The 288,358-nt window shown below is 29.6% G+C and overlaps 2 protein-coding genes across 2 annotated transcripts; one reads left to right on the forward strand and one right to left on the reverse strand.

Moving 5' to 3' along the window:
- Window positions 1–10,097: 10,097 nt before the first annotated feature.
- LOC107450349 (uncharacterized) lies at window positions 10,098–65,637 on the reverse strand. The gene is made up of 2 exons (XM_087156790.1): window positions 65,478–65,637; window positions 10,098–11,011 (listed from the first exon to the last, which is right to left on the reverse strand). The coding sequence occupies exons 1-2, from the start codon at window positions 65,635–65,637 to the stop codon at window positions 10,098–10,100; spliced, it is 1,074 nt and encodes a 357-aa protein (XP_087012916.1).
- Window positions 39,717–148,963, forward strand: LOC107452130 (uncharacterized). The gene is made up of 10 exons (XM_071180129.2): window positions 39,717–39,964; window positions 89,555–89,781; window positions 95,092–95,427; window positions 131,499–131,679; window positions 133,532–133,837; window positions 135,771–135,969; window positions 136,951–137,409; window positions 141,138–141,386; window positions 144,229–145,063; window positions 146,791–148,963. Exons 3-10 carry the CDS (start codon window positions 95,172–95,174, stop codon window positions 147,354–147,356), a joined length of 3,051 nt encoding a protein of 1,016 aa, XP_071036230.2. The 5' UTR covers window positions 39,717–39,964; window positions 89,555–89,781; window positions 95,092–95,171; the 3' UTR covers window positions 147,357–148,963.
- Window positions 148,964–288,358: the final 139,395 nt, after the last annotated feature.

A 288,358-nucleotide genomic window follows, 5' to 3' on the forward strand; every position in this document is an offset into this window, starting at 1 on the left:
ATTCTAAAAAGCGTAAACCCGTGTACTACCTTATTTTCTTAAAATCAACTTTAATATGCCTTAAGTGACTCGATAATTTAATATCTAAATAGTAGTTTAATATGGCTAAGTGAATATTTGTCTAAATAAGTGACTTCTACCTAGTAATAAAATTTTATTGGCATATGAAAACATTATGAAAATAAGTAAATGCAAAAAACAAAACAATGTATAGATATGACTAGCAGCTAAAGAAATTATTTTTGTTTTATATAAAGTCCAACAAACTACTCAAGCTCTAAAGATTTATCTTATAAAAAAAGATAAAATAAATGCAGCATTCTTCCAAAGTGTAAAAAAAAAAAAAAAAAACATGCCAAAATAATCACAAGTTTTTTGTGTTTGCACAAGTAAAAAAAACATTGAGTAATTCGTTTCTTAATTTTATTTAATTAGTAGAATAAAAAGTGAAGAAAAAACGTTAAACAAAAAATGAAGAAATTGTGAGGGTGCGAGGGTTTAGCTAACATTTTATTTTATTTTATACTCTCTTGTGTACGAAGAAAGATATAAAGTGACTCATGATTACGGGATTAAAACTAATTAAATTGCAAAAAATTTCTCCCCAACTATTCGATTGAGACATTTAGTAAATAAAATTGTACTGTTCAGAGTTAATCATGTTCTTGAGAATTTTTTTTGTATGAATTGCATTTGCAATGTAAATCAGTTTATCCTTTATTTTTTTATTCATGTTTGATTTTTTTTCATCGATATATTTGATCAAAACAATAAAGCCTCGTTTTCCTTGCATAAATGGTAGATCTTACGAAAATGATTTCGCGAGCATTGAATAGCATTAAGTTTTAAATTTGCATGTTTTTTTACATTAAATGAATTCAGTATGTCCTATTTTTTGTCTTTTTTGTTTATTATTAATAATGATGTATTTTCCATTTTTTTTTAAACAATTTTGTTTAAAATACGAATTGCTCAATTTGGTTACCTACTTATCTGAATTAGTTTTTTAAGAAATGTATAAAAAGATATTATATTTTAAATTTACTAATTTAATTTGCTGAATGGATCTACTAACTATTTAAATGACTTGGATCCCGCTTAGGATACAAAACTTTGAAAATTGTGTAGGGTAAAAGTTTTTCTATTCTATTTTATGTTGGGGATTGTGGGGTACTGCCGGACCCCTAAGGTTCGAAGGTCTGTTGGAATAAACTGTTCGATCTAGAAACTGTTTGATATAACAAAAATATTCAATATTTGGCTGCGAAATGTATCTGTCTCAAAAAAATCTTGATGTACCATTTCTAATAAATGATATTTTCTAAAAAAAGTCAAATCAACCGGATCCCACTAGTTGAGTAAAACCAGGTACATATATTAAGTCTATGGAAAATTTGGAATTGCTAGAATTTCAGTAAAAAAAGTAACAATCATTTCTATTTTATATGACAATTAAAGACTACATCCCATGTAATTTACATGGGATGTAGTCAAGGTCGTATTCAAAGGAGAGGAGGGGACAATTGTCCCGGGGTGTGGGTCGACTGGTGGCTCGACCAAAATTCTTTACAAAAATATAGTGTTTATAATTGTTTTTTTTTTCCAAATGAAAATGGCAGAGAATTTCTTGACATCGATATAAAAACTACAATCAATGGTATTCAGACATTCTAGAAAATATGAAAATACTGCCTTTTGCTTTGAGGATGAGACGCGCAATAAATTTTGCCCTGCTGCTCGTAAGACCTTGGTTCAGCCTTCGGTAGTTATCTACCTCCATCGCACTGAAGTTTTCATGGGTCCAGCATAGACTCACATTAAGGATATGGGGTCAAAACCGGTACCCGGTCTTACCCCGGAAAAAGAGGTTATCAAAAGGGAACAGAGCAATGCTATTTGAACTAAATCTTTATTGTTTTTAAGGTATGAATCTTTAACAAACATATAATAAGCTGAATTAAAAATAATCTTAGTAACTGTAATGACCAATAAATGAAGATAGCTTAAATAGAAAGAGAACATTAGATAGCCGTGATTGATGCACTAGCAGCATTCAAATACGGTTCCATTGGCTACTCAAATAATTAAGCTATATATATATATATATATATATATATATATATATATATATATATATATATATATATATATATATATATATATATATATATATATATATATATATATATATATAATACAAAAATTAAATACTTTTGTATTAATAAAAGAATTAAATCTCTTTCGTTTTCATAAAATGTCTTTGTTAAAGAATAAACGTTGTACTGATAAAGTTCATTTACAGTTTCTTTTTTTTAATTTATCTTTGTGCCAATAGGTGGCAGCATGAGTCTTAAAATTTATACTTATGACAGTGAAAATAAACCTTTAATTTTATATATTTCACTTTTGGTCGTAAATTTAATTTGTACTTTTTGTAATATTGTATGGTGGCAACACACTGGGTTAGATGAAAAAAATTGATGTTTTTAAGACGTTCGGTTGATGTTCACGAGCTGAGGAGGTGGTTGTAAAGCTCCTGGTAGAATGTTGATTATCCCAATGAGTTGATAAACTTTTTTTTAGAGTTGTGAAATCCGTTGCCTTATTGTAAGGCATATTTGCTTGTTATGTGCGTGGAGAAAATATCCAGAATGTGTGCACCATGAGTTAGTGGTGTGGTGAGAAAAAACACACGTGTAGTAGCCACACGTGGCCTGGCATTATAGTGGTAGTATTTCATCTACCAAACCTAATGGCTAAAAGTTAATGATTTGATATGATAAATGTATAATCTCCAAGAAGTAATGTTAGTATGGAGCTGTATGGTATGGTAACTTCAATAAGGGGCAAGATGTTAGCCCGTGGTAATCACTGAAATGCATTTTTCCTGTTTGATGCTAGTCCAATAGGACAACTTTTTTCATATGTATTCGTAATGAATGTGTTATTTTTCGTATTTATTATGCATGTTTTTGTGCTAAATTTTGTCCTGGCTGGTACCATTACCTTGACACTTATGGTATAATGTAATTTAATTTGGGGGGTAGATTTTTGAGAATTAAAATTTTTGTAACTCAGGTTAATATTTAAAGATAGATTTTTTTTTCCAAATGTTATTTAAGTTAATGAATGAGGGTTTGATTTATTTAAGAATTGAAGACATTAAATTTGAATTTTTTTGTGAATTTGGTTTTCTACTTATCTCGGCGCCAAGTTAAGGTGATTACCTTATTTACAGCTGAGCTTAATTTTGATTACATTCAGAGGAGGTTGAAATTAATATTGCGTGTGGTGCTTCTTGTGAAGTGAAATAAGTTTTAGCTTGGCTTTTTTTTTTAGGTGAATTTAATTATTACGTAATTTGTAAGTTTTATATATGTAATTTTTATTGCTCTTCTTTGTAAATTTCTTTTTGTTAAAAACAAATTTCTTTTGGGGACGGGGGTATTTGTACTGATAAAGTTCATTTACAGTTTCTTTTTTTTAATTTCTCTTTGTGCCAATAGGTGGCAGCATGAGTCTTAAAATTTATACTTATGACAGTGAAAATAAACCTTTAATTTTATATATTTCACTTTTGGTCGTAAATTTAATTTGTACTTTTTGTAATACTGTATGGTGGCAACACACTGGGTTAGATGAAAAAAATTGATGTTTTTAAGATATTCGGTTGATGTTCACGAGCTGAGGAGATGGTTGTAAAGCTCCTGGTAGAATGTTGATTATCCCAATGAGTTGATAAACTCTTTTTTAGAGGTGTGAAATCCGTTGCCTTATTGTAAGGCATATTTGCTTGTTATGTGCGTGAAGAAAATATCCAGAATGTGTGCACCATGAGTTAGTGGTGTGGTGAGAAAAAACACACGTGTAGTAGCCACACGTGGCCTGGCATTATAGTGGTAGTATTTCATCTACCAAACCTAATGGCTAAAAGTTAATGATTTGATATGATAAATGTATAATCTCCAAGAAGTAATGTTAGTATGGAGCTGTATGGTATGGTAACTTCTATAAGGGGCAAGATGTTAGCCCGTGGTAATCACTGAGATGCATTTTTCCTGTTTGATGCTAGTCCAATAGGACAACTTTTTTCATACGTATTCGTAATGAATGTGTTATTTTTCGTATTTTTTAAAAATGTTTTTTAATCAAATCCCTTAAGGACTCAATCCTTTTTTGAATTAATTTAATAAACCCAGTTATTTAATCTAATACCTTAGATAGTATTTATTTTCTTGTTGTATGATGAGGGTGTTATTTTTTACTTTGCAGATAAACAGGTAAGGTATCCCATGCTGATGAATCGGGGGATCATTAATAATTAAATTAGGTTAGGAAGGAATTACACAACGCGATGTTTAAATTTAGGGGAATAACTATACGGTAACGGTACAACGTAGAGAGATTCTATTTTGGGAATTCAAGGCTGAAAACATACCATTGAAATATAAATAGATTTATATTTCAAAGGAAGAGTTATTTTTAGAATCGTTCCCTTTTTCACTTCCATATAAGGAAGCAGAAATGATTTTCCTTGATGCGTAAGGTTACAAGGAATGTACGAAGTGTGCCTTTTTATCTCAAATCTGTGTTGGTATAAAACGTAAGAACGCATAGTTTTGCGGGTCCTTTTCATCATGATTTGATCCAAATAAGCTGTTCCGGAATTGTCAGAAGTCTTGTCCATTCCCCTCCCGTAGGGAGTGTGGACGTGAACTGTTATCAATACCAGCCTACCTTTAAATAAACCTGTTTAGAACGTATGATGGCTTAAGACTGCAATTATTTCATGCTAAATACAACACTGATAACAGGGTTGTAGCCCTGTTATTACAAGCCGGCAGGATCGCTGGAGGCTGACTGCTTCGTGGAAATTTTCCATCACCCCCGGAGGAGAAAAAAAATCGGCAGTGAAAAAAACGATGAAGGAAGGGCGATTTTCCACCCGTACTACTTGTACCTCGTCGCGCCTGAAATGCTGATGTAGATGGAAGGAATGACGATGGCTGGAGATGGTCCCCTGCAACCAGTGAAAGTATCCCATCCGATGACCCTACAACTCCATAGTGCCTCTAAGTTGGAAGAAACATCATCCATGGTAGTGATTCGACACCGAGTGATCCTACAATTCTTACTGCTCAAGTTGTGAAAAAAAAAGAATGTGCGCGAATCTTAATCATGAATATTCATGAATTGCTACGATTTAAGTGCGCGAAAGAAAAAAAGAAAAAAAAAGTGATATATTTTGTGTCTCTCGTCAACGAAAATAGATGAAGGTCAAAAGAAAAGTGGGACAAATGGAAAGGATTTACTGTAGATATATATTTTTTTCTTCTCATTTTTTTTATCTTTCTCAATGTTATGATTAAATATTTTAGTAATATTAGATATGAGTAGTAATCTAAATATTTTATTTTGAATAATGGAATAGAGTATTATTAAGAGGTGGATTGTATTTCTTGTGTTTATATATATATTTTTTTATATAATATTATGATATAGCATTGTATTTATCGTGCATCTAAAATGTTTTTTTTTCCTCTTCAACGAAATTGATGAAGGTCGACGTTGGAGAGTAGGTTGTTCATATTTTATTGAAGTTAGATTTGAGCCTTGCTCTAAACTTTTTAGATTGAATAATTCAATAGTATATTATTAATGATTAGATTGCATTTCTAGTGTTTATATAGTTTTTTTTAAAATTATGATATAATTCTGTTTTATAGTGCATTTAAAATGTTTTTTTTGGAAAAAAAATATGGTTCAAACGTCAATTAAACTAGTGACGGCAAACTAAATTAAGTTTTTAAACTTTTGCTTCCAAATGATTTTTCTAGATTTAACCACGTAAAAAATTAAATTTTTCAGAACTTTCTTTTAAACCTAACAATGAAGAATTTTCAAATAAACTTAAAGAAATTTGTAATTCTTTTACCTTTTCGGACTTTGTCAAAACTAAATATTCCTATTTAAAAAATGTGAAAACATATATATTACCCAAACAAACGGACAGTTAACACTTAACAAAATTTGTGAGACTCCCTTATTACGATAGGCCAAATTTTTAACTCAGCAAAGTTTTATACTTGATACTGATTTACTATATGCTTTAGTAGGGTTGTAGACTTGCAGGGATTTTTGTTTGTTTATTGATTGTGTCGGGCCAGTTGTTATTCTATTTGGTAAGAGACTGATCATCTCTGCTAATTCTAAAAGTGACAACTTATCTTTGCACATTAAACAGCAGAATTCTCAAAATGTTAAGGTTAAAAATGGTGAAAAAGATGTTTCAAAAAAAGTAAACATCGAAAAAAGAAAAGAATGATGTTTCAAAAAAATAAGCATCGAAAAAATGAATGTTAAGGATGTTTCAGTAAAGTAAACATCAAAAAATAGAAAGAAAGAATGTCCAAAAAGTTCAAATGATTCGAAGATAGATCTAGGTAATGGATGCGTTCATTATCAGGTGAATATCAACGAAATAATATGTAAAGGGTAACAAAAACAAAAAATAAAAGGAAAAATAGGAAAAGGAAAGAATGATCAAGAAACTGATTACAAAAACAAAATAAACAAAAAGAAATTTAAGTAAACAAAATTTTGAAAAAGTACATGTATCAAAGCATAGGAAATATCACAAACCACAAATGTTGAAATTAAATTCTGAATAAATGACACTTGTTGTCCAGTTCGTTTCCATAAAAAGTTGTATATTTTTGTGTGAAAAATGTTTTTGAAAATTTTAGTAGAATAGTTTATAAACATGTTTATTTTTTTTTCTGTTTAGTTGTCTGAACAGATAATTTGCATAATCGTGTTTTTCATATTTTTGTCATTGTAAAAAATTGTTTTTTTTCTTCTTCACATAATTGAAAAAATGTTGTTTGTAGTAAGGAAAAAGGAACAGTCGTACCAACCTAAAAATTTTAAATTTAAAGTATTCTAAATTTTTTTATTTTGGCTTACCGAAATTTTTTTTGGGGGGGGGGATGTAATACAAAAATTAAATACTTTTGTATTAATAAAAGAATTAAATCTCTTTCGTTTTCATAAAATGTCTTTGTTAAAGAATAAGCGTAGAGAGATTCTATTATGGGAATTCAAGGCTGAAAACATACCATTGAAATATAATTAGATTTATATTTCAAAGGAAGAGTTATTTTTAGAATCGTTCCCTTTTTCACTTCCAAATAAGGAAGCAGTAAATGATTTTCCTTAATGCGTAAGGTTACAAGGAATGTACGAAGTGTGCCTTTTTACCTCAAATCTGTGTTGGTATAAAACGTAAGAACGCATAGTTTTGCGGGTCTTTTTCATCATGATTTGATCCAAATAAGCTGTTCCGGAATTGTCAGAAGTCTTGTCCATTCCCCTCCCGTAGGGAGTGTGGACGTGAACTGTTATCAATACCAGCCTACCTTTAAATAAACCTGTTTAGAACGTATGATGGCTTAAGACTGCAATTATTTCATGCTAAATACAACACTGATAACAGGGTTGTAGCCCTGTTATTACATATATATATATATATATATATATATATATATATATATATATATATATATATATATATATATATATATATATATATATATATATATATATATATATATGTATATATATATATATATAATAAATACAAGAAAACATGAAGAAAGTTAAGAAAAACAATAAGTTTCATTTATTGCGCTTAAGCTGCAAGTAAACAGAACACATTAGATACGTTCAAAATGTAGAATAAAACAAAGAAAAATTATAGACAAATGAAAAGAAGAAAAAAAGGGGGGAAAAATAAGTAAAAAAGTAACAAACAACAGTTAAAAAAAAGAAAAGAAAAGAATGAAATTTTATTTAAAAGAACCGGAAAAAATCGGAAAAAAATATATAATCTTTTCTTCAGCCCACACGATGATATCAATTGATTATTGATACAATATCAGAAAGCACTCTGTTTTGCGGATATAATCGTGTGGGCTGAAGAAAAGATTATTCCGGTTTTTAAATAAAATTTCATCATTTTTTTTAAATTTTTGTATTATTTTTTTTAAACTGCTTGTTATTTTTTTACTTATTATTTCCCCCCCCCCTTTTATTCTTCTTTTCATATGTCTATAATTTTTCTTTGTTTTATTCTACATTTTGATACAAACCATAATTAACACACGTGGTCGAGGTTGATTTCACCTCGATTTATCGAAAAAAAAGAGTATTGAAGTATCCGAAGAAATGGGACGTGATCAGGTAGGAGTGACAATTATCAGATTCCAGCAATGAAACATCTGTTCGGAAATACCCCCTGAGATCGATATGTTCCATCCTTTGAGGCACTGTGCATCCATATGAGCGTATTACTCAATAGTATTAGACCTTGAAGCAATCGAGAGAGTATGAGTTGAATCAGGGCATCGTCTTGTTTCTTTTTGAATGAAATGCTAGAAATATTGATGAAATGTTCACTTAACTTGTAAATTAGTTGAAGAAGATCTTTCTCTCATTCAACTATTCTTAACTTTGTGTCATAGATTCATAGCTGTTATTGATGATAAGGTGGCTTGGCACCCAAAGCGAAATAATTATATTTTAATAAATTTTGGCTAATTTTTTTAAAATCATTTTACCAAATGTTGTCTTGTTTTTAATTTTTCCTTATATTAAATAAAATAATTAATTTGTTAATTTAAATGAAATTTTCGCTGTTTGATTTATCGTATTCAAATACTAAACAGATACCTATATTGCCTTACAATATCAGTCAAAAAAGTTTATTTTTGGTCGAGCTGAAGCCGAAAAACATGAACTTGGCGTTTTTTTTTCTGGCTTTACTGCATACCAACAGAAATGATAAAAACATGAATTTGAATATACACAGGGGCAATATGAATCGAAACTAAATTTTTTATAATTATTATTTAGTTATCATTTTGCTATTTATTCAGTTTTTATTTATTTATTTTTAATTCTTTAATGAAAATGAAAAAAATAGTGAATTTTTTAATACTAGGTTGCTTATTTCTATAGATTATTTTCAAAAAGTAAAATTTTAAAGTGCATAAATTAAACACAAGGGTTATCGCTAATTTCATTTGCCAACATTTCAATTTTAGCTCATAGAAGATGAAACATAATTTCAATTTGCAGTTATTAATGCGAAAGGAAATATGCATTATTTAATAAATACTTACATTTGTTTTTTCAGTTTTATTTAAGCTATAAAAAATTCTCGTTACTATATTATTGCGTTATATATTAAGATAACAGTGAAATTCTATTTATTCAGTCGCAATTAAATAAAAATAATTCTCGTTAATATAATTATTTCTTTATATATTAATTAAGTTTCCAGTGCAATTCTATTTATTCATTAATAAAAGTCTAATATCAAGGAAGAATTTCAATGGAAAATTTTATAACCATTTTATTAGTATGTGGTATTAAGCTACAAAGCCCAAATTAGATATTCAAAAACTACGAAGGTTTTAATTCAGTATTTTATAGCACTTAATTAAGAAAACTAATTTTTTCCATGATATAACTACTAATTATTTAACAAAAATCTTTAGGGAATACTCTAAGACAATTATTTTTTATTTTTTCTTATCTTACATTAATTAAATATCAGGCTTTTGAAAATTCAGGATCTCTTAGAATTAAACGTTACTTTAAGAACCGTCTCCTAAATTCCTTAAATAATTAAGAGTTGTTTATACTTCTGAATAGATGCGATGTAAAATTAATAATTCACCAAATAATATCTCAAATACAATGGCTTATAATATTAAAATATATATATTTCTTAACGTTATTAGCAGCTGCTAAAGATAATTTGCATACGTTTGATTTTTATTAAAAATAATTTTCTCTTTTAAATAAACACTAATGGATATTTCTTGTCTTGCATGTAGTAATGCACTTATATTTTCAGAGAACTTGCCAAAAATTAAATTTTCTGAAAACTTTATTCTCTAATAATTTATGTTCATTTTTGTAAATTTTTTTTTTTTTAATTTCCAATGGCAGACATGAAAGACAAATTTGTAGCCAAGAACAATATAAAGAAAGAACAAAAAACGGAAACAAGAGCTACAAAAATAAAGAGTCTATAGGTCTGTAATAATGCATCTCGCCCGCCAATATCGTTCCCACAAGGGCCCAGGAGGAAGTGCAGGGCAATGTCTTAGATGGTTAGCGTCCATTTCTTCTTGTTGGTTACATAATGGACAAAGGGGGCTTGAAAAGATTTTAATTTTATACAGGTGTTTTGATAAACAGTCATGGCCAGTGGCGAGGCGAAAAAGGGCCACAGATTTTTCTCTTGGCCATGACGGAATATCTTTAATTCCTTCCAACCAGTCCTTATTTTTATTTGCTTCTTGGAGTTTTGCTTCAAATGTTGTTCGCAGAGAGATTTTTATTAGCCTTTTCGCGGTGTGGAAAGGAACTGGCTTAAGAGATATTTGTAGAATCTTGGCGGCTTTTTTGGCCAAGAAATCTGCAGTTTCGTTACCTTGAAGTCCACAATGCGCTGGTACCCATTGCATGGCGACATTTTTGTTGTGTTGGTCAAGCCTGTGAAGGGCTTGACGACAATGTAGAATGTCGGCAGATGCGGGGGCTTTGGAGGAAGCAATAGCTTGGAGTGCGGCTTTGGAGTCAGAGAGGATGACTACGTTATTAAATTTCTCAAGGTGATTCTGTAGTTGTGACAGAGCTACGCTTATTGCCGATACTTCTGCATTGAAGGCTGTTCTAGACGAACCAATCGGGGTGTAAAATGAAAAAAGGTTGCAGGAAACTCCGGCTCCTGCATTAGTGCCTTCAGCCAATCTTGAACCGTCTGTGAATATATGTAGCCATTCGTTCTCTGGGTACAGTAAGTGCAAAGTCTCCAGGGCGATAGATTTTAAGACTTGATCATTTGTGTCTCTCTTGGAAACATCTTGACACAAGTTTAAACTCAGTGAGTATCTCTCTTTTTCAATAGGGCACTGCGATCTTATTAGATCGCAGTGCCCTTAGAAACCTTAGACAGAAGAAACCTTAAACAGAAGACCTTATTAGGTCTTCTGTTTTCCAAGTAATATTTAGTTGGTCTTTTATTTCAACGACTCTTTGGAGGAAACCGTTCTGGGTCTTCAAAGTTCGACCAATATTTGTCAGTGGGGTGCTCCATAGGGATCATTTTTGTAAATAATCTCAGTGAATTAAATACTTTTTAATAATATCTGAAGCATAACGACTTCGTCAATTATGAATTTCAAAACGTATATAACTTAAGACTTTTTAAATAAATATTTTGAAATTCTTGAATTAATTTTAAGTTATTAAAGAAAATTATTTTTGTAAAACAACTAGTTTATTACATTTTTTATTAAATTGTTTTCTGTTGCACACTGTTCTTTTAACTCTATTTATTGTAAAGTTACCCCCACCATGATATTTATTCAGTAACATTAAATTTTATAATTACTGTAATATAAGGTAAACATAAGAGTCACTAAAGTTATTTTTACTATACAACATTAAGCAAAATCAACAATTTAGGATGCATATTTGAAATATTTTTTAAATAAAATAGGTTTATTAATCAAATATACACATATCACAGAGAAAATATTAATATGATTTTAACAAGGCTTATTTTATTTTATAACCGTCATTGAACCGCCGACCCAATATTGGGTTTACGACTACTAATGTTCAAGTCCGTAGCCTTGTAATTTTGAACCCAATCCAGAAGACAAGGGAACTCTTGGATCAAGTATTGGGAGAAATCTTCCTTCGTGGAGGACTTTATGATGGAACTAACCCACATCTGCGTTACATGGAGAGGAAGACCACGAGTACCTCCCACGATTAGCCAGACAGCAAGGGATTCTAACCCATGATCCGTCTACCATTGAGTATATTTCGCGTCAGCACTGTGGTCGTTGCGAACCGGATGCGGAATTCAGATCGACCAGCCATCGCTGGGATTCGAACACGGTTTGCCTCAGTAGAAGGCGAGCGCTCTACTCCCTGAGCCGCCACGGCTCTTAACAAGACTTATTAAAATCGAAGTGGATCGAAATTAAATATTATGCAAATATTTAATTTAGCAATTGTCATAAATATCTTTATTACTAAGGGGCTACGTCCCCTGTTCGCTGTCACTCTCCAACCTCAATAATTGTTGTTTCTTAGCATGAAACTGCTTTATCTAGGAAAGTTTAAATTATTTCTTTAGAATATTTGCATTGTAAAGAATATTTTTTTTGCTTACACATGTGTCCCCAGTTCTCACATCCAGCAATCAATTTTTAAAATTTCATTTTGAGTCAAATTTGATTGGTAAATAATATGGAATATTTATCTGGTATGATTCTGTTTCCTTTATGGTTCTATTGTCCTAATAATTATATTCAGATCTATTAGTGAACATAAATAATATTTCTTAGTCATCATTTTTTTAAAAAAATAGCATGCAAAATTAAAGATATATTGTTATAACTTAGTATGTTCTTTCAGAAATTTAATATTTTCGCGTTCCAAACAGGCTGATATATTAAATAAAACTTGTGTATGAAGTTTATCGTTACGTTCTAAATCATTCAAAGACTCTTTTTTACAGTTATTTATAAACATAATGTTAATTACTCCAAAAAATAATAATTGCAAAATGGTAAATAGGTTTAGGCACCGATTCAAATAAGTTTACTAAGTAATAAGGTAATATTATAAAATTCTTTTATAATAAAGAAACAACTCCTTTAGTTTTAAACTCTATATTTAGAAAACAAGCAAAATCATAAACGTAATAATAACAGAGTGAAGTAAGAAAAATAAATATTGTATTCCTAAATTTGGGATAGAAATATATTTTTCTGTAAAACAATACTTCAAAATAACAAAATCTTATTCAAACTATAACTTAATTCTATGTTGATAACAAACGAAACAATATGGAAATTAATGTGGAGCAATGTGATTTTGCGACTGATAGAAATGTATTGACAACTGTGGATAACTGCGACACCAGTATTAGATTTTTATTTATAGTTAGAACTCAAAACATGCCTGACAGTTTAATTACTTGTTTCAGTTAAATGACCAACATCATGCTAGGCAAAATCAAAGTTTCTATTTCTCTGCTTGATGGTAATAAAAAAATATCGATGATCTGAGCTACGCAAAAATTGGTTAAAATAATTTGCGAATGGCATCTGATCATGGTGTAAACTTTACCAATTGCTGGTGTTAAGCACCCTTAAAGTGTATGCGAATGATCAATTCGGTATTAACTTGAAATAACACAGAGTTCTTAGAGTTTTTCAACACTAAATTAGTATAGGTTTTACTGTGTGGAATAAACTGTAAAAAACCACAGTTACAGGTTTTACATTGTGGAAAAATTAGGACCTCCTTGTTTTCTTCTCACTAATTGTCACAGAGATGAAAAATGACTAGTATAGTTTGTCTAAAGTAAGAACTCCCCTAGCCATTCGTCTGGACCCGTAGCGGTGACTATGGTAACGAGGTATAACTATTTCAAGTAGATGCGTGGTCATTGTTTGGGATAGGATTTGGCTCCAGTCAATGAAAGAAAGGGAATCTTTTTGTTCGGTCTATTGTGTTAGCCCTAGAGTGAAGAGAAGCTACCCTCCCTGAAATGCGCTATTCTTTTTTCTTTAGCAGCAGACGACTTTAGAATTTGTGGCGGGGGGAGTTCTTACTGTAGACAAATTATATGTGTTTTTGATTTTAACATCGAGGATAATACTGAAATTATTCATGACCAACCGATTCCGGGGATGGACAGATGATGGAAATGGAGCGATATATTCGAATCGGAGAAAGACCTTTGAATTTTTAAGGATTGCATTTTGTGCATGGGTCTTAAATATCTTGAAAAAAGAAATTAAAGCATTTCGAGACAACAATCTTAGAGGAGACGGTGATAGTGAGTTGCGCTTATAGTTTTCGATAACTTTGCGAACTGCGCTTCTACTATCTTATCCCATTTGAGAAAGGTTGGTGAACTGCACTGAAACAACCTTTGCATGCATGTCTCTTCCTTGAATCACGGAATGAAGCATTTTCTGATAAGATCGCGGTCTCCCCAAGAATGTTCGCCAAAAGCAAGGGTGTAGTGGAGTAGATACCTCAATTAATATTCCCCATTGCTTCGTCAATTATGCAATTTTCAATTAGTAGTAATTTTTTATTTATTGTAATTGTTTTTCTTCCGATATTTTAAAATGAAAACTACATTTAAATTAATAATTTTTGTTCTTTTTAAGGTAAAAAAAAGACTCTGAAACACATGATTAATTTGAAGCCCCTTTGGTCAAATTTTATGTATAACTTAGTGCAACCTTCCGGTATATTCTACACTGATGTCTTTTTAAGGTTAAGGGCCACTGCCCCTTACACGTTTGTCCGGTATACCCCCGCTGATTTCTTAAGGTTATCGTTATACATAATACATAAAGGCAATACTTTCTATTCTCTAGTTTTAAATCTGATCATGACCCCTGTATCTCAAATTTAATCTTGACATAAATTGGCATATTATGTTTCAATGTGTTATTATCAGCCAGATAAAAGCACATTACCAAGATAGTGCTTTATTATTTTAAATTGATGCTTCACACGATGATGAGAAGACGAAATATGGTTGTCACACGCTTACCAGAAGCGCATTTCGCATACTGTTAGGAGTGGCGGGGGTTAGAATTGAACACTATTACTGAGCGCAGTTCACCACTGTCAGATTTGAGATTCGTTTTTGGGGACATGTAAGCATCTAAGCTGAGAACCAGACTTACAAAAGTTATTATGTTTTCCTGAAAATTAATGAATAATTCTCACTTTAATACTTTTATTGAAAAAAAAAGTTTCTTTTTCTGCTATTGCATAAATATAATTGCTTAGAAAATCAATCGATGAATGTAGAGGGATTAACAATGACTTCTTTGACAATTGCTATCAAAACGAAAATTTATAATTGCTATTGCTCTAACACTTTTGATATCTGCAGCAGCTTTTGAAAGAAAAATTGAAACTTGAAATAGAATAAAGTTCGAAAAGTAAGATTTAGGTGACTGTTTTCTGGATTTGTAAAGGACACTTTTATCATGTCATTAATGAAGTTGTCAATTGTAACACAAAATTGGAATATGCTGTTAAATGGTAGAAGCAAAAAAGTCGTAAAAATCCAAATTCCATACATTTTATTAGCATTTTTTGAGAAACTTTAGGCTAATTAAACCACATGGATAATAAAGATAATGTGAAATAATATTTTTTGATAAAATATTCAAGCAATAATTCTTATATATTTACATTCTATAATTAATTTGTTAAATAAAATGATCGTGTTATAAAATGTCAGCACATAATTTTAAAACGTACTCTCTGTCTTTGAAATCACCTTGTTTTTAAGTGAACTTTTTAAAAATTAATGGAGGTTTTTAGTTACTCTGTAAAAAATTTTCTTTGGATAGCTCGGAGTCCAACATATCTCACGTTGTTTTCAAAACACCTTCTCCAAAGAAACGACATATAAAATTCGACAGCAACCAACAACGTTTTTCCAACAACGGAGTTGTTGGAAAAGCGTTGTAAGGAGTTGTTGGAAATCGGTGCAACGGGAGTTGTTGGAAATACTCTGTGCGACATAGTGTCACCCACTAAATTCTTGATGGCTTTATCATATCATCCCTGCAGTTACTTTCGTTTCGTTTTCCTTTTGGTATGCCCCTGTGATATGCTCCCCTTTTCCTGGAAATTGTAGGGTCTGCACCTGCATCGGCGCCTTTGAAGTTCCATGTGAGTTCTATATTTTCTACCTTTTCTTAACCCTAACTTGTTTTAATTTTTAAACACTTTAACCTTTACTTTACTTTTTGACCGCTTTCGCAACCGTAACGTGTGTAATTGATGTAACTGTAAATTTTTTTAACTGTTTCAATAAATACTCCTCCATTTTTTTTATCACGTTCGCATTCGATTTTTGTATCTTCTGTCATCTTCACGTCTCCGCCACAGGGAGCGTGTTTAATTTTTCCTTCCTCGTTAGGAGGTTAGGATGGCGTCTTGGCGCCATTTTTACTTTTATCATCGAGTCATCAGTAATTCCGCTTCTTTTTACAATAATAATAATTTTTGCATCTTTTTAACAAATGATTGTCGCCTAGAAAAGTATGGCGAATTTTTTCATGATATAGAAATTAAAAGGAGGTGCGAAATCGAGAAACCCCGTATTGTTTGCGTAATGGATTTTTTTGATCCCAACATTTGAGTGAAACTCATCGCCCATCATCTTTCTGCTCTTGGGAGATGCTGTAAGTCCATGGCAATCGACCTTTGCCTCTCCAAATTCATCTAACGATGCTATCGCATCCAGTTATTTTCTCTACCGTTATTTTGTTGTTGATCTCCTGGCTCCTGACGCCATCCAGCTTTCTGGTATAAAATTAATGCCCACCAACCGATTTTCATGTATGAGCCACTACTCTACCACAACTCCAAAAAAAGATGAGTGTCTTGTCCTTTTTATGCATCAGAAGAAAATAAAGAACATCTTGTTTTTAATTACTGTCTCCTTAGTGACTGTTCACAGATTTTTTTGATTTTATTTTTTTATCGTCACTCCTGCGAAAAGGTATGTTTATTTTTTATTTTTTATCCTTTATAGAATTGAGCTACCATTTACGGTTTACGTGCCAATATTTTTCATCAAACCATATCGAGTAATTTATTTTTAATATATTTAACATTTTTTATTACCTAGCAGACTCTGCAAAATTTTTTCTTTGAATAACTCGCAGACCAACCTATCTCACGTTGTTTTCAAAATTCCTTCTCCAAAGAAACGACATATAAAATTCGACGTAATAGTTAAAATTCTACTAAATAATGATAATAGTTATAAACATAGTAAATAATAGTTATCTATTATAAATATAGTTAATATTAACTATTATAATATAAATATAATAATAGTTCAAATTCCACTTTCAATTATCTTTCATAGAATGAAGCACAAAAGACTTCCAAATATCTTTCCTCGGAAAACACCGATAAAATACTGAGGATTAAAAATGAATTTATTTTCACCAAAAACTCCCAAAAATCCTTTAAAAAATATAACAAATTTCAATTCAAACAAATTATTCCTAACGTATAAGTTTACTTTATAAAACTCATAATATATTATATGATATTGATTAAATGGAACTTTATAATGTATAAAAATATCTTTCTTTCTTTGTTCAAGGAAAGACAAAATGAAAACTGCTTTTTACTTCAAACATTCCCTTAAAATATTTAATATTTTGGAAGAGATATTTTTGCTTAAAAAAAAAGCCAAATACTTTCTAGATTTCTTTAAAGCCATTTTTTCGATTATCTTGGAACGAAACTGTTCTTAGAAGAAATTCTCGAAGTAATGCATTTCGTGGAATCTAGAATATTGCCGTTGGCAAATGAACCTTTTAGATGGTTACCCATAAAGTTCTTCATCTACCAAGTTGGGAATATCGAATGCTTAGACAAAACTAAAAAACTGTAAAAGAACTGTAATAAAACGGAACAGTTATGAAGTAAGATAAACATTTTTTTCAGGATTGTTACGGTAAAAATACCAAAGGAGTCGATAAATTTATCTTCGAAAAATTATTGGAAGTTTTGTTTGAGAAAAAATGAACTTTAAGAAAATGGCGCATAAAAACTGGGAAAGAAAAACATTGTTACGAACGATAACTTTGGTCTTTTGTTTGTCTTAAACTTATAATTGTTTTTTTTTTAAATAAAGTAAATTTTGCACAAATACGAACTGAATAATATTAAGTAGGGGTACATTATAAGAGTAATAATAAAAATTTTAAACAAAAACTGTAGCATAAGAGAACAAGAGTTTTTTTTTCAAATAAAAACAGCAAATTTTTAAAAGATGAAAAATAACTAAATTTTTCAGTACAAAAATTAAAATAAGAAATTATTTTCCCCACTTTTAAAAAAAACTATAAAAATTCAACAAAGACTAAGATTGTTTAAGTAAGCAGAAAAAAAATCGAAAGTTGAAAATGCTACAATAAAAAGGAATTAAAAATCCCGAAATTATTGAAATTAATCTACCAAAACAATTAAATTGATTAATATTCCGTCAAGTGAGTTATAAATTATCAATGATTATAGAGAAATTTAATCCTTAAACTTGCATTTACGTGCACCGTGCATTTACGCAAGTATGCTATGTGAAAGATCTGCATCATTGAATTGAATTTGTCATTGACCTATTGCCATTGGTTATGTATTATAACGTTTCAAAATAATTTTTTATGGGCCATTCAACAATTTCACTTTATAAAGGTTCTCTCCATGTAAGTAAACTAATGTAAGTTTTATTCAGGTAAGTCTCTTTTAATTTGAATAAATACAATATAGCTACTCGAATAGCAAACTGTGACGTTCAGGATTACTCATCTTAAATTCAAGGATGTATTGGTGTTGTGTTGTTTTTAAAGACACATACATTAATCAGTCTCACCAGCCATTGGCCCTTACTAATTAAGTCGAAAAGGTGCGTCTTTCGTTTGACAAGAGAGCACCGGAAGGGTAAGAGTACGTCTTAACTTGGAACTATCCCAAGGGTGGACGTCAGCATCACCGATTCGTGAGGCCACTTCTTCAATTTAGACATAGATCTGAAGGGGGGGGGGATTTTTTCTCCCGATCCTTGCACCCATGGAACACAGAATATACGATTCCACAGATTTTACGAGCAAGCATATCGCATGTGCTCGGTATTTGTCAGCGGAATCGAGGATCGAACCCGGACCCTTCCGGGAGTCAAGATTCTCAACCCACTGGGCTAAAATAATTTTTAGGTTAAAAGTAAGGATTATGCGATTTAGACCGAAAAATTTACCCGTAATTGTTTGAATAGTTAGAAATTTTGAAATGTAACGAACAGTAAAATAGTTAAAAATTTTTGCAATCGTTAATACGGAGTTAAAATCAAGCATATTGTAGATCTGCTTAATTAAACGACACTGTGGTTCATTTGATTTAAAACCTAGTTAGAGTTAGCATTTTAAGAATAGTTGCATCCAATTTGAGCCATATTAGGGTTTAAGATGCAGCTAATATGATTCAACTTTAAACCGAATTACATGAAAGTGTACGGCTTTAGTGTAGTTATAAAGTCTGAAGTACATGCTTGAGTGTTGAAAAAGAAATTATCTTTATTTAACATTTCTAATGAAAACTGCAAGTAACCTTGATATTCCCAACATATTTGCTTCAGATATCGAAAACTTTTATTAGTCATAATTGATTTGATCTATGACTTGAACTCATTTTTTCCTCTATTGCCATAGGATATAAATTACAAGGCTTTAAAAAATGCTTCAAAAGAAATTTGCAAAGAAAGTATTTGCTTTCTTATGGATCATTCCACAATTTAACTTTCTAAAGGTTTATATTCCGATATCACGTAATTCTTTTTGAATTTGATAAAATACAAACACGACTAGCCAAATGTGACACTCGTGACGGCACGTAAGGCAGTCGAAGATGCATTGACTATTTCGAAACAAGGTATTCCTGCCTGAGACCAGGTTTTCGCTGCTCCATTAAATTTTCCAGGTTGCAAGAACAGAACTGTCTAGACTCAAAAAACTTCTTTTTTAGAGCTTCCTCGCAGATAAAAACAGAAATAAAAGAACTTGCTGAAATTCTGAAGCGGAAAATTTGCTTTAACTCCATAAAATGGACAAAACTCTGTACAAGCTGAAGTATTTTTATTTTATTGAAAATGAGAAATAATTGGACTGAAAAAATACATTTAGGGTCAATCGAATTCCTGATAGTTTGTGTACAATATTTGAATTTAATGGATTAATATGTCTGTTTTAACAGACTAATAAATGTAAATGATATTTACGTTCGTAAAGAAATGATGCATTGAATTTCTTTATACGCTTTTGAAGTGTGGGAAATTTGTTAAACATATAGAATTAGAAATTTACAATTACTCTGTTAGAACCGCAGCATCTCAGAGATACTATGTTCGCCTTCCAATGAGGTGAACCAAATTCGAATCCCAGCGATGGCTGGTTGAAACGAATTCCACATCAGGCTCGCATCGACCGCAGTGCTGACGTAGAATATCCTCAGTGGTCATGTGAACATGGGTTAGAGTACCCTTGGCATCAGGCTAACCTTGAATGGTTTTCGTGGTTTTCTTCGACAAGTAACGCAAATGCGGGTTAGTTCCATCAAACAGATCTCCACGATGGCAAATTTCCCCCAATATTAGAGTTCTCTTGCCTTCTGGATTGGGTTCAAAATTACAAGGCTACGGAGTTGAACATTAATAGTCGTAAACACAAAAAATTGGGTCGGTTGTTGAACGACGGTTACAAAATAAATTAAAATTGCTATGTTAACAATCGAGTACTACATTTAGCAATTTTATACAATATTATTTTATTAAATACAATTCTTATTTGCTTTATATATTTATTTAATAAATTTTTTTTAGAAAGAAATAAGGAAATTTGGGCATGGCATACAAGATACTCGCACACACATGCTGTTGATCTCCTGCCATTGTTGTATGCTGTTTTAGCTCTTGTGATCAAAAGTGAACGCGATAAAAATCAGATTTGGAGATTTTAAAATTTGTTAAACACGTGTAAAATAATTTTGAATTAGACTTCGCGAATTTCTTTTGACTTTGCGAAACTTTAGTTTTAAATTATTCATAAGTTTCGATGTATAAGAACTGTAAAAATTCTACGCCTGGAAAAAGTTTAAATTTAAAATTGGGTAAGAAAAGAATTCAATTTTTCTCTTAAAAATAATAAGAAGTACAAACTTTTGTTTGTAAAAAAGACTTATGTTAAACTTCCTTAAATATCCTTCAAACATACTTGTATCCTGGAGTCCAGACTCTTTTTTAAACATGAACATCGCTAAACCTAAATCGAGATTAGCAAAAAATGTGAAAAATAAAGGAGTAAGAATTGAAGAATAAAAAAATCCAGTGAGAAGGGAGTAAAACAATAATAAAAAGGCAATTAAAAATGAATAGCATAATTGATAAAACAATCAAGATAAAAAATCATTTCAATGTATTTTTGTTTGTTTATAATATTCAGAATCTTCGTATACTGATCTCGATCATAATAAAGATAATATCTAAAAATTACTGTACCTTATCGACACAATTGTTTGTCTGAATTAATTGCACTATTTGAGCCCTATGTGATGTTTCCTACTTTATTTTGAAGTATAATACACAATAATTCAAAGAACAGTACGCAGATTTAAATAAACAAGCCTTTCAACTTAGCCGACGAAACTTATTTACTTGAGCAAGACATTCATGTAAGATTTTAATGAAGTATAGAATCTAGAATGATAGACAATGTCTCGACTAGATATCTACGGGAAATATTATACTAGATCAATTATCCATCTACTAGACCATCCACTAGAAAATAATGGTTTTCTTGTAGACGGATGTAAGTTTTTAGTATTAAAGATCTATGCTGGTATGTTATGTAGATTGGTAGATAGAAGTCAGAATAGAGTGCAGAATCGAGGATGGATGCAGAGTGGTAGGTAGAAATTAGAATGTTGTTGTTGTTTCTAATCCCCAAGAGGTCCATCCTAATTAGACCAATTCCATAAGTCCAAAAATGTCCAGAAAGTCTAAAAACAGATGAGGTTTAGAAATTAGAATAGAGTGCAGTATGGGAGATGGATGTAGAGTGGTAAGTATGTAGACATTAGAATGTAGTGCAGAATGGGGGATGGATGTAGAGTGCTAGGTGGAAGTTAGAATACAGTGCAGAATGGAGGATGGATGTAGAGTGGTAGGTAGAAATTAAAATAGAGTGCAGAATGGGGGATGGATGTAGAGTGGTAGGTATATAGAAGTTAGAATAGAGTGCAGAATGGGGGATGGATGTAGAGTGGTAGGTAGAAGTTAGAATGTAGTGCAGAATGGGGGATGCATGTAGAGTGGTAGGCAGAAATTAGAATAGAGTGCAGAATGGGGGGTGGATGTAGAGTGGTAGGTAGAAGTTTGAATAGAGTGCACAATGGAGGATGGATGTATAGTGGTAGGTAGAAATTAGAATAGAGTGCAGAATGGAGGATGGATGTACGTTTCTAAGTGAAACAGATTAGAATCATTCTAATGAATAGTATTTCTTGAATCATAGTTTCGAGCCTATGCGTGCAGATCTATATTAAAGTCTTATCAGAATATGCGAAACCTACCTCCATGAGACAGGATACCACATTAGCAAGGAGTCTAATTAAGATAAGAGATAACTCAGTTTTTGTACACTCTCCCCGCATTATATGACATTTAGATCGGAGAATTGAGAAGGCCAGTCCAGTTCTTGAACACCCATATCGTGAAACTATCGCTTTGCAAATTTTGGCACAGTTTTTGAATATCCTTTCTTGAAATATTTTCATATAACAGCACTGTCTAAAATATTCACGTAAATCTTAGTGTTTAAATGTCCAATCACAGGAACCAAAGGACCCAGATCAAGCAAAGAGAAACACCATCACAGCATAATTCTCCAGGTAGGTTCCCGGATACTTATAGCCAGATAGTGTATAAAATAATGTATAAAATGACAGAGATCTACAGATGCTGGTGGTTGGTGCAGAACATTGAATGTTACTAAGAATGTTAAGTTACATTGAACATTTGAGTGTGTATCTACTAGAACATGCGTACATGATTTAGAACAGCTGACTTATATCAACATGTTGCATAGTTTAGTAGACAAATAAATGTATTTACTAAGATAAGTTACTTAGTAGAAAGTTTATTTCTGTATTTTTAGACGCATTTAAAGATATTCTGAAGGCAATGGCATTTAAAGAAAGAAAATACCTAAATCACTTATGAAAGAATAATTAGCATGTAGTTGTTTTAGGCCAAAAAAAAAAAATACAACTGATAAAATATGGCTCAGTTGAAAAATATTTAGTCCATGCCGAATGTGTTGAAGTAATGAAAAGGACGTAAGGTTGGAAAGAAATATGGAAACAAATATGATATAAATAAATTTTCCTATTTATAAAAGGGACTTTAATAAACAACATAAATTTTTAGCAAATATCATTAAATGTAATTTCTTGTTACTTTTTTTCAAATTAAAATTTTTCTAGAAAAAGAAATAACAAATACAGTTCAAAAAAATTTTCTTTGTACTCTTAATGATATTTAGTTTTAAAACATTTATTATTTGAATTATTATGGCCACGTTTTATTTTATTCCCTTATTTTTAAATCATTACTTACGTATATTAATCAACTATAGTAAATTGAGTTTTTATGCCAACGATATTGGATTTAAGATTAAAGAATTCAAGTAATAACTTTTTATAAAGGTAATTATTTTACGAATATTTACATTTTAAGTATTTTTAATGACTTTTTTAGTTTTTTTTTCTTCCCAAACACTTTTATCGTAAAATTTAATTTTAAAGATTAAAAGAACTAAATATGGTTTGATGTGTAGTTAAAAATAATAAAAGGGAATAGTTCTCCATGAAGGATCTATTTATTGAAGAACATATATTTTTTTCTCAAAAGTTCAAAGAAATTATTAAATTTAAATTTTAACTTAGAGTATTTTAACAATCTAAGGGGATTTGAATTTGGAAGAAAGAGGTATTACGACAGAATTGAAAAAGTTAAGTGCTCGATAGGTTTTTTGACATTTTATGCATTCAAAAAGGAGTTGCGTTTTTTAATACTTGTAATCGTATTTAGAGAGTTTTATAACCAATTCAAAAATGCTGCTTAAGGAATAATTAGTTTACTATAAAAGAAACTTGAAAATTTAAGAAGCTATCTACGTTCAACCAAAACAAAGTAAAAAAAATGTAATTCATTTTGCAACGGAAGAGCAAAAAGCTCCAAGCAAATTTAAATATTTTTTAAGTAAAATATTAAGTTTTGAATGTAGAGGGATTTTGAGACTTTCTAAAACAGAATTTTACTTCAACATTTTTACAAACAACTCTGACAAAAACTTATTAAAATTTCTATGAATTCGTTAAAGAAAGGTTCAGTTCCATATTGATTCTGTTTACATTTTTTGAAGACTTCATCTACATACACTATGTAAACAAAGTTCTTTTTGCTTGAAACACTTACTGAAAGGAATTTTGAAAAGGCTTAACCTATTTTTCTGAAAAGTGCTACGTGTAACTGTTTTAGCGAGCTCTAGAAACTTTTAAAAAAGTTCTGTTTTTGCGAGTACTTTTCAAAAAGTTCTTTTTCTCAAATAATAAGTTTTTCCAATCTGTGTAAGATAAGAAACATAATATTTCAGGAATTTCAGTTAACCACTATTCTTTGACATAAAAATATCATCATAGGAACATTAATGCAAAGAACTTAAAATTATAATCCCATTGCGTAAGTTTAAAAGAACATTGTTTCCTGTTTTTGAGGAAATAAAACCCAAAAAATTACCAATGTTTTGAAGAAATTATGTTTAAGATGAATTTGATAGAAATATATTGTTTATTGCATTTTTCATGACAAACCAGAAAATTTAAATTAAAAGTTAATTACAAATATTTTCTACAGATGACTCTGACAACTGCAAAAACTGTAAGACAACATTCTCAAAGTTCTCACCATTTGCAATGATAACATACTGCACTCAATGGACACAATTAACAGATGCCTAACATTTATTCAAAAAGAAATGCAGCTGTAAATTATGTTATCAGGTTTTCCAGTTAACAGCGACATCTCTAATCAAACTTTTTTACTAATTTTGAAATTTATTAAGAATAACTTAACTGGTTTCTTAAATTGAGCTCAACGAACCATTCTATTTATTTTCACTTTTCTTTCATTGATTTTTTTAAAAAAATTCAGTGGTGTTATTTGCAACATTTAGCACTTCAGTAGTATGCGCATTTGATAATATAGTCCGAAAAATTAAGTTTGATTTACATAAATGAGAAATTATAGTGTGCTTTTTATTGACACCACTATGAATAAAATAGGTTGTTCTTGTTTTAAGTAACGTTTTACATACGTTAAGTTTCTTCATACCTAAAAATTTTTTGAATATTTATTGAATTATCTTGTTATTTTAATAGAATGTGTTGCACGCAGCAATTTCTTTGTACTATTCTTTGAATTTTATTTTTTATCAAATGGGACATTCAGCTTTACTTTGCATTTTTATCTGTGAAATTGAGATTGTTTGCCATTAGCATTATACTTTGCAAACAGCTAGTGAATTATGTACCTTAATTAATTTGGGACGATGACAGGGATTGGTAATTAAGCCTTATAGTCTTGAGTCACCAAATATTAGTTTAGTTTAAGAGTTTATTCAAGGTGAATGCATTTTAAGATTGAAAAAAAAATTCGTTTTAAATATATATGTCTTTTTAAGTTTGAAAATGTTTATCATATAATTATAATCTATGTATTTATATTTCCCAATTTCATGTATTTATAAATTTGAAAAATTTCACATATGCGATTTTAATTTGTATCACACATTCTTTGTAAGTTTTATCAAATTTCGAAAACTTTTAAAATTAAAATTTGAAGTTTAGAATGGAAATTTGTTTTCCCTTAAGAGCCCCAGGAATGTCATTGGGTTATGTATTGCTGGCACAGCCAATATTGCGAGCATATCTATGCTAGTACAGAAATTTCTGAATGGTAACATTATACAACATTTATTCAAACAATTAAGATTTCAGTAAAAAGGACTTGTATTCACCAAATTAATGCTTAAGTTGTAACTGCTTCAAAAATTATCTTAAAAACAAATTCATGTCAATAAAAAAAAAGGTTCGTGTTTTTTGAATGATTTTCTAAAAGAGGTGGAAAAAAACTTTTTTTTGCAATAGAAATATAATAATTAAAATACATATTTTAAAAATTACTTAGAATTATGCAATGAATTTTTTGCTCTTGGAAAAAAAATGATTAAAAATACCACAATATGGTTTAATTTACCATGTTTCTGGCTCAATGGCGCATGGTAATGATTTTGTTTAAATTACCAAATAACTAGTGTTATATAATATGTGATAAAATTTGAAAAATGTGATTGGAAATGTGGACAATTTCCTCATGATTTCTTAGAGCAGAACATTAAAAGCATTTATTCGGTTAAATTTACTTTTCAGTTTTGTATTTTAGCCGACCGGACTGTGTAGGGGGCAGGGAACTGTCCTTGCATCAGAAAGGTTCTGGGTTCGAATCCCGGGCAAGACATGGATGTTTCTTCCTCTCTATCTGTGTTCTATGTCCTTTCTCCTTTGTGTGTGAATGTGTCCCGACCTATAAACGGGTTGTGGTAGTGCTACGTGGGCGACGCTGCTCCACCGCCGTCGCTTCGCCGCAGGTGCCCACTGGGTAACGAAAAGAGAGTTAGCAGTTCTGGCACTTTCTGTGGCCAATGGACAATAGTTCCAAGAGCCCGCCATTAAAAAAAAGGTTTTGTATTTTTTACTAAATGTGTGGTAATAAGAACAATAATTTTTTCTAAAACCTCGTTTTCTGGTAAACCATTACCACGTGAACAGAAAAATTACCAAATGAATGGTTTGAATACCGAATTATTTGGATTTATAACTAGGATTATGGTTTTTTCACCAGAAATGTCATTACTATTAAGTACGATTATTTTACCAGAATATTTTCCCCCGTGTTCTATATCAGTGGTGCGCAAACTTTTTTCGACTGCGACCCCTTTTGTAGAGAAAAAATTTTTGGCGGCCCCTAGAGATAAATGTTCACAAATACGATGTATATTTCGAGCATTTCTTTCGTTTCATCGAATAAAAACATCATCATATTTGACTCATATTAATTTTATTTATAATTTTAAGAAAATACTTTTTGTATAACACAAAAATCAGTAAATTGCCCTTTAATGAGATGTATGTGGCTGCAAGTTTCTAACTATCTCATCGATGTTTGGATGTATGTTGCTAATTGCAATTCGCATATCATCTTCAGGGTTTAAACGCGAGCGGTATTTAGTTTTTATTGAAACTAGTTTGCTAAATCCAGTTTCACATAAATACGTTGATGCAAATTGTATTAACACTCTGATGGCATTCTTGCATGAAACGGGATATTGTTTTTCCACGAATAGCCAAAATTTTTGGCAAGGCTGAGTCTTAAATTGATTTCGAAGAGTATAATCACTAATTAGATCTATCAATTGCTCTTTCTCACTAATTTGAGGCGTTGAACTGCATATGTCAAAGGAAAATGGATCACGAATCCAACCAAGATTGTTTTCAGGAAAATCCTCGAATCTTCTCGAAATTTTTTCTTTAACTTTTCAATGTGATTGGAAATGATGTTTGTAAATGTAAATATATCTATATTATTTTCCTTGATAAAATCGTTAAAGCAAGGGAACATGTCGGTGTTGTTTTTATTCAGTTCAGTTTGCCAGAGACTAAACTTATTCTTAAAAGCTTGAATTTTACTGGCTGTAGTTATGATAGTTGAATTCTCACTCTGCAAGCTCAAATTTAAGTCGTTAAGTTTTTCGAAAATATCAACTAAATAGTTCAGCTTCCCTAGCCAAACTTCATTGATATAATAACTTGCCAATCTATGTTTCTTTTCGATTTAGAACATGTACACTTCATTTCTCAAATCAAATATCCGTCGTAGTATTTTCCCACGTGAAAGCCATCTGACTTCAGTGTGTAACAGTAATTTCTCATACGTTGAGCCCATCTCATTGCAAAGTATTGAAAAGAGGCGGCTGTTGTGGCTGTTGCATTTAATGTAGTTAATTGAACTAACAGCGTCTTGTAATACGTTGTGCAACTCTTCATCCATATCTTTTGCAACAAGAGCTTGCCGATGAATCATACAGTGATTAGATACCATATGAGGCGCCATCTTCTGAATTAAGCCTCTGAGCCCTTTATTCGAACCTGTTAATGCTGCAGCACCATCATTACAAACCGCAACACAGTTTGCCCAGGTAAGGGACTTTGTTTCAAAATATTCATTTATTACTTCGAATATTTTTTCTCCAGTTGTTTTTCCTTCCAAACTTTTGCAACATAAAAACGTTTCTGTTATATCTTCATTAAAAATAAACCTAACGTAAATAATTAGTTGTGACATTTTAGTAATATCGGTAGTTTCGTCCAGCTGTAAAGCAAATACAGATGAATTTTGTATGCGTTTTATGACTTCTGACTCGATATTTCGTGACATTTCGGAAATCCAATTGCAATTAAACAGTGAGTGACGGCGCTTCACTCTTTATATGTACACTGTATGGTATGCAGCATGCAGGGATAATGCATTTCATGAAAATTTGGCGACCCCCAAAAAGCTTCTGGCGACCCCCACAGAGGTCGCAACCCCTAGTTTGCGCACCACTGTTCTATATCGCCAGTATTGACTCTGGGAAAAATTTGGCAGTTTTATTAAAATACATCAAAGTGTGGAATAAAACCATTTATTCGTTTAAATTTACTTTACAGTTTTGTATTTTTTCTAAATACGTGGTTTTAAGAATTATAATTTCGAATGCCAAAATCTCTGACAAACCATTACCAAATAAATGGTTTTATTATAAAGATTATGGTGTCTTTTTACCAAAAATGTCTAATAATAATTCTTATCGGAAACTTTAATGTTGATATTTTTCTACAGAATTAAAATCTTAATAATATTTCATAATTTAACAACCTTTCTCATCTGTATCACGACAGCACAGGGTGGGCCAAGGCTTACCTTTGAAGAGATTTCCAATCAATCTTTTGAATGATAATGGTCTTTCAGTTAGGATTTCAAAAACTCACAGTAAAATATCTCTTTTATCTTATATCTCTTTTTAATACACAGTAAAATATTAATCAATGTTAATCAATGAGGAGTGATCAAGCAACAAGCCTCTGCTCTTTAAGACAGAATTTGGTCAACGTACAGTCTCTAAGCCAAAAATTCATGAAGGTGGCCTAACAAGTCCCCATTGATGGCTAGTAATTTTTTTTTCATGAAGTAGCATATATAAAGACACTTAGGCTTGCAAATTACTTTACACCTATGTAGAAAGATGGGAATTTTTTTTTGCAGATTTCCTTTGTAAACTATTAAAGTAGCTTCTGCATTAATTTTCTTGTAAAGACAAAAAAGTCTTCAAATATTTAATTTTTTCAAATGTAATTTAATCTTTCTAAGAAGCATGATTTTGTTGATTAAAATATTTTTAATTTCAAAATTAAAGTTTTAATACAGCTATTTTTTATTTCACACAATCTTCGTACAGACTTTTGAAAGCGAAAGAAGTTATCAAATTTTCATTTTTTACGATGTTTATGTAGAAAAAAGTCACATCTAAATACTGCTGAGAAAAAATTGAGTCTGAAATATTTATCAGGGTTCGTTTCGAAACATGTGTTCACCGAATTTTGTGAGTGTTCTCTTAAAAAAAAAGAGGGTTGGAAACTTTTTCACCAACCAGGTTCGGATTTGAAATATTCATGCTTTTTCTCACCCCCAGTCGAATTTTCGAATTCAAGACACGTAAGGGAAAGTGCCTAACTTTTCCTGGTCGACTCTTTTTTTTTCCCTGAGTGTTCAAGAAGGACTTTTTACTTCTCTATGTTTTTATTCGTTTATTTATTTATTTTTTTGGGGCCAACGAAATACTTTACTCCGACATTGCATTTTATGTGGCTTTCTATGCAGTTTTTCCTCCGTAGACGAACAGTTCCTGCTTCCAGAACATTTTCTGTACCTCTCGTAAGCAGAGTAAGCGCAAAGAATCACCCCCAAGGAAAAGTTTGTTCTTTTGTTTCTACCAGTATGCATGGCGAGAAATAGCTTGGTTGAGAAATTCGGAAGTTATTCTACAAATTTATTTCTAGTTGTCGAATTTAAAACAGAAGCTTGTATTTTAGAAAGTTGAAATAAATATGATTTCCTCGACAGTAAAGCTTGGAACTGTTTCACAGCAACTTCTAAAATGTTTTTCGTATATTTCATATTGCTTTACTAGAAAAAACAAGCGTCTAAAGTGTTTGTCATTAATTCCATAGTACCTTTTGCAAATTTCTTACCAAACAATTAAATTAAATAACAAAAAAATATTTTTTTCTAATATTTGATAAACTTTTCGTTAATAGGTTTTGAAATAAGTTGGAAAAAAACATGATAAAGTTATCTTGAATAGAAATAATTCAATGTGGAGGAAATCGAAAGGAAAATTAAATAAAAGCTCTTTCTAAGTTGAAAAAGAAAATCTTAAAATTTTTGAAGTTTTGTGCATCCAAATGTTTTAATAATTCTTAACTCCACGTTAAGGTTTTAGAAGAGCAAAATAAATAAATAGACGTCAGAGTTACATTTCAAACAATAATAAATAAAAGAATCAGTTACAATTTAGATGAGGAAAAAAACGTGTCGGTTACATTTCAGACACTAATGGATTAGAAAAATAATTACATTTTAGATAAGGAAAATAAAAGCGTCCCGATTACGTTTTAGATGACAATGGTTAAAAATAAATAACCCAGTTACATTTTAGAAAAGGGAAAAAAAATTCAGTTACATTTCAGATGAGCAAAAAAAATATACGAAAATAGAAGGATACTCTTAACGAAATCTTGTAAAAAATTTTTATTCATGTTGACAATCAAATATTTATGGGAAGTTAATTTTGAAATATTTCTCGAATTGCGTTTGAATTATTTTTTGTGTGATAATAATTTGCTCCTGGTGTTAAATTGCTCTTGGTGTGCTTCTAGAACAATATTTTTATAATATTCGTGTGATGCTATCTTTAAAATATTTTTTGAATTTTTCAAAAATATCCCAAATACCACAAAAAATTTTAAAAATATTTAATAAAGGTCACAGAATAGCGATAATTTTTACGTATTAAAAGTTAAAATAAATATTTTTTAAAATTTATGGAAATGTTTTTGCAGTTGAAGCTCATGTATTTTTTTCTTAAAACAATATTTTGACGGTTTGCACCGTATAAGAAAAGTTCTGAGTTACAAACTTTGTCAAACTTAAACAAGATATTATGTAATCAATGTAATGAAAAAAAAAACATATTTAAGAAAAAAAATATAAATATCTCAGGGGTGCAAAAATTTTGATAACTGAGGTGAAATTCACCTGATGGTACAAAATTCTTGGCATTTAAATATCTTTTTATTGAAACTTTATAAAAATGAATTAATTTTTCGTAAAAAAATTGCTTTTATTCCCGAAATTTGTAATTTTTTTTAACTCATAAGCCACAAAAAGTAATCTATATACGAAAAAGTAGTACATAGTTGTTCATTCATCATAAAAAGTGACATGCAAAATCTCTTTAAAATTGGCATATTTGGTGTAAAACAACTCAAAAAAATTGAGCAAAGTAACACTTTTTTTCATGTTAACACCGAATAGCCTGTTCATAGTATTTATAAACTCTAAAAAAGGTGTAGTTCATTCTAAACAACAACAATGGTGAGTGCTTACATGTAGCTCACGGGAATTCTCATTATTCTATTTTCGCTTTCATAAACACAATTTTTTAATTGACGTACTTTGGCATTATACAAGTAGGGGAAAGTTGGACAAAACGGGATACCATTATTGTTTTTATTTACTACAGAAAATCTGTTAAAGAGAACTACACATTATTTTTTTATAGCTACATCACTTATTGAAGCACAGAAAAAACATATTTTAAACTAATTTTAATGACTGTGAAATAGGAAAAAAAATCATTTTCCAAACTCTTACATATCCCGTTTTAGCACACCTGGGTCGGACAAAATGGGATAGGGTTTACAATGTTTAATTTTTTGTGTAAAACTAACTAAAAACATAATTAATTGACAGAAAACTGTAAAGCAAAATTTCTAAAAATTGCATTTATGGGATTTTATTGCTTCTAACATTTTTATATGAACTGTTGTTTTATAATTAAGTACACAAAAATTCTGTTGCTACATAAGTTTTTAAAGATTTTATGAGTTTTCAACAATGAACACTTATTCCATAATTTTCACTGTCGAGATGCGTCTGGTGCCCTTAAGAGGGATTTCTTAGCAGTCCTTTCTTCAATTCTCTTGGTTCATTCTTGTAGTTTAATCATCCTTTTTTTTCCTTCCATGTATAATTCACTTTTAAATGGAGATGATGTTATTACTACAGTTTTCTTCTTTCCCTTATCAGTTATTTTTTCTGGGAACTGTCCTTTTACTTGAGGTACATGTACAACACACTTTGGAAGGATGGAAAAGGGTATCTTAGGTCGATAACAAGAGAGTAATAATCCTGAAACTGCACACATCAGCCTGGTGTTCAATGCCTGGAAGTTCTTGCTGTTAAATCAGTGGTGACAGACAATGCAAACAGGTGATCTGGGAAGACGTCAGGATTGTAAGGACTTATACCAGTTTTACTAAACCCTTTAATGGTAGTTTCTGCAATGGCTACCCGTGAGTAGGCTGCGTTGAACAGTTTTGTAACCTCGTAAATTATAACGCGCCTACCTGGATGGTTGAACAGCCACTTTCGAACTTCTTGTTCATAATACGCGCTCAGTGGAGCCATGAAACTGATATCCAGGGACGGAAGGCGATGAGTTGTATGTGGGGGGAAGGCTATTTTTTTCCCTGTGTTAAAATTATGCTTAATATTGTTTCTCTCAGCTCACTCAAATGCTGGCATTCGTATGCCCGTTAGAATTATGCCAAATAATCTCTCTTCTAAAGCTAGTACATGCTCACGCGTTTTTTCTTGTTCAGCATTGAATACTGTCTCTTATTTGTCCAGCTTTTTCTCTGCTGCCAATCCAGGGGTCAATGTATTTGTACGAGCCTTTTTTACCTTTCTTTCAATATAGTAATAATAATATAGTAAAAGTATTTGGCCAACAAATAAACAGGTGGATAAAACGGGATATTAAAAAAACTCTATCCCGTTTTATCCAACTCATAAGTATCCCGTTTTGTCAGACTCAGACACTTTTCAAAGCGAACATGGCTGCTGCCTAAACGTGAAAGAAAAATTAGATTGACTAGACATGAGAATACTCGTTAATAAATGCTTCATTAAATGTTATGCTCACCGGAATTGTAATCCTATATATATAGGCAGTACAATGTGAAAAACAACACACGTAACTGTGGAAAGTGGCAAAAAAATGGAGTAAAAAAGTTCTGAGATCTACAACTTTTTATCAATTAGTGATCTCGAGACGGTACGCACTGAAAATGATATAATCACAGTCAAATAACAAGTTTCTGTCGTCGTCCGCTATATAGCTGCAATAGTCTAGTCCCTAGGCGAGATATCCCGTTTTGTCCGACTATCCCGTTTTATCCAACTCTCCCCTATATTGCTTACAATCGAATACATGATGACGGAAGTTGGTTGTTGTCCTACACGTTGCTATAACAAAACATGGACATAACATAATAAATAATAACAAATGTTGCATAAAAAAGAGTTTCCCCATGTAAAATGTGTATTTGGTTTTGGTTGTGAAATATGGATAATTGTATTTCCTTTTTAAGTATCTGTGAATTGCATTAAATAATTTATAGTACTTAATTTCTATTCACTTCTGTTCTGTTATGTGGAACTCGAATTCTTCAAAATATTCTTTGTTATTAGTTACTGCTTTAGTTACAAACTAATTTTATTTTTGAAAATAGGGTACATTTGCACTCTAAAATAATTGTTCTTACTTTAAATTGTTCCTTAAAAATAACTTTATTGACTCCTATGCGTTTCGGTCTTGTTGTTATTAAAAATTTCAGTGTAACTAAGCACCAAAATAACTACTTTATTATTTTACACCAAAAGTAGTGTAAAAAATAGTTCTAGTTTCCATTAAGGCCAAGAATTGTACTTGGTGTTAGAGTGTACTTGGTGAGAAATGTGAAACTTTCACAAGATTTCGTGAAGACATATTTCTATTTCAGTATTTACCGTTCTGGTTTTTCTTACACTACTTTTGATGTAAAATAATTGTCATAATTTTTTGTGTTAGGTTAACTAATTTTTACAGTATAAATGCACTGTAAAAAAATTTGGAGTATAGTTGCCACCATTTTTTGTGTTGATGTAAATTAAGAATTTTTACAGTCTATGTAGACACATTTTTTTTATTAACTTTTTAACTGCTTAGCTGTTATAGTTTATTAACTTATTTGTTAACTTTATGTTGCTTGTTTAACAAAAACACATACTTTAACGCGCATTCGTACCAAGTTTTTGCTTTATTGTAAAAATTTTTCACATAAAAAAAGAAACATATTTTTAGTAATATATTTGCACTAATTCTTTCAAACAACTGTTATTTTGTAAATTTTATGTAATTTTTAGCACTATAATTAAGTTTTATTTAGGTTAACGCAACGCTAAATATGCTATATACTAAAATGCTATATAATGTAGTTGATTGTTTCTATTACCTTTTGCTTCGAAAAAGTACTGCATAGTTCAACGGATAAGTATTTAAATAATATTAAGGTTGATTGGAAAATAAATCTTACAAAAAACCGCTTGTGGTACCACTTTTTACTTTTTTTGAATGAAAAGAGCTATATTTTTAAACGAACCCTAGACACAAACAGATCAATCCCATCTAAAAATTTTAATTAAAAGTGAAAGGTTCCAACGATTTAATTTGTATAAATATACTTAATTTTCGCATAATTTACGAATAATATGAAATTTTACCAGATTCTTCTGTTTTATTACTTTAAATGCTAAACTTTGCATTAAATTAAATTTCATCAACTCTTTGTTTCAAAGTTTATACTTACTAATATTCTTTGACATTTAGAAATATAATATTTAAAGAAACATTACTATAATTTATTATCGGCAATTTAGATGATGTAAGTATAAATTTGAGCAAATAGATTACAAAATCTATCGTTTCATTTATTTAAATATCCCTTTCGAATTCATTTTAATAATCTTTGGTAGCTTTGTCATTCATTAAACTTATATTTGCGAAGAAAAGGAATTTTCTTAGCTTTGATACCTTGTGATAGACTTATGAGAAACATTTTATCAGTTAATTATAAATTATGTTTGGAATTGAAGATAACAAAAGGATTTTAAATTAAATAATTTTTTAAAGCGTATTTATTTGTTAATTTATAAACTTACATTTGAATGAATTTCTAAACATAAACGAATTTTAAAATAACGGTTTTAAAGTATTAATTGAGAAAGTATAGTTCGTTAAAATATAATTTGACAGTCAAAACGTAATTAAAAATTTGGGATTCTCAAATAATGTAGTTCTTTTTGTTTAAAAATAGTAATTTTAATTTCGCGCAAACATTTAATTCGGTTTATTGAAGGAAATATTGTTTGAAGCGAGTTACATAAAATAAAAATGATTTTAAAACTTTTATGTTTAAATCTAAGAAAAATGCATGGCCTGGTTTATGAAAAATTCTGAAATTTTGCATATAATATATTTAAAAGGTTAAATAAAACTTTTAATTCCTAACTTTTCTATTTTGTTTCGCAATTTTTGCCCGAAGGATAAGGGACATTCTAGACTAATTTTTATATTTTTATATTCTAATTTTAATTTCTTGGAAAAATGACTACTCTATGTAAAATATAGATTTTGTCAAGTGAATAAGTGTTACCGTAAACCGGGGCGAGTCTACCCATTTTTTTCAGTTTGTCAACTTTCAAGTGGTCAAACTTTTGTAAATATTAAAGAAAAAAGGCTTTTAATAGGTGTTTCGGAATCGCTATTTATCCCTCTTTAAAGCTGTGAAATCGATTTTAGAAAATATTAACAGTTACGCTGTTACTGTATATTTTTATAGAACTGCTGACAAATCTCTCGTATGGGGCGAGTCTACCCATTCTACTAAAATGAATGTTAACATTGTAAATAATCAAATTTTACTATTAAATTGTTATTTTAGTTACCATATGGGTAATGTATTAAGTAAAATTCATAACTTTATTATATATTCCATTTTTTTATTCATAAAATAACACAAATTGAGTATTTGATCGATTATCACATTTTGATCACAGTTTTGTTTTTATAATCATTAACATTATAAAATAACATTTTTTTCTGATTATTGTTGATAAAAATAAATTAAAATTAATATAAATTTACAATTTAATAATTAATAAATAATAATAATTAAAGATTATTAACAAAATCGAAATTCAAACATTGGGAATCATGAAAAATCCTTTCCCCAGTCTTTTGGGAGGTGTGACTTTTCTTACAATGTTTTCTCGTTGAAATATAATATTAAATAAAAAAAGTTAATTTTGTAATATAGAAATTGAAAAAATAGGTAAAATAAATATATTTTATATTTACATTTATATTTAACCTATAAATTTTCTTATTAATGATAAATTTATCAATGCAGAATTAAAATAATATACTCAAATTCATTTAAAATTACTTAATTTTAATATAAACAAAGTTCTAAATTATATTATTATGCTTTATTAAAACTAAATACGAATGGGTAGACTCGCCCCGCGAATTCTGGCTTTTTGTTCACGACAGCAAAACTTACATTCTTTTTGTTTTTTTTCATATAAAATTAATGTAATCTTAGTCTTAGATAAGTTTATCACTTAACCAAAGTGAAAATAGTAATAATAATAATATACTTACGGAGCACCAACTAGAAGTTTGCTGATTTTCAATACAAATCTCTCAAAAGACGTTTGAACAGGTCGGTTAAAAAGACGACAAATAAATAAAAACGGACCAAACTACCACAGCTCCATCTTCCTTAGAGTCTGAACTAAGTCCTCCGTCGGTAAAAAAAATTTTATTTGCAATTTAAAATAGTGAAAATTAAATAAAACTAAAATGGGTAGACTCGCCCCTGGATGGGTAGACTCGCCCCGGTTTACGGTAGTTAAATTACTTAAAAAGTAAAATTTACGAATATCGTGTTGCATATTTTATTTGAACATTTCAAGAAAAAAAAATTGTCGCTTTGTAACCATTTTCATATTTGTTTAGAAATTCAATATATATTTTTATGAAATGCAATGCTTTAAAAGAAACAGTCTCTTATGTATGCCAAATATGGAGGATGGTAATCTATTATAGTCAAATTTTATACAGTTGTAGCTGCAGTGTTTAGTTCAAATAAAATAATTTTAATCTACACTCAATTTGCTAACTAGCTATTCTTTAATTCTAGTTCATTCTTTCTTTTCTTATTGCTGATAAATTTGCTTTTTTGTAACTCACAGATAAGACGTAGCAAAGTAAATTAATTTCTATTTAAGTATTTAAACTCGAACCATGTGTTCGTGATATTCACTTATTTATTTGACTTCAAATTATTCAATTCTGACTTCTTATAGATTTTCGAACACATACACTGATGTTATTTTGTTATTTTTTTCTTGTTTTATTTATCACTAAACCAAGAATCAGTTGATTGATCTATATATTAGAACCAAGATTAATAAAGTATCGAGGATGTTTGAACTTTCATTTACATCCTTTTTTTATGTTAGAAAGTCTGAAAAATTAGAGAATTATATAAGAGAAAATAACAATTTATATTCCGCTGATGAATTGACTGATTAAGGATTAATAGTAAAAATTGAGTCAAGACAAAACTAAGTCATATCAAAACAAAGTCAAATCAGATCAAAGTAAAAGGAAATAAAAAAAAAGTCAAATTAAAAAAAAGTCAAATCAAAACATAACAAAATCAAAAAAAATGAATAAAATCGAAAAAAAAATTCAAATAAATAAAAATCAAAGCAGACCAAAACAAAGTCACATAAAATGAGTCAAAGCAAACAAAGTCAAACTAATATGCAAACCAGAGATCTTCCAACTTTTTCTGTCTTGCAACACTTTTTAAATATGATATTCGAAATAGAGCTGTAAATTTTTTTTCGCTGCCGTACACTACATTTAAAAATAGCATTTACTCATTTATCTTGCAATACAATAGATTCCAACATTTTAAAACTTTCATTTTTGGCCTAATTTTTCATTCCAAGTAGTAAAGACATAGAGAAAAAACTAATAAATCAAATAGATTGTAAGATAATCAGTTTATTATTTTATTGATGTGTCACTGTTACCTTACTTACACAATTTTACTTGCTTTAGTTATGTACAAGGAGAAAGGCAAGGAGATAAAGTTGTACAATCCTGATAGCGTTGTTTATTGCCGCCTTTAGTCTCATGAGTTCGGTGAGTCACATAACGGACCAGAAATCGACACAAAAAGTACTAAATTTCTTTTTATAGTTACTTTTTGCGCCGACAGGCCTGTGTAGGGGTTGGGGAACTAACCTTGCATCAGATAGGTTCTGGATTTGAATCCTGGGCAAGACATTCATGTTTTTTCATTCTCTGTACTATCTGTCCTTTATGTGGGAACAACGATGGCCCACCTAATAGGGTGCCCATGAAAGAGTAGCCAACAAATCTGCCCTTCAGATTCCTGTATGATGAAAGGTCATTCTCCTGGTGGGCATTGGAAAAAAAAAGGTATTTTTTCCCATGAACGGTGATAAGCAGTTGAAACTTATCTTTTTTCACACACACCGAGAGCACTAAAGATCATACTAAGGAAATATTTTTAAATTAAAAGAAAAATGCTTAGCAATTTTCGTTTCTAATTTAAACATATGTTCTAACTTTTCGCTGGGAGAAGTTTCACTGTTAAAGGATTTGCGAAGAACAATGTGGTCCACAAAGTGCAGTTTGAGAGCCTCTGATCTGAGCTTTGGGTTAGTTTTACACAATCGGGACATTTAGTTAACAAAACGTTACGGTTCCTTGAATTCTAATGTTAACGAAATTTGGGCTTCACAACGCTTATAGCAAAGTTGTTAAAAATAAGGTTAGCGTTGCGGTTGACGATAGACAAATTACATGTAAATTTCCTCTCATATTTATCGGAAATGGTTCAAAGTTGAGCGAAAAAAATAATTTAGAAGGATGAGTAAATTGTGCTGGAGGTCTTAAATAGCGTGCTAGTGGCTATTAGCAATAGAAGGTTTTTTGCTTTCTTTATAAACTGTTTTTATTTGTTAATAAGGCGCTTATAATGGTGGGACAAATAGTTCCCGTTTAAAATTGTTTAAAAATTGGACAGGATTGAACACCAAACAATAATCGTATTTTTAGTAGAAGCTGAAAATGTCCTTTTTTTGACTTAAAGGAGTATTTTTTTTTTGTCCTTATCGTTCTTTGAAAAAGAAATGTTAAAACTTCCTAAAAAAATAAACAATATGCTTCTTCTTCTTTTTATAAATAAAAAATGAATAAATAAATAAGAACAAAATTCTCTGATATCGCTTAATTATGTGACCTTCAAGAGCCAAATATTTGTTTAAATGCCTTTTTTTAAACTTTATATGTAAAGTTATGCAATCAAAAAATATAAAAAAAAGTTACTGGACTCGAAGTACAGTTTCACATTTCTTAAACATGATAAATGCATTTAATACATTTTCCCATGGTTCTGCTTTTACTGCTTTCTATTCTCCCGTTCAAGGTATTTCTATTGTATAGTTCAAATGATCTCCCATAAAGAAGGTTTCTAAGAAACAAAGAGTTCTTCTGTTATCAGACAGATGGCGCAATATGTCTATGAGGACGAAATGTTGTTTTCACTGCGCTCCCTTACATCCCGCTTCCCGGCGGATCCCTTTTAAAGCACCTTTTCATCCGCATCCTAACACTTCTAATTCTCTATTTCGTCGATTGCACTTAGAGAAGGAAAAGTCACCGATTTATCAATGTCCATGGGGACTTTCTGTACTTTGCCAACTTTTTAAGATTTGCATATTTCATAATTATTAGAAGATCATGATGATATAATTTCGTCAGTTTTAAGACAACTGTAAAATATTACAGATTAAGGATTTTTAAAGATTTTTGAGAGATAGTATTAAACACAGGTGAGTCATTGATTATATATGTCAGTGTAATTATATATTTTGTTATCCTAATTGTTGTACTTTAAATGATTATTTCTAGTATTAGATGAAAGGATATTTCATTGTTTTTTACATTTGATAAAGGATCAATCTTTTTAAAATTATGAGTTAAGCGCTAATTGTTTAATTTTTTAAATATTAAAAAATCATTGGGGGTATCTTCATTTCTAATAATACTTCTCTAATAAAACTTTAAATAAAATAAAAATATCAATTTGATTTTTTTTTTAAATTATAATGATTAGAGTTGAGTTTGATTAAACTTCCACACCTGCGTTTAATGCGTCATCTGTACTGACTACAGGCAAGTCATTAAATTGAAATGTTAGAGTTATTGTAAGGTGCTCTTACACTAAGCTTTGTCTTTTAAAAGATTATGAAAATTTCGTGAGTTTGAGTTACGGATATTTCAAAATTTTCTACATTTTATTTGCGATAAATATATTAAAAATAATGAGTTCGGTCCTAGTTATTTCGTCTTTTGATCATTAAAGTAGAGTGGGTATCGTTATTTCTACAAATCCTACCGTAATTCTACTTTAAAAGAAAAAGAGATTATTAATTTTGAGGAAATGTTCTTTCTTAAATTATAATTATTAGAGTTGAGTTTGTAAAAATTTCATATGCGTATCCAATATATCATTGGTAATGAATACAGGTAAGTCATTTATTTTAAAAATAAAACTAAATGTAAGATGCTCTTGTACTAAAGTTTTGTAATACGTCGTTCATTTCCAATATATGCAAATTGGAAATAACAGTCAACTTGTTTCAAGCACTGAAAAATGGGTTCCTAGTTTTGATCACTTGAAATACGTCGACTGTTACTTCCAATATATATATATTTTGAAGTGAATAAAGTTTTAATCAAATAATATTTTATCGCTTCAGTTGCTTCGGATTAAATATTTATCCAAGCAAGGTAGAATATTTTCCTTTGAAAAAAATATTATTTCTTTATCTATTCTTAATTTATTTATTCTTAAGATAATTTCGTTTGGTAATATATTTCAACCTTCGATCAATAAAATGGATATTTAAGTGATAAAAGATCGATTGATAAAAAAATAATGAATCGACACATTTTATCGAAATTTGGCAGCGAGAATTAATATTTCTATTGAAATTTTAAAATTAAATGATACATCAATATTCAGATCTTAAGGAAATGGGGAATATTAGTAAAGGTTAAAGATGGGTTTGATGATAACTCTATGATATGTATCTAACATGTATATAGCAGGTGTAGATAAAGTTATTGCAGATTTAACATGTATCTCTTATTTATAACTATTTTTCGGTCTATTTGACAAATAACCTGACAATTTGACCTGAAGGTTTCATCCTGACTCATTCCAGTTTTCCAAAGTTGGAATGTTACCGTAACACTTTAACATCTTTAAAGATTGCCAATTTTAAGTTTTATCACGTATATTTTATTTCATATTATTCATAAGTCTAAGAGAAAGTCATGCTTATTCGGATGGCATAAATAATAGATTTATAAAAATTATACTTAATACTTTTTATTGAATAAAATTACTTTAAAGTTACTTGTCAAGGGTAAAATTTGAAAAAAATAAAATAACTAATCGCTTTTTGAGATTTATCTGTCGCTAATTTTGAAACATGATTTGGGGGAAGCACAACAGAGACACTATAGCAAAATTGTCAATTGATTCAATTAAGCAGATTTTGGAAAAAATCAGTTTAAAAATTTCCATCTCGTAAAACAAATACTCTATTATTCCAAATATAATATCTTATTTGTGATAATTTTATATTTAACACAAATAAGCTAGACTCCGTTTGAAAACTTTGTTACTTTAAATTAGAGTATGTATCCATTAGAAAAATTTAGTTGTTTAAGAAGCATACATGAGAAAAAATATGGTCAAAATTTCAGAATATGGTAAAATTTACCGTCTTTTCGGCATAATGGAAACATTAAAAAGCTCAGTAATTTTTACCGAAGCATTTTGATATTGATTTTTATAAGTAATGAAATATAGATTTTATAATGCGTGATAAAATTTGAAACATTTGGTAAAATTTGGTAATATTATTATGGTACTTTAGAGAAAGTAAAATTGGCATAAGAATAATTTATAATTATTAATTAAGAGAAAAATTGGCATAAAAATAATTTATTCGGCTGAATTTATATTTTTAGTAAATATATTTTTTAATAAATGTGAGGTAATACGAACTACAATTTTCAGAACAAGGCCGTAAACCGTTACCATATAAAAGGAAAGCCAACCAAATGAATGGATCAAACACCATATATTTTGGTTTTATTAACCAGAATTGCTTTTTTTTTATTTTACCACAAATGTCATTACAATACAGTACTGTATTTTTACTTGAAATGTTTTTTCCATGAAGACAGGGCAACTAAATACTGCACATAACTATGATTGATGGAGATTACAGTTTTCTATGCTCGCTTCAATTTCTGGTATTTTCAGAACTGTATTGAAATGTATGCTTGATAGAGCAAACTCACTCTTTAGAACTCACCTATTTTGTTTTCACTTTTCAAAAAGAGTGCTTAAATATAGATATCGATTCCTCTTAACGTTCTATAGAGTTCTTAACGTTCTATATATACTCTAACGTTCTAGCAATATACAATATTTTAAAGTCAAATTATGTACTTCACGCTATCTACGGAGCTTTGCCAACAGAGCATGATCTGTTTTGTACATATAAGTTGAAAAAGTCCAAGTCAAAGAAAACTGAAAAAACGAAAAGTTGAAAAGTTTATGCCTTTGCTACTTGAAACAGAGTATCGCTGACAGGCTGGGACAGATTACGTACTGTTCAGAACAGCTATGAGCCTGACTATTCAAGGGTTCCCAATCTATTATTAATTTTCTGATTTGCTATAACTGAAATTCTTTCATGATTCTGGTGCTTTAATAATTAAGTTGAAATATTAACTTCTTATAATGTATGTATATATATTCAGAATAGTGCTACAATAATTTTTAATTATAAAATCTACAAAAAAGTACAATATTTATTGTTTTCTATTTAATTGTAATTATTATAAAAAAAAGTCTCTCCAGCTCATATGCAGAAACTCACACACCTCGTTAAGACTGATCGCACAAAAATTTTTTCTCTTGGCTTTATTTCAATTGCTGATAAAAATTAAAACAAAACAGCAAACTAGTAAAGGAAGTTGCATAAAAAACTAATGTAGTCAACACTATTTATGCTTAGTTTCACAAAACAATAATGTTTACTATTTTAAAAATTAATTTATGAAATTGCATGCTAATTCTCTTAGTTTCAAATTAAGTTTTTTTTTACCTTATCATTTTCAATCTGTTACATCGATTTCATCATAACATTTATGAACTGTTTTACTCGTAGTCTATGTTTGAGCTCATAACTAGTGTATATTTGATCTTTTCACTTGTCAAAACTTCAGATATTAAAATTTTTAACTGTATTTTTTTCTCTCATTGTTTTCGGGAATCTGGTAGAGAGCAATAATTTGAAGGAATAAAATAAAAATTATCGTAATTATTTGAGCAAAAATAAGGTTCCTATCGTCTGAGACGGAAAAAAAGGAACCGTTTCAAAATATATGTATATATATATATATTTAAACTAAAATTTCATCATTTCGACAACAAATTTTTTATATGTGCTTCATCAGCTATGGTATCATGAACCCATTAATGTTATTAAGAAATATATTTGGAAGGTATTTAAGATATGTGATTAAGATATGAAAAACTACCTTTTCTTTGACTTACAATATGCTGACTTCTAAATCAACTCAGATAATAATTAGTTAATTTTTCAGCTCACGACAAATCACGATTTCTCTAATGCTCTTAAGGAGAAAAACAATTATCAGTGGAAAGATGTCTTAATCAATCAGTACAATTTTCTAGCATTATTTTCTGATATGTAGAAAAAATAACGTCTTAATAAAATGTGGTAAGAATAATTCATTCAAAATAATTATTTTAATGAATCTTCGTTTAAATGCATTACAAATGAACTTCCTACACATAACTAATGAAAACAAATGCGGGGATTATAGTATGAATAAAATATTTTGATGTTTTCTGAGAAATTTGTGAAAGGAATTTTTACACGATTTTTTTATTAACCTTCTTTAAACCGCTTCTTTTTAATTATTTACATAAAATGTTAACTTAAGATAGTTCTACGGAGAGTCATCAAGTAAAAATTTGATTTTTTAATGAGAAATAATTCATGAATGTTTGTAAAATAGAATAATTTCTATGACTCAAACTTTAACAAAAATAAATATAATGATTATAAGGAGATAAACGTTATCATGAAAATTGATTCAGTATAATGATTGCGCAACCAATATAAAAACATATTGCTTTTTTTGATAATATTTCCTTACAATGTTTCTAACAGAAGTTTTTGCTTTATAAAATGATTTACCTATTGCATTATGTTTTATCAAATTACAAAAACAATTAGCACAGTCTGAGATAAGGCAAGTATCTTACATAAGTATTGAGGAATTTTTCTATGAATTAAACTCCAATAACAAAAATATATTATTTGAAAAATATTATTTTCCTTTTTTTTACAGTATTTATTCGTAATTTATAAAAAAAAAATGCGCACCAAGTCAATATTTGTTTTGAATTTATTGTAAATGTTACAATTTTTATACATACTTGAGAAAAACTCTGGTTTTAGAAATTATAGTTCTTATTACCGCACATTTATTAAAAAATAGAAAGCTGAAAATTTATTTTAATCAAAAAAATGTTTTTAAAGCCATGCTCTAGGGTATAATGATAAAATTAATAAATTTAACCGTGATTATCAAATTGTATTATATATTATAAAACTAATTTTATTATTAATTTTATCATGACTATTACCAAAGCGCTATGGTAAAAATTACCGAGACTTTTTGTACTCACATACAGTCACAAATACTGTAAATTGTGCTGTATTCTGGTAGTTTTGACCATACTTTTTCTGGTAAAATGAACTGACTTTATGAAAACCCATAAGACCTATTACATCTTAATTGGTCAACAAATCATCGTATTTGGGCCCGATAAAAATTCTTTTGGACATGTTATGACATCAGGTAAAATACCGAGATAGGCATTCCCGGTAATAAGGTGGAGTTGCACGATCAAATTAGCAGATCAAATAGATCCTCAGCAAGTGGCTTATATTGGATGCGGCATATCTGAAAAGCTTGGCGGTCTCACTTCGTAATCAAATCCTATCGACTATCAACTCCAAAGGAGGAGAGAACTCAGAATATAATCATGCTTCTCGGGATTTCTTTCGGAATGGATAGCTTAATAATTTGCTTAGTATCTATGGAGTGACATTATGTTATATAATGAATATATTTTATTTTATTATATAACCGACACAACTTTTGAGTTTACGACTACTAATGTTTAACTCCGTAGCCTTGTAATTTTGAACCCGATCTAGAAGACAAAGGAACTCCTGGATCTAGCGTTGGGAGAAATTTGCCTTCGTGGAGGACTTTTTGATGGAACTAATCCGCATTTGCGTTACATGGAGTGGAAGACCACGAAAACCTCCCAGGGTTAGTCTGATGTCAAAGGGATTTTAATCCCTAATCCGTCTACCACTGAAGATATTTAGCGTCAGCACTGTGGTCGGTGCCAGCCAGATGCTGACTCGTATCGACCAGCCATCGTTGGGATTCGACCACGAGAACCTTTCATGGTTAGTCTGACGGCAAAGGGACTCTAACCTCTAATCCGTCTACCACTGAAGATATTTAACGTCAGCACTGTGGTCGGTGCCAGCCGGATGCTGACTCGTATCGACCAGCCATCGTTGGGATTCGACCACGAGAACCTTTCATGGTTAGTCTGACGGCAAAGGGACTCTAACCCGTGATCCGTCTACCACTGAAGATATTTAGCGTCAGCACTGTGGTCGGTGCCAGCCGGATGCTGACTCGTATCGACCAGCCATCGTTGGGATTCGACCACGAGAACCTTCCATGGTTAGTCTGACGGCAAAGGGACTCTAACCCCTGATCCGTCTACCACTGATGATATTTCACGTCAGCACTGTGGTCGGTGCCAGCCGGATGCTGACTCGTATCGACCAGCCATCGTTGGGATTCGACCACGAGAACCTTTCATGGTTAGTCTGACGGAAAAGGGACTCTAACCCGTGATCCGTCTACCACTGAAGATATTTCACGTCAGCACTGTGATCGATGCAAGCCGGATGCGTATCAACCAGCCATCGTTGGGATTCGACCACGAGAACCTTCCATGGTTAGTCTGGCGGCAAAGGGACTCTAACCTCTGATCCGTCTACCACTGAAGATATTTAACGTCAGCACTGCTGTCGGTGCCAGCCGGATGCTGACTCGTATCAACCAGCCATCGTTGGGATTCGACCACGAGAACCTTTCATGGTTAGTCTGACGGTAAAGGGACTCTAACCTCTGATCCGTCTACCACTGAAGATATTTAACGTCAGCACTGCTGTCGGTGCCAGCCGGATGCTGACTCGTATCGACCAGCCATCGTTGGGATTCGACCACGAGAACCTTCCATGGTTAGTCTGACGGCAAAGGGACTCTAACCCCTGATCCGTCTACCACTGATGATATTTCACGTCAGCACTGTGGTCGGTGCCAGCCGGATGCTGACTCGTATCGACCAACCATCGTTAGGATTCGACCCGGTTCCCCTCATTGAATGGCGAACGCTCGATCCCCTGAGCCATAGTGGCTCATATTGAATATATTGAAGGTTTTGAAGAAAAATTACTCTTCAATTTCATCATGTTGTCATCAATTAATTATGTTATGTTGTCGTCAATTTCCTCCCGTCTGGGCAGTTAAAACGGAGTTGAGTAGGGTTGTCAATTACCTTCTGTCCAGTATTTTCACGATAAGATTCACCAGTTTTAAATTTATCAATTAAAAGGCTGGGAAACTATCAATGAATGAGTATAGTTAGTTTTTTATAAGTTAATGTTGAGTGAGTTTGAAACATTAATGAATATTTTAATGTTCTAATTGCCGACAATATTTCCAATTTATGGTTAGTAGAAAATTGAGTAGATGGAAGGACAATTTTATACACAATTTCAACACAAGATCTGCATTTTAAATTAAACTAGTGTAAGTCTCAAAACCATTCCTCTTGCTTACTTTATTTTAAAATTAGAGGTGCAGCCAATACTTTCATTCATGATGAAAAGAAAAGTCGAAGGAAAGTCCGGTTATGGATGTTTTTCAAAATAAAGGCTTCCAATTATCCTAAATGTACCAAATCTTACCTCACGGGGGGGGGGGTGACAGTGTGATTTGACATTTTTCAAAAAAAAAAAAAATATTAATTTATTACAAAAGTAGTGCATCTACGACATTTCAAGAATGATGTATTGTTCGCAACTAAACAAAACAATGAGTATCTTTATATATATATATATATATATATATATATATATATATATATATATATATATATATATATATATATATATATATATATATATATATATATATATATATATATATTATTAGAAAGCACTCTTTTTTGCGGAAATAATGGTGTGGGCTGATGAAAAGATTATGTCTTTTTTTTTCAGACTTTTTTGTCCTTTTTTCGGATTTTTTTCTTTCCCCGGTTTTTTGCTATTTTTATTATTATTTTCCTTTTTTTCCCCTTTTTTCATTGTTCTGTAATTTTTCCGTTGTTTTATCTATATTTTGATTTTATATATATATATATATATGTAGTGCCAGTTCCTATCTGTAGTGCCAGTTCCAATCTATAGTACCAGTTCCTGTGCTGTAAGCTGATCTAGCTAGAGATCTAACCAGATTATGACAGATTATGTAAGCTGCAAGTTAGACCCCGTGCGAATTTCCGAAAGACACGAGAGACACGGGAGCGCGTAATGGAACTAACAAAAAAGGAGACGCTGATGAATTCCAAAAGAGGATGAGCGATCATGATTTTCTTTTAACTTCACGATGACGAACTCATTTATTTTGTGTTGTTCCTGTGTTTGTTTATCGTCCATCTTTATGTAAATTTAGCGTTTAATATATGTTTTGTTAAAGTACAGTGCCTCTTATTTTCAAAGACGACCACTCATGCCGTCCCCACATAAATATATATATATATATATATATATATATATATATATATATATATATATATATATATATATATATATATATATATATATATATATATATATATATATATATATATATATATATATATATATATATATATATATATATATATATATATATATATATATATATATATATATATATATATATATATATATATATATATATATATATATATATATATATATATATATATATTATATTAAATCTGAACGTTTCTAGATTAAACTGTTTAACTCCGACAGACGTTCTATACTTTTCTCCTGTTCCTTGTCCAATTTCTCTTGTGTATTTATATTAAAATGAACTAATGCAGAAAGAAGTATTCAAATGCTATGGTTCCATTTTTAATGGATGAAAGAAATGCGTAGGCAGTCGATAATTCTTTTTATTACAATTTATCATTGTATAGCTTCTTTTTAAGTATCATTGAAAATATATTTTTTGAATCTTCTGAAAAGGTTAGTTCAGGATATACTTTCACACTATTTTAAAAAGACTCATCCGTCAGTATTATTTCTTACAAGACGCCATTCACTTCAAACTGCAAGTTGTATATTGACTACACTTTATTAAAAAACTTTCAAAATGTCTAAAATTTTATTGATTTTTTTCCCTTTTGGAGACATTTTGATCGTCATGTCATGATAGGACGTTAGATCATGTGTCTCCCTTCAAATTCTTATTTATACAAATCTACTCAGTAAGAAAGCTTATATTTAAAAAATATTTATTTCATATTCTTGCCAAGTTTATACCAAAAATATTTATATAAAAAGGCCTTGCCAATAGGTTTGCGTATTTTTAAGAATGCTATAAATAGAAAAATATACGTTCTGAAATGTTCGGATAAAAAATACATTTTTATTTTAGTCTATCAAATTTCAATTTTATAAAATATAGAGGTTCTATAATTCAAGTGTATAAATTTTTCTTCAGAGACAGATTAGTAGCTACCGAAAACAAATTTATGTATCGATTAGATCTATAGATTTATTTATAATTGATCCTTTGCCAAAAGCTTATAATATTTACATTTATATCAATGAAACTATTTAAATTGTTTCTGACGCTTTTGAAATACGAAATACCCGTTTAAGTACACGTGAACTAAATATATATATATATATATATATATATATATATATATATATATATATATATATATATATATATATATATATATATATATATATATATATATATATATATATATATATATATATATATATATTTATATATATATATATATATATATATATATATATATATATATATATATATATATATATATATATATATATATATATATATATATATATATATATATATATGTATATATATATATATATATATATATATATATATATATATATATATATATATATATATATACATATATATATATATATAGGCAAGGGAACTTCTGGATCAAGTATTGGGTAAAATTTGCCTTTGTGGTGGACTTTTTAATGGAACTAACCCATATTTGTGAGCAACCCACAAAAACCTCCCAAGATGCCAGGCGGCAAGGGGACTGTAGCCCATGATCCGTCTGCCACTGAGCATATTTTACGTCAGCACTGTAGTCGGTGCAACCCTGGTGCGGGATTCGTATCGACCAGCCATCGATAGGATTCGTACTCGAATCATCTGGAGAGCACTCTATTCTCAGAGCCAGCTCGGCTTAGTTAAATATATATTACAGATGGGGTTAGTGTTTTACTTCGAATTAAGTTGATGGAAATTTTAAATAAATAATTCGCAAACTTTATATTTTAAGGCTGTTTACGTAACATTTGTAACTATTTTACACTGAAAAACAAGTAATTTTTTAAAATTAAATTAAATTAATCTGAGAAAGTATATTATATACATGCTCTTGAATCGTTCAGATAAGAGGAGGAAAGTTTATAATTTATGATATTATGCAGCAGCTATACTGTGCCAAAATTTAAACGGCATTGCGTATTTAAGTTTAAATCGAATGGCTTCAAAATTATGTCTGATATTACCTGTATTTACATCGATGAGGTATATGAGTTGAAGGATTTTAATAAAATTATTCGTTCTTTTGTTATTTAATTAAGTTTTGATGCATTAGTTTCCAGAAAAATGTAAGCTTTTACTGTTCGTTGGTTGGTTCTAATGCCACTTGCCACACGGGCAAGCCTGCTTGGTGAAACCGAGCAAATTTAAGGCAGAGTGTGCGATTCTTGTTTTTCAGTGGCGCCATCTATGGTCAAGAAATCGACTTCCCTGATATTACCTGAATTTGCCTAGATCAAGGTAAATCATTTGAAGGATTTTAATAAAATTGTGATTTTTTTTATTTCATTCAGTTTCGATGCGTTAGTTTCCAGGAAAAAATTTAGCTTCTTACAGCAATGCAAGCGTTGTTTATGTAACATTCTTTATTCTCATTGGCTGTCGAAAACTATATCTGACATTGCACGTACTTACCTAAATAAGATAAATACTTGAAGGATTCGAATAAAATTGTTAGGTTAGGTTATTTAATTAAGTTTTGACACGTTAGTTTATAAAACAATGTAAAATCTTTTAGTAGTGCATGCGTAATTTTTGTAACATTGTTTATTCTCTTAGGACTTCAGAGTGGAAAAAAGGTTACATTTTCATTAAGACAAGAATGATTAAATTATGACGGTTATTTAATCCTGTTATAAATGTGTTCTTCTTCTCGCTTTTATTTCACAAATAATATTCTATCAAAGTTATTTCTTTTAGCTTTCCTCAAGGTAAACAATATTTTTTAAAAATTCTTATACATTCCAAATTTGCATAACCAAACATCTTACAAATTTCTTAAATTCTAACAGCTTAATATGATAGTAAATCAAGTTTAAATTTTTTGGCATTCATAATCTGCGTGAAAGTAAAATATTTCTGAAACAGCTTTATAAAAATAATTTAACCAGGCTATTTTAATCTCATACAGCCGGTCCAACCATTATCATAATAAACAAGAAATAATTTTAAAAATGTTTAAAATAAATTTATGACTATGAACATCATAGTTATTTCAAAATTTCTGTTATGTTAAGATAATGAAATTTTCTTTCAAATTTATCTCGAAACCTGAGAATTTCATCGCCAAGAGATTAGTTTAGAGATAGTTACAGAATAAACGCTTTCACACTACTGTTTTCTTTTTTTTCTTCTTTTTCCGACATTTTTCCCAAGTAGAATTTTCTTCCGTGTTTCAAAAGTTTCCACATTACTTGAGATTTACAAATTTCATTTTTATTTTCATCTCTCTCTCTTAAATTTCTTCTGAGAATTTCTATTTCGTCTTTTTTTCTTCCGCCATGTTTCTTTTGTTCTTTTTACACAAAAACAAAGAAATGTTCTTTATTTCCTTTGTTGTATCGTCTGCATTGTAGAAATGAATCTTACTGTCTACAAAAAAAATAATGTATAAAAAGCAAGGAATTGAGATATTTTTGTGTGTCTTTATTCACAAATCTATTTATTTTCTGGACAATTTCAATTTTTCTATTTATATCAAGTTGAAAGAAGATGTTTTTCTTGTTGAAATGTTTCATCAGGAATGAATAAGTAAACAAAGCGAGAAAAAAGAATGTTTCTAGTAAAAAAATATTTGTTTGAAATATTGAAGCTAAGATGTTTTTTTAGAGAAAACTAAACAAGTTCTTTTTGTCATGGCCTACATAAGAGTTTCAAAACTTAATATAAAATTTACGTAAACACCATTATTTTTAAGGGAAAAAATAGAGCTAACAATCAATGTATCGGTATTAATCAATATGGTATTAGGTTCATACATTGAGGAAGAAATCGTGATCATTAAATAACGACAATAATTGAGAAATAATAATATCTAGTTTTATGAAATTAAAAATTTATAAAAAATATAGCAAATTGGAATTTCGCTTCATTTTTGCACAGTGCCAAAGTCAAAGATGCACAGTGCGCCAAAAAAAAAAAAACCTGACTACCCTGAATAACTTGTAATTTAATGATAAGATTTTCACGTTCTAGGACTCATTTCTTAATGATGCGAAGAGGTGATTTAAAATATGCTATTAGTAAAGACGATATTAGTACAGATCTTGACTATGATGCTATTATGATGCAACTCTTGACTTGATGCTATTAGTACAACTCTTGACTAGTAAAGTTTCGGTCCCTAGAAATCAGACACGAAAACGTACTTTCTCTGAATAAACATAATTTTTTTTCAACGGATTTGGATTCCTGATTCCCAAAATATCGGGTGTAGCAGCAGTATGGGAAATGTGGTTACGAGAGCGATCCAAAAGTTGAACCCCTTAATGTTAATTTGATTTTTTGCGTAATTCTCCATATCTCGAGAACTTTTTAGGCGAATTGAAAATTTTTTGCACACAGTTATAAAAAATTCATTTATTCAATGATAATTCCAGGCAAAATATTTTTCTAATTATTTATTAGTTTTTATTGTTTTATTAAATAGTAGTCGAACAATTTGAACTGTAAAATATACAATTTTTTACATTATTTTAAAGATTGTAATTTTACATGCAAAACACAAAATTTGAGGGAAATTGATTGAAAAGTTCTTGAGAAATTTGAACTTGCGGCTTCTTTGAAATTCGATTTTTCTAGAACAATTCAACCGACTTCGATTGAACTGATATGTGGCATATCAATTCACACTTTCACGTACATACGTTCTGAATAGGCTTGGAAAACGCAATTTAATGAATATGAGTCACGTATGAAATGTTTGTCCTCGAGAAAATACTTTACCTGTCGAACATACATAAGAAAACTTGAAGTTTAAACTAAACTAAGAAGACGAAAATGAGCTTTTGAATAATTTCTAGTGGAAAATGAGGGACCTACTAACTCCACTTATAATCTAAGAGGAAGCAAAGTCACGCAGAAGAACAAATTCGCATTCCTGGAACTCATTTTCCGTTTTTTGTTGTATGGAGAAAAAAAAACATGAATATTTCACTGTTAAAAAATGGAATTCACAACATCAGAGCTTTGACTCTTGATTCGACAATTATGTGTATATTTATAAAACATTTTTTAATGAGCTAAAAATGTTTTTTAATAAAACCAAAATATATGGTATTTAAGCCATTCGTTTGGTATTTTTTCCGTTCATATGCTAACGTTTTACAGGAGATTCTGTCTCTCTTGTTGTTGTTTATTTACGTCGCACTAGAGCTGCACATTGGGCTATTGGCGACGGTCTGGGAAACATCCCTGAAGATGATCCGAAGACATGCCATCACAATTTAGATCCTCTGCAGAGGGGATGGCACCCCCGCTTCGGTAGCTCGACGACTTGCACGCGAAGTCGAGCACTTTACGGTAGAAAAGTTTAACGAGGACCAATACCGCACACCCTCGGTCCCTACGCAGACTGATCCAAGTGGTCACCCACCCGCACACTGACCGTAGCCAGTGATGCTTGACTTCGGTGATCTGCTGGGAACCATGTCTTATGATTCTGTCTTTCAAAATTATAGATTTTATTACTGCACAAAAAACTTAGTAAAAAACACAAAACGGAAAAGTAAATTTAATCAAATAAATGATTTTTATACCTAGTTATAAGGTACCATGATAAAATTACCAACTATCACCACATTTACCAAATTTTATTTAATATTATTGAGCTATATTTTATTGTCTATTTTTCAAAATCATTTCCAAAGCATTTCGGTGAAAATCACGGAGCTTCTTGATGTTTCCATAAATTTAAAAGACGGTAAATTTTACCATAGTGTGATATTTTTACCATACTTTTTTCTCAGTGAAACATCTCTTAAAATGCTAAAATAAATTTTACATGGGATTGTTGAATATATAGTGTCAGGCTGATAATATCCAAAAACTATTTTTAAAACAATAGCAATTTTATTTTTTTTTTAATTTTAATTTCTTCTTCTATTTTTATATTGTGATATTTCTCATTCATTTATTTATAATTATTCTTTAGCAATTTCAAAATGAAATCTGAGAATAGGAAGAAATAAAAAAGTACACTATCTCCGAGAAAGTTCAACACAATTTCGTGTATCTTACTTTTTTTTATTTTACTTCAAAATCAAGCAAAATAGAGTACTTCAATGTAACATTCATGTAGCTGAAGTTTGGAAAGCTGCTTCAATTCTTTTTATTTTTACGTTTAATCGCATAAAAGGTAAAAATACATTATGAAAAAAATAACTTCGTCAAACAAGTTTTTTTAGGAGTAACTGTATTTTATTTGTTCAATGAGATCAAAATTCAAATAGGGGCAAAATTACGGTTTCAGAGAGCAATTAGGAATTTTTTAATACCGGCATAATAAATAAAAGACTATTAAAAGCCGATGCTTTCGTAGAAATGGGTGGTTTGATGTAATTAGAGTAGCATTAGATATGGAATTTTAGATAAACTGACTAATACACAGAATCATGGTTATCAAATTAAAAATTTCTAGAGTATAATTTCACTATTCTATTAATTTTTTAGGGGCTAATTTTAAAATAAAGGGGTGAATTTCATGCAGATATTGCGTTTGTAAATTACTGCCATCTTATAAAAAATAAATTATAACTAACAGATAAATTATCTAAAGTTAACGGACTAGAATTAGTGCTTGCATAATTTTAAACACTAGACATTATTCCCATCTATATATATATTTCTCTTACACGGTGGCAAAAAAAGCCTCATTACAACTCCCCGAATGACAACGCTGGAAAATCGACCAATGATTGCCGCTAAAAATGTCACATGCCAAATCTAGCTGAGATGGCTCAACATATAGCACTTTTAAAAACGGAAACTGAAATAACCTGAGAGAGCATAAGCTAGGCAGAAGTGACTACTACTTACTAAGTCTATGCCCTTCTCTCGTTAGGCTATTTATGGCCACCTCCCACTACAGCTTCGTACTTTGTTTTGTGTTTTAAAAGCGGACAATTAAAGATTTTCCTTTATAGTTCATATTCCGTGCCTAAAGCTCATTACTAAGAAATTAAAATATAGAAAGCAAACATTTTTAAGATTAAAAATTCGTCATTTTCTTTCTTTTTCTCGCTCTCACAAGAAGTGTAATTCTTTTTTCGGGCTTTTTATTTTTTTCTTCATAAGCAGATTTATTAATTTATTTTATTTTCATATCTTTCCCACTAAAACATCTCCTGAGAGTTGCAGCTCTTCTTTCTTCCGTTATATGTTATTTTGATTTTGAAGCAAAACAAAACCTCTTCATTCCAGTCATTGTGTGTTTGCTGGGCAGAAATAGATCTCTCTGCCCTTAAAAAAACATAAAACGAACAAAAACTAAGAATTCTTGGTTTCTCTTTATTCGCAAATCCATTTATTTTCTGGACAATTTCAATTTTTCTCTTCATCTCTCGTTGAAAGAAACTGTTATTCAAACTGAAATATTCCATCAAGTAAAAATAAATGTTCGAAGAGGATTTTTTCGTAAAAAGAAAAAAATATATATACTTATAAATATATATCTATGTTCAAATTTGTTCTTCAAAACTGCCCATGTTTTGTATTCATTTATTCTAAAAGTATTATTGGTATTCAAGAATAATCCATCAAGATTAATTATTCCATCAGGAATAATTTATTATTATTTTCTAACTGAAAAATATTAAAAAAAAATTTTTTTTAGAACTTTTTTTTGCCTTATGAATATAGAATTTTCTTTTCTTGACATTAATGGACAAAAATAAAGAAATTAATTTAGATAAATGTAGTCAAATGTGGCGTGAAGTGCTTTTAAGGCTCTGTGCTTTTTAAGGCGTCGTGGCCATTACAATTTGCGTGTGAAAGATTATTTAATAGTTTATATTGTATAAGTTTATATTAATAAAATTTATATGGCATAAGTTCATATTAATAAAATTTATATCGCATAAGTTTATCTTAAGAAAGTTTATATTGATAAAATTTATTTTAATAAAGATTTCTTTAATAGTTAATACTACAACCTTAGAACTTATTGTGTAACTTTGCTCTTTTAATATAAATTTTTTTTTACGAAATAAATCTATACTTAAAACAGATTGAGAATTTTGAAGCATTATAATACAAACTAATTATTTATACATTTTATTTCTGCTGTAGTTGAAAAATACATTTTATGAAAATATTCATTCATCAATACATTTTCCTGAAAAATATATTTTATTCTTGTTGTATTTTGCAATGAAAAGTGGAAAAAAACGAAAGGAAAATGAGAAATAATTCGCATAAAAAGCAATTAAAATTGCAAAATTTTTCGAAAGATTTGGAATTTCAAAAAAAGTTTTAAGTTAAGATCATGAACAAAAATGTTCCTTTAAGCACGCCTAATTTCAATTCTATAGTTATATTCTTGCCGCTTTCAGAGCTGCCCGGGTGGTATTTTCTACTTCAAGTTTCTCAGTTGATAATTCTCGAACAAATCATTTGGATGCTAAATATTTTTATTATTTCATCGTACTTCTTGCACATCATTCTGCATAACCTCGAAATCTAAGTTTAATGGTTTTTGGGTCACAAAACAAATTCTAACGTTAGGTTTCACACCAAAAATAGCTGCGGCATTCACTATTTTCTAATATTAAAAAAAAATAAAAACCTGTACCTTTGGCTTTTATCATATGTATGGATGTTGCCTATTCAAATTTACTTCAAATTTCTTTACAAAAATTCATTTTGCCATTGATTTTTGAAATGGGAATCTGGACGTGACTGGCTTGTCTGGCATGGATTTGCGTAGTCCAGTGTTCGATCGCTTTTGTTAGACAAAGATCAACGTTTAAAATGGAAAGATGGATTCTTTTTTTAGTTTATCGATTATTAAATCATTTGTTACATCTATTAAATCATTTGCTTCTGAAGAATGGCTTCAGCAGTGCAATCACTTTTAACTAGACTGGAACCTACAAGACTTGAAAACGTTATGTCATCTCCGTTTCCCTCCGCATCCATTAACACGACTTTGGGCGCAGGTCGTCGGGCTGTAAAAGCAGGGGAGCTATCTCCTCTACAGAGGATCAAAATTGCGGTGGTATGTTTTCGGATCATTCTCAGGGATATTTCCCAGACCGTCGAATAGACCATTGTGCAACTCTAGTGCGACGAAAATTAAGTATCTACCGACCTAAATGTAAAGATAACGGTTCCAGTAATTGAAAAAGTTATAAGTTTCCCACAAAATATTTGTTCAGAGAACGTGGAAAGAAAAACAGAAACTCTCACCAAGACAATTAACGGTCAGTCGTAGAAAGCGGCATCCATCCGGGGTTCAAAACCTACGAAGCTCGAGGCTAATAGCCTAAAGCTAGACACTTCAAGGAAATTTAATGATATAAGGTGGTGGCCGAAATATTTTCAGCAGAATAAATATTACAAGGGATATCATAACTTTCTAGAATTGAATTTTTTCTCTAGAATGGAAAAAGAAAATACAAATTTAAGTGAGTTATTTTTTCTCTCAAAGGGTATTCAAAGCATTTCGCATTTAAACTCAGCGGCGCGACAGCCCATAGAGGGCCAAGCAATTTGCACTGTGCCCATCTCAGTTTTCTTGACCTTGGGCTCTGGGGTGCAGGAGCAGATGTTCCGGTAAGGTGGTCAGCCGAACGCGGAACCCCCAGTGTTTAGTTCCCAAGCATGCTTGGTACTCATTTATAGACCCACTGAAGGAATGAAAGGCTGAGTCAACCTTGCCCGGCCCGAGGATCGAACCAGGGACCTGTGAAGCGCTACTGCTCAGCCACCGGGCTTCGCATTTCACATTTGCTGCATAAAATAAAAAAAAGGTGGTTTGAATCATTACTTGAAACTCTTATTCAAGCCGTTCTTTCAATTATTTGCTACTGCTGTACATTTGGATTTCTTTTCAATAAATTGTCACCCCTCAACAAGCCATGACTGTCATCCTGAAAAATGCATTTTCCACTTATATAACATTGTTTAGGGGCCCCGGGATAGCTTGGTTGGCAGGACGCTGAGCGCGCGTATGTGAGAACAGGAGTTCGAAACCAGCCGGCAGAAGACTCCCTGTGTAGTAAATGGTAACCATTACACGTTAAATCTGCCTGGTCACAAAGTCCTCCGTTCTTCCATAACAAATTATACCTCTGGGGTATTGAATTGGAGATGGGTTGTTTTCTAGTTCAGGTCCAAATTACGATCTGTGGATGAATGAATACGTGCCTGAATGGGTCAGCCCTATAAACAGGTGTACTGTATTGGTGTGGCAGAAGTGAAATCTTTGACTATAGATGGTGTCACTGGAAAACAAGAACAATCGCACCCTTTTGTCTTGTTGTTATAGCATTGTTTAAAAAAATGTTGTTGAATTGAACTGATATTGACACCCACGATATTTAAACAATTTGATGGTCTGTACAAAACTGATTAGTATCTGGTGATGCTTTTAAGTGCTGACAAAATTTTAAATATATTTAGTTACTTATGTGTTGTTTTATTACCAATTAAAACATTGTTTAGTGTTAAAGCTTCCGAATTGACAGCAATGCAATCAGAGAAATTTTTATAGTATTCATTCTTTTGACGCAGAATTTGTATTAAACATTTTTTCATACTTTTTTCGTTATTTTGTATTAATTTAGATTGAAATAAATGAAAATGAATATATTTAGCACTTTAGTAATTATGAAATGCAGCATAAAAAAAGGTGTCTTTTTCTGCATTTAAGGTAAAACTTTCCATGCATGGATCACTTCTAATCAATCATTTTTCAAATTTGCACTTATTTAAATCTAAGAAAAACGGTTATTTATTATTAAAATTTTTTTAATTTACAAAATTAATTATTAATAAATTTACTGATATTAAATTATTGGTATTTTAATATAACTATATTCTGATAATCTAATAGATTTTTTTAGTAACTATTTGACAGTTTTTTTTAATTTATAATTCTTAAATACTAAAATAAATTTTTGCTTGCAGTTAGAGAGTTAGAAAAAATATTTTAAAGGGGTATCGGTGTTGCATCTGCGATTTTCTTAAAAATTTTATACATAATCTTTAATAATATAATTTATTGAATTCTAGAAACTTACTGCAATCCCTCAAAACATCGTTTCAGGTCAAACGTTTCGATGTCCATGTTTACCTCGTACTGACAGTTTGAGTTCCTCGTACTAGACCGAGGATAATAAAATTGATGCATAACTTATTAGTCGAAAAGGAGTCCTCAAAACAATAACAAAGTAGTCGTTATTCAAACAATAGTGTTACCAAAAGAATTGTTATTCAAACAATAGTGTTACTAAAATAGTCGTTATGGCAAAGTTATAGTTATTCACACAATAGTGTTTCTAAAATAGTCATCATAACAAAGTTATAGTTATTCAGACAATAGTGTTACTAAAATATTCGTTTTAAAAAAATAGTCGTTATTTAAATAATAGTGTTGCCAAAATAGTCGTTATTCAAATAGTGTAAACAAAATATTAGTTATAACAAAGTAGTCGTCATTCAAAAGACAGAGTTATTAAAAGAGTTGTTGTAACTAAGTAGTATACATTCAAATAAAAGTGTTACTAAAATAGTAGTTATAACTAAGTAGTCATTATTCAAATAATAGTGTTACCAAAACAGTCGTTATAACAAAGTAGTCGTTATTAAAACAACAGTGTTACAAAAATATTTTTCACTTCATATCAGCATTAATTCTGGCAAGAAATGAAATTTGTTTATGAAGCTGACAATTTCTATAAACTTTCACAATAAGTCAATTAACAATATTTGAAACAAAACATATTATATTGGTATTAATTTTCTGCAAAAGTTTAATGATCTACAACTTCTGAATTCAACTTTTTCTATCCATAGAGTTAATTATGGAATATGTTGAAAAACCTACAAAAAAAAAAACCCTGTTTCAGTTTACGTTTTTTAATCTCTCGCCTTCCCGGAGAGGGAAAGCATAAGATTGTCATATCAAAACGTTACTAAATAAGTAAAAAAAAAATTTCCGGTAAATATTTTTCGAATTGAATCCTCTTACTATTGGTTTATTAGGTAACTGGGAAAAATTTAACAAAACAATATGAGCAACTAAGATAATATGAGATCCAACAGATAACTAATACTAGATATATTACAATGGGTATTTCAATACTTCATTCAACTAACATGAAACTCTTTTTTAATATTCTACCAATAATCTAGATCCAGATGTTTCATTGTCAAGAACAACTTGAAATTTTTAGTTTAAAATAAAATCCAGTATTTCGAGATTCCATCACATGCATGGGTTTAGGGTGTTGTCTATTTAATTTAGTTCGAGTTCTTTAAATAATTTAAACACGATTATTGCTTCCCATTAACTTTTAAAACTGAATTCATAGGTACTAAATTTACATTTTAATGAATGGAATGCATTTTGGCAAAACTATAAATAGTATAGGTAAAACTATAAATAGTAATGCCAAGAATACCATTCAATATCGAAAACGTTTTAACTTCTATTGGTAAAATGAAAAGTTAATCCATAATATTAAAAAAATCAATCACGTAGTTTAAAATTAATTCTTTTCAATTCAGTATTTATTAAATAATATCTAAGATTGTTCATTTAAAGTGACTTTCATCATCTCAAGCAGACAGATTAGATTTGATTAATTTCGCCCATGGAACTTAAAATAATTTGATTCCAGATCCAGATTCATGAAGTGTCTTAATAAGCGGCAGTTTCAATTCCAGACAAAGAAATCAAAGCGGACGAGTTTCAATAATGAAGACTTGAGTAAAGGAAAATAATCCTATCTTTTAAATGAGTAATTTTCCCTGGAATTCCATTTCGCCTCTTCTGACAGATTTGTTGCTCTTTTCAATTTATAAAAACATCTTTGGCGTTGAAATGATACGGAATTTTAATAGACTTTCAGAATTGTTTAACGCCACTCAAAGTGTCTCTGCCTTTTGTTTCAGTAGTTTCGGAATTTCATCAAACATGGTTTTAATTAAGAAGGGAATTTTTTGTTTTGTTTTGAGAAGCCTTAATTAAAAAAAGGGGGTAATATTTTTATGAAACTGATGAAGTTTCCGGTTTTTTTTAAACGTAATTATTTCATTAAGGGTGATAGAGAAAATCATTTTCAGAAAAAAATAAGATTAACTTTATTTTTAAAGTTAGTTTTTTCCTCGGAACTTTTCGGAAAATGTTCTTTCATAGGTAATTTTTGAACTCAGTGTTTAATATATTTAATTAAAAAAAGTCTTAAAATAATTTAATATTTTTTTTATTTGTTATTTTTTTTATTTTTATTATTATTTTTTTTCGTGAGAAGAATCTGGGTTTTATTTTCCATTAATAAAATTGTATAACTGAAAATTCTTGTAAAATATAGTTAATACCAATATATATATATATATATATATATATATATATATATATATATATATATATATATATATATATATATATATATATATATATATATATATATCTGGGTCATTCTCACGAAAACTGTCATTTTTCAGTTCATAAAATCCCAAAAAAGTAAAGTGAATAAAAAGCTCTAAAACTTTTTATATTAATAGAAATATGTAATGGCATTGTAAAGAAAGTATATATCCTATAAATTATACTTAATATTTAAATTAATTAATTTTTTAAACAATTAATTTACAATAATTAATAATTAATTAATTAATTTAATAAATAAATTAATTTATTTAATAAATAAATAAATTAATTTAATAAATTAATTTTTTAATTTATTTTTCAAATTAATTAATAAGTAAATTAATTATTTTCACTATTTAAAAAGTGAGGGAATGACACTAATAGTGAGGGAATGATATTTTATTTTAATACATGTTTTTATCTAAGTTACATCTACCTAAAGTTTGAAAATGATAACATACTAAGTATATCTAATATTTATTATAATTTGGTCTTATATATTTAATAGTTTTTGCAGGTTTGGGAAATAAAATTGGCTGGCTCGATTGAACAAAAAAAATTTAATAATATACTCATGTTGAATCATTCCCTCACTTCAGCGTCATTCCCTCACTTCATACACTAGTGAGGGAATGACGAATTCAATAAAATTTAAAAATAACAGTTAGGCCTAATTAATTTCTGAAGTCAATCGCATACAATTATATTCATACAAGAAAGCAACATATAATTATCCACTTTCTCGATGAAGTTGTATTTTATTTTACTCTAAAAAATGACATGAGGGAATGACAAATGTAAAAAATTTTAACTGGTTTGATTCATTCAAATTTATTCCACAGCAAAGCTTCTTTAAGTTGAAGATGGAAACATACTGCAATTTTGATCTATGATGCCAGTTGTTAACTTCTGAAGTTTTTATTAAAATATTTTTATTCTAAGAAGATTGCAGGTGATAAGAAGTAAGAACATTGTTGTGAGGGAATGACGCGAAACACTGGGGACAAAGTTTGAAATAGTGATGTGCTAATATTTTTATCAGAAATTAATTTAAAATTGATTTTCTGAATCCTATATTTCAGTATTCTGAAATAAAAAACACGAATTTGTAAAAATTTTTTTTTATTTCAGAAACAATTTTTTTCTTTTTTTAAATCAGCAGTGGGGACCAGTGAGGTAATGACATATTGGCATATTTTAATTATCTAAAACAAATAAAAAATAAAAATTGATAATTTTATTTTTATTCTTTTGTTAGCTTGCATTCTGAAGGACACTTTCCCTGAAATATACTGGGGACATGAAAATGACTGTTTTTGTGAGAATGACCCATATATATATATATATATATATATATATATATATATATATATATATATATATATATATATATATATATATATATATATATATATATATATATATATATATATATATATATATATATATATATATATATATATATATATATATATATATATATATATATATATATATATATATATATATATATAATTTTTTTTTCTTCTACATATTGTACACATTAAATAATTTTAGAGTGAGTTCCTGGTAATTCAATAATTGATAGTTGCAGACATTAAAAAGAAATGGAGAATGTTTAAATGTAAGAAATCATGTAAAGGTACGTTATTTCGGATATCATCAATTTAATTTATAACCCCAATGAATAATTTTTAACTCTGATTAAAATCACAGTTACAATGTATCAGAATTTGTTCATACAAAGGAGACTTTTAAATCCAAAGCAAGAAGATTACATAATTTTCTTCTAGAACTACACATAAGGGGAGAAAAAAAACACTTGTGTTTATTTCGGTTTATTTATCTGACATTACCTGTATTTACCTACATAAGGTAAGTCACTTAAGGGATTTTAATAAAATTGTTACTTTTTAGCTATTTCATTAAGTTTCGAGGAGTTAGGATGGCTTCCAAAAAAATGTAAACTTTTTTCAAAAGTGCAAGCGAGTTTATGTAACTTAGTTTATTCTCATCAGCATCTCAAAATGGCCTCACAAACTATGTCGGATATTACTTGTATTTACCTGGATAGGGTCTGAGAATAACTCAGAAGACAAGGCAACTCCTGGATCAGGTATTGGGAGTAATTTGTTTCGTGGAGGACTTTTTAATGGAACTAACACGCATTTGCGTTACATGGAGATGAAAACCTCCCATGGTTAGCCTGACGTCAAAGGGACTCTAACCCATGATCCACCTACCACCGATAATATTGTATGTCAGCACTGTGGTCAGTGCGAGCCAGGAGAGGAATTCGTATCGAGCAGCTATCGCTGGGATTCAAACCCGGTTCAAACCCGGCTTCGAAGGCAAACGATAGCCACCACGGCTTGTTTGAAATTAAATTTCAGCTTCAAAGGGGAAAAATGGTTTTCATTAACCATGTGACACAAATTTGTTAATTTAGTTTTTTCAGTTTAATACATTTTCAAAATAATTTTCAGTCTTACAGTTACGAAAAAAAATTGCTCAAGAAACTATTTACATTGTCTTTTATTTTGACTACTTTATGAATGGGTTCTAATCAAATATCAACAAAACTTCATATATGTCCAGTAGTGTGCACTTCGACATACGTTTCCCACCAATCTCAACTCATTTTCTGCCACTAGAAACAATTTTAGACATACTCTTGACAAACGGCATCAGAGCATTTAATTTGGAGAAACAAACCGTTCGTGTAACTACGGTGGAATAACGCCGGAAGCCAATACATCTGTGAATGTATGCATTTTCTAATGAAGCATTCATTCAATGATTCCTCGGGGTATAGAACAAGTTTTGGCATGTAATCCACCTCATCATTCAAGACTCATTGGGTTCGATGTTAATGGCTGAGATAAATGGATGTGGCGTCAGCTGTTCTAAGTTGAGTGGAAGAGGACAAATACAGCCTAGGAGGCTGATAATATTCTAGGTATTTCCGGCCGGATGTTAGAATTTGATCAATTCCAAATGCTGGAAACACAAATGCTTTTGTATCTAATTATTTACAGCTCAGCTGAAATGAAATACGCCATTTACCTTCATTTACTGCTGGTTTGGATTCTATGAATGCTGGAAGCGGTTTTACTTGAATAATTGACTTCGTATGAATGGCACTCTCTGTGTTTGTTCAATTCAGAATGTCCCATGAATGGGAATCAGTTAAAGATCAGCACTGCATGAAGGTGTAAATATATTTTTTCTGTTTCAGGAGTGCTGATTGTATTTTGTTTACGTACTATACACAGAGGTCATGGCATAACGCCAAGTGTTGGGATCTTGTTCTTAATAATTCCTGGATCAGTATTCTTTTGCTTACTCAATCACGTTAGAACGTTAAAGTGTTTTGAAAAATACAATTGTAAACTTAATAATTATCATTGAAATATTTTATTTTTATTTAAAATCATAGTAAAATTAGTAGGGAGATAGAAGAAAACTTAATTATATGATTGAAATTCCAATTTTGTTGGACAATGGAGGAATTGTTTAATAACCTGAGCTTGGATATATCTTTCATGTTACTTAAAACGACGTTTAAGGGTACGTTTAGTTTGATATAAGCAAGACTACACTGACAAGCAATTTGATAGCTATAAATGTCAGTAATAGCATTTTTATATTTCGTGAAATTTAGTTTATTCACAGAACAGAAAACGACTTTATTCATAATCGTCAAAATTTAGGAACTGATTTTCGGATAATAAGGTAAAATAATATACTAGATTGCGTGATTAGTTTTCAATAGGTGATATTAGATGGAAATTCTACAGCAATAGCTTAATTTCCCTTCCTCTACTGTTTTCCTTCGGTTGATTGATCTTATCGTAAAATACAGTTACAGTTAATCACCGATGTCATCACTGGATGTGGTAAGCACTCGGCAGGGTATTCACTTTGAGCAGGTTGTTGGGCTCCGGTCCTGGGGAGCCATCGCCTGTAAAGGGGATCGAAATTGTGATGGCATGTTTTCGAACCATCTCTGAATGTTTCCCTGATCATCGCGACTGAACTCATTGTGCAGCTCTAGTGAGACGTAAATAAAGTAATTCTAATACTACTCTTAAATACATAAAAAGTTTTAAAAGAAAACTAATATTAACTTTCAAATTCTATCCAATTTACAAAATATTGCCTACTTACTGTTCGTCTAAATGACTTTTGGCACTTGAATCCTCCGTCATTTCCCCTCTCTCTAATCTCATCTAATCTCTTCATCAATTCCTGTTTTTAGCAATATACTTAGCTTCTTTCCAGTCAAATATTTCCAATACAATCAGCTCACTCAAAATCATACTCTGAAAAGTATGCCTAGCCCTCCCCTCATTTTTTCCCATCTGGTACCCATATAGGCATAGGAGAAGTTAATTTTCATTGGATGTTCTTAGTATTATTTAAAATATCGGTGCTAGCAAAAGATATCTGACGTTTAATACGTTTGAAACTGAATAATGTTATTTCTAAACTCATAACTCTGGACTTGATATTTGTAGGACTAATATAACACTGTCAGAATAGCAAGATAAAACATTCTAATCAAAAGATAAACAGGTAGATGTTTAAAAACTAATTTCATCACTCCTTCCAGAGAAAAAATATTTATAAAATAGTCAAAAGTAGTTTAAATAAATCCCTAACAAATTTCATAAAGTGAAAGTTTCTGATTTAAACATTACCAATTTCAAACCCCTGAAAATTTAAGCAATTAAACCTATTTTGATTGCCTAAATTGCTTTTTTTATTTGGATAATTCATACATTTTTACTTTATTTTGAAATTTACTTTAGTCTGAAGACTTTTTTTTTTCTGAATAAACTTGTGAAAGAAATAACTTTAGAATAAAAGTTACGCTCTTTTACGTGTATGTATTTTTCTCAAGATTTCTTTTTATACCAAATTGATCTCAGCATAAACAAGAATGTATGTTTCTGTGTTATGTTCTATCGTCACTTCATCTTCAGAAGATGCATTGAAATGTTCCAGCTCAATCGCGAAATTCCGAAGAATTCCCGATAACTCTTTTCTTTATTTTCCTTTATGTTCCATACAAAGAAAACGAAAAAAAAAATATATAAATCAAATTGTTCAAAAAGTTCGAACAATTGTACTGAGCACCAAAACCGAAGGAAGTTAAAAAAGAAGAGAAAGATAGAAAGAAAGTATAAGTTCAGTTACTGCAACCGAAACAACATTTTTTGCCTTAAAAAGGAAACTCTTAAGAAATTTTTCTTTTCAAAGGAAGGTAGACAAACAGGAATAAAAAAAAAGAGTTCAAAGTGCCGTTTTTTCTAAGTACCGTTTTACAAAAGTGTCTTCCAGTGAAAAAGATGTCTCAACTAGAACAAACTAGACTACAGCTGCAATAGTGTGAAGTGTCCATTTACGAACGTAAGAACTTTCCTTATCTCTTTCATTTTGCCATTGCAGTTGGTCTCAGCAAGTCATTTTTATTCGTAAAGAATAGTTTTAAGAACATACCACCCAGTCCACAAGAAAACTATTTTTTATGTCCACAGCTGCCTTTACTCTAGATAGTTTGTTCTGGATAAAAATAGCAAAGTAACAAAGCTCATAAATCAAGTGTTCAAATAATTTTTTTATCTTCTTTTACCAAAGAATCTCTTTAAAAGTTTAAAAAGATTTCATTTACAACTTTCCCGTCCTTACTTGAAAGCTTTATATTAAGGATATTTTTTAAAACTGTATTTTGTGTTTTGAACAAATTTTTTGAAAAGTACCCTTCTTACTTACAAAATGAAGTTAAAATTTAGTTGAGTTTAAAGAAGCTCCGTTCGAAAGAACGAATAGCATTATTTAATCTAATGTTTAGCGCTTTTTTATGATTTCTTTCAACTGGGATGATGCCTGTTTATCTTTATTTAAAGAAAATGTAGGGTTGCGGAACTTCAATTTAAATCAGATGTTAATTAATTTTATTACAAATAATTCTTAACTTAAAATATGAAAGAATGAAAGCCTGATATTTTAATTAACTGACGTACTAATTTTAATCAATTTATTTTTACTAAGAAGTACTCTATAATAAACCTATTTCAAGTCATCACATCAATAATCTTTTAAACTTTTTTTGCTTAACTTTCCTAAACTAGAAAAGAAATTCTCGACGCATAAAATTTTCAATGCATTGCAAATATGCTTACACATTGCAATCATACTTACTTAGAATTTTCTAATTAAGTCTACGCTCTTTCGTACAACTGTATTACAGTAATCTTCCATTATAGCGACTGATTCATTAAGTACCACTTGCATTTTCACAGATACTTGAAAGTTATTATCAATATTTCTGTTTGTTATTTTTATTATCATCAAAAAAACATTGTTTTGTTAAAATTAGTTTACTATTTTCTTTTTCGATATTTATTTCTTTATTTTATTTTTTTATATTTTTAATTATTTTATATTTTGTTTACTTTATTTACAATATAACAACTTTTGTTGTCCATGCGTGAGATCACATATGAACAATATATTTTAATAAACTGAAATTATGGAGTTAATTAATTTATTTTTATTGAAATTTACTCTATAAGAAGCATGTTTAAAGTCCTCGTGTCAATATTTTTTAAGTGAAAATTTCTTAAAATGTTTAGAAAATTTTTAAAAATTAGAAAATAATTCACTAAATAAATAAACGTTTTAAATACAGTGCAAATATAGTTAAATGTGATTTTCAAATGCAATTTAATCATATTACTAATTTTATCTATGAAGAAAAACCATTACACAGAAATAAAAACCAATTTCAGAAAAAAATAGTTAATGTTAGTATTTATTGTGAAATTAAGCGAAATTCTTTCGTATTTTACGTCTGTTTTTGGAAGGCTCCGTCGTCACATGAAATGAGGCTATTTTTGAAAATAATATGGTATTTTCAAAACTACTGTGGCTTACAGATTCTCATGACTGTTAAGCCGAGTTTAGCCTATCTAAAGCCATTGGTGCCGTATTTTACGTATGCTTTTCAAAGGCTCCTTCGTCACATGAAATGAGGCTTTTTTTGAAAATAATATGGTATTTTCAAAACTACTGTGACTTCAACAGATTCCCATGACTGTTAAGCCGAGTTTAGTCTATCTAAAGCCATTGGTGCCGTATTTTACGTCTGTTTTTCGAAGGCTCCGTCGTCATATGAAATGAGGCTTTTTTTGAAAATAATATAGTATTTTTGAAACTACTGTGACTTCAACAGATTCTCATGACTGTTAAGCCGAGTTTAGCCTATCTAAAGCCAGTGGTGCCGTATTTTACGTCTGTTTTTCAAAGGCTCCTTCGTCACATGAAATGAGGTTTTTTTTGAAAATAATATAGTATTTTTAAAACTACTGTGACTTCAACAGATTCTCATGACTGTTAAGCCGAGTTTAGCCTATCTAAAGCCATTGGTGCCGTATTTTACGTCTGCTTTTCAAAGGCTCCTTCGTCACATGAAATGAGGCTTTTTTTGAAAATAATATATTATTTTTAAAACTACTGTGACTTCAACAGATTCTCATGACTGTTAAGTCAAGTTTAGCCTATCTAAAGTCATCGGTGTCAATACCTATTTTGAAAATCGGGCAAAACGTCAAGATAGAGAAATGCCACAGTTTTGGGGAAAAGACAAGCTTTTGTGATCCAATTTTTTAATATTTAAAAACTTAACCCAATGCAACACTATCTGGGCTCATAAAAATTTACAAAAAACTGAGAATAAGGCAGTGAGTTTGATAATTTTCATCCAGTAGGAAAAAGTCGCCACGAAATGGCGATTTTTTAAAAAAGTTTAATAAATTTAAAAATATTTAAGTAATTTGCCCATTCTATAGCTTAGATGATATATACTGTTTAAAATCATTGCAAGTGTAAGGTACTGAAACTGTGGATTATTCATTTTCCTTGGCGACAGAGCTTCAAAAACAATATTAGATCTGCAAGTTTACTTTTGTTAAATTTTGTCAAGAAGAAATAAAAGCATATTAATTTAATGACCATTGAAAGAATAAAAATATTTTTTAACTAAGCATTAACAAATTTCTAGTTCTTTTTACCTCGTCTGTAACAAAAACATTTTTGAAAAGAAAGTTAAAGGGTTAATAAAAAAAGGGATGCACATAATGTAACAGAAAGTGTACTCAAAAAACAGGTTCATTTGAATAACTGAAAGGACATTAATCACTGAACTTGGATCTCGCTTAACAATAGCCCTTGCAGAAGAAAATATTCTCTAAGGTAATCACCATGGGAATATGTTGGGGGGCTGAGGGGGGTATTGCCCTAAATAAAAGAATAATGGGACTGAGTTGCTTTGAGAGGGTGAAGCATTGGTTTTGATGACTATCATTTAGAAAAGCTATCTTCTTTTCTTCCTGAAAAGGAATGATAAAAGCAATGGAAATAGCTTGCATGGGAAGTGGACTACACAAGACTACGTGGGGTAGTTTTTTTTTATTCCTGTTATCCAGGTTTTCATCTCCCACTACCCGCAGGACTCGATGAAAAGCGTGACAAATATTCGAAGGAAGTGGAAAGTAGTTTTATTGTGAGGGTGTTTTCTTTTTTTTTTTACTTATTGATTTTCCTTTATAAAGTGCTTTTTTAAAAAAAACAACAACAACATAATATTATAGATTTATTAGTGAGGAAGAAGAAAAGTAGTTCTTGCATAGTAATTATGATTAAAGCACCTAACAAATATTAAATGATTAAAGCATTCAAAATGTTTAAAATATGCAAAAGAATAATAAAAAGAACTTGATAATGACTTAAAAATTAAAATTTTCTCCAAATTGTTTTAGTTCTATTTTAAAAATATCAAGAAAGGAGACATTTTTTTAATTTTTTTTCCAAATTTCTCTAAAATTGGTCATTTTTACTAGCTTTTGAAAATAAAAAAATTATTGTTCAATTTAGTATACAGCTTTATACAACCACAATTTGACTGTGATTTAAGAAATCGCACAAAAGATATTGGAACTTATAGTAACTTTCCTGAAAAAAGTATTAATTTTAAACTTAGTAAATTCAATGAGTGGATCTTGCTTAGAAAAGTTAGCTTAAATAATCATTAATTAAGAAAGGTTTAAACATCAGTGCAGTTCAGTTCATTTTTTAAAATTGCATCTATAATAAAAATTTATAGATTTCTCATTTAATTTGGGTAAATGTTTTCGGTGCGTTTACGAATTATCACAGTTTTTTTTTTTAAAAAACATCTTTTTTAATTAAAAAAATTTATCACATTTGTTTTTCAAATTTGAAGCTAATTTAGAAACTAAACCTCATAAGAAATTAAACAAGTATCAAAATGACAGAATCTTTCCAAAATAAGTAGTTTGGTACACTCTGGTAATCTGTAGTTGCGTAATGAGGTTGCATTTAATTCATAAGCATTTTTTGGAGGGAGAAACTAATTGTAGATTTGAAATCAGTGATAAGAAAGTATCTAAGACCTGTAAGAAAATATCAGCCAACAGAAAGAAATAAAAAAAAATTGTGTCCCAGTGTAATTATAACTTGTACGTTGATTTATTTATTCGTTATTATTTTTATTTTTACATTTGTATAAACATCAACGCAAAAAAAGTTTAAGCATAATTTTCTCATCACAATTTTTTAGATAACGTATATGATTATAAAAAAAAATAACAATTGGTTAATGCCAACGAATTCCCTTACAATGATTACTCAATAACGTTATCGAAAACGTAACTAATTCTCTAATTTTAAAACCCAAGATTAAAAAAAAAGTATTTTAAACTCTGACTATACAGTTTTGCCTGCTTGAAATTAAGTCTTACATTTCATTCCTACACATATTCAACAAAGGAGACATGTTTTTCCATTTTTTTCTCTAAAAAATAAACATTCTTTTCCTTTTATTTAATCTTTCTTTTGTATTTTACATATCTTAAAATGGCGATGTCAAATAATGAATAATTCATTATGTTTAATTTCGCGCCAACTCTTATCAGGTAATAAAATATGCATTATTCTAGTTGCAGGAATACTTTAGCAAACAGAGGATTTACAATCTTTTTTTTTAAAAGAATGAGATGGTGTTTTTCTCTCTGCAAGAAAAGAAAACGGTTGAGGAACGCTTTTGCAAAAATCTTATTGTAATGATTGAAAAAGAGAAAGATAAAAGGTAGTTTTTCGAAAGCATTGAATAAATTTTGATACATTAAATTTCACTCTTGTTGTAAGTTCTGGAATCAAGCCAAAAGTTTTTGAGCTTCATTCAAAATTCTTCTAAAATGCGCTTATCTAAATAAATTTATACCTAAGAAAATTCGGAAACCATTTGTTCCACAAGGAATGTTTTTCAACAAAAGAATGGTATGCTATAATAACGTTTTCTTTTAAAATTAATTTTTTTATTACTTTGAAATCAAAACTGAAACAAATGTATGTCCAACATCAACTAAAAATCTCTTTAAATAAAATTTAACGTCTGAAAAATATTCTTTATTTTGAAATATACATTAAAATCCTAATGTTTTACTCCCAGGATAGAGTATTTAAAATTTTCTTGCTTCTTTTGCTAATTAAAAACATGTTGTAAAGAATACATACTGAAATAACACTAAATTTTGAAATAACTTTAATGAAATAACACTAAATTTAAACTACAATTATTTATCATCATTTTTTTAAGTAATAAATTTATTCTGAATGAAATGCGAAATGTTCTTATCAATCTAATTTCTTTCAGATGTCTTAATATCAATATTTGTTTCTCATATTACTCAAAGTTTCGAGAATATAATGCAATGTACGACTACTGCAGTAAATTTTTGTCATAAAAAAGACATTGTACATTTTAAATTTGAATTTTTTTCGTAATATTTAAAATTCAATAATAAAGAATTATAATGACAAAAACCAATTGCTTAATCTGAAGGAAAAAACTAAAAACTAGAATACCCTTGTAAAAGCTAAGAGAGTTAATCTTTAAAATGAAATTTTTTATAAATTATGATGAGAGTATTCTCAAGAGCCATTGCAAAATTATTTGTTTTTAAATGAAATTTCATCAACATTATCCCAGTTTTAAAAGATTTTTTTTAAAAATTATCCCTTTAAAAATATTCAAAGAGCTTTTTAAACGAGATTTACGAAATTCATTTTTAAAAAAATCTATTAACCGATTTTAACTCATATTTACTTATTAATTTCGTATAAATCTTTTAAATGGAATTCTTTTCATCACCTAAAGGAATTCTTCATAAGTTAAGTGACTTTTCGATCGCACATTTTATTCCATATATGATTAACTCGAAAAATTGTTTCGAATGAAATAAACCTTGTTTTCTTGCTTTATACAGTTTAAAGAATAAATATGTGATATCATGCATATTATTACAGTTATTAATTTAAATTCCAATAACTTCCTTTTAAATTAGACTAAAAGAAAAACAATAAGCTTCATATTTAAAAGAAAATAGAATAATTGTTGCTGTTCCTTTCTCCATAGAGTTAGGATTGCTATTTCTTTAAATTAATGATTTTTTTCTTCTTAAGGGGGGACCCCACCCTGAGATGGTAAAATATTAATGTTCTTGAATTTTTTTCAAGTAATGGAGACAATGCAGAGACTCCTTGTTTTTTTTATGTTATTTAGCTACAATTTAAGTCAATTTTAAAAAAATATTCATTTACAAAATAATAAAAAATAAGTTGGTGGCAGCTCCGTGTGTGGCTGGTCATCAAAAAGTAGCACCTCACTAGCCTCATGGATTTAGAAGTCCTGAAGCATAGGAAAACGACGTCTCTCTATTTTTCTGTATAACTTCCAAACGAAGTTAGGTACCAAGAAATCGTTTTAGATAGACATTAGGAAGGATACAAAGATTCGAAAAATGCAATAAATTTTTTTCCAACTTTTTGAAATATTCAATACTAATCATTTAAAGGATTTAATTAAGATGATTTAGATGATTTAACAAAACACCCCTACATAATATTAGCATCGTTATAACTAGACAAAAAAAAATCGGAATTGAACTATATATTAGAGAAACCTACACTTTCTGAAAATATTTCCATTAATTAAAACACATTTGATCTTTTGAAAAATTAAGCCCATTATTGCCATAAATATTTCTTTCAAGTATATCCATATTTTTTTACTAAACTATAAATAATTAGATGTCATAAATGAAATAAAACTTTTAATAAAATAATACCCTCGTTATAACTAAATGAATACAAAGTTAAATCGAATAAGATCTTACCATAATCTATTAATATTAAAACATATCCCTGCCATTTTAAAACAGACTTGCTTTTTGAAAATATGAAATTCCTTACGCTGGAATTGTTTTTCTTACACTAAAATCCACTTATTTGATTTATGATTAATCTGAAATAGAGTAATTGAATAATTATACCTTTTCAATAATACGATTTTGTCAATAATCACTTTTTTTATTTTATTTATCTTTTCAATAAATTTTTAATTTTTTTTTTTTATGAAAACAACGTACTTTAAGAATTTCTAAATAGAAAGTGTTTACTCCAATTGAATTACCAATATTTTATAGATGCCTTCTGAATTCTGGGCAAAAGAAAAAAAAAATTAGTGAAAAATATACGTCACAGTGCTGATAATAATAAAGCATTTTTGGCCTTTACAAAAATGGGTTGAAATAAGAAAAATTTCAGGGCGAAAATGGCATAAAGTTCTTTTTTTAACCCTCTCAAATTAAGCCTTTCCTTTCACCTGAGGATTCTTTACTGAGACGTGGTGGCTCAGGGGATAAGTTGTCCGCCTCCGAATGAGGAAACCTGGATTTGAATCCCAACGATGGCTGGATTGATAACTGTGCATTTGGCTCGCACTGACTACAGTGCGAGGTAAAATATCCTCAGCGGTAGAAATCCCCTTGTCGTCAGTCTAACCGTGGCAGGTTTTCATGGTTTTCTTCTACATGTTACGCAAATGCTCTCCCCAAAGGCGAATTTCTCTCAATACTTGTTCCCTTGTCTTCTGAACTGCGCTCAAAATTACAAGGCTGGGGAGTTAAACATTGGTAGTCGTAAACTCAAACTTGGCTGAGCTGTTTAACGACGCTTATAAAATAAAATGAATGCAAATGTCATTTCTTTACTAAATATAAATGTTTAGATAATGCAGTAAGGATGTTACAAACTCCCTACGAACATAAAATTATTGTCAAACATCATTTAGCATTTAACATTAGAAACATTTAACATCATAGACATAGTAAAGAAGAACAATAATTTTTCAGGATCTAACAAAATAAGGATCTTAAAAGTATTCTTGTTCTTTTTAAAAATATTCTAATTATTTCAGAATAATAAGTTCTTTACTTTCAGATATTTTTTCTTCGAATACCAATGTATTTAAAAGACGCAATTTAGATTGAAAAAAACTCCCTAACAAAATAAATTTACAAATAAATTTTAAATCTAAGAGAATAAAAATAAATTTTATATCTAAGAGTAACAGTGATTCATCATTGAAATTTCTAAATTTACAAAATCAATTCTTAATACTTTTTTGGAATGAAAAAAAAATATTGTCAAACTATTTGTTTTATATTTTATTATTTTTATATTTCATTTATTTTTATATTTATTTACTTTCATACTTTATTTATTTTTATATTTTATTTAAAGAACTCTTGTTCTGTTAAATAATAAGTGTTTTAGGTAAGGAGTTTTGAAGAAAACCAATTTCTGTACATATACATATACATTTTAAACATGCACTTTATATGTAACAAAACTGAAAAAAGAATAAAATGAAACCACCGTTATAACTAAGCGAAAACAAATCGAACCAGTCGTCCAGGATTTCCTAAAATATTCCAGTGTACCCATCAGCAGAAATAAATGCTTAATATCTGCTTCGCTCAACCTGATTATGTGTAAGGGGGGTACATCTGAGATTTCTCGAACAATCTTCTCTCGGACATCTCAAGTCATATCGACCTTTTTGATCAGATTATGCTATTTTCACTCTTTGTCAAGGACATTCTTCCAAATATCTTTGGCTTCTCAGATAATTAGGGTGCTGCTCCGATCGATAAATTACCATTTTCTCTGATTATTCACGTTCCGTTCGTTCCTTATTCACATTTTGAGAATAAGGGTATTTGCATATTACTTGGATTTTTGGGTTTATTTGATTACGATGAAAGATTTAGAAAACATTTTCAAGAGTCTAATATTCGCGAAATAAGTTTATGTTTTTTCTTTTACCTATAATTCTGTTTGGGTTTATTGTATAGAATCTATGATTGAAAATTTGAATGATTGAATCCTCACGTAAAGTTTTTTTTTAAATAAAGCAGTTGATAAAGTTTAAAAAGTTTGTTTTTCGTAAATTCCAATAAGTTTTTAACTGCATAAATTAAGTGATTTCTCTTTCCATATAACTCTTGTTAATTATATATTTTTCCTTTTTGTACGTAAATAGTAATTTTAATGTAATCAATATTAGCGCTAATGGTTTTTTATGCACAGATTTATATTTCACTTTAATTTTTAAGACTATTTATGGACCCCAAATAAACATTTGTATTAGAAATAAACGGATATATATTACCCATGAAGCAAGAGAGAAAAATTTGAAATACGTGTTCTTTATGAAACAAATAAAAATAAAACAAGTTTCATTTTTGTAGTTAATAGGGTAATTACCACAGTTATTCTAAAGAAAGTTTGACACAAAGATATAAATAGATAACGACTGCGTATTCTTTAGCGTATAAAAAGTAAAATTATTAGAATTTCTTGTCGACAATTTGTACTTACCGGAGCAATTAGACTAATTGACCGTAATGCTAAATGGCACGTTTATACTAAGATAGGTGCCTCAAATTTGAGTATATATTTTTTTATAAAATAAACAGAAACTATTAGCAAGTTTAATTTCAATATTTTATAAACTGGGTGATTGTCCCAATTGAAAACTATGCAAATAAAAGTTTGCCAAAAGGCTAGAAGTTATAAATTTCAAGCACGTACTTCTTATCAGATAAAAAGAAATTAAAAATTTCATTTCATTTTTTGTAATTATTACCGTAATTGAGAAGCAATTAACCTTAATTAACAAGTTTTACTAAGATAAGTCTTAAGTTTGAATAATCGTAATCAGATATAAAAGAAACTAAAATTTCATATCGATATTTTGTAGTTATCGGTGTAACTAGGGGGTAATGGTGTAAATAGGGGTAAGGGTGTAAATAAGGGGTTAGCATAATAATTAAATGTAATGCTAGCTAAAAGTCTTCCACTAAGATAAAAGTCACGAATTTCAACCATTTGTTCCTTTAAGATAAAGGGAGAAGGTAAAAAAGTTCCATTTCGATAATTTGTAATTATTGAGGTATTTAAAGGATAATTAGCCTAATTGAAAATATTGTTAAATAACATACTTCTACTAAGATAAAAGTCTCAAATTTGGACCATGTTAACTGGGTTGACCATGTTGTTAAAACCATTTGGACAAGTTAAATAGAAAACTAAACAAATTTATTTCAAAATTTCGTTATAAATGTGCAATCATTCTAATTGACAGTGATGCAAAATAATACTTTCCATTCAAAGTCTTAACCTTGAGCCTCAAACTTGGATCATATGTTTCGTATCAAACTACGAAGAAATATTTCTAAAAAAGGTTTTAATTCTGTACTTGGCAGTTATCGCAGTAATTCACCCAACCAACAGTAATACTAAATAACACATTCCCTCCAAATACTATCAAGTGATTGGCGCAGCAAAACCGATTGAATCTCTCTTGCTATTAAATCGCGAAAACGGTGAATTCGTACAGGTGTAAGACATAAGATGGGTGAACACTCAACACGAACTCACGGCGTAAAGGTGAGTTCTTGCAGATGAAAGACTATGTGGAACAGAGTAGTGATCAGCTCTTGCAGAAGAATGACTATGTGAAGCCGAAGCCAGTGAGTTCGCGAGGGTTGGAAGTCTACGTGGAGCAGCTAAGTGATCAGTTCTTGCAGAAGAAAGACCATGTGAAACCACGAAGCAGGGAGTTTTTGAAGGTGGAAGACTATATGGAGCAGCTATGTGATCAGTTCCTACAGAAGAAAGACTATGTGAAATCGCGAAACAGTGAGTTCGTGCAGGTGGAAGACTACGTGGAACAGCTAAGTGATCAGTTCTTGCAGAAGAAAGACTATGTGAAACCACAAAGCAGTGAGTTTTTGAAGGTGGAAGACTATATGGAGCAGCTATGTGATCAGTTCCTACAGAAGAAAGACTATGTGAAATCGCGAAACAGTGAGTTCGTGCAGGTGGAAGACTACGTGGAACAGCTAAGTGATCAGTTCTTGCAGAAGAAAGACTATGTGAAACCACAAAGCAGTGAGTTTTTGAAGGTGGAAGACTATATGGAGCAGCTATGTGATCAGTTCCTACAGAAGAAAGACTATGTGAAATCGCGAAACAGTGAGTTCGTGCAGGTGGAAGACTATGTGGTGAAGGAAGTGGTGGATTAGTGTAGGGGGAAGAACGCTTCATCGAATACCCTATTGTACTAAAATATACTAATTTCAAAGAGTCAGAAAAACGCTACGGAAGACAGCAATTGCTAACCAAAATACACGAAGTTTTGAAGAAATACAGGTGAAGGACAATGTGGAACTGTGAAGGGAAGAGTTAGTTTTGGTGAACCAGCTGGTCATTCCATGAAACTAGTTTATAATGCAATAAAGAAAGAAAGTAAATAGAAACTTTTATATATAGATTCAGCTTTTAGATTTATTAAGTTTTATTAAACCGCAAGTATATACTATCCATAATATAGAATAAAAACGCGCGCACGAAAAAAGGATAAATAAAATTAATAAGAAAATTAAAAAAAACTAAGCAATTATTCAATTTCTAAATGTAATTTCAGCATTAATATAAAAAAAAGCATGTTGTTCATATCTTAAATATAGTGTTTCATTTTATTGTTGGTTTGATTTAGAAATGTTTTATCTTAATGTTCTCAGAATATTTCTTATTTTTGCTAAAAAGTAACTTTGTTTAAAGTCAAGATTCTCTCTCTCTAGAAAAAAATTGGTTTGTAAACCAATGAAAGGAGAGCAGTTTACATAACTCAAGAATAATTGCTGATAAATACTTAAAGGAATTTATTATTTTTTTTTAATCACAAATATGGTGTTTTATCCTATTTATTTTCTTTTTCAATTCAATGCATATTTTTTTACTGTTATTTTATTTATAATATAGTTTTATTTTAAAATATATTTTATTTCAATTCTGTTTCAGTCTATAATGCTTTATTTCAGTCTATTTTTGCTTAAAATTATATTTTATAATGTTATTTTGATTTTAAATATTGTCTTCAAATATGATTTCGACTATTATTATTGTTTTATTTTAAAATATCTTTCAATTTTAATACTGTTTTGATGTCAAATTTTTTTTTTATTAAATTGAATTTTAATTTTCCAATTTACGTTTTCAAAGTTCCATGATTCTCTCTTTCTTTTTTGGGATTATTAAAAATGAATTAATTTAAAAAAGTAGTACAAAACTGAAAAATAATTGCTGATGCATCTTTAGTATGTTGTTTTATTAAATTGCTGTTTTGATTTCAAATACTGTACTTTCATTTCAATGTTTTTTCGAATTTCAAACATTTTATTTCATTGTTGTTTGATTTTAAAACATTTTATTTTAATGCTTTTCTGATTTAATTTACAGTTGCTATCATATGACGTCGGCTGAAGATTTCATTCTCTCTCCCCAGAACAAATAGGTTTCTAAATCTATAAAAAAATATACAAAAATTTTAAATCGAATGCTAATGCATCCGTAGCAAATCGTTTTAATTTATCATTGTCTAGGTTAGGAGCAATTCGAGACAATACTTAATTAAAGTAAAATAATAAATATATAATTATTGATAATAATTAAAATAAATAAATAAGTAACAAAAATGAAAATTAATAAATAACTTATTATAATTATTATAAATAATTATTATAAATAAATTGTAATAATTAGAATTAACAAATAAATTATCATAATAAAAACAAATAAATTTATAATAATTATAGAAAATTAATTATAATAATTAAAATAAATAAATTAGTTATAAATAATAATTTAATATGGTTAAAGTTTGATTAAAACCAAATTGTATTTTGTTTAAGTCTAATTTTTGCATTATTTCGTTTCAGTCTAGGCTCAGTTTTAATAAACACTTTTCAATCAATAAAAGAAATTATTTCCTGTTGAAGCAACGAATCATGAACGCGAAAATAAAAAAAAAAAAAATGAAAAAGTTATGTAACAACTTCCATCATAATTCATTAATTGCGTTATAACACTTTTGTGGATGCATCATTAAATATGCATAAACCAACCCTACCATGCAGCCATCTGCATGCTTACCCTTAGCCATTACGACTTCCCCCTACCTCTGTAATATCCACCATCCAGAAGGTATCTGAAAATTTAGCGAAATAAAAATAAAGAGTATTGTTACGAGATAAAGGATGTGGCAGTAATATATGTTAATAACAAAATTAATGTAAAAAAAAAACTAGGAGTGAAATATGCTTTTGAGGCGAAGTTGCAATGGCGGAAAATGAAGAAGGCGATAAGCTTTGGCAAGGTGTCAGAAGTTTTGATAATTTTTCTTATTTTCTTTGCAACCTCATCGGATACTGGATGTAATGTTCTTCGTAAGAATAATATTCTGTCGGTCGTTGATTAACTCCCGATTTACATAATCTAATTTAGAAACCGTACCCATATACGCGAAATGCAGATGTTGATTGCGCTGGAGATAGAAGACATTGTTACAAGTTTAAATCGATAAAAGCACTTAGTACTAATGGCCAAACTTTGAGAAAGAAGTCACTCTGGCAAGTTTATTACGATGTGGAACTTTTTTCTTAAAATTTTTGAGTTTTTTTTCTTACTCCTTCTTGTTTTAAGTTTGCTTTTTAAAGAAAGTGCAGGCGCTATTTTGGAATTAGAATAGCATCTCTTAATTAAGATTGATTTTTCATTAAATTTCTTCGTCTTTTCAAAATTGATTTCAGTTTTTAATTAACATACTTTAATGGAAAGTTTATTGATTTTTACTATTTTGTATCCCCAATTTGTTCGGTAATGGATTATAATGATTTTAAAATCATCTGATTTTAAACACTTTTAATTTTGAAGTTGGTTTAGACAAATTTTAATATATGTATTTCAAAATTAAAATAAACGTGAATGTGACTAAGAAGTGTTTTAACTATTAATTTCATAGGAAAATACCAAAGTAAACATAGTTCTTATTAATTTGTATATGCATCAAACTGTAAAATTCATTATGGTGTTTAAAAAAACAGGTACTTGGTTATTTTTAAGAACCAGAAAATGCTGTTTTTGAAAGAAAAAAAAACAATATCAGATTTCAAACAGAACAGTGGGCATGTAACTTCTTTCAAAACTTCAACTTTGATTTATGACAAAGATGGAACTCAAAAGAATAAATTTAAATGATAGATTCCGCCAGAAAAAAAATCCTTCGTACACAACATAAATTATACGAGAAAATCCCTTCAATTTAGTTAAATTCTATTTAACTAATAAAAAAAACTCAACGAAATTAAACATGCCTTACATGCAATGGAATATAAAATATATGTATTTTGTGCATAACGAAATATAAGATAATATTATATATTTTGTCTAATTTTGAAGACTTTTGTATTAATTGGATAATAAAATGTAGTTTAAAATCTGTGAAAGCAAATGCAAAAGGCTTTATTTGTAGGATGCACAAGGTGTTCTTAGGGCCGGAATAGCTTGGTAGGTAAGGTTGTGGGTCCATGTCCGAGAGTTCGTGGGTTCGAACCCTGCCGGTCGTGAGTGACTAAGTAATGACTAGTGATAGTAAAGTGACTGATGCAAGTTAAATCTGTCGAGTCGCAAAATCCTCCATGTTCCCATAACAAATCAATACCTCTGAGGGACTGGACTGGAGATCGATCGTTCTCTGATTCAGGTCAAAATTTCGATCTGTGATTGAATGAATGGCTGTATGAATGGGTCCGCTCTATAAACGGGTGTGACGTATGTGGCAGAAGTCAAATTCTTGGCCATAGATTGCGCCACTGGAAAACAAGAACAATCGCACCCCCTCTGCCTAATCAGGCATACGTCTACAATAACAACAAGGTGTTCTTAGTATCATTGTCAAATATATATACTAATTGGGGATCCCAAGGTAATATTTAAGTGAGGAAAAGTAAAAACGCTGTCGAAATCTTACGAATCAATAGTAGAGCAAGCGAGACAGGAAAATTCAAAACCCGTTTGATTTCAAAAGGGCTCGAGCAGTTTTCAATTTTCCGAAGATGGTTCGCACACTGAAACATCGAGAGAGTTATTTCAATTAAATCTATTATCCAAGGTAATTAAGTATCATTGGCGTCAATAATAGTATGGTGGGTTTTTATATCTCTACTTGGTGAATTATTAACAACATTTTTCAGTTAAATTTGCTTTTCAGTGAATAACTGATTTTTATTTTATTTCAATAGTTGCTATTAAGAGCCGTGATGGCTCAGGGGAAAGAGCGTTTGCCTTCCAATGAGGTGAACCAATGAGGTTTGCTTTCGATTGAGGCTTGCACCCATCACAGTGCTGACAGAAAATATTCTCAGTGGTAGACGGATCATGGATTAGAGTCCCCTAGAGGTTGGGCTAACCGTGGGAGGCTTTCCGCTCCATGTAACTGAAATGCGGGTTAGTTACATCAACAAGTCTTCCACGAAGACAATACTTGATCCTGGAGTTCCCTTGTTTTCTGGATTGGGCTCAAAATTACAAGGTTACGGCCTTGAACTCTGGTAGCCGTAAACCCGAAATTGGGTCTGCTGTTCAACTCCGGTTAAAACAAAATGAATTAGCAGCTATTATCAAAATTAACTAAGTATCAATGGTGTCAATAAACGGAGAGAAAAACAATTCTGGAAAAATAAGCGTACTGCATGGTAATGACATTTCTGGTAAAGAAAACAAACAAGAAAATAATTCGGATTACTAAAACCAGAATATATGGTATTTTAACCATTATTTGGTAATATTGCTATGAGTATGGAAACGGATTAACAGAAATTCTGGTTTTCAAGAAAGTATTTATTTCCACACATTTAGTAAAAAAATACAAAACTCAAAAGTAAATTTATCTGAATAAATGGTGTTTATGCTGAAAGGCATCGTGATAAATGCAAAATTTATCGCATCTTATTAAAACATATTTTATTCTTAATTCTACCAAAATAAATACCAAAGTGCTTCGGTGAAAATTACTGAGATTTTTGGTGCTTAATCAGAGCTAGAAATACAGTACATTTTACCACGTTCTGGTAGTTTTGATCACACTTTTTTCTCATTGTAGTACATCGATTTTTCACTGTTTTACTGAAAGAATAAGTTTCTCTGCCCCATTGTTTTTACTTCTTAATGCAAGGTTCTTTTTAAATTTCAATTCGTACTTTTAACCAAGATTAAATAAGCATCATTGGCTTCAATAATAGTTTTTTTAACTTTGTTCTAAAAGATTTTGTTCAAACTGTTCTGGAGTCACGCAAAAGACAAGCACAGAGGCAAACTCCTCATTTTATTGTAGATTCCGTAATTAAAGTAGGTAATTAAGAAATCATTATAATGTGATGTGTTTTTCTCTATTACCAATAAAAGACATTAAAATTATATCAAATATTGAGGAAAAAGAATATCTAAAGTATAACAGATTTTAAAAATAACAAAAAATTTATAGAATTCTAAATATTCCCAATTATGACAGATGAAAATTATATAAATTACAATTTAATTAAAGTATGTAATTCAAGAATACTTAAAATATGATACGTTTTTTACGATTGTCAATAAAAGAGATGGAAATTATACCAGTTATTGGTGAAAAGTAACATCCAGAATGAAATAAATTTTAAAAATGAACATTAAAATGAAAAGAATCTTCAATATTAACAATTATTAAGAAGGAAGAAAATTATATCATTTATGATGCAATTAAAGAATAAATAAAATGTGATACGTTTTAAAAAGAATAAAAAAAATCGGGTAGGATTCATAATATATTAAAGGGATGGAAGTTGCAGCAATTTTTGGTGAAAATGAATTACTTGAATGTCAGAAGTCGCAGAAATAATTGAAAAATTGATACAATTATTACACCAACAATTATATTACCGACTAATAAGAGGAACAGAAATTGTATCAATTATTGATGGAAGAGAACGATTAATGTGTGGTGGGTACACAAATAATAAGAATTTAAATGGGATAGTGCTATATATGCAATATTTAATTGTTAAGTGGAATGGAAATTACATCGATTATTGACCTAGAGGAATAATTAAAATATGTTAGGTTTAAAAAAGAAAAAAAATGAGATGGGAATTTTGGTAATATTAAATATTAAAAGAGATGAAATATATGCCATATATTGAAGGAAATGCAAATTAGTAGATAAGCGTTGTTGAAATAGATGAATTTCTCGTCTAACAAACTTAATCAAATGTACGTAATTTTTCCAGTCCCGAAATTGCACGTACTATTGATTTCCAAATGATAAGTGGGCAGGAACTTCTGTAAAAAGAATAATAAGTGGGATAATTTACCCTCAGGAGGTCCCTTTTGCAGGAAAATGCGGGAAACAGAAATTGTTTCTGAGAATCGATACTTTTCACAACCGTAACTGTTCTTACAGTGATGTCACGTGACCCATTAAAAATAGATTAAAATTCAATTAAGATCCTAATTTAAAGAGCTTAAGGCAAACCTCGAACCGAGAGCGGATGTATGCAGTTTTAGGTTATGACTTCAGCGATTGTTTTAAGGCAGAAAATCAGCTGGTTTGATGCGTCATGTTATCAGTATTATAAATTTTATTCTTTTTTTACTTTTTAAACTGAGATTATGTGGTTGAATTTTTGGTGTTCGTAAATTCTTATTGTTGCCGCCTCTTGATAACTCACTAATTATCACGGTGACTATGTTTTGGGTAAAAAAGAAAGAAATGTGCTGATTATGCTCGGATTTTGAGTTTAGTTGACGTAAGGAGTAAATAAGCTGATTTAAGCTATATGGTTGATTGAATTTTAATATATGACCCGAAAAATGTCTTGCTAACAAAATTTCTTTATTGAATTATATTTTAAAAATTTAAATTCAGGTTTATTTAAATAATTTCTTATTAATTAAGGTATTTAATTAAAATGAAATATTCATACAAAAGTTTTCTTCTTTTAACTTTCTCCACTGAAAATGACGGAGAATCCTGTTTTCAAAAGTCTTATTTAAAAGTCTGTGCTCGGATTTTGAGTATGTGTCCTTAAGTAATAAATAAACAATCATTTAAATATGTTATACTAAATATTCATATTAATCATCACAAAAAAAAATCATAAATAAGTTTTAATGTCAATAAAATGTATTTCTATAAATGTTTGAGCTCTAAAAATCAATATTCCTTTTTTCAAAAATATAAACAATTCCTTGCGAAGCTAAAATTGATTAAATAATTAGCCTATAATTAATACCAGTCAAATTAATTAATTAGTCTAGTATTAAATTAGTCTAATTTAATTAGATTCTAGGGGGATTTAGGTATGTAATTGAAATAAATTTGTAGTAATTTTTAGTAATTAAAATATGCCAATTACTCTTTAATTATAAAATGAATAGAAAATTCATGTGACGGAGGTTTTGATATACGAAAAAATTTTGATGCATTGTGATAATTTACTAACGATCGCTATTATTATGTTTAAGAAAAAAAAAATTGTTTTTTTCTGATAATGCTTAGTTTTAGTATTTTGAGTTTAGATTCTCTATATAAGATGATTATAGCGTTTTCGTTAGATGGTTTTTAATGGCAATAAAATATTTCTCAATAATTTTTCTCTTTTTTGTTAATCAGTATTCTTTATTCTTAAAATGAAATAAACTTTGAGGAAATAGTAATAGTTTTCCCTTTTATAGTTTCATTGATCGATATAGATATTTAGTTAAATTAAATAATCTATTTTAAATAATTTGTTATAACTTTGCAACATCCATTTAACAACTTTTTAATTATAAGACTAATACGACTGTAAGAAATCTATATGACCGCTGTTTTTGGGTTCTAAAATTGTATTGGTGTTGTCACGGGATAATTTACTAATTTTCAAAGATAAAAATGTTAAGGAAAAAAAAAGAATTTTGCTGATAATTCTCCGATTTTTAGTTTATCTTTCGAAAAAGGCATGCAAGCTGATCCAAGCTATGTTGTTAATTTGTTCACAATAGCAAAAAATTATGTTCTGAGAATCCTATACTTTGCTTTGTTCCGGAATCAAATTATACTGTGAGAAATTAATTTATAGTTGAATTTTAATAATTTTTCATACTGGCTTGGATATTTTATTAAAATAAATATTAATTTAAAAAATTTTAAATTTACAATTACTTTATAAAGACATAAAAATACTGTACCAAATTAGTTTCCTTAACTCAATATTTGTATAGACTGGTCAAAATCTATAAAAAGCGAGAAGTAATCTGGTGCTGAAAAATTATTTTAATTTTCATCCTTTTTATATTATTAATGTACTGTATAATATTTATTTAAAAACTGTATAACTTTCAAAAAATGTAGTTTTTAAGTGAAAAAAAAACTTGTTTTTCCCCAAAAATTAAAATTTTAAAATGCAATGTTTAAATTAAAATTTCTCCTCGTTTTTACAATTAAAAAAGAAAAGATGTCGGAGTTCAATATTTTTTGAATGTGATATAATCGTAGGAAATTGCTTCAGGAAAAGAACTGATCGAGTGTCCTGAATTATAAATGTTTGGATTACTTATTGGAAAAAAAAATCAAATATTTAAGACTCATAAAAGTATAAGTAATACAGTTATTAGTTTAGCTAAAGAATTCTGATTGATTTATTATCTATTATTCTCAGATATCAAGAATATAGAAAGGGGTGGTTTTACTTCCTGGGGCACATTTATATCCGGGGGATCACGAGTCACGTAAGTTCTACTTGCATTACCGTAGTGTAACGTGACACTGCTCCAACATTTCCCCACTTAACTGGAAATCTTCAAATTTTATGATTTTTCATATACTTACCCATTTAAAATCTAGCATTTCTATTGGATTTCACTATTGTTATATATTTCACAAATTGCTCTAAAATCGATTATAGGATTTACAGACTACCCACCCTCTTAACTATCAAGCATGGTGCTGGCTAACTTCAAAATTAAAAATCTCAGAAACAAAGGATGATAGATAATTGTAGCGACGATCGGTATGTTAATAGAGAAAGCTGTAATAATGTTATACATAAATTTTAGAATTTAGTAACAAACGTTGCCAACAGATGACACTGCATAATGTATAGAGTTTATTAAAAGAATACAAATGCCGTAGTACTGTAATCTGATCTACGATATTCTAGAACCAGGAATGTCTTTTTTAAATAGATAATTTACATAGTTTAAGAATGCATAGTTGAAATGTCCTAATATAGGAAAACAACTACATTTCATGTGAAAAGCGAGGATTGATAGCTCTGGTCATCGATGGTTTGCAGCGCCACCTGCTAACTTTTAAAAAAAATCTGCCTAAAATTTTGCAGATTTCTGAATAAGCTATCCAGTTTCATTTCTCTATTATCCTTTGTTTCCAAGATTTTTTAATTTTAATTTTGAAAACCTCAAGATCCCAGCAAGAAAAATGGAAATAGAAATAAAGGTGAAAACAAAACACGTAAAAACGATGTTAACCAAAAAAGGCAAACCAACTCAAGATAGAGTTCTTACTCTTTAAGAGGAATTGTCATTCATATGAATAAAAAAAGATTCCACAAGCCTTGGAAAGAGTTGCTAGTGTTATAAGAGGGGAAAGAATTTGACTTTATAGAAGTTACAGGTTTCAGGTGCGCCAAAAGAGGATTTATCAAATTATTTCATTCTTATTCTTGTTTAATGAAGCTTTTTCATTAAAAATTATATCTTTCCGGTTCAGTTTCTAAACATTTTTCATTTCATCTGCAATCAAAATTATAAAAGTGGTGTGTATTTATGCAAAAGTAGCTATGCACTGCAAGATAACGTATCGAGGATCAATGGTTTATATATTTTGTACCAATGGTTTGTGTCTAACTTCTTCAGATTCTGAGGATTAGTAAAAACATGAGGAGACAGCTTAAATTTTCAGTAAAAGAAAAAAGTATACAGTTAATATTTCTATCTACTGTGAGACGATGCAATGCTGGAGAAAACAGTGAATAACAAAATTGAGGAACACCCATCCATTTATTACGAAAAGTCAACTTGCGTCATCTAATTCTTGGGACAAAAGTTTAAAGAACAACCATTCCTTGTTTCTGAGTATGAATATGATATGAAATGAACTTGGAAAGAAATAGATAACCTTTTTTTTTCGAATAATAAAATTTTAAAATCCGCAGAAAATACAAATTATTGTTTTTCTTTAGTCACAATTTAAACTAGATATAAGAAACAAAAAAATTTTGCTCAGGTGTTATGTTTTTAGTATCAATTACTTCTAGGTGTCAATTTGTATCTCATGAGTAAGGCTCTCGTAGCGTTTCCTTCTATCGCGTACCGTTTTTGGGATAAGTGAACTAACTTACTGTTCCACTGCGCTGCATTTTAAATAAATATATACATATATTTATTTAATATATGAATACATTAATATATAATATGTTATTAATATATTTAATATATTAATAATATATTATAGCACATAGCCATGTTACTATGTACTATTCACCATTCTTATAAACATAGCTGCAACGTTTGCGTTTAAAAGTATGAATGTTTATTTAAGCGGGTATGAATATTTATTTAAACAACATATATATGTTATTACAATATTATTTCACTATAATTTGAATACTGTTATTTTTCAATTGCAAAGATTGTATTTAACTTTTTTTTGGCAATTAATATCAATTATTTACCTCTTATTTGAAAATTTATAAGACTTCCCAGTATGCTTGCACAAAAGAGTAACTTGTACCAAATAACTTATTCTTGCTTTTTGAATTTTCATTCCTTTTAAATCATTACAAATTAGGACTTAACAATGCAAAGGAAGGAAAAAGAATCAAAAGTGAATGTTTATGCATGAAATGTAATTTATTTGAGTTTAAAATCTATGCTCTTTAAACTAGAATTATTTAATTTTTGTTTAATATTTTCAACTTTTGAGAAAAAAAAATATTTGTACAGATTTTAGAAATTGGTTTGAACAAATTATGAAAGTCTCAAGGACAGTCATAGATTTTTTCATTATACTCCAACAGTTTAGAATTAAATAATGTTGATGGGATATTAATAAATTATAGTTAATGTTTATGTTATGGTAGATCCAGTTAGTGAGCAAAACTCTAATTTGATGTAAACTCTAATTTGAGTGATGTAAAACTCTAATTTTTATTACCAATGGTCTTTGATAAGCTTACCAGAAGCATTGACAGGTTGTTATTATTATTTAGAAATAAAATATGGTTATATTTAAACTAATTTTGCATGGTTTATTTGAATTTCATTCTAGCGTAACTGTTGTGCCGAAAGATTAAATTAATCGGTATACTTTGATAAAACATATCCTATATCATAAGTAGGCTTAATTATAATTTTTTTCCGGCCATTTAATTTGCAACTAAGCGAATTTTATCTTTTAAGATTTGGAACAACAAATTCTAAGAATTTCTGGATAAAATCAGTTTTTTAATTTATGAATTATCTTATGAACATTACAATTTTTACAATGCAGACTTTTCTAGTAAAGATATGATTAACTTTATAACAAATGCTCAACTATTTTCTCCTAATTAACATGTTATTTCTTTTAATTCAGGTATCCAAGCAACTCGAGATTTCCGCATAGTTTAAATTCTGCAGAAGCGAGTTGCCTGTTTAAATATTCCTGCAAGTCACTGAAGGAGCCTCTTATGAAGAGAGGATGTACCACAGCATTCGTGCCTGCTTCACGTAAAGCTTGGAAAGAAATTCGAAGGGAACATCTGCAGCGCCTGAATAACTTTGACAAACTCCCATAATGCCCCAGTTTGCGTGAAGCTAAAGGTGAAAATTTTGCATTATGAACCTCAAAACTGCATTCCTTAATCTCCTAAAATATTTAGTTAAAGTTTGACGGAATATTGTAATTCATTTAAGAGGCATTAAAATGAAGTAATTTGTTAATTTTTAAAATAAATTTAATGATGCGTAAAAAATATTAAATTAATCATTGAGCTGTTTGTTAACTAAAATTTATTTATATATTTTTCATTCTTATTAATATTTAAAATGTTGAGTAAAATTTGGCTAAGATAAGATGATTAACTTAACACAGAAGAAAATCATTTCTCATTGAAAGGGAATAATTTTAGCTTCATGGCATTAATAAAATGACTATAGTAAAATTACTTGCAAATGTAATTTTGTTACTACGGTTCCAAAATGTATAATAAGTTTCGCATTGGTGCCATAAACACTAGTGTTTTATTAACTTGTTTTCGTGGGTAAAAAGGAAATCTTAAAGCAAATTTTGTCTGCCTTTTGACTATCTAGGCTATTAAAACTTTAAATGAATCTTTGGGCTATAAAAACAATAAATTTTCAATCCTTTTCTAATCACTACGAGCAGAATTTATTGCAATTCTATCGCCACATGGAATTTATCATCAATTGAAATTCTGAACACTTTACTACCAACTAGATCACTTAATTTATAACTAACATTCTGTGTCGGATAACATTACAGTTTTTTATCGATTCCAGATCTATACAAGTAGAATTTTTGTTATAGTATCTGAAATAGAACTTATAATCAATCAATTTCCGACTCAATCAATCAATTTCTGACTAGATGAAGCAATCAAATGTCAACTAGATCTCTGTGCTTGAAGACAATTTAAGTTTATATCGCTTAATACACATATGCAGAAGCTTTCGTGATCCTTTTGAGAAACAGCAAGTATTGTCAAGTAAAGTTTTGACTGCTTTCTTTCTAGCTAGAGTGATTTGATCTCAACTGGAGCTTTATTTTACCACATTCAACTAAAATAATTAAAAACCCGAAAAAAAGATGGTATTCAAAGTGATAATCTTGAGAAAAATCGGTTATTGACAGTCTTCACCTATTACGGTTAAATGAACAGAATTTTATCAGCAAAAACTAGGCCCACAACTATTGAGAATAGAGCGCATGTTCATTGAAAGCTAGAAGATAATCACGTGATAAGCATTACGAAATCATACTTTTACTTCAGTCATCGTATGCCTAACACAATAGCGAAGGCCTAATAATCCTATCGTAATAAATGTGCAGTGAACATCTTATGAAGCCACTTTGTTCTTCGCAACTGGTTTCATACTTTAGGCAAAAGGCTAAAGGGTTAATCTGTCCATCTCAGGACCGGCTAAATAAATGTCCAAATCCCAGCATTAACACGACAATATTTCTTCTATTTCTACAATACAATGAGGTTTGATGGCAGCACCACAGTATACTGTTTAACACAAGAAAATCTAATATTTTCGATTTACCAGAGATAGTGTCACTAGATTAACTTTATAATCAATACTTCAAAGTTCTCTTGAAAAAAATAATCTCATCCTTAATCTAACTGCAATGTTCATTACCTAATGTAAAGATTCACATAATCTAACTCTAATATCCAGTTAAATTTTATTTTTGTGTTTTAAAATCATGGTATTTGTAAATAGTGACGAAACCGTATACTTTGGTATTCACGGTTTTTCAACCATACCAGTTGCAGACAGATTCAAACCAGTAAAGGTACAAAAATGATTCTAACCGTAAACTTTACGGTTTATTGGATGGACAAACAGTTTACACTTTTATTGCCGTAATTTTAGTATGAAATTTCTAGCTGCATGAAGTTATGAATAATATCATAACAAGCAATTTTAATCCATTGCCGAAAATATTCGGGACAGATGAGTCTACTTCCAGTCTCGGCCCATTAATACGAAGAAATAAACAATTTTCACAGCGTGTTCTATGTTCAGAAAAATAAGGTCGTCTCTGACTCCAAAGCTATTTTACCATAGTTCAGCTGGAATTTTCTGACGAATAGTAATAATAATATATCTCGTACTTTTGGGCAGTACAGCCCAGAGCAAGTCAAAGATGGCTTAAGGAGATTTTTTTGATCAGAATCTACAAGATGCACCTAATTTCCAATTAGTCAGCTTTGTTATTAAATGTTCCAATTCTCAGATGCATATTCATGCTAAGTGTACTGGGTAGATTTCGCACTGTTTTAACTCTTTCAGATTTTATAACTATTTTTTATTGGAATAAGTAATTAGAACATTGCCCAAACACTAACCTGAATTACCTGGGAGTCTAGCCTTGGTGTCTTCCTTCTAAACCTGTTAGGTCTGGGTAACCCATGCTTGTGGTAAACCAAACACCGGCATAGCCCGATCGACAATTCCAAAAATCTCACAACCATGAAAGATAGAGAAGACCATCACTGCAGGGTAAAAATGTGTGCAAGTTAGGATTGTTCTGAAATGTTTTAAGAAACATTTATCGCCATTTTATCGTCAATTAAAACCATAGTCTGACATAAAACTAAATGGAAGAAGATAATAAAATAAAAATATTAAATCGGAAACTTTATAAACTGGAGTTAAATTCATTTAGATTTTATACACAAAAATAACAGAAGAATTTATGAACTTTTAGAACATAAAAATATAAAATTCCAGAGCTGTTCCCCTTATAATATGAATGTACGAATATTTCCAAATGAATGCATTTGACTTAACAAATAATATTTTAGACCCTGTGACGGTTTAAAGTTATCTTAAGTTTAAAATGGAGAATATTTTTTATTTAGAGACGGAAGTTTATGTATTCTATGAAATTTTCATTTTAAAATTAATTTCACGAAAAAGGAGTGCAGAAACACATTTTTCTTTAAAACAGTGTAAAACACGGAAAACTATTAAATTTTCAATCGAGGCTTTCCTCAGTAATTCGAGTTATGCGTGTGTATTAAGAATTTTTTCGGTGCGTTTTTGTTTAAAATAGAGATTGGTGTTTATTTCAGAAGAAAACAAAATCTATTTTCTGGCTCAAGAATTTAATTATTTCAAAAAAGGAATTCGATAATCGATTTTTCTAACATTTGTTTTGCGGAGGACCGTTCACGGATCACGTAAAAGAATTTCCGAACGTTACGCTGAGCAGTAACAGAGGCATTTTTAAAACAAAAATAAATAAATAAAAAATATTCGCTGAAACATCGTTCTAAAAAGTGTTCGCTATCATAATAATTTGGAAAATATGAGAAATATACTTGTTTTAAAACAGATCTATTTAATTAATTGAAAATTTTAAATATAAATTCGTGTGATAGCTAAGTAGTTATTTTCTTATGTTAAAGTTAGGGTCATTAAATTGAACTGCTCAGAATCACCTGTAGCTAGATTTAACAAATGAAAAGTTACTGAATTTGGTATGGAGACCATTAGTTGTTTACTGTTGTTGGTTGTTAAAAAAAGCTTTAAAAAATCGTCAATAGAAAACGCTGTTGTAACTTGTTAAATCGAATACAATATCGAATGTTAAATTTGAATACAATAAGGATGTCAGAGAAAAGTGCAAATTTATAACTGCGCATCACTTTAACAGCTCAGGCAATAAAAATTAACAACCCTACAAGTTTAATAGATTAGCAAATTGGCTATATAACATGAAAAGTATTTTCTGTTGAAATGAGCCAGCTTCCTCACAATGAGCCAGATTCCTCACAATACCAGAATGTGCATTGCTTACAAAGCTGCATTACTTTAATCAGTTCAATGCATCCGTGGTACTTCGTAAGTTTAGAGCTCGACAGAAACTACTCGGAGAATTTCTGATAAAACTCGGTTTCTGATTTTTAAAATCACAGTTCTAATGATCGCACATTTAATAAAAAATAAGAAACTGAAAAGTAAATTTTGCCTAATAAACGGTTTTTATGCCATCTTCAAGGGTATCATGATAAAATTATCAAATTTTACAGCATTTACCAAATTTTAACCTATATTATAAATCGATATTTTAGTTAATTTCACAAAAATTATGAACAAAGCGATTCGGTAAAAAATACTGTACTCTTTTGATATTCCTTCTATGGGTATATGGCTTCTTATGTCTTATCTACTAGGCCAAAAATACGGTAAATTTTACCACATTCTAGCAGTTTTGACCATTTGATTTTTCTAGGTGTACGTAAGGCCTTTATTGCTTTATATTTTGCGGAGAAATAATGTTTTTTTTTTTTTTCAAAAAAAAAAAAAAAAAAAAAAAAAAAAAAAAAAAAAAAAAACGCTTTCAGCATTGTGCAGTGTTATAAACAAATTTTTGAATCTAATTTACTTCGCAGAATCCTACTTCCTATGTCATATTTACATTCCACACCAAGTTTGGAACCAATTGTGTTTGATACAAAGTTTAAAACCATTTAGGTTATTAGATCGATCTACAAATGTCTCTGAAGGTGTCAAGTTAAGGAAATTACTCTGTATATGAAAATTTGCATTCATATATGATTTTCCAAAATGAAAAATACACAAATACGCTAGTCTTAGAAATATTATAAGTAACGATAATTTATATTTTTAAAGAAACTATTTATAAAGGAAAAAAACACAATAACGTTTAATTTATTTACCAGTTTAAAATTATTTTTTATTTTTTAAAAAGAAATTTGTTTTTCGGATAAATGTTTTGATATGTTTGAACAAATAAACGATTTTAAGCATTTTCTAATTTTTAATTTTACGATTTTAAGCATTTTCTAAATTTCATTTATATTTCAAGATACTTTTTCGAAAATAAATCATTCTACAGTTTTCGCATGTATTCATTCCTACTTTCTACTTTTTTTTAAAAAACAAATCGTTCAGGAGTGCAAAATATGAAATCGTATTTCCTCGTGCGAAACTTGAAAGCACGTTTCACACTTTTAAAAACTTACAAGTGAACAGTCTAAAATAGTTTTTTCTTCTTGTTTCTGACTTAACGATCGTTAGAAATCGCAAAACATTTTAAAACGGTTTCATATTTTAAGCCCCAATACGATTATCTCTAATTTGTACTTCATTGCGCTTTAATTGTATTATTTTCAATATGTACCTGCAATTTCTTAAAAGTTATTCTAAGATTTTTCCATGTGAAGAAAAAGTATGAGTTTGACAATTTCATGTTAATGTTTTTCATTTTTTTCCATGACCATGATTCATTTTTTTCAGTATACATTTACGGTATGTTATTTGATTTGAGCGCCACTTTTATGATAAAATTAGATTTTATTTGTGCATCTTGTTTTATACAGATTTGATCTTAATGACTCCCTTCGATTACAGGTGTTCCATATCCATGTTATCTTCCAGAATTTGAAGTTGTTTGGCGAAGAATAACAGTGAGAGTGATCGCCATTGAATGGATGCCATCGTCACGCTTGGCTTCACTACTCTACAATTGGCTCTTGTTGTCGCTGGCGGCCTTCATGATGCTATCTGCGGGGGCGACCGGTGGCGAGTCAAGGTGGAATGGTGGACATGGCTGTGGTGGCGGAGAGTGGAAGTGTGGGGGAGATGATTCTATTGGTGGAGGAAATGGGAAATGCATCAGCCTCAACAAGTTTTGTGATGGTGTTGAGAATTGCGAGGATGGATCGGACGAGCCTTTAGGATGTACAAGTAAGATAGCTATCCTTTAATAGAGAATTACATGGTCAAAAAAGGTCTAACTTGTATTGGTAAAGCAGTCATTAACCGAAATTGGATGAAATTAAAATGACATGAGGTTCAAAGAGGTTTAAATTCAAGTTTTCAGAAATTTTAATGCTTTTATTGCAAAACCATTGCTACATTTATTAAAAAAAAGTAGAACTTGATTTCAAAATCAAAATAAATGTTTCGAAATGTGTTGAAAGATAATGCTGACGAACGTTTTTCGAATTAGTATGAAATATTTACCCCGACCTGCCCCAATTTAGGGCATACGGGTAAATGTTTATTAAAATCAAGAAAACAAAAAAGTACATAAACTACAAAAAAGTAACATTACAGAGTAACATTATGTAAACATTACAGAGTCTGATGGCAACAGCAGTAAAATAATTAAAATGCTCCGAGAGTAAAGTGGTAAAACAAACAATTATCAAATACAATTAAAAGGAGACGCTAAAATTTGCAAAGCAAGGAAAGGCAATGTAAATAAGCCAATTAAAAAGCACAATGTAGTGAATAAATAGATTAAAACAGAATTAAAAAGCGAATGAGATAGATAAAACAACAAAACGTTGTCAAATTAACGGGAAGCGAACAGGCGGGCAGCCCAACAACCGGGACTGAGATTAATTCGTGTAGAGCGGATCCAAAATGTCATCAGGGGCGAGTGCGTCCTCCAGGGTGCGTTTAATGATGTTTTTAATAATTTGCCTCTGTTTATTAGTCCTGCACCAAGATCTTATGTCGCCTCTTCTGTCAAAACTATTTCCCCTAATAGTTGCAAATTTTTGACAGTCAAGCATCAGATGTTTAATAGTCTGATAGTGACCGCAATATTTGCACGCGGAGGATTTTTGAAACATCCTAGCTTGGTGATCGCCAAATACACCATGGGAAGTTAGAAACTGATTAAAGTAAAAATCGCTGGATAAAAAACATTCGTTAACTGTAGGTATCAAATAGTGTGTGTGTCTCCCGTTTGCAGAGCTGCTCCACCTGTCCTGCCATAAAATCCTACTGACCTGCCTCTGTCTATGTTTGACCTGGGGTTTTGTTATGGTGTAGTGAAAGTCCACCCCGTCCAATAAGGTGCCCTTTTTGGCTAAAATATCTGCTTCCTTGTTGCCAGGCTCCCCCGAGTGGGCTTTAATCCAATTGAATAAGCATTGTTTGTTTTGAACAATTTCCTTAATTTCTTCTACAAGAGGATCTGTTGGGGTTGGGTTTTCAAGGGCCTGCAACGAGGACTTTGAGTCAGAAAAGATAGTGTATTGTTCAATATTGTTATTGTTTGCCCAAAGGGTATCCAATTTGATTGCCGTAAGTTCGGCGGAGTAGATACTACACTCATTATTTAAACGTGCGGTCTGTTCGTAAATAGTATGGTTATCCAGTTTCACCAAGAAACTACAACCCACCCGATCTTCATTAGCGCCTGTGCTTTCATTGGTCACCTGTTTCTTACTGCCATCAGTGTAGAACTCGTAGCCAACGCCCCTCGGTGAGCCGAAACCCCTACTAACGATCTTTAACTTCGTAGGGTCATACACAGGGACTGAGTAAGGGATATAATTTCTAAGTTCATCTGTTTGATAATCGCTGTCGTTAAATTCCTCTGGTGACCAGGTATGTCGTTTAATCGAAATAGTTGCTCTAATTTTTAAGTCAATAGGTATGACTCCTGCAAGCATTTGTAGTGCCTCCGTGCTAGTTGTAGAGTAGCATTTAGTGATGTTGAGCAATGGAATTCTTTGGATAGTTAGGAGCTTCTGGTTTATTTTAACTTTATTCTTATACCACACGGAGGCACCATAAATGATTTTCTTTTCAATAGCCTGCAGGTATATCAATTTCAAGATATTCGGACTAAGTCCCCATGTGGCTCTACTGAACTGTTTTAGTCTGTCATAGAACGTGATGATATCTGTTCTTAGATACTCCAGGTGTGGGATCCAGCTCAGCCGAGGATCGAGCACCACACCAAGGTATTTCAGTGTCCTGTCGCATCTTACATAGGCCGTCCTGGTCCCCTCCATTTTTAAGCGAGGTGTTCTCTTAATACATTTCGCGTCTTTGGGGAAGGTTATAAGTTTTGTCTTGTCGGGTGAGAATTTTAATTTGTGACTACCGGCCCAATTTACCATATTTTGAATAATTTCGGTTCCCAGCTTATCGAGACGATAAAGAATGGTGTGCTTCATTAAAAGGAAGATTGTCGAATTGTTATAGCAATATAAACGCATCGATTCTCAAAATAGAGTACAAATTTGAATCATGTTTAAAATATTAAGGTAAATTTAAATAATTATTGTGTATTTAAAAATAAATAAAAAAAGTTTCAAATTATTTTAAGTTAAAAATATTATTTGTAAGAATGTACCGCAGTTTGTACTGGTTGGTAAAAAAGTTAAACTGTAATTGATTCAAGCTGGAGGAACGAGATTGGCGTGTGAAATTTTAAGACATCGGATGCTGAGAATTAAAAAAAGAAGGAGTCTGGGAGTGACTGCACTGCACAGAATGGGATTACTCAATGAAATTCTATCATTTTTATTACAAAATACTTCATTACAACAAGTACTATAGAGTAATAATTAACAATTACTGTCTGAGATTGCACTGCACAGAATGGGATCACTCAATGAATTTTATTACAATAGTAATATAAGTATTATAGAGTAATAATTAACAATTTTTGTTGTTGCAAGAAGTATATTATTTCTTTGCGTAATTATTGTCTCCCGGAAAAATATATATAAAGATTGCTATACACATCATTCATGCTTGCCTTAAAACAAAAATATAGAGTAAACTGTAATCACTTATATAGTAATTTTCAGAGAAGTAAATATTATCAAATTTATTAAACTTCATCGCAAAAAGAATGCTAAGAAACTTCAAAAAGTCAAGCAATGGAAAGTGAATGTCTAAGACTCGAAAGTGTTTTATTTCCGATAAAAACTATAACGTTTTTTTAGCAGCGTATAATATGAATAAGTCATTCTATACCCCCCCCCCCTCTCAACTTAATGTTCATACAAGAGGTGTTCGACCTACCAGGTTAAAAAAAGGAAATATTTTAGTTAAAACATGACGCAAACATTCCGATTAAAGCAATCAATCGAATCAAGCAAACTAAGCAAGTGAAACTGATCCGAAGCAATTAACCACACGAGTTGAAAAATGTCAATACGATGAGCAGTTTGATATTACAACTTTACCCGTTGGAGTCAAGTTAGGGCTACACAAATGATCCATATTAATACAATACAATAATTAAGGGAAGTGGAGTGGAAGTGGAAGTGTTTTATTTCCGATAAAAACTATAGCGTTTTTTTTAGCAGCGTATAATATGAATAAGTCATTCCATACCCCCCCTCAACTTAATGTTCATACAAGAGGTGTTAGACCTACCAGGTTAAAAAAATGAAATATTTTAGTTAAAACATGACGCAAACATTCCGATTAAAGCAATCAATCGAATCAAGCAAACTAAGCAATCGAAACTGATCCGTAGCAATTAACCACTCGAGTTGAAATATGTCAATACGATGAGCAGTTTGATATTACAACTTTACCCGTTGAAGTCAAGTTAGGGCTACACAAATGATCCATATTAATACAATACAATAATTAAAGGAAGTGGAAGTGTTTTATTTCCGATAAAAACTATAGCGTTTTTTTTAGCAGCGTATAATATGAATAAGTCATTCCATACCCCCCCTCAACTTAATGTTCATACAAGAGGTGTTAGACCTACCAGGTTAAAAAAATGAAATATTTTAGTTAAAACATGACGCAAACATTCCGATTAAAGCATTAAATCGAATCAAGCAAACTAAGCAATCGAAACTGATCCGTAGCAATTAACCACTCGAGTTGAAAAATGTCAATACGATGAGCAGTTTGATATTACAACTTTACCCGTTGAAGTCAAGTTAGGGCTACACAAATGATCCATATTAATACAATACAATAATTAAAGGAAGTGGAAGTGTTTTATTTCCGATAAAAACTATAGCGTTTTTTTTTTAGCAGCGTATAATATGAATAAGTCATTCCATACCCCCTCTCAACTTAATGTTCATACAAGAGGTGTTAGACCTACCAGGTTAAAAAAATGAAATATTTTAGTTAAAACATGACGCAAACATTCCGATTAAAACAATCAATCGAATCAAGCAAACTAAGCAATCGAAACTGATCCGTAGCAATTAACCACTCGAGTTGAAAAATGTCAATACGATGAGCAGTTTGATATTACAACTTTACCCGTTGGAGTCAAGTTAGGGCTACACAAATGATCCATATTAATACAATACAATAATTAAGGGAAGTGGAGTGGAAGTGGAAGTGTTTTATTTCCGATAAAAACTATAGCGTTTTTTTTAGCAGCGTATAATATGAATAAGTCATTCCATACCCCCCCTCAACTTAATGTTCATACAAGAGGTGTTAGACCTACCAGGTTAAAAAAATGAAATATTTTAGTTAAAACATGACGCAAACATTCCGATTAAAGCAATCAATCGAATCAAGCAAACTAAGCAATCGAAACTGATCCGTAGCAATTAACCACTCGAGTTGAAAAATGTCAATACGATGAGCAGTTTGATATTACAACTTTACCCGTTGAAGTCAAGTTAGGGCTACACAAATGATCCATATTAATACAATACAATAATTAAAGGAAGTGGAAGTGTTTTATTTCCGATAAAAACTATAGCGTTTTTTTTTAGCAGCGTATAATATGAATAAGTCATTCCATACCCCCCCTCAACTTAATGTTCATACAAGAGGTGTTAGACCTACCAGGTTAAAAAAATGAAATATTTTAGTTAAAACATGACGCAAACATTCCGATTAAAGCAATCAATCGAATCAAGCAAACTAAGCAATCGAAACTGATCCGTAGCAATTAACCACTCGAGTTGAAAAATGTCAATACGATGAGCAGTTTGATATTACAACTTTACCCGTTGAAGTCAAGTTAGGGCTACACAAATGATCCATATTAATACAATACAATAATTAAAGGAAGTGGAAGTGTTTTATTTCCGATAAAAACTATAGCGTTTTTTTTTAGCAGCGTATAATATGAATAAGTCATTCCATACCCCCCCTCAACTTAATGTTCATACAAGAGGTGTTAGACCTACCAGGTTAAAAAATGAAATATTTTAGTTAAAACATGACGCAAACATTCCGATTAAAGCAATCAATCGAATCAAGCAAACTAAGCAACCGAAACTGATCCGTAGCAATTAACCACTCGAGTTGAAAAATGTCAATACAATGAGCAGTTTGATATTACAACTTTACCCGTTGAAGTCAAGTTAGGGCTACACAAATGATCCATATTAATACAATACAATAATTAAAGGAAGTGGAAGTGTTTTATTTCCGATAAAAACTATAGCGTTTTTTTTAGCAGCGTATAATATGAATAAGTCATTCCATACCCCCCCTCAACTTAATGTTCATACAAGAGGTGTTAGACCTACCAGGTTAAAAAAATGAAATATTTTAGTTAAAACATGACGCAAACATTCCGATTAAAGCAATCAATCGAATCAAGCAAACTAAGCAATCGAAACTGATCCGTAGCAATTAACCACTCGAGTTGAAAAATGTCAATACGATGAGCAGTTTGATATTACAACTTTACCCGTTGGAGTCAAGTTAGGGCTACACAAATGATCCATATTAATACAATACAATAATTAAGGGAAGTGGAGTGGAAGTGGAAGTGTTTTATTTCCGATAAAAACTATAGCGTTTTTTTTAGCAGCGTATAATATGAATAAGTCATTCCATACCCCCCCTCAACTTAATGTTCATACAAGAGGTGTTAGACCTACCAGGTTAAAAAAATGAAATATTTTAGTTAAAACATGACGCAAACATTCCGATTAAAGCAATCAATCGAATCAAGCAAACTAAGCAATCGAAACTGATCCGTAGTAATTAACCACTCGAGTTGAAAAATGTCAATACGATGAGCAGTTTGATATTACAACTTTACCCGTTGAAGTCAAGTTAGGGCTACACAAATGATCCATATTAATACAATACAATAATTAAAGGAAGTGGAAGTGTTTTATTTCCGATAAAAACTATAGCGTTTTTTTTTAGCAGCGTATAATATGAATAAGTCATTCCATACCCCCCCTCAACTTAATGTTCATACAAGAGGTGTTAGACCTACCAGGTTAAAAAAATGAAATATTTTAGTTAAAACATGACGCAAACATTCCGATTAAAGCAATCAATCGAATCAAGCAAACTAAGCAATCGAAACTGATCCGTAGCAATTAACCACTCGAGTTGAAAAATGTCAATACGATGAGCAGTTTGATATTACAACTTTACCCGTTGAAGTCAAGTTAGGGCTACACAAATGATCCATATTAATACAATACAATAATTAAAGGAAGTGGAAGTGTTTTATTTCCGATAAAAACTATAGCGTTTTTTTTTAGCAGCGTATAATATGAATAAGGCATTCCATACCCCCTCTCAACTTAATGTTCATACAAGAGGTGTTAGACCTAAAAGGTTAAAAAAATGAAATATTTTAGTTAAAACATGACGCAAACATTCCGATTAAAACAATCAATCGAATCAAGCAAACTAAGCAATCGAAACTGATCCGTAGCAATTAACCACTCGAGTTGAAAAATGTCAATACGATGAGCAGTTTGATATTACAACTTTACCCGTTGGAGTCAAGTTAGGGCTACACAAATGATCCATATTAATACAATACAATAATTAAGGGAAGTGGAGTGGAAGTGGAAGTGTTTTATTTCCGATAAAAACTATAGCGTTTTTTTTAGCAGCGTATAATATGAATAAGTCATTCCATACCCCCCCTCAACTTAATGTTCATACAAGAGGTGTTAGACCTACCAGGTTAAAAAAATGAAATATTTTAGTTAAAACATGACGCAAACATTCGGATTAAAGCAATCAATCGAATCAAGCAAACTAAGCAATCGAAACTGATCCGTAGCAATTAACCACTCGAGTTGAAAAATGTCAATACGATGAGCAGTTTGATATTACAACTTTACCCGTTGAAGTCAAGTTAGGGCTACACAAATGATCCATATTAATACAATACAATAATTAAAGGAAGTGGAAGTGTTTTATTTCCGATAAAAACTATAGCGTTTTTTTTTAGCAGCGTATAATATGAATAAGTCATTCCATACCCCCCCTCAACTTAATGTTCATACAAGAGGTGTTAGACCTACCAGGTTAAAAAAATGAAATATTTTAGTTAAAACATGACGCAAACATTCCGATTAAAGCAATCAATCGAATCAAGCAAACTAAGCAATCGAAACTGATCCGTAGCAATTAACCACTCGAGTTGAAAAATGTCAATACGATGAGCAGTTTGATATTACAACTTTACCCGTTGAAGTCAAGTTAGGGCTACACAAATGATCCATATTAATACAATACAATAATTAAAGGAAGTGGAAGTGTTTTATTTCCGATAAAAACTATAGCGTTTTTTTTTAGCAGCGTATAATATGAATAAGTCATTCCATACCCCCCCTCAACTTAATGTTCATACAAGAGGTGTTAGACCTACCAGGTTAAAAAAATGAAATATTTTAGTTAAAACATGACGCAAACATTCCGATTAAAGCAATCAATCGAATCAAGCAAACTAAGCAATCGAAACTGATCCGTAGCAATTAACCACTCGAGTTGAAAAATGTCAATACGATGAGCAGTTTGATATTACAACTTTACCCGTTGAAGTCAAGTTAGGGCTACACAAATGATCCATATTAATACAATACAATAATTAAAGGAAGTGGAAGTGTTTTATTTCCGATAAAAACTATAGCGTTTTTTTTAGCAGCGTATAATATGAATAAGTCATTCCATACCCCCCCTCAACTTAATGTTCATACAAGAGGTGTTAGACCTACCAGGTTAAAAAAATGAAATATTTTAGTTAAAACATGACGCAAACATTCCGATTAAAGCAATCAATCGAATCAAGCAAACTAAGCAATCGAAACTGATCCGTAGCAATTAACCACTCGAGTTGAAAAATGTCAATACGATGAGCAGTTTGATATTACAACTTTACCCGTTGGAGTCAAGTTAGGGCTACACAAATGATCCATATTAATACAATACAATAATTAAGGGAAGTGGAGTGGAAGTGGAAGTGTTTTATTTCCGATAAAAACTATAGCGTTTTTTTTAGCAGCGTATAATATGAATAAGTCATTCCATACCCCCCCTCAACTTAATGTTCATACAAGAGGTGTTAGACCTACCAGGTTAAAAATGAAATATTTTAGTTAAAACATGACGCAAACATTCCGATTAAAGCAATCAATCGAATCAAGCAAACTAAGCAATCGAAACTGATCCGTAGTAATTAACCACTCGAGTTGAAAAATGTCAATACGATGAGCAGTTTGATATTACAACTTTACCCGTTGAAGTCAAGTTAGGGCTACACAAATGATCCATATTAATACAATACAATAATTAAAGGAAGTGGAAGTGTTTTATTTCCGATAAAAACTATAGCGTTTTTTTTAGCAGCGTATAATATGAATAAGTCATTCCATACCCCCCCTCAACTTAATGTTCATACAAGAGGTGTTAGACCTACCAGGTTAAAAAAATGAAATATTTTAGTTAAAACATGACGCAAACATTCCGATTAAAGCAATCAATCGAATCAAGCAAACTAAGCAATCGAAACTGATCCGTAGCAATTAACCACTCGAGTTGAAAAATGTCAATACGATGAGCAGTTTGATATTACAACTTTACCCGTTGAAGTCAAGTTAGGGCTACACAAATGATCCATATTAATACAATACAATAATTAAAGGAAGTGGAAGTGTTTTATTTCCGATAAAAACTATAGCGTTTTTTTTTAGCAGCGTATAATATGAATAAGTCATTCCATACCCCCCCCCCCCTCAACTTAATGTTCATACAAGAGGTGTTAGACCTAGCAGGTTAAAAAAATGAAATATTTTAGTTAAAACATGACGCAAACATTCCGATTAAAGCAATCAATCGAATCAAGCAAACTAAGCAATCGAAACTGATCCGTAGCAATTAACCACTCGAGTTGAAAAATGTCAATACGATGAGCAGTTTGATATTACAACTTTACCCGTTGAAGTCAAGTTAGGGCTACACAAATGATCCATATTAATACAATACAATAATTAAAGGAAGTGGAAGTGTTTTATTTCCGATAAAAACTATAGCGTTTTTTTTTTAGCAGCGTATAATATGAATAAGTCATTCCATACCCCCCTCAACTTAATGTTCATACAAGAGGTGTTAGACCTACCAGGTTAAAAAAATGAAATATTTTAGTTAAAACATGACGCAAACATTCCGATTAAAGCAATCAATCGAATCAAGCAAACTAAGCAATCGAAACTGATCCGTAGCAATTAACCACTCGAGTTGAAAAATGTCAATACGATGAGCAGTTTGATATTACAACTTTACCCGTTGGAGTCAAGTTAGGGCTACACAAATGATCCATATTAATACAATACAATAATTAAGGGAAGTGGAGTGGAAGTGGAAGTGTTTTATTTCCGATAAAAACTATAGCGTTTTTTTTAGCAGCATATAATATGAATAAGTCATTCCATACCCCCCCTCAACTTAATGTTCATACAAGAGGTGTTAGACCTACCAGGTTAAAAAAATGAAATATTTTAGTTAAAACATGACGCAAACATTCCGATTAAAGCAATCAATCGAATCAAGCAAACTAAGCAATCGAAACTGATCCGTAGCAATTAACCACTCGAGTTGAAAAATGTCAATACGATGAGCAGTTTGATATTACAACTTTACCCGTTGAAGTCAAGTTAGGGCTACACAAATGATCCATATTAATACAATACAATAATTAAAGGAAGTGGAAGTGTTTTATTTCCGATAAAAACTATAGCGTTTTTTTTTAGCAGCGTATAATATGAATAAGTCATTCCATACCCCCCCTCAACTTAATGTTCATACAAGAGGTGTTAGACCTACCAGATTAAAAAAATGAAATATTTTAGTTAAAACATGACGCAAACATTCCGATTAAAGCAATCAATCGAATCAAGCAAACTAAGCAATCGAAACTGATCCGTAGCAATTAACCACTCGAGTTGAAAAATGTCAATACGATGAGCAGTTTGATATTACAACTTTACCCGTTGAAGTCAAGTTAGGGCTACACAAATGATCCATATTAATACAATACAATAATTAAAGGAAGTGGAAGTGTTTTATTTCCGATAAAAACTATAGCGTTTTTTTTTAGCAGCGTATAATATGAATAAGTCATTCCATACCCCCCCTCAACTTAATGTTCATACAAGAGGTGTTAGACCTACCAGGTTAAAAAAATGAAATATTTTAGTTAAAACATGACGCAAACATTCCGATTAAAGCAATCAATCGAATCAAGCAAACTAAGCAATCGAAACTGATCCGTAGCAATTAACCACTCGAGTTGAAAAATGTCAATACGATGAGCAGTTTGATATTACAACTTTACCCGTTGAAGTCAAGTTAGGGCTACACAAATGATCCATATTAATACAATACAATAATTAAAGGAAGTGGAAGTGTTTTATTTCCGATAAAAACTATAGCGTTTTTTTTAGCAGCGTATAATATGAATAAGTCATTCCATACCCCCCCTCAACTTAATGTTCATACAAGAGGTGTTAGACCTACCAGGTTAAAAAAATGAAATATTTTAGTTAAAACATGACGCAAACATTCCGATTAAAGCAATCAATCGAATCAAGCAAACTAAGCAATCGAAACTGATCCGTAGCAATTAACCACTCGAGTTGAAAAATGTCAATACGATGAGCAGTTTGATATTACAACTTTACCCGTTGGAGTCAAGTTAGGGCTACACAAATGATCCATATTAATACAATACAATAATTAAGGGAAGTGGAGTGGAAGTGGAAGTGTTTTATTTCCTATAAAAACTATAGCGTTTTTTTTAGCAGCGTATAATATGAATAAGTCATTCCATACCCCCCCTCAACTTAATGTTCATACAAGAGGTGTTAGACCTACCAGGTTAAAAAAATGAAATATTTTAGTTAAAACATGACGCAAACATTCCGATTAAAGCAATCAATCGAATCAAGCAAACTAAGCAATCGAAACTGATCCGTAGTAATTAACCACTCGAGTTGAAAAATGTCAATACGATGAGCAGTTTGATATTACAACTTTACCCGTTGAAGTCAAGTTAGGGCTACACAAATGATCCATATTAATACAATACAATAATTAAAGGAAGTGGAAGTGTTTTATTTCCGATAAAAACTATAGCGTTTTTTTTTAGCAGCGTATAATATGAATAAGTCATTCCATACCCCCCTCAACTTAATGTTCATACAAGAGGTGTTAGACCTACCAGGTTAAAAAAATGAAATATTTTAGTTAAAACATGACGCAAACATTCCGATTAAAGCAATCAATCGAATCAAGCAAACTAAGCAATCGAAACTGATCCGTAGCAATTAACCACTCGAGTTGAAAACTGTCAATACGATGAGCAGTTTGATATTACAACTTTACCCGTTGAAGTCAAGTTAGGGCTACACAAATGATCCATATTAATACAATACAATAATTAAAGGAAGTGGAAGTGTTTTATTTCCGATAAAAACTATAGCGTTTTTTTTAGCAGCGTATAATATGAATAAGTCATTCCATACCCCCCCCCCTCAACTTAATGTTCATACAAGAGGTGTTAGACCTACCAGGTTAAAAAAATGAAATATTTTAGTTAAAACATGACGCAAACATTCCGATTAAAGCAATCAATCGAATCAAGCAAACTAAGCAATCGAAACTGATCCGTAGCAATTAACCACTCGAGTTGAAAAATGTCAATACGATGAGCAGTTTGATATTACAACTTTACCCGTTGAAGTCAAGTTAGGGCTACACAAATGATCCATATTAATACAATACAATAATTAAAGGAAGTGGAAGTGTTTTATTTCCGATAAAAACTATAGCGTTTTTTTTTAGCAGCGTATAATATGAATAAGTCATTCCATACCCCCCTCAACTTAATGTTCATACAAGAGGTGTTAGACCTACCAGGTTAAAAAAATGAAATATTTTAGTTAAAACATGACGCAAACATTCCGATTAAAGCAATCAATCGAATCAAGCAAACTAAGCAATCGAAACTGATCCGTAGCAATTAACCACTCGAGTTGAAAAATGTCAATACGATGAGCAGTTTGATATTACAACTTTACCCGTTGGAGTCAAGTTAGGGCTACACAAATGATCCATATTAATACAATACAATAATTTAGGGAAGTGGAGTGGAAGTGGAAGTGTTTTATTTCCGATAAAAACTATAGCGTTTTTTTTAGCAGCGTATAATATGAATAAGTCATTCCATACCCCCCCTCAACTTAATGTTCATACAAGAGGTGTTAGACCTACCAGGTTAAAAAAATGAAATATTTTAGTTAAAACATGACGCAAACATTCCGATTAAAGCAATCAATCGAATCAAGCAAACTAAGCAATCGAAACTGATCCGTAGCAATTAACCACTCGAGTTGAAAAATGTCAATACAATGAGCAGTTTGATATTACAACTTTACCCGTTGAAGTCAAGTTAGGGCTACACAAATGATCCATATTAATACAATACAATAATTAAAGGAAGTGGAAGTGTTTTATTTCCGATAAAAACTATAGCGTTTTTTTTAGCAGCGTATAATATGAATAAGTCATTCCATACCCCCCCTCAACTTAATGTTCATACAAGAGGTGTTAGACCTACCAGGTTAAAAAAATGAAATATTTTAGTTAAAACATGACGCAAACATTCCGATTAAAGCAATCAATCGAATCAAGCAAACTAAGCAATCGAAACTGATCCGTAGCAATTAACCACTCGAGTTGAAAAATGTCAATACGATGAGCAGTTTGATATTACAACTTTACCCGTTGGAGTCAAGTTAGGGCTACACAAATGATCCATATTAATACAATACAATAATTAAGGGAAGTGGAGTGGAAGTGGAAGTGTTTTATTTCCGATAAAAACTATAGCGTTTTTTTTAGCAGCGTATAATATGAATAAGTCATTCCATACCCCCCCTCAACTTAATGTTCATACAAGAGGTGTTAGACCTACCAGGTTAAAAAAATGAAATATTTTAGTTAAAACATGACGCAAACATTCCGATTAAAGCAATCAATCGAATCAAGCAAACTAAGCAATCGAAACTGATCCGTAGTAATTAACCACTCGAGTTGAAAAATGTCAATACGATGAGCAGTTTGATATTACAACTTTACCCGTTGAAGTCAAGTTAGGGCTACACAAATGATCCATATTAATACAATACAATAATTAAAGGAAGTGGAAGTGTTTTATTTCCGATAAAAACTATAGCGTTTTTTTTAGCAGCGTATAATATGAATAAGTCATTCCATACCCCCCCTCAACTTAATGTTCATACAAGAGGTGTTAGACCTACCAGGTTAAAAAAATGAAATATTTTAGTTAAAACATGACGCAAACATTCCGATTAAAGCAATCAATCGAATCAAGCAAACTAAGCAATCGAAACTGATCCGTAGCAATTAACCACTCGAGTTGAAAAATGTCAATACGATGAGCAGTTTGATATTACAACTTTACCCGTTGAAGTCAAGTTAGGGCTACACAAATGATCCATATTAATACAATACAATAATTAAAGGAAGTGGAAGTGTTTTATTTCCGATAAAAACTATAGCGTTTTTTTTTAGCAGCGTATAATATGAATAAGTCATTCCATACCCCCCCTCAACTTAATGTTCATACAAGAGGTGTTAGACCTACCAGATTAAAAAAATGAAATATTTTAGTTAAAACATGACGCAAACATTCCGATTAAAGCAATCAATCGAATCAAGCAAACTAAGCAATCGAAACTGATCCGTAGCAATTAACCACTCGAGTTGAAAAATGTCAATACGATGAGCAGTTTGATATTACAACTTTACCCGTTGAAGTCAAGTTAGGGCTACACAAATGATCCATATTAAACAATACAATAATTAAAGGAAGTGGAAGTGTTTTATTTCCGATAAAAACTATAGCGTTTTTTTTTAGCAGCGTATAATATGAATAAGTCATTCCATACCCCCTCTCAACTTAATGTTCATACAAGAGGTGTTAGACCTAAAAGGTTAAAAAAATGAAATATTTTAGTTAAAACATGACGCAAACATTCCGATTAAAACAATCAATCGAATCAAGCAAACTAAGCAATCGAAACTGATCCGTAGCAATTAACCACTCGAGTTGAAAAATGTCAATACGATGAGCAGTTTGATATTACAACTTTACCCGTTGGAGTCAAGTTAGGGCTACACAAATGATCCATATTAATACAATACAATAATTAAGGGAAGTGGAGTGGAAGTGGAAGTGTTTTATTTCCGATAAAAACTATAGCGTTTTTTTTAGCAGCGTATAATATGAATAAGTCATTCCATACCCCCCCTCAACTTAATGTTCATACAAGAGGTGTTAGACCTACCAGGTTAAAAAAATGAAATATTTTAGTTAAAACATGACGCAAACATTCCGATTAAAGCAATCAATCGAATCAAGCAAACTAAGCAATCGAAACTGATCCGTAGCAATTAACCACTCGAGTTGAAAAATGTCAATACGATGAGCAGTTTGATATTACAACTTTACCCGTTGAAGTCAAGTTAGGGCTACACAAATGATCCATATTAATACAATACAATAATTAAGGGAAGTGGAGTGGAAGTGGAAGTGTTTTATTTCCGATAAAAACTATAGCGTTTTTTTTAGCAGCGTATAATATGAATAAGTCATTCCATACCCCCCCTCAACTTAATGTTCATACAAGAGGTGTTAGACCTACCAGGTTAAAAAAATGAAATATTTTAGTTAAAACATGACGCAAACATTCCGATTAAAGCAATCAATCGAATCAAGCAAACTAAGCAATCGAAACTGATCCGTAGTAATTAACCACTCGAGTTGAAAAATGTCAATACGATGAGCAGTTTGATATTACAACTTTACCCGTTGAAGTCAAGTTAGGGCTACACAAATGATCCATATTAATACAATACAATAATTAAAGGAAGTGGAAGTGTTTTATTTCCGATAAAAACTATAGCGTTTTTTTTAGCAGCGTATAATATGAATAAGTCATTCCATACCCCCCCTCAACTTAATGTTCATACAAGAGGTGTTAGACCTACCAGGTTAAAAAAATGAAATATTTTAGTTAAAACATGACGCAAACATTCCGATTAAAGCAATCAATCGAATCAAGCAAACTAAGCAATCGAAACTGATCCGTAGCAATTAACCACTCGAGTTGAAAAATGTCAATACGATGAGCAGTTTGATATTACAACTTTACCCGTTGAAGTCAAGTTAGGGCTACACAAATGATCCATATTAATACAATACAATAATTAAAGGAAGTGGAAGTGTTTTATTTCCGATAAAAACTATAGCGTTTTTTTTTAGCAGCGTATAATATGAATAAGTCATTCCATACCCCCCCCCCTCAACTTAATGTTCATACAAGAGGTGTTAGACCTACCAGGTTAAAAAAATGAAATATTTTAGTTAAAACATGACGCAAACATTCCGATTAAAGCAATCAATCGAATCAAGCAAACTAAGCAATCGAAACTGATCCGTAGCAATTAACCACTCGAGTTGAAAAATGTCAATACGATGAGCAGTTTGATATTACAACTTTACCCGTTGAAGTCAAGTTAGGGCTACACAAATGATCCATATTAATACAATACAATAATTAAAGGAAGTGGAAGTGTTTTATTTCCGATAAAAACTATAGCGTTTTTTTTTAGCAGCGTATAATATGAATAAGTCATTCCATACCCCCCTCAACTTAATGTTCATACAAGAGGTGTTAGACCTACCAGGTTAAAAAAATGAAATATTTTAGTTAAAACATGACGCAAACATTCCGATTAAAGCAATCAATCGAATCAAGCAAACTAAGCAATCGAAACTGATCCGTAGCAATTAACCACTCGAGTTGAAAAATGTCAATACGATGAGCAGTTTGATATTACAACTTTACCCGTTGGAGTCAAGTTAGGGCTACACAAATGATCCATATTAATACAATACAATAATTAAGGGAAGTGGAGTGGAAGTGGAAGTGTTTTATTTCCGATAAAAACTATAGCGTTTTTTTTAGCAGCGTATAATATGAATAAGTCATTCCATACCCCCCCTCAACTTAATGTTCATACAAGAGGTGTTAGACCTACCAGGTTAAAAAAATGAAATATTTTAGTTAAAACATGACGCAAACATTCCGATTAAAGCAATCAATCGAATCAAGCAAACTAAGCAATCGAAACTGATCCGTAGCAATTAACCACTCGAGTTGAAAAATGTCAATACGATGAGCAGTTTGATATTACAACTTTACCCGTTGAAGTCAAGTTAGGGCTACACAAATGATCCATATTAATACAATACAATAATTAAAGGAAGTGGAAGTGTTTTATTACCGATAAAAACTATAGCGTTTTTTTTAGCAGCGTATAATATGAATAAGTCATTCCATACCCCCCCTCAACTTAATGTTCATACAAGAGGTGTTAGACCTACCAGGTTAAAAAAATGAAATCTTTTAGTTAAAACATGACGCAAACATTCCGATTAAAGCAATCAATCGAATCAAGCAAACTAAGCAATCGAAACTGATCCGTAGTAATTAACCACTCGAGTTGAAAAATGTCAATACGATGAGCAGTTTGATATTACAACTTTACCCGTTGAAGTCAAGTTAGGGCTACACAAATGATCCATATTAATACAATACAATAATTAAAGGAAGTGGAAGTGTTTTATTTCCGATAAAAACTATAGCGTTTTTTTTTAGCAGCGTATAATATGAATAAGTCATTCCATACCCCCCCTCAACTTAATGTTCATACAAGAGGTGTTAGACCTACCAGGTTAAAAAAATGAAATATTTTAGTTAAAACATGACGCAAACATTCCGATTAAAGCAATCAATCGAATCAAGCAAACTAAGCAATCGAAACTGATCCGTAGCAATTAACCACTCGAGTTGAAAAATGTCAATACGATGAGCAGTTTGATATTACAACTTTACCCGTTGAAGTCAAGTTAGGGCTACACAAATGATCCATATTAATACAATACAATAATTAAAGGAAGTGGAAGTGTTTTATTTCCGATAAAAACTATAGCGTTTTTTTTTAGCAGCGTATAATATGAATAAGTCATTCCATACCCCCCCCCTCAACTTAATGTTCATACAAGAGGTGATAGACCTACCAGGTTAAAAAAATGAAATATTTTAGTTAAAACATGACGCAAACATTCCGATTAAAGCAATCAATCGAATCAAGCAAACTAAGCAATCGAAACTGATCCGTAGCAATTAACCACTCGAGTTGAAAAATGTCAATACGATGAGCAGTTTGATATTACAACTTTACCCGTTGAAGTCAAGTTAGGGCTACACAAATGATCCATATTAATACAATACAATAATTAAAGGAAGTGGAAGTGTTTTATTACCGATAAAAACTATAGCGTTTTTTTTTAGCAGCGTATAATATGAATAAGTCATTCCATACCCCCCCTCAACTTAATGTTCATACAAGAGGTGTTAGACCTACCAGATTAAAAAAATGAAATATTTTAGTTAAAACATGACGCAAACATTCCGATTAAAGCAATCAATCGAATCAAGCAAACTAAGCAATCGAAACTGATCCGTAGCAATTAACCACTCGAGTTGAAAAATGTCAATACGATGAGCAGTTTGATATTACAACTTTACCCGTTGAAGTCAAGTTAGGGCTACACAAATGATCCATATTAATACAATACAATAATTAAAGGAAGTGGAAGTGTTTTATTTCCGATAAAAACTATAGCGTTTTTTTTTAGCAGCGTATAATATGAATAAGTCATTCCATACCCCCCCTCAACTTAATGTTCATACAAGAGGTGTTAGACCTACCAGGTTAAAAAAATGAAATATTTTAGTTAAAACATGACGCAAACATTCCGATTAAAGCAATCAATCGAATCAAGCAAACTAAGCAATCGAAACTGATCCGTAGCAATTAACCACTCGAGTTGAAAAATGTCAATACGATGAGCAGTTTGATATTACAACTTTACCCGTTGAAGTCAAGTTAGGGCTACACAAATGATCCATATTAATACAATACAATAATTAAAGGAAGTGGAAGTGTTTTATTTCCGATAAAAACTATAGCGTTTTTTTTAGCAGCGTATAATATGAATAAGTCATTCCATACCCCCCCTCAACTTAATGTTCATACAAGAGGTGTTAGACCTACCAGGTTAAAAAAATGAAATATTTTAGTTAAAACATGACGCAAACATTCCGATTAAAGCAATCAATCGAATCAAGCAAACTAAGCAATCGAAACTGATCCGTAGCAATTAACCACTCGAGTTGAAAAATGTCAATACGATGAGCAGTTTGATATTACAACTTTACCCGTTGGAGTCAAGTTAGGGCTACACAAATGATCCATATTAATACAATACAATAATTAAGGGAAGTGGAGTGGAAGTGGAAGTGTTTTATTTCCGATAAAAACTATAGCGTTTTTTTTAGCAGCGTATAATATGAATAAGTCATTCCATACCCCCCCTCAACTTAATGTTCATACAAGAGGTGTTAGACCTACCAGGTTAAAAAAATGAAATATTTTAGTTAAAACATGACGCAAACATTCCGATTAAAGCAATCAATCGAATCAAGCAAACTAAGCAATCGAAACTGATCCGTAGTAATTAACCACTCGAGTTGAAAAATGTCAATACGATGAGCAGTTTGATATTACAACTTTACCCGTTGAAGTCAAGTTAGGGCTACACAAATGATCCATATTAATACAATACAATAATTAAAGGAAGTGGAAGTGTTTTATTTCCGATAAAAACTATAGCGTTTTTTTTAGCAGCGTATAATATGAATAAGTCATTCCATACCCCCCCTCAACTTAATGTTCATACAAGAGGTGTTAGACCTACCAGGTTAAAAAAATGAAATATTTTAGTTAAAACATGACGCAAACATTCCGATTAAAGCAATCAATCGAATCAAGCAAACTAAGCAATCGAAACTGATCCGTAGCAATTAACCACTCGAGTTGAAAAATGTCAATACGATGAGCAGTTTGATATTACAACTTTACCCGTTGAAGTCAAGTTAGGGCTACACAAATGATCCATATTAATACAATACAATAATTAAAGGAAGTGGAAGTGTTTTATTTCCGATAAAAACTATAGCGTTTTTTTTTAGCAGCGTATAATATGAATAAGTCATTCCATACCCCCCCCTCAACTTAATGTTCATACAAGAGGTGATAGACCTACCAGGTTAAAAAAATGAAATATTTTAGTTAAAACATGACGCAAACATTCCGATTAAAGCAATCAATCGAATCAAGCAAACTAAGCAATCGAAACTGATCCGTAGCAATTAACCACTCGAGTTGAAAAATGTCAATACGATGAGCAGTTTGATATTACAACTTTACCCGTTGAAGTCAAGTTAGGGCTACACAAATGATCCATATTAATACAATACAATAATTAAAGGAAGTGGAAGTGTTTTATTTCCGATAAAAACTATAGCGTTTTTTTTTAGCAGCGTATAATATGAATAAGTCATTCCATACCCCCCCTCAACTTAATGTTCATACAAGAGGTGTTAGACCTACCAGGTTAAAAAAATGAAATATTTTAGTTAAAACATGACGCAAACATTCCGATTAAAGCAATCAATCGAATCAAGCAAACTAAGCAATCGAAACTGATCCGTAGCAATTAACCACTCGAGTTGAAAAATGTCAATACGATGAGCAGTTTGATATTACAACTTTACCCGTTGAAGTCAAGTTAGGGCTACACAAATGATCCATATTAATACAATACAATAATTAAAGGAAGTGGAAGTGTTTTATTTCCGATAAAAACTATAGCGTTTTTTTTTAGCAGCGTATAATATGAATAAGTCATTCCATACCCCCCCCCCCAACTTAATGTTCATACAAGAGGTGATAGACCTACCAGGTTAAAAAAATGAAATATTTTAGTTAAAACATGACGCAAACATTCCGATTAAAGCAATCAATCGAATCAAGCAAACTAAGCAATCGAAACTGATCCGTAGCAATTAACCACTCGAGTTGAAAAATGTCAATACGATGAGCAGTTTGATATTACAACTTTACCCGTTGAAGTCAAGTTAGGGCTACACAAATGATCCATATTAATACAATACAATAATTAAAGGAAGTGGAAGTGTTTAATTTCCGATAAAAACTATAGCGTTTTTTTTTAGCAGCGTATAATATGAATAAGTCATTCCATACCCCCCTCAACTTAATGTTCATACAAGAGGTGTTAGACCTACCAGGTTAAAAAAATGAAATATTTTAGTTAAAACATGACGCAAACATTCCGATTAAAGCAATCAATCGAATCAAGCAAACTAAGCAATCGAAACTGATCCGTAGCAATTAACCACTCGAGTTGAAAAATGTCAATACGATGAGCAGTTTGATATTACAACTTTACCCGTTGGAGTCAAGTTAGGGCTACACAAATGATCCATATTAATACAATACAATAATTAAGGGAAGTGGAGTGGAAGTGGAAGTGTTTTATTTCCGATAAAAACTATAGCGTTTTTTTTAGCAGCGTATAATATGAATAAGTCATTCCATACCCCCCCTCAACTTAATGTTCATACAAGAGGTGTTAGACCTACCAGGTTAAAAAAATGAAATATTTTAGTTAAAACATGACGCAAACATTCCGATTAAAGCAATCAATCGAATCAAGCAAACTAAGCAATCGAAACTGATCCGTAGCAATTAACCACTCGAGTTGAAAAATGTCAATACGATGAGCAGTTTGATATTACAACTTTACCCGTTGAAGTCAAGTTAGGGCTACACAAATGATCCATATTAATACAATACAATAATTAAAGGAAGTGGAAGTGTTTTATTTCCGATAAAAACTATAGCGTTTTTTTTAGCAGCATATAATATGAATAAGTCATTCCATACCCCCCCTCAACTTAATGTTCATACAAGAGGTGTTAGACCTACCAGATTAAAAAAATGAAATATTTTAGTTAAAACATGACGCAAACATTCCGATTAAAGCAATCAATCGAATCAAGCAAACTAAGCAATCGAAACTGATCCGTAGCAATTAACCACTCGAGTTGAAAAATGTCAATACGATGAGCAGTTTGATATTACAACTTTACCCGTTGAAGTCAAGTTAGGGCTACACAAATGATCCATATTAATACAATACAATAATTAAAGGAAGTGGAAGTTTTTTATTTCCGATAAAAACTATAGCGTTTTTTTTTAGCAGCGTATAATATGAATAAGTCATTCCATACCCCCCCTCAACTTAATGTTCATACAAGAGGTGTTAGACCTACCAGGTTAAAAAAATGAAATATTTTAGTTAAAACATGACGCAAACATTCCGATTAAAGCAATCAATCGAATCAAGCAAACTAAGCAATCGAAACTGATCCGTAGCAATTAACCACTCGAGTTGAAAAATGTCAATACGATGAGCAGTTTGATATTACAACTTTACCCGTTGGAGTCAAGTTAGGGCTACACAAATGATCCATATTAATACAATACAATAATTAAGGGAAGTGGAGTGGAAGTGGAAGTGTTTTATTTCCGATAAAAACTATAGCGTTTTTTTTAGCAGCGTATAATATGAATAAGTCATTCCATACCCCCCTCAACTTAATGTTCATACAAGAGGTGTTAGACCTACCAGGTTAAAAAAATGAAATATTTTAGTTAAAACATGACGCAAACATTCCGATTAAAGCAATCAATCGAATCAAGCAAACTAAGCAATCGAAACTGATCCGTAGCAATTAACCACTCGAGTTGAAAAATGTCAATACGATGAGCAGTTTGATATTACAACTTTACCCGTTGGAGTCAAGTTAGGGCTACACAAATGATCCATATTAATACAATACAATAATTAAGGGAAGTGGAGTGGAAGTGGAAGTGTTTTATTTCCGATAAAAACTATAGCGTTTTTTTTAGCAGCGTATAATATGAATAAGTCATTCCATACCCCCCCTCAACTTAATGTTCATACAAGAGGTGTTAGACCTACCAGGTTAAAAAAATGAAATATTTTAGTTAAAACATGACGCAAACATTCCGATTAAAGCAATCAATCGAATCAAGCAAACTAAGCAATCGAAACTGATCCGTAGCAATTAACCACTCGAGTTGAAAAATGTCAATACGATGAGCAGTTTGATATTACAACTTTACCCGTTGAAGTCAAGTTAGGGCTACACAAATGATCCATATTAATACAATACAATAATTAAAGGAAGTGGAAGTGTTTTATTTCCGATAAAAACTATAGCGTTTTTTTTAGCAGCGTATAATATGAATAAGTCATTCCATACCCCCCCTCAACTTAATGTTCATACAAGAGGTGTTAGACCTACCAGGTTAAAAAAATGAAATATTTTAGTTAAAACATGACGCAAACATTCCGATTAAAGCAATCAATCGAATCAAGCAAACTAAGCAATTGAAACTGATCCGTAGCAATTAACCACTCGAGTTGAAAAATGTCAATACGATGAGCAGTTTGATATTACAACTTTACCCGTTGGAGTCAAGTTAGGGCTACACAAATGATCCATATTAATACAATACAATAATTAAGGGAAGTGGAGTGGAAGTGGAAGTGTTTTATTTCCGATAAAAACAATAGCGTTTTTTTTAGCAGCGTATAATATGAATAAGTCATTCCATACCCCCCCTCAACTTAATGTTCATACAAGAGGTGTTAGACCTACCAGGTTAAAAAAATGAAATATTTTAGTTAAAACATGACGCAAACATTCCGATTAAAGCAATCAATCGAATCAAGCAAACTAAGCAATCGAAACTGATCCGTAGTAATTAACCACTCGAGTTGAAAAATGTCAATACGATGAGCAGTTTGATATTACAACTTTACCCGTTGAAGTCAAGTTAGGGCTACACAAATGATCCATATTAATACAATACAATAATTAAAGGAAGTGGAAGTGTTTTATTTCCGATAAAAACTATAGCGTTTTTTTTTAGCAGCGTATAATATGAATAAGTCATTCCATACCCCCCCTCAACTTAATGTTCATACAAGAGGTGTTAGACCTACCAGGTTAAAAAAATGAAATATTTTAGTTAAAACATGACGCAAACATTCCGATTAAAGCAATCAATCGAATCAAGCAAACTAAGCAATCGAAACTGATCCGTAGCAATTAACCACTCGAGTTGAAAAATGTCAATACGATGAGCAGTTTGATATTACAACTTTACCCGTTGAAGTCAAGTTAGGGCTACACAAATGATCCATATTAATACAATACAATAATTAAAGGAAGTGGAAGTGTTTTATTTCCGATAAAAACTATAGCGTTTTTTTTTAGCAGCGTATAATATGAATAAGTCATTCCATACCCCCCCCCTCAACTTAATGTTCATACAAGAGGTGATAGACCTACCAGGTTAAAAAAATGAAATATTTTAGTTAAAACATGACGCAAACATTCCGATTAAAGCAATCAATCGAATCAAGCAAACTAAGCAATCGAAACTGATCCGTAGCAATTAACCACTCGAGTTGAAAAATGTCAATACGATGAGCAGTTTGATATTACAACTTTACCCGTTGAAGTCAAGTTAGGGCTACACAAATGATCCATATTAATACAATACAATAATTAAAGGAAGTGGAAGTGTTTTATTTCCGATAAAAACTATAGCGTTTTTTTTTAGCAGCGTATAATATGAATAAGTCATTCCATACCCCCCTCAACTTAATGTTCATACAAGAGGTGTTAGACCTACCAGGTTAAAAAAATGAAATATTTTAGTTAAAACATGACGCAAACATTCCGATTAAAGCAATCAATCGAATCAAGCAAACTAAGCAATCGAAACTGATCCGTAGCAATTAACCACTCGAGTTGAAAAATGTCAATACGATGAGCAGTTTGATATTACAACTTTACCCGTTGGAGTCAAGTTAGGGCTACACAAATGATCCATATTAATACAATACAATAATTAAGGGAAGTGGAGTGGAAGTGGAAGTGTTTTATTTCCGATAAAAACTATAGCGTTTTTTTTAGCAGCGTATAATATGAATAAGTCATTCCATACCCCCCCTCAACTTAATGTTCATACAAGAGGTGTTAGACCTACCAGGTTAAAAAAATGAAATATTTTAGTTAAAACATGACGCAAACATTCCGATTAAAGCAATCAATCGAATCAAGCAAACTAAGCAATCGAAACTGATCCGTAGCAATTAACCACTCGAGTTGAAAAATGTCAATACGATGAGCAGTTTGATATTACAACTTTACCCGTTGAAGTCAAGTTAGGGCTACACAAATGATCCATATTAATACAATACAATAATTAAAGGAAGTGGAAGTGTTTTATTTCCGATAAAAACTATAGCGTTTTTTTTAGCAGCATATAATATGAATAAGTCATTCCATACCCCCCCTCAACTTAATGTTCATACAAGAGGTGTTAGACCTACCAGATTAAAAAAATGAAATATTTTAGTTAAAACATGACGCAAACATTCCGATTAAAGCAATCAATCGAATCAAGCAAACTAAGCAATCGAAACTGATCCGTAGCAATTAACCACTCGAGTTGAAAAATGTCAATACGATGAGCAGTTTGATATTACAACTTTACCCGTTGAAGTCAAGTTAGGGCTACACAAATGATCCATATTAATACAATACAATAATTAAAGGAAGTGGAAGTTTTTTATTTCCGATAAAAACTATAGCGTTTTTTTTTAGCAGCGTATAATATGAATAAGTCATTCCATACCCCCCCTCAACTTAATGTTCATACAAGAGGTGTTAGACCTACCAGGTTAAAAAAATGAAATATTTTAGTTAAAACATGACGCAAACATTCCGATTAAAGCAATCAATCGAATCAAGCAAACTAAGCAATCGAAACTGATCCGTAGCAATTAACCACTCGAGTTGAAAAATGTCAATACGATGAGCAGTTTGATATTACAACTTTACCCGTTGGAGTCAAGTTAGGGCTACACAAATGATCCATATTAATACAATACAATAATTAAGGGAAGTGGAGTGGAAGTGGAAGTGTTTTATTTCCGATAAAAACTATAGCGTTTTTTTTAGCAGCGTATAATATGAATAAGTCATTCCATACCCCCCTCAACTTAATGTTCATACAAGAGGTGTTAGACCTACCAGGTTAAAAAAATGAAATATTTTAGTTAAAACATGACGCAAACATTCCGATTAAAGCAATCAATCGAATCAAGCAAACTAAGCAATCGAAACTGATCCGTAGCAATTAACCACTCGAGTTGAAAAATGTCAATACGATGAGCAGTTTGATATTACAACTTTACCCGTTGGAGTCAAGTTAGGGCTACACAAATGATCCATATTAATACAATACAATAATTAAGGGAAGTGGAGTGGAAGTGGAAGTGTTTTATTTCCGATAAAAACTATAGCGTTTTTTTTAGCAGCGTATAATATGAATAAGTCATTCCATACCCCCCCTCAACTTAATGTTCATACAAGAGGTGTTAGACCTACCAGGTTAAAAAAATGAAATATTTTAGTTAAAACATGACGCAAACATTCCGATTAAAGCAATCAATCGAATCAAGCAAACTAAGCAATCGAAACTGATCCGTAGCAATTAACCACTCGAGTTGAAAAATGTCAATACGATGAGCAGTTTGATATTACAACTTTACCCGTTGAAGTCAAGTTAGGGCTACACAAATGATCCATATTAATACAATACAATAATTAAAGGAAGTGGAAGTGTTTTATTTCCGATAAAAACTATAGCGTTTTTTTTAGCAGCATATAATATGAATAAGTCATTCCATACCCCCCCTCAACTTAATGTTCATACAAGAGGTGTTAGACCTACCAGATTAAAAAAATGAAATATTTTAGTTAAAACATGACGCAAACATTCCGATTAAAGCAATCAATCGAATCAAGCAAACTAAGCAATCGAAACTGATCCGTAGCAATTAACCACTCGAGTTGAAAAATGTCAATACGATGAGCAGTTTGATATTACAACTTTACCCGTTGAAGTCAAGTTAGGGCTACACAAATGATCCATATTAATACAATACAATAATTAAAGGAAGTGGAAGTGTTTTATTTCCGATAAAAACTATAGCGTTTTTTTTTAGCAGCGTATAATATGAATAAGTCATTCCATACCCCCCCTCAACTTAATGTTCATACAAGAGGTGTTAGACCTACCAGGTTAAAAAAATGAAATATTTTAGTTAAAACATGACGCAAACATTCCGATTAAAGCAATCAATCGAATCAAGCAAACTAAGCAATCGAAACTGATCCGTAGCAATTAACCACTCGAGTTGAAAAATGTCAATACGATGAGCAGTTTGATATTACAACTTTACCCGTTGGAGTCAAGTTAGGGCTACACAAATGATCCATATTAATACAATACAATAATTAAGGGAAGTGGAGTGGAAGTGGAAGTGTTTTATTTCCGATAAAAACTATAGCGTTTTTTTTAGCAGCGTATAATATGAATAAGTCATTCCATACCCCCCTCAACTTAATGTTCATACAAGAGGTGTTAGACCTACCAGGTTAAAAAAATGAAATATTTTAGTTAAAACATGACGCGAAAATTCCGATTAAAGCAATCAATCGAATCAAGCAAACTAAGCAATCGAAACTGATCCGTAGCAATTAACCACACGAGTTGAAAAATGTCAATACGATGAGCAGTTTGATATTACAACTTTACCCGTTGGAGTCAAGTTAGGGCTACACAAATGATCCATATTAATACAATACAATAATTAAGGGAAGTGGAGTGGAAGTGGAAGTGTTTTATTTCCGATAAAAACTATAGCGTTTTTTTTAGCAGCGTATAATATGAATAAGTCATTCCATACCCCCCCTCAACTTAATGTTCATACAAGAGGTGTTAGACCTACCAGGTTAAAAAAATGAAATATTTTAGTTAAAACATGACGCAAACATTCCGATTAAAGCAATCAATCGAATCAAGCAAACTAAGCAATCGAAACTGATCCGTAGCAATTAACCACTCGAGTTGAAAAATGTCAATACGATGAGCAGTTTGATATTACAACTTTACCCGTTGAAGTCAGGTTAGGGCTACACAAATGATCCATATTAATACAATACAATAATTAAAGGAAGTGGAAGTGTTTTATTTCCGATAAAAACTATAGCGTTTTTTTTAGCAGCGTATAATATGAATAAGTCATTCCATACCCCCCCTCAACTTAATGTTCATACAAGAGGTGTTAAACCTACCAGGTTAAAAAAATGAAATATTTTAGTTAAAACATGACGCAAACATTCCGATTAAAGCAATCAATCGAATCAAGCAAACTAAGCAATCGAAACTGATCCGAAGCAATTAACCACTCGAGTTGAAAAATGTCAATACGATGAGCAGTTTGATATTACAACTTTACCCGTTGGAGTCAAGTTAGGGCTACACAAATGATCCATATTAATACAATACAATAATTAAAGGAAGTGGAGAAATAAGCTGATATTATTATATTTTACTTTGATCAAAAATTTGTTGAAATAATTTCGAACTAAATATTCAAAGTGAGTACGTTTTCTACATTGGTTGTTAAAAAGTTGCGTTTGCTGGTTTTAGTAAAAATAATAAGCATGCGTTAAATAAAACTTACTTCTATTTGCTGTTATTATTCTATATTTTCATAAATGTAATTATATAAATCACTTGAGTATCAAATCGCGGCAAAGATAGAGTGGAAAAACAAAGTCTAATTCAGTAATCTCTAATAACATCAAGCAAATTCTAGTTCATAGTTTCTTAGCTTAAAATGGTATATTGCTAACAATAGTTAGTTAATATTTACCAAATAAACTTCTAATGGCACATGAACTTGCATTTTGTTTCAACATATATTAAATGTTTTTAAAAATTTAAGGAATTTTACATGCTAAAAAGTTTTGAATTTCTGTTAAAAACGAATTTAACAAAAAAGAAGATTTCATAATAATATTAACTAATTGTCCATAGTAAATAATGTGGGACACGTGCCTAGTTAGTATTTTTCTAAAAGGGGTGTTTTTCCCAGTCTTCGTTTACTGAAAAACAATATAACTTCATTTCAATAGCTAAAGTAATTTCGCAATTTTGTCAGTTGCTTGCGTTATAAGGAACAGGGATTGAAATAGGATTACGTAATAAAAAAAAATGTAATAAACCCTTTTATTTAATTATCAAAAACAAAGTGTTTCATTGCATATCGTTTCGTAGGAGAAAAGTTAACAAGATTCTAGTAAATTTTCGAACATCTTGATTTTTAAAGCATCTTTTGCCTCGAGATGTAACCTGGTCGATAAAGACGGTAGATAAGCCTTTTGTTGCTTAAAGTACCACAATGCTTGGGTTAGTATAGGTCCTACTCTTAATAAAAGGGCATTTCCTTAGCTTGTATTTTTAGTATTGTTTGCTGTTAAAATATTTAAAGTTGCCAAGTTAAAATATGGATTTTTGAAAAAAATTGTACATGGTAAAAATAAAATAATTACAGATTCGTTATTTTCAGCAAAAAATATATAGTAAACACATATTTAATCGAAAAGCCCTTTTTCATGCTTGTACAATGTAGTTTCAAATTTAATCTGTAATATGTCTTACTATTTACGAGATAAATAAGTCTAAATAAACTAGTGGCAAAATTATAAGATAAAAGAAGAGAGATGAAAATGTTTTTATTTCATACTTCTGCAATGAAAAATGATCTGAATTGTCTCAATGAAGAAACCTGGAAGAAAAGAGCTTAACAATGTTTGCGAATAAAAACACTGGCAACCTTTTATTTACCCTTACATTCTTGTTCTGTTTTTCCTTCAAGCTAACTATAATCGATTTTATGTTTTTCTATTACTTTTTTATTTCATTTTTTGGAGAAGATTCCTTCAGTTTTTTTTTCTTTCCCGTTTTTTATTTAAGGAAAAAGAGGTGGAAAAAGGAATGGGAGCTATTTATTCAGCTAAAGAAAACAAAATGAGGAAACTTTTATGCGAAGCTCATTGATTATTTTTTTCTTCTTCTTTCCATAACCATAACGGAAAAGAAGCATCTGGCTATCAATATTTTAATATTTATTTTATTTATTTGCATTTGCATTAAGCTTTGAAATTTCTTTCCTCTCTCTCCAGATCTGATTGATGGTCATTTCAATATAAATTCGAGATGCTTACTGAAATCTTGTTTTTAAAGGTACAATACAGCAATACATCATTTCCCCCTCCCGAAAAATCTAATTTTTACTTCGGAGAAAAATTCTTATTTTGAATGAAAATAAACCAGTGTGAATGGGACAACATCATTATTTTTCAAAAAATAGTTCCATAAATGTTTTTAAATTTGTTTTACATATATACCTTTGAAGGAGAATGTGGACAAGGAAGACGGAGTAAGCTTCAAAAGTTTTTTTTGTAGTCAAACCTTAGAACCTGAAACATACAAAAAGCCTTCGGTTTTTCTCCTTGAACAATGTTCTTCTCCTTCGATCTGATTGATGGTCAATTTAATAAACTTCGAAATGCTTACTGACATTCTGATTTTAAAGACACATTACAGCATTGCATCATTTCCCTCTTGACAATCTAACTTAAAAGTTTGACGAATTTTTTTTTCAAAAAAAAAATTATAATAATAATAATTTGAATGAAAAAAAAATAACAACACAAAAGTTTTTAAATTTGTTTTACAAATAAACTTTTGTAGGGTAAGATAGGGTGAAATGACGAACTTAAGTTTAAAATATTTTTACTTAGAATCGATGAGTAGTTTGAAAGCGTGAATTGTACAAAAAGTCTTTAATTAATCTTCTCTTGGAAGACGGCAAAATTCTCGCCAATAAAAAAATTTTCGCCATTTTACATTTTAGAAAGTCCAAGAATATGAAAATATTATAAGACAAAAAAATTTTTAGGAACCAAGTTTATTTAGGGTCAAGTTTATCGCAGGTAAACTGTAGCACATATGATTTTTTTTGCGTCACTATGACTTGCATTTTGAAAGTATTTCATGGAAGAAAAAGAAAAAAATGACAACCTACCGTAAACGGATAATACGCAAACGGATGCAAACACAGATTAAAGCAAGATATTTGATTTTCTAGTACACTCAAAACAATCTCAACTTATTTTACTTGAAGTGGACTTTATAACTTAATACTAACATTTTAAAAAATTGGCTGGACTAATAGATTTGGTTTGCTTAGTTTCATTGGAGAATTCTAACTGCTAACTTGGGAGAGTTTTAAACATTATCCCAAGTTATTTTAAAAATAATTAAAAAAATAAGTTTAACAGTTTAATCCTATCATATCTAGGGACACTATTAGAAATTATGGAAATATTCAGAGTTTAGTTTCGCCAGCCGCTTTTTTGCGCAATATTCTTCTATTGCAAAAGTTTTTCTTGCAAGAAATATTTTTCACAAAATCTCATTCACATTCCTATGCAATTTTGTTGCGTAAAAATATTTTTCTATCCACACAATGTTATGTTTACCAGAAACTTCTTTCTGGATTGTCATCGAAACTTGGAGCTCGCCTGGAGTTATGATTGCCAACACATGGGACTTGAAATTTTGTGACTAAATTAACTCTTTGTTTCTAGTGATTTATGACACTATGAACTATCCTGTGTGTGTATTATCTCTTGCCTTTAGGCTTCTGGTCTTTTATTGGCATTTTGCCACTTTACATACTTTTACTTTTCAACTTTTTAAACTTTGAATTTGCCTTTTTATGAGGGTATTTTGTCCTGGGCTGGCACCCCTTGAAAATTTTCAAACCTCCACTGTTGTAAAATTTAATGGAATTTGTATTGAATATAAGGGTCTTTTGGCCTAGAACCATATTGGCCTGCTCGCCAGTTTTCAGATTTTAACCTTTTTTTCACGCACCTTTTAAAAATTTAAAATTTTTACATGGCCTGCATGCCATTTTCTAACTTTTCAATTTTGTACATGTATTGAATTATGCTGAAGCTGTTAACTAGCTCTATTGCCATTCTATGTAATTTTAATGTTTTGGTTTCAATACTGTCACGGGGGGCTTCGCCGGGTCGCCCGGCCGGGTCCATGCGCCGGTGTGCTTGCCTGAGTTTCCCTCGCTGGGGGGAAATCCGTCGCGGCGACGAGCTCTCGATTTCCCCATATACCCGATTATGGGGGGGGGGGGCGTTGTATAAATAAATAAATAAATTACCAGAAACTTCCCAAACAAAGTTTTTCCGATCAATGGTTTTACATTTAAGATCCTGTCCATGCAATATTTTGTTGCGTGAAAACATTCAAAGTTTGTTTTAAAAGATGCTTTTCTTACGAGATTATGCCAATTTTTTTTTGACAGAGATATTTACCACAGCATCAGAAATTCTTTTAAAAGCTTTTTGTTGCGAAAGAATATTATTTTATTTACCGAAAATTATACTTCACCAAAGTTTTGATGCGTAAGGTTTCTACATTCGAGACTCTGGCCACTTGAAGATTTTTGTGCGAAAAATTTACCACGTGAGATTCTATCCATGCAATGTCCCGTTGAGTGAAAATATTCAGAATTTGTTTTACCATATGCTTTTCTGAAGAGATTCTTCCAACGCAATTTTTCTTTTTTGCTAGAGATATTTATCATAGGATGAGAAACCCTTTAGCACAAGAATATTTTTCTATCCCCGCAAAGTTAAGTTTTATCAGATGCTCCCCACGTAAAGATTTGTTGTGCAAAAATTTTACATTCGAGGTTCTGTCGTCTCGAAGTTTTGTTATGTGAGATATTTACCATGGGATACTTTATCCATGCGAAGTTTTGTTCCCCGAAAATATTCTTTTATTGGTTGGTTTTGTTTATCATATTTTTTCCACTTGATATCCTGTCTACAGAAAAGTTTGCAGATGTATTTACGACACGTTATGGCATCCTTACAATTTTTTTTTTGTACAAGAACATCTTCTTTCCAACAAAGTTATATTTTATGTGATGCATCACGAAGTTTTGTTTTATGTTATTTCAAATCATTTTATGAATTTCGAACGACAACGATACTGAAAAACTAAATTTTATTAAAATAAATAAGAGAGTAGTTTTTAAAAAAACATATTCAATTTAAGTTAAGTTTAAAATTTACTTTATGTGAAATATAAGGAATAAATAATTACAAAGAAGATAAAAAATTTCAAGATATTTTTCGAAGAAATTAAGTTAAAAGAAAATGTATATTTTTTTACATAATTTAATATTTGAGGATATTTAATAATCAATCTATTGTAACAAGCAGCCATAAACCTGTTTCACTACAAATGTTCCAATTTTCTAGAAGCATAAAAAAAAATGGCTTACCATTTATTTTGATTTCTTCAATACGGCGATAGAACAAAAATATGCCTCCATTATCGAAAGAAAATTCCCGCAATTTACAGAATAGGGAGGATGTTGTGGATGTGGGGAGGGGAGGGATGCGAAGAATAGAATTGGATGGGTGGTTTGTATTCGACAAATATGCTGCATTTTACTGAACAAAATACTGAATAGTATTGGTTTTAGAGAAAAATATTCTTATCTACCCTATAATAATCGTAAGTCTTTGAGCAGGAGCAGCTCTGAGAAACAGAGTTTTGTTTCGTCTTGAGTTGTAGTTGGAAGTTTAAATTGTTACGTTTTTACCTTAAGTATTGTTGTATACTTCCTTTTGTAAAGAAAAAAATATCAACTTTAACGACTATGTTTTGTTATGTTTGCTATATCCTATACGGAAACAGTACATGAGTTAAATTGCGAGTAAAATACATACCGCAGTATCAGTTTGAAATATGTTTTAAAATGAAAATTAATGGCAAATATAGAGCAAGTATTTATGACCTATAAATTACCTGCAGTTTGAAGAAAATTATGGAATTAAAGTGACTACAGTTACACGCTTTTTTTGTTATTTGTTTTTGAATTTCATTTATATAAATTGTTATTTTAAATTATTTGTTTTGACGAAAAGTATTTTTTTAAAAATATATATTTTTAATTGTGTTTGATAAATGACATTTTTAAGAAATTTATTACACATATATTAAGCCTTGATAATTTTTATGCAGTTTGCTGATAAGTTAAACTGTTAAAATTGTACACAAGCGGTAGTTCAAATATTACTACACACCTTTTCTAATGAATGTAAGGAATGCCGATAATTGTCTTTTGCTTTAAATTTGACAGTTATTGAAGTAATTCAAATTTCAGCATAAAATGAAGTGAAAGATAAAACTTTTTTTAATATTTCGTTCATAAAATTTTGAAAGTTCCTGAAAGTTCCTTTCTAAAACTTTTTCATTAACCAGTTTTAACTCTTATTTAAAAATTAAAATTTTTCTAATTGTGATTTTTTTTCACTTTTTTTGTTGTGTTGCTTTACTTTTACTTAGTGCTTAATGTAAGAATTGTACATGCCTCTTTTTCCCCTTTTAAGTGATTATTTAATATTCGACTGCCCCTAATTTAAAATAAAAAAATATTCCCTAAAACTTTAGTAAATTTCTATGCTTTTTTTTTGTAGTATAAAAATAGAGCTTAGCTCCTGTAGTAGTAACAAAACCGAAAAAAAGAAAAAGAAGGAAATTCTAGCTAGGGACAAATTTTGAATTAACCCAGTTAGAAAAAATGATGAAATAAATTGTTAAAACTAAAATTTGTGGACCAGGTTTTGGTCTGGTCTGGTTGGTGTAACTACGCATTTGAGGCCAAAATTGGCCACTTCCCATTCATCTTGTAGTGGTGATCATTTGTAAAAAAGATCCGGATTTTGATCTAAAGAAGAAAAAATAAACAATGATTTTTTTAAAAATAAAAACGTGGTATTATTTAGTATGTAGTACTTTTTACTATAAATAGAACGACTACAAATTGCAGGTAAAATGACTAAAATTTCAAAAAACATTGCTGTTTCATGCATAGAAAGTATAATTTTTACTCATATCTACTTACGCATCTGTAAATGCTACCTACACAAGTGCAGTATGGTTTCCTGTGCAATTAAACCCAAATTGATAGTTGGTTATTTTACTTTTGAGTTGAACGTGAAATTTATAAGTTGCATGTGCGAAAAATAAAATGCCGCAAATACGAAGCCCCCAAGACAGGTGAAATATATGCGATGTTTTTAGCTTAACATACCATCAAATGTCCTGAGGTTATGATGTTTTCAGTATCAATGCGGTAATGTTAATTATCACGACTGTTGTAATTAGTATCATGTTCGCCACTGTTTCAAAGGGTTAATTATAGTTATGAGGGGTAATTTGAAGGTATCTGGATAAATCATTCTCAGCATCATTTTGTCTCGAACCTTTAGCTGCTGCATGGTAATAATTTTGAATGAGTACTAATTATTAGCTAGATTCCTAATCAGTATAATAAGCATGAATTAGCAAACCATTTTGAAATTAATAGCTATAAGTCAAGAGAATTAGCTTATATTAAGCATTATTATATTTTTATCTACATTTTTGGAAAGTTAATAACTTGTTGGACTGTAATCTGGCTCAAAAATTTGCTTCAAAGTTAAACCGAAACAAATAAAATCATATTATCGTTCAAATTTACTTTTCTTTGATTTGATTACACGATAATATGTGAGTGTAAACAAGGCTCAAGTTAAGATCTTATTACCCTCTCTAAATTAACTTGTATGGATTAGTGGTTAATTTTTATTTTCTTCTCAAATAAAGGTGTAAATTTATAGATGTCTTCAAAATATTTAAAATTTTTTGAAATATTACCAGAAAAACGCATTCAGTACAAAATACTTAATGCTTTGTAATTGATTTAAATTAAATAAATTGTAATTCTGATTTTTCAATAGAATATTTTTGTATAATTATGTTAACGGTACTTCAGTTTCTTATCATCCTCATCTTTAACTAGCGAGGAGCAGACGCAAACATGCAATATTTTGCTAAAAGGTCTCGCCCGGAACTGCTTTTTCAGTTACTTTCGAATCACATCGTTATCTGAATTGAATTTCTTCACTCATTGAATAGCAATATATTTTATTTCATCGCTGCTAAAACGCAATTTAAAATGAAGTTCCAAAAAAGTGCAATATATTTTGCGAAACCTTTGGTTTATAGAGATTTTATTCCTTATTTGTAAACATTTATTGAATTTGCACGTATTTCATTATTACTTGATTGCAATTGAAAGAAATAATTCATAGAATTTATCTATATATGCACAATTTTCAATGATTGGAGACGCATCACTTTTTGAGCAAAATCTTAAATTATTTAAAAACCAAAGAAAAAGATGAGAAAAAGAGTATTACCAATGTAGATAAAAAGCAGGATAGTATCCCAGGGCTAAAATAAAAATTCATTTGATCAGCAATGCCATTCCACAGAAGTAGTCTGCCAATTTTTGTTGTCTATGTTTTGCTTTTTCATAAGAATGCTTTCTTCTCTTACATTAAATAATTAAGCATCATTAAAAATAAATATAGATGCAAACTATATATCCTACTTAAATTAATAAGCATAGTTAGAACTAAAAATATGCTTAATTTGTTAATTTACCTGTTTTGAACCCTTCATTTTTGCCCAGCCTATAGCTCAGCTTTTAACAGTTCTTCGCTGCCGACGTGGAAAAAGAAATATTATCGGCTTATGTATATTAGATTCGCCTTCAAACAAATTCTTTTTTAACTGAGAGTTTGAAACTTTACCTTCTTTATTCAAAAAATGCTTTTCAGATTGCAATCATACTTTCTATGGAGATGCAAATGTGAAGTATCCATTGCGAGTGACCGGACCATTTCAGAGGTATCTACCGTTTGTGTGCAAAATTACATTTGTTGCTGCTGGAAAAGGATACGGCGATTTCGTTGAATTAACGTTTTTATCTTTTCAAATTGGCATACTAGATATGACAAGGTAGGTACTTTTTTTAAAAAAATAAATTAAAATCATATATTTATTTATTTATTTTTATATAAAAATTAAATTGATTGATTTTCATGATAATGATGTCTGAATCAGAATCATCATTAACGTTCTTGAAAAAAGTTATTTTGTATTATGCAACAAAAATAAATTTTGACGTGAACTTTGTTTTTTAAGTATGACTTCTTATCTTAATAGGAGCAGGGGTAATGATTATACTTTTCAACGGTCACTAATATGTGAGTTATATAAAAAAAATCTAAGTGTTTAATATTAAAAAATAGCGCTTGAATTGAATGTTGAGCATTAGAATATCACAGGGTGTGTCGAATTGCGAATCGTTAAAATCCAAACGGTGTTAAAAACTAAGTATGATGCGAAAATGAAATATGAAATTTTAGCAAAGGTCACTGGGGGGCCTTGAGTAGGTCAACTGTGAGTTTTAAAAGAAGATCTCTTACGTAAAATGACGTTTGAAGTAGCAATTTTTTGATTCAATTCAAATTAATTCTACAGTATGTTTTGTAATAAATATTAATAAAGCCATGATACATAAAACTAAGTTTAACAGTATTGTGATTAAACACAACTGGAATGGTAGCGGGTATTTTTTTATTCATCTCGTTTACCTTAAATAGGATTACACCCACGCGGTTCATATGTCATTTACTTATTTGTTTCTTATGCATTTCCTTCGACTAGATCTTAGCAAATCCGATTATAATGAAGTTTCAGAATTAAAATAGGTGGATATTTAAAAAGATTGCTCCTGACTACTTGCAAAATAGAAATAAATGATAGCTTTGCAAGTTTAGGCTTTGATCTCCTGGGCAAACAGTATTAACATTTCCCTGCTAAGCAGTGATTTCCATTTAAATATCATGAAGAAAAGTGATTTTTTTTCGATGCAGAAAACCTGAACTTAAAAGTTCGGAAAATAGCCGGACTGACTCTCAGAGAATTATATAAAATTAAAATAATGCTGCATTTTTTGTTAGTAAGTTAAATGTATATGACTTTATAGCCAACCATACTTGTTGTTTAAAAAAACATTAAATGCGAATTATGTATGAAACTTATTATTTCTTAACGTGCACTTATCTGTATATTTTGTAAATATATTTTATATAAGTTTTATGCTATAACACGTCTTATTTTCGAATCAAATATGCGTCCTAAGGCAGTAATAAATAGTTTCAGAAACTTAGAAATCACTTTTTATTTTTAATTTTCAGTGTCACTATTAGTAAGTCCTGTTTTACATCATAACATTATTTTTGAGGGAATTTTTTTTCCTTCTGTGAAAGCTCGATAATGATTTTCATCACTGATTAAACCTGACTATCATCATAACACAGTTTCCTTTCAAAAACAATAATTATTTCTCCTTTAAATGCTCGATGACGATTTTTATCACTGATTCACTATAACTATCATTATAACATTGTGTTCGAAAAAAAAAGTATTTCCTCTATAAAGGCTCAATAATGATATTTATCACTGATTAATGTTTTAAAAATTATTTCAGCTTATAAATAAAAAGCGTTTAGGTATACCTCGCCTGGTTGTTTTTCCATAAATCCTCAAATATATTTTTAGCGAAAATATACCAACGTATTCATTTATCATAAATATTATTGTTATTGAAAAAAAAGTAAGCTTTAACTATTATAAACTTTTTAGCATAATTTGCATAAAAGCCAAATTCATTATTTTTCCTACTGTGAAACAAGTCTAAATGAGAATTAGGCTAATGGGATTGGGGACATCAATGCTCAGCGTAATCGAAAAGTATGAGAAAAAAAAAAGAAAAGATTAATGCCATGTCTAAATTTTTTTTCAGAAACCAGACAGCCATTTGTCAAAAAGGACATTTGAAAATCTCTGAATGGTCTGATAACCCAAGAGAATGGGATGAGGAAGAATCATTTCCTGCTTATTCGCCCATTCGCTATTCATCGGCTGCATTCTCCAGGGCACAGGAGGAGACATCTTCGAACAGCAGGCCAATGTTCGGAGAATTTTGTGGCTCTATGATTGAGAGGAGTGTCACATTCTTCTCTCAAGGTAGCAACGTGAGTGTCACTGCAGTAGTTCCAAGCCGGGCTTCCATTCCTTCAACATCGTTTGGGCTCTACTTGACTTATAGGTCTGATATCCAATCTTTTCTGTTCTTTTTTTTAATGTTACCTTTCATCGAAAATTGGGAATGGAATGTATAGGCTTAATATAAGTGCAGAATTGCTAGTTTAGATAAAATATTTACATATCATTAATTTTTATTTTGTAACCGGAGTTGAACAGCCTGTCGAATTTTGAGTTTACGACTATTAATATTCAACTACGTAGCTTTGAAGTGTTGAACCCAACACACAGGAGTAGGCAATTCATGGTTCAAGCATTTGGACAAACTAGCCTTCTTGGAAGCCTTTTTGATGGAACTGACCTACATTTGTGTTACTTGGGGGAAACCACGAAAACCTCGCACGGTTTGCCTAACGCCAAGTAGATTATAATCCATGATCCGTCCTCCAATGAGGATATTTTACGTCAGCACTGTGCGTTGTCAGCACTGTGTCAGTGTGTCCCGGGAATAGAATTCGTATCAATCAGACATCGCTGGGATTCAAATCTGGCTCAACTCATTTTGAGGCGAGCGCTCTATCTCCTGAGTACTCCTTCGCAATTATCATTCATTAATTATGTTAAATCTATCACTGCGCTGCCGTTTCTCTCATTTTGAGCAACAGTGTTTTATGTAGGATGCTTAAGGATATCAAGTAAATATGATCATATGCAATTGAACAAGATATGAAGCGATATTAACTTTTACGATTTCCAGGGTTGAACTGGAAACCTGGTTGTGAAAATAACACTGAAAGCACTACGTTAGTTTTTCAACGAGTAACACATGAATTGTATTTAGATGTAGTGTTTTAAAAACTAATGGTTAAAACATTTAAAAAATCAACTTTATGGTCTGACCACAACAATTATACACGGTCCGATACTTAGTCATTAAGTCTTTTGAGTCATTTCAAAATGGTCATGGTAGTTACGATACATATTTGACCATTACCACGTGATGGGGATAGAACCTTAGCTGATCACTCTCTCCTAAATGCAAATCTGTAATAATGGTTGTTGTTGTAGTTAATTTACGTCGCACTAGAGCTGGGCGCACAATGGGCTATTGGCGACGGTCTTTGAAACATCCCTGAGGAAGATCCGAAGACATGCCATCACAATTTTGATCCTCTGCAGAGGGGATGGCACCCCCACTTCGGTAGCCCGACGACCTGCACGCGAAGTCGAACACTTTACGGTAGAACAGTTTAACGAGGACCAATACCGCACACCCTCGGTTCCTGCGCAGACTAATCCAAGTGGTCACCCACCCGCACACTGACCGCAGCCAGTGGTGCTTGACTTCGGTGATCTGCTGGGAACCGTGTCTTAACGATCAGTCCACTGCGGGACCTGTAATAATGGAATGACCGTCATTTTTGACGAGAACTTTACTGATATAAAGCATAGTCGCGAACCCATAGGGCCGTTTACAGTCAAAAAATATTTGAAATTATTGATCTATTTTTTTTAAAAAAAAGACGAGAATAAATAAACTAAAAAGAGAAAAATTACATTGCAGGTATGTAGTCTTTCTTGACAATGTGAAAAATCAAATCCATCGAAATTTATAGTGAAAATTTAAGGAAATAAATTTTATGATCATTAAGAAATTATCGAACCTCAAAACTAGAGAAGTGATTCAATAACTTAAGTTATATTCTCAAATTTGTAATGAAAATGTGGATCAAAAAGTTTTTTTTTCTTCCAAATTTTATGTTTTCACTCTAAAATTTGCATAAACGTTCCATACTCAAAAGTAACATTTAATATCAATAAATTTCTTTTATAAATTAAGATAGTAATATCCAATTTCTTCTGATTAGTAGTCTTGATTGTATTTTAAAATTATAAGCTATTGAAAAAAAACTTTGTTTATTATTAAATTAATTTTACCTCTTAGATTAATTTTTACAATCTAAACAGTTTCTAAAATGATTCATTTTCATAACCAGATTTCTGAAACGAAGGCCGTCAGATGAGGACAGACAATCAGTATTTTTGGGTCATCAAATGCCCGGAACATACTGTGATCGGGAATTTTTCGATTGCCATTACAGTCGAAGATGTAGAATACGGACACCAAATTTTCCAGGATTTTATCCAAGAAACATTTCATGCAACTACTATATACGTCACTTAAAAACACCAGAGGTATGTATCTTTATTGTTTAGTAGATACTTGGTTAGGTTAATTTAATGTAATTTTACTAAATAAAGTTGTTAAATTAATTTATTATTAATTCAATAGTAATTAATATAGTTACATCATTAAAGTTATCAGAAACAGTTTTCACAAGAGTTACATTTGAATGTTTGAATGGGTAGTTTATTGGGAACAGTTTTTAATGCATACTTTGTTTTTGTTTTTTTATTCAATGTAAAAACTACTACATGTTTCATACAGACGTATGAAGTCACATGGACATGTAACACTTAAGATGAATAAACACTTTTTAATATGTGACTGTTAGAGATGATCAAGGAATTTAGGAGTTAATAATATGAAACTTCTTAGAAGGTGTCAAAACTAATTATATATTACAGTCCCAAGAAAAAAAAGCAGTATCTCTAGATTTTGACAATTTCTTTTTTCTCTCATTTATATTGTATTTCAATGACTGATTGCTTCACAAAACTATAGAAAGCTGCATATGCTCAATTATTGGTCTAGTAGACCAGTTATTTCCAACCCATGGTCATCGTCCTCTGAGTAAGCAGTGCAGTAATAGGCAGTGAATATTGGTCGAGAGTCTGAGCTAAGTTTAATCTTTGGGCAGAATGCTAGTTTATCGGGATCAATTCGTCATGCATTCATAAAAGGTGACCATTTGTCGATATTTTTTACTTGCATGCCTGGTAGTTACTAGATTTCAAAGTTCTTCTTTTAAAACTACGACTTAAGTTAGGAACTGCTGTGTTAGACTATAAATAAATTACTTCTACTATAAATGAGACTCAATCTATTATCGGGTGTTCGCTGGTTAATTTTTCGTAAGTAGAACATTCTACAGTGTTATGGGAACGAACATATTTCGTTAGACTGCAATATTGATAAGGTAATTTCTTATAATGATCTGGTAAATAATGATAAAAAAACCTCGTTAAAATACATATATAAATCTTCCTTTTCAGGGATATTCAGCAAAAATTGTGATCTCTCAAGTAAACGATTACAAGATATCTGTTCCCACTGGAAGAGCAACCTCTACTACAAGCACGAGCTTCTTGCTGTCGACAGACTGTATTTCAGGGGATTCTGTTCGAATTTATGACGGATATTCCGTAAGATCTCCTCAACTACTGGAGTTCTGTGGTTCCGGAGCTTTGCCAGAGATAGTTTCCAGTGGAAATGAAATGCTTGTACAGATAAAAAGTGCTCCATACCAATATTTAAGTAATTCTCGAGTGGAGATTGAGGTCTCAGTCAGGTATGAAATGCTTCACGCGCAGAGCTTAGAAGAAGATGGACGTTGTTCATATACACTTGATGGCACAAAGAGAAGGTGGGGTGTTATTTACAGTCCCAAACATACAATGCCTCCAAATACGAACTGCACTTATCGCTTCATGGGGGCTTCTAAGCATGACAGAGTAAGCTTTATAGACATTATCTAACTTGAGTGAAATATTAAATACTTATTTTTTGGAAGGCAATTATTTGTTAAATAGAAAATTTTAATTTATTAAGAAGTAGTTTTAACCAGCGAGTGACATTTTTCCGCCCTAAATGCACATGGGATCATAACTAAGGTTATAAAGGTAAGAGACGTGATATCTTGATAAAAAAAATGAAGTTCTGTAAGTATACGTATTTAGAGAGGTAATGGTAATAAAAAAAATAAAACTAATGGGCTCCTTTTCTGCTCACTGACGCTCTTCAAACCGAAAAGATTGCTATGCAATCCTACTTGACTTACCATGTAAGCCGTGCTTGTTTCGCTTGCTACTAAGTGAAACCCTTTTGAAATGTGGTAGCGAAAAATCTTAAAAAAATAAATCAATTAGAAAATTTTTTAAAGCAATTCTTCTTAAAAAATAGTATATATCAAGTAATTGAAATAAAGTAAATGACATGCAATAAATAAACGTGCTGAAACAAAACAATAATTATGCTTTTAAAAAACAATCATTATTGAAGATTTAGAACTTTTATAAAAACGCAAAAAAAACATAATGTAGCACACTTTGTTTATATGAACTTATTTCTTTCAACCTTTTCAATTCTTTCCAACTTATAGTTTAGTCTGTTTCAACTTTTCTTTAACCAAGCGAGAAAATTATTTTTTTTTTTTAGAAATTTGCAAACATGCACGTTTGGGCTTTCATGCTTATGACAGTTCATGCGCTTTATATTTCAATTGTCCTTTTCCAACGCGAAAAAATGTTAACTTTTTTGTCGCTGTGTAACAGTCGCAACATTCATTTATAGAGAGAGAGCACCATTGGACAAAACTGGACGTGCGACGAAAAAAATGAATAAATGAAGGTGTGATTATCTTAGTCTGCTCATAAACAACAACAAAAACTTTTATTATTTCAAAGTAGAGGAATTCAATGCTAAAAGAATCTCATTGGGCTCGTTTCACAACAAACTATATGCAATTGATAATATTTTGTTTCAACATTTTCACTGATCACAACCATCAATAAGATTGTGACCCATGGCGGAATTAAAACGCACCTTGTTGGTGTACAAGCCGGATGTTTTGTCGATTGCCAGGATTTAATTCACAAAACCCAGCTCTCTATGAGTGGAGTGAGCAACGTATTTACCGACTGCACCATGAGATGGCCTCACGTCAAACTAACAGGCAAGTTTTTATGCGGTGTTATTAGCAGCATGCAGACAGTACGAGTTGCAGAGAAATAAAGTTTTTGAGACCAATGCGTTGTTTTTCCGTCGTAATCATTCCGTCGTAGCCGAAATCATTGTCATGTGTAGTAGCTCCTAACTACACAGAATAGCATGCATAGAAAGATGACCAAACATATAAGACCTTGTTGAAATAAGATCTGAAGGAGATAGAACTTGAGAGTTCTCTGTTATTTTTGCTTAAGAAATCAGGTAAGTAATTTTCAGCAAGTTCAATAATTAGTTCCAAAGTTTCTTAGCAAATAGTTTCTCAAATAGTAAAAAAACTTGAAACAATGTCTTGTAAATAAGTAGTATTTTCTGCAACAGAGGGACCCAGTTGAAGACAAATTTATATGCCTCTTGTGAATACATTTAAGTTGGAAGGGTCTGCCATGCTTCAAAAAATTTTGCTAGTTTCTAGCACACAACACAAGATGTGATACATTTTAATAAATATCTTTTGCAGCAATGCAACAAATTGTCGTATCTTTCTTTAATAGGTTTTTCATATTCTCAGACAGTTTTACATAACGTAATTGGCCGCCAAAGTTTTATTAGATACAATTCCCCTCCACCACACTTGCTCCACACTCGAAATAACCCTTTCATTCTAATAACCAACATTCGGGACTATGCTTGTTAAAATTACTCTTGAAGAAATTAATCCTTTATGAATAAAAAAAAAGTATCTTTTGTCCCTTTAAGACTACAGAACCATGAAGATTACTGTAAGAAGATCCATTGCCAACTTAAGATTAGTAAAAATGTAGTCCCCACTTTTACCTATACAAGCATGAAGAAGACAGTTCCATTGTCACCTTTAGACTAGTAAGAAGTGTAGCTTCGAATTTATCCACGCAAGAGTAAGAAAGAACTAGTGAATATCTGTTTTCACCTTAAGACAAATAAGGGTTACCATTACTTTCACCTATAAAAGCATGAAGAAGAATGAAAGATCCGATGTCACCTTAAGATTAGTAAGATGTGTCGCTTCTAGTTTCACCTTCACAATGGTAGGAAAAAACAAGAGAGGATCGGTTTTCTCCTTAAGACAAATAAGAATGGCCATTGCTTTCACCTAGGCAAGCGTGACCAAGAATCTACTTAATTTTAAAGCTTTTTCTTGAAGAAATAATTTTACATAGAAGTTCTCGTGAGGTAGTTGCCCATGTGTATTATATCGACTCTTTTATGTCTGCTGCGCGTTCTTGATAGGATTGAAACATAAGGGTAGAAGTCACAGTGAAATACGACAATGCTTTTAATTTCAATGTTGTTATTTTACACTGTACTATAAATTATTGTTTTCACAGTTAGTATTTACCTTTTGTTCAGTCTCTTTCTTTAGCATTATTTTCCTAATAGTGGCACATGTAATGTTGACGTATAAAATCTCTTTCAATTGATTCTATTACTTGCAAACAAATCACCTTTCTGATGTTTGTCGGATAAACTTCTGGCATAATTTTATGTTTTAGTAGCATTTCAATAAGAGTGTTTTAAAACCTCTTATCATTTGTTTTGGTTATCTTTGTTATTTACGTTTTGTGCATTTGCAACCATTTTTCGACCTCAAAGGCAATAACACAAGGTGTTACATGTCAATAACTTTTAACACTGACGGATGAATAAAAAACATTTTAAGTGCATTTATGTGTTTTTATCATGTCTATTTAATGCTACTTAGGTTATCTATCACTTTTGAATTTATAATATGTTATTGATAGATTGTGAAAACATTCAAACAGTTAGAAATAGCCTTATCTATCATTTTAATCTGCTTGATGGTGGATAGTAATCCTTTTATTCTTTTTACAAATGTTGGGGTATTATAGTTATAATTTTGATAATGTAATGAATGAGATCACTTAAGAATTCTTTATTTGCATGAATGGAGATTAACATGAGAACATAAAAACAAGAAAAGTGTAAGAAAATGTATTTTTAAAAACGTATTTAAGGTCAATATATCTCATTTTAAAAAATTGAATTCAGTATGGAATTATACGCCTCAAAATCTAAATTTTTAATTATTAATATCTATTTAGTTAGATGCAAAAATCTTTTAACTCATCTTTTTTATTAACTTTTACTTATTAAAATATAATTTATAATGAAACAAATGTTTACCATCTCAAATTTGAATTCGAAGAAAATTCAAACGAAGGTATATTTATTTTGTCTCATTTGTACGATTTGCGCACAAATTATTTATGAACATATAACTAAAAATGTTTGCAATTTTGAACATGTAGCTTTAAAGTGAGAATAGTTAGTAGCATTTTATTTTCTCAAAAAATATTCACAATTTGTCATCTAATATTTTTCAATTTACATGCATTTAAAGATACATATTTTATCATTTTAGAAGTATCAAGCATTTAACATTTATAAAATTGCCATGAAATTTTTTCTTATCTTTTGTAAATAAACTGAATCAAACAAAAAAATGTTCTATTTATAGATATGGATATATTTCGTATCATTCTTTGTGCTGGTAGAGAAAGGTCCGCCCGATGGGAGAAGCGAGAATTCTTGTTCCATTAGTAAATTAGAAATTTACGACCTTGAAGATCACAAAGGAAATGTCACTGGACCTTCTACGCATATGGCAGCAGCTCCCACCCACCAGTTTTGTGGTGAGATCGGCCCAAAATTGTGTGCTCATGCTGCTGATTACCCACCTCAATTTCTTCCTGCAAGACCTTGTGAGGTAATCTTATAGCATTAGGCTCTATTTTTTTGGGTTGAAAACATCTTATTTTATATCACTATTTTCTAATAGGGATTGATTCTATTTAATAATTCCGTTCATGAGTATATGAGAGTTGCTTATCATTGGTGTAATTACGATGAGAGTAATTCAAATTAGATGTATATAGTTTTAAAATGCATGCTTTCACACAAAAGGATCTAGAATGCACCCAAAAAATATGTATAATTAGCTAAACTAATTTACAGAAAATTATAAACAAAATTAATATGATATTTAATAAAAAAATAAAACTTTTCTTTATTGATTAATCAATTAAAGAGAAATCTATATCAAAACCTGTTACAAAATTTGGCGAGAACCAGAAATTTGCATGTAAATAACTTAAATCCAGTAAAGTAACATGGATCAAATTGGTGGTGAATTTAAATGAAATTTAATCCTTCTTTAATAAGAGAGCCTACGATAGGGATGGCGAACCAATGGCACGCGTGCCATTTATGGCAAGCGACAAAATATTTTGGGCACGCCACCGATCACAATTGTTATTGCACTATGAATTGTTATTACACAAATGTTATTACACTATGAACCATATGTAACAATTAAATTAAAATTCACAAAAACAAACAAAATAATAAGAAATTATTAATGAAAAATTTAACAATTAATGCTAAAAAAAACGATTAATAACCATAAAAAACAAGCTAACAATAAATAACTAGCAAAAAAATCAACAGTCTTGCTTAAACAAATATCTTACAACTTAATATTTGTCATTTAATGTGCAATAACAGAAGTCCCACTGATGTTACTTTAAGTTTAATTACGCGTATAACTGAGACATTGCAAAATGTATTTTCCTTCCTATGTACATTAAGAATTTTGAGTTGATAGTATTTAGTATTATTATTTTCCCAATAGTCATGAAGTCAAAATTATTTAACGGCACGTCCGTGATTTCATTAAACAAATTTTTTAGAAAAAATGGCACGTTGGTGTATAAAGGTTTGCCACCCCTGCTACGATATATGCGTTGTGGTGTTACAACCAACAGGAAATGTGATGTGAGTTCTAAAAATTAATATCAAAACTTAATACAGAAATACACAACTTCTCTTATAGGAAATAAGAAACGAACTATCACTTTAGAAACAAAAATCAGAAGAAAAAAACAACAACATAGACTGCGCTTAAATTGATCAAGATCTTGAACTTATAGCTCGAGACAATTTTTAAAAAAAAAACCGGTCTGGTTTCTTGTTAAAATATGCTTAGTATGTTACAGCATATAAAGTGTACGTTCGTAACCCGTTAATGGCAATGTAGCCCTGACAGCTTCAAATAAGTTTTTATTTAAAGCATTTAAAATTACAGTAATTAAGATAAATTAATCACAAAAAATAAAGAAAAAAACATGTTTGTATACATAAGCATATTTTAATCTTATTAAATATTTATGAAATGTGTTTCCAATAACAGATATTAAATTAATATTAATAACTGAACTTTTGTCAAGAATGAAAAGAGAAAAAAAGTTTACTTTCTGGGGGTCGCAAAACAATGTTTAAGCGAGAAGAAAATAAAAACGTAATCGATTTCTGACAAATCACTACTAAAGTAAGCGGATTTATTTGTGTACCAAACAAAAGTGAGCTTTCGATTTTATTATCGGATCGTCACGTTCTAGGACTCAAACTTATGGTTAGAGGGGATGACCTGAAATACGTTAATTAATTAGTGCAGCAGACGATATTTTAAGTGACGAATTCAGACGCAAAAACTTACTTTCTCTGAATATACGCATTCAGCGGATTCGGATTCCTGATCCCTAAAATATAGAGGTTAGCTACAATCTGGGAAATATTGCTCCTATAGTTAGGTCAGGAGAGCGATCCAAAGTTTGGACCCCATAATGTTAATTTTATTTTTTGCGCATCACGCTATATCTCGAGAATTTTTTAAGTGAATTCAAAAATTTTGAACGCTATTATAAAATTCATTTATCATCATCATCATCATATAAATCATAAATTAGGGAATCATAAATTTGAAACCGTTGTGAAAAAGGTATTTTTATTTAGAGAAAGTACCTTTTTGTGTCTGATTTCGTAACTTAAAATATCTCTTGCACTAATTAATTAGCATTTACCCCCACGAACACTTAAACTTGACTCGTAGAACGTAAAATTCCGACCACTAGATAAAAAGTTATGCCAGATAATCTGTTTCTTTCTTTGGTGCATTGCACAAAACGTGAAAAACAGCTTGGTTGGAGGATAGGAGGCAAAAGGAGTTGAAAGATAATTTGTAACAACATTTTAAAGTATCATACGGCTCAAGCAGTTTCAACATTTTGTAAAACCACCAATCTAAACTAAGCTATTTTTATTTAAAAATATAATTTTTAGTTTGAATCTTAAAGTTTAATTACTTAAATATCTTTTAGAAAAATGATTGATGATTTTCTGCTTCTTACTCAAAACAAAATATTTTATTTTATCGTTACTAAATTTGGTTTGAAAACTTACTCAATTTGGTTTATCAACTTATTTTGGTTTGAAAATTTTTAAAGTGATATAGAGCAATTTAGAAAAATTAATTAACTTAGCACGATGTTCCAAAAATATTTTTGTTAAATGATTTGCTCATGTAAAAAAGCTCCACAATTTTATTTTCTTGAACATTAAATAAGATTGGAGTTTATTTTCTTAAAAAGCATATGTAAAATGATTAATTAGATTGAGGTTAGCAATTAGGTGAAATTTTAGCTACAGAAAAATCGACTAATAACTATTTTTTTAAAAAAAATAATGCTTTATTCATTATCTTTTATCCTTAGGTTCCTAGTGAGAGCTATCTTTCCTCATCATCTGAAATAATCATTCGTCATCGGTTCTTATCTTTTGCTTCAGAGTTGTTAACAAGTTCCACGAGTTCATTCACAGCACGTTACGAGTTCATCGACACCCGTCTTCAAGGTACACAAATTGACCACAGTGAATGCGATAGAAGATTAGACAGCAGGATCTCGAAGCAAGGCTCCTTCGCAAGTCCAAGAAATCTATTTTTATATGGTAGGGGAGGGAGGAAAAACCTGAACTGCATGTATCACTTTGTTGGTTTACCATCTGAAAGAGTGAGACTGACTTTCCGCAGAGCAAAGCTGAAAGGTGGAAACTCAATTTGTAAATATCACTTTGATCCAGTCTTACAGAGACACAGTTGCAGAACTTTCCCAAGTTCCCACGAAAGTGTAACTCTGAATCCTTGGGGCATGCTCAGAGCCTCAGAACACTGGTTGGGCTACTCTTCTCCGGTGGGTTGCTTCTGCAATGTGGATTTTGACGAAAGGGACCACCAGAATGTGGTTTTTGAGTCACTAGTGAGCAATGTTAAGCTGGATTTTGAAGTAACCGGTATGTCACATTTAGATGATTTCGAGGACTTTTTCTTTGAGGCGGAATATGAGTTTGTAAATTATACAAAGTGTGATAATGGACTTCGACGTCACAGGGGACCAAGTGGTGATGGAACTTTGTCCTTTAGAGTGCCGCCTATACTTTCTGAGGTGCCTTCTTCACATGGACCGTTGAGATGCAGATGGAAAATAGAAGCTTCGACAAATAAGCATTTATACTTGAAATTTAAGGGTTACAACGCTTCGATAGCTGAAGGTCAGCATATAATTACAATTCTTTTTAATAACACATTTGATAATCAAAAATGAATGATCATTATAAAAATCAAGGAAAGAACGAGGAGAGAGGAATATGTAGTTTACTGAGTTCTGATGAGAAATTAGAACTAAAAAGTTTCTGTCTTCCTTAGATTTAAAAAGTTTCAAAATAAATTACACGAATAGCCCTGATTGGAAAAAAACACAACAATCTCGACCTTTTAATGCACGTTAGTCCATTTTAAGTGAAATATTCCCACAAGTAATCGTTAATTCATCTCACACTGCGCAGTGTTGTTTCCAGAAATAAACGGTTATTATGATAAAAAAATTTCTATAGTTTGTTCAATCAGCAGTGACCTCTATTGACAAACTTGGTAAACTTTTTAAATTCTGCGTGAATAAATTGTTTTTAAAGCATAACTCAGCAAACTATATATTTCTATATCCTTCCTCCGCAATACTTTAACTGATAAATCTTCGGGCACTCAATGCCATTGATATATTTTTTTATTGATTAAAATAAATTATTTCTAAGTTTTATTGACTATTTAGGATGGTCCATATATATATATATATATATATATATATATATATATATATATATATATATATATATATATATATATATATATATATATATATATATATATATATATATAATTAGAAAAAAAATTGATAGGAAAACGTAAAGGTTTTCTTCATGGCGCATTCCCCTTTACAACAATGAAAGAGGCATTTCAAAATAAAGAATAATTATCCTGAGATAAAAAAATCATTCTTTATAATACGTCTATGCCTCTAAAAAATTTAAAAAAAAATGTAATTATAAATTTGATTAAGATGAAAGACAAAAAAAAGGAATAAAACTTACCAACATGAAATAAAATAAAATGTGTTAAAATTAGATATACTAATCTGACTATTAACGAAAATTACTTAGAAGAAAAAATATATTGAATATCCTTTAAGATTTATCATATATAATTATTGATAAAAATATATTTAAAGCAAATAACATTTCAGTGCTACAATCTGTGAAAAGACATTTAATTACGAAAAAACACTTAAGAGTAATTGGAAAATTCAAGCAACAAAGCCCATAATAGGTAGAGAAGTTAATAAAAAAACATTCAAATAGGTGATATATGTGTAGAGCTTTGCATACTAACGTAAACTAGGAATAGACCCATTTATTGGTTCTCCTTAAATTGACTGTTTATAAATCAGAGCCTACAAACACATATAGAAAAACATTTATAGACTTAATCCTTCATTCATACATTCTTATTAAATAGCGAAGTTTACACGTATTACCAGCAGTCACCTGGAGTTTCCATTGTAGGTCAGAGCCTAATTCAAAGGAAAAAAAAAGAAAACTGTTTATTACCCCTGACATAGAAATTTAAAACCATTTTATAGATGCAAAATTTTAGAAAATTTTATTTAATAAATATTTTTGATCCACTATACTAGGTCATTCAACCAAACTATTCCATTTTTCTGTTTTTAATATATACATATACTGTAATTTTGATTCTAAATTATTCAGCTGACTTAAATATTTCTGCCTATTCACTTGCAAATCCTATTGATCGTTTTATTTTACTACGTGTTTTTGACAAGGATTTATGTATAAAGGGTGGTTATTACTGTAAACCTTGCATAATATAACTATATATATATGATTCACTTAGGCGTTCTGATAGCATGTTTTCCTTTCAGAATGCCGTTTTGGAAGCCGTATTCTAGTGTATGTAGATCCACGCGGAAAACCTGTCGCCAATGCTTGCGTAGATAGTGAACAAGTCCGCAGAGAAGAAATCGTTGAGTTCGACATATTCTCACACATGTGGTATAATGAATCGAGAGAAGGAAGCTTTACCCATGACAGAGACAGAATCTTTATTGAAATGGTTGGACCACAAAACTATGCATCTTTCATTGTCCATTGGTTAGAAGTCACGCGGCCTTTTGTTAGGACTCAGTCTGGTCAAACTTTGAGAAATGTGGATTGCCTTTTTGAATGTCCAGAGATTGGTGCTTGTATTGATCCGGAGCTTTGGTGTGATGGAACAATGCACTGTCCATCAGGCTACGATGAGTCGCCAGAACACTGTAAATATTTCCCAATCACATACGTAGCTTGCGGGGCAGCTGCTGTATTTGTTGTGATAATACTTTTAGTGTGGTTCACAATCCGTAGATGGCGCTTAAGAAAACATTTAAAAAAGAAGAACATTCGTCAATATCCACCAGACCACTATTGTTTAGAAAGCCCAATGGGATGAAAACTTAATTTTTGATACGTGAGTTTAGGGTCTGAAACATCAAGTATTTGTGTGCGATGGTGAATGCTTGAAAAGTTCATGGAAATGTGGTGACTTCTTCGTTTTTTTATATTAAAAAAATACACGAGCAGTGTAAAAAAACATTAATAAACTGATTTTGTGTGTAATTTATGAAAAAAAGTGCTTGTTATTTTGGACAATATGGCTTCAGAACACCACATATCAAGATTGATAAAACCAAAATGATTTTTTGTGGCGTTACCAAAAGAAGGAAAATGGTTATGTTTATTGAATGCATAGAAATATTTTAAATCAAATTGAACTCTTGGTGCTGAATATTGCTCAATTTCAAAAGAATTAAAAGAGTAGTTTATTAGAACATATAATATTCACTTGTTCTTAGAGCAGATTCTTGATTATTTCAGAAATGAAATTATTCCGTTTTTGTGCATGTTAAATATAAAGCACCAAATCTCTACCTTAAATAAGGCATTTTAAAGATCTTTTTTTTTTTTTTTAGTTGAAAGTATTAATAAATTTGTTTCTTATCCTTTTTCGAACTTGAATATACTTCATATTCAAAAATCAATATTGTTTTCCAAAAAAAAAAATTCTTTTAATAAATAATGAGTCAGAAAAAAATACTATTCTCCTAGTAGAATTTGTTAATATTAACATGAACAGTTTATTTATTTTTAAGTTATGATATTGCAATTAAAAATTTAATTAAAGCAGAAAAAAATACTATTCTCCAAATAGAATTTATTATTATTAACTTGTACAGTTTATTTGTTTTTAAGTTATGATATTGCAATTGAAAATTTAATTAAAGCATTTAATTGCTTCAAAACAGAGTCCATTTCAATGATTATGATATCAAAATCGCAAAACATGTAACGCAATTCCTTTTTTTTTTAAAAAAAACACTAACAAAAGCAAAAACAATAAAAAGTAACCACAAGGCTCATAGTCTGATGTGTTATTTTTCTTGTGTAAAAACATGGTAATTTTAAAGCAAACTTTTGTACGTATTGTAAATAGTGTATTTATAAAAAATTTGTACGTCTTCAAAATTTTTGATACTACTTATAACTCATTTTAAAGACTACTTTATCGTAGTTTGTATTAGGAAACAATTTAAACGACATTTAAAAGAAATACTAGCTTTAAACGCATGCATAGTAACTTAATGAATGTTAATATAAACTTTTCTGTTTGACTTTGGATTAACTTGAATGCTTTAAAATTTTCTCTTTTCCTTGCAACAGTTTGGAAAAGTCAACAAAATGTCTATTTTAATTAATAAAAAAAATGACAATTTATTGTTATGCTGAAAATGGTGCTAAGTGCATGCAAAAGCTTTTTTCTCTAAACATAAATTCATTTTTAGAACTTTTGATTCTTATTGCCTGTTCAATTCTCTTCGCGTTTAACTTTCTTATGACATAGTATGAAACAACTATATTCAAAGTCATTAAAATGTTTTGAATTTCTTCTGAACAAATAATAATAAAACGCCATACGTTTTTAACTTTCTCTAATTTAAGTTTATGTAATTATTGTTACTTTGTAGGAATAGCTAATAAATAGTTTTTTTTAAAAAAAAATTAAAATCAGCATGCAGTCAATGCGGCTGTTGTCTCTTAATCCTTACCGAAAATACTTATTTCTTAGTGTGAAAAAGTTTTTCCTGTCAGTTTTAAGATTATATTCATGTTATTTTTTATGATCTCAAATGTGAAGAAATACGAAAATTAATTAAAATTTGACATAACATAATTAGATGTACCTAATGGTACTTATAAAAAAGAAAGTTAGAACTTTTTTTAGTTCAAAATATCAGAAATTGTGAATGGAAGAAAAAAAAATAATTAAGAACGGAAAAGAGTCGAAAAAAAATATTTACTACACAATATTATGTAGCATATTTTTCAAATTCATTACTGTTGAATTTAATGAAAGGTTTCATTCGAAGAATTTTCTTAAAATTATTATGAATGCAATTAATTATTAATTTCTATTAACTATTTTTCAATTATGGTAAAACAGTATATTTTTTATTTTTAATGTATGAAACTAATAGTTCATTTAAAACCCATCTCATCGACAATTTAAGAAAAAAAATAGATTACTGACATTATTTTTTTTAAAATGCAAAGTAATTTCATTATAGATACATCAGAACAAACTGTTACCAAATTTAACTTCATTCATATTTCATTTTCTTTCACTGAGATGAAAAGTGTTGTCAAAACTACCAGAACAAGGAAAAAAATTACCGTGTTTGCTCTCGGTAAATTTTGCGATAGTTCATTGGTAATGACTTTGCTAAAATTAACAATAAAATACGATTTTCTAATATGTGAGACAATTTGGTAAGTGTGGTTAAGTTTAGTGTGATACCATAGATCATGGCATAAAAAACCTTTATTCGATTACAATTATTTTTCAGTTGTGTATTTTTACTAAATGTGTGGTAATAAGAACTATAATTTTGAAAACCAGAATTTTCAATTAATTACTACCATACGAACGCAAAAATTACAAAATGAGTGGTTTAAATAGAGTATGTTTTGGTTTTACTAACCAGATTTATGATAATTTTTAATCAGAAAATTCATTACCATGCAGTGCGGTACTTATATAAGAATTTTTTCCCCCGTGCTTTGGTATGATGCCATTTGCTGCATTTAAAGTCCAACTGAATCTATACTAAAATTTGCAGGAAAAAACATCAAATATAAAAAAAAAAAAAAAAAAAAAAAAAAAAAAAAAAAAAACTGAGAAATATCTAGTGGAGGCATTTATAATTTCAATTCATTAATCTTATCAAAAAAGTATAAACAGTATTTTACTTTTTCTAGCGGATTTCTTAGGGAAATTAATATAATATATATAACTAAAGTGTGTACGAAGTTGGAAAAAAAATCCTTCAACCCTTTTTATGTTTGGAATATTCTCAAAAATTTAAAAATTGTTTACTTATAACTTATCTTTAATCTAGATTTATTTAACACATTATGAGGTAAAAGAGGTTGAAAAAAGATACGCAATTTTTTAAAACAAAATTTATGACATAATCATTAATGTTTCCCCTTTTCTAATGTTCTAATATCCTTTAGTAAGAAAATCAGCAGATTATACAAATAAAGAATATTTTAATCTAAACAAAAAATTGTTTTATTTCAAATAAATGAAAAAAAAGTAAAATATATTTTCTAAAATACTTTTCATTCAAGCAAAATAAATTGTTTTTGTTTTCCTTAACTTTTAAAATACGCCATTAGGTTTTTTTAAATTAATTTTCATTTGATAATTCTGTTAATTATACTTCTAATCAGTGTTAGGAAAAAAAACAGCCAAACTCAACCAGTTAGTTAGTTAAAACGTAAAACTGAGAGATTGCCTTCGATTATTTCTGTGGGAACTTTTAATGAATCAATAAAAAACAAATATTTGCTATTTATTTTATACTTATTACGATGACAATGATATTGGCACATTTAGAAAAAAAAGCATGCCAGAATAGGATAAAATTACAATATTTCTGCCTCTACGGGAGCAACAGAAAGCACAGTAAATGTTACCGAAGTGCTTCTGTAATGATTTTGGTAAAACTAGCAATAAAATATAGTATTATAATATGTTTTAAAATTTGGTAAATGTGATAAATTTTGGTAATCATGATACCTCAGAGCATGTCATAAAAACAATTTATTCGACTAAATATACGATTTAGATCTGTATGTTTCACTAAATTGTGTGGTTATTAAAAACTACAGTTTGGAAAGAGTTTTCGGTAAATATTTAGCGTATGAATGAAAAAATTACCAAAAAATGGTTTAAGAAACGTATATTTTAGCTTTATTAACCAGATTTGTTTTTCCTGAACTTTCTTTACCATATAGTGCGGAAATTTTACCAGAATCTTTTTTACCGTGTATGCTGATCAATATTGCGCAAGTTGTGAAACCTTAAAAATAATTTGATTAACCCTTTATTTACGGTCGACACAAATGATGGATCAGAATAGCTAGTGTTATCATGTCAAGCACCGTAATCAAAATGTTATTTGAACCTTGTTTTCATTCAAGTTGCACTTTAAAAATGATTACTAAAAATTCATGTATTTTACTTAATTATTAACGAACTCATTCTCAGGAATATACTCTGAGTGTCAACTTTCAATGTGATTCTGATCAAACTTTTCAATGTGATGAAATTAATTTTCAAATTGAAGACATTACTATCTTCATTTGCTTGAGGATAGTGATTTAGTCAAACACATTGCATATAATGTGTCGCATCAATAAAAGCAAATGATTCGCAAATACAACATTAGATAAAATAAGCATGAAGTAAGCAGCTTTCAGTCACTGTCAGGAATCGTACCCTAAGAAATCGCTTAACATTTAAGCATACTAACCTCTGTATCATCCCGTCATGCAGAATAAATTCAAATGGCTTTAAAATTAAACAAAATGAATCTTGAGAAATTCCTATATTATACTGAGCTGAGATGATATACGAATGAGTAAACAGTACCTTTAAAAATCTGTGATTTTTATAACAAAGTGATCGTCAAAAATAACGAAATATAGCCTTATAATTTCTCAATTGTTTTAAATAAGAGTTTATTTCTGTCTGTGTAAACCACAGTATTAAGTGGGAGAGAGAAGAAGTAAAATGTTAGGTAATATGTTAAAATTCGTCGTCTTAGTACCGCCAACTATAGAATTTGAATGGCAATATGGTTCAAATTCATCCAAAATTTCAAACAGTGTATTAAAAATATTCTTGTTATGTATGTTGCATAAAAATAAGAGAAACTTGCATAATTTAGACCTCTGGTATTTTTTACTCAGTATTTAACAGCTACTTTTTATTTCCATTATCCATGCTTGTAAATAGAAAGAAAATACACCGAAGAGCCATTACATTATGGTCACCCTCCAAATGCAACAATGGGCTCGCCCAGGTTTTTATGGTTTCTCGCCCAAAAACAATGTTTTCATGGGGTACATTAGGACCCATAATCCTCATAGAACAATCCCTGACGTCTGTAAGTTACTTGAACATAGTTGCAGACCAGGTTCCCCCATTCATGGCAGCAGTTTTTCCTGCTGGGGATGGTGTTTACCAACAGTATAATGCACCATATCATAGGGGTCGAATCGTCATGGATCGGTTCGGGGAACATTCCAGTGACTTTCAAGTCCTGTCTTGGACCCCAAATTCACCTGACCTTAATCCAATCGAGCATTTGTGGTCCTACTTGGAAAACCAAATTCGTGCTGCCACGTTACCCCCTTCAAATGTGAGGGAATTGCAGGACCAGTTGGTGAGCGCTTGGTACCAGATACGTCAGACTACCTATCAGCACCTTGTGGAATCAATGCCACGGTTGGTGCTAGAGGGCTAAAGGTGGTCCTACATGTTATTAGCAGGATGGTCATAATGTAATGGCTCTTCGGTGTATATTGATTGTGTTAACGCAATTGCTTTTCATTAAAATTCGTTGAATTCTTTTTCACGAAAAATTGAAATAAGGGGTTTATTAAGAGGACAGCAATACAATTTTTTTCCAAATTTAAAAAATTTATTTCTTTCTTCATTGAAATATCCGGTGTATTCGTCTCTGTGTATTTAATCTCCCTCACTATGCAAGAATTTTGATCTCATTGTCATACCTTCCATTGGAACGATACATTTCATTTATGTAATATAAGATATTGAATTTATAAACATTTTCATTGTAACTTTCTTATTTTTATGAGTGTCAATGTAAACATTTGTTACGGACAGCAAGACTCTTTTTAACATATTCAAACAATATTCTCTGCATGCTTTGTTATATTCATATTTTATAAATAAAACGTTATTAATATAACAATTTCAAAGTGTTCAGTACTTGACTGTGAATATCTATCACGATTAAATTCAGCATTTGTCGTTGGTGTCACACGACCTTTGCTAAAAACACACACGAAAACATATTGCCTTTTATAGCACTATGACATTAAAGGCAGGACTAGATGCCGACCAGACTGTGTAGGGGTCAGGGAAATGGGCTTGCATCAGAAAGGTTCGGGGCTCGAATCCCGGGCAAGGCATGAATGCTCCTTCATTCTCTGTACTATCTGTTCTTACTGTGGGAGCAACGTTGGCCCACCTAATATGGTGCCCCGGATTTAGTGGCCAGCAAATCTGCCCTTCTGATGTCGCAGGTGGGTATTGGAAAAAAACAACAACTAAGATTTATCAGCTCTCAGATAACGAAAGTAGGTATAGCAAGAAATAGCTCTGAATCCTAAAAAATATTCACACAATGAAATCTTCTTACAATCTGAAAAGCGTTTGCGTTTGTAAGAAATAAAAATGCTTTTTTTTTCAAAATTGAGCAAAAATGTGTCGAAATAGCTCTTAAAAAATAATCGAATTTGAAAATTTCATTTATTCTAAATTGAAATGGCATATTCTCATTCTTTAGTCTAATGCGTAGTCTCAAAAGAGATGAGGAGGGAGAAATATGTTAGAAAGATATTTCAGGATTCGAACTAACTACCACCTGGTCTTTAGTAGGATGCTAAAATCGCCATTGTTCAACTTGTACTCCCCAGTCAAGGAAAAGTTAAGAAGCTAGCTTTATATAGCAATCGCTTCATTGAATAATACATTCAATTTGTTTAATTTGTTTTGCAAAGATATAGCGAAATAAGCAAAATGTGAAATTAAAATTGCTAATCTCATAATTAATATGTTGGGATCATATTATGCAAATTGTAACGTGCTGTACATCGAATTTGGAAATTAGTGTGACGTGACGTCTCATTGCGGCGACAACCATATGAAGCTTTCTAACTCTCCCTGTACTGAGTTGTACAAGTATGGCGTGTTGATTTTACTACGAATTTAGAGCTCTCCTCGGTTTAAATCTTGCCGTCAACCAATGAACATCGTTCTTACATATTTCCCTCACCACATGACTTTTGAGGCTATACATATTGCTCAAAAATGAGTGTATGCTGTTTTAATTTTGAATACTTGTTTTTTTTTTAATAAACTATTATTTGCTTCGGAGCTATTTTGGTACAATTTTGAGAATTTCACCCTATCTTGCAGTGCAAAATCACGTTAACGTATTTGCATAAACTGTTTTACTGAGCTTTATAATATCTTTATGAAGCTTTGTGATATCTAATAAGGTATATGGTTAATAAGGTTATGATACCTAATAAGGTTATGATACCTAATATCTTTATGAGCTTTATAATATTTTATGAAAGAATTCTTTATGTATATTAAATATGAAAAAATTTAATTCAACAAAAACGTTCTGTATTTCTGAGAATTCATACGTTTTCTCCGAGTATTTTTGTTTTAAATTATCAGAAATCTGCTTTCCGCATGGTAATTTCGTAGTGGTCAAATTGTTGTTTTTTCTCAAAACTAAATTATTTTTCGCATTTTCGCTTAGAAGCTGTCGTTTTTTAAAATGTTTTGTATTTGCTTTCACCTTTTGACGCATTCGAGGTTTGTTTGATTATTCTATAAAATAGATTGACACTGCATTTTTTTTCCAAAATACATAACCATAGCTATTTTATCAGAGTTTTAATTAAATAATGAAAGTTATATTCGGTAAAATAAAAATAGCTTTTATTATTGAACCACCGTTTGAACACACGGTGAATTAGGCTATCGGTTTTAAATACAAATGCTAAAACAATGAATTTTGGAATTAGACCGCCGCTTGAAAATATAGGGCTGTCATCGTAAAACATCCAATGATGTCACTGAATACATTTATTGAACCAAACATTCATCTCAGTTGAAAGCAAAATGTTTTGGTTTTATTTATATCATACAATTTAAAGAGTTCGAATGCAAGATTCCGATGAGTTACCTGCAAAAAGTGTTCCAGTAACTAAACATAACAATAAGTTTATAACCGTAAATATAATTATAAAAATACAGGCTTGCTCGTTCTGTACATTTTTCTCGTAAAGTATATAGTCACCGATCGTAAATTAAAATTATTATAGTAAAAGTTATCATAAGTTCAGATCTTAACGTTTATTCAGACATAGATGATTTGTTTATCGAATCAAAATAAACCTTGAAACGAGGTCAAATAGTGTAGGACTTCTATCTGTCAAAGAATAAGAGAATTTTGTGTTTAAAAGTGTAGAGAGTGTGCAAGAGGTTTAACGTCAGTTGGGTTTGAACCCGGGACCCTTGTGTCCATAGACTGTAGCTTTGAATACGAGTGAAAAATGTCATCTCCGAAGGAGTTAGAAAGTTTTATTTAATGATCGCATAAACTATCGGTCAACTCTGCTTATTTTGAAAACGCTCGTTACAATTACGGGAGCAGGACGTTTTTCTCATAAAAAGGAGCAGATCGTATAAATTAACAGTCAATTAATTTTATGCAAATTTCCCAGACAGTAAGAATTTTTTTTTTACACTTAGAAAATTTAATATTTTATTTATTTCAAATTGTAACTCTAAATTTTGTAGACAATTTTAATTATAAATTTTAAAGGTACCATGAAGTTTTCCATATCTATTTAATTGCTCGAAAATAGATTCGTTCTTTTCCCTCGTAAAAATGAAAAAGGAATTTTGGAATTTGGCAGAAAGGAGTATGAATATTTTATATAATTTCATTTTCCCCTATATGGTCATTAAATTTTTGTTGCCTTTCTCTCAGTGACATGAAAACATGAAACTTTAGATAATTGTTAGGAAAAATTGATCCAAATTATTTTTAACGTCTTCATTTCAAGTAAAGGTATTGTGAAGATAGGAGTAAGTAACAGATCGAACTTTCTAAGATTATAATCATTGTGGAAGCACTTTCGCCCAGCTGCGAAAATTTTTGGGGAGTTGTCAAAATCTGTATGAGATCTCGGATTATCTTAGTGGTGCACTATACCTTTTTTATCGATCATTTTGGTTATTTTTTGTTTAACTGAATCTTTCAGTTTGTCTAACTGATGGCAGTAGAAGTTTCGAAAAAATCTTTATACCTGAAATATTTCCATATTCAATAGAAAACTGAAGAAAAACTATTACGAGGAGTGAAACAAACTGTTTCAAAAACAAATCTTTGCTAGATCAGATCATAATTATAACGGCAATAAGCAGCTTTCAAAAGTTAAATTCAACCTCTGTTGCGAAAAACAAAACCGAAATACCCAAAATAATTATGAGATGGTTATTTCAATTAGTTATGGTTATTTTAATTGAAAGTGGTATATTATAATTTAGGTTACTAAACAAAGTTAATTTTAAAAAATTGTAACAAATTACAAGCTGTAGCAAATTCTTATTTATTCATCAGAGCTCTTTTAATATTATTTTTTTATTTTTTGTTCAAATTGCATTGTTTAAAAGTAAGGTGTTTTATCCTATGGTTTAAGATTTAAAAATGAGTCTTTTGATTAAGATAATTGAAATGTTCTTGGACACTTTCTAAGCAAAACGTATACTTTTCATAAAGCAAATAGTAATTTTACTACCTAATATTAAAGAATTTTCTTCTATTGGGTTTACAATTGTTTGTTGTAAAGTCAAAACAATAACCATTAGTAAAACAAATGTTTTCTAAGGAATAACCCGTCTACCAATTTGTTGGAATCTTCGTTATAATTGGAGTTAAAAAAATATTCTTATTAGTGATCGAAACTTATAATTAAGCGCGATAAAAACAAAATGCCAACTGAAATCTGACAAATTACAATTGAGTAAGATATCTGTACAGAACGCCAAAACGTGTTTTATAACAGCCTGAAATTTAAAACAATGGTGTTTAAACACTGAATGGTGAAGGTGTTTAAAACAATGAATGGTGAAGGTGTTTAAAACAATGCTTTTGCACTCTCAGATTTTGATGTTTTCTTAATTCTTTCCTTAATTTTTCTTTCCTTAATTTTTTAACTTCATTTTGCCAAATTTCGATAATATTTATAGTTTCTATTTCCCAAATATTAATTTAGGGTGCCTAATATGAATCTGCTTCAAGAAACATATATTAAAAAAAAGTATTCAAAAAATATATATGAAAGATGGTTTTTACAGAAAACCCTATATAGTGATTATACATCTTGAATCAGTTAAAATAAAATGCTTATAATATCTAATAGAAAGTGAAGTGTACTTTTAAGCATATACGTACATGTAATCATTTCTTCCGATCTGTGTTCCACTTCTAAACATCTTGACAGGGACACTCATGACACATCATTAATCATGTCAGTAACATTAATGACACTCAATGTAATCAATAATAGTCATGTCAATATTGCTATACAACTGATATTACATAGAGTCTATATTTTAATTTCTTCATATACTGTTTAATATGAATCGAAATATGACAGGAAAGAATTTCATTATTTGTGTTACACAATTTGATACGTAACCAAAATCGATAGGAATATACTCATAAGAAAGATACTAGAAGTGTCAAGCTGATTTCTTTAAAAAAACGTGTTAGGTGTTTTTTTGGTTATTTAATAATATAGATAAAACATTTAGGCTTTTTTACATTGCAGAAATATAAAAATATTGAAAATGTAAGTTGGAGCAAAAATAAGAAAGAAAAAAAAAACTTGTTAAAATTTTACCGGATGTAAGGAATAATTTTCTTTATATCTGTATAAAGACTACAATTTTGTACAATGGATCCTCAAAAATTCTAAATTATTTGAAAATAAAGCTTTTAGTGGAGAAAGAGAGTCCAGCAAATATTTTGTTCGGGGGACAGAAACAGTTGTTCATTGTTAGTAAATGGCTAGTTGTAAATGGTTAAAAAACCGTTTAGTTTTATATTCATGGTTTTATTACCATATTACATATAAACGGTTTTCAAAACGTGAAGTTAAAAGCATGCTTTTCACCGTAAATTTTACGGTTAATCGGATGAAAAAACTGCTGCCGGTTATTTTAGCATAATTTTAGAATGAAAATTCTAACAGTGTAGTTGGTTGAATCCATCCGGCAAAAATATTGGAATTACTTGGCAAATAATTTACTACAATCAAAGTTCTTGATAAATATTAAAAAGGGTTGAAACTTAATCGGCATTAAATAGGCAGTGACTAATTTAATCCGGCAAGAAAAATTTACATTTCATAAATTACTACACTCCATGTAAAATACCGTCATCTAGGTCATCATATTGTCACTATCTTTAAATTGCGCAATTATTCACTTTTAAATTTCTAATAATGGTCCAAAAAATAATTTTAAAACTTGCCTACCATAAATTTACACAAGAATTCATTTAAATAGTTCAAGTGTACCATAATATTTCACCAAATTTACGGAGAAACGAACCAAACTTCCTCAGTAACAAGCTGCAGATTGAAGTAAGCTTTATCAATAATGTTAGGAGCTAACTTCCCCTTTTGAAGTTTGTAAGAATGCTCGATACGCTATTAAATTGAGATTACATAATCATTCATGCAAGTTTTTGGAGTTTTTCAATACCAAATTCGGATGGGTATTGAAGCTTGTAGGAATGCTCGATTCGCTATTAACTTGAAATTGAGTAATCATTCATACAAGTTTTTGGAGTTTTTCAATACCAAATTCGGATTGGTATTGAAGCTTGTAAGAATGTTCGATTCGCTATTAACTTGAGATTGAGCAATCATTCATACAAGTTTTTGGAGTTTTTCAATACTAAATTCGGATGGGTATTGAAGCTTGTAAGAATGCTCGATTCGCTATTAACTTGAGATTGAGCAATCATTCATACAAGTTTTTGGAGTTTTTCAATACCAAATTCGGATTGGTATTGAAGCTTGTAAGAATGCTCGATTCGCTATTAACTTGAGATTGAGTAATCATTCATACAAGTTTTTGGAGTTTTTCAATACCAAATTCCGATGGGTATTGAAGCTTGTAAGAATGCTCGATTCGCTAAACTTGAGATTGAGCAATCATTCATACAAGTTTTTGGAGTTTTTCAATACCAAATTCGGATGGGTATTGAAGCTTGTAAGAATGCTCGATTCGCTATTAACTTGGGATTGAGCAATCATTCATACAAGTTTTTGGCGTTTTTCAATACCAAATTCGGATTGGTATTAAAGCTTGTAAGAATGCTCGATTCGCTATTAACTTGAGATTGAGCAATCATTCACTCAAGTTTTTGGAGTTTTTCAATACCAAATTCGGATTGGTATTGAAGCTTGTAAGAATGCTCGATTTGCTATTAACTTGAGATTGAGTAATCATTCATACAAGTTTTTAGAGTTTCTCAATACCAAATTTGGATGGGTATTGCACTACAGTTATTACAATGTAGAGAAAGTTGTGTCACTGAAAAAAAGTGAAATCAATATTTTCGAAGTGGGTTCGCAATTAAGTTGAAATTTAGGTGTTTACATTTACCTCATTGATCAACAAAGGGCGATAAAAAACACTAGAAATATTTTGATAATATTTATATCTATTTTCTTGAACTTGAAGTCTATTTTCTTGAAGTCTAATAATTGTGATTCATTTTGCGCCATTAAGTTTCTGATTACGTTGGATATCCTTTTTTGCTTCATTAGCAGCGAACTGGCGGAACTCTTTCTTTTTTTTGTATTATCATTAAAATGTTTTTCTCATGTTTGATAAAAAAAATAAAGATAAATAAATAAATAAAAATTCATTTTGAGGAGTTGAAAAAAAATTGGATTTATTCCCCCCACCTTAAGAACATATACTTTTCGTTTTTTTCCATTTTAAATGAAGGTATTAAATTGGATTAGCAAAGTTTACTTCCTGCTGAAAAAAGTATACTTTGTTTTTAATCTATTTCTATAATGTAAAAAAAATTAAAATGCATTATAAAAGGGTTTTATGAAATAAAATAAAAGGAAGCCTTGATAACGAGTTTCACGCAAACAGTAATTCACTCATTTCTTATTTTTTTATTATATCAGATGTAAAAATAGAAAGTTCGGGAGTTTCTTTTGTTTTTTGAAACTAATGCTTTTAAAGCCGCTGGCTGAGTTGAAAACAGAAACTACCACAGACTAATTTTATTAGTTATTATTTTACATGTTTTAATTTTTGACACCTTAAAATGAATCGCATGGATTTCAAGAGTATTTTAAGTAACTCTGAAATGAATGAAGTCTTAGCTGAATTTTAAGGGTTGTTTTAGAACCAAGGAAAAAAATAGTTTAAGTGCCTTCTACTGGTATTATTCTATACACTGTGAGCAATTTTAGTGTATCTCAGCGTCAAAAATGGCGGTAACTACCTTACACAAAAGTGGTGCTGTGAAACGCCATGCATAACTCTTTGTTCTAGTGTTTCACTATTCCAATATTTTTTTTTACACTACTTGATGTAATGCATAGTGAGCCAGCATACAAGGTTTCGTAGCCAAAATTAGTATTTCGATAAAATTTGTTTCAAAATTCGGGATATTTTATTTAGTGGTTTTTAAGTGCAGGTAAATTGAATTCATAGTTGAAATTTTTAAATACACTAAAAATACCCCAAAGAAAACAAAATAGCGGCTGAAATATAAAACAAAATAAAAAAAATAAAAAAAATAATATAGTACGTTTAAATAATTAAATATGGCAATAAAAATATAATAATTTTCGTAATTTTATATTAATATTTAAAAGCAAATTATACTTCCGAAGTAATATTACAAAATAGAGCGAAAACATGAAGAAAAGCATAATTTTTGTTTTTCGGTATATTTAGTCCACCTTTGCAATACGGGCAAAATGGGGCAGGTTTTTTCGAAAGAAGAAACATCAAAGAAGACAGCAAAAAAAGGTTTAGCTAATTATCTCGTGGATCTTTTTGGAACTAAGTTTCGAAAGTCACTCAAACATTGTAAAATGTCAAATGATAAGATATAAACTGTAAGTTTATCAAGAGTATTAACTAATTCAACAAATTGAAAAATTGTACTATAATTTCAGACTAATTACTCTGATAAAAATGTAACAGTAAGGAGAAATTCCTATATATATTTCTGAAATAAAAATTTAGAAGTTACATTTAAAAAATAAATTTGAACATATTTTTAATTATATTGTACTCTCGTCGGTCCAAAAAGTAAATTATAATGTTTGGAATGATTATGAATACTTAGTTTGGGCTATATTAAAACTGCCTACATATATTTTAGTTGAAAATGTAATTTTTGACTTTTGGCCAAAGATCATGGTCTTCTGGCCCACAGTGTAATGTAGCAGCCACACTTTTGTTATTCGATAACACTAATTACAGTAAGATAAGATGCACATAAGAGTCAGTAAAAATAATTTTACAATACAATATGAACTAAAAAAAAATCATTGATATAGTATGCATATATACACTAATTACTCTTAAAATAAAACTAGTTTTAACACCAAACATACGAGTACACTGCAAAAACTGTGGCGTTATACCCATTCGAATTTTGTTTTGAAAAACTAGAAACATTGTGTGAACGATTAATTTATTTCATCCTAATACGGAGTCAAAAATTCTTATACTCCCTTCAGAGGGTGTAGTTAAAAATTAACACCAATTATTGTTACAACCCACACCAATTAAGCAAATTAGCAGCTCGTTGGTAAAGAATGTTGTGTTTTTCGGAGCTACATAAATTTGGGGAATAATTTGCGTGTGTTTATTAACTGAACTAATTGATTAACAAATTATTTGATTAACTAATTACTTAATTAGATTAACTAATTATTAATTAATTAATCAATTAATTATATTAACTAAATAATTAATTAATTAACTAATTGATTAATTAAATGAACTAATTAACCAAATTTTTGTGTGAAATGATATATGTATGGCATGTTTTAAACGTATAAAAATTACTTTTTAACCAATATTGGAAGTTCAAAGGGGAATAATTGACAAGATTGCATTTTATTTTACTTGAAAAATACTTATCATCGAATTGAATTGATAAACACACCATAGCCTTTTTAATAACTACTAAATTTCGGTTATCTTTCCTAGTTGATTAAAAATATTGATAGTGGTCGATTATTTGCAAAATAATTTCAATAGTCTTGTAAAATTGATTTGACAAACTTTTCATAAACAGCTATTATATGTTTCTATCTTTTAGCTGTATAATAAGGTAATGTTATAATCTCATAAGATGTTCATCAATCTTTCAATTGTATTAAATAATTTTACAATATTTAACTTTTAATCACTTCGGTTTTGTTCCAAATCTCATTAATATTCTGTCTGTGCTGTGTCTATGTTTGATAATTAAACCAATTTTATTTAATAAGAATATTGCATATATGCATCCTATATTTATAATTCTTCCTTTAAATTTTATCGTAAAAGTAACTTTACTGATTCCAATGTGTATATCTTACTGTAATTATAAATTTTAGTAATGCTGCATTACAGAAATGGTTGCGGTTACTTTGTAGCAAATAGTGTAAACGAACATACTGGGTGTTTTATTACACCATAAACTATCTTCGGTTTTGGTGTATGGAACATTTAATTAAACACCAGTTAGGCATTTTTGGTGTTTAGATATACTAAAATTGTTTACAGTGTAGCACAGATAGAATATTAAGACAAACAGAATGGAGGCGGATAGTAATTATATACAGTATGAAATCATTTAGTACAGTTTTCAGAGATTTAAAAATTAAAATATAATTATTCTTATTATTTAACTAAAGGCATACATAGAAGTTTAACAGCGAATTTCTGCTTCTGTTGATGAATATTAGCGTTGAAAGCAAATACGAATTCTCGCTATCTCATTCCAGATGGCAAAATAATTGCCGTTGATATTCTATTTGGCGTTTCTTGGATTTTTGATGTTGCTAGCATTATTGTTTTCGAAAGTGAAAATAGTTCTCGTATAGTGTAAAAGCGTCAGAGTTTGGTGTAAAATAATCCAGTTTCAAGTGTTAAATTGCGCCCTTTAAATCGTATATGAAGGCCTGATTCGGTGTTAATCCAGAACAAACTGCTCCTTTTCACATTTTTTTAGGTTGTTTAACATCTTATTCAGAAATATATTTCACCAGTATATACACTCATCATTTTGAACTAAGGATTTCTTTAGCTTTTAGAACGGAGAAATAATTTAAATACTTTGAATTTGAATATTTTTAAAATCACTAATTTAGCGGGAGTTTTCTACTTATTAGAATGAAAAATTATTAGAATGAACTAAAATAATTTTTTTTCATCAAATTTTATGAACCCTGGACGTGCAGTTTTTTAACTTTTCGCAAATAAAGAAATTAAAAGTAGGGAACGCTTATAAATTTTTCAGTGTTGTGGGTATTTTCAGATTGGTACTTTTTATAATTTCCTACTTAGAACTGAAATTAGCATTTGAATTAGCGCTGACTAAGAACTGGCTGAACTTAACTGTGTTTTTCGAATCTCATACACGATGAAAAACAAAAAGAGCCACATATATAAAGTAGGCAAAAGTATAATTTTAAACCATGAGAACCACCTGGAAGTTAAGACTTATCAGCACCTAAAGCTTAAGTGTATTAAATGTTATTAATTTTCTTTAAAAAAAACTGGAAAATTTAGAGAAATTTTTCCACCTAGATGAATACCATTAATATAAATGAATAAATCTTAACAAATTTTATGAGCCCAGAAATTTTTTTATTTTCGAGTAACTTTTTATGAAGTAAAACTTTAGACTCCAAATAAACATTTTAATATAATAGTGGTTTTTCTTCATATTTTTTTTATTTTTTTATTTTATCCGTCGTTGAACAGCCGACTCAATGTTGGGTTTACGACTACTAATGTTCAACTCCGTCATCTTGTAATTTTGAACCAATCCAGAAGACAAGGAAACTCCTGGATCAGTACCCCCAGAGGTATTGATTTGTTATGGGAACATGGAGGACTTTTCGACTCGACAGATTTAACGTGCATCAGTCACCATTTACTACAAGGGGAGTCTTCGGCCGGCGGGGATCGAACCCTTTTCTTCATATTGACGTTTTTTTGCCTCTTTAAAAACAAGCATTGTATTTTGAAACGATGCTTGTTAAAGATATTTTTTATGACTTGGGTTGAACCACCGACTGAACTTTTAGATAGACACTATCAATGTTTAACTCCAAAGCCTGGTAATTTTGAACTTAACTCAGGAAAGAAGGCAACTCCTTGATGTGGTATTGGGAAAAATTTGTCTTTGTGGAGGACTTTTTGATTGAACAAACTCTCATTTGGGCTACGTGAAGAGAAAAACCTCGAAAACCTCCTATGATTAGCCTGATGGAAAAGAGATTCTAACTCATGACCCGTCTACCACAGAAGATAATTTAAATCAGCCCTGTAGTTCAGCGCTGCGGTTGTTGTGCGAAATTCATATCAAACACCCACTGCTGGTTTTCTAACCTGGGTCACCTTTTGGGGCAGAGTGAGTCACCGGGGCTTACTTATTAAAGATTTTACTTTATTTTATAATCGTCGTTGAACAGCCGACCCAATTTTATGGGTTTACGACTGCCAATGTTCAACTCCGTAGCCTTGAAATTTTGAACCCAATCAAGAAGACAAGGGAGCTCCTGGAGTATCGGGAGAAACTTGCCTCCGTGGAGGACTTTTTGAAGGAGATAACCCGCATTTGTGTTACATGAAGAAGAAGACCACGAGAACCTCCCACGGTTAGCTTGACGGCAAGGGGACTCTAACCCGTGGTCCGTCTACCACTGTGGATATTTCACATCAGCACTGTGGTCGGTGCAAGCCGGATGCAGAATTCGTATTGACTGGGATTTGAACCCGGTTCGCCGCATAGGAAGGTGAACGCTCTAACCCTTGAGTCATGAAAAAAATTGACCGATCACAACGCAGGTTCAAAACAGTTATTTAAATTATCATTTTGCACAATAAAAAACCTTCATTCACCGTTGCAAAGTAGTCTTTCCAAAATAGCTTTAACAACCAGAATTAATTGTAAGAATCTCATAACAGTAATAAATAAAAACTATTATTTTCAAAAAAATATTATTTTTTCTGATCACTGAGACTTTAAAAAATATTCTTTAAATTATGAAATTTATAACTCGAATCTTACGATAAAAATGTTAACAACTGACGTCTTCTAAAAACTTAAGAAAATACCTTTTGGAAACTTAATGCCTTTCAAAAATTTTATTTTACGTTTAAATTGCTTTCTGCTTACGAAATTATAAAGTCCGGCATAAATTAAATTCAGCGTATGTACTTAAGTCTGAGTAATTTATTAATTACATTAGTTAAATATGTCTATGTTTATATTTAGAAATCGGAAAACTTATATCACGCATCATAAAATTTCGTTCAATACATATTCTTCTTATAAAAATGAAATATGTATGGAATCATAAAAAAAGATAATTACGTCTTAAGTAGATATGAGAAAGTTTTATGAAGCTTTAAAATGAGAATATTAACTATCGTTATAAGCTATCGTTAACATGAAACATTTAAATCAACTTTGTCTTCTTAAAATAGTACCTTAAACGTTTAAAGTTGAAAAAAATTAGGATTTATTAAAAATTTAGAATTAGTTAAAAATGCTTAAACTTATTGTTCAAATATTCAACTTCTTAAAAATAAAAAAAGTAAAAACAATGTGACCCTATCTTTTTGTTTATTTGTTTGTAGATAAAATATATGGATGTTAGAATGTTCAATTAATGTAATGATAATGTTAAATCTTTATTCTGCATCAATTCTTTCAACTTTTGACTTACTTTACAAGAATAATCAAAACGTTAAGAGAAAAAATTATTTTTTAGATTATCAGCGAATACTTCGAATAATCTAAATTAACATGTAGTACTTTTGCATGTGATATACTTTTTTTTGTTACTCATAAAAGTTTTATGGTGCTATGTGGTTAGAAGTGTTCTTTAAAAAATAACGTCATCGCAATCGTTGGAAATAGTCCAAAATCACTTTCAGCAAGATCAGAGAGGGGGAGTAAACCTAGATTCGGATCTTAGTCATATTTTTAACATTAGTTACTTGAGACGAAATGAGGGGACTAGTAGTGTTTGAAATTATTTCAGTAGTCGATGTTTAAGGGTCTGTAAGGTAGGTGAGTAAACTTAGATTCGGATCTTAGTCATATTTTTGACATTAGTTACTTGAAACGAACTGAGGAGACTAGTAGTATTTGACATTATTTCAGTAGTCGATGTTTAAGGGTCTGTAAGGTAGGTGAGTAAACTTAGATTCGGATCTTAGTCATATTTTTGACATTAGTTACTTGAAACGAACTGAGGAGACTAGTAGTATTTGACATTATTTCAGTAGTCGATGTTTAAGGGTCTGTAAGGTAGGTGAGTAAACTTTGATTAGGATCTTAGTCATATTTTTGAGAATAGTGTTCAACATAATCTCAGTAGTCCATGATTAAGGGTTTGTATAGTGGGAGAGTAAACTTATATTCGAAATTTAGTCTTAATTTTGACATTAGGCACTCGAAACGAAATAGTGTTCAAAATTATCTCAATAGTCGATGTTTAAGGGCATCTTTTACAAAGAGTATTCAACAAATTTCTCGAAGTCAAAAAATGACTTTTTTTTGTTTTTTATGCAACTGCTTCTCAGCCGTTTTATGAGATATCAACACGATGCATTCGATACGTTTCAAATAAGTTATTATTTTCAAAAATGCTCATTCGTTTCAATGCTTTTTTGGTCTCTTCCTACCAGTTTTACACGGAAATGAAAGAGTTATATTCCTCTGTGAAATACCTCACATGCATAAAGTAATTCGAAATAAAAAAAAACACAATACTCAAACAATAAGAATTCGACATTATTGGTACCTTACCTGGATTATTAATCGAGAAATTAAATTAATTAAGCTCGCGAGAAATTTAGTTTTTTTGCCGTTTTATTTTGAATTAATGCCAGTTTAGTTTTATCCTGATTTACAGAAAATTAATAAATAAATATATTTCTAAGAATGAATATTTTCGATAATTCCCAGTTTACGAAAATAGTTATGAGTCCTATTAATTTTCTTTCTTTGTATTGTATACAAAAAAAAATTAAATAGGAAAGGAAATTGGTTTGCTTCTGCTAAATAATTGCAATATATTTATGAAGCAATTAGAAATAGATGATATTTAAATAATAAAACTATGACATTATTGTCTCTTTAACTGGATTATTAATTTTGATAAATAAATCTAAAAGAAAATTTATCATTCCGTTTTAATTCAAATTTACGATAATTTAATTGGATCGTATCTTGTAAGATATTAATGAATAAATATCTTATATAAATGTGTAAGCTGTTATTGAGTTCTTAATACATCATTAATCAATGTCTAAAAATATGAACTTGAATTTTCTGAGCTCGATGATGATTAAATGAGCTTTTAGACACCTTAGGCTGTTACTGTTGGAAATCGATTTTGTAACACTAAAATCTTTGACAATGATTAATTATACCCTTTGTTATCGTAAAAAAATAGATGAGAAGATCCTGGTAAAAAATAATTTTCCTTAAAATGAGGTTGTAGGTGCGTGTGTAATAGCAACTTCATTCTTTGAGGCGAAGAAATGTAGTTGTTGTAAAATGCTGTTAAGAAGCAAACAAAAAATAAGAAATTTGCTGCAGGGTACGTCATAGAAAATGATCATGTTATACGAATAAAAAAATAAAATGGATTAGGTTGCTTTAATATAGTTACGTTAACGAAAATTTTGAAAGTTGAGAGTTTATCTTCTCAAAAGATCAGCGGAAATAGGCCTAGTTGGACAGGGCATAAAACTGACGGATATATTTAATTATAACTGTAAACAGCACAGACTTATTTGAACATGACTGCAAATAACACAGGTATATTTAAATCTTGGGAGATGACATTTAAGAACAACATTAAATCGGTAGACACTTAAGGAGTCAGTATTTTCCAATTAAACAACGAACATTTTGTTTTCAAAATATACACTTGAGTCCCTGAAAGAAACTTGACTCGCTGTTAAATCGCTTGATTTGCTTACGCAAAGACTTCGACAGCCAATCAGGTTCGACAACAACATGTGATGAAACTTACGTACATACACCTAATTTAATGTGATTCGTAAAATTGATTCCTTATGCAATGTTGTTCTAAATAAGGAGAATTTTTATAATTGATCGATTATCTCCTCGACTACCGTGCCTATTTTAATAAAATCAATTTTGAACATAGTTTGCTATAATACAAAAATGATAACCATTCAATAGTCATAATACTCCTTCATGATCTTGTGTAACACTCATAATGAGTCGAATGGTTTTGAAGACTGAATATTGAATATGAATAAGGATTAATAGGGATACAGTCCATTCGAGTAAATGTGCAGGCCTCGCACCATGATTTCATCCTGGAAATAGGACAGCTTAAGAGTTCTTGTGCAGTTTGTTCCACTTATTCAATAATCCTGTTTTCAGACACTGGATGGTTGCAGTTAACCTCCTCCAAAGCGTCTCAGCCATGGTCTATAAAGTTGAAGTCTGAAGTTCATGCTTGCTAATCCATCCGTCGAGTATCATCATTTTCTAGAAAATCGCCGACCAGAAGTGCTCTGTGTGAAGTCGTATTGTCATCTATTGAAATTAAATTAAGACCCACTGCTTCTCTGAAAAAGCGAGGGTAAGGCTCCAAGATCTCATCTCTATACCTCACACCAGTCACAGTACCTCTTCCAGAGATGTGGAGGGGTGAGATGAAATCCAGAATTAGGCTCGCCATATGGTGATGCAAGGCAAAATACTATGTTGTATCCTGGACTGATTTGGACTGTTTGTTTACAAAAAAAATTACATTGATAGACAAATATATAGCGTATTTCAAACAAAATGTCTGTGTTATTAAAATCATTGAGTTATGCATACAAAATAAAAAATATTAAAAATAGTCCAAAGTATATCACACTATTTTATATAATTAAATTTTGAATGAAACTGAATTAATTTTTTATTCTATGACAAGATATAATTCAGCATATCAACGGATATCTTAATAAAACTTTCAAAACAATTGTCGACTTTATTTCACATTTTATTTCTTCTAAACCTAAAAGTGTATGCATCATTTCAAGTCGGGGTGTTGTAGAAATAGAGCATGTGATAAACCAGCGTGTCAATGAGATGACGCTGGTTTGAATCTCTAGAATGGCTAAAGAATTCTTACAGTGCTGTGGAGACTGACAAAATATATGTTATATTTTTATATTTTTTGATAAGATTTTAAAGAATACATCATACTGTTTATATATTATAGTATAATTATTTGTTTAAGTTGCTAGAAGTCATTTTGCAATCAAGTCTGTGGAGTCCGTCATTGCTTGTGTGAAAATACTTCTCAATTTTTACACTTTATATGATGTTTCGGAATTTTTCATTTTTTTTCTAATATAAAACTACTTCGTTGTCTGTTGTGTAATCCTAGAAATGATAAAGCAATTTTCTTGGGTATATTATTTATAGTGCTATTACTACTTTGGATTCTTTTTATAAAGGCATGAAATATGTAAGGAATAGTTTAAAATAAATGTGCCTATGGTGTTTTTCTGAAATAAGCACAAAGAACTGAAACCCTTTTAAGTTCAAGGTAAAAGCAGATAGACAAACTCATCAATCATCCATTCTCCGTTGACAGATGACCATTCTCTTCTCTTGACCCAACCAGCCACTGCAATTCTTTCTCTGAAATGGAAACTATTATTACAACTTTTTTCCTCCATTTTTTAAGGCATTCTTTATTTTTCAGATATTTTCCTGCTCTCTTTTAGTTATAATTTATTTCTAATGGATTATTACCATTAATATAAGAATCAAATGGATATCGGATAAAAAGTTGAATTTAAATGGATGCTAATAGTTAGAGAAATTTATAAATAACATTTATAAAATTTATAATACTGAAGCTTTCTTCAGGACATTAATGTTAATGTAAACAATGTTGTTAACCAATCTATGATAAATGCTGCAATATCGGACATTTCAAATAAATATGTAGTTTATGTACTTGCATATATATATATATATATATATATATATATATATATATATATATATATATATATATATATATATATATATATATATATATATATATATATATATATATATATATATATATATATATATATATATATATGAATGATATGAGCTGCACAATCAGTCTTCCCGATGAGCAGACCAAGTGCGTTCTCCAGAAGTGGTATCCACTCTTTCAGGACCGCCACAATGGGTGAGATACCATTTTCCAAGTTAATTTGGACGTCTAGTTTCTGCCACACTAGATGGCAGCACCGAGACTCTATTTGGGTGCTAAAGTGCACCAGGAATTTAATTTTGCCGGAAATGCTAAGAGCCAATAATACACTCCAGGATCTTTTACATGCCGCATAATCATTTTCTGCATCCCGAAAATCCGGTGCCTGGGTCGGGGATCGAACCCGCAGACTTGGGTTCAAAAGGCCGACGACAAACCAACTGCGCCACCCAGCCACCTTATATATATATATATATATATATATATATATATATATATATATATATATATATATATATATATATATATATATATATATATATATATATATATATATATATATATATATATACATATATATATATATATATATATATATATATATATATATATATATATATATATATATATATATATATATATATATATATATATATATATATATATATATATATATATATGAGGGAGAGAGCGAAGTAGAACAAACTCAGATCAAGCGATTGAATCGTATCTTCGTATCTAGTTAACACGGCAAGATTTTAAATAAACTTGATATTTTTTAAGATGTTCACCTTCCTGAAAGCTTGGTTAAAGCTTGCTAAGTTTATAACAAATAAAAATAAATAAATAGAAGTGAAAGGAGGTTTTTGGGTTTCACTCTCATTCCTGTCGACGTAAAATGGTAACTCGCAAAATACAGCTTTCTTGGAACATATTACAATCAAATGAAGCAGAAAAGAACCAAAAGGGTAAATAAAACCTGACGTTTACACTCGATTAAATAGGGCAACGCCAAATTCGGGATTTATACACGAGCTCTTCTAAATCTGCGAAGTGTATTGCATGAGTTTTATGCCAGAGAAACCAGATGGTACTGCTTAGCGGAGCGTTTTGAATCGTAACGTTCTAGTGGAATGATTTTTATTGCAAGCATTCCTGTGACTGCAATAAAAGAAATTTGTCCTCTGAAAAGGTAGAGAGGAGCATTTAAGAACGACAATTGTATCTTTTGAAAGAAGCGCTGTTCTGGAAACCATACACTTCTTGAAGTAAAAACGGTGCAAAAATAACTAAGAGCGTCAGCTCAGTTGTGTCTAATATGAGTTCAAGTCAATGGATGAGAAAGTTTAGTTTTTATTACCGAGAGAAAAAGTTTGCGGCTTAGGTATTGCGTATCGAGGAAGAACCCATTTATATTTAAATTAATTACCTTATTTGTGTATTTTATTTAAAAAATATTATATTGAGGAATATTTATTTAAATAGTTAGAGTAATCAAAAATGTATATGTATAGTTTAAATAATTTATTTCCAAAGCGAAAATTTTTATAATATCTCTTCAAAATTTTAATCGGTGTTTTGTTTTCTAGTGCGAAATGGAAAAAAAAATTAAAATCAAATTAGAAAGAAATAATTTTATTTAAGAAATTGAGATGTGTTTAAATATAAGTTATAGAAAAATATATTAGTTATAAAATTAGATTCAATTCAGCAGGAATATTAGTATTGGAATAAATTTTCTACCCTGCATAAATTATATTTTACCATGTATTTGAAAATTAAAAATAAAAACTGAATAATTTTGAAATATATTAATATGAACTGATTTTTAATTGTTTCATAGATAGTGTTATTCATTTTGTATATTTATTTATTTTAAATTTATTTATTTTAAAACGTATCAATGCTTTATACAACCAATAATTTATGAAACAAAGCCTTAATGAAAAATGGTTCGCACACATATCATGCTCGGTAACTGTTATACATGCTTGTAGAAGTAAAGATAAAAATTTGCTAAGATAAATTCCAAGATATTTAAGCATGCAATTAAATAAAAATATCATCGAAATCTGATTCAGTATAACCAGGATCAGTAAAAATTAAAAGAAGACAAACATTAAAATCAGCTAAAAAAATTGAAATAAAGACATTAAAATCAGCTTGATGGTCAAATGAAATTGAAAAAATTCACTTTTATATTTTTTTTTCAGTGGCTGCTCTTTAAATTTTGGTTTCTCTGCTGCTAAGTTTTATGGTAGGTCATCATGTTTTATCAGGAAATACTTACATACTTACACAGGAATCATACTTACACAGGAAAGTACCGGAACTCTGGATACCGGTACTTTTTACCGTAAAATCCACTCTCTCTGGAACGTGTTACGGAATAAATAAAGTCTAGTATCGTAAAAAATTACGGTGAAATAGATTTTACTGTAACAATGTATTCAACGGTGAAAGGGACTTTACGGATTGTGCATCCAAAGTGCCGATACTTTATACCAAGTCATTATAAATTTTTAGAAATGGAAAAAGAAAAGAAAATACCATAATTACAACTAGGAAAATTAATAAGGTTGATTTGGTGTAAAAGCTATTAAAATATTTTAATCTGAATTTTTAGTGACTATACTTTCGAAATTAATTCTTTCCTAGATTAAAAAGAATACAGAGCAAAATTTTACGTTTACTTTTTCCATACTAAAACTAGCTACAATGCTATACTTTTAAAATCAGACGGGTAGCTTATTGTTTATTTATTGATTAAATGATAATGCTATCGGCTGAGAATTATTTTAAAAAATATCTAAGCCTATTTTTCATTTTGGTAAAGGCTATGTTGTTTTACTACTAAGTGCCTTCAAAAAAATCATGGTTTCCTTTTTACTTTATTTAATTTTTTTAACTTTTAACTTGTAATGGTAGATTACAAAGAAATCTATAGACATAACATTGGAAAGACAGAAAATAAAGCAATAACAAAACAGAATAACCATCGACAAAATAATCTCTTATTATTCAGTCTTAATATTTAATAGTTAATAATATTTAATAGTTAATAATATTTAATAGATAATAATATTTAATAGTTAATAATATTTCATATTTTAATAATATTTAATAGTTAATAATATTTAATATGAAGTCTTATTTTTGAAAGCAGTCTTAATATTTTAGCTCTAACACACATTTTTAAAAAAACGTGAAAAATACAAAACATTTTAATTAGAACTAACATTAATTACATATCATATTGTTATAAATTTGTTAATTACTATAGTTGTCTAAAAAAATTGAATTGAAAATTTTGCTTTGCTGTGAAAATATGTTCATAAACAACTTCTAAATCTATGATTTTCTTTTGAATAAACTGCAATACATAATTAAAGATTGGTAACACAATTACAGTCCCGAAAGTAATTTCAAACATTTCTTTTTCAAAGCGTTAATTCAAACGAGCATATAAATATGGGACCTTAAGATAAATTACTTCAATTTGCTCGAACTGCAGGAATACTTTAAATTTTTCGGTATATAAATTGGTTTTAATTTAATACAATAATTAGCAAAAAATAACAAACGCAAAAATCCCATTTTCTGGAAAAGACATTGTCTTTAAATAATGCAAAGTATGCAGAAACAAAGAATCGAAAAACAACTAAAAGCATTCATTTTAACACAAATGACAACTCTTAATTAGAAGGTTGAGGATAAATTTCTAAATAACAATGGGTAAACGTAATTAAAAAATTTCTTCACTGGGTTGATACAAAATTGTGTATTGTTTGACCTTATTCATTTTATATCTGATGAAATGTGTTTCAATAATATATTATTCAATGCTCTCGTTTACGATAATGATACGAATTGTATTATTTAAAGACTTTCCTAATAAAAACTATTTGTTACTTATTCAGTTTACAGAGATGTTAACGATTTTTAAACGTATTTTTTAAGCATTAAATTCAAAAAATTATTTCTTGTTTTCTGTATTTTTCATAATTTATTTTTTAAAGTTGTATTTAAAACAAAAAATTTAATATTTATTTAAAAACAGGAGTACACAGTAATTTTGCAATTGGTGCATTTTTTACTAAATTTATACATAATTTTGCATTATTTGATTGTTTTCATTTGATATATCATATAATGTATTTCAATAGTTTATTATTCCACGGTTTATATTCAATTATACACTCTATAACAAAAAAATCGATGCACCAAGAAGGAGTTGTCCGATTGAAACGAAAATTGGTGGATAGGAAGACAATGTACAGAATAGTTAATGATTAAAATTTCAGAGCAATTGAGTTACAGTAACAAGTTCAATAAGGTGTTGACCCGCCTCTAGCCTGGATACAAGCTGCCACACGGCGTGGCATACACCGATAAAGCTCCCGGATGGTCCCTTGCGGTATTTCCTGCCAAATTCGATCCAATTGTCGAACGAGGTCATCAACATTCCGTGCCAGATGCAATCGCCTTCCCATCATATCCCAGACATGCTCGATGGGAGAGAGATCTGGTGATCTGGCAGGCCAAGGAAGAGTTTGACAAGCTTGCAGACAGTTCATAGCAACACGTGCCTTATGTGGTCTGACATTGTCCTGCTGAAAAACCAGCCCAGGGCGCTGCAAAAGGAATGGTAGCAAAACAGGTCTTAGGTTGTCGTCGACGTACCGCTGTGCAGTAAGTGTACCTCTAATGACGACCAAAGGGGCCCGGCTGTCAAAGGAAATGGCACCCCAGATCATAATGCCTTTTTGAGGGCTGGTGTGGCGTGCAATAGTAAAGGCAGGATCCCCCCTCTGCCCTGTGCGTCTCCAAACACGTCTTCGATGAACGTCAGGACACAGTTGGAAGCGGGATTCGTCGCTAAAGACTATATGTCCCCAGTCGGCATCATTCCAGCCATATCTGTTCAAAACATTCATGCATACGAAATTTCAAAGCAATCGGATGATTGCTTCTTGGTGCGTCGATTTTTTTTGTTATAGAGTGTATTTATCGAAAATCATTTGTTACAATTTTAGTTTTCAGATTTATATACAAATATATAAATCTAGTTAACTAATTTTTAATGTATTTATTTTTAATCATAGATTTGAAAAAATAATTTCAGTATTGGGATTTTTCTTCATACCTTATTTTGTAAGTGCTATTTTTAACTCATCATATTCTATTCATTTAATTTATAATCCATATACTTAATTTTAGTTATTTAAATCTTTTAACATTGTTAAAACTTGTATTTTAGAGTTCTCAGTTTTTTATACTAAACTGAAACACAATTTGTGCATTTTTAACCTTCATCACTTTTTCTCATATTTTATAATTATTCTGATATTTAATATCATTTTTTCTGATATTTCATTATTTGCTGCAAATAACTATATGTATTCTCGAAAGACTTTTATATTAAAAAAAAAACTATGGTTGCTATTGGTATTTTATGAATGACACTCATTTTTTAAAACTTTAAATAATTTCAAAATTTCTTAAGAATTTATCAACAGATGAAATTGCTGAATGGTAAAAATTATAAGATAACTTTTAATACTTTATGTAAGACAATTTCATCTGAAATGCATGTTTACTTGTAATATTTTTCCTCAAACTGCACCACGTTTCAAAACAAAACGCAGCTATTTTTATCCCCTTAGTAGCGCCATCTGTTATTAACTCTTTTAGCTAATTTTGAAATTTGTTTAAGAAATATTTAGTTTCCTGATTAAGACAAAGCAAACCTCACGACTCTATTTCTTTCCATTTTTTTTAAAAGTAATTTTTCGAACTGTCGGATCATATTTCTAATACCTAATAATTGTTCAAATATAGTTATACAAAATTATTTCAAAAAACTTTAATATGGGAAGAATTACTGTTCATAGAAAAAATAATGTAATAAAAAATAATATATAGGGACGGGAAAGATGGTTGATGAATATAAATTAAAATATACATACTCAAAATTCTACAGCTTAAAATAAGAGAAATGCTTGGAATATTTTTTCAACTCACGACGCTTCTTTTAATCATCAAGTTGCTTTTTGTAATTGTTTGGAAATTTGATAAGCGTTGAAATATGTAATACATTTTTAGGCATTTCTTGAAATTTTGAAACTAGACAGTGAAAGAGTAAAATGTAAATAAAGCACCAAAACAGTGCTATATTATTAGTTTGCAGTATATAACTATATTCAGGTGTATATATTGTATATCCTAATGTACTATATTGTATATCCTAAAAACAATTCATGTTCGTGCAGAGAAAAAATAACAGTAACAACTATTTTTAAATAATAAAAAAAACTACAAATTTTCTTCAAAATGTTATTACTGATTAATCGACTAATACCTATTAAAAGTATCTGAAGTACTTCCTATAATTTAGTAAAACAAATAAACTTAGATAATAACTCAACTATAATATAACTTAGATAGATAATTACCGATATTCAGACATGAAGTAACTAATAGAGACATCAGATTCGTTTGACCATCTGGAAAACTTTGTTTTAATAAAATATGCTCTGTGAAAAGAAAAGTATGGTCAAAACTACCAGAATATGGTAAAATATATCGTGTTTCTTGCTAATGAAAGAGGAAAAGGAAATAAAGTTTTAGGCTTTTTATTTTTTAAATTTTTTTTTTTAAAGAAGAATAATTTTTTTATTTAGTATTTTTTCCCTACTACAATATTTGGAATGTATATATATATATATATATATATATATATATATATATATATATATATATATATATATATATATATATATAAATTTGACTTTAAAAAAAGATAATATTATGGTATAAAGGTACATAATATTACTTTAAATCATACCATATTTGAATTATTGTGCTTATTTGTCAGCGCAATAATTTATATCATCGCTTGCAAGTACAGAAAATATTAATTTTTAAGCACAAACTCTAAAAAATCTACAATGCTGAGGAATAAAAAGAATATTGCTTTGGAAGTTTATTTCATATTGTTAAATGTTGGAAATTTTTAAAATAATAAGTGAATTAATTTTAGTACATAATAATTTCAACATTTTTAAAAATAAAAATTTGAATACTAAGGGTCGGAATTCTGTAGCCTGTTGGTTGTCGCTGAAGTTAAATAGTTGAAAAATCCAATATATTTTTTGATAAGACAACTCTTGATTAACAACTCTTTATCTAGACATGATTTTGCAATTTTCGAAATCAATTAGTAGATTCACATTCTAGAAAAACACATAATCCCTATCTGCTGAATAAATTAAATATCAAATTAGGCATAAAAATTAAAAATAAAGTAATTTTTTTTAAATAAACAGAAAACAAAGAAGCGCAACATATTTCTAAAGCAACCATTTGTCATTTTTATCGCTTTACGTGACTTTAGATAAATTCTTTCATTTTTTTTAATAAATGTCCTCAGCTACCAAAATTTTAAATAATGGGGAGAAACATTCTGATATGGGGATTTGACTCAGCCTTCCTCGGGGAACGAGGTAAATGAGGCGAACCAATAATTTAACCCTTTCTTCCCCTGCGTGACGTCAACCCGCAAAACGAATTTTTTCCCCTACCAAGTGTTTTTAAGTGCTGAGAAAGGGAAAAATTTTAAATTGTTATAAATGAACGAAGGGTACATTATCCTTTTCCTACAGGGATTTCGATTTAAACAAGCAGTAAATACACTTTCATCAGCTTGTTTCGGATTATAAAGTAATATTTTTATTCCTGCATATTCATATTTTGAGATTTAAATAAAAATTTTAATCTTAATTTAATTAATGGGAGATTCTCTAAAGTATTTCATTTCTAGCAAGTACAGTTTTTTTTGGTTAAGGGATTATGAGGCTAATTAAACTATTTTTAATAATTCTGGCTTACAAACCTTATTTATCGATGTTTTTCTTATGTTAAATTTAATTTCTTTTGTGTTAATTCAAAATTTATATTTAAGAATATTTTATTGAGTAAATAGGATTTGGAATGTTAAATCATATTGTTAAATCATTTTTGGTTTTTGCATTGTTAAATCATTTTCGGAAAAAAATAAATTAAAGTTTTTTTTTAAACATAATAATTAAAAGTGTGATATAATTCATTCACAACTGGAATAACATTGTTTCTATTTACAGTAAACACAAAAAATTGAATCTATTTGTTCAACTATTAATTAACAAACAATTCGTTACTACATGCTATTAGAGATTGCACAAATTTGACCACATTTGAGCTGCATCAAAATGAATAAATCAATGATTTGTTGACAAGCGAGGTTGGAGAGATTGCAAAGAAATGTAGCAGCTGCGAACAGCTTCATTTTATATTAAAATAAAAATATATTTGGTCAATAAAAATACATTGTTTTTCACAGTTTCACTAAATTTATCTGAAATTATATAGGCTAGCCGTTGTGGCTCAGGGGATAGAATGCTCGCCTCCCGGGATCGATTTCAGCGATATCTTGGCGATACGAATTCCGCCCCCGGCTCGCACTGACTACAGTGTAGACGTAAAATGTCCTCAGTGGTAGACGGATAATAGGTTTGAGTCCAGTTGCCGTTAGGCTAACCGTTTTAGGTTTTCAAGGTTTTTCGAGTCCATCTAAGGTAAATGCGGGTTAATTCCATCAAGAATTCCTCCACGAAGGCGAATCTCTCCCAATACTGTAATCCAGGAGTTCCTTTGTCCTCTGAATTAGATTCAACATTACAAGGATATGGAGCTGAGCATTGGTACTCGTAAACTCAAAACACGGTCGGCTATTCAATGGCGGTTACAAAACTATTGTGAACATTAAAATGAGAAAATCCCTTGTATCCCAATTTTCTGAACAAAAAAGAGAAAAAAAAATGAATGAGAAAAAATTTGTGAAAGAAATCATAACAACACTGCAGTTTATTTTGTAAAAAATTCCAAGGAGTTTCAGCACAGAAAGAGAGTTAAAAATGCACAATCTTTTTAAAAAACATTCAAAGAAAATAATTGAAAATTTATTAATCAATAAATACTAAAAAAAAAATTATTATATTTCAATGAATATTGAATTGTGCATAAACTTTTGCAAAGTTCTATTACAAATATTCTGTATAGTCTCTCTTGAACATAATTTTGTTGTGCAAATTTAAAGTACATAAACTAAGCTTTGACAGAATTCTTTACTAAAATTCTGTCTATAAGAATGAGTAATTCAGCATAAAAATAAAAAATAAAATCTATTTTTTAGGATTTATCATATTTTTTGTAAGTTTAAATAGTATCTTAAAAAATAAATGAAATGCATTAAAATGATACATAAATATTATTCCTTATTTAACAATGGTTTTCAGCATTGGGTACAATTTCTACGATATTAGAGTTTTGAATGTGCTGCAAACGCAAAGGTGGTTTAAAAATGTAAGGGTGAATGAGGTTATGTTAAGCTTTCCGTTTTGTAAAGGACATTAGAGTTTGGTTGCGGATGTGTTGTGCTAAAGGAATCATGGAATGTGGCTTAATTAGTTTATCTAGTATTGCATCATGAGAGATGAGAAATGATAGAATTTTTGTGTTAGGCTGATTTTTGAGGCTGCCTCTATGCGTGAATTATGCTTTCGTATTCCAATAGTCCAGGTTCACCTATTGAGAAGTGCAAGACACTAGAAATTCCTCATGTGTTGAAGGAGTGAAAAAAATATTTAAGTCCATGCTCAGAATCAGATCGTCTCCCTGGGGGTCATGAGATAGACACATTAGCCTTCACTACTAAAGTATGCACCCAGCAGCAAGTAAGTGGTTTCACAAAATGTTCATCTCACACTTATTACTACGAGATTATTAGGTATCCGCTGTTATGTTAGGCACCCGATGAAGGAAAATAAAAATATCAATTCGTAGACTTTATCGCAGGGCTTTGATTACAGCTCTCGAAGGACATGAAACTTGATTAGCTTAGTAAAGTACCGTAAACCGGGGCGAGTCTACCCATTTTTTCAGTTTGTCAACTTTCAAGTGGTCAAACTTTTGTAAATATTAAAGAAAAAAGGCTTTTAATGGGTGTTTCGGAATCGCTATTTATCCCTCTTTAAAGCTGTGAAATCGATTTTAGAAAATATTAACAGTTACGCTGTTACTGTATATTTTTATAGAACTGCTGACAAATCTCTCGTATGGGGCGAGTCTACCCATTCTACTCAAATGAATGTTAACATTGTAAATAATCAAATTTTACTATTAAATTGTTATTTTAATTACTAAATAGGATATATATGAAGTAAAATTCATAACTTTATTATATATTCCATTTTTTTATTCATAAAATAACACAAATTGAGTATTTGATCGATTATCACATTTTGATCACAGTTTTGTTTTTATAATCATTAACATTATAAAATAACATTTTTTTCTGATTACTGTTGATAAAAATAAATTAAAATTAATATAAATTTACAATTAAATAATTAATAAATAATAATAATTAAAGATTATTAACAAAATCGAAATTCAAACATTGGGAATCATGAAAAATCCTTTTCCCATTCTTTTGGGAGGTAATAATAATTTATAAATAATAATTTATTTAACATGCATTAAATAAAAAAAGTTAATTTTGTAATATAAAAATTGAAAAAATAGGTAAAATAAACATATTTTATATTTACATTTATATATAACCTATAAATTTTCTTATTAATGATAAATTTATCAATGCAAAATTAAAATAATATACTCAAATTCATTTAAAATGACTTAATTTTAATATAAACGAAGTTCTAAATTATATTATTATGCTTTATTAAAACTAAATACGAATGGGTAGACTCGCCCCGCGAATTCTGGCTTTTTGTTTACAACAGCAAAACTTACATTCTTTTTGTTTGTTTTTATATAAAATTAATGTAACCTTAGTCTTAGATAAGCTTATCACTTAACCAAAGTGAAAATAGTAATAATAATAATATACTTACGGAGCAGCAACTAAAAGTTTGCTGATTTTCAATACAAATTTCTCAAAAGACGTTTGAACAGGTCGGTTAAAAAGACACCAAATAAATAAAAACGGATCAAACTACTACAGTGCCATCTTCCTTAGAGTCTGAACTAAGTCCTCCGTCGGTAAAAATTTTTTTATTTGCAATTTAAAATAGTGAAAATTAAATAAAACTAAAATGGGTAGACTCGCCCCAGGATGGGTAGACTCGCCCCGGTTTACGGTATGACTATTCTTTCCTGATTATTTGGTTAAATATGATAAAGTAACAATCAAATAAATAGTTATTTAACCATTTTTTTCGATAAATTTCTAACAGTGTATGAATAATCAAGTGTATTTAGTTTAAAGTTGCATTCTTTACTGTATACTTACATACATATTTTATTGTATACATGTATTTGACTTTTACTGTCTCGCTTCTATATACAGAGGTCACTTAATTGTACTTCATTTTTTATTTTTGGCATATGAATAACAGCATTCAGAAACTAATACTAATTAATTTCTACTGATAATATTTCCAGAAAGCAGTAGCTGTTCTTTTTTTATGCAAGGCATTTATAATTTTGGTCTTTATCTTTTTGAATTATACAGATGACTTTTGATTCGTCATTTTTTTACTTTTCAACACAGAAAGTTTTTTTAAACGTTTATTTAAATATGTACAAAACTGCAGGCATCTATTTTTTTAAAAACTCCAGCCTGTCGATATTTTACTATATAACTATTTTACGAAAACTCATCTCTGTATTAGTTTTAGAATATGGTTTTTATTTACAATATGTCTGTACAAATGTGTTACATTTAATCTTTTCTGAATATTACTTACAACTTATAACAAAATCATTTGAACCAACCACGAAAACGGTCTTTAAAATTACTTTTTTAGGCAAAAAAATATATTTTTTGTGCCTTTGATTCATGAACAGGTAAGAAATATATAGACAAAGAGCTTTTTTATTACAATAATAAAAAACAGACAATAAAGTGGAATTAATCTTAAAATTATTAAAAATTCCTGTTATTATCAACATGATTAACAAACATATAATTCTAGTTAAATGTAATAAAATCAACAATAAAATAATTTTAGTAATAGAGAAAAAAATTCAGTTTTTTTCCCTTCTAATTTATGGAAAAATATTACTTTAATTTTCCTTATCTAAAGCATACTTAAATGCAGAAATGAGACATTATATATTTTCCCCATTTTCCAGAAAACATTCCCTACGAAAGGGCAATTCAACATTCTATACCTCAGGGAGAATATCTCACCATATAAATTCGCCATTCCTGCTTGTTTTCTGGCACGCGTTCCTAAATATTTCAAAGCCTGCTCAGTCTTCATCTCCCCCAAGGCATTATGGGTCATTACATGAGCTCTTCCTTCCATTCTGATGTAAATTTCGTATTAGGAGGTCTTTACATTCCTCAAAACATTTCCATGAGAAATTTTTACCTTGATGTTTCTGGTGCATCAAGAAGCCTTTTGAAGCAGTTCTGCTGCAGTTTAAGTTGCGATCATGCTCTGAGATCTTTGTCAATGTGTAAATGTCATCGAGTGGATTCGGTAATATTTGTTGAATAGATAACAAGATTCAAATGAACTTATCAAAGTTTGGTTAATGCTTCTGGAAAGCTTAATGGTGTGACATTGTTGTGTAAGAAACAAATAAATGTGAGGAGTATTTGCATTAAACAAATATACTTTGATTCGAAACATATTGTTTGATAACTTGCTTTCGTTTAAAAATGTGTTATCAAAGTTTGATTAATTTTACCTGAGAGCTTAGTAGAGTGACATTTTTGTATTAGAAATATATAAACTGGAGAAATCTAAAATTAATGGAAATACTTTGAGTTGAAAATATATTGTTTGATAATATTTTTTCTTTTAAACATGTTTTTATCAAAATTTAATTAATGTTTCTAGAGGACTTCAAATCGTGATTTTGTTGTGAAAGAAACAAATAAATGTGAGCAATCTTTTGCAAATTAAATATGTTTCCATTCAATAACATATTGTTTGATAACCTGTTTTCGTTTAAATATGTGTTACCAAAGTTTGGTTAATGTTTCTTAAGATCTTAATAGTGCAACATCATTCTGTAAGAAACAAAATGTAAAGAATTATGTATTGAATGAAGAAACTTTCATTTGAAAAAGCATTGCTTGATAACTTGATTAGTTTAAACTTGATTGATAACTTAATTTGTTTATGACAGTTTGATTAATGTTTCCAGAGAGTTAATAGTATGGTATTGTTGTGTAAGAAACATATAAATGTGAGGAATGGGAAATTAATGGAGTTACTTTTCCTCGAAAACATATTTTTTCATAACTTCTTTTTTTAAATATGCTTTTATCAAAGTTAGATTAATGTTTCTTGAGGAATTAATAGTATTACATTGTTGTGCAAGAAACAAAATGTAGAGACTTATTTATTGAATGAAGAAAATTTGATTTAGAAATGCATTGTTTGATAACTTGATTTGTTTAAACATCTCTTATCACAGTTTGATTAATGTTACCTGGGAGTTTATAGTGTGGCATTGATGTATAAGAAACATATATTTATTGTGTAAGAAACATATAAACGTCAGGAATGGAAAATTAACGGAGTTACTTTGACTCGAAAACATAGTGTTTTCTAACTTGCTTTTTTAAATATGTTTCTATCGAAATTAGATTATTGCTTTTTGAGGAATTAATAGTGTGACATTGTTATGTAAGAAAAAAATAATCCGAGGAATTGTGCATTAAATGAAGATACGTTGTTTGGAAAATATATTGTTTGATAACTATTTTTTATTCAAACATGTGTTGCATAAATTTGATTAATGTTTAATGGGAGTTTAATAATGCTAAATTGTTATGTAAGAAACAAATAAAGTGAAAAATCGGGAATTAAAATACGATGCGTTGATTCGAAAACATTATGTTTGCATGTTTTTGTTTAAATATGTCGTATCAATCGATTACTGTTTCCGGAAAACTTAAAAGTGAGACATTGTATGAAGCAAACTCAAAAGATATTAGATGAAATGAATACAATTTGATTCGTAAATTTATTAATTAGCAACGTGTTTTCACTTAAGCAAGTCTTATCAAATTTTGGATATGGTTTCTAGAGATATTAATAGTGTGCTATTCTTCGTTTATTTCTCAGAAAAAATAAAAGTGAATAAACTGAATTAAACGCAATACTTTGGTTTGCAAGCATTGTTTGATAACTTGACTTCACTTAAAAATGTCTTATAAAGTTTCTGGAGAGTATAATAATGTGATGCCGTTTTTGTTTAAAAAAAACATGAGTAGTAGTTGATAATTTGTGAGTAATTAAGTGAGGATTCTTTTATTCGGAAATATTATATTTGAAGGCATGTTTTCTTTAAGCAACAAACAATATATTTGAAGGCATGTTTTCTTTAAGCAACAAACAATATATTTGAAGGCATGTTTTCTTTAAGCAACAAACAATATATTTGTAAAAAATAATTCCCGTAATTCGTAAGTGAATTCATTAATTGAGTATTTTAAGCCCTTTTGCAAATTAATCGTCAGTCAATTTGATATTTGCACGGGAGACTAGAAAAATTTTCAATAAGTCTATTTTTCCAAGTGAAATTATTATTACTTTTTTCCAACTGAACAACAAAAAAATTTTGAAATTAAAATTAGCTTAAAAATATAATAGATATGGAATAAACAACAACAACTTTCCTTTAAAATAGTCGTGCTCTCAGTTGACTTCTGAAGAAAAATTTAATATTGATTGAAATCAGTTTCAACAAATTTCTAAATGTAGTGAAAAGTCCATGCAAATTTAGCCGTAGAGGCTCAAGTGAGAGAGGATTCGCTCTCCAATGAGGTCACTTGGGTTCGAATCCCAGTGATGGCAGGTCAATACGAATTCCGCACCTGGCTCGTACTGACCACAGTGCTGACGCAAAATATCTCGAATGGTGGACGGTTCAAGGGAGTCCCCTTTCCGTTAGGCTATTAATGGGAGACTTTCGTGGTTTTCCTCTCCATGTAACACAAATTCGGAAATTTCGTCAAAAAGTCCTTCATGAAGAAAACTTTCTCCCAATACTTGATTCAGAATTTCCCTTGTCTTCTGGATTGGGTTCAAAATTACAAGGTTTCGTAGTAGAATATTAGTTGCCGTAAATCCAAAAAATATGTCAGCAATACAACGACGGTTATAAAATAAAATAAAATATACGTGTAACATGCATAAAATAACGTTACTTTACGGAATTCAGTTTTCTAATAATATTGCGCTAAGCAATTATATGTACATTATTTATAAGCGTATAGTTTTCATTTTAATCGGATTAAGCGTTAGGGTTTTTTGTTTATCAGTTCATCTATTTTTGAGATATTATTTTCCTATTCATTAAAATATTTGTAAAAAGAATTAAACTAGTTGTTTTTAATAAACCTATGTTAAATTACTTTTTAGTAGTACTTAGAGTATGAAAAATGAGATTTCAAATTATCTATTTAAGAAGTTTATAGCTATTTGAAAGGAAAATGATCTTAAAATATAATGATAAGAGAAAGTAACTGAAAATATTTGAAGAAAAAAAAAACGCACCAGAGCATACAAATCACAATCGATAAGAAATCCAATTTGTATCAAAAATCTAAGGGATGTTATTCACTATAAAAAAAAAAATTCATCTATTGATAAATGTATCTATTGATAAAAATAATTAAATAAATTTTTTTGATGGGGAGTAAAAAGCATTTCAGTTAATTTTTTCAAATATTAATTTTTAAACTATTAAATGCACAATATTTAGTTAGACTTTAAATTAGCACTTGACTATAAAGTTTAGCTCCATGAAAAGGGAACAGAAAATATCACATAATCATTATGTCAAACATTAGTTAAGATTCAAAAGGAAAGAACATTATTCAATGTATTTCTCTTGTTTCCCGGTATTTTTTATTTATTATTTTTTTCTTGCATTTCCAGATAGCTTTTTGTCATTAGATAAAGAAAAACACGTATTTAGAAGTTCATCTCATCAAGTTATTTTAATTAGTCTCTGTCAATTCACCGGTAAAATTCAGGATCAAATTATGGTAAAAAGTACTGACTAAGAAATGTTACAGTAAAATTTACGGTATTATATTTTACGGTAAAATGGGTTTTACGGATGATGCACCCAAAGTTATGACTTTCATGACTTAAAGTATTTGCTTTAAAATATGAAATGTGATCTTTTTTGTTAAACATTGAGAGTTTCTTTCAATTTATCTTTTAAAAACGTCTCAGGAAAATTTGAAATCTTAACTTTACCGACTATTTTTTAACAGAAGGTAAAGTTGACCTTTGAAGCCACTGTCCAAAATTCTGGTAGATAGTACAACGATTTTAGAGTTAAACGAGTTACACTTTTATTGACAAGCGCACACAGACACGAACATTCATGCAACTTTTTTATAATTATATATGTAGTCTGTTTACATTGTTAAGTGTGATACGCATTTAGCGCGAATCAAGCCTTTTCTATTTCTCTGATAAAGTTTAAATTGTTTAGAAAGTTATGTCTAACATCTCACTACCGTACTTGAGTCTAGTAATTACGGGTGATTCATGAAAAAAAAAACCTTTGGCCCTTCAAAATATATAAATTCAATTGAACGAAAAATCTAAGCATTCTTTTCTGAACTCCTGGACTAAACTTTAAATTAAATTCTCATTAAACATATTTTTCATACTTTTTTTATTATTTTATATTATTTTGGATTAAAATAAGAGAAAAATATTATATTTATCATTTTGTAAATTATTGTTATGAGATACAGCATAAAACACCGGTGTATTTTTCAGAGATAAATTTAAAAAAAACAACATATTCATACTCTTATTTCCAAACAAAAATTTTTCAAATTTGCTCTTATTTGCTGTTATTTAGAACTGAGAGAAACAGTTTTTCGGTATTGAAAATTTCTTTAATTTACAAACCAATTCTTGATAAATTTTTATAAATAAATAAAAAAAAAAATTAAAACATTTGTTTGGATTTCATATTTTAGAACAAATATAATTTTGGTACTCAGATTTTTTGTAACAACTATTAGATTGTTTTTTCATAATTAAAAAATAGCGAAAAAAATTTTTGCTTGTAATTAGAAAGCCAGAAAAAAATATATAAAAGGACCCCATTTGAATCAAAAGGTTAATTGATTTAATTTAACATCTTGCACACCACTGAAACTTTATAGTATTATTCAAAATATTCTCACCCTATATTTAACGAAAAGAATAAAACTGGAATTCATATTTGTCAAATTCAACTTAGTTCAGAAAACTTACACTTCCATTCAAACTATATATCCAAAAGTCTCCCAACATAAATTCAGATTTTCCGATGGAATTTAACCTTTCTCTTTGTCGGCAGCTTGTTGTATATATTGCAAGTAAAATAGTGTCTAGTAAAGTGAGAGTATGGAGAGACGTGGATTAAGGAGACAAAGAGAACAAAGCTTCATCAATCTTGAACTAGGATCCTCCTACCACGGCGGGGACGACATTCGCACGTGCTATGATTCACACCTTCTCATTAGTCTCTGCTGGAGTTTAAGGGAAACAATTTCAACAACAACTCCACAAGTGAATACGATACATAAGATTTGAATTTCAATATTTTAAGTTTGTTGGTTTTGTATAAATATACGGCAGACGCGAATTCAATTCGTTGTCAAAGTTTCTGTTTCTAAAAATGTGTCTCGCTACGTTTAGATACATATTTATTTTGCACCAAACTTGAGTGGATTGATTATTGAGTTGAGTAATTTGGTAATTTGAGTTATGGATTGAATAAATTGAATATTGATTTTGCACAAAATTTGAGATAATTGTATTGATTTCGGAGTTCAATTGATTTTGCACTATATTAGGATCGATTGTATTGTTTTTGACCCACATTTTAATTGATTGTAATAATTTTTTGTAAGCATCTCATATAGCTTGAACTAAATTAGAATTGATTGTATCGAACTCGTATTAACATTTTATAACCTAGTATATTTACATATTATATTGAATATTTGTCATAATTAGGATTGCACGCTGCTTTTACACTAACGTTGAATCAATTTTGTTGCTTTTTAATCAACATTGATTTTGAACTAATTAAGAACTGTGTTGATTTTGAATTAGCAATGATTTTGAACTCCATGTTGCTTTTGCACCTAATTTTAATTGATAGCAATGCTTTGGAAATTAAATTTGTTATTAAACTTAATTTGAAAATATTGCATGGCTCTCAAATTGAACTTTACATTTGAACTTGCTGTATTAATTGCGAATTGCATACTCGTTTTGCACTAAATTTGGAATAATTTTATTAATTTTTGTATTGCAGATCAATTTAACATAAAATTAGAATTTTTCATAAATTTTGATTCAAATATGAATTGAACACATTTTTTTCATGAAATATGACATGCGTTAATTTTGAAAAAAATTTCTATGATAATTTTATGTATGAATGCCGTGTGTTATTTGCGCATATACATTTACTTAAAACATGCAAACTATTTCTTAAATTAATAAAATTTTAATATCTATTTGAAAAAAAATATCCGTAATTTGAAAAATTTAAAAATTGATTCACTTTTTTGCTTTTACATTCAAGGAGAAAATAAATCTGGTAAAATTACCGTACTGTATGGTATTGACAGTTCTGGTAAAAAAAAAACTTATGATTTTGATATATAAAACCAAAATTTATGGTATTAATACCAATCATTTGATGACTTCGTTGTTTGTTCTGGTAAACCATTAGGTTTACCGGAAAATCAGGCTTTCAAAATTATAGACCTTATTACCAGACAGAAAGTAAAAAAGATGAAATTAAAAAGTAAATCTAGCGAATAAATGGATTTTACGCCATGCTCTATGACTTCATGATTAAATTATCAAGCTTTACGACATTTATCAAATTTTGACGCAAAATGTAAAAACATATTTTATTGGTAATTTTATCAAAATCATTAATAATGTGCTTCGGTAAAAATTACCGAGCTTTTTGGTGTTCTCATATAGCGAAAAACACAGTTAATTTGACCATAGTCTGGCAGCTTTCACCATACGTATTCTTAATGACGAAAGAACATTTAATTAAAATAAGTCAAAATTAGAAAAATATAAATCTTGCATGTGTCAATAGTAATAAGTTTTTATGAAAATTAATTTTACTTATGTTTCAGAAATATTAGAGTTATAAGAACTATTTGAATTATTCAGAATTATTAGTTCAGAATTATGATAGTTATGTTTTTGAATCTGAAATCAAAAATCAGAAATCAAATGTGTGAATTAAAAATCTGAAATAATGTTCTGAGTAAACCTAAAACCCTGTACATTTTTTGGACATTGGAAAATTTTTTTCAGGCACTTATGTTTATAAACATTGTTGAAGTGTGAAATTTTCCTAATTAAATTAATTTTTAAAAAATAAAATTACATAACTATTGTATTGTATAATTCGATCGTAAATAATAATGTTAAAATAAAATCGTTTCTAAATAAAGTATAACACAACAAAGCCTGTGCCATGTTATTTTATTTAATTTAACAAGTAAAAATGAAATAAAATGAATAGTTTTAATTCTTTCATAAATAGAGTCGAAAACAAGAAAAGAGCTTTACACGCAGAAATAAATAGGAAGTATTTAGTCTTCTTTTCCACTTTTTTATGTAATTTAAAACTAAAAAAAAGAGTATTACCGAGAATTTATAGCTTTATGTGTATTGGCTTAACATCATTATTGCTTTTTTTCATTGCTCTACAGTTTTGAAAGTTTTAATAAATTTCAAAATAACTGTATATTAAAGCGTTTATGCCTTTATGATTTTAATTACGAAAATTTACTGTTTTTATCTGTATATTTACTGTGCTTTTGTATGCATTTTTATGGTGCTTTCTTTACCAATATTAGTTGTGAGCTGCCTTTTTTTAATTTCAAACGTATTTAATAGGATAAACTTTAATCAAATAATTTCTAAGCATGCTTTAGAAAACTGTCAGCAATTTCTTTTCCGAAGCAAAAATATACAACAATAAATTTTAATTACTTGCAAGCATGTTTGAAATTTAAATAAATTTAAAATTCTGTGAATAGAATATAAAAAATGTCACATAAAAAGACATGCGATCATTTCGATGATAAATCGAAACGCATTTTACAATGTAGGAGGAGTCTCAATATCGTATTGAATGTGACATTATTACTTTTTAAGTGACATTATTTGTGCTCTTTTCACGTTGTTTATTATTACTGTCTTATAAATGACACAAAGTTAACTTTTTCTTTTTTTAGATATTAGAAATTAAATTTAAAGCTTGATTGTAACGTACTTCCTAATAATTCATTAATTCATTATATAATGCATCCGATACTTAAAATTCTCCTTCCTGAAAGATGAATATTTTAAGAAAGAAAAAGTTTTATTTAAAGGGGAAAAAAGAGATCGACAAAGTTAGCATATTTTCCAAAATGATTTTATTTTTTTGAAATGCTGATCCCATCTTGGATTATTGATTATCTTCAAACTCCGTTGAGCTCAGTTTAAATTCTTTTCCATTTTACTAAAACTCGAATCATTAAAATTCAGAAAACGTCTCTTCTAATAATTTCTGAGAACTCAATTACAAAAACGGAATATCTAAGCAGTCAATATGCGAATTTCATCAAAATTATAGAGAATTCAGAAGTCGATAGAAGATTCTCCAAGAAATAAAATGTGATAAGTTGCATATTTTTGCTATCTCCAATAGTTTTAATGATTTAGTTTATTGCATAAGAATTAGGAAAATGCCAAAAAACGAAGTTTTCCCGACTACAGACGATCGTTAAGCATACGTATAGTTAAGAACAATATTTTGTTCATGCAAAAAATTTTTGCACGTAATTTTAGCATGTCTGAAAAATGTTATCAACGCATTTGAGAAGAAAATACTAAAGCAAATACATTACATAGAATCGACACAGAGAATTAGTTCATTGGAAATCATTAATCACGTTTAATTTAAATTGAATGCTGTTTCTATTAAAATTTAAAACAAAGGAAGCTGTTATTGATTAAAAGTTGATAAATAAAGTATTTGGTTTAAAAAATGTTTACAATTGCTTTATTTAGTGAGCAGTTGAATATTGACTTCATTCTTATAATTCTTTGTTCAGAATGCTCTTTGTTGTTTGTTTAAATATCTGAATTCCAGATGCTTTAATATAGTGTATGATAAAAATAATAAATTCGTGAGATTTCTCATTATTTCCGAAATTTTCTTTTTTCGTTATCTTTTCCTTATTCTTTACTTTTTATGAAGGTTAAGCTTTTCAACTAGACACTGGAATTCGACTGCACAGCACAGAAAATAATGAATTGTTCTAAAATGTGCTATGTTTAGATTATTCTTAAATGTTCAATATGGCAACCAATGTAGCGAGATTAATATGCTCCTAATGGACATGTTGAACTGGAATCTAAACACAAATGAGGACTTGCGGAATAAATATATAAATAAATACAATTAATGGAATCAAAGTTAATAAGAGTTTTCAAATGTTGCATTTTCAGAACATCAATTGTCACTTTTTATGTATGTTCAAAATAGGAATTTGTGCAGGTAATAAAATATTAAAAACAATAGATGAAATCTTACAGTAAAAATGTGTTTTATTTTGCAGTTAATCATATAATCACAGTAGAATTTTAAAGTATCTCCACTCTAATGTGTTTTATTTTGTTTTATAACTGCCGTTGAACAGCCGATCCAATTGCTTCGAATTTATGACTACCACTGTTCAATTCCATAACCTTGTAATTTTGAGCCCAATTCAGAAGACAAGGGAACTCCTGAATCAAGTATTGGGTAAACTAGACTTCTTGGGGGATTTTTTATGGAACTAACATGGAGGGGAAGACGTTACGTTACATGGAGGGGAAGACCACGAACCATCACACGGTTAGCATGACGACAGAGGGACTCTAACTCATGATCCGTCTACCACTGTGTATATTCTACGTCAGCTCGGTGGTTGTTGCGAGCCAGATGAGGTAATCGTATGGACCAGTCATCGCGGGGTATCTTATTGGAAGGCGAATACTTAATTACCCTGGATTTAAATGTGTGCAAACAAGGCGATGTTTAAATTATCTATTTAAATAATGGCAAATATAAATTTCAATGTTTTTAATGTAGTCATACATTCAATTCGCTTAAAAGTTTTCAAAATATATCAGAGTTAGCAAATAGGGAAATTTAAATGACCTATTTCCTAAATAATCTACTGTGATTTTATTTTTCAAATTGCAACCATTTCTACCATTGAAATTGGAAATAGGCATGTATTAATGCATCATTGCAGTAGCCACTATATATAGCTTTTAACTCTCCTGGGACTATGTTGTATATTAGTGATAGTTAGAATATCCTATGCACTCAGAGGTCCTTGGTTCGAATCTTGTTAGCAGCTAATGCTCTTCTCTCTCACATGTTTCTGTTTTCACACCACTTTTATGCATTTGACAAAAAAAAAATGAGTATATGATGCTTCAATATTCAATACATGGGGTTTCCAAATTTAACTGAATTTGTTTGGGTGCTATTTCGAAACGTTTTAGCGCATGCTTGAGAAACGTTTTTTTGCAATGTTGTGTTAGTACTTTATTTACGCCAAACTAAAGCTGATAAAGACACTAAATCAGATACTGCCGAGTGTCCACTCTTCAAATTCATTTTATAAATTAACCGTTTCCGTTTTGCTCTGATAGAAGGTTATGATACTAGCTAGTCGGAAATAATCGTTGCGATGTGGTCCCAGTAAGTTGGCAACATTATTCTCTCATGTATGTAACATTTAAATTAAAATATTTAACATATAGAAAAATAAATCGCACGAAATAGCTTTATAACTCTAAAATATCTTCCTTTCAACTAGTTTAATTTTTATTTAAAACTGGTTTGTTCATGTGAAGCGTTTTAATATCTTTATTTAATGATCCTTAGACGTTAAAATAGCTCTTAATTTTTTGGTATCAGATAGACCTGAGACTTCCACCAGTTTTTTCTTCACTTTACATCAAGTCATGTACTATTTTTTTTTCGTTCTTCGAAAACGTTCTTTTATTTCAAACTCGAAATATTTTAATTAGACTTTGATTATTGTTTTTTAGATTGTTTTAAGAATGATTTGACAAATTAAAAATTAACAACTATTTTAGTCTAACCATAGGCGCAGTTTAGTAATCAAAACATATAAAAAAAAACATTTGTGAAAACTTGATTGTATTTCACTATTTTTGAAAATAAATTTGAAGTGAAATCTCTTGATTTCAAACGAAACGATTATTGTTTTTATCAAATATTTGAAAAAAAAAATCTTTCTTATTTTACATCCTAAAAAGTATCACTATTTACCGTCTGTTATGTAAGTACTAACGTAAAATGAAGTTTCTACAGAATTTTCTCGAATCTGTTTCTTTTCAAAGTCACATGCTAACAAAATGAAAAAGAGCACCTCAATATCTGGAGAAATCTTTAAAATAATCTCCTTTTATTAATTCTTAGAACTAACACTTTTAAAACTGTTTTTAAAGATTTTTCGTAAACCAATAAAAAGTGTTTTTTCCATCAAAATTGCACAGATGAAAGGCACTTTTTCTATATATTAATATTATGTAAATATTATTATTCTAAAACGGCACGTAAGAAAACGAGCATCTTCTCAAAATCATAGCGCTGACACTCAATAAGGTCTTTGATTTTATTGGCGTTGAAGTGTTAGAGAATCCTTGAAAAGATTCTAACGTCTTTTGAAGAAGTAAGCTCTTAAAATTAAAAGAACTCTTTATTTTTGTATTTCAACGCTTATCGTTCTAAGATAAGTGTCATAGATTTTTCAAACTCCAATGAAATTAACTTTTCATTTTATTGCAAATTTTAAAGGGGTCAATAAATCACAACTATATTTAAGTTAACGTTTATTTTTTTAAAAAATAGCCTTTTTTCTAAAATAAAAGTAAAAAAAAAGTAAAATAGTATCACGATGCTTCAAAGTCAAGAGATTTTAGCAACATTAGAATCTTATTGAATTCAATTCATTCGGATTTTTTTTCAATGAAAAGTATTTTAAAGAAATATTTCTTAATATTCGTACTTTTATTTGAAGATGTTTTATGACTAATATATGTAACTAAGATTTTAATTAAAATATATGGATTGGAAACTCATTTTTCTTTTATATTTAATATTTCTAATTTTAGCAAAGTAATTAGATTACCATATATAAATTAATATTTTCAGTTTAAGTATATTTAATCAGTAGTTTTTCTTTATTAATTATAGAAAAACTTGCTTCTTTTAGTATTTATATGATCAGAACCAAATTTTTAATTTTTTTTAATTTTTTTAATTATTTAATTTTAATTTTTTTAAGATTACTAAAAATAGCCTTAACCTCATAAAAATAATAGATTTTAAATAAATAAATATCATGATTGAAAACAGTTTCAAAACCTTATATTTAATTTATTTAACCTAAATAACTGCAATATAATAAGTCTAATATTACACCTTTTGACCATACTTTCGGTTCTGATTACTTAATTTCATCATTCTTTTTGAGAAAAAATGATGGTCAAAACTACCGGAATATGGTATAATTTACCTGATTTCGGACTCTATACATTTTAAAGAATTAGGGTATAAAGTATTTTCACTTTGTATTATCCATACAAAGCATTTTACGGTAAAATTATTTTTATCGTAAAATCCATTTTGTCGTAAAATTTGCTTTACCGTAAAATTATTTTTATCGTAAAATCCATTTTACCGTAAAATAATAAATGCAGCGCCGTTTATTTTTAAGTCATGTATTTTTACTAAATATGTGGTAAGCGAACTGTAAATTTGAAAACCAGAATTTCAGGTAAACTTTTATCATGTGAACGGAAAAATTTCAAAATGAGTGGCTTAAATACCGTAAATTTTAGTTTTATTAAACAGAAATGTTCTTCTTTACTTGAAAATTCATTACCATTTAGTATGCATTCGTTCAATATTACTCCATTACAATAATAACAATTAATATGAAATAATTTAAAATAAACTAATTTAGTATAAAAATAATAATTCTAAATTATTTTTTTGAAGGAATCTTTAGACATACGAATTTTGTAATGATCTGTTAAAACTTTTCAATTTGTTTAAGCAGTTCACTTGATATTGTGAAATTGGCAAAAAGTAAAATTAACATTAAAGGTTCCAAAGTTTCGACCCTCTACTGACCAATTTATCGGAACTCTGTACTCCAGATTGTGGGGGTCAGAAATCGAAATCAAAAAGTATGTTTAATAAGATAAAGCACGTTTTAGTCTGATTTCGTAGTCTAAAACATCATTTGCACAACTAATTGGCACTTTTAAGATCCCCCTTGAAACATTAAGATTGAGTCCTTGCATGTTAATATCCGATCATTAGACCAAAAGTTATGTGTAGGGCTTTTTTTGCGCACTGTACAACAAATAAAAATGGCAACGAATATTTCATTTATCTTAATAAGAGATTAGATAAAGAAATATGATTCGCAAATGCTGTGTAGTCTTTTGAGTATTTTTGTGGTTCCACGAACCGCAAGATTGTTATATAATTACTTACTATTAAAATGAATTTTTTTATTTGCATGATAGATATTATTTAAATACAGAAAATATTCTCCCTTCCTTACCCCGAATTCTCTTTAAGCATATTCACTTAGAGAAGAACATTAGTTTCAATTAAGCTACAACAGAGCATTAAGGGAAAGTACTTTGGAATGGTTAATGAGAATTTATTGAGTTATCAAGTGACTCATATATCCATTGTTCTGGTTTCGACCATAAATAAATTAACGAGGAACTATAATCTGGAAAATAACACAGCTGGGATGTCATTAATGGTTATAATTTCATACTCCTTATAGTATCATTTGTCTGTGTGATAAGATATATTTTCACAACATATATCATTTGATTTCATTTTAATTAAAATACTTGAATTTTTACCCAATAGTTTTGTTGCATTAAATTACTAGTGGAAAAATACCATCACTATAAATGAATGGTTGAATGATTTTCAGAAACAACATATTGACAAACTTTAAAAAGTATAAAGTAAACATGCATTTTGTAGCAGTCACTATTTGCGCAACAGGAAAAAGCAAATTATATATTTGAGTAAAGAGCACAAGCAATTATTCTCACATAAATATTTCGTAATTTAACAAAAAACACGCGATTTGTCTTTTTAAGTTATTGACATTGGAACAACTAATTACAAAACATTATAAATTCCCATGGATTAATAAGTACAGCAAATTTGGTTTAGATATAATTTGTTATTTCAAACAAAATAGCTGTATCTGCAATGCTGGAATTTCAGGTGCCTCAATATAGTACACATTTTTAGTAATTTTAATAGGTTGTCAAACTGAACTTTAAACTGTTAGAATTTTCATTCAAAAATTATGGTAAAATAACCAGTAGCAGTATGTTCATCCGATTAACTATCAAGTATACGGTAAAGAAAATTTTTTACACTTACGGTTTTGAAACTGTTTACAACTAGTATAGTTAAAAAAACAATGAATACGGTTTCGGTTTTTAGCCATTTATATCTAGCATGATTTCAAAACAGTAAAAAAGAAATTTAACTGGGCATAGGAGCTTACTTCAGATACTTACTTTTGTATGCAATCATTTTTTATAAATTCTTGTATATTAATTTATCCCACATTGGTGTTTTGTGGGGGAAGGAAAAGTCAACATAGGCATGAAATCATTGACCATGAAAAAGATCATATAATTGTTTTTTAATATTGATTTTTCTATTTTTTTAAATAAAGAAATCAAGTTTTTTCTGAATATTTCTTATTGTAAAAGCAATTTTTAGGGGAGCTCTTTAGGGAATGGGCATGCGAGAGTGTAGGACACGAAGTGCGGAGCAATAGAAACTCTTTATGATGAAGGGATTAAAGAAAAAATTGTGGTGTCAACGCTGGGACTGTTGATCATGAGACTGACAGATTAGCCCGCTCGGTTATAATATGTACGCCATTGCAAGGAACTAAGTAGCTTCATTAATTGGGCTTAGTTGGCGAGATTAAATTTTGGTTGTTTAACCGTATTATATGAAAGCCGTAAACAAACGGTTTTTCTTACGGTTAACAATTTGATTACCATCTTATTTAAGGTTCTTCGACTGTTTTGTTTGAATATGGCAAAATAACAATTAAATAAACTGTTATTTAATCATTTTTCCGAAAAATTTCCAACAGTGTCTAACCGTGAAATTTCGCGCAAATAATCTTTTATATAAAAATAAAACTAACTTTTAGCCTTTATTTAAGCGAATAAAATTTGAATAAAATTGACAGTGGAAGTTTTAAATGTAAGTCCAGTAATTAACATTGGAATACATTTTATATGAAAAAAAACAGGCTTGTATAATTGATACTCATTTGAATCAGCACATCACATAAATCTACCATGGTCAAGTATCTAGTCCTATTTTTCAGGGCCTTATCTCTTAGAGACCATGATGGGAATGCCAAGTAAATTTAATTCTAGTCTGATGCAAAATCCACTTGAGCTGGTACCTTCTATCCTAATTTCTTTACCACAACCATCGAGTAAATTTTCAGTCATGACAGTCAGGTTTCAGGTTGTAACTGATTACGGTAAAATTGGTGCTCACCCGTTTCTTCTCTAAACGTTTATAATTCTCAAAAATTATTCGTGTTATTACCTGATTAAAAACTTTATTCGCTTCAAAAATATGCAAATTGGAGATAACAATTGCCATCTTTCAATCGCTCGAAAACAGGCACCCACTTTCAAGACATGCCAGACGTGAATGAGAGGGAAAAAAGGGATTTTAAATATAAAATGTAACGTTGCTAACAAAAATCATTCTTGAAATCTTGGGTGCAAATTCACTTTTGACAAATCCAGAATTCCTTTTATCATAGCCACAACAGCACATCTTGATAACCTGGAATCTTGTTCTATTCATATAAATGCTGATTATGCCCTTGATAACGATATTAGTTCTTCACCATCACTCCAAAGCATGTAGAAACATATTTTATCTGAGTTGCCACTCTTTTATTGCTCTGTTTTTAAACTTTTTTTCTCTCTCGTCTGTGGTTTTTCTTGTTTTGTTTCTCACCTTAATTTTTCCTTTTTTTTATTGACAACTTTTGTTTCTCAAAAGTCTTAAAAATGGAAGCCAGTTTTTGATGGCTTGAAACATGTTGACTCTTATTTCCAATTTTACATTTTTGAGGCGAATGAAGTGTTTAATAAAATAATATCTTACTGTTTCATTTTCTTGGGATTATTTATTTTTTTGTTTGCTCTCAATGTATTAATTATTCCTTCTTTTTTGTTGCTTTATATGATATTTAACTCTAATTCTATTATTCGCTTTTATAAAGCCTTTATAATTGAAAGATCCATGACTTAAATTTAGTTATCTTGTTAAATTCTTCAATATAAATGAGTTGACCTATTTTTTAAATTATTTGGTGGGTCACATCTGGAAATATATTGAAAACCACAAAAGAAAGAAGAAATTCTGTTGTTAAAATGAAGAAACTGTATCTAATATGCATGAAACTAAATATTTACAACTCAGATACGTTTTGTTTGGAAGTATCAATTACTTAAAGGGAAAACTCATTTCTTGGTTAATTGGAGAGGAAGATTCAATCAATTGTAATTGATAGAGATTTTCATCAAGTGACGATACTAAAGGAGAGTCTAAGTATCAGCAGTTTTGTCATTAATCACTATCTTGGCTTTATATCCATTTACTTTAGTCAATATCAGTTGCTGGTTGCCATGGAATATAAGAATCATTCTCTTTGACTTACCAGAATGATAAGGCTTCTTTTCACAGGTATTCAATTAAAAAGTGAGTTAGTTATTTTTTTATAAAAAGATTCTATAAGAAATTTTCGCTAAAATACTCTACTTGATGGTAATTTCAATTATATCTTACATTGTTTTTTCTCGGTTTCAAATTTAATTCTCGGTTAAAATGGTTAAATAGCAATTCTACAATTTTTCGGTAAAAATAGTTCAATTATTTAATTGACATTTTACTTTATTCAACCAAAGCAGGCATTTAACCATAAAAAGATGGTATTCAGGTGTGAAAAAAAACGTTTATTGATTGTTTTCACATAATACAAACAGAATACCATTTGCACCAACTAGGGCCAACTTATTATAAGGTATTTTGTACTGTGCAGTTAGCTACACACTGCATGTGAAGGAGCTAATCGATCATTCTCACTACAGTCTGAACAGGGGTTCGAATCCCAGTGCTGATACCGCAATATTTCTTCTATTTCGTCAATGCATGAAGAGTTCCCAGTATCTCGCACTCTTCGATCGGTGACCTTGATGTCTTATGCACATTATTTACTATACTGCGTTTCTAATTATTTCATGAAATATTTATGAATTGTTTATTAACAGAAATAAGCTTACCTGACTTTCTTTCCAAAAATAAAAAATATAATGTTTTTGCAAAGTTTAATAAATAACGAAATATTGATGTGGGTTATTTAATAAAAACCATGGAATTTGTCTTGTCTTTTGTCTTTTTGCACTAAACGTTTACTGGCAATAGTGATGTAACACTTTTCTATAATTCGTTTCGCCTCAAGTTTACATTACAAGGAAAGGTAGGAAATGTAATACAACGCCTTTGAAAAATAGTTCTTCGCTATTTTGGAATTAATTACTGTTTAAATGTACCGAATATAAATAAATGTGCATAATAAGAAAGGTTTATATTGTATTACAAGTTTTATCATATTTAAATGTATTTAACTTTCCTTCTATGGAAAGCGAATATACAAAGAAGAAGGGAGTGTTTTAGTTTGGCATTAAATTAGTTTCCTCGGAGGGGAAATTGGCGCTTTGGATATATTTTAGTGTCCTTGCAGTTCTTATTTTGCTTTCTTTATCTTTTAACGTTTAGTTGTTCTTTTGTTTTATTTTTTATTAGTTATTAACTCAGTGTTTTCACTACAGCGCGAGAACGCGAGAATCTCGCATACTGTTTTATATTCTCGCATTAAAAAATGATTATCGCGAGAAATTCGTGCATTCTATAAACCAATTTCAAAATTCGCGGATTTCACGCATTTTGAAAAAAATTTCTCATTTGCGCCATTTAGAATAAAATTCGTTTCACTTTTCTTCCTGGATCTTTTATTATTTTCAACATCTGCCCCGTTATCTAGCTTCCCTATTTACCAGTATTGTTCAGAACCTTTAAGAACAACAGAACACCATCCTTCCGAACCACGGAACCTCTTTCAGAAAGCATTTCTCTGCAACCACTTGTTTACCGTCGGCAAGGTTTCTTAATGTAAGACGTTCAAATTTTTTGCTCTTTAATGTAAGATAGACAAATACCTTGTAAAGCCAATATCTTCTACTCCGAAACGCACAAATGAAAATGAAACAAATGTGGGTAGAAACGATCAAAACGAAACAAGCACGCATTTGAGCAACCTAATGAGAATAGCTGATGAAAAAGTAGATGTAGAACATTTTCCATATGATGATGCAGCAAAAATATTCAATGCTTTAAAAATTAGAAGATGTTAAAAATGCATTATAATTAAGGAGATTAAAGAAATGATTTTTTTCAACTCTTTGTGTGCTTTTTTTTTTCTTTTTTTGAAATCTCACCCTGTTTTTGAGAAAGGGTGAGAAATTCTCACCCATTTTTTTTCTGAGATGAAAACACTGATAACTGTTCATTTGTTTTTGCTAGCCATTTATTGTAAGCTTGCTTTTTTTATAGTTATTAATTGTAATTATTTTTGCATTTTTTTGTCAGTTATTTTATTAGTTTTGTTAGTTTGTTTTTGCAGTTATTAATTAAGCTTTATATCGAAATCTTAAAGACTTGGAATTTTCTTTCGAGAAAAAAAAGGCAATCTTCTCTCATAGAGAGGTTTTTATAGAGAGGTTTTATAGAGAGAAAAGGCTTTTAGGTAAGTTCTTTTGTTTCATAGAAGCAAATATATTTCAGAAAAAAATCGCTTTTACAATAAGAAATATTCAGAAAAAATGTGATTTCTATATTTAAAAAAATAGAAACGTCAATATTATAAAACAATTATATGATCTTTTTCATGGTCACTGATTTCATGCCTATGTTGACTTTTCCTTCCCCCACAAAACACCAATGTGGGATAAATTAATATACATGAATTTATAAAAAAAGATTGCATACAAAAATAAGTATCTGAAGTAACGTATTTATGAGTATCTGTGTATTTTTTTTACATAGACTGAATAGAAAAGTTATCTTATTAAATATAATTTTGTTTCGTATAAAATTATTTTCATTTAATTGAAAAATATTAATAAGAAAATTTGTTTTTTAAGTATCATAAAAAAAAATCCGTTTTTAAAAATCATAATAAAAAAATCTGTTTTTTTTAAAAATCATAATAAGAAATCAGCTTACAATTAGTATCACAAATCAATTATTATTAAATACGCTCTAAAATCATCTTGTTCTATTCTGTATTTCGCACATTTTAGTCAAAAAAAATCGCTGCTTTTTTTTTCTTTAACGCCAATATTGGACACTTTTGCTCAGTTTTTTGCTACCTCATGCCCCTAAAACTAACTTAAAGAGTAGCCCAGTTTCCATGACAACGGCTGCCTTCCGGTCTATCTGTCTTTTTCTCCTGTGCCAACTTGGGGCGAATCGGAGTATAAAAAATATAAGAAGTATTAAATAATCTTTTAAAATATTGAAGAGAAATGTTTTATTTTTGAAATTGAGAAGGTACTTTTTTAAATATAAACAAGCCAGATTTGTTTGTTTGGGATCAGATAGAGATTGAGAAAGTATGGGGATTCCATGCCGCAATTTATTATTGATTATTGTCGTACTATAGGGATTAAGAAAACTGAAGCTCGTTAAGCTAAGAGCAATCTTAAGAGCAATTTAAGCTCGTAATAAACGGGGTCCTTAAGGCAGGCGTGCAACCAGAAGAGGGGTGGGGAGTTGGGAGGTCGAATTATTGAGTTTACATAAAATTTAATTAATACTTACTTACTTTAATTAATTTAATTAAATACTTTTCTTAATTTAATGATAACTATCCCCCCCAACCAGTAAAAAATTTCTAGTTGCGCTACAGTCTTAAAGGAAAGAAGCAATAAACGGAAAGAAAAATAAAGGAAAAGATTCTTACCAAAACATTTTTTTTCCATTAATCTACATATTTAAAATAGTAGTTTGTTAGCTTACTTCGAAGTTTCAGTTCGCGGTTTTTTCTTATTTCGCGCGCATTTCTTATCATTTTGAAAAAAAGATTGCAAGACAGAATAATATTGCTCGCTAAAACCGGGTCTTGCTCGTTAAAAGCGACTTTTGTTCCATAGACTTAACATTGATCCAACCAAATATTCTCGTTTCCCTCGGTAAATCCGAGTTCTCGTTAAATCCGAGCTCGTTATAAACGAGTTCGACTGTATCTTTCAGTATATTGTAGTACTGAAATATATACTCGTAATTTGATCGAAGTATTTGATTCAAAACACCATTTTACCTATTCGGAAATTTTGTAAGATATTGAAATTATTAATCAAATAATTTGATCGGATAAATGTGAAGTCCAAACTCCTGGTCCGAAAATATACTGAAGCTTATAAGGTAATGTATAGAAGACCTAAACTACACAGACAAAACACACACAAAATAGCGTACCATAATTGTATTATACTCTATGTTACATTCATTCTCTAAGTTCATTCATTCCCTAAGTTCATTCATTCACTTCATTCAGTGTGCTGAAATAAAATAAAAGGAAATGCAACAAAAAAGACACAATGAGCAAGCAGGGGAGAGATGGTTTACTGTGGATATGAATTTGATGCGGACCGCTGTATTATTTGTCTTAAAACTTTTGGCAGGTTATCAAAACTGCGTTACACTTTCTTATTCAGTTGCAGGACAGCATATTTTGTTCTCAAGTAGTGAACAAACAAAAATCACAAAGTTTTATTGTGATACAGCAAATTCTTAACTTACTTATAAATTAGTACCATATATTCCTTTTATTCATTGTTTTAAACAATAAAACATATCTAATTCATGAATAAGTTTGTAATGGTATTTTAACCGTCACTTTTGATTTGTAATTTCTTTTTTACTTAATTAATTTAACTTAACGAAAGTGCTGACCGGCCTGTGTAGGGGTTAGGGAACTGCACGTACATCAGAAAGGCTCTGGGTTCGAATCCTGGGCAAGGCATGGGTGTTCTTTCCCTCTCTGTACTATCTGTCCTCACTGTGGGAGTACCGTTGCCCCCCCCCCAATATGGTGTCCCTGAAAGAGAGGCCAACAAATGTGCCCTGTAAATGCCTGAACTGACAGATGTTAACACAGGTGGGCATTGGGAAAGAAAAAAAAAATTCAGCGAAAGCGCCACGGATTAAGTTCGTACGCATGATAGAGGGTACTATGGTCATATTCATAATGAGCTTTCTGTGATAGCAAAGGTTATTATTTACATATTAGGATAATTTTTACAAAATTAGATTTATTTATTTAAAGTAATTAATTTATTTAGGATAAAATGACTCTATAATTAAGTGATACCGAACTATTATTATAAGTTTTACAAAATCTTTCTTATCTTCTTTAAATAAAATTTGTTCTTAATTTCGAGTAAAAAATGAGTAATCGTGTAATGTAATATATATATATATATATATATATATATATATATATGTAACATAAAAAGCTTCAATTAATCTTTTTGTGTAACATAAAAAGCTTCAATTAATCTTTTTGTGTTAGTTTCTCTGCTATAAAACTTCTTCCTAATTAATTATTCTATTTGAAATACTTTCTCACACTTTTAAAAGCCACATCCTGTTCTTAAATCTATTTTTGGCTCAAGTATGCATTTAATTAAGAGCAGGACATTTTTCCCTTTGCTCTTGTGTGGGAAACGTTCGATCTATTTCATAAACCAATAGCAACTACTAAGAGTTCCCTCTGTCCCTAAATCAAGACATATTACGGATTTTACTTTGCAAGATTTTCCCTAACATATAACCAAGGAGCGCAACTTTTCATGTGCACTTTTACTCTTTCTCATGACTGCTCTTGTCTAATAATTAATAAATAAATTTTGTACCCTCCTTCCCGACCTATGACCTGTTTTAATCCTTCCACTCGGCAACGACGTTATATATATATATATATATATATATATATATATATTTATATATATATATATATATATATATATATATATATATATATATATATATATATATATATATATATATATATATATATATATATATATATATATATATATATATATATATATATATATATATATATATATATATATATATATATATATATATATATATATATATTTATATAATTGTATTGACAGAAAATGTTTAAGAATAGTTAAATTTATAATTCATATAATCTATACACATTAAGGAGAATTGGAGTTTGAAATGTATCATGTAAAATAAAAATTTGAATTTACTGTATATGTTTTTCTATCAAATAGAATTAGTGAAATAATTTTAGGTACATTTTCTGAATGAATTATAGAAATTCAAAAAAAAAAAATTGAAACAATTTTTTCTGTTTGAAGAGAAAGGGATAATAACATATTTTAGTTCGAGTTAGACAATCAATTTTAATTAAAAGTAAATCCTTGCATTTAAAAAGATATAATTATTTTTAAAATTGAAATGGGTGTTTCATGAAACAGTTCTTTAAACTGAAAAAAGACTACCTTAATTGATTATTTTTTACCTCAAGGATTAATTATTCATTTCTTATGTGCTAAAAACATTTCTAGAATTGAAATATGTAGCATATTCGAAATTAGTTTTGTTGTTTGCAGACAGTTTGTAGGTCCTGGTTTTCAGCTAGTATTCAACCATCTGTTTCTACTCATTGATTCCCAGTTAGAAGCTTAAGAACAAAAATGATTGTTGCTTTTTTTGTAATCGTTGGAAGATTTTCAGAAATGTTTACTAAAATATTTACTGATTTTTCTTTAAATTTTACAATAGAGTAAAGCTGTTTTTTCTCTGAAATGTAATAGACAAAAGGTTTGTAAGCGAGCAGAAATATATTAATTTTCGAAATTTTGGTTTTGAAATAATAATAGCAAAAATAATATTTAGATTTTGCTTCCAAGTCATAAGCATGACTAGTGGGCTCCACCTCCTGTTCACTGACGTGCACTAAACCGCGAAAATCACTGAGCAATCTTATATGGTTTGCTTTGCGAACCATGGTCGCTTCACAGTTTAAGTTAAGATCATTTGAAGCTCTAAAGAATTTAAATCTCTTATTAAAATCTATAGAACGAAATTTCTCTTTAAAATTTTTTGAAAATATTAAGTTATTGAATTATAAAAGTTTAAATTTAAAATCTTAATTTAAAATCTTAATAGATCCTGAGAGTGAAAAGAGTTGACAACATTTACTGTTAATTAACCTTAATTGTGTAGACAGTTGACACAGTGAAAAAAATTTATCTTAACAGAAGCCTTGGATTCAACTACAACACTTAAACGTGACAGCTTCTTCGTATATATTAGTATGTAATTTAGAATCTATTCGCTAAAAGTAATTTTGCTTCACAGATGCATATTTCTCGAGGTACCCGGTTTCAGACCACTATTCAGTCTGTCTCCACTCTCCCTCTTATTAAAGTATGGAGAAAATAAAATAAACCTTTTATTATTTCTATTTTTAAAATGGTCATTTTTATTTTTAAAATGTTCTCGGAAATTCATTCAGTGTCTTTTTTCAAGCATGTTAGCTCAATTATATTCACCAAAAATACTAACTTTGATGGAAGTCGAAATTTTTAAGGAAATTGCCAATAAAGACACATTTGTAAATATTTCTGCTATGACCCAAAATTTATTAAAAAAAAAAAAAAACGGGAGTGTATTTTTTAATTCTTGCTTGCGCAGCTAAGCGTGTATCGATATTTAATCAGAAATACACTGAAACAGCAATAAAGTACCGGTAAAATTTTTTTGTTGTTAAACAAAAATTTATAAAACAAAGTTTGTTTGCTATTTTTTATTCTCTACAGTCATAAGCTATTTTTTATTCTCTACAGTCTTTTTCATAAAAAAATGCACCAATAACTGTGCATAAAACAGTAAATATTAACCCTTTACTTACGGCTGTTACTACTGATATTATAAATTAAATAGGTTATTATGCTAGGCGACATAAGCGAAACGCTAAACCAGAAATTGAAAAGCTAAACCAGAAAAATTGAAAAGCTAAGCCAGACGTTGGGCCTTTTTAATTTTCTCCAAATTAACAGCTGTCTTGAATCATTAATGAGAATCAACAGAATCGGAGTAGGTTATGATTTATATGCTAAATTTTACTGAAATTCGAATTCGATACTAATTGATATTTGTGTTTTTCTAAAGTTGTTTTGACTTACTGGTAAATAACTTTGGAAATTGTTTATACTAATTTGCTTTTATTTAAATGCATTTGAAAAATATGTTCAGGCATATAGAAGTTTCATTCAAATATGCATTGTGCAAACTAAAGGAAAAACTTGAGAATATTCATACCCTAGTATCAATTCACTAATGATAGATGAATTTTCATATAACTCATTTGCATAATTATTTAGAAACTTATTATTTTCTTATCTTTTTTTTGTTATTCCATTTTCCATACACTATTTTGAATAATTCTATTGATTTATTTAATCTAAATCGGATAATACGATTGAAATATATTTGAAGTATTTTAAGGAATACTAAAATGAAATTGAGACCCAAATTAGCTTTTTTTAGACACAAAAGAGCTTAAGGAAAGTGAATATTCTATGAAATTACATAAGATGCATGATTTCTTAAATATTCTTCTGATAGGGAAAAATGAAAAAGCGTTCGTCACATTGCTGATCAAAGTCCGGTTTTCTTAAGTAAAATATTGCACATAAAAAAAGGCGAAATAGGAAAATATTATTACAAAATTGTAGCTTTCAACTAAGAAAATATTTAGTAAATCATCATCAATGATTTGTGATTTGCAGAAATAAATATAGGCACAAAGGTGAGATAAAAGCTTATTTTTTTCAACGCCTAAAAGTCTTTTATTGATATAACTATGAACAAAAATTTCCATTATAATATTAATGTAACAAAACATAACATAACAAAACATGAAATCATAACAATGATATAACGTACCAATGATATAAAAAAATTACAAAACATAGTAGAACACATAAAAATTAGAATAGCACTAACATAATATTAACAGTATATTGACACAACAGCAACATAAGAACAACGCAACATAACCATAGCATTATAAACAAAAGAATAACATAAACATGAAAATAACTAAACATATGAAAATAGGAAGAAAAAAATTAAAAGAAACATAAACTTGATAAAATGTAAATCTGGGAAAGCACAAAATAAAATAAGCATGAAATAACATAATTAAAATTACGTAACAAAGATAACATAAATTGTCAACTTCTCCTTATTCTCACAATATATTTTAATTTCTAAAGGAAAAAAAAGTCCGCAATTAAATTTGTAATTAAGTCAAATCGTACCTAACTCAAATTAATCACATTTAACTGATTGTTACGAGAAAAAGTAAAGTTATAAGAACTGTTCAAGATTTTCATTTCATTGGAATGTTTCATGCCTAAAGAAAGAAGGAAGAATCCTTAGAAGAACCCCTATTGGAATTTTATTTATTTTTCAAGTGCCGACAGCTGGGTAATGTTATCTCAAGGAGGAACAAAAAACTTTATTTTCTTTTATCTATTGCTGAGCATTTTACACCTGTTCCCGATTGGATTTTTTTAACACTTTAGATTTCTTATTGGATAAAATAATCTTATTATAGTGCAAGCATTTATAAGTCAGCATAAAGTAAACTCAAGTGAACATAAAAAAACCCTAAAAAAATTCTTTTGTTACATTACGTCAAATGTCTACCTTGCTTGTAAAATTAGAATTCTAGAATTTCACTGAAAAAGTAGCAGGCATTTCTATTTTCTACCACAATTTAAGAAATTATGTAGCTAATTTACATGTTATGTAGAGAAGGGAGTACTCAAAGGAAGAGGAGAAAAAGTGGGACAGTCGTCTTGGGAACCTTGGATAATATATATATATATATATATATATATATATATATATATATATATATATATATATATATATATATATATATATATATATATATATATATATATATATATATATATAGATAGATATATAGATATAGATATATGCATCCACAAAAAGGAATGCTTTCTATTATTGCATCATAGCAAAATTTATCAGTATTGTAAGTAGCACTCAAGCAAAAATAAAATTTAACACATTAAGTAATAAATATCACATAAAAACCAGAAAATAAAATGTTAAGAAAAAACAGAATAAAATATAAAGCGAAATCTATAAAAATCAAATCTGTATATCAAAATATATCAATAATATTGCATTGATATATTTTGGTTTGACTATATTGATACAATATTAGAAAGCACATTTTTTGCGGATATATTTGTGCGAGCTGAGGAAGACATTTTCTTTATTTTTTTCTTCTTTACCCGGATTTTTGTTGTGTTATTTTGCTTTATTTTATTTAATAATTTTCTTCTTCTCTTTCAGTTTTTTTAATGTTTTCTCTACATTTTGAACTTATTTTATGAGTTCTACATACCTGCAGCTTTTGCGCAGTGTATAAAACTTATTAATTTTCCTAATTTTCTTCACTTTTCTCTTTTTTTAAATTATTTTATTTATTTATTTATTGTACTACATGCTTTGCCGTTTGAAAACAAAACTAATTTCGTCAAAATAGAGATACCCAATTTTATCCTACTACCCAATTCTCCCTTACTATTTAAATTAATATCAGTTAAAAAGAAATACAATAAATTTAAAATTTGTTATTTCATAACTTAATGAGGAAACGAAATTTAATATTCTAACTGATAAATTTCTATACATGTATGGTCCCTAGACACCAAAGCTTATTAAAAATAGAATAATTAAAAAAATGAGTTCGTTATTTTTAAATTCCTATAAGCTAGCTTAGAATGATTATAAATTTATTCGAGAAAATAAAAGATATGAACCAATGACTGTTAATTGATTGCCTTGCATGACATATTATACGCTTTAATCGGCATCTCAATAATTAATTAAGTTTCACTCGTTATGTTTCCATGAGAATATTGTGAACTCCAAATTTTAAAAAAAAGTAGAGAAATCTAAATTTAAGTAAATTGTTTTAAATTGAGCTGTCATACTTTAAAAAAAAAGACTGCTAATTAAAAATTATTTCATCTTTTATCTTAAATAATAATGATTAAGATACCTACCGTTCTTAGTATAAAGGTAAGCGGCAAACCCAAAGAGAAATGAATAATTAATGTTTGGATGAAATATGTTCAACGCCAGCAAAGAAAATAAGACCTCATTTATTCAGCTGTTGTTTCTTTTTCTTTGGGAATAATTGAAGATATTTGTAATTTATTTGCTTTAAGAAAGTATTATTTTATTTTTCGTAATTCATAACAAAGAAAACATTAATTATATACGTAATTAATAATTTTTTTCCTTATTTTAATCTTGCGACTGCTAAAATAATTCTGCTTGAAATAAAGAATAAAACATTTGATATTAATCTAATTTAAATGACATCTGCCTAAAAACTTTTTTTTCATAAAGTCTTACTTAAAATTGTTTATAACCTTATCTTTTTATTACTGATAACTGAAAAATATTTTTTTACTAAAATTAAATATGCCTAAACTACGTGAAATTAATTATTTTTCATTTAAAACAAATTCGACAATTTCGATGAATAACTTTATATTGAAATATTTCAGAAATTGTCAAATAGGGAAATAAATTTTTCATGAAATTTATTGCAGTCAAGGATAATTTGAAATTTTTTGAACAATAAGGATGTTTTTGGATAATTTATAGCTTCGAAAATATTTATTAATAAAGAAAAAATTATCTTTCGATATAACTTTACCACAGGCATGTGATTAAATCACTCAAATCAATTTTGTATTATTTCGATGATCGAATTATTAAGACAAACCTATGTTTTTTAATGGAAAGTAATGTTAAATAATATTTGATATTTATTTAATATTTAAAGATAAAAAAATCTAATTTGAACTAATTTTAACTAATTTTCATAATTAAACTCTATTTTATCAATGTTTAATAAATATACCAAATTTTTGGATGCTTTTTATCTATCTCAATTTTTCCAAATTTTTAGGTTAAGCAAAATAAGACCAAGCAAGGATTTTCAGAAACAACTAGTTTTTCTACACTGCTTATTAATGTTTAAATTTACTTGTTGTTATGCATAAATATAAAATACAACAATTGTTTCATTTGCAATACAAAATCATCATGCTACTAAATTATTATTTTTACATTTTGAAATTATCAATGCACGCTAAAACACTATATATGTTTGCTGTATACACCATATATGCACTGCTGTATACATGATTGCTGTATACACTATATATAATGCAATCTGGATGCTGGTAAGGTGAACCATATCATAACGCATATAAATCTTCTTTAAACTTATCCTATGAAAGTTTGGCTTAATTAAATTTAACAATTTATAATGTTTCAGCAAATGCACACAATATTAAGTATTAATGCACCAGCATTAAAGATCAACATTTAGTGATTTTTTATTTATTTATTTTTTGACAATGTATATTATCGATGTTAGTAAAGTAACATCCATCTTATTACAATCTCTGAATTTAAAAAAAAATATAATCCAACAAATGTCTTGGCTAAAAAGATCATGGGGCTCATGGCTACACAATTTCGAGACCAAAGGTATGACTTTTGGTAACATTAAACACCTAATACAATAACTTCCTATCAACAAAATAATTACATTTTCTCGTAATTATAGGGTAATAATAGTTCAAAATAGTTCAATTATAGTTCAATAGTACAGGCAATAAAAATTCAATTCTCGTAATAAAAGTTCAAAAAACTCATATGAACTATGCTACTTCTACTCCATTGCTCTTAATGCTAACATAAATAATCATGTGATATGTTTACATACGCTATTATAAAATTAGAATAAAATTAGAATTATTATATATAAAGCCTTCTTGCCACATCGAATTAATATCTAAGAGAATTGTTTAGATTAACGCTCCACAATTTAGAGACCAATGGTGGCAATATAATCAGTTATGCGCGTTGTCCACCTTTATTCCTATAAGACAGCAATATATAACTAGTGCTGTAACGTTTTGTGCCTAAAAAAATAGATGCTGTTCATGCACGGAGAAAATATTCTGACAAAATTACCTTACTTCTTTGGTAAAACAAGCAGTCATTCTGTTAATTCAAACCGAAATATCCGTCATTTAAGCCATTTATTTAGTATTTTTGGTAATTTATTTGAAAAAAAATCACAATACTAGTTATAAATCCAAAAAATACGATATTTAAACCACTCATTTGCTAATTCTTCTGATCACGTGGTACGATTTACCTAAAATTCTGATTTTCAAAATTATAATTCTTATTACCATACATTTAGTAACAAATACAAAACTGAAAAGTGCATTTAACTAAATAAATGATTCTTAAACCATGATTTGAATAACGAAAATGTTCTTCACTCATTTTACCATTTATTTTGTAATTTTTACTTTTCGGTGGTTATATCTTTTACCTAAAAGAATGGTAATAGTCTGTTAAAATGGTGGTTTATTCAAATGGTTTATAAGCCTGTCCATTATTTCCTATTCTAATATAATTTCACAATTCTAACAAGGGGCAAAATACATGAATGTCAGCCTCAAAAACTTAATTACTGTTTTAAAGATACTAAACTGAGGTATATCTAACTATGGTGACTGCTTTATCCATATTTCATAGGGGCAGACGGATTTATTTATTTACATACAAGCGTCAATTTCTTTTTTCGAAATACAAAGAATGTTTAAGAAATTCTTTTTGCTTGAAAAACAGCAGAACAGTTTTGCAAAAGACAACAATATATAACTAGTGCTATAATAGAGCAGCGAAACTGCACGATTTAAGTATATTAACCATAAATAGTTTGGGGTTTGTTTGTGCTCTGCTCTGATGCGATGCTCTGTGCCAAATGCTCTAATGCATAGAGGTGATGGTTTCAATATTATTGTGCAGTTTTTCTCATATTTGTGTTTCCCGTTCTGCATTTTGGGTAGAGACGAGCTTTTCTATACATTAAGAACATGTGCCTGAATATGTTTCTAAAACAAATTTATTTATTTACTGTTACAAACCTGTGGTGACGTTCGGATTCTAACCCGCTACCTAGTGTTTGGTGGAAAGATTAGACTGCTGTAAAAATTAATAAAAAAACATTATTATTCCTTGTATTTACTTATTTATTTATTGCTACACATACATATACAAGATTGCGTAGTCAAGTACGATTTAGAGTAAGACGAATTTAGAAAAAGACGAAAAAGATGCATCGATTGTAACGTGAAGATAACTTGTTCGTATCCCACTTGTGACTCAAGGCATGTGTTTGTGATGTCGTTCTCTATCTTTTGCTTTCCATATTTCGACTGCATATGCGGCTTGTATGGACCACGTGTGTAATAATGCGTGTACGTGCATGACTAAATATAAATAGATGCATCTGGGGTGGCGATCGGATTCATACCCACTATCTCTACTTTTCTATCTTATGATTTTGGGGCATCCCTGATGAGTAACAATCATGCATTGCAATACTTTTACTTTCATTACTTGCTATGTAAGTAAAAGTAAAAAGTATGTACTTCTACTTTGCTTTTTAAATTTAATACTTTTACTTGTTTTTTCGTTACATTTTCGGGAAAAAGTACTACTACTGGTAGCAAGAATGTCGAGAAAAATAAATTTTTATGAAATTTTTTGAAAAATTTTCTTTTTAAAAAAATTTTTTTATTCGAAATTTTTTAAATTGATTATTTTTAGTTTATAAATTGAATGTATTATATATCCTTAGAATATATAAAACGTTATAAACTTTACAATACATAAAAACGAATTATAAATTTTGCTTTAGTGGATTTCAAGGGTTTATCTGCATGAGTGTACAAATTTTTATGTTTTTACTCATTTCTTTAAACAAAAGTTATAATGATATAGAATTTGTTCAACAAATTAATTTGTTACTATAAAATCTGAAAGTAAGAACAAAATTTCTAAAGATTTAATAGTTTTAAAATAAACATAATTTAAAAATCCATTTATAAGAGAACATTGAATTTTGGTTTTAGTTTAGTTTCTTTCAATTTTGACTTTTTCAATAGAATTTTGTAAAATTTTTCAGCATTTTGAAGTTTTATATTTTTAAATTGAAATTTAATGCATATTAAATATTGTTGTAAGATTTTTTTACAGAAATTCATTGTTACTTTGAATTTTCGATTTCCTCGCAATGTACTTTAAAATAAATGCTTGTTCTGTCTTGCAATTGTGCTTTTTACGATTTACTTTTTAAAATCAAAACTTTATACTTTTTTCTCGTTACTCTTACTCAAAGTACATGTACTCTCTCTAAGTAAAATACATGTACTCGTTACTTTATAAAAGTAATGTTCCCACATATGGATAATACCTTGTAAAAAATTCCGGATCAAATTCCGGTGCAAAGTACTGACATTTTGGTTGCATCATCCATAAAACCTATTTTACCATAAACTATAACACCATAATTTTTACATAAGTATTTATTTCATTAGAGTGATTCTGTAACTTTATAATAATTACTATAAAAATTACGGTATAACAGATTTTTTGTTTCGTTGAATGTTCTTGTAAAAAAAAAATATTTTACCGTAAAAATTTTCGGTTTTCTGAGTGCCGGTTATTTTTACCGTAATTTGATTCGAAATTTTTTAGAGGTGAAATGAAGAAACTTACCGTTGGTGAACATTACCAATCTAAAAAAACGGGTTTAAGAAAATGAATGCTGCCTGAGGTGTGTCTCTCTACATTAAAAAAATCTTAACCGCCACCGCTTCTGTTTTGGGCGTTTAATTTAGCATTAAAACGTGTTTTGCTGAATGAAAACTATATAAAATTATGTATGTATGAGATAAAAATTTAACGTTCGACAGTTGGTTAATGTATTATTAACTGTTAGACTTATAGTAAAAAATGTTATGCGTGTCACTCTGAATTCCACAGAAATGAAACTGCTGAGTTGAAATCAGACTTGCTGAAAAGGCCCCTCTTGTTTATGAACTTAACACTAGCTTTTATTTTTCTTTCTTATTTTTTTGAAATTTCAATTTTTTGGAAAGTTATGGCAATTTTATGTGCTTCTTTTACTATGAAAAACCTATAACAAACAGATTCGTAGATGTGCAAAAAAATGTACTAGGTGTACTAGACTATATAAAAATTTAAAATTCAAAATTTTTTTTCTAGAATTATCAAATGTTATTTCAAGAATAGTTGCTGAATGTAGAATGTGGGCAGATCTCATGCTCGAAGAAATGCAACTAGAGAGTTTATGCAACTACATTGTTTGAAAGAAGAGCTTTTTTGTCGAAATGCTTCAAAATTATTTTTAAATTTTAAGTAATGTTTATTACTGTTGTAAAAAACTCATTTTAGATAGAAAAAAATAAAGGATAAATGTTATATTTTCAAAGATTTGAATAAAAATATTAACATACCTGCATTCACTTGAAAATTTTTTCTCACAAGTAATGAAAAATTAATAAATTTAGAAAATAAAAGAGATTAGATGTTGCCAGTTATAAATCATAACACTTATATCTAATTTTGCTTTTTGCATGCAATTAAGATAACCTAAATCAGGATAGATAAAAACAGCTTCCAATTAAAACAGATTTACAGCATAATGTTATAATAAATAGTTAAGAAGTAAAATTGTAATACTATTTTTAACGTGTATATTGTAACGTGGTTATTAAAAATTTGAGTTAGCAGATTAACATTAAAAAAGCACATTTTGTGCTGAAACCAGTTTATTTTACAACAATAACAGTAACGTTCATTTTAAGCATTGTCTTTTTATCTTTTTTTGTAACAAACCCTTAGAGGTGTATCAAGTTTTGAAAGCTCTTACCATATTTTAAAACGCTCATTTAAAACTACACTGGTTATCATAAATTAAGGAAAATTCACAAAAATCGCGATAACTCAAGAAATTACACATGGAATTTTATGAAACTTACCCACAATATACAACACATAGTAAGGTATTAAACAACATAAAAAGAAATTATCAGACATTAATAGTAGTATAGAAATTAGCACATGTATAAAATAAACAAATTGGAAGTATCGGTTTGCAATAGAAAAAGTACCTTTAATATGGAATATGATTGCCTCTAGAAGCAATACAGCACAAACAGCGATGTGTGATGCTTTCAATTATGCGGTCTATCAGTTCAATAGGAAGTGAGAGCCATTGCTCTTGTAAAGCAGTTGCAAGCGTGGCAAGGGTCTGAGGGGGCGGATTGATGGCAGATACACGCCTCCCTAGAGCATCCCAAACGTGCTCGATAGGATTCAAGTCCGGGGATCGAGCTGGCCACTCCATGCGATTAATTGTTTCCTGTTGAAGATAATCATCAACAATGCGAGCTCTGTGTGGTCTTGCATTATCGTCCTGTAACAGGAAGCAATCACCAATTGCCCCGGCATATGGGCGCACATAAGCATCAAGGATGTTGTCTCGATAAACCTGAGCATTCACGGTTCCCCTTGGAAAGACATGGAGGTATGTGCGCCCTCCTAAGGATATGCCTCCCCAAACACAGACACTGCCTCTTCCGTATGCATCTCTTTCACGGATTTTTGATGGATGATAACGGGTCCCAGGTTCTCTCCATATCAAATAACGTCTACTGTCACTTTCTAGACTAAACCTGGACTCATCCGTAAAGAGAACAGGCCTCCATTGATCTGACGTCCAGTGGACATGTTGTCGGGCCCACTGCAAACGGTCTCTCCTATGGCGTGATGTGAGCGGCACGCAAATGGCTGGTCGTCTCGCATACAGACCACCTTCGTGGAGCCTTCTGCGCACAGTTGACGTTGACACCAACCTTCCGGTGGCTGCAGCAAGAGAGGATCTAAGATGTGTCGGAGTAGCGGTTCTATTCCTGCGTGCACTTAATGTCAAATATCGGTCATCGGCACTGGTCGTAACAGTTGGCCGTCCTTGACTGAACCTCCTAGATGCCGAATCTGTGGTTTGAAATTGCCTCCAAAGTCTATGAACCACAGATGGACTCACATTTAGCCATCTGGCCACTTCTGATTGACTCTGCCCTGCCTCTAGTCTCCCGATGGCTCTCCATCGTAGTTCTTCAGGCAAATGATGCCTAGAGGTCATTATTACGAATTGGCTATCTCAGATTTTCAATGTCGCAATCACAGTAAAATTTGTGTGCTTTCTCTCAAACTTGGACTTTTATGCTCCAGGCAGATGACGTAAGCCGAGTGCAGCGCCACTAATTTGCATATTGCAATTTTACTCAGCTACTCTTAGTGGACAACATATGCAAATTTTGCACGGTTTGGCTTACTTTTGAAAGAGTTATCGCTATTTTTGTGATTTTTCCTTAATTTATGATAACCAGTGTATATCAAAAATAAAACTTTCACAATATCTGCCCAATTGAAATAACCCAGTTACTGTCTTTCCTTCTCTCGTTTAAACAACAAATTAATTAAAATGAGTACATCATCACCTTACCATGGCCACACATTTAAAATGATGCCTTATTTTTGAGACTACGCAAATGCTAAAAAATGAGTACATGCTGTTTTTGCGCATTGTTACTTTACTTAATAATGCGTAAAAGAATTTAGAAACTTAGAGACATTTGTTTCAGAGCTATCTTTACACATGTTTATCACAATTTTTAGAAAAAAAAATTTTTTTACGGTGATTTAGTACGTAGAATACACATATTTAGACGAAGAATATGCTATTCACTTATAACATATATAGAAAACGCCAATTTACAGTAAAAATAGTTGTTTGGAATTCCAAGCTTACTAATTTGTTCATGTTGGCATTATTTTTAAATATAAATTACTTATTGGCTCATTAAATACAAAACGTTAATTTTATATAATTTAAAACGTTTTTTAATCCCCTTTCTGAGTATATATTTTGAGAATCCTGTTCAAAAATAAACTAAAAAATTACTTTTTTTAGTTGTTATGTTGTCAGCGATCACCATTATCAGCATATAGGTAGTGGTAGTAATTTCATAATGGGTATTTTGAACGCTACCAACACATCTTAATTATGGATGTAAAAATGATAATTGTCTTAGGGAACTAATAAAATCGCCTGAACGAAATGAATTTATTAATTATGAAAAATGACCACAATTCAAAAAAATATAATCATATTAAACAAAAGAAATCCCTTAAAGGGATCAAGATTACATTCTCAAAATGGAGAGTTTGTTAGCAAGAATAATAATGATATTCAATGGTAGGGACTGGGAGGCCCGCAAAGGGCACCCCCAGTCTCCACAAATTTGAAATTTAAAGTAAATGTATTTGTTCCCAACGAACACAGGAGAAGCATGGATCGGGGATCCAAATTTGGCGAATTATCAAAATATAACACAGCCAAAAAGAAGTCAACCCCGCATAATAAATATTGAGTTTGAAAATACTTTGGCCATCTCGAGTCGCCAACAAAACTGTGGGAATTATAATAACCCTGTAACTGAGCCATATTTGAGGTAAGAAATTAATAATAAAGAGTTATAAGTAGACTTTTGTTTTCGATTAGGCGCGGCGGTGAATTAATGAGTCTACATTAGTATTGAAACAATAAGTTAGCCGTTACATTGATCGATAAGAAAAGAATAAAATATTTTATGCGCTATTATAAAGATTAACTTATTGATTTAATTTAAATACAATTCGATTAGTATGATTAGAAAAAATAAGTTTAAGTAATTGAAAATATTTTAAAAGGTAGGAAATATGTAATGCCAAATGTGGCATCACAGTTGTCGCAAATCATTATTTATTTGAGGAATTATTGCATTAATATTTTATTATTGCATAAATAAAAATGGTAGTGAAATCTTATGAGACTCTAATGAGGATAGTGGGATCAAATACGTCAAAATCAGTTATATTGCCTGAGGAGAATCTCAGTGTTTCTAATAAGTTGGTCCTTCAACTCTCACATTTGCTGTACACAAATCGATGATTATGCTCTCAGTGAGCCTTCAACACTAATGATTCGTTATATTTTGCTAACGCTTATTATTTTGCTTCCCTTAAAATATTATACTTTGGGAATATAATTGAATAATTTTTTGACATTATTTATTATTTAGGGTACTCAATATTGAACAAACAATGTAAGTGGCAGGAGAAGTATATTTTGTCATTTGCATTGCGTGGAATTCAGAATATTTTTGCAATTAATTGTAAAATTGCGATTACACGAATTCATTACCTGTTTACATTAGCCTTAATATTCAAAATGAGCAACTAAAGAAATAAGATTTGAATTGAAAACAAAACAAGCGTTTAGTTTATTCAACTGCTCGTTCAAACAGAGACACCGTAATTTAAAAGTAAACTTGCGCAAACACTTTGCTTTGTTGCACAACTCGCATAAAACGTTTCAAGACTTACATGAAAATTAATAGCACGTTTCTGACAAATTTCTTGCGCTTCTGAAATGTAATTTGTAAATAACTAATTAGTATCGAGATGTTACCTTTTGCTTTCATTCTGCCGGATGAAAAGATGACAAAGCGTGATAAATTGACACAGAATTACTACCTTCATAAGAGTTATAATCCCTGCTCTACATTGTAACAAATTCAAAGGACAATCAATTAACGAGGCGCTTTTTCAACTGAAATTAAATGAAAGAGGCTTAACTCTCGGTATTTCGAGGAGGTCCTAATTAGCAGAGAGATTATTCCTGCAGAACGTGAATCCAGTATTTCGAATGTGCGAAGCACGCTTCGAAACCGTAGATACTTTAGTTTGATTTTATTATTCACCTATTTCTCTATAGTCCGCCTGCTATTGAAGAAAGTGTAAATGAACTCAGCATTTTAAAAGTTTCGCAATTAGTTTAAGCTCATAATAATTTTAATTAGGCATCATTAAACATGTATGCTGTCGGATATTATTATTCTTGACGTAATCAAAAATAACCTTATTAAATTGACTTTTCCAGATGGAGGATCGAAACAATTCGAAATACAAATTCTTTCAATAAATATGAGCATTTATATTTCGTACGTTGGTGTTAATTTTAAATAGATTTAGAATAATAATCTATGCAAAATATAGTATACTATGCTGTTCCATGTTACGTTGTGCAGCAATAGACAAAAATGGGAATGATTCAGAAATTTGAGGCTTTTAATTATTTTAATCTGTCCCGCAGTAGACTGATCGTTAAGACACGGTTCTCAGCAGATCACTGAAGTCAAGCATCATTGGCTGCTGTCAGTGTGCGGGTGGGTGACCACTTGGATCACTCTGCGTAGGGACCGAGGGTGTGCGGTATTGGTCCTCGTTAAACTGTTCTATTGTAAAGTGCTCGACTTCGCGTGCAGGTCGTCGGGCTACCGAAGCGGCGGTGCCATCCCCTCTGCAGAGGATCAAAATTGTGATGGCATGTCTTCGGATCATCCTCAGGGATGTTTCCCAGACCGTCGCCAATGGCCCATTGTGTAGCTCTACTGCCACGTAAATGAACTACAACAACAGCAACAATTATTTTAACCTGAAAATAGATTTTAATGATGTTTAATTAATTACATATGTCCATAAATCATGCCACATTCTTTTTCAGCATTTTGAAAAGGTATGTGACTTGATTTATACGTGACATCATTAATGTGACATCATCCCTTACCGTCAAATGTTAGGCTGATCAGAGACAAAATACATGTTATAAATTATATTTAATGTTTTATTTTTTATATTGTGAATATTTTTCTTAATTATATGTGTGCGCATAAGCATACTAAAAATAAATCAACAGTTATTATGATGAAAAATATAACTACAAATATGTAAATAATCTGTGATTTTAAGCTTCTCTTTATTAATACAAAAACGTGCGATGTCATAGTTCCCAATTCTTTCCTCTTTTCATAAAGTGTCTGAATTTAACGAAACTCCTATCCTCATAAAAACTAAAACAGATATTTTTTTCTATTAATCAAAACATTAGCTTGGAGAAATCCCCCAAAAATAACTTCATCAAAATCGAAAAGAAAAGAAAAGAAAACAATTCTTAAGTTTTGAAAAACCATTTTTGGAGTGCATTAAAAATTTATAATATATTTTGTTTACTGTTAAAGTTTGAATTTGATTTAATATTTAAAAATTTTTTTAGCTATTAGTTTTGTTGGAAAAAATAACCATCGAAGTAAATTAACAAAATAAGTTTTTAATAATTTTTTAATAATTTAATTTTTTTAATAATTTGAAATTAAATAAAATTTCAACAATTTATAAAAGAAGAATTATACAAAAGGATAATTTTAAAATTATTTTTTCTATAATAAGTTTAAAAGTTAGTATTTTTGAAAGTTTTTACGATTAATTTATTACAGACTAGCCGCCTAAGGCGGCCAGCTGTCCGCCACTCTAAAGGCTTTCACAAATAAAGTTTTTTAAAACATAGCAGGAAATCTGAAGATTAGTAGACAATTAAAGTGTTCCTGTCCTGCAATTTTGTCTTCATATCCAGTTCTGCTGCAGATGTGCTATAGCTCTTGAGGATGTTTGAAGATGTAACTTTGCTATGGTAACCAATGGCCTATGGTAACCTAACCTATAATATAACTATCAGGTGGAGACTTGTTTTTTTTTTTTTTAAAAAAAAGGCCTCAGAAATTGTAAAAGCATACAAAAGTTGCTTTCGAAATCATCATTGGCCAATAGCTGAAAATTAAAACGCAGTTAATAACATATTTAAGAAACAGCAATAAAATAAAACTTGCGTCAGTCAGCATACAGATAGTATATAATTCTTCCTATTCTTGTAAAACTTCTTTATGAACAATATTTTTAGTTTTTCCATTTGGTGACAACAAATATAAGTTCTTTTCGTCACCAACTCTTGAGCAGCCAACATAAAGCTGTCCATGTGAAAAGCAAGGCTTCTGTAAGTCAAGACCAACGACTTTTAAAGATTGTCCCTGAGATTTATTTATACTTATCGCAAAACTAAGTCGAACAGGAAACTGAAGTCGTTTAAACTGAAACGGAATGTCTGAAGATATGATGGGGATGCGAGGAATAAGCACACTATTTCCTGTTGAATGTCTTGTTATAATCATAGCTTCAATAACATTAGGCATCAATTTTTTTCACAATCAATCTTGTTCCATTACACAGTGCAGGTGGATCCAAATTTCTAAAAAGCATAATTGATGCTCCAATTTTCAATTCTAATTTATGTGTAGGCACTCCAGGTGGTTCCAATGAGTTCAAAAATTCTGTCGGATAGTTGACAACTTGATCTATTTCCATGACAGCGTCGATGGACTTTCCAGAGCACCAGGTAATTTCTTTGAAAGTTTGTTATTTATCACGGCTCTAGAATTGCTTGTCGAAATTCGGTCATATTCCATCCTTCTTTGACGTTCCACAGACGTTTCTTGGGCCCTTCTTCTTCTTTGAGAATCTCTTTATGTCTTTTTCTTTGACACAATACAAAGTTTTTTGGAAGGCGGTTCTGCCATGTCAGTAATCGGGTTTTTAAGAAGTCAACGAATACTTTAGAACAACAATTACGATGAAAGCAAATCATGAAACTTTAATATTTAAATCTAAGTGCTTACCTGCAAACTGAAACTTTCTAAAAATAACTAATTACATTTAATAAAAACTGTTAAAATAAAGAATAGAAAAACTAAAGAGATCCAAGGTAAGTGTGATCGTTCCTTCAGAAACAATTAAATTCCTATTTTATATATTATATAGCTACAATGCTTAAGAAAAAAAACTAAAATGCTAAATACATGAGAAGAACACAAAAACGAATTAATTTTTTATGGTATCAATTTCTATTTCTACATTATTTTTTATGGTATCAATTTCTATTTCTATATCGCTACAAAAATTATCGTCTTCGCTTAAGAAAAAAAAATAGTGCTTGGAAAGAAGAAGAAAAACTTATGATAACAATTATGAGCAGCGACAAATATATCAAAGCGAAGCGTTCTATTTACGTATCGAATATGTTGTCACACTTTTAATACAAAAGTTAAACTTTTCTCCACTTTGATAAATGTACACTAATGCGAACCTTACAATTAAATTATTAATTCCTTCGTATATTATTGGTTTAAGTTGTCGAAAATTAATATTTCAATTGCAAGGTTCACATTAGCATACATTTATAAGAGTGGAGAAAAGTATATGCATTTTTAATAGTTTTTTGAATATGGCTCTTTGAAGACGAAAAAGCATAGATTTTCTTACAAAATGACCGATAATTAAAAAACTAATCCAAATTTTTGAAAAAGAGAATAAATACTTCTTCATTATGTCAAAACACAATTATGTGCCGAGTTTCGTGCCTGGGCGAGGCTTCTGGGGTGATATATTGTGATTACAGACAGACAGACAGACAAACAGACACACAGCCGCGTTTATTATTATGTATAGATAATTATATGTTATTTCGTCAAGCATTATTTTCTTCAATGTTGCCCGTGACTTGTATATCATACAAAATGACGGTAAGAAATTAAATGAAAATCATAATTATTTTGGATAAAATTAAAACACATAGCAATTATAAATAACATTGCAATCTCATATATTTACATTGTTCACACTGTCAATATCTCAGAATTTAAATCCGTTTTACAAATCTTCTGACATTACTTTCCCAAATAAAAAATTTTCTATGTTTTTATGTTTACAAGTATTCACCAAAAGCTCGGTAATTCTTACTGATGCATTTTAACAACGAGTTTGGTAAAAATAGCAATAAATAGAGTTCTATAAGTAATTAAAATTGATAAAATTTGGTAAATATGGTAAAATTTGGTAATTTTATCATAAAAACTAGAACATAGCAGAAAATCACTTTTTTGCTTAAATTTACTTTTCAGTTTCGTTTATTTTACTAAACTTATGGTAATAATCATCGAAAATACAATGATGTTTCTTCATTAAAATGTCTTAGCGATTTGTCATTTTTATCAATATTTTTAATAAAATTCTAATTAATAGGATTGATTGTTCTGATATTTTAAATATCGTTCGGTTTTCTCTAAATAGTCGCAATGCACACTATGGAATAATATTTATAATCTCATTTTGTAAGTATAATAACACAGAAACAGGTTTTATACAGATTTCATAATATTTTTTATAGAATTTTGAAAATTTTCATGTGTCTTTTACTGTTTTTGAAAAATTATATTCATGTGCTATATTGTAGAAATGACGTTTTTTTTCATTCTATACACCACTGTAATAGGATTTTATCTGTTGTGTGTGTTTTCTCTTCAAATTAAAATAAAATAAAAAAAAGAAGTACAATTTTGAAAACCATAATTTCCTGTAAACTGTTTCTAAGACGGAAAAATTACCAAATTAAAAGCTTAAATAGTGTCTTTGTTGGTTTTATTAACTAGATTTATGGTTTTTTAACACAAGAAAATTTATTAAAATACAGTGCGTTAACTTTATCAAAATCGTTCCCCCCCCCCGTGTATTGAAAAAAAACCCTTTTCTGTAGAAAAAAAGTGCTTACTTTGTTTTAATTTTATTGATTTTTCAAAAAACTACTTTTACAAGTACAGAGACTAAACGAGTTTTATGTTTATATCAGAAGCTATAAATACGGTTTTTAATATTGCTAGTTCACTTTTTGCAACAGTATCAAAGTACATAAGAATGTAACGTCATGATAAAATTGTCAATAAATAAAGCCGTTTCTGTATAGCTAAGGTGGCTTGCAAACCAATAAACTACACCAGCTGTTTTCACGATATTAAACCGGTGAAACACGCATCTGAGAATTAATTGATTTCTAGGATACGCTATGATTTGTCGCTGTTGAGCAAACTGAACACTTTTCCTTTTTCTCTTTCATAGCCTTTATCTTTTGCGCGGGAGATTAAGCCATTTGGTATATCAATGAAATATTTTTAAAAGAAATACGTAAGGGGCTTTTAAAGCTAAGAACACACATAATTTGATTTATAAATCTTATTATTATGCATTTACAAATTAAGTTAATGGTAAAAGAAACATTAATATGAATATATTATGATAAATTTTTTATTGTACGAACTAGTTGTATTAAAAACAATTAAGGCATTTTATGTTAATTTAAATTTGAAAAAAAAATAGTCTTGCCACTCAAAATTATATTTTAAACTATGTGCTTACATTTTGTGAGGTTTTCCTTAGAAAATATAATTTAGAAGCACATGAAATATTTATAGCTTCTTAATGAGGAAAAAGTGTTACAAAATATAAAAAAAGTAGTTGTGTGGAAGATTAAATGGTTTACTATAACTATAAAACATTTTAAAAAGTAATGAGCAAGGTGTTTTTAAAGCTAAGAGAGAACATTATTTAATTTATAAATCATTAATAGGAAGTTAACGAATGAAATGAATTGTAAAAGAAATATTGATATGAATATATTATAATTAAATTTATACAGCAAGTACTAAACAAAAATTGAGACATTTTAAGTTAATTTAAGTTTTAAAAAAAGTATGCAAAACTCTTCTTAACACTCAAAATTACTATTTATTAAATTATGCGTGTATATTTTGTGCAGGTTTTCTTAAAAAATAGGTTTTATAGGAATATTAAATATTTAAAGCTTCTTATTAAGGAGAAAGGGTGACAAGAGTTGGAAAAAAAGCATTAATAAATCATTTACTGCACCAAATGTGATGGAATCTTTCGAATATCAACTCCATTTTATCTCTTTTGACGTAGCTATAAAATCTTTTTCTCTTCACTTTTTGCGAGAAAAGAAGGATAGGATATTACACTCTAATTTTCATAAGTGTACTCGCTCTTAAATTACTCAAGGGATTTTAAATATATTAAAAAGCTCTGTCGAACGAATTTTGCGGACTTATAAATGTATCTAACCAATGGGAAATATTACGAAAATATAAAAAAAAAGATGAAAGTTTTACAAAAATTTCCTTTATAAGTCCATATTATAGATATGCGTACAATAAACTTGTTTAAAGCAGATTTATATAAAAATATTTCAATCTTAGTTCTTCATAAGATTTTACTATATTAATTCTACACAAGATCAATAGAAATTATTGTAGTGTGAAAATTAATTACTGATATCACTATTTGATTGTTAAAGTGTGAAAAAATACAGTGAGACATGAAAAATATTACGTAATGTAGATGGGTAACAAAATATCATTAATAAAAGTATAAGAAGAAACTGTTGTAGTGTACAAATTATCTGCTGAAATAATTATTGGATGATTAAAATTTGAATGTATTAGAAAGGGAAAGGCATACTTAAAAATATGATATATTTGATTCCGAACATTTGATTTTTTTAAAATTTCTTCAAATCTGAAATATTTGATAAAAACTCTTTGGAGTGATATTTTTAATTTATATTGTAGCATTTAATTTTATATAATTTTATGTGTTTCACTTTTTTCTTTTGAAATCAACAACAACTCATTTATTACAAATAGTATATATTTTGGGCACTTTTCTTACGCTTAAAAATTACAAGAAAAAAGTATGTAAAAATAAAATAAGGTTTTCATAACAAATTTTTGAACAATCTATCAATATATCTATCTATCTATCTACCTATATATATATATATATATATATATATATATATATATATATATATATATATATATATATATATATATATATATATATATATATATATATATATATATATATATATATATATATATATATATATATATATATATATATATATATATATATATATATATATATATATATATATATGCTTGTTATTGTTTGAAATAGGCAAGTTCTATCACCAATAATTGGTATGAAAGTATGCGATACACACCATAACATGTTTTATGTTTAAAATCTTTACAATCATTTGAGAAATGATCAAAAATCTAAATAATTACTTTGTAACTACGTTTTTATTGTAATAAAAATACAAAATTATTTGAAATAAATACTAAACGTATAGGTAAACATTTAAACTTTTTAAATTATACTTAAAAGAGCTTAACAAATTGGATCTAAATAAATATTTAAAGTATAATTCATTTTTCAACACTTCTTAAGATATAACTTAAGACGTCCTAATAAAATCAATAAAAACCAAAGAGTTGCCAATTGATAGGGAAATGCTTGAGTATATGGTTCTATATAAGAGAAATATATCGAGAGATAATTTCATTTAGTTTTCAGTTTTGCTTTTGAAATCAGTAAATTTAATTATTTTGTTTAACAATATTAAAATAATGTTTGAAGAATACCTATATTTAAATCTTGTTATCTGTTTATAGTTTTGTATGATATGATTTAAATTGCTTCATTTAGTCTTTTTAAGAGAATAATTAAATTTCGTAATGTAATTTAATGTTTATCACATGTTTATTGCTGGTAGTTTACGGAAAATTTATGTTCATCTAGTTTCGAGAAAAATATAGAAAAAGACTAAAGTGGAATAATGCATAAGAGAATCTTTTATGATAAATGTTTGAGGAAATATATTTAATCTATTCAGTAACTGCTTTTATTTTTAAATGATATCATTTAATTGTTTTAAATTGTTTACTGAAATCAGTAATTGCATTTTATTGTTGCAGACAAATACTGTTTGTGATAGAATTTAAATTGGTAACCTGCTTATTTTCAATGCTTGTATTGTTCCAAGAAGAAAAGATATGTTAAGAACAATAGATCCGTATTTAGTGTTCTGTAATGAACTTAGAGGCTCTCGTATTTCTTGCTATTTTACATGCATTTAACAGTTCTGTAATGATGTTAATTATCCAATTTAATATATTAGTTGTTGCATTTGATTTCTTTCACAAAAGATAAAAATCATCCTTTTCCAAAGATGCGTTTTCGTCCAATTTTCACATCCGATGATGGCCGTTTTAAATAACTAACCTCGTACATAAACTCTTATTGTAATAATTTATTGGCCTGTTCTGTTATTGGAATAAATGAGAAAGCAGCATTTTAAATAGTTAAAAAACTTAATGACTTACATAGCATCTTTGATAATGTGCACCGTAAAAACTGTGGTATAATAACATTTTTCGGAATTTGATGTTGAACAACTTAAAAAATTGAGTCAAGCAATACTTTTTTAAAAGTAAACACCAAATTTAGCGCTCATATACAGTTTAAACAATGCATAAAATGTTTATACACTTAAAATGCAAAAAGTGTCTAATTGTATTATTTGTTAAATACTTTTACTTGCCTTAAAACGCCAATGCTGTCGAATTTTGGAATTTGTTTGTAATTGCTTACAATCAATTACAATTAAGTTCGCCCTCACAAAATATATGTGTGTTTTTAGTTATGTAATAAGGAAAGTTATATATTTATTTTTAAGACTTTGTAGACTCCATTAAGTAATTTTATAATCTATAATTTTTATCCGCTTCTCGTCTGTTAAGCCTAGTTCAATTTTGTCTTAAAATTCTTCTGTGCGAAGCGTATGTTTAATTTACTATAAAATTTTATTGGAAGAACGAGTGTATGTATGCATCGTAAATTAATGATTCTAACTTTATACTGCCTCCTAAAAATAACTTTTCTGTTTCTTGGGTGAATCTAATCCTACTGCAGTTAAAAATACTTAATATTAGTTTTACTGAATAACAAAATATGGTAAAAGAACATTACTGGTGTTTCAGAACAGCGCGTTTGGTGTAAAGTTCGTTGCCACCCTTTCCAGTTATGAAGTTACGCGAAATGTTTTTACAGTATACTTTGTAAGGTGTAACTGTTGAAAAAATAAATTGCAAGGAATTAAAATAATTAGCTATATTCCGTTCAATTTTTAATGAAAAATTATTTTTTCATTGAAAATAATTTATAGAAAAAGAGAAATTTATGTGTGACTTTCAGAAACAATATTGTGAATTTTTTTCCCTTTAGAATTTAATCAGTATTTAGGGAAAACAGGAGTCACATTGCTGTCACGGGAGCATTTTGAGTTTATACTTACATATTGTCTTGATTTTTTCTAGTACTATTTTAAATACTGGGATGCTTGAAATCGTACTCATTGAAAAAAGCGTACCTGTTGTTAGCTGGAGGCAGCTAATTTAATCTAAAATATAGAACAGTGATAGTGAAATTTGAAGTTAACTATTGGTTTCGTGAAAAAGTAATTTGTATTTTTAGTGTGTATAATATGGATTATTTATATTTACTATAAAAAAAACTAACTTTAATCACTTAAATATCTTCTATTTCGTTCAATGATCTTTTTTTCTGGTTACCTTAGGATCCCGTGATAAGGGAGCTTCTGGTTTTTATTAGTAAAAACCTCAACCAAATGTCATTATTACTGAATTTTTTTACCATTTAAAACGTTTTGTGAACTTCAAAGAAAATAATAATACATGGGAGCAAGTTTGGAACTATATGGGGGATAAAGCATCGCTTCTAAAAAAAGCATCAACTCCAATAATTTCGAACATATAAAGTCTGTAAAGCCTTATATTGTCATGGTGGAACATGCTTGTTTGCGAACTACAATCCCTCCATATATTCCCGATCTTACATCATGGGATTACCATTGTTTATTATAAAGCTTACAGAACCATTTAAATGGTAAAATCTTTAGTGATAACAATGTCCTCAAATAGCGATTAGTTGAGCTTCTTTCTTTTTTTTAATACTTTTTTTTGCTGATCAAGACCAGAGTTTTTATGAGCGCTTGATCAAGCAGTTACAAGAAATATGGCAAAAGTTGTCAAACAGAATGAAAAATATTTCACTAATCTGATTCAAGTTTTTTCTTCTTTTTTTTTGTCTAGAAAGAATACAGTTTCATGTCACACTAAAAAAAAAAAAAAAAAAAAGAAAAATTACTATTTTACCCTCCTAATACTAATTATGAAAGTTTTGACAAATAAATTGTCCCCATTTTTATCCTCCTCCTCTCCTGCATTACAGCGTCTAATATATTGGGCAACATTTGGTATAATCTATTTTGGTATACAATATTTTAAGTATGATGGTGATTATATGTAAGATGGTGATATATATATGTATGATGTATATATATATATGTATATGGTTTTGATTATCAGGGTAAAAGACGTGGTTATCAGTGATAATAATTTCTGTCAGAAAATTACATTATTGATAACCTAATAAGTTAATAATCGGCTTGAAAAATTAGCTTCTTTTAAAATATTTTTCCAACTTATTTCACAGTTTTTAGATGCAAATATAAATAGAAATATTAAAAAATATTATCCATATTAATGTATTATATTTTAGACATACGAATAAAATAACAGCTTCGATCAAGTTACGGTGATGTATATGAACAATTTTTGAAATAAGGTCAACTTTATGTTTGAGTCTCTACTTTGGTCGAGTAAAATCTTTTATCTTAATTAGATTACTTTCATGACTCGATATAAAATTACATTACGCAGTGTAAAACAATATAAAGCACTTTAGATACCTCATTCATTTAAGTGCTGTTGTCCCTGCGGAATCATTGGAAACGATTAAATTAAGAAGAGGAATGTGGGATAGTCAGAAGAAAATAAGACTTCCTCTTTTATTTTTCTCTTCTTCCGTAAATAAGTTTTTTTTATATATATATACTTGTTGTAAGAAAGATGTATGCTTCTGAGAAGGTAAATTAGCTCGAATTCAATATCCTTCATGGGAGATGGAATATAAAGTATGTTACGTTATTATGCTTCTGAAATTTGTGACTTCTGGAAACTATTTATTATTTTTGTTGAAGAAAAAAGGCTTAAGTGTTTTGCTACATGGTGTATTTTATCCCCACAAAAACTTAAAATTTCATATAAAAACAACAACGTATGATGGTTAAGAGGCCTCTTCCGCCACCATCTTGAATTCTAGGTTACATTTTCTATTTGTGTTTAATTTCAGTTTTCTTACACTTAGATCACTTTCGCTAATAGAGTGGCCCTTGAGCCGTGGTGACTTAGGGGATAGAGCGTTCACATTCTGACGAGGTAAACCCTGTTCGAATCCCAGAGATGGCTGATCGACACGACCACGGCTCGCACCGATCGCAGTGTTTCTGTAAAATATCTTAGATGGTATATGGATCAAGGGCTAGAGTCCCCTTGACGTCAGGTTAATCGTAAGAAGGTTTTGTGGTTTTACTCGGAAATGAGGGGTTAGTTCCATGCAACGCAAATGAGGGGTTAGTTCCATCAAAAAGCCCTCCACGAAAGCTAGTTTGTCCTAATCCTGCATCCAGGAGTTCCCTTGTCTTCTGGATTGGGCTTAAAACTACAAGGGTACGGAATTGAAAAGTAGTTATCGTAAACCCAAAATTGGGTCTGCTGTTAAATGGCGGTTACAAAATAAAAATAGAGTGCCTCTGTCAACGGCTCTATATCTTTCGAATGAAATTGAAAATTAACGTGTTGCATTATAAAGAGAAAAAGTTCGTGACAAAACTCTTCGAAATTCTATATTTGCGAAAAAATTCACATAAATTACTCACACCGAAGATTTTTATCAGAAATTTGAAAAATAGGGAAATGTTTAATATTTAAACTGTTGTGTGAAAAAAGCTGATTGCAGAATTTTAAGGCTTCTTAAGGGAATGAGATGACTTTGAGAATGGCTTGAGGTCTATACTCGATTGCGGCGTGAAGCGCATCCAATTTTACATCATTAGTTTGCAGGTAATCGTAAATCGAAGATTGCTGGTACGAAATGTTTACCCAACTATCAACATCCTGATGTGAGGGTTTCGAAATTGAGGAGTCGTAACCTCCAAAACCCTTATTGGCCGAAAGCTAGCTGTTGCTCGAGTGCGTATTTACAATATATCAGAAGAAAGATTTCTTGTAAATAAAGCTTTTTACATGTATTTGAGTTATATTTAGTGAAAATAGTGATACACGCGGAATAGTAAATGATTTTAATCAGTTTTTTTTATTCCAAGTTACTACTAAAAAAGCAAGATATCTTGCAGTATCAAAATTACTTGGAATTCACGTGGCCAGGATGTCCCATGTAAAACAAATAAGTAAAAAAATAAGCCTTATTATTAAAAGTATTTATTTACTTATTTGTCACGTATACACATATCACCAAGTATTATCTTATTGTTGCACATTTCACTGAACTAGCTATAACCTAGGCATGTTCTTAACGGCTTTTTTATTTTTAAGACAACTGAACCGGATCCCTTTCCTTTAACTTCCACACTACAAGCAGTGAGTGGATTTTCAATCATGAAAGATTTAACGAGTACATTACAGCGTATACACGCTGTATAGTTAGCTGACCGAATCGAACTCACAACTCCAAATCACCACAAGCGGAGTGAGTGATGTTTTTCCAAATGTGCTGTTGGAACGCTATGTTCACCTTGTATATACTTTTTACAAAATGCGATTTATGAGGGCCAGTCATGTTGGAAAACAGAAAGTCAATTTGGGCCAGTAAAGTTGGAAAGTTAAAGAAAGCCATTGCTAAGACACATCGACAGTAGTATGGAGATAACAGGTTTGAATCCCACCGTAATTCAAAAATGAAACTTTGGGATACCATTTTCTATCTTGTACTATCTGTTATTCTATTCATCAAGGGTTATAATTCCGAACATTGTTTGAGTGCAAAAGCTTGCATACGTATGTCTAGCAAACACAATAGTTCAAATCAACAAGCACGCAGCACTAGTCCTTCAAATGCAATCTTTCAATTATCGGAAGGGATTTTTTTGATATCATTAGAAAGCATTGAAAGTTAGAATACTACTGTTGTTTGTATTACCGGTATTTTCCACATTTTATTATTTTTTTTTGTTGAAAAAAGGTCGTTGAAATTAGGTACACTCGAATAACATTTTTCTAGATTGATTTTAATTCTAAGCTTAAGAGCCAATTTCCGGTTTACTCTTGTACAAAATTTCCAGGTACTGATGTTTTGAAGATAAATGTCAGTATTCAGTACACAGGTATTTTTTACCAATCCCTATTATGTGAACAAAAATATTATTAAAATAAATTAAAAAAGTATTTATTCCTACTTTTAAAAAATTATGACTGAATATTGTAATATAAAATGAAAAAGACTAAATTGTAACAAACTCAAAGAATTGGGATACTCTTGAACGCACTTAGCTTTTGAAAATAAAATAAAAAGTTTTTTATTTCTGATTTCTGAATTTTGAAACAGAAAAAACTTTATGTTTGTTGCATTAGTTCCAGAAAAATCTCAGACATTCATCTCCTACCTTTTGCCACCTACAAAGATCTGTAACAAACCACGCCCAAAAGGATCCTATTGAATTGCTAAAATCTACTTAAGAATAATAAAAAAATTTCAGCAACTCGCCATACATTACTGAACACTGCTTGAACGTTGCTTTACATTAATGTATGTATTTTAGTGTATGTCCAACAGCGTCACAAAACGTTGTAGAGAGGAAGAAATGGAAAATTTGATTTATTAATCTGATTTATTAATCTTAAAAGCAATTGGAATAATATTAATTATCGTATATTACATTTATTTATTATTCTTAAAAATAATCGCAATAGCTGGAATATAGGTCATCACGAGTTATCATTGGCAAAGTGAGGCTAAAGCAAACCGGTAGAGTTAATTCCAACAATATAGGTAAAAAAAGCCAAGAAAGTCGGAGCGTAAGACAAACGGAAAGTCGGGCAGAAAATATTGTTTTAACATTTGCCGGAAAAAAATCTGCTCATAAGTTTCCCGCCTTAATTTTCCCTACCTATTAAAAAGTGAACTCTTCCGCTAGAATTCCCCACCTGTCACAGTTGAATAATATTTAATGTGAATCACAATTGTTTATCTAAAAATAATCAGAACCAATGGGATATTTAACGTTGATTAATCTTAAAAACACTCTTGCATGCTTTGATGAAACTACGAAGTTTGAAATCAATGAATTGCAGTTACAACTGAACAGAACAATGATTAAAATTTACAATGATTTATTCCGTATGCCATTTCCTCGCGGCTTTTTAAATCTACATACTTACGCTAAAGCGTCGGGACACATTTAGAAATCAATAGTGATAAAAAAAATCGCAGAGCTCTTTGTCGCAATGGCTATATTTAAAGATGGTTTAAAAATTAAAGATTACGAGGTAATGGCGTACAAAGAGGATTAATCAAAAACTCCAATAATCCATTTCTCTGACTAGGTTTACAGTGGGGGAATTAAAAATGTAGATATTTGAGCTCGAAACTTTTGACGTAACTGTGACCACTAATGACTATTCTTTTATTTGTTTTAAAGCCTTGTAGCGAGGTTTACGCTAACTGAAATGCCATTTGTTTTATTAATTGCGAAGGCGACCGTTCGGAATTTCTTTCAAGCATATTTAAAAATTAATTTCAGCTAAACTGACATAATTTCTATTTTTCCACTTGATTTAGCTTTTTATAGTTTAATTCATATTTGTTTTATTACTTTTATTTTAACTTTTGAAAGATTTGTTGCTCGTAAATTTTAATGACATTTCTTACTATTTTTCAGTCATATACTAGTATGTGTTAATTCATTTCAATATTTATAATTCTTTTCATTTTCATAATAAATGTTCATTTAAAAAAGATATGATTGCTGATGAAAATAAACCAAAATAATGTTAATAGACCCATTATATTTTTGTAAAGAAACATTAGAATGAAGGCAGAAAAGTCACATGATTGAGAAATATTCTGAACACTATAAAGCATTCAAGTTTGTTTCCTTCAGTAGTTTTAGGGATATAAATTAGCATTAAATAAATTAATTGCAACAGTAATAAATTAATTACAAGAGGAGTTAAAACAAACAGTTTATTTGAAAATAAATAGTTTAAGTTTAAACTTCATGTAGGATGTCTAAAAATATACGTAAAAAGTTGTTGTTGCAGAAAAACTAGCCTTATAGTTGTAAATTGTGAATATTTCATTGCTTTATAAAGTGAACAATATAACTTGTCAATGGGAAAAAATTCATTAATTAGCTTGAATATTTAAGATAGAAAAGTCAACACGATTCGAGCCTTCAACATTAGGGGCTCTTTATCAAGACACACCAACACGTCAAGGATAAAAGTAAATAGATTGCGCGCAAAGCTTAAAACGAAACGATGGTGAAGAACGGGTGTCATATGCAAGAGAATATGCATTCATTGGAACGATATAAGATTCATGACCATGAAGATAAGCTGATGTGAAGGGGGGTGGAGAGTTCACTCAGCTCTTAGAACTGCAGCTACGAAATTTACTTGGCCATTTCATTAAAAAAATACCATTTTAAACTTATAAAAATATTTTACAAGTTGGCGAAAATGACACTATAAATACTTTATTTTAAAAAGTTCAGCTTTAACTATGATTATTAAGAAAAATGAAAGCATATATCGACACTTTTTTATCTACATATTCTTTTATAACAATAAGTTGAGTTAAATTTAGAATCCCCGATTTTAAAATATGCCGTTAATAGCAATTTGTTCATACTTAATCATTAGGAAACATCAACCTTAAACGCTAATTACTGAAACAAAATAATAATTTAGGTTCATAATGACATTAGGAATTTTGCAATTGCTTATAGATATTTAAATTTAAGATGATATAACTTATAGATATTTAAATTCAAGAGAATATAATTTTTAAAAGAATCATGAATATTTAGAATAACTACATTAAAGAAATAAGTTATGAAATTAGGAGAATTTCAACTGTACACTATATATTTTATTTATATTTTTTACTTACGTTTTAATTTTCTTTGACTTTATCCATTTTTTAATATTTTTCACATGCCTTTCTTTTTGAAGTAACGAGGCGGTTTCTATTTAGATAACGAATTTTTATAAAAGTTCTTAATGATAGAAAAAAACGTATTGCTGTTTTATATTAACTGTGCCATTTCGGAATCTATTCGTTACATAGTTGTTCATTTACTTTAGGGAGCACGAGGAAAATTATATTTTTTCCTTTTGTTTTTCTATCAGAATTTTTGCAAGTTGCAATCGCACAAACAGGCATTTCGTTAATAGTTTTAAAATTTTGTAAATTCACGGCAAAAACTGAGGAAAGTCATTGTGGAAAATAACAAATGTCTTAGAATATGTCACAAAAAGAAATGCTCCAATATTAGTTAGAGCTAGTAAGGTCGATCTCTCTGTTCTTGAAGTAAAAGTGCGAGTTTTGCGCCAAAGTGACGTCGCTGGAGAAAATCGGAGGATAGGCGCGGCGAGAGTTTCTTCAAAGGAGTGAACCAGCCCTTCTATTCTCTTTAGCCTTGGGTGGAGAGGATGTCAATTATTTTCCTCACCGGCCCTTTATTCCGATTGGAAACGTATCTTGTCTTATTTTGTCTTTTTTAGTTCACTTTCATTCTTCTTGGTCAGCATGAATTTTTGTTTCGTTCCTCACATTTTATTTCTTTTCGATAGTTTTGTGGGGAACTTTAATCTTGTACGTGTTAGTGGTTCTTGATAAATGGTGCTTTTGAGCACTTTAAACATTTCGGCCTTTTCCAACTTAAAATTTTGAGTCTTGTCATTTTCACAATGACAACAAATTGTGTTACTTAGTATTATTCTTTGAAGACAGTATAGCGTTATGTAAAGAAAGGTAAATCGTTTAAATGTTCTCATCGGTTTCGCTAGTGCATGCGCTCTCGTTTAGAAGCTATTTTTTTTAGAAATGTGACTAAATTTTGCTGGTACCGCTTTGAATTTTCTATTTTAAAGTAAAGATAGCTATGGGCTCCAATACCGATCATTCAAAAAGAAGAGACCTAACAATTCTCAAAATTTTATGACTTAAACAAAAAATGAATTTTTCCTTCGTGTAGTATCCCATTCATTAAAAGTCCTGAAAATTGAGGTGTTCAGATGCTCTTTTTTTCCATTCTTTGGCATCATTTAATTGCAAAATTGGCGCATTTGAATAAATTTTGAGCCATTTCTTATTATATTAAAAATTAAAGCCAACTATGTAATTTGAATAAAAAAGAAGTTTTTTTTCAATTTAAACTCATATAAGCAAATTAAATTTATGAATGCAAATATATAAACTGCCGAAAATGGTTAATCAAAACACATTAAATTTTCGTTGTTTTTGATGAAATCTTTTTTTGGGAAAGGCTTCAAGTGATCATTTTGTCCAATTTAGAAAATTAGAATCTTCATTTGTTTCGAGCTGTAAATTTTATTCGAATATTAGGCTTAATGCAATATATCAATTACAAAATTTAGTTAGATATGCTAAAAAAAGGAGCTTGAATGCATGAGTAATCAACCATTGCAAGAAATATAACCACGGTGATTTTCCTGGCAATATATTCCACTAACCCCTGTACCACTCCATCATAATGCAGACCAAACGAATTTAAATTTTAAAAGTAAAATATTAGTTTACTCCCCGAGTCTACTCTGACAATAGGAAAGAGAGAGCAGTCTTGTCAATTACTTGATACTTTTTATCACAAAATATTTCGCAGTGATTTCGTCCAAAATTCCTTATATAGTGACAGAATGTAGTAATTTTAAAGATTTTCAGAAATATCAAAATACAGCTCAAGAATTACCGAGTATTTAAAAATGAGAATTTTTATAAATAAGAATGAGAAAAATTCTAGATTTTGAGACAGTTTCAAACTCTCAAAAGTTTTTAAAAAAATACTATAGAAACTAACTGTGAAACCATGTGATATCCAATTTTCTGACATAACAATATTCCGTTAGTTTTGCAAACAGCCTTTAAAGCGAGTTACATTAGAGAAAGTATTTATTTTCAATGCATTTAAATTGTTATAGTGGAAGAAATTCCTGTTTAACAACCAAACAAATTTCAAGGATTCAAAATGGACTACAATTCATCCATCTGTATGTAAATCTTTGTGTATTCTAGCAAATTATCATGTATGCAACACTTTCGACTAGTTTGAAGTTAGCTTTGTTCCGTTATTCATTTCATTCACGCCTTATTGGTTGTATGTAAATAGTTGAAATGAACAGGTTTAAAAGCAGAAGTTCTGTAATTTATCGAACAATTGAATACTCCAGAATACAATTAATAGTTGGCGTTTATTATTTACGACTAACTATTAGAGTAGTTCAATTTAAATCTTTACTATGAATTAAGTACAATTTACTGAACCAACTAGCATAAAAGAAGTTAATACAAATAATTATTATAAAAATATAGTTTGCACACAAAGAAAAAACAATTCTGGAAAAACTACCCTATTGCACGGTATTGACAATTCAGTTTACAAAAAATTAAAAAAAAAAAATGCTGTCTCGTAAAACCAAACAATATGGAATTTAAACCATATATTTGGTAATTTTTCCGTTAATGCGTCAGCGGTTTACCGGATGTTCTGGTTTTTAAAATTATAGTTCTTATTACCACACATATAGTTAGAAAATGCAAAACTGAAAAGTAAATTTTTACCGAATAAATTGTCTTTATGCCATGCTCTAAGGTATCATGATAAGATTACCAATTTTGGCCAGAGTTACTAAATTTAATCACATATTATAAAACAATATTTTAGCATTGATATTACCAAAAGTTTTACAAAAGGGCTTCGGTAGAGATTTCTGAGCCCAGTCCTGAGTTTACGAATATAAATGTTCCACCACGTACCCTTGTAATTTTGAGCCCAACCCTGAAGAGTGCGGAATTTCTGGATCAAGCATTGGGTCAAACTAGAATTCGTGGAAGACTAAACCTCATTTGCGTTACATGAAACGGAAACCTTCTAATGTTAGTATTGCGGCAAGGGGATTCTAACCCATGATTTTTTGCATAAATTTGACTCTTTTTATTAGTAATGGCTGACTTCACGTCATGGATACCATAAACGATAAATGCTATAATACGTGGTAAAATGTTTAGTTTGTAAAAACAATTAAGTTTACAAAGGAGGCATTATATTTTCCATGAAGCGAGTACTTAAAAACAATAATACTCTTAAATTCTTCCAAATCCAGAACAATTCTTATATATTTTGAAAATTTCTATAAATGGATAGAACTAGTTTAGAAACCAAACGCCTTATATATTCTTCTGTATGTCTGTATATAAGAAGAAAGAGGCAATGCAATTGCTCATTCCCTCTGTTACAGACATTCATACAAAATTCATAACACTAGTCTTATTGCAATGAATGTTTAACAACTTATTCGCGAAAAAATGATTATACGAGAGTCATCCGAGAATTCAAGGCGGGCCCACTCTTCAAAGGGCAGATGATATCGACCTATTTGACCGTTATAAGTTACATCTGCTTTTCTCCGAAATCCAATCTTTTTTCGTCAATGAGTAAATAAATTGAAGCTAGTCAAAGCTAGTTATGAATGTTAACTTAATGAACTTTGCCAAGTATTTTTATCATTTATATGAAATAAATTTAAACTTTTATTATAAATAACTTTATTTTTGAAACATGCTTATCAATATCTAAGCATAATTTACGCATAAAAAAAACATAAAATATTTAAATATGATAAGCTTTAAAATAACAATGCTCTTATTTTCTTTAACTGTTATTAAATAAATATTATTTAATTATTTATAAAAGAATTAAATTTTTTGGTTATCGACACACAAGAAGACACCCTGGAATTGAGAGGATAGGGGTATAATTTTAGCTTTAGCATACGGTGAAAGCCCGAATAGAGGATAGAAATTAAACAATATAAAATTGAGTACAATTAACATATATTTAAAATTTAAAATATTATAAGACTTATTATACATTTTGAAAAGCAAATACATTTTTAAATAGTGAGCTTTTATTTCTGTAGATCTGTAACAGAGGGAAAAACTTGACAAATTCATGCCATTTTGTTATTGATTAAAACTAATTCTCTGGTGATATCCAAATTATCCCGAAATTAAAGTTTTCTTATACAGTTATCAAATGGTGTGAATGAGCGTAAGTTTGGTGTAACTTTCTCAAATATTGGTGCTTAGACTTAACTATGTCTTACAGTGCATGTAAACACTGGATTTGATGTTAACTTTAAAGTTCTTTAACTCATTTTTAGAGAGCTACTACATTATAATTTTTATAGTGTATAACTATATGAACGCCTATATCCGTAAACAAATGTTTTACAATTCAATTTAAGAACAAAACAGCGAGAAAAACAGCACTTGCCAGAATAATGAGACCTGAACGTCTGTTTTTCTATGAAAACATGAGAATTTTATACCCTTAGCATGAAGACGACTTTCAATGCAGCTATTGTGAATATTGCATTGTGCCAGAAATAACAGAAACTCTAAGAATATGGTTAAATGTAGCATGTTTTTGGCTCAACAAAAGGAGCAAAAAGCACGGAAATTCTTCCCGTATTGCTTTAGTTATGATTATGGTAAAATTAGCAATAAAATGGGGAATTATGAGTAGTGATAAAATTTGGTTAATGTGGTAAAATTTGGTAATTTTAAACTGATACCTTAGAGCATGGGATGAAACTATTTATTCGGTTAATTTTCCTTTCCAGTTTTGTATTGTTTACTAAATTTATGATAGTAAGAACTATAATTTCAAAAATCAGATATTCCACTAAACCGTTACCATATAAAATGAGAAATTACCCCAAATAAATCATTTAAATAATGTAGCAGTAGGATTTATTTTCAAAACTTAGGCTGCTTTTTTTGCTGTCAAAATTGTCATTATAATTCAGTACCATAATTTTAACAGAATTTTTTTTCTGCGTGCTAGCCCCAGAAAAAAAGGCGTTAATAGTCAGCCAGATATTCCTGTTCAGAGTAAGGAATAAAATTGTGGGGCAAAACCAGTAAATAAGTAATAACTTTATAAAGTTTTGAAGGATACAAGTTTTGCTTCGTTTCAAAAAGGACAATTTGCTCACTAAATATGACAATGAGCTTAAAGTGTTTTCGAAAGAATCTGAACAAAACAAATTAAATGCAGTGTACTCCTTACCATATTTTGTATTCTTACTGATAAGCTAGCTAATAAGTATATCTTTCAAATCATGGTGGTTAACTTCACTAAAAACAAAGATAAAATCCTTGAAATGTTACATTAATGAATTTATATCAATGTTTATTACTAATAGAAAAAAAATGGAATAGTGAATACGGGTTTAAGAATATAAAATTAGTAATGAAATAATTAATTAGCAATGAAATATATTTCCCAATGTAAAAGGAATGAATCACTTCCATTTTAATAAATTAATTTAATCTCAATGAAATGATAGTATTTTAAAAATAAGACATAACTTATGCTGAAGAAAATTTAAATTATCACATTTGTAAGTAACTTTTACTTGGTTTCACAGTATATAATAAAAATACATATTTTATACATTTTATAAAATTTGTAACAACCAATCCTTAAATTTAAAATAAGTACCTTCATTATTTGAGAACTGCAAATACTGCTTAATTTTCCTTTCAATATTACAAGGTTAATCTTGGCGCTATCTATTGTAAGTAATTTACTTCAAGGCATTTTTAAACGAATAAATTATTTTTATCAGCATTTAAGTCAAGATATTAAGTTAATTACTTGATATAATGAAACTAATTTTCTAGGACTGAAACAAGCCTAAGGAGTTTTAAAATTTTTATACTGTTTCTTTTAATACAACGTAACAATATTTTTGATGTACTTTAATTAATTTCCAGCTATTTGCTTTTTTTTTATTTTTTTTTATTTTGTAGCTGTTAACTGGCAATTAAAAAAAGAGAACATTTCTCAACATATAAGTTTCTGAATTGATTTTATTACTCGTTTAAGCTGTATCTACTAGAAGTTAGTTTTAAATATTCCGAGCCATTTCTCTATTTACTGATATAAGTTTTCGTGTTATCAAATAAGTACTTCAATCTTTTATGATGAAACAGCTATGAAATCGTAAATTATGCTAGCAATATCATAAAATTTGATAAAAGCTTAGGTTTTGACCTTTCTACTTATACTGTCACAAATACGTGCCAAAGTAAAACATTATCAATTAGGAAAAAAAAAGAAAACTGGAAACACAACCAATTCTTTAGCAGTTCATATGTAGGCTGGGTCATAATAGTTTGATTTATTTAATTCACCACTACTTTGTCGAAAATAAAATTTATATTGTTACACTTAATTAATATTGATTAAGATATATGATTAGACTAACATTAATTAAATTGAAAGCAAAATAAATCTGTCAAATTAGCAATTCCCACTTTTATGTCACCGCCTTTTAGTTTTTTCCATCCTGAATCTGATTTTGTACAAAAACTTTTATGAATTTTATGAATCGTTCGTCCCGAAAGGATTAATGAGGATTTGATGAATCAGAGTGAGATGAGATGACATGAGATAAAGAATCAGGAATCGGCTGTGCAGCACGATTTCAAAAAAAAAAAAAAAAATAACAGAGGTACTATAAAGGAAAAAGGAAATTGTGTCTGACGCAGAAAATGTGAAAAAAATGTTACAAGACTAGCTTAAGTTCTTATGATTTTTACATTTTTGGAGTCAATGAACTCTTTAAAAATAATCTTAAAGAATGTGCGGTGGATGTCTCAAGCAATTACCAGTGGTTTTAAAAATCAGCGGAATAGAAATTAGAGGTTTGCCGCATTCTGTGTTAGTATATAAGATGATTTTCTGTACATTTATAAATTATCTACAGAGTTTTCCGGTAGATGGCGCTGCTAATTTATAAGCTATTAAACTGTCTCTTTCTACTGCATAACACACCATTTAATTGAAATAATTGTCCAGAAATGTACTAACTTTCTCCTTATGCTACACCACATTATTGCTGCATATATATTTTTTTTAATTTTAAAACATTTTCAAAAGTTTTTCTTTGTTATCAGCGCAATCTGGTTTTACTAATTTTGAGGGTTGTCGATGTAAAACTTATTTTAGCAATAACTTATTGCTTCAGTAATATTTGTAATGTTTGGTATTGTAATCTGAATAATAATCAAACAAAATAAAATTTCTCATATATGAATAATGAAAATTAATATATGAAAATCATAAGATAATCACCGAATGAATACAAATATATTCTTAATAATGAATTTATTAACAAAAGAGAAATTGTTTTTAAAAAAGAAATAAACATAAAAATAATATTTTCATTAATTCTTTCTCAAAATATTCATCGTAAGGAAAGATTTTTAATTAATAAATTTTTAAGTTGTCTAATTGCGAAAGCTACGTTTGAAATAAAGAATATTTTTCGTATGCAAATGTGATTTTCTGAAAATATTATTTTTTGAATCACTTTTATAAAAATGCAATATATTATGCTCCATAATTGTTATTTTAATTTTGTCAAAGCGAGTTAATGATTTATGCATAAGTGCATAGATTATATGTTATTATGTTGCTTGGTGTTTATATTAAACATAGAATTCATTTAACAATACGTATATCTTAAATAATAAAACAAGTAAACGTGTTTATTGCTTTGAAATATTAATAAATATTTTTACCTTACGTCGCCAAAATTATTTATGCATTGCTAAATACTTCACGCTGGTTTGTTTTGTTACAAAATTTAATTGCACTTGCTGCATGCTAAAAAACAGAAAGTCATAGTTCAAAAATTAAAAAATAAAGCGAAGTGTAAATAAAATGAGTTTTCAAAAATGCTTAGTAGATGGATTAAACAAAAAAGGAGGATAATATTTTATTATTATTTTCAAAATTTGAATCAAATGAATTGCAATTCTATTTTTATATGATATATGTTCACTTTATAAAGTTTATTCCCAGCAAGATTTTAAACTACTACAAAAAATGAGAGCTGAATAAAAAAAAAAAAGAATGAAAGAAATTGCTTATCATAAATGCATTTTAAAATTTATAAAAATATTATTTGTTATTTAGTTTTTTGGAAAAATTCTAATATCATTTTCACTAAAATTTGCTGTACATAAATAATGAGACGAAATAGTGGATAATACAAAGTACTACAATAAATACTGGTGGATTCGGCCAGCTATTTTCTGAAGCCCCCTATCCCCGTAGATTTCTATGTAATTTTATTAATTCATGATCGCATCGCTTGCTACTGAGTTAAAACCATTTGAAATGTGTTAGCGTAAAATCTTGAAAAATTAAATAAATTATTAAAATCTTTAAACTTATTCCTGGTTATAAAATTAAATATTTTGGTTTTTAACAATTAATTGAAATAATTAAAAATAAATTGAAATAAATAACATGCAATACACAAACTTGCATAAACAATTTCTCTTAGAAATTTGTGAATATGTACTATTAAGTTTTCATACTCATGACAGCGCGCACGCTTGATATTTTAATTATTTGTTGTCAACGCGAAAAAAGAAGAGGACAATTACCCTGTTACATTAATTGTTTAGACTATAATATCTGCCTGCATTCAATAAGTATTGTCAGCTATTGAAAGAAAAGTGCTCGAATCCTTTTGTCACACCGTGAACTACATTTCAAATCAGTTAAATTCTTTTAAAGAACTAATAGTCTGTTTTAACATCATCTAACATGTTACTTGTTCACCATGCATAAATTTTTATGTACCCAGAGATTTTTTATAAACTTCTTTTGTCGCTTCAAGCTTTAGTACACGTTTAAAGGTTTAACTTAAATTTAATATATATTAGACATCAAAGAATATAGTTGTACAGAATAAGAAACATGGTTTTTTTCGCCATGCTTTAAGGTATCATGTTAAAATTATTAATTTATTAAATTTTTTTTACATGTTATAAATTTATTTTTTACTGTTAATTTTGCCTTAATCTAACAAGGATTCAAAAATTTAATTCATTTTCACTTTTCTGAAGCGTTTTGGTAAAAATTATCGTCTCTTTGGGGTTTGCATTGATCTAAAAGCGCGAGAAATTTTACCATATTCTGCATACTTTTTTTAAATGTACTGTTGTTTCTTTAATTTAATTGCAATAAAGCAACCATATAATGCTAAATTGAAGTAGAAACACACATATATTAAGAAGTACTTCAACTTTTTCTGTCACTGCTAAGTACAGTTAATAACGATATTGAAATCATACAGTCGCGGATGAAAAAATTAAATTTATATACATATTTAAGTTAAAAGTATTTCAGAAATTGTAAATTGGCGCTTTTTTTTAAACTATATGTATAGACATTCGTTTAGCAATGTATTTTCTTGCAAAAATTTATATAGTCTCTTCAGTGTTCTCAATGTAGGTATTGATATATGTATATGTTACCGGCAAAGTTTTAAATCCGTCCCTCATTAGAATGCCTAGGCATTGTAATGCTTAAAACCAGCTGACATGAATTAAAGGATTTATATTTCACCCATTTCCTGGGCATTCTATAGAATGTCAAATGAGAAACTGGCAAAGTATAAAATACATCTCCGATTCGTTTCGAATATCACGATTTCCCTTAATAAGCAAAGCATAAATTATGTTTTGTGCAACTTTCATTTTTTTTACGCATTTTAAATTATTTATTTAATAGCACTCTCATTTTTTTAGAATAACATTTTTATTTTTGAGAAATGCACATCATATACATAATAACCTCATCAGAACGTTTCTTTCATACTTTGTCTAAATAGCATTTGTCATTTTATAGAATGAATGCCTACATATAATGCCTACATACTTTGCCTACTAATGCCTACATACTACATACTACTACATATAATGCTTTCATACTTTGCCGGTAGCATATATGGGTCATTCTCACGAAAACTGTCATTTTTCAGTTCATAAAATCCCGAAAAAGTAAAGTGAATAAAAAACTCTGAAACTTTTTATATTAATAGAAATATGTAATGGCATTATAAAGAAAGTATATATCCTATAAAATATACTTAATATTTAAATTAATTAATTTTTAAATAATTAATTTATAATTAATTTTTAAATAATTAATTTATAATTAATTAATTTATAATAATTAATTAATTAATTTAATAAATAAATTAATTAATTTAATAAATAAATTAATTAATTTAATAAATAAATTAATTAATTTAATAAATGAATTTATTAATTTATTTTTCAAATTAATTAATAAGTAAATGAATTATTTTCGCTATTTAAAAAGTGAGGGAATGACACTAATAGTGAGGGAATGATATTTTACTTTAATACATGTTTTTATCTAAGTTACATCTACCTAAAGTTTGAAAATGATAACATACTAAGTATATCTAATATTTATTATAATTTACTCTTATATATTTAATAGTTTTTGCAGGTTTGGGAAATAAAATTGGCTGGCATAATTGAAACAAAAAAATTTCATAATATACTCATCTTGAATCATTCCCTCACTTCAGCGTCATTCCCTCACTTTATACACTAGCGAGAGAATGACGAATTCAATAAAATTTAAAAATAACAGTTAGGCCTAATTAATTTCTGAAGTCAATCACATACAATTATATTCATACAAGAAAGCAACATATAATTATCCACTTTCTCGATGAAGTTGTATTTTATTTTACTCTAAGAATGACATGAGGGAATGACAAATGTAAAAAAATTTACCTGGTTTGATTCATTCAAATTTATTCCACAGCAAGGCTTCTTTAAGTTGAAGATGGAAACATACTGCAATTTTGTTCTATGATGCCAGTTGCTAACTGCTAAAGTTTTTATTAAAATATTTTTATTCTAAGAAGATTGCAGGTGATAAGAACATTGTTGTGAGGGAATGACGCGAAACACTGGGGACAAAGTTTAAAATAGTGCTGTGTTAATATTTTTATCAGAAATTAAATTTAAAATTGATTTTCTGAATTCTATATTTCAGTATTCTGAAATAAAAAACACGAATTTGTAAAAAAAAAATTCTTTTAGAAACAATTTTTTTCTTTTTTTAAATCAGCAGTGGGGACAAGTGAGGGAATGACATATTGGTATATTTTAATTACCTAAAATAAATAAAAAATAAAAATTGATAATTTTATTTTTATTCTTTTGTTAGCTTGCATTCTGAAGGACACTTTCCCTGAATTTTTTTTATTCGTAAGCTGTAAAACAAACATAAAATATACTGGGGGCATGAAAATGACTGTTTTTGTGAGAATGACCCATATACATATGCTTACATATTTTTAATAAATGATGAAATACAATTAACGTATTAAAAAGTAAACCTATTAGAATATCGTAAACCATACTTTAATTCAAAAATTTATCAAATAATTTTCGTACATGTGAAACTAGATAAACTGCTCAAAATATTGAAATCACCAATTAATCATTTTAAATTCTCCTTTGCTGACTTAAAATGCATGCTAACTTTGAAGTGTAAAAATAAGTTAAATTTAAACATTACTTTCATTTAATATTTTTACTGTTATTTGGCCTTAAACTCAATTCGATCTTACTTTACCGGCATAAGTCATATAATGTTTAGTGGTCAAGGTGTCTTTATGTTGTTTCACTGTCAATAAATAAAGTCGTTCGGTAAATTTTGTGAGTCATTTCACTTGAGTGAGCAGTACCATCTGCTCTTAAGAAGCTAAGCTTGTGGAACATATATCTGAGAAGTTTATTGCTGTTCACCTTAAAAGGATTACTTTTGAAGTAACTTGATTTAATCGAGCATAAATTCTCACATTAGTTCTGGATACCAGTCTTTTCTTTTCACTTCAAATATTTCACTCTCTTAAAAATGTGAAAACATTTTTCATCGCATGAAATAACTGAAGTATTTAGGCAAATAAAGGGTTTTATTTCATATTTTTAAAATTTGCAACTATGAAAATTAATATATACACCGAAAAAAAATTATATATATGTAAAAAATATACATATTAATATATACACTGAAAAAAAATTCTATAATACAACTTTCCTAAATATTATTTCTGTTCTCTAAAATTACTGACATTTATTGTTAAACTACACCGTAATCTGTCAAAAAAGACATTTTTTAAATAAAACCTGTAACTATTGATATAGATTGTATCTGTTCGGTACAGATTTTTTTAGTTTGAATATGGAAAACTTATATGGAAAGCGGAGTATGGAAGCGGCAACAAATAATTTGATACTTTGAAGCAGATGTCAACAGTCTTGTTTGAAGGTCAAGCAGTTGGCCTTATAACAGTAAGGTCTTGGATTCGAAACCCGTTTAGAAACATCTGCACTTTACGATGAAGACGAATAAAAAATAACGATTCTTTCAACTGTCGTGGTTTTTAATAAATCAAGAATAGCAAAAAAATGAAAGAATTGAAAAACTAATCAAAATGTTAGAAAACCGTTTTTCTATGCAAACCAGAGGGTATACAGCTACCTTCTTGGTGACGTTTTTTGCCGTACCCAGATTTATGGAATATACCTCCTGCGTAAAAATATTTTACGTAGTGTTTTCTTGCAGGAAATTTCAGTCAACGTGATTTTGCGGTAGTAAACAGATAATCTCTGGCAACTTTGCTGTCAAAAATTTTTTGTAGTATGACAGAACTTTTTTTTTACGATATAGGTAATTGCTTTTTTTAATAATATTTCTTAAGAACATCTAAATTTTTCACTGGAGACCCACACTTAAACACGTTTTCAGAAAACGTGAACTTTTAATTCCTAAAACATATATAATTGGCTTAAGTCTAATCATAACAATTTGCTTAAAATTTTCACTATCGAAAAAAATGACAATCACAATAACAATACGCATTGTTGAATGATTCAGGTTTTGGTTTTCATACAAAATAAATGTAATTGGCGATACATCGTTCTAAGCTAAGATACACTGAACTGTTTAAGGTAATATGGAAGTAAAAAAGTTAGTTGGATAGAGCAAAAAAGTTAACCAGAATCAGAGATTAATCAGAGATTTAATTAGAATGAATGTCTTTTGAGTGGCTCTAATTCAAAATGTTTTTTGGATTAACGCTATGGAAAGGAAATGACATTTAAAATATGCACTTAAAAGTTAAAAATCCCTTTGAATATCAGATATATTATGCCCCGGATGCTACATATTATATATTTTATATTCCGGATGTTATATATTATATATTTTAAATCTTTTGAGAGAACTTAATTTCTTAATTAGTTCACAATTCATTAAATTACTGAATGGAGGTTAAGCCTCCGCAATTTTGAGACAATATGACTAGCTTTGTGCACTGGTCACGTTCACTTCTTAGACGAGCAGGTAGGATTTGAACTTGGTTAGGGTTCAGCTGCATCAGGGAAATGAACCCCATTTTGTATATGACATGTGATGTCTGAAGTAAAATAGTTTCTGTTTTATTCGTGCTTGTGGGGAATAGTAAAATCATGATATATTAAAAAAGTAAAATACAACAAAGATCACTGTATTGCAACTACGATAACGTACAAATTTCGAATAATTAGTTTGGGAATATAACAAAAAATGCACTGTTTTTTTTTCAAACTTTCCTTAATTAAGACAACCTTGTAAATGAATTCAATGAGCTATGGTTATCAATGCATATAGCTAACGACTTCACTGTGTATAAATATAACCTACTGAACTTAAGAAAAAAAACTGCCAGCTGGTATGCCAGGTTAAAACAGTTTATTTCACAGAAAATTCTATTATTTTAAAAAGGACACCTGTTTTTTAAGAAAATAAGTACTGTTCTGTTAACAAACTTCGCTAGTTTAGAAACGAAAAAAAAAACTCCCAACATAACATAACATAAGCATTGTGGTCAATAAGAGCCACGAGTAGAATTCATATGACCAGTAGGCTGGCATTTGACCCTGGGTCACCTGAGTTATGCCGAAGCTTTAGCCTTCCTTAAGGATCTTTATTATAAAATCTTAAATTTCGTTTATCTTAAAACTCATATTGAAATTATATTTAAATGAAAAACATTTAAATCTTCTGTGATTCACACTTATAAAATTGTCTGGCAGCCAAACTTATCAAAAAATCATACCTAAAAGAACATAATAATCCGGCAGAGAAAAGTCGGTACAAAACATCGATTATACAATGCTTAAAACCATAAAATGATTGAGGAAAAATAAGAGCGACTAAAATGATTTGAAGAAAAAGGTAAAGTTATGATAAGATAAGCAAAACTGAATGGCAAAAATTGGATTTTGAATGTTTTTTTAATCTATTTATGATTCAGGACAAAAACAGAGAAAAACTACTTTACCAACAAAATTATCCAATATGCAGAAATTTTTTATTCACATTTTGCGGATTACGGTTTAAAACAGAAAAAAAAATATTTTTATAGTTTTTTTATTAGTTTTTTTTTAAGTTGTAGAATTTCAAGTTATTTGTTATAGTGTTGCCGTTTTACCTATGTCTATATTTTAGATGGCATCGCATAAGATGAAACCTTGCACCGTAAATTTAAAAAATTATCTTATAAAAAATTTCTAATTTTTTTTCCCCATAAAATTAAAAAAAAAATTATGCGTCTATTAAATTCAAAGAAAAGGAAAAATTTTAAGTAATGAGAATCAATTATGTCAGGTGAACGACATACAGGGTAACAAAAAAATATAGGGATCATTTTTGGATGTTTTTATTTCCAAAATTTATTACATAAATTCAGCGATGCTTCTCAATATGTCGACCTTCGGCATAATAGATTTGTCTACAACGCTTCGGCCATGATTTTAAAGCCCGCAAAATGATTTCCTGGGGGATTTTCTGCACCTCTTCTCTAATAGCTCTTTGAAGGCCTTTCAATGTTGAAATTCTTCGCTTATTCAGTTTGTTTTTCAGGTGTCCCCATAGGAAATAGTCGCATGGTGCAGCATCAGGACTCTTTGGAATCCATTGTTCTGGTCTCAGGAATTTCACTTGCTGATCTGATAGGAATTTCTGGGTGACCTTAGATGCATGCGATGGGGCAGAGTCCTGATGAAACACAGCATCACCATTAGGGTACAATCTGCAGTAATCATCCTTAAGAAAGGGCTTTAATATCTTCTGTATGTAATACCCAGAATTTATTTTAGCCCCAGGTTTCACAAACCAAGGTTTGGTCACACCATGCGCGGATATGCTTATTCAAACCATTACGCCTTTGGGATGAGGCACCGTGGTTGATGGTGTCAAGTCTCGCCTGTTCTGCCCATGGCTAAGATATTGAACTTTAGATTTAGCATTGGTATCAGATAGATAGATCCAAGCTTCATCAGTTGTAATGAACTTTCGCCATCTGTCCTTACGGAGAAGCTTGTAGAGGGGCCATGAGCGTTGCCTCCTAATCTGCACCGATCTCTCACTTAAATGGTGATATTTTGGTTTTTTTATGGCATTATTTCTTCAACTTTTGCTTTAGTTGATAGCTTACAACTTGCTGACTCACGTTAAGAGCTTTAGCCATGCTTGCCTGTGTGGGGGGATCCGGTTTTGATGTCATCTTATCAAGCTTCTGCAAATCTGATTTCTCCAATTTGCTTGATCGTCCACTTCTTTTCGGCTATGCATTATTTTGCATCGTTCCGAGTCTTGAATTCTTGATGCAACTGATATGGCTGAGTGAAATCGCAATACCTTTCTTTTTAAAATGGGTTTGTATAATCCTGTGGCTCCAACGAAGTTCTAAAAATGCTTGTACTTGACCAATCAGCTTTTCGTCAAATTTCTTCAAAGGCATTTTTGTAATTTTATAAAATAGTATTGCAATTGAAAGTCTAATAGCAGAGCTTTCGAAAGTTAAGGAATCTCGTTATTTTTTAATGTTTATTTTGTTCGTTTTTTTCAGAATGAAATGATGACAACAAGTGTAAGCTATTAAAAATAAAAGTATTTTTTTTCTTTGCTTTTTCGCTTTTTTGAAAAGTTTTTTTTTTCGACTGGATATAAAGCATTTTTTTAAAAGAAAACTTAATTTTGCATTTGTGTTTCATTTCCTGCATAGTGTAAATGTACTGTGTAATTGGTTTTGTATTTATAAGCTTAAGTTTTGCATTGTCTCATTATTGATAAATTTAGTAATTTAAATTTCAGAAGCCAAAAAGCAAATTTAATCGAATTATGAAGTCTAAAAACATAAAGAAACGTTTTTCAAATGTCTTAAATACTATTTTGGAAATTACTTATTTTTAGATGAATTCAAAAATTTTATATAAGTTTCAAGTATTTCTGAGAGTTTACCATTGTTTTAAATAATCTTAAGAAATATTGCTAATAAAAAATCTTTTTTAAGGACCACAGTTATATTAATGCTTGCATGAAAGCAGTGAAAAATTAATATAAACCAGATCCATAAATAAAAATAGAATAACAATAAATAAAAAAAGCATTATAGCGTATGTTTTTTTTTAAATTACTCGCTTGTCAATTTTTAACAAAATTGTTAATTTCATATTGGCGAACTTCAGAAATTTACTTTTTACATTTTACTTCTTTTACATCTTAATTTTTTTACATTTTACATCTGAATGTTTTTGCATTTTACTTCTTAATTTTTTACATTATATATCTTAATTTTTTTACATTTTACATCTTAATTTTTTTTACATTTTGCATTTTAAAAACTATTCCTAAAATGCATTTTCTCAATTTTTGAATCTTAAAAAAAGAAGAAAAGGAGAATTTCCTATTCTTCAAAACAGAGCAATAGCGTTTGATTCTGAACTTTTCCCCTCTAAAATGCCTTTTTTTTTTAAAATTTCTTGAATGTATTTAAATTAAGTATCACGTTTCACTTAGTTATAAACGTTTGATAAATTAACTTAAACACGTTTCTTTGAGAAACCAAACGCATGAAATCAAACCATTAATGCACGAAACATATAAAAAATAATTTATTTTAAACATTTCGTATGCCAGTGTAGGTATCTATAGCTTACTTTTTTGACGATGGACTATACTGCTAATAGGAAAGAGAAAATAACGTTTTTTTAAATATTGCATTGTTGTTTGTTTTAATTGCGCTAATCATTTTAATTTGGATGTAAATCGTAATAATTAGCACAATAAAATATCTTAAATTTTAGGTTTCATTCAAAGTCCTGCTAATAACTATTTTGTGCAAATTATTAAACTCATTGATTTATCCTTCACTAGATGGCACTGTTTCTCAAATGAGGATCTGAAAATACATGCAGATATTTAGAAAAGATTCCATTATGACCAAAAAATGTTGTCATTAAATATAAAACAATTTGTGTAACATTTGTTTCGAAAAATTATTTCAAATATTTAAAAAAAATCGTGAAATAATAAAATTCATTTTGCTTTAATTATTTGTTCGAAATAATCGCAATTTCAGTAATTTATGGTGCGTTATGATAGAATAGCTTTTATTTAATTACAATATTACTTTTTGTATTTCAAGTGATAATGTTCATACTGAATGAAATACGATAGGTGATAGAAAATTAAAGCATGGAAAATCTTAGCAAATGTTTTCTTACAGTAAAAAATTAATTTAAGGCGAGAAAATGTATTAGTAACTTTGAATTTTGAAAAAAAAGGGATTCTAATATTTGTTTGCAAGAAGAATGTTTTTAATCTTTTGCGTATTAAAGAATATTAACTGTATTATCCAGACAATTGATCAGGTTGCTTATATTTGTCAGTAGTAAATCAAAAGATCTTTGAATTAACATATTTTCTTTTTTATTAGACATTGTTCACTGGAGAAACAAATAAGAATTTCAAAAGGCACATCGTGGAAAGTACAACATATTCCATAAAAATATTCTAGTTTTTTTCAAAAGGAACTAGTTTAAATTATTCTATACACAAGTTTTCTTATTGTGTTCTTCTGTAAGAATGACGGTGCTATATTTAACTGATCTTAATGGACAAATAACATTTCAAAATTGACGAAAAATACTGTCCATAATCTTAAAAGAAATTTTTGTACCCTACTTGTTAATTCTTAAAAATAAAAATAATACACATTGAAATTACAAATGTTGTAACTAGTTACAAACATTTTAAATGTGAAAATTCTTGAAACACAACATACACGTGTATATTGAAAGAAGGTTAAATTCAAAATGGCTAACATATTCCTTATTTTAGTGCTTCTCAACCATATTTAATTAGTTTCCTAATTGAATTTTAATCTTCTTTTAATGGATCAATGTTAAATACAATAATCTTGAATTCCAAAATAAGAGGGGTGCCACTTATGATAGATATTGATTTCTTTTATCGTCTCAATCCCAGTAGGGGACGACGCGAGTTTCAGTTTATACAGAAAATCCCTCCGTCTTATTGAATATAACAATCGTCTCCCCAAAATATATTAAATTCTTAAAAGTAATTTAGACAAGTGATTATTTAATTACGTGAAATAATAACCATGTTTCATTTTATTAAAATATATCGAATGGTTTAAGAATGGCTGGAAAGTTGTTCTTCCGAAGAATAGTTAAGGAATTGTTTGTAATAAGAGTACATTTGTCTTTGATTAAGTTTTGTTAGTATATATACTGAATTAACAGCAAATTTTGTGGAGGGTAATATTTCAGTTTCAAAATAGTAAAAATGTATTAATTAAATTTTTTTCTTGGATTTACAATACGTAAAAAATATGAACCACCTTGAATAACTTTTGATCTAATTATTGGAACTTCACGCTCTAGGACTCAATCTTAATGGTTCGAAGGGGTTTCCTGAAATATGCCAAATAATCAATGCAAATGATTTCGTAAGTAACGAAATCAAACTGAAAAAGTTCTTTCTCTGAATAATCATACCTTTTTATTTTTTGTTGACGGATTCAGTTTTCCAATCCCCATATTAGTAGCCATATTAGGGGGTAGTAGCAATCTGGGAGGGTCACAATAGTTTAATCAAGAGGGTAGTCCAAAGTTACGACACCTAAATGGTAAATTTTCATTTTACGTATTTTGCCATATCTCGAAACCTTTCTAAGTGAATTGAAAAGTTCTTTGCACTCAATTATGAAATTTGTTTGTTCAAAGTTAATTTTATTCATGCAAAAAATAACTTTTTGTAAATATTTGGTACTTTTATAATTTTCTTCATTAATAGTAAAATATACTTTTGAATTATATCCCGTGCAATTTTTTACATCCCTTTAGGAATGTAATTTTGCATGGAAAAATGCAGACTATGAATAGAAACATTCAAATAGTACCTGAGAAATCGGAATTTAAAATGATTCAGATATTTAAATTTTGACTTTAATTGAATTGGCACTGAATCGAATTACACTGAATTGACACTTAATCGAATGAATTCAATTACAAGACAATCTTACAAATAGTCTAGAACTTATAAAGGTTTAAAATACAATTACGTACTTGTATCGGTTTATGTATCTGACATTTATATCTAAACTAGTGAAACATTATTACAAACGAATTTTTTCACGTAGAATTGAATGAAACTATTCATTAGTTAATCGAATGAATACTTCAGATGTTGCAATAATTTTCTTGTATAAAATGTACTTCTTTTGACAACTACTTATGTACACGCTTTACTAACTAGGGATTCTCTGACCATGTAATAAGTTACTATATCTGATGCATTTTTACACGCTTAGTTAAATGAGATAAATTTTGAGACAAATTTGGGGACAATTGTGAAACGATCAGACTAATTGTTTTGAAGTTATTAGCACCTTTTTTACAGAAAGTGTAATTTTATACTCACCTTTATTTAGACATATTACATTGCTATACAATCAAGTATGGTATTGTTTCTTATGTATTTTATTCTCGTTTAATAGAATGGAACCATTCAAAAATAAAAAAGGCTAACATTTCAAAAGTTGAAATGACTTTTTTTTTTGTATAAAATGTACTATTTTCGAATTGTACTTCAAATGAAGAAAACTCTTTTAACTTGATAACTCTTTATCCTACCAACACGAATTTTACTCAGTTCAGTATACTGCATGAAAATCAACCTTTGAACCGATTGTTCGATTGACTCTGCATAATTTCATTCGATTCAGAGTAAAAAGTACATTAAAAACAGTGCGTACATTAAAAACATGTAAAAAGTACATTAAAAACATGTAAAAAGTACATTAAAACAATGCGCACATTAAAAACACGTAAAAAGTGCATTAAAAACATGTAAAAAGTACATTAAAAACATGTAAAAAGTACATTAAAAACAATGCGCACATTAAAAACACGTAAAAAGTACATTAAAAACATGTAAAAAGTACATTAAAAACAATGCGCACATTAAAAACATGTAAAAAGTACATTAAAAGCAATTCGTACATTAAAAATAAGAGAATTATTTGCCTGAAAGAAATTCTATTCTTCTCTTCTAATCATCCTCAAGAAAGAGGGAAGCATACAAAGAAGAGAAAAGGAGTCTTCAGGTATCATTCATGATGACATAAGAAAGCTTTCAATCTAAACAAATCTTGTATACTAATTTTTACGAATAAAATTCTAATTTTACAGGACTATAACGAGAAATCGTTAGAAATAAAATGTTTATGCTTACCTTAAAGAAGATTTATCCTACTGTATCCTCTTTATTTTTTTTTGTTCATATATATATTAATATATAATAAATACTTATACAAAGTAAATTCCTAATTCTTAATATATAAAGTAAATTCTTATATATAATAAGAAAATATTTATGAACAATATAAACTAGAATTGCTAGAGAAGCTTTATATTTATTGCAAGTCTAATCTATGGAATTCATAAGTAGCAAGGCTTTCTCCAGAGTTATTTAATTTCTCTTTTTAACTTACTAAACACTAGTTTTTTTTTTTTTAACAAATTGAGGTTTTTTATGTATGCATTTTAAGGACCAAAATAAATGAAATTTTTTAAATGTTTTAAAAAATATTTCTGTCTAGATATTGTACATAATCCTTCAGAAAAAGCTTCAAGTGTTTACATTACACATAAAATATAGAAATATCATTTGTAGGCAAGATTTTCATCAGCAATGAAAGGTTTTCTCCCAGTTTACTTAATATAACTCTGGAATATCTCAACAAATAATTCCCTTGAGAAATGATCGCCTGAAAACTTACTGTGGGAATCAGAAAAATCAATACTGTGTCAATGTTTTAAGAGTTCTCTCAGAAAAGGGAACAAATATTTTGTATCTTCTTTATTATTTTTAGAACAAATGTTCTTTTCTCAGATGCAATTTTCTTTCTCGCGGAATGGAGAATTTTTTTTGCTCTAGAAATGTATTCGCGTTTAAAAACAAATATCTGAAATATAAATATGGTTCAGATTCTTGCTGCTAAGAAAAATTAATAAATTTACGTTTTATACATTTTGAATTGCAGAATATCGAGAATTTCGAAAACTGGTTTTTATTTTTAGATAGAAAAGAATGAGAATATGAGTGTTGAAATAAGTATAATGAAAAAGATTTTTATAAATACAGTATCTAATATATATAATTCTCTTACGTGGCTCCCAAATTTTGGCTGTTCCACCGGTTTCAACGTTTGCTTTGTTTTGTTTACGTTACTATTTCTCTTACACGGCGAATTGACCAATGATTGCCGTTAAAAATGTCACATGCCAAATCTAACTGAGGTGGCTCAACATATAGCGCTTTTAAAAACGGAAACTGAAATAACCAGAGAGCATCAGCTGTGGCAATCTCATACTATTAAGCTAGGCAGAAGTAGGTAGTCTTTGTAGATAGATCTCTATTTTAGTATTTTGTCGAAAGCGCTTTTTTTCACGAATTTATATATTACGAATTTATTTGACGATTTTTGATTTATATCACGAATTATACTATAGCACATTTCTAATAGATTTAACGAATTACACGTTAATTATTTGAATTCAAATTTATTTTAATGACTTAGTATTATTAAAAAGAAGTAATTAAAAAATGCCATGGGATTTAAATCCGATTTTGTTTGATACCTGTAAGCGAAGTCACGCAAGTCACACTGAATCGAAAAATTTCACGATTGACCTACGATGACTATGTCACTTGACAGATTTATGTAGCATTTTTGAACATTGTCTTTATTATACAGCAGAAAACATACATGCATTTTACAACAATTTAAACTAGTAGTTTGTTATCTTTATCAAACAAGAAAATTAAAATTCATCGGCGAATAATCTATCCCAATTCTTAATCAATCAATAAGGATGATCTAAACTTATTTGTATTAAATATGCTTTTATCAGTTTTTCAATTCGTACTTATTTCTATGTGTAGTATTATAGAAACGTCAAGATTGGATACCCTATTTTGTTCCAAATTTTAAAATACTACAAGGAGAAAAAAATTCTAGAATAATTTTCGTATTTTATAGTTATAACATTTTTGGTAGAAAAAAACAGAAAAAAAAACATAGGGGTGAGGGGGGCACATGTAAACAAACTTTTTTATTTCATCATTTTTCGAAAAATATCATAAATTTCTCACAGTAAAGAAGTTCATATGTTTAAATAGTCGTTTCTTTATCTTATGGAATTTTTTGAGATTTTTCAATAAAATATTTCTTTACTTTATGATATTTTAAGAAAATGAATTCAATTGTTCACATGTGCCCCTATTGGGGGCACATGTGAACATGCCTGGGGCACATATGAACAAGATTAAAAACACAAAGCAATCATCATATTTCAAGGAAAAAAATCTTTAATATGACAGATATAGATACGTATTATAATGAAGGGGTTGTAGCTTACTATGTGAATTTAAACTGTACAACAGTACTGTCAATAAGAAAATAATTTTTCAGCTGTACAATAATTTTTTCACTGTTGGGTTTTTCGCAATTCTATCTTTTGCAATTCAGCAATTCTATCTTTCTCAGGTGTATCAGTTAATATGCGTGATGCGCGATCAACCATTTAATAAAATAAAAAAAATTTTAAGGAAAAAATTATTAAATTAATTATGGAAAATTAAATAATAATAATTTTAAATGCATACATATTTTTTAAACTTATAATATCATGAGGATAATAATCTTAATACTATGTAGGTGCACATGTGAACTGTTCACATCTGCCCTAGATGATTTGTTCACAAGTGCCCCATCATCCTTCTTAAACCTTTCTTGAAAAATAAGGAATTTTTAATTGAGTAAAAAAAAAAATATTGTCATAAACTTACCTGAATGTTCATATAATAGTCTGCAATAGATAATTTTAGTTTATTAGTTGATTTATACTATGCTTTCACTTGAAGAAGCTACTGATTATAATACATACAACACCAGTAGATACAAAGAAATTGTCAGAATAGAACAACAAAATGTCTCATTGTTTTGAAAGTTTCGCAGAGAGGTAGGACTAGTACTGCCATCAATTAAAAAATTTTCAAGATTTTTTATTTCAAATCATATTGGTAAAATATACCATGTTCACATGTGCCCCCTGTTCACAAGTGCCCCCCCTTTCCCCTACTTATGTTTAATTAAATCAAAACGTATGACATTAATCTCCTAATTAGGTAATTTTCCATTTCATATGATAATGGTTTACCAGAAGTGATTTCTAAAATTATAGTTCTTACTTCCACACATTTTGTAAGAAATACGAAACTGAAAATTAAACTTAACCAATAGAATAATCAATCAATAGAAATTTTTTAAAACTTTTGAATCTAATTCAGTATATAGTCCTGGTGCTCAAAAATGGTTCGTTCATTTCATTTCAAGTGTATTTGCTTTTGTTTGAAATGAAGCTTTTTGAATAAAAATTTAAATTAAAAAAAGGTATACTTTCATAATGAAAGCTTTATGACTTCATTTAATGTTATTTAAAAAATATAGATGTATTATAAATTTTAAGAGAAACCTATGAAATAGAAAAATTCTGCATTCAAACATTAATTTGAAAAAACAAATGTAGAATACTTACTGTAATTGAGGAATACTTACGAGACACCGGTGACCCTTTTATCTATATTTTCCTGGCAGACTAATTACAAGTAAAATTATACTTTGGTACTTCTCATTTACAAAAAAAACAGTCTAAATGTTACTAAAAAAATCTGTTAAATTCTTAGAAACAAATTTGTTTTAAATTATAAAATCCAAAAAAAAGTAGTTTGAATTTTTTTAATTCATTTTCGAAAATTTATCAATAATTGACATAGTAAAATTAAAAGTAAAAAAAAAATTCTATTTCAATTAAGGAAATTGCAGTGATGAATTATTCTTTCTCTTTGATGTAAATAACTGCAAAGTAAGAGCAAGGTTGAAAATAATTGTTTGGAAACTTTTACTTTTAATGCATAAAGGGATACCGGTGTTCTTCGCTATATTGGCCAATATTTTTAAAGCGTTAAAGATAATATTTTTCACTTATTTTGATCTAACTTAATGCGAAATAATAACGAAAGTATGAAAATATGTTTAAGGAAAATTCTGCGCTAAAGAGGCTCGAAGATAAATTTACAGCGACACTTATTAGTGCATATTAGATCAGCTACAGAGTAAAAATTCGATGCATTGAAATTGCTCAATTTTATCTTCTGTATTAAATGACAATCAGTTTTGTGTTTTATGTTGGAATTGCGACAGGATAAAAAAGAAGCTATCGAACAGTTTCACTTAACCATAAAATCATAGGAACAGTTAACTTTTTATAAAAGATTTATTTTCCATAAAAGTGCTTTAACAAAGAACAGTATTCCAGTTATTTGAGAAAGAATCTGCGAAAATAGGTATAAAAGTATTTTTTCTTTTACATTCTAGTATACTGGTCAAAGTTTTTCTTTAAAGAAAAGTACGAGAAAAGTATACTCGAATAAAATAAATGTGCCGTATTTCCTTGCCGGAAACAGTTAATAAATATGACCGGATGTGAGTCAACTTTTATTTCGTAGACTTGAAGAGATCATGTAAATTTTCTTCTTCAATATTTTGCACCACCATGTAGTAACTTCCTTTCGTAAATCATTATATAGTTAGAAATCTCAAAATTGTATTTTCTTCTATACTTTTATTTTTATTGAAAATAGTCTCCTAACTATTTTAAAAAAGCATAGTTAAAATACAGTAAAAAATTGCTTACTACTTGGCGACAAACCAAATTTTAATTAAGCCAATAATTGTTAGTTGCTAAAAAAACATTATTTGGTAATAAAACCAAAATATATAGTATTTAAACCATTCATTTGGTAATTTTTCCACTCATATGATAACGGTTTTCCTGAAATTCGGATTTTCAAAGTTATAGTTCTTTTGACCGCACATTCAAAAAAAAAGTAGGTAATAAAAAATAAAAAAATAAAATGCAAATTCAACTTAATATTTTTTTCAATTCTATACTCTTAATAACATGATAAAATTACCGATTTTTGCCACATGTAACAAATTTTATTACATATTATAAAACCATATTTGATATTTAATTTTATCCAAATCATTACTAAAGTGCTTCGGTAAAAATTATTGAGCTTTTTGGTGTCTCCATGGAGCCAGAAACACGTTAAATTTTACTACATTCTGGTAGTCTTGAGCAGCCTTCTTCTCAGTATATTATCTATACAGTTGAACTCATCTTAGAAAAAACAATTTGATCGATGAAACTCCGGTCTAAATTCGTAAAATACGATAATAATTAAAAATTGACTTAAAAATGTTAAATAAAACTTAATATTTCAGATTTTTTATTTTTTTACTTTTTCTGATTAATGTTTTATTGTACAAAAAATTCAATATTACCAATTGCAATTTATCTTCAAACTTCATGGCATTGGTTAGTTTCCTCTTTATCACTCCCATATTAAGTGATTGCTAACATTTGTCCGGAACATGTACGTAAACATTTAAGCAACAGTAGGCATAACATTCGAACGTACAAATATCAGGAAGATAACAGACTAAACCTTTCATCTGGCTGATATCTGTAAATAATACTTTGAAGCAGTCGCATACTCTTGTTTTAATAAAGTTTATTTATATTAAAAAAATGCAAGTTACTATTCTCGATAATATTTTAGGGGTATTTGATTTCCATTGTGAAAAAAAGGGCTGCTTTAAATATCAAAACTTTCAAAATTTACAAAATCATGCAGCTTTAACAACAACTTATTAATGACCGTAATCTTTTGATTTTATTTTTTAATAAAACAGTGTGGCAAAAATAAAAGAAAATAAGAAAAGTTTATAAAAAATAAGCGAAGCATTTTGAAATCTGCAAAATAAAAACCAAGTTTTGTAACCATTTCTAACATTTCTTATAACTAAATTTTTTAGAAACGTAAGTAAAATGCGACACATTTAGAATTCATAATTATGTAATTATGCTATGTATTTCATTGAAATTTCATTAAAATTTAAAAACAAATATTCTAACCTGTTAGGTAAGTTTTTAATTTTATCTTCTTTTAACTTTACATGGAAACTGATAATATTATTTACATTACATAAACAAAATGTATTCGTTACCAAAAGGTTTTGGCATTTTGAAATCGCAAGGAAATATATTTTCAGAGTTTCTAACTTAAAAAAAACATTTTATTAAAAAAAAACGTTTTTTTTTAAACAAATACATAACTTCAGTTTTGTAACAAAAATTCTTATTAGAATATATTAAAAATATAAATTCAACATGCATGAATAGTAATGCTAGCTTTGCTTTTCTTCCACTTAATAACAATTATTTTATTAAAAAACCCTGCTATTCGTTTCTTAATTATTAATGAGTAAATTGAAATAACTAAGATAATTATTTAAACTTTTCTTTTAAATTTCGACTAACGACACTGAAGCAGTGAAATAAGACAAATTCATTTGCAATTCATGTTTAAAGTTCAAATATTCATTTCGGAAGAGAAAACAGCTGTGTCGAGAAGAACGGAAAAAGTGCAATTTTTCAAATTAATAATTAAGTTCTGAACTCCTGCTTGTATGCAAAGATAAGGCACCGCATGTATTTCTTCACTGTAATAAGTTGACAATGTCACCACTCTTTTGAGCAAAGTAATTATTTTTCTGGCATTTATAATTTGCCTCGAGAATACCCTGCTCTGAGAAGACACTGCCATGTAAAATTTAATGAAATGCTTATAACTCCATAAAGAAATCTTTCGTTTTTGTTTCTATAAAATATGATGATAATTTGAAAAACGCAAAGAAATCTGTCAACATTACTGTAATAAATACGATGCATATCCTTACTTTTATAAAATAATAAATTTATACTTCAAACTTTTCACTAAATACTTTTTTTAAACTGTATGTTTTGAAATGACCTTCCCTGCTACTATTTATTAGCTTTCTTCAAAAACGAATTAAAAAAAGGGATTGAAATCACCTATCTATACTTTATTGAGGTAAAAAAACGCAATATTAATTCAACGAATCAGTACTGAGTAAAAATAGCAAGAGTTTTTTTATAATTGTCTTTCACCCATAATAATTGCTTTAATAATTGTTTTTATCAAGATTTTTTAATAATTGTTAATTGTATTTTTAACTTTTAAAACAATTAATTAAATGTAAATTTTTATGAGCAATTAAGATTAATAATAAGCCTTCATGTTGATATGAGGTCACTCAATGGCCCCCTACGTGATTGTTAAATGTATTAAAACAGCATGGTAAAAAATGTGAATGTGTAAAGAACAGATAACCATTTCGCATTTCTTTTAGAAGTAAAAAATCAGAAACTGCAACAAACAATCACAAATCCATCGAACCCTACAGAAGAGCGAATGGTGGCTCTCCGAACCCCTTTCATGCAAATACGAGAACTGGGTGTTGATCCCCAGTTAGGGAAAAAAAGATCCCTTGTCAAAATACCCAATGACTTACACAAGACCGTAGACTGTCATCCACTCAATATAAATGATTCATTCAATATTCATATAAAATTGAAAAAAAATCCGAGTTTTCAATTCATATTTCATGTATGAACTTGTGAATCTGAAACTGGTGTATGATGCAGCTTACAATCTCCTTCAAGCACCATTGTACCAATCCGAAAATGTTAATATTGATCTCAATTGGCGCTTCATTGTCTATTCAGTCATCACAAGAATTTACGTAGAATATTCTTGAGCTGCATTCAAATATGTCTGCGAAATTGTGAACCGAGCAGTACAGGATTAACAGTTAAAGATGTCCAAGATGAAAATACAATAAAGTTGAGATTCCAAAAAAAAATTAGACAATAACCATTTTACCATTGCATAACCTGTGATTGCCTAGCTGCGATCAGAATTTTTTTTTGAATTTTATATTTATTAAAATCATTTATTAAAATTTTAATATAATTTCGAGCTAGACATAACAAAAATAAAGCGGCTGTAAATTATTTATCATTCAATTGTTTAAAATAATTGACAGATTTATGTAAATCTTGATAGGGGAATATAACCATATTTACCGTAAAACTAAAAACTTACTTGCCTTTAAAAACAATTTATGTCTGACATTGAGGAATGCTAAGAGTCGTGCAAAAGGAAATGAAACTTCACCTTCTTCGATTTAAATAGTAAATAAAAAAAATATTTATTGTCTGGCTGTCTTCAATCTCATAGTCTGACGCCAAATTTGACAAAAATAATTCCTCTAGGAAGAAAACACATCTTATTATTTTCTCTTATCTTATTAATCTTATCTTATTATATCTTATGATTCTTGTTTTCTCAATTATCGGAATTAAAATTTAACTATATGCTTTAAAGTATTTATGAAAGTTAGAGTCGATACTAACTTGAAGATTTTAAACACCAAATTTAGATAGGTGTTGTCTGGACTTGTAAGAATGAAACCTGGTGACGCTGACAAAAGCAAGTAAAGTAATGAAATAAGGCAAGCATGCATTAACAACATCGAAAAACGTAACGTCTAATTTTCCATTTTTATTTTTTATTTAGAACATAAGGAGTTTTGAAGTTTTGAAGAAATTGAAAATGTTGTTTGTGATAGACTTAATGTAGTTTAATAGTTGAATATATTTTTAATTATCTCCATTTCCAATTGGGTACTTGCAATTCAAGAAATGGAAGATTACGAATACCCACACATGTGACCAATTATGTCAGCGACAGCTAATCGTCTGTAAGATAAATGGATTGTTAAAGTTGATTTAAGTTTCTTCTATTAGTTCGAACATGGGTCGCCAAACTTTTTTGATCATCGACCCCTATATAATTTTTCGAAATCTCCATCGACCCCCATAAAAGTAATTTCCTGTTAATTAATAATGTTGTTGTATTGCTGTTTACAACTAACTGGAAATTAAATTAAACTTATTTCATACAAAATTGTTATTCTTGAGTGCAGTTAAGGACACACATCAGATTAAAATAGTAATATTTTCAAAAATTTTGTAATTTTCCTAAAAAAAATACAAAGAGTGCTATAGTTTTGTCGTGGGCTGTATTAATCCATATTATTAATGCTTACCTTCTTTTTTAGTTGTATTAATAATTAAAATTGATATCTAGACAAAACGAATGGTTTTATCGAAACAATAACTAATTATCCAAAACTATAAAAGTTTTAATAATGACACTGCAAATATTCAACACTGTTCACAGTTTGCAACGATAGCTGAAACTGCGTGTGATATTTCCGTTTGTAACGTCAATTCTCGTCACACGTGACATTTGGACAAGCGCACATATGATTTATAAACCAGAAGTGCTGAGTTCGTGCCACCACGCACTGGTACAAAAATGCCATGAATTAAAATATATATTCATTTATTAAATCGCATTAAGTACATTTGAAAACAAAACATATGAATGAATAAATGAAATAAAAAACAATTTCACACGTGATGCCTTATGACATTATCTTTGCATGTTTTCCTCATTTCAATATTTTCTAAGCTTTTGTCAACCTTACTAGAAGTCCTGGTAGAATAATTGTAATAGTATATTCCAGTACAAGTAAAGAAGCTGTTAGCTTCACACATGATGGTTTTGGGCAATTTTAATGTTATGGGGTGATACAAAATTTTCGTATGGAGTCTTCACATCACCTTTCCTTAGAATTTCCAAAGATTTGTGTACCAAGCGCAGAGCTAAAGAAACAATAATAATAGATAAACTAATATTTATACTAAAAAATATTTTGTAATTAAAGTAGTTGGCAAAAATAAATGAACACAGAAATTAAAAAGAGACCAATTATATTCTATGATGCAATGATTTTGTCCGAGCTATTATGCTGCATCCTAAAATTTTGCTAATGATTTTCACTTGTCTTAAAAGGAAATTAGTTTTCCGCATCCTATGTCTTCGTAAAATGATTACAGCTGTTTACAGTTCTTGTGTAATTAAACACTAGACTCAAACAAGAACAATGAAAATGTAAAAGCATATGATTTGTATCATATTTTGTAAATTTTTTTATTCATTTTAAATTACATATACAGGTTTATTTTTAGGCATAAAAATTTTTTATAAAAATTCATTTGTATAGTTTGCGTACTTAAAATTATATCCCATCTTTAAAAAAGGAGATTAAACTATGACTTTAATCAATACATTTTTTTCTTCAAAAAATAAACCAGAAAGTTTTAAAATTGCAACTTCCGGTCTCCCAAATTTTCTTTATCAGCCACCTACATGAATTGAAGGAAGAGAATCTGAAGAAGTTAGATAAAAGTGAATGCTCCTGAAAGATTGCATTTCTTTTTTATAAAAAAAAAGTAGATCGATCCAATTCCCGGACTAAAGAAGGAATGCATTGTCAGTCCCGTAAAAAAAATCTACGCACTATGAATATCAATAACCGCTCCTCTCTTTATTCTGTCTTGATTTCAAACGGTAGGAAACGTGCAAAGCAGTCAACCGATGAGTCTTTTAACGATATGTAAACATGGAAAAAGAAGAAACGATAGAACTTTCGGGTTGTATTTCTTTTCAAACTTTTGTTTTAAAACTTTAGTTTAGATCTCCCTGACATTTTCTTTTCTTTTACAAATTAGGTAATGAAGTTTAAAACTATTTAATAAGTTTAAATGTATAGTTCGATTTGTTCATAAATGATTTTTTCTGTTAATTTTATTTTTATATTAGAGCCAAATAAAATATAATAATTAAAAATATAAATATATAATACGTATTTATATTATTTTATATAATTATATAATATAATTACAAATATATTGAAAAAGATATAATAAACATATGCATTTATTCATAATTGACGCATGTAAAACATGTATTTATTCAAATACATGAATTTTCAAAGTAATTAAAGTTTAGGAAAATTTTACACCAAAATATCATATCTATCGATTTTTATATATATATACACCAAAGAGCCATCACATTATGACCACCCTCCATCTATAACAATGGGCTCGCCTAAGTTTTCATGGTTTCTCGCCCAGGAACAATGTTTTCATGGAGCACATTAGGACCCATAATCTTCATAGAACAATCCCTGACGTCTGTAAGCTACTTGAACATAGTTCATACATTCATGGCAACAGTTTCTCCTGCGGGTGATGGTGTTTACCAACAGGATAATGCACCATGTCATAAAGGTCGAATCGTCATGGATTGGTTCGAGGAACATTCCAGTGACTTTCAAGTCATGTCTTGGCCCCCAAATTCACCTGAGCTCTATCCAATAGAGCATTTGTGGTCCAAATTGGGAAACCAAATTCTTGCTGCCACGATTCGCGATCGCAACACTCGAATACGCCATCTGGGGTGAGACCGGTTTCATGCTTTTAGCCCTTCTCCCTTCCCTCTCCTCCTCTTTTCAGTTGTATAGGAATGTACTACGATATTTTTTAATAATAATATTTAATATTTAATATTTTTTAAAATTTCCATGATACTTTTCCTTAGAACTATGTATAATGTAGTTTTCAGTTCCATATAGTTTTTCAAGTTAAAAGATTTTAATCTATATGAAAATCAAGAGAGAAACTAACGTACTTCCTTCCTCTATGACTTTCCACACGTTAATGGGGAAAGCATGTGAAATGTTGCCATAGGAAAAGAGTTCTGCTCTACGCCCCCTGCAGCCCATTTCGATCGCCAATATCCCCTCGCAATGTGAGGGAATTGCAGGACCAGTTGGTGAGCGCTTGGTACCAGATACCTCAGACTACCTATCAGCACTTTGAGGGTTAAAGGCTACATGCTATTAGCAGGGTGGTCATAATGTAATGGCTCTTCGGTATATATATATATATATATATATATATATATATATATATATATATATATATATATATATATATATATATATATATATATATATATATATATATATATATATATATATACATACTACAAAAAACTACTACTCGACTAAAAAACCAATAGCTGGAAAAGTAAAATTTTGATCCTCCTTTTTTTCAATACCTTTACAAATAGACTCAGGTGAATTTGTTCTCGATTTCTCTTACTCCATAGTATAAGAAAATTAAAGGAGGCCAATTTGTTTTACAATTCCTTACTTAATATATAATTCAATATATAATTAGAGTTGAGAACTAACTAAAGTTGAAAAAAACTCGATTTTTCTTGTCAGTTCATTGTAAATTATATGATTTAAAACTCTACATATTTAATTAATCAAATTCCTAAAATTTAAATGAAAAAAGTGTAGTATTTTATTGATTCATAAATGGAACAATTGTAATCCTAATTATTAGCAATCTTAATTATTAATTTGGAATGAATTTCTCACACATTTTATATTTGCAAATAAGGAAACAAGCTTTTTTAGACAATTCCCTTTTATAAATTATGTTGACAAATCAAAATCTATTTCAACTTTAAAAACGCTTTTACTTTATTACTTGAATTTCAAAATTGAAGTAATAAATTAAAAGCCTTAGCAAATAAAAATGTAACAATTGACTGAACAATCAGTTATAAAACAATAAATAATTTAACAATTCTAAGTGACTTAGGTGACTTTGTTCTCGAATTTTCTTACTCCATATTATAAGCAAATTAGAGGAAACCCATTTTTTTACAACTCTTTAGTTCATATATAGTTCAATATATAATCAGCATTGAAAAACTAACTAAAGTTTTAAAAGAAGTTTGATAGCCATCAGCACTTTCTTCTTTGGAACTTTTACGAGTACGTACCCGTCTTTCAGTGCCAAGACTAAAATGGGAAAACAAAATCTATGCTGCTTTGCTGCTCTCGATAATTTAGATCATTCAATCTCTAAATGAGTGTACAAGAAAGCAAGAAGACAAAAAGCAATTCGCTGTAATGGCAGTTTCCTTTTAAAGTAGTTATTTGAATATATTTTGCTTTAAAAGCAGAAAAGAGAAGGAAAAAAATAGTAAAAACAAAACACGTTCTCATTTTCTGTAAAACTATTCCGCCGTTTAGCACTAAAAGGCAAAGTAGTTCAGTTAATAGTGTAAAAGCAATGCGAACAGCATGACAAAGAAACTTTCAACTTCAAAGAAATTGTTTTTGTATTCATCGATAAATTTCGGATATTTTTGGTAATTAAAGCCGTACAAAAAAATAAAAGAAACCTTTTGATCTTTTTTATTTTAAAGAGAAAAATAATGATGTATTTTTTCAATGTTTTGTGCTTTGTATTTTTTAATTATCAGGTTTTAAGAAAATATATTCATTAAAAAATGGATAAAATTCATTTTCAAAGCTAGAATTCTAAATCGAAAATATTCAAATCCAAATAATACGCAGAAGAGACTGAGCTGTAATAGAATTTTAAGATCAAAATCTTGCGAGTGTGGCAAAAGTAGGGAAAATAATGAAATGAGGAAAAGCATGCAACGACAACATCAAAAAAAACGTCACCTGTGAATGTTTCGTATTATTTATTTATAAATTTTTTGTTTTTGGATGTACTTAATACAGTTTAATACATGAGTATATATTTTTTAACTGTCTCTTATTTTTTAACTGTCCAATTACACCAAATCAATTTTTTATTTAAATCATTGGCTGCTTGTCTAGTCTCATTTCTCTCGCCTAGTTCCCTGACTAAGTTAAATATATATCGAAATTGCTAAAACTTTTGGTAATCTCTATTCGGTGACTCAATTATCCATGTATCTGTAATTTTATGTATCTGTATTTGGTGATCCTTTAACTCCAATTAGCTCGGTATCCACAGTTAAAGCTCTTTCATTGATAAAATTTATCATTCATTGATAAAAAAAAGCTTTATTGATAAAATTTAAAGAAGCGTATATTTAAAATTCGATTTCTCAGGAACTATTCAACCGATTTTGCACAAATCTTGTATTTTGCCATGTATACTACATGTATATTACATGCTTTAAAATAATGTGAAAAATTTCTATATTTCAAATTTACTTCAACTATTATTAAATAAAACAATAAAAAAATAGTAAGTAGTAACTAAAATTTATTGTTTGCATGGAATTATCTTTAAATAAATGAAATTTATAATTGTATGTAAACAATTCTCATTTCGTTTTAAGAGTTCTCGAGATATGGCGAAGTATGCAAAAATTAAAATTAACATTATGAGGTACAAACTTAAAATTCTCACCTGACCAAACTATGAGGACCATATGTTCCAGATTACGGCTACCCCTACATTTTGGGATCCAGAAATCCAAGTCCTCCAAAAAAGAGATACGTTTATTCAGAGAAAGTACGTTTTTGTGCCTGATTTCGTAACTTAAAATATCATTTGCACTAATTAATTACATTTGAGGTCACCCCCTCGCACCATTAGAATGAGTCTTTGAGCCTGAAGATCCGATAATTAAAGGTTATTTAGGGCAGTTTGATTTCTTTTGTTGCACTGAGCATTCTATACTTATTCGATGAATATTCTCTATGTATAATTAAAGCATTAATATCAAATATACGTTGTTACTCTATAACATTATCTAGTTATGTATAACAGGATATTTTTTTGCATAAATGAGCATTCCATCTGCATCTTTTGTCTTTACTTTTCTGTATTTTTCTTTTACCTTTATCTATCTGTATCTTTACCAGGTTACTTTATTAACTCAATTAGGTTGAAAATGCGTTTCCTCTATCTTGAATCTGCAGTATATTCACTCTTCTTAAGTTCTTTAATGGTCCGTAGCCTGCGTAATCGCAATTCCCAAATTACAATATATAATTTACCCAACACATGCTGCATCTTACAGATTGCAAGGACATTAAACACGGCGAGAGATTTGTGCAAGAGATTTAATATCCAGACGTTATACCACAAGAGAATCAAAATTGATTTGAGCAGATCTTAAATTATGCCACTTTCATGTAATTTGCGTTTATATGTTTCGCTTTCATTTAAAAAAAAATTCTACTTTGTTCGAATTAAAGTTTGAAAAAAGAAGTTCTGAATTAACTTTTCTACATCGATAAAAAAAATCGACTGGATTTCTAATAAGAAATTATATTTTTGTTCCTTTTAAAATTGCCTACATTTTATCCACTATTTAAAAAAAATTACTTACGCTTGTTTTTACATAAACATTTTTATAACAAAATAAATAATACAGTTACATTACATTACTTTAGAAATACCTTAAAATATTTCTCTTTAAATAGACTATATTAATTTCATTGAAATGTCTCATCTACTTTAAAATAGTTTGAATTTTTGTAAACAGCTTTTGTTAGGAAAAACTATTTTATGAGTTAAGGAGATTGACATTTGAGAACTCTTGTATATTTAATATCAAGGTTTTTATTTTTAAATGGATACTAGATTAATTAATAACTTAATGGACATTTTCTGTTACTTAACTCTTTTATCGCAATGGACGGAATAACTCGTCTTACAAGAATATTCGCCATGCTCTGTTGCTGCATTAGTGAATATGGTTATTGATTGCAATTGATTATTATTTTTTAAAGTAAAAAAAAAGCCAGATCTAAAGGAATTTGCGTTTTGTTTAATCTGCAGGAGACCTCAAGCGCACAGGATGGAACAGAGTCCCATCTTTTCCTCGATGAAAGTGTTAAACCCAGAGTTATGCAGTGAATAAAATTTTGCAGGAATTGATGGCAGAGTTGAAAAAATTTGCTTGACTCCGATTCCATCTAATAGAATTTTGTTAGGTGTTTTGGTTAACGGAAAAAAGTGATGTTTTTAATCTTATGGAAATTATTCAAACAAATATTTAATACCATGCGAACAAAAATATTACTTAGATTAATAATGTGACAGTTAATATAAAGCTAATATCTTAAATGAATGTTCAATATTTCTATAATTTGTTTACAAATGTATTTTTCAAAATTTGTATTTTAAATTGTGGAAATTTTAAACAAGCATAAATAGGATTCGGATTTGGGGTCAAAATCGGGCACTTCAAGTACCGATTCCGCAGTTAAAACTATTCTACGAGAATATACTCGTGTTCCTCTCGAATTTTTCAAAATATTGTAACTTATTTTTCAGATTTCTGAATGATTAATTATCTATGTAGCCAAATGGATTTTATGATAATTCCGTTTTTTGATTTTATGTGTATATTCACTCTCAAAAATAAAAATCTCCCATTTGACGATGCCGCAATTCTTGAGCCGTATTTCGCTATTTTGGAGAATCACATCTTCTCGAAATGGCATGACGACGAAGCGTGACGTCTCAAATATGTGACGAAATTTCTTCCTCAACTCGAAGCCTAATAGTTTTGCCTTGTAGAAGATTATTAACTAGCATGACGAAACAAGGATGAAGACTAAACGATCGAAATTAAAGTGATTGAGTGAATAGTCGTCCAGCCAGGATGGTTAAGTTGGCCTCGTACTACGAAGATCCTGGGCTCGAATCCCACTTCGGGCATGTTTATAAATTTCCTCTCTGTTCTATCTGACCTTCTTGTGTTGTTATGGCCAAATAGATCCAGCTATATGGTGCTCATGATAAAATGATTGTTCGACAGATTAGACACAAGGTTTTTTTTTCTTCTTTTTTTGGGGGGAGGGGGGATAGAAGAACGAAATTTGTTTCCTCGAAAAAGTTATAGAAGATAGTTATTTCGTCTCTTTGATGGAACATATACCAGCTAACGGTTTTGTCGTAAGCGAAGAAAGTTTTGTGAAATTTGAGTATTCATTTTTCAGTATTGACGTAAGTTTTGTATCAGAAGATGAAAAAACAACAGCATTTTTCTTAACATTTATAAGCTTCATCTTTAAGCAGATAGTTCACGTCCACTTTTAAAATTTTTCATTTAAAAAAAAAACTTTTTGTGAAAAAAAAACTTTTGTTTTCATTAAAAAAAGGGAATTAATAATAACTTACCCCCAAAGAAGGTTTACGCCATCGAATTTAATGGTAACGTAACTATTGAAATTGAAATTACAAATGGTAAATGTAAGTAAAAATATCGAAGTAGAACTTTTTTAATAAATATTTTACTTTATAAATTATAATAGTGCAAAAGTATAACTTTAATGCATAAAAATCAATATTTTGCAAAATACTTTCAAAATTTAATCCTTTCTAATTGTTCTTCCTTATTTAGCTGAAAGAAGAAAAATACATCCCAATTTTCATTTAGTTGGTGGGAGTAACAATAGTAGTTAATAGAGTTTTATTTTCTTCAAATTACGATGTCTTCAGGTAATTGGCTATCTCTATGACTAATCACATTCTTGTTCCTTTAGTCTGCAAGGTTTCGCCCACATCTTGAATTAAGTTGTGGTTGTCAAGGAAACTAAAGACTTTTCTGTTCTTTGTCAAATGCCAAAAAGCTCTGGCTATATATATGAGGAAGGATATATTATATAATGAAAAGATTAGAAAGAATTAACTAACACAAAATTGAAACATTGTATTTATACTAATTGCCTATATAAATCTAGAATAACTGTTTAAAATATACATGTAATCAACATTTAAATATCGATTTATTTGATAAAATACAACTTTCTGTGAGTTACTTTCACCAAAGAATAAATACATAAAAAACATATTTTATTTCTGTATACAGATAAAAGTCATTTTATTTAAAAAAAAATGTTACTCACTCTGTTTTATCAAATTTAATATTTTAAATAAAGAAAATATTTATCATATTTAAGTTGGTTAAAATTTTGTCATGAAAAGTTGATCTGAACTTAGTTATTAATTAATGATCCACTTGTCTAAAAATCTATCGTTGCCCTTACCATTTTAACATTTGACAATTTTAGCTCATGTTTCCGCTTTGGGAATAAATTTTTTCCATTTTGAAATATCGCTTTCTTTTATTTTTTAAAAAAATTTACATTATGAACATATATTTATATATATATATATATATATATATATATATATATATATATATATATATATATATATATATATATATATATATATATATATATATATATATATATATATATATATATATATATATATATATATATATATATATATATATATATATATATATATATATATATATATATATATATAAACTGCTGTTTGTAGAAAATGCAACACCATGAAAGAATCATCAGAATCAAATGAAATTTAATGCAGAAACGACTTGTACTGATACAAATAAATGATGAAATTTTCAAAACAAAAGAAACAAATTAAGCGTCCGAAATCAGTATTTGGTGCAGCCACCACGCGCTGCAATAAGTGCTGCTATACGACGTGGCATGGAGTCAAACAGATGTTGAATATCTGCTTGAGGAAGAGAATTCCATATCGCTTGTATGCGCAACCAAAGTTCGTCTTTGGAAACTGCAGGACGCGGATCACGAGTGAGACGCCGACCAACCATATCCCACACGTGCTCAATAGGCGACATATCCGGCGAATAAGCAGGCCAAGGAAGAAGTTGCATGCGTTGTGCTGAACAGAAGTCTCTAACAGTCCGCGCAACATGTGGGCGTGCATTATCCTGTTGAAAGATAGCTCCAGGGATGCCTTGAAGGAAAGGAACGACTTCGGGCTGTAGCACTTCACGGACGTATCTGTTGCTATTGAGATTACCCTCAATTCGTATCAAATTGGATCGTCCATGATACGAAATCGCACCCCAGACCATAACTCCGGGTGTTCGACCACTATGTCGTTCAATAATACACTCAGGAAGGCAGCGTTGACCGGCATAACGTCTAACACGAACACGGCCATCATGGGTCCACAAATTGAAGCGTGATTCATCTGAAAAGACAACTTGGTGCCAATCAGCTCGCCAGTCTCTGTGCTCAAGAGCCCACTGCCGACGCAGCCGTCGATGATCCGCCGTGAGGGGAATCCTGTATAATGGCACCCTTGCACGCAATCCACGGCGCAGCAGACGACGACGAATTGACGAAGCCGACAATTGTACACCTGTAGCAGTAGACCAATGTGCTGCCAGCTGCCTGGAGGAAGCTGTGCGATCATTCACCGCCATGCGGAGCAGGTGTCGATCATCGCGCTCTGACGTCACCTTCTGTCGTCCAGTGCCTGTTTTTCGAGTTGTTCGGTGCTCGTCGGTCCACTGCTTCCAAACTCGCATCACTGTGGAACTGTTCCGCTGCATACGAGCTGCTATTGCGCGATAGGAAAATCCTCCTTCTCGAAGGCCGATTATCCTCCCTCGTTCAAACTCCGTAAGTTGCTTGAATTTCTTATTCTTCCGTCGTGGAGGCATACTCAGGTCTCACAAAACGTTTGCCACTAACAAATAATCATAGACTATTTTCAACGTCCCGCTACAGCACTTTATTTATACGCTTTCAGCATCAATTCAGAGGGCGCTGCGCGCGCCACGCACGCGCGATGGCTCTGAAACTTTATTAATTTGCATAATATCCTATAATTGACATTTGCTGCGAATTTCATTTGATTCTGATGATTCCTTCATGGTGTTGCATTTTCTACAAACAGCAGTTTATATATTTTACACCAAATTTTGTGTTCATACGTTCAAAAATATGATTGTCATCCCTCTCTACCATAAAACATCCTCTGATTAATGGTGTTTTTTCCCTACTGTGCGAAAATATAATTTTGTTTATAGTTTGTTTTTATGAATAATTTATTCGTTTGTTTTCTATGATAGAATGACACAAGTAAAATCAACATGCTGATGTCAACGAATTAATGTTTTGAAAGGTGTATAAAACCACGTATTTCATTTCATTGGTTCAAAACGTGTTTCCACACACCTAAATACAATCTAAGCTAATATAAGTTAATGAAATAAAAATAAAGTTAAATAAGTGCCAATTTTTACATTAAACAACTGAGTCTTCACTACAAGTTTCTAAAGGTTATTTTGCTAACAGATTATCCGGTTGTAATTCATGCAATTGGCTCTGATGGAAATACCTTTTCAGATGTAATCCGCCACAGTTGGCATTAGTAAGACTTCTGAAACTGAAGAACAAAGGAATAGATTTTCAGTAAATACTTATCAACTGTGGTATCTACAGTTACGAACAAGCTGACTTCCTTGCTCAAATGGATGCCGAAGGGCTGAAACCAAATAGTTCTAAAGCATTCTAAACACTTTTAAAAAAAACAACTCTAAAACTGCATATTTACAAATTTCTGATTGAAAATCAGGCAGGGACAACGAAAAGCTGAAACAAGCTGAGTTATAAGTTGAAAGAGTTGAAAGCGAATACTTCATGTAAAAAAATGGTATTCTACATTATATTTAATTATACTCATGTAGATTCAATTATAATTTAATTCTTCACTAGAATTTTCACTAGAGCTCATTTTAAATGACTTTAACTTTAAACGACTTTTTTAAAGCAAACCATATAAGATTACAAAGCAATCATCTTTGATTTTCGAGTGTTAGCGAACAGGGAATGGTTTCCATTTAGTGATCAGAAAATTACATTATTTTTGTAGTTTACTACAACTAAAACTACTTCGTTACAAATATAGATAACTATAACTACTTTTTTTAAATGTACTAACTACAAACTACTTTGGAATTGTAGTCACTACTTCACAACTTTAAAGAGACAAGCTTTTCTGGAGAACTCAATTTACACTGATGCTCAAAATTGTTTAATGAAGAAATTGGCTTACATTAAATAAGATAATAATTAAGAAATATTTATTCATGCTTACATGAGCCAGTTTCTTATTTCAAAGCCCTTTTTTTCGAATTTGATCATTTTACCTTCAACTTTTTGTGCCTTTTTTGACAACAAATATTTAATTAAAGAAATGGGAAATTATCAAATAATTGCATATTTTAAATTGTTTATTGCTCTTTTAATTTCCTTTGAGAAATTAAGCACATCGAAAATACGTACTCTTCCTTTTAAATAATATCAATACAAGTGTGACCAAAATGATTACGTATTCATTGTTCGTAATTGCTAATTTGAATATTTGTTATACTTGATTTTAAATACGTGATTTCTGTTAACGCTCAGCTACAGCTACCAGGCTATTTTCCTTGCATCCATTGAACCTGCGGAGATTTGCCCCCCTCAAATTCAAAAATTACTTGCTTTAGAACTATGTTCTTTCCCAAAGCTTGGCGATTTCACTGATATTCCCTTTTAAATATTTAAAAAAAAATTGAGTTATCTACATTTCAATTTAAAACAATGACTGTATTACTAAACCAACGAAAAAAAAATACATTTATAATGTCCCTCCCGAAGGATCTAATTGAAGTTTCTGTACGATTTTTAGAATCAGAGGTTAAAATTCCACCATTCACTAGAGGTCCAAATTCAAGTATCCTATCAAAAATTATTCAAGAAGTATAGTAGAAACACAAACAGGCAAACACTATATTTTATTATGGTATATAAGTTATATGTTATTTTTAGACTTTAAGTCTTTTACTTGCCAATGGCACAGTTCATTCAAATAAGCTAAAAACTTCCAAATTTTGTTTGAAAGTGTCGCATAAATTTAGTTACTTTGGAATATTTATAAAGAAAAAAAGCAAAGCTACATTTTTTTTGATTATTCGAAGCCACAAATCTCATGTTTTTAGGGCACATTAGCATTTGGTGTGAGGATAAGTACCAGCTGTTTACACGGCAAAATGTTCTAATTAGAGAAAAATGAGTTTCGTAATTTTTTTTTCGAAACATGGATATTTTGTGAGAGACATGAAAAATATTTAGTGGAATTAATGAGAATAAGTATTAGGACGATGGTGTTGATTCTTTTCATTTGTTAATTAAATTTATTATTTAAAAGGCTTCATTTGTTAAGGTATCCGACTACCTTCGGGACAAAATTTTTGAAAAATAAATATTTTTCACAACATTATTGCAATTTATATTGTATATTAATTTAAATAAACATATTTAATAGAGAAAATTTTAATATACAGGAAATTTTTTGTTTAAAGAGTATTTTTTAGATAATTTTAATGAAAATAACTCATTAACGGAAAACACTCTACACAAAAAACTATTGTACATGCAGCTATCAAACTTTTTGAGCCGTTTCGTATAACCCTCTGAAGTGTTATGAACCTCAACTTAAATGATAGCATGAAATTAAAAAAATTTATGGAGTGTTAAGCATATTTTTCCATTTTTTTCACATTTTCTTCACATTAACTACAGAAAAATATCTCATAAAACAAAAAATAATACAGTTATCTGAATTCTGGAGGTCTGTTACATAACCACCAATACAAGAAACAATCTCTGAAAGTTTGAAGACAAATTTATTATAATTAGTTGAGTTATCTTGTTTTCCGTAGACAAAAAACAGCAAAATTGTCATTTTGAGAAAAACACAATTAAAGTTTATAATTACATTTTTTCTAAAAACTATGAATGTTTGTCAGTAGGAAGTTATTATATTTTATAGGGGGCACATTCCTTCACACATTTTCTTAGTTTTATTTAACGTAGCGATATTTTAACGTATTATTTAGCGATATTTTAAAGTATGTAGTGAATAACATCAAAAGTCTACTACTTATAAAGCATTTAACACAGGAACAATTTTTTATTAAACAACCATCTTACTGTATTTTCACACTTTAATATATGTGTCTAAGTATAGTTTTTATTAATAATTAGAAGTAAAAAATATTTTTTATAATATTTATAATAGCTCAAATCTAGAATTTTCTTCTAAATGCAATTTGTTATCATAGCAAACCGGACAACATAATGAAGCTAATATCACCATTAGGATCTCAATATCAATTATTCGATTGCCACACAGATTGTTTTTATCCAAAGGCATCAGTTCTGTATTGACATCCATAGAAATCGATAATTTTGAAGAGCTTGAAGTAATAGATTTATCTGCTTTACACAATTTTGAATAAATGGTATAATCAACTTTACTCAAATCATCGCTTTTGGTGGCATGTTGATTACCGTAATATTTACGTTTCTTAGATAGAGAAGTACGTCCTTTACCCATTTCAATAAATTCATCAAAATAAATAACAAATTTTTTCGAAAGAAATCAATAAATTTCTTCAAAACAAATCAAAATCAAGATATAGAAAGTACGCTTCAAATGTAAACAAACTATCAGAAAATATGCTAACTTTTCATGTTACCCACAAACAGTAACCACGAAACGTAAAATCTAATTAAAATATAATTCAGATTATTAGCCGTGAGTTTAAGAGCTTTTAAAAATTAAATATCTAAGAAAAATAAACACACAAATAGAAATGGAACCGAAAGTATTACCTACTACCGGCTTCATTTTTGAAATTTCCGGTAAGTTGGACAGCTGTCATCTGTTACTAAAATAGCTATAACTAAAGTTCTGCTTGACGTGCATTCAAAAACAAAACAGTTTTGAAAACTAGAAAAATTGGGCATTATTATAAAGCAATAAAATAAAAAAGTGATTTTTTGTGAAAATCCTCTTTTTTAAGGTAGTCGGATACCTTAAAATCAGTTTAATACGATAGATAATATGTAGTATTGTTATTAATATAAAGATCGGTGCCTTTATGATATAAATATTCCCTGTTTATATTTTTTGTTTATTCTATGATATTCTATGATATTCTATGCTTATTCTATGCTTATTCTATGATATTCTGTGCTTATTCTACGATATTTTATGTTTATTCTATGATATTCTACGTTTATTTTATGATATTCAATGCTTATAAGATGATATAATTTAAAAATCAAATTTAATGAAACAGAATAATTTTTCTAATCGTCTCTACTCATACATAGAATTTGCTTTACATCAAATTTAAATATGCCGCAATTTATGAGTAGTTCAAGCTGTTACCTTTCATATAAACCGGTAACTTAACCAAATACGAAATTTTCATTCCTTATAATTTCATAAAAATTAAATATTTTATAGTGTTTTAAAAAGTATAAAAAAGTATACAATGTTTGAAAATTATATATTATGGAAAATTCATAATTTTCATTATAAGAAAGGAATATTGGTTTTGTCAAACCAAAAACGAAGGTGCCACATTTTAAGAAGAATTTTTGGTGGTGATAAAAATTTATGAAAAAATTCACGTGTTCTTTTTTCTCAGGTCAGATCTAAAAACAGATCTATATTATTCTTTCTAAAGTGTTTACTAAAGCATTCTTTAAAATCAGTATTATAATATATTATTTTTAATTATTTATTTGCTAGCTTGGTTACGGAAAGTCACTGAAACTTTTGATGAAAGAAAAATATGTGTATGAATTCTCTAGTTCTTTTTAAGAAGCAATGCAAAATGAAAATGACATTAGGCTCATAGTTCCGGCTTAAATTTGTGAAATCTAGCTATTTCGGAAGTAATTAAAAAGCTTTGATGGGCAATTCGGAGAGAAAATAACTGTAAAATAACAAATAACTCAATCATGTAATAATAATCATGCAAAATAACTCAAAATAACATTTGAAATTACTTTTTTTCTAAGAAATATGGTTCAATAATTTGTGAATCTAACATTTCAAATTGTTTTTTTAATATCTTTAAATAACGCAATAAATTGTAGTAAATAACTATCTAAAATTATTTTTCTATTTGAAATATTCTTTGATATTTATAATTTTTCACAGAAAGTTTGCTTAGAAAGTTCTCGAGATTTTTCAAAATGCGAAAAACGTAAAATTTACTTTACCGGATTCCCATTTTTGACAGCTCTTTTGATCAAATTATGGGGATCCTATTTTCCAGAATAATGCAATGCCCTCATGTATTTAAGGATCAAAAACTAAATCCGAAATTAAAAAGGTATGTTACTTTAGAGTCAAAACGTTATTGTGTCAGATTTCTTAACTAAATTGACAACTTCACTAATTAACTAGCATATTTATGGTTAGGTCTTCGAACCATTTATGATTTAGTCCTTGATCATTAAAATTCGATCATAAGATCATAAATTATTTAGGGTGTACTTTTCTCTCTTTTTTACACACTATAAATCAGCCGCAGTTTCGATTCCAAGATTCCATCGTAACAAAAGGCAAGTTAATAAAGACGCATTTTTTTTTAGGAAATTTAACATTTTTTTAAATTGTCATCTATAACGTACTTTCACTAAATTCCTCCATTATCTATTTTCGTATAAATACATAGATTAATAGAGAAATATATATCTTTTCTTCTTTTCTTGCAGCTATTTTGCACTTTCTATTCCATACATCATCTCACTCCTCAGTTTCAAAGAGGGTAGAAGATTGCTTAAGTTATAGCAATATATCACTAAAACTCAAAGAAGGAACGAAAAAAAAAGAAGAAAAAAAAAACACACGTGATGTATATTGACATTACCTGCTTGAAGAAGAAGATAATAGAAAAGGGGAATCTGCGTAGATTATTTATTGTATAGATATTTAAGTCACATTTTTCGCAACATTTTTTTTAATTTCAGACTTATCAGATGTTTTGCATTGTATGATAACACGGTTATATGGCTATTCATCGATATAGCAGTTTTTTATCAAACAGGATGGGATTTCGTCCCTTTTAGTCCCCATAAGGGTAATATTTCTAAGTGTAGTTATATCTGCGTAGCTATGGTACTAGTATTTGATATTGAAATATTTTACGCAGTGAGGGAAAAAATGTATATATATATATATATATATATATATATATATATATATATATATATATATATATATATATATATATATATATATATATAAATACAAGTAGGAAGTATCTGAAAAATCTCTTAAATAAAAACCCTATACATGTATGTTTAAATATAAAAGTATGGAATATAAACTCGTGCAAATCATGTAATTATTAAAATACTACAGTGCGTCTAATAATTTGAGCTAATTATTATAATATACTAGCATAATGCTTGAGTTAATAAATATTCTACATTTATATAATATATCGTCCATTTTATTCAAGTGTCAAATTTTTATTATATATCGTCTAATTTAACCAATTGATACTCTAACGTAGGCAAGTGGAAACCGGTTTCAGCTGTATAAAAACTATGAAGCTGTATAGTATTATCTGATAATTAAGATTTTACATAGAATCTCATAAATAATTTGGCCAGGAAGTGTATATATATATATATATATATATATATATATATATATATATATATATATATATATATATATATATATATATATATATATATATATATATATATATATATATATATATATATATATATATATATATATATATATATATATACATACATTCTTAAAGCGTATCATAGATTCAAAATGTTTAATAGTATGAAATTATTTGTTAAATATGATTTGATTGTAATTGTATTAACTGTTGCTTAATACATTGTTTATAAAATAAGTCGAAATATGGAATTAAATAAATTTTTTATTTTAAAAATTCACTGATAGAATTGAAATTTATTGTATTATAAACATTTTCCTTAACGCGTTTAAATTTTTTTTTTGATAAAAACATTTTACTTTTTCGAAGGAGGAAGAAATATTTCTTAATTTGTAATCATCTTAACTTTATTGTAATCGAAAATTTGAATGCTACATGCTTTAGAATTAATTATTATTTAAAAAAAGAGTAATTATAAAAGTTTAATTCTTATAGGATTGCATGTTAAGGTTTGCATGTCTTAAAAATCTTTAATATTCTCAAATGCAGGATTTATTGGAATTAAGAATTTCTTTCTTAAAAACATTAAGCCGAGAAATAAATAGTTTTCCTTTCTGCTGAATTAAAAAAAATATTTCAAATTAAGAAAAGGAAGGAAAGAACCTAACAGAATTGGAACAAAAAAGAAATCGTACGATAAAAAGAAATCGTACGGATAGTGTTCCTCCGAAGTTATTTGGTTTTACGAGAACGATTTTTTTCTTATATTTATTTTTCCACCTTTTGTTTGTACGTCAATTTCCCCTCATTAACTATGATCAACCAAGTGAGAAATGTAAACAATACAATTAGCGATAAAAACAATGAACTTGTTAAAAAAATTAGCTGGTCTTGACTTAAAAGAAACTTTTTGTTCACTCTTAGAAACCTATTCAAGAATCATGCAGTAAAATTAAAAAAAAAATATCCAAAAAGGTAAAACATTTAAATTATATATTAATGGTTTTGGGCACATAAGTGTATGCATTTTGTAAGATGGATAGTATTTCTTTCCAACTTTCTTAGACGCAAATAACTAACAATTATTTTATGTTCTAAATGTATGAATATATTGAAAATAAACAAATACATTATAATTTATGTTTCATTAATCTAAATTAAAATAGTGCAGAATATAAATCCTTATCACTTTCTTTAGTACAATTTATTTAAGGTATGGCAATTGTATTCAAAATTTAAAATTTAGTTAAGGAATTAAACTGGTAAAGGAATTTTTGTGAAGTAAACGAAAGCAAAGATATTTTGAATATTTTTTTGTCGATGCTGTTAAGAAAAAATCCAAAAAAAAGTTATTTCATTATTATAAAACTAGTAAAATACCTTTATATCAGAATTTTGCTTTATTCCATAAGGCTGCGGTGGCTTAGAGGACAGAGCTTTCGCCTTCCAATGAGTCAAACCAGGTAGACAGATTATGGGTTAGGATTCCCTTGCCATCGGGTTAACCCTAGGAGGATTTCGTGTTTTTCGTCTCCAGGTTAAGCAGATGCGGGTCAGTGCCATCAAAAAGTCTTTTCTGTAGGCTAGTTCACCCTATTGCTCGTTCCAGGAGATCCCTTGTCTTCTTAGTTGGTTTGTTGGATTCAAAGTTACAAAGCTACGGAAGTTACAAAGAAACGTGAAGTTTTAAGCTCAGAATTGGGTTGGCTATTCAACGCTAGTTATAAAACATAACAGAAAAATAGTCAATTGTAAAACTAACTTCGCACAAAATGAGGAAATGCAAAATATATTTTTTCCCATAAATTTTGGGGGTGTACAATAGAGGGGAGGGAATTAACTGTTTTTTTCTAAGCTAGAAAGTTAAATAATTTAAATTTCAATTGCGTGTGAAAATAGCTAAGCAATTTCGTGGAATTTGTTTTTCAAATAGCAATTTTAATAGAATCTTGTTACTAAAATAGGGTGCATTCCTTCACAAAATAAAATAATATGCATTATATGCACATACACAAGCATATACATTTTCAAACAGTTCAGACGAGTTGCTAAAATAGGTAAATAAATAAATAAGTGAATAAATAAATAAGCAAAAAATAAATATGTAAATAAATAAAGAAATAACCTAATATATAAATAAACATATCATGATCAGTAGGAAATAAGTTGATTTGTATATTGAGCTGTGTTATAGTAGAAATTTTGAAAAAGAATAAAATACCTATTTGGAAACAGCACTAAGAAAACATTTGATTTAAAAATTTCACCTTTGGAAAAAGCATGCTTTATCACTTTATGGCTTCAAGTCTTTCGTAGGTAATCTGCACACCATTGTTTTTCGAGTCTAAGAGACGAGTCTTCAGAATATATATATATATATATATATATATATATATATATATATATATATATATATATATATATATATATATATATATATTTATATATACTGAAGATGTGTAGAAACATGTTTACGAACTAAGATGAAATGATCAAATTTAACGTTTGATTGTTAGTTCGTGAAATATTAATTGTTAAACTTGTAATAAAAAGAAAATGAAAATTTTTTTCGATCTGCTGTTCACTGATGCAACTTCATATGCAACATGCAACTTCAGAGAGTAAATTTGACGTGCTGATAGGAACATTCTGAATTACAACTTTAAAGAGAGTTTTTTTTTTCGATATTCTTTTCATTCCACCATATTTACTTGAAATAAAAAAACAGCATAATGACTGTTCTATAGTCAGTAAGAATGCAGCTACATATTTGGAATTCGATATGCCGAAAGATCTTATGAATTTGTTCATAAACATAAAATGACTTGAGCTTTCTTTGAAATTCTAATTTGAAATTTTCTCACTTGTTTTTCATTACATTCAACTTCACATTACTTTTTGTTTCGCTGAGCAAACTTTATGAGATTTATTGATTAGATTTAGATCATGAAAATGTGGTGGTGAGTAGAAAAATTGATAAACATAGAATAAAGAAACTTATTAGTTCGAGAATGTTCAACTGTTAAGCACAAAGTAATATATGAGGACCGATCGACTGCCGCATTACGTTACGATTAACATGTTAGCAAAATGTTCTAGCATAATATTATAATAATAATATTTGTTATTAAACAAAATAATCATTTTCTTAAAGTGTCAAATTTGATGGGAAAAAAACTAAGTTGAATAAGAGGCCACAAATGGTCGGCAGGGGGAAAGAGCAAGGGGAGAAACATCACAGTGGGCTGAAAAGAGATATTATGTAAAATTTCCCACTAAGCAGCAAGCCATAAAGAGAAAATCAAAGGTCTTTTATTGACGAAGACATTGAATGAAGAAAAAAAGTAATATAAGTGGTTCATAAATTTAAGAAAATATATTTCATAAACATTATAAAAAGATTTTTCAAAAATTTCCTCTTTGCTTTTTAAATGTCAAAGTCAAAATTTTACTTCTGTATCAAATATGGTACCTGTCGTTCTACATTGCTTACTTTTCTGTATTGTTCTATAAATTTCTATATTGTTAACTTCCTTTCATGGCTTTTACGTTGTTTTACTACTACCATTAATAAAACCCATTTAACTTTTTTAAAAGTTAAAGTATTTTTATAAAGACATATTAGTATATCTTTGAATATGAACTTTTATTCAAATGAATTGAAGGCTTAGTTATTATTTTGTTATAAGATAAGAATAATTTCATATTTTTTGAAGAGCTCCAAAAAGAAATTTCCTGTTTACTATTACTCTTTTAAAGATTCATAAAAATAAAATGAATTGAAAATGTGATATCCTATTTCCTTGGAGGAGCGGAACCCCTATTGTTGTCACGACAAAAGCCTATATCCACAGATTGTATATCTCCGGTGGGGTGGAACCCTATTCCTCGAACTTATCTTTCTTTCAATATCATTTTAAAAAAGAAATTCCACGGCATGAAATATAATATAAAAGCCATTTATTGAATAGTCTGAATATCGAATGATTTTGGTAAAAAAGAAAGTGGGGAGTTGCAGGGTCCTTATTTTCACAAATTTCTTCTTTTTTTAAAATTATTATTTCATTATTTTTCCGTTGAATAGTATTGTTCAGTTAATGCACTGTAACATCAAACTAACATGAATTAAAAAGAAAATATGAATGTCTCAAATAAATAAATTTCGTCAAAAAATTATTTTTGTCTAACATTATTTATTGATTAATTACAAATATTAATTAATTGACAAATATTAATTAATAATAGCTAATTAACAAATATTAATTAATTTCACACACTACGATTGGGGTAAAATTATGGAATTGCCTGGTAACTATACATTTAAAATTTATTTTCTTCTTATAATAGCAGTATCTTGAAATCAAAGAATATATTGTCAATATATACATATGTTGCCAGTTATTTTCAAGAACGGAAAACATTTTCACCTAATCTAAATCATCTAATTCAAAAATATACCACAATCTTGTTCGTTTAAAAAAAATTCCTGTTTTCGTCTTCCCCGGTGTTAAAACAATTGAAATTACTTTACAGCTTAAAATAAGATATCCAGAAGAAGGTGGGACTTGCAGCGCGTGTTAGTGACATTTCTACTGAGGAAAAAAATATATTCTGAGGATAGATAAAGCTTTTTTTCTTCTGTCCTAATTTTACTTCGAATTGGCAACCAATTGCAAGGCTGTATAAGTATGATCCTGATGACGAAAAATTTTGCAATTTTATTAATTTAATTTATTTTCTTCATATATTTATTATTTGTAAGAGAATTTATTTCACAACTCTCTTTGCGTTGGAGAAAACGGAAGAAATATTCTAAGAAAAAAAATAATTCTTTTGGAATTGAATATGTCCATGCTTAAGTATTTTTCATAGTTAAAGATATTAAATATTTGTATAGCTTTAAACTTTCACAAAAGATGCGTAGCTAGCGGTAACGTAATTCAGAATAGTTATCCTCTTCCTTACTGAAGCATAAAGGAAAATATCATAGAATATTTTAGAGTTTCAAATTTCAATTTTACTGCCATAAGACACAGTACGATAAATAGAATATGAATTATATTGCCAGGGGGCTAATAATTTTAAGTACACATACGTGGAGTTCTGGTTTTAGAATATAAATATTTCAAATGTTAAATTGAATCTAAAATATTAACAAACGTGCATATTTTTTTATAATGATTTGTTTAAATGCAATGATGAATTGATTGAACAATTATTTAGAAGGAAAAAAAGATTTTAAAAATAATAATTAAAATTTATAGTAAGTACTTATTTATAAATTTTATCTAAATACAGTGCAATACTGAATCAAATCTCAGTTTCAAAAATAATTTAATCATGAAAACGAAGCAAAATAAATAATTATTGAAAAGAGTTTAACATTGATTCTAAACAAATGCTTAGTTTTTGGGGGTAAAATTTTAAAATTGGAAAGAAACACAAAAAGTTAAAGAAATTAAATGTTTATACGTACCTTAATATAAAAAAGTTAAAAAGCGTATTAAAATATTACTAAATAGATATAAATTTAAATATTCATAACACTATGAGATTACACTTGTACGTCACCCAGCATGTACTTGTACACTTGTACACCAGTAGTGTACTTGTACACTACGTCATAAATTTCGTCATATTTACCAATGTACACATACGTAGATCTGCATGTTCTTGACTGTAATAGTTTTTAAATATTAAGTAAACATAAATTCAAAAGCTTGATATAAATCACAGAACTACTAAATCGCAAAAAATATGTCTTCAGAATAACTAAATTAAATAATATTTAAAATTACTTACGTTTTCGAGCACGTGGATTTAGCGTCATTTTTCGAAAATCACTTTTGTTTATGAGGCATTCTAGCCAAATGCATGATCTGCATCTACTGGAATTCCCAGGAAGCTTAAATGTCCACAAATGTTTCAGTGCGGATAAAACTATAAATTTTATTATAAAGTGTTTCTGTTGTTGTTGTTATTGTTAATTTACATCGCACTAGAGCTGTACAATGGGCTATTGGCGACGGTCTGGGAAACATCCCGGAGGATGATCCGAAGACATGCCATCACAATTTAGATCCTCTGCGGAGGGGATGGCACCCCCGCTTCGGTAGCCCGACGACCTGCGCGCGAAGTCGAGCACTTTACGGTAGCACAGTTTAACGAGGACCAATACCGCATACCCTCGGTCCCTACGCAGACTGTTCCAAGTGGTCACCCACCCTCACACTGACCGTAGCCAGTGATGCTTGACTTCGGTGATCTGCTGGGACCCGTGTCTTAACGATCAGTCCACTGCGGGACAAAGTGTTTTTAGAAGTTAAAAAATGAAGTTCCACGTACGT

This window comes from Parasteatoda tepidariorum, chromosome 1 (assembly GCF_982258835.1).
Source record: "Parasteatoda tepidariorum strain Cologne lab strain chromosome 1, Ptep-v5.0, whole genome shotgun sequence".
NCBI lineage: Eukaryota > Metazoa > Arthropoda > Arachnida > Araneae > Theridiidae > Parasteatoda > Parasteatoda tepidariorum.

Bases quoted from the DNA above. Each gene is read 5' to 3' on its own strand.
- LOC107450349 (XM_087156790.1), bottom strand. From the start codon at position 65,637: ATGATCAGGGAAACATTCAGAGATGGTTCGAAAACATGCCATCACAAT. The intron at 11,012-65,477 runs GTAACTGTATTT...AAGGTTTCTAAG, and splicing joins GATGACATCGGTGATTAACT to GGCACTGCGATCTAATAAGA.
- LOC107452130 (XM_071180129.2), top strand. From the start codon at position 95,172: ATGCCATCGTCACGCTTGGCTTCACTACTCTACAATTGGCTCTTGTTG. The intron at 95,428-131,498 runs GTAAGATAGCTA...AATGCTTTTCAG, and splicing joins CGAGCCTTTAGGATGTACAA to ATTGCAATCATACTTTCTAT. The intron at 131,680-133,531 runs GTAGGTACTTTT...ATTTTTTTTCAG, and splicing joins GGCATACTAGATATGACAAG to AAACCAGACAGCCATTTGTC.